We start from the raw sequence: 288358 nt of genomic DNA on the forward strand, positions 1-288358 counted from the left end.
CCTCCAACATTTACAGACAATGACCAGTCCTTCCTACAGACCTTGATCAATGGTCTCCCTGCTTATAGTCTTCTTTTCATGTCATATTAAATAGTACAGCTGCTAACAACAAAAGGAAATGAGGGAGTAAAAGGCCCTCCAGGTTGCAATATAATGCTTTAATCCAGACTGTCTGAAAGCTAAATGAAATATAGTACAAGCTAACCTCGAATGAACTCCAAAGCCTCACTATAAACAGCCTCTTGCAGCAGCTTGATCATATTTTTCTGCTGTAATCAAATGTAAAAAATAATCTGTGACTCTTATTCAGCACATTATATTCTAATTGGGAATCTGGCAGGATGGCACATTGGCGCAACGGGTAGCTTTGGCACCTCACAGCTCCAGAGTTTGTACTTAAGCTCGGGTTACTGTCTGTGTGAAGGTTCACATGTTCTCCCCATGTCTACAAGGGCTTCTTCCAGGTTGGGGCACAGCCCTTGGAGCAAGTTTGCCCCCCCTGTGGTCCACCTAATTACAACAAACTAAATGGAAAAAACAGTTTCTTGCTTGATTACTTTTTGCGATCATATGGTGGCAAAGTGGTGCACACACACGCACACACAATTCTAGCTGGATCACTTAAGGTGGTGGACCAAGTCTCCCAGTGTTTATTTTTCCCAAATACAAGTCAAATACAGTCATGTAACCTTAGTTAATATATTAAATTATTTTGAGTTACAGAACGACTGGCCCCAGCCTGGCCTCCACTGTTGAAATGGCCTAGAACCACCACTGAGAATACCTCAGGTACATCTTCAACCTCAGAGAACTTGCTATCTAATACTGTAATCTAATACAGTATAGCGAGCTGCAGAGCATCAGAAATCCTTCAGCCCAATTCATCCAATTGCTTTAATCTTGTTCCGCATCTCTTTAAAATCAAATGTCATTTATAAGCATGCTCAATTTACTTTCCATCAGTAATTACTAGATTCTATTAAACCTTTGATCAAGGAACCAAAAGTTGACCTATAAGATCTGCCTAATTAAATGCCACTTTCCAACCTTTGTGGCAGCTGAAAGGAAGCTATTGTTCAGCAGCTAAGCTCATACAGCTCATACGCATGAACACAAATCATAGACTAAAAACATCAAGATTTCAGCCTCTTAATAATCTGTCTTCTGAGGGTGACTACACTTTATTGTTCATGCTTCATTGACTACTACCATGTTGTACACATAAAAAAGAAACTCATGAATGTGTGGTGTCCCACAAGGCTCTGTACTCGGCCCATTTCTGTTTTCTGTGGCGCAATCATTCACTCGTGTCATTTACTTTCATTGCTCTGTTGATGGAACCACTGCTTGGGTTAGTATAGGTTTGGATCCCTTGTTTCATTCATATACTACGTCAACCTTCATTCACCCTCTAAATATTGTTTAAGTATTCTAGCTTATTATTCAGTTAATCGTTCTAAAGAATATCATTCTGACATAGCATTGCCTCGTCACAGCTCCAGGGTCACTGACTCGATCCTGAACTTGAGTTACTGTCTGTGCAGTGTTTTGCATGTTGTCCCGGTGTCTGGATTGGGTATCCTCCAGGTTCTCTAGTTTCCTCCCACCGGTTGGTGGATTGGTGAATGTAAATTGCCCCATAGGTGTGAATGTGTGTTTGGTGTCCTGTGATGGACTGGCTTCCCATCGAGGGTGTATTCCCATTGTGCCCACTGATAGGCTCCAGATCCATTGCAACCTTGACCAGGATAAAGCAGTTACTTGAAGATGAATGAATGAAACAGGATCAATCAAAATGAATCATGTAGCTATGAAAGTGGTGAGTTATGACAGTCATAAGAGTTTAAGGGGTTAAGGATTTATGCTGTCCTTCCATGACCTCAAAATATACTATTGTAATATAGTGCTGGCTGGATTTCCCAGCAGGCCTTTCAATAGGTCCTAATTAGTCCTAAATGAAGCTAGTGAACCATAAAGTTTGACCTTATTATCTTTGTTTTATCTCACTGTTTTGGCTGCCAGTTAAATTTCATCTACTGACCTGTGATGCTACAAAGTAATTGGCAAGGGCCCACAGTGCCTGTTTGAGCTCATGAATCTCATGCCGGTCCAAACTGGTTTATGCTGGTAACTGTTGTTAAAACTGGTCCTGCTCGTGCAACTAGCATGATCTTGCAGTTTTGCTTGCATGAAACCAGGACTGTTTTGGTCATGCTGGTTTAAAGTGGTTAAACCACTTATTGTAATTTTCCATCTGCTTCAATCACAGAGTGTAAGATTGTTTCAAGCTCATACTCAAACCTTAGCCTAGAGCTGAAATCCAGTTTATTTAGACAGACTCTTGGTTGAGTCCATGTAAATGTGCAGTTCCTGTGGGTTCATGAGTATACAGAGCGGAGGTGTGGAGTTGAAGAGGTGGGGTGTTAATGTTGCACAGATTCCCTCAAGCCCCTAATGCCTTCTGGTTTTCCATGTTTACTTGTCATAGATATATCTTTCAGAGCCAAACCACTGTATTGGCTCTCTTCAGACCCATTTTTGGACCTACCACATAGAGCTGTGAGAATTTATTCTGTACAACTAGCTTATTTTTTATGCCATATTCAGAAATATATTGGGATGGAACAAGCAATGTAGAATGTCAGTGGGTTGGAAGCTCATGGCCTAGCAGCACATTTTGTAAATAAATGTACAGTGGCTTGCATAAATATTCACCCCCTTTGAACTTTTCCACATTTTGTAGTATTACAACCTGGAACAGAACTGTACCTAATTGAGAATGTATGTCATGGCTTTTCTGTTTCTCTGACTAATCCTCTCTTTACCCGGTCACTGACTTTTGTTGGACAGCCTCCTTTAGGCAGAGTCGAGGTTGTGTCATATTCTGTCCATTTTTTATAAATGGATTTAATGGTGCTCTGTGGGATGTTCAAAGTTTGGGATATTCTTTATAGCCAAACCCTGATTGATACTTTTCCAGAACTTTGTCTCAGACTTATTTTGATAGCTCCTTGGTTTTCCATCCATAAAATCATGAAGATACAGGTCAAGAGCTTGACCTTGGAATGGTTGTTGGTGCCAGATGGGCTGGTTTAAGTATTTCAGAAACTTCTAATCTCCTGGGATCAGCAAGACAAAACAGTCTCTAAAGTTTACACAAAATGGTATGAAAAACAAAAAACATCAAGTGAGTGACAGCTCTGCAGGAGAATGGAGAATGGCCTGACTGGCTTTTACAACCATGGTGAGCAGAAAAGCATCGCAGAAGACACAACTCACTGAACCTTGAGGTTGATGGGTTACAAAAGCAGAAGATCACTGTGGGTTTCACTCCTGTTAGCCAAAAAGAGGAATCTGAGGCTACAGTGGGCACAGGCTCGCTGAAACTGGACAGTACTGGACAGTGAAGATTGGAAAAAGACCAGGTGACATTTTTGCAATTTTCAACTGAGAGTGGTGAAAACACTTAACACTTAACACTTAAGTGCTGTGTAGGGCAAGCAAAGGGCTAGCACAATAATAAAACAGAAGCTCTTGGGTGTTGGAAGTGATGACTTCCAACTTCCGACATCTTAGTGAAGTCAGCCGTTCGTCTCACTCTCATCCTCTTTTCAGTTCCTGCTTATTGTATAGAGGGTCAGACAGGAGATATTAATAGCCACAGACTGCGCCAAGGGGGTTTTAGAGAATTTTTTGAGCATTGTCGGTTTCTCAAATGTATCCGTTTTGCCTAAAATCTCTGAAACTCTGTTTTAAACCATGTTGTATTTTTTCCCCAAATCTGTTTCTTCAGATTTCTGGCACCTTAAGATATATGGCTTATATTTTTAAGGTGTTAATGAGTGAATCATCTGAAGCTGATACAAATACAAGCTGGTTTCTTCACAAACTGGTATAAGAGGATGATTGCATCCTACCACACATCACAAACATACACTCACCCACACAAGAAGCGTGAAGCATTCTTCCTTACACCCACTAACAAGGCCAGACACCAAAACCTCAAACTCTTATTACTGTAGTGAACCCTCCCAGACTGGTGGAACAAACATAGCCATCGTTTCTCTGTGCATTTAGTGAGTTTTATGTTTGTCTTGGTCTGATTCCTGCCCAGCATCTGAAATGTTGTTCTGTAGCCTTAGTGTGTGTCACTCAGTGTGTGAGTTCCGCTGCTGAGGAATACCGCCCCCCACCTGATAAATATAGCCTTGCCCCGCCTCATTATCATGGCTGGCATGGTATGAGCAAGCCGTCAGCCACTAAATATACCGTTAGAATAAATACTCTGAGGCGCAATGTGAGGCCAGTAGCCATCTGTGAAAGCCTGAGCTTCGACCCACTGGAAATAAAAATGGTGTGGTGAGTTGTTTTGCGTAAGAGCAGAGTGACAGAGAGATAAATCCAACACGTGTCTGAGAAGCTCTAGCTGAGTTCTGGCAAGTTTGCGGTGTCCAGTCATGGCATTGGTGGGACTACTGTTTGCCGTCAGGAGGAGGAAAAGGAGGAAAGACGAAATGATGATTACAATGACCACAGGAAGTAGCAGCAGGGCTGATGTTGTAAGGTCAACCCGACGGAAGGCGTTCTGAGGAAAGACAGGAGTCACACGCAGACACTACACAAATAGCACAAATCCTTTTTTTTTTTCTTTTTTTTCTGTTACTGTTACTCCAGCATTTCTTTCTGTGAAAATCCTGTTTACTCCAAACCTATAATCTATGCCTAAGGATAGTTGTTGGGGCATCAATAAATGTTTAAAATATGCAATACAATATATTACACAAAGTCAAAACCATTACACTCTAACAATAATGATCTAAGAATCTAAGAATGACACAGACATTAAAACCAAAGCTGGTCAATTACACATTCCCAGGGATTTTGTGGTAATCATGGGGCATTTCCGTGTTTATGTCTGTATGTTGACGTATAAACACAAATTCTACTTTCTGAAAAAGCTGCCCCAACAACAAAAGGTGTTGTTGATATTTCTGAAAGGATCAAAAATATTTCATGCTAATTTTTACAACTATCTTTATTATGAAAGATGTAGAAATTTATGAAAGCATTCCACAAAGATACATGCTTCACCTAAATGTTTATTGCTACCCCAACAACTGTCCCAACAACTGCCCTGAGAGTTACATAGAGTTCTTAAGCAAATTTGGAGTGAACTAGTTTTCTGTGTTTTTTCATTACAGGAAAACTTGAAATTTTTTATTCATAGTAACAGTGTATGTATAGTTTGGGTTGAACAATTTTGACCAGATGTTTGATTATATAAATCCATAATGAAAGGCATAATAAAATGAGAAAGGCTTGTTCTCATTGTGATTAACAGATTTTGTGCTAAATTACTTTTTACTCTTTAATGCTATTTTTATAGATTTAATGCTAACTTTGACCGAAGAATTCACAGTTTCATATAAATAATTAACTGCCCTTAGACTTCCGTTATTAGTGAGTTTGGAGTAAACTAGTTTTGGGTTGTTCTTACAACATCAGTCCTGCTGCCACTTCCTGTGGTCATTGTAATCATCATTTCATCTTTCCTGCTTTCTTAATTCAGGGAAACGTTGAAATTTCTATCCATAGTAACACTGTGAGTTGAAATTGAGTTGAAAAACTGTTTTTTTCAACTGTTGGGTTGAAAAAAAGTGTTCAGTATCAGATGTTAGATCAAATAAGTCCATCATTAAATTAAAAGTCAAAGCGAACATTACTGTCATTATGCGTAATGAGGCAGTATGAGGTAGTGAACCCTTCTGTGCTAGATTACATACTTAAGAAGTATGTTAAAATGAATATTTAAAAAGCACGTAGGTAAGTGTAAACAATGGCAAAATGTACAAATACAAAGTAGAAACCTAAACACAGTAAGGAAATACCACAATACCATAAACATCAGCATTAAAGGGCCATAATACAGTACTGAGTTTCCAATGCAGTAAAGCGATAACATGCTGAGAAAGCTTTCTGAGGATATCATAGGGAGTGAATAAGCAAGGAAATAGGCAAAGTATATGGAGAGGAAGTGTAGCTGTCTGTGCATTGCTATTGTATGTGAGTGAGTGCGTGCATTAGAGAGAGAGAGACAGAGAGAGAGAGAGAGAGAGTGAGCACTGATATTTCAACACCACTCACTTCAAAGAGCTGATGTCATCCTTTTACATCTCCGTGTAACAGCATGTGCTCTTACTGGCCACCAGCGATCATATCATATGATTACTCACTGTTGCATCACCACTCTAGGTGACCTGCTTGATCTCTAAACCATGGCATGCTCTTTCAGTCAAGCCTGAAAAGAGCTTTTCTAGTATCACACAATACTGATGAGCTCCCCAGATAACTTTGCGTAGGCTGACGTCTGTTTTTGCAGCACTTCATTTCATGCCCTCCCCAGCATTCTTTGCCGGTGTTGGTGGTCATGCTTCAGATGCCACGCACTCCACATTTGCACTCCACGTTCAGCACTGATAGGTGATACATCAAAGTGAAGGAGTGGACTGTTACAAAAAGCCACTTATTTTCTCAGGAGCCTGGGGGCGATAGCAAACAGAAAGGTCTCTGTCATAGTTTCCAGAGGTATCGCCTCTCCTGATAAGAATTTTGCAGCAAACATTTTGTGCTTCTAAGAATAGCTGATGTTGAAACAGAAACAAGTCAACTTCACTGCAACTAATTAGTTTTTATTTCCAAGGGTGATGGTAGTTGGGCTGAAGGGGAGTGGTGGACAAATCTCGACAGGCATCCGATTAGGTCATGTTTGGCTGATTTGAAACAAAACTGAACCACACCAGAAGAGATGATTATATAGAAATGAACTACATTCTCAAACTGTAAAAAAAAAAATCTTTGGAACCACTTATAATCTCAGCAAAGATTTATGGCATAAGCAATAAAACATGACGGGGCGTGCTGTTATAAGAAAATTATGCACACTGGGATGGTGTAATGCGGCCTGACGTGAAGTGATTTGCCAACGATTACAATTTTTTATTTATTAATGACCAGCATGTCATGCTTTTTATCTGTTTATAGTTACGTTTACTGTAGAGAAACATCCACAAGACGAGTTAGCTCTTGTTATCACTTACGTTATTGCAGCTATAAATAGTCAAAAACAAATGCAGCTTGTCATGTTACTGAGAAACCAGAAAGCACAAAGTCCTGAAGATTCTCCTGGGGAGTAAAAAAACTTACTGTTACAAAGTGCTGACACTGGAGACTCCTTCCATAAATGTTAAATAACAGAAAGTTTAACAATTTTAATGATTATATATTTTCTTATTTGTTTAAATAAAAGCACTTTTTTGTCAATTTATTATTTCCAAAGATTATGCAGAGCATCTGCCATACAAGTCCCTGTGAATGAGCTGTTACTATGGAAACGATAACGTAACCAGTGTATTAATATAAACCTGTCATTTAAGTGTCAGAGCTGCTGTTATAGAAAATTAATTCACATGACATAGTAGGCCCTTTAGACAAACATGCACAATATTGAAAATTTATTTGTTGCTGTAATTGCTGAATTTTATTTTTTAAATTTCCATCCACAGAAATGAAACCAGTTACACACTGTATACTTTGTATCATACTAACATCACTTAGTTTTATGTAAATTTCAGTTAGATTCAAGTTGACTTTTTTTGTACATGTTTTTATGGCAGGGATGTTTGTATTAACCCACTCCATTTAAGTGACAAGTAAGGTTTATTCAATTAAGGTTTATAATTCAAGTAAAGTTTATAGCAATAATAACTTAATGTTGACGATAACAAGAAGTCGTATAGTCACTGAACATGATTTCCATCACCAGCATTTGAAAAACAAAAAACAGATCCCTGGCTTTGTTTCAAAGACCTTTGGGAGCCATGTCACTATAAAATATTTGGTTACTGTTTTAATAAGTGCAAGAAAGCAACATTTCAGGAGTTGTACTTGCGCCTGCACACTTCTGCACACATGCAATTGAATTTGAACTAGAAAATCTCCCAGCAGTTTACAGCAGTCAAAAGTAATAAATGTTCACTGAACATTGAACATCGTCAAGGCCTCCAGTGCAGTGACACATGACTTTCTACATGATTTTCTACACATGACTTTTCTTACTCATGCACTTAAATGAGTTCTGTCGTCTGTACTATTACTCCCTGGACGCCGATTAAGCCTAGTCTGTGAATTAGCCTGGAAATGTTATGTTATGTGTCTGGAAAACCAGTCCCTTGGGTCTAAAATATGAAAATCTGGAAAGATGAAAAAGAGACAGCGTTTCCAGAGACAGTGAGATCTTTGTCCAGACGTGGTGCGTCTGTTTGCCTTGGTGTCTGTTTAACACTCCGGTACTACACAAGCTTCGTGTGGGAGATGAGGCGCATCTGAGTGGACTTGACCTTTCAGCTATGTGGAGCCGAGAGGGGAATCCCCGGCTGGCCTCAGCTGTTTCCAAGGAGACGGACTCTCATTTTTCACATGTGAATGCTAAAAACATTGAACATTTTATGGCTTACTTGTTACACTCTTCGGTTTACTGTCTGCAATTCAGACCCGTGTTGACCGTTGTACTGATTCTAACATAAAGTAGCACCTTTGATATGTTATTTCTAAAGACTTCTTGGAATCTGCCCCTTTGTACCTTTGTCCCAAGGTGGGTGATAATGCCGGGGTGATTCTCGGTTTCTTACTCTCTGTACACAGGCTGTTCTCTTGGCTGCGTTTCAGTCTTGGTCGACATTCTTTCCATTCCTCATTAGTCTATGACCCAGCTCAGGAGTTCGTCCCAAAGAAGTCCTGGTAACTCAGACTGAAGTGTTCAGGCCATTACGTCACCCACTGCCACGTCCAGCCATGCACTGTATGTGTTTCAGGAAAGGAAACTAAGACACACGCTGACACGCACTTGGCTCACTGCTAACAATTCCCAATCTAGGTTAATCAATCATTTTGATTTGTCATCAGTGAGAGTAGTGTCTGGCAAGCATGGGCCTTGTAGTAATCCATATTGTTCCCAGTTTAGTCTGACCTGCTACCAGCTGCCAAAACACAGCTCGAGCTGCTCTAACTGGTAGACTGCCAGTAAGTGATTTTCCAGCTCCCATATTACTGGTCTAAACTGATCAAAAAAATGTTTGAAATTTTCTAGTTACCATAGCATTTTGTAATTTTCTTTAAAACAGCTATGATATAGCATTAGTAGCGGTATTTCAGAAACTGTTTAGTATCTCTCAGCATGTACCAGCTAGCAAAGATGATCTACCAGTTTGACAAGCTCAGCCTGTGTTTTGGCAGCTTGTCAGACCAAGGTGGATTTTTAGTTTTTTTTTAAAGGGTAGTCAATTCTTATTCCAGACAGAGATTATGAAAGAAAAAAGCTTTGATGAATAAGGAAGTTTGTGTCATCAACCTCAGTCATTTAGATAACGCAAAACCATTGGCTACATACTCTGATGTAACCAAACCTCAGAAGGATGAATGCTTGTGATTGCGCCACCCGGTGGTTCACTGCCTGTATAAACCACAAAAGTGAACCTCCCCACACTGTGGAATGTGCAGGGCCCGGCCTACCAGTTTATTTGGCATGTTGGTTGCCTAGAGACTCAACACATCCGGAATCCTACAGGTTTCCTAATCCTCTCTGCATGCCAGGTGTACCTGAGATACAGGTAAGCTGAGCAAGTTCATTCATGTTTCTACCTGACAGCATGTTAGCGTCACCTACGGAATAAGACCTTTTATGGCCTGCGTGCTGGAGCACATCTCCTTCCAGGGGTATTGTCATTCTCCTGTTAAGCAACTGAGGTAAAGTTTGTGTCTCTAGGCCATGCAAATTTGGATATACTGTACTCCATGACTTCACATGTGTAAATTAACCATGCCATGGACTCAGTTCTGCCATTAGGGCTGTGCCTCTTTATTTAATTTGAAAACATTGGCATACAAGTTTGCTAGAAGCACTGACATGCCTTCCAAAAGAAAACACTATGTTTATTTCCACTACAGTGTGTGCCAAATGAAGTCATAGGTGAATTGTGTTCATTTCTTTGTTTTCATGCAGGGAAGCCCACGCATGGGGTGAACCCTTATACCAACGCACTCGATGCTATCTGATCAATAACACAGAAGGGACACAGTGGGAGTTCCCATCTGCCTCTGCCCTGCATTGCAATCAGACAAGCCAGGAAACTGAATGCAGTCATCTGAGGGTGCGGCTGCAGCATGCGGGTGGGCACAGGACTGACTCGGAGATCTGTTTGGTGGAATAAAATGAAAACATTTCCACAACACTACTGGACCACCCTGTGATCATGCCTGCCTTGTTACATGATGTCATTCTGTCTGATTTGATGGTTCTGTTTCCCCAAAAACAGTTTTAGCAATGTATTATTGGCAGTTTGATGGTAGAATACACATCTGTTATACAACAGCACTGCTGAATTCTCAAATCTGATGGTGTTAATTCATTTTCAGCAGCTCTGACAATCACAGGTTTATATTAATGTGCTTGGTCTATTATGTTATCATTTCTATAATTATAATTATTATTTCTATAATTAATAATTTCTATAGTAACAGCTCATTTGCAGGGACTTGTATGGCAGACGCTCCACGTAATCTAGACCTAATGATAAATGAATTAAAATCATCTTGTTATTTAACAAAGAAAAATGTATAATCGTTCATATGGTGAACTTTTCTGTAAGGAGATGTTTATTTAACATTTATGGAACGAGTTAGAGAGAAAAAAAGAGCTGGTGATAAATGGATAAGTGATAACGGGAGCTAACTTGTTTCATGGACATTTCACAATATTAAACTATAAATGGTTACAAAGTATGATGTGTCGTACATTAACAAATAAATTGTAATTGTTGGCCAATTGCTGTCATATAAATGGAATAATTTCGCTTCAATGTCCTTGAAAAATAATCAGCTGTGGGTTGGTAATGGGTCTTTCAGTCGCACTGGGCATCACACCACTCCATCAGTAATTATTTTCCTATAACAGCATGCCCCGCTGCAATTTATTCCTTACTTAATCAACATTAGGAAGACAGTACTAATACGGCTAATTAATGAAGCTGTTTGTTTCAACCACATTTCATTTCACCAGCAGTGTAATCAGAGACATACTTGCTTACACCTACATGCTTAAGAGTATGTACTTAGTTGTACTAAGTGAATGTTAAACTTGGGACACTCCCTGCCAATGTGCCACTTGAGTTATCAGTTTATTCAACACAAACTATTCTAGCTCCATATCATTAAATTTCCAGTGCCATTTTTATTTTGGAGTACTTTGAACATTTTAGAGGGTGAAATATACTGTTATTTACATTTACTGCACTTATTACATAAAATAATACTAAAATACTGCTTCAATCTTTTCTGCATATTTTTAGAACAGTCACCACTAGGTGGTAGTCTGAGTCTATTCATGACTTCCTGAATCGTACGAGATCACTGTCACTATCAATCAGCTCACAATTTTACACTTTAATTTATGTTCAGTTATTTGTGAATACAGTTACCTTATTGAAATTGTTTGAATTCTTGCAAATAGGCTTGTTCACACATTTTCAAGGTCACTGGATTGAAAAATTCATGTGCCACTTCATGATAAGAGCAAAGACACAATATCAATCAGAAAGAAAACACAGGATGCATAAATTGTAGTGGTGAACAAATACCTTTAATTTGGTAAACCTGTGTGAAAAAATAACATTTGGTAAGCTTTTATCATTAGAAAAGTATCTGTACTTTGTATAACATTTAATCATTTATCAATTGGCCTACATATTTCCATATGCTTTAATGGTTCACTTAAAGTGGATTATGTTTTAGTATAAATATTTAAATTTCGAATTGATATATACAAATTCAGAAACATGCCTGGACTGCACCTGGGATAGTTGGTGTGAAATAGGTGCTAATAATAATGCTAATGAAGTTATTATAATTCCCCAAGGTCAGTAAAATGTTTTCTATGGGCTCATAGTGCACTAAAATGCAAATATACCAGATATTGACATGCAACAAAACTCTTTTTAACAGGGTCATTACTATGATGAAACATACTGACATGTCATGTTTGGAAAGAAACACAACATAGCTATGTCACCAGCTCAGTCAAATGGAGTGATGACAAGCATTGGAAATAGGCTTACCAAATATTTCTTTTTAGCATTAGCTTTTCAAAAACCCAAAGCACCTCTGTAAGGATCATATAACAAATTTTTTTTTAAAAAATTCTTCCACAGCTGGACTAATTTTGATGTATAGATTGAGAAGGATTTTGGGCTAGAAAGAAGGACATGCTAATATTCTTGAACAGTGTACATTGTTTTATACAGTACTGTTGGTATTTTTACATTGGCCTTGATTTTGGAATAGTTTTACTGGGCGTAATCTATCGCAAGCTCATTACTCTAAAAGCTTGCATAGCACCACACACTACAAATGCAAAATCTAGGACTATGTCATGCCCTCCTGCCACCAGCAGCAGGCATATTTGTTGCTGGTTTGTGGTAGCAGTCTGAAGGGGTAGAATTTGGGCTTGCATTCATCCCGGTAGGAATGTAATACATGCTCTCTAAATAGCTCTGATCCAGCGATGGATGTCCTTTTACATCTGATTTTGGCGCCTGGCTTGCTGAGCTTCCATATCCCATGGTGGTTTGATGGAGTGATGTCGGGACAGAGGGCTCTGGATGTCGTGGTTGCTGGGCAGACTGAGGATGGGGTGGCATTGCATAGGGAAGGTACTGGGATGCATATAACCCTTGACCATGGTATGGACCCTGGTATGGAGCAGTAGTTGGAGGATACATACTAGAATTGGACATGGCCTGCTGTGGTATGAGAACCTCCACATATTGGCCAATTTCTGGATCAAACAGCATTTTTCTAAGTGGCTGCATTGGCACTTCAATGTAGAAATACTTCCCAGTTTCAGGATCTAGAAGTACACGACGGGGACCTTGACCAAACCCAAGCCCACTTGCATTTTCTGGGTATAACACACCTCCACCCCCAGGACCATCACTTCCATATTCATGACCAAAAGCTGGTGGTAGCTCTTGTGGATTAAAAAACTGGGATCTAGGGTCCAGAGCAGCTATATTAGGTGAACGACTGTGTTCCTGATAAGCTGCCCCACCTGGAGCTTGTGGTGAACGTTGATTACCTGAACGTCTGTCCATGTGCTGAGTAGAAGGTTGCTGTTGCTCATTACCATAGGGCTGTATGGCTGGTGCAGGGCAAGTATGGGAGTGGTGCATGGGCTGAATCATGGCTGGAGCCTGTTGTACTGTAGTTTTCGGTGAGACAGATGGGTAATTTGAGGGTTGGACATCTGGTCTGCACTGATGAGGACGGACCTGGGCCTGTGGTGGTGCTCCTGGGTATGAAATCACCTGACCTGGTGAACGAGGGGCTGGTGGTGTCTGGTTTTGCGAGCCATGGTAGGGCTGGCCAAATTGAGGGTGGGTACATGATGTACAGGAGCAAAGAGAATGTTTGGTGGTAGGATGGTATCTGTTCGGCCTCCTTGGGGGCAAATCAGAAAGCTGCAATGGGCTAAAACTTTCTCGCTCATCATAGCTGGGTGGATCATCTGATGTAGGGAAATGAAAGTCGTCTGTATGTAACTGGTTGTTAGACGATGTTGTCATTGTAGGCTGCATGTAGGTATTGGCTTGTGAAATTACTGGTAAGGTTTGATGATCAGATGCATAAGAAGTTGCTGGTATCATCTGTTCTTGAATGTTCTGCTGTTGCCGGTTGCTGGAGTTTGGCATCGAAGTGAAAGATACCTCTGGCCTGCCTGTAGTGGCTGTTGATTTCTGTGCAGAACTTGACATTGTTGTAACTGGGATAGTTTGAGGTTTGTGGCTGGACACAGCTGACACAGCTAATGTTTTGGTATTGCTTGATGCAGTGTTGGTGGATTGCTCATTGTGTATCACTGTTGCTGATGTCTCAATTATTTTAACATCACTCTTTATATGTGTTTGCTCTTTTAAAATAGATGTTGTTGGTGTGATGTCTGTTTTAGGAAAGTCGGTTGATGTTGACCTAATTTCTGCAAATGGCTGTTTAAAGCTTGGTTTAGGCAGCACAGATGGTTTGGGTCTGTCACTGGATATCGACCTCACTTGAATGGGTAACTCGATCTCTTTAGATGTTGTTACTGGCATTGCATGAATTTTTGTGTTGCTAGAAAATGCTCTTACCTCTGCCTTGCTTGATGCTGCAACTGTGATCTCTTGTTCTTTTGGAGGTTGTAACAAATCTCCTTGACTCTGGTTGTCTCCTCCTTTTCCACTGGGAAGTACTCTCACTTCCATAGGCTTTGGAGAACTCCTAACCTGCAAGGAACCTTCACTTGTCTGTAGACCACTGTTTAGGGATGTCTTCTGTTCAGGAGGAAAATCAGCATCTTCTTTTTTCACTTTCTGGAATTCACTTGAGGTTCCCTCTGATGCATAGGTCTGCAAGGGTACCTCTAGCCTGTTGATATGCTTAGGTTTAGCATCCACTCCTTCACTCAGGACATCACAAACCCCAATGTCAGCTTGCATCCCCTTTTCTTTCCGTAGCATCGATACAGAATGGCTACTGTTAGCAGTTTTTACATCGGGGGAAGCAGGGCTTGTAGGCTTCTGCATAGACTTCGGTGTGCCATCCTGCAGAAATACTAATGTTGATATTTCCTTACTTGGTGGCCTAGAAGGCATTTCTAGTTTTGTACTCTGTTCACAGTTACTAGATTTTGATATGTTGTTGCATTTATCCAAACCAACAGACAAATCCACATCAGAATGTTGAATGTTTGGCAAGGATGCCTTGGTTGTTATTTTTGTAATACCTACATCATTTTTTACTGGTGAATCCGTCTGTGGCATCTTTGATTTGTCACCAGTATGTGCTACATCTTGTTGGGTGGTAGATTTATTGCAAGATGCTGTCTTGTCTTTCCAGCTGATAGCTCTGCATTCAATATGCAAAGGATGAGGATATTCTGGTTTCATTTCTTTCTTTTTTTCAGGCACTATATCCTCTACATTTTGAGTGGTATTTGAGGCTTTGAAGGACAGGTTGTAGGTGTTCTTTACCAGCTTCCTGACATCCCTTACTTTATGTATAACAGATTTTGCTTTGTTTTGTTCATTATCCTCTTCAGTGTCTGCCTCAACCTCTGTTTTGAATCTCATTTGCTCTTCAAGTTTTTCCTCTAACTGAGGTTCACATATGGTGTCTTTGGATATTTCCAGTTCAGGACAAAGAGATGTCTTCAAGGAAGACTTATTTTTATCCTTGATGGTACACGGCTTGAGAGTGATTTCAGGGGTTTTTGACAAGAACATACTGCTGCTGCCCTCCTGTTGTTTATGGGTTTCCGGTGTCATGGGGTGTTTGTTGTCACTGTTTGTCATTCTGCTCCGTGTGCTTGCAACACAAATTGCAGTACAGTTTGGGGTCCAGTTAATGGCACTTCCTGAGTCACTGCTGTATTCGTCTCCCACCTTACTTGCCTCCTTCTCACTGTTCCTAAAGGTTTGTTTCTTAGATATTTTGCTTTCAAAGGCATCAACCATTATGGGTCTTATCTGATCCTTCACTAAGGTTTTACCCTGAAATGCAACACCTGCAGGATTGTTGTTCGGAGGAAAACAGTTAGCTTTGAAGACTGGCTTGGGGGGAACCTTGGGCCTGCAGCTTCTCTTCTGAGGATGAGGGGTTCTTTCCTCTTTGTCTGCAAAGTCCTCAGAGGACAAACCGCATTCAGAGGGTAGGCTGGAACTCTGCCTCTCTGCATTACTTGATTCTCCTGCAGAGAGAATATCAATGTGTTTCTTTTTATTCTCACATGGTTCACTTTTTGAAGATTCTTTGGTAGCAGTGTCCATTTTCTTTGAAAGAACACTCTTGATAACGCTGCAAGCCATTTTACTCTTGTGTGAACTTTCATCTAACGATGCAGACTTCTGGAGCACCTTCTTACCACTTTGAATTTCATGTTCACCTTGAACCAGATCTTCCTGCATTGATGCTGGGGTGCTATGTTGACGAACAAATGTGTCCCTTGAACAGGTCTGTATGGACAGTGAATCCATAGCTTTTCCTTCATTCTCAGTAGACTTTAGTTCATCAAAGTTGCGTCTCTTAAATTGGATTTGTCTTTTTGGGACAGTCCTTTTTCCTCTCCTGGTTTCCTCCTTGCTTTCCACTTCTACATCCACACATTCAAAACTACCCATCTCAAAACGCTTTGCTGGGTCTAGTGTACCGTGAGGTATAAAAGAAGAAGTATGACATAAGACATCATCATTTTCATGTAACGAGTCATGCAAATCTGCATAGGAAATCCATGTAGCAGAACCTGGACTGTTGACTGTAGAAGGCTGTGAAACATTTGCAGATGACCCACGGCTTGAGTTATAGACATCCAAGTAGTCCACCTGAGGGCTAGATAGGCTCCTGAAGGCCTGGTCTGTGAACCACTTTACCTCACTGTCTGCGTCATCAAATTCACTTCCCATACTGGAAGTGTCGCTAGTACATTCTGAAGAAAGACGACCAGCACCACTGTAATTGCTTTGAGAAGTCGATCGGATCCTCCTGGCACCAGTCTTGTTCTCTTTTTGCAAGTTCTGTGCTCTGAAAAGTCTCTGTTGCCGCCGAGTTGCCAGGGGAGACTCAAAATAGCGAGGTGGAATTCCAGACTTTGGGTCTCGGCTTGAGGGAGCAGGGCTGTGGATTGCAGGCCCTTTTCTATTCCTGGTACTGAATGACAGCTCAACCTGTTCCCCTCTGTAACTATCCTCTGCTATATTCCCCACCCCTTTTCCTAATGTATGCTCCTCCTGTATCACCCTTTCCCCACTCCACCCCTTGTTCCTGCATGACTGTCCTTCATACATGCTATGATTGTTACTATGTAAAACACTGGGGCTTTCCCCAGGTCTCATAGCCATCTGCCCAAATGTTTTCTCACTACCTGCTGATTCTCTTTCCAACATTTCTCTTCCACTGTCATTGCCTTCCTTTGCTTCCTTTGCAGCAGGCACTGTTAAAATCTTCTTGGATGTTTGCCATGGATTCAGAGAATTTAAAATGCTCTCATTCATCCTTTCCCAACTTTCTTTTATTTGTTTTACAGATAATTTGGGAGTGGGTGGCTCAGGTGATGAATCACTTATTTTATCAGTTTGGCTGCAAGGTACTGAAGCAATGTCTGTGCAATCATTCTGAGGTAGACTGCAGCTTTTAATTGGCATTTTGTAGCCAGTATCATCTATTTGACCTACATCAAAGGGTACCATTAATGGAAGATCCACCTTCTCACTGACTGTGGTTGAAAGGTGATTATCTGTGTATTTCAGAGGTATGGACATTTCTGGTGCTGGTATATTATCATTAAGTCTGTCAGCTGATCTTTGATGTCTCACTTTAGGGGAAGACACTATATCTGTTAGTATATTTGAGGGTGTTGTAAGGTTGGAGATGGATAAAGCCATATTTTTATTCTCATTTGTGGGAATCTCATTTGATCTTTCAGCGTATCTTGTTCCTTCTACATCAGGGGACATAGTATCTCTTGGTATACTTAAAGTTGATGATGGTCTAGATATGCCTCCCTCTGTTGATGAAAGGTTGGAGCTGAATGAGTTGGCCATATTTGTAATGTCATTTGTGGGAATCCTCACTACATCAGGGGACATGGTAACTCCTGGTATACTTAAAGTTGATAGTGGGTTAGATAGGCCTCCCTCAGTTGGTGAAATATTGAAGACAGGTGAGATGCCCATATTTGGAGCTTCATTTGTTGGAAGTATGGTTGATGTAGGACTTTCTATACATCTTAATCCATGCACATCAGTAGAAGCTGTATGTCTTGATATACCTGAAGTTGATGGTGGCCTAGATATGCCTCCCTCTGTTGTTGAATGATTGGAGATGGGTGAAATTGCCATTTTTGTAGTCTCATTTGTGGGAATCTCATTTGATTGTTCTATGTATTTTGTTTCCTCTACATCAAGGCATATGGTATCTCCTGGTATACTTAAATTTGATGGTGGTCTAGATATGCCTCCTGTTAATGAAAGGTTGATGGATGAGTTGGCCATATTTGTCATCTCATTTGTGAGAACTGTAGTTGACGTAGGAATTTCCATGCATCTTATTCCATCTATATCAGGAGATACTGTATTTCTTGGTATACTTAAAGTTGATGATGGTCTAGATATGCCTCCCTCTGTTGAAGAACAGTTGGAGATGGGTGAAATGGCCATATTTGTAGTCTCATTTGTGGGAGGTATGGTTGACACAGACCTTTCCACACAACTTGTTTCCACTACATCAGGAGACATAGTATCTCTTGGTATACTTAAAGTTGATGCTGATCTAGATATACCTCCCTCTGTTGATGAAAGGTGTGTAATTGGTGTGACGACCACATTTTCAATCTCCTGTATGGGAAGCATAGTTGATATAGAGCTTTGAGCATATCTTATTCCCTCTACATCAGGGGACACTGTATTTCTTGGTATACTTAAATGTGATGCTGTTGGCGAATGGTTGGGGAGGGGCGAGATAGCCATAATTGTAATCTCATTTGTGAGAATTGTAGTTGATGCAGGACTTTTCACACATCTTATTCCATCTACGTCAGGAGATGCTGTGTCGCTAGGTGCACTTAAATTTGATGGTGGTCTAGATATGACTCTCTCTTTTGATGAAGGCTGTAAAATGGGTGAGCTGACCACATTTTCAATATCCTTTCTGGGAAGTGTAGTTGACGTAGAGCTTTCAGTGGATCTTGTTCCCACTACATCAGGAGATGCTGTGTCTCTTGGTATACATAAAGTTGATGGTGATCTAGATATGCCTCCTTCTGTTGATGAAAGGTTGGAGACAGGTGAGATGGCCATGACCATTGTCTCATTTATGGGAGGTACGGGTGAAATAGAACTTTCCACAGATCTTATTTCATGTACATCAGGAGACTCTGTACCTCTCGGTATACTTATAGTTGAATGTGGACTAATTATGCACCTGTCCGTTGATGAAAGGTTAGAGAAGATAGCCATATTTGTGGGAAGTATATCTGATGTAGGGCTTTCAGTAGATCTTGTTCCCTTTTTATCAGGGGACATGGTATCTCTTGGCAAAGTTGTTGATGGACTAGATATGCCTCCCTGTGCTGATGAAAGGTTGTAGGTAGTTGGAATAGTCACGTCTGCAACTTCCTTTGTAGGAAGTGTAGTTGACATAAAACTTTCTGCATGTATTATTCCCTCTGCATCATGGGTTTGTGCTAGGATCTCATTTTGGGATGAAAAGTCATTTTGGGGTACTTTTTTCTCAATTTGAGGTGACTTTGAGTGTTGCTTCAGGGAGCTACATGTCATTATTTTACATTCAGGAGAACAACTTGCAGACCTCAGTTCAAGTGAAGAAGCTGCAGGACTCAATTCACATATAAAGACATTTTGTCTGTTTTCTGGTGTAGAAGTAATGCTTCTTGGCTCAGGTGTAGGGAATAGATTGGAATCAAATGAAGAAACAGAAAAGTTGTCTGTAGGTGTAAGTCTGAAATCACTTTCTGGGCTCTCATGTGTGAACGCTAAATCTTCTGGTCCAGCTGACCAAATGTTGTTCTCAGGTTCTGGTGAAGGGCAGATAGTAAAACCCACAGGTGAGTTTATTATTATTGGTGGCTCTGAGGAGTTAACATCCACTGAAGAACCAGAGGGTGAGCATAACTCACTAATCACACATGGTATCAGTCCTTCTGTTGTGTCTGAAAAGGATGACAAAGTTCTATGCTCATGTAAGATTACTGTTTCTCTTGTTTCAGAAGAAATATTGAAGTGTTGAGGCATAGATGCTACATCTATTTCTGTGTTATCCTCAACATAAGTAGGTGGAGGTACAGTGTTAGGGTCTTCCAAATCTGACGGTCCTGCTTGAAATGTACCTATGCATGACGATTTATTTGGTACAACTTCATGTTCCAGTGGAGCTGACATTTCTCTCAGATCATGTGTTCCATCTTTTGCATAAGGATCAGAAGCTGTCTTCTGGACAGGAGTAAAGTCACTGCCATCATTTGAAAAGTTAGTTAGAGCAACAGAAGGGTCACTTTTTACTGTTTCACGAACAAATGAGATGTTTTCTTTAGGTAAAATATCAGGTAAAGAGATTTTTTCTTCTTCCTCACCAGAGCAGCCTAGAGCATTATTCTCCTTAGGAGAATCTTCTGATGCCAAGTTACTAAAAGACTCAGCTGAATCTTGGTTTTCTGAAAATGTGCTTTCTCTCTGTTTATAATGTGTTGAATCAGTTTCTCTTACCTCAGATGTGGTAGTCTGCTCTGTTAAACCCCCGTTTTCAGGTGAGAATTCAGGTGTGATTATCTTCTGTGTTGAATGATTTTCCTTTTGCTCAGATGAAAAAGCATCCCTCTGCTTCGTTATACTCCTGAGATCAGGAGTAATTATCTCCTCTGTTGAAGACGAGGTAGCATGACTCTGGTCTCTAATACCCTTGTTTTCAGATAAGAGGTCAGGAGAGATTATCTCCTGTGAGGAACCAGTTACTCTAATATTAGTGTCTCTAAATTCAGACGTTGACGTTACTTGCTGCTGGTCAGATAAATTTTCATCTTGCACTAGGCTGGTGTCCTGAGACAAAGATTCTTGCCAGTTTCCTGTTGGCTTGGGTGAGCCATTTACAGAGGTAACTTCACTTTTGTCATTTGGCAAGGTTAAATCACTTGCTGGTGTTTTTGATTCCCCAGTGTCAGATAAAATTAAATCTTTTGTGTCTTTTGAGTCCTCAAATGTGTCACTCCCATCACTCAAATGCTCCGAACCATTAGCTGTATGGTAAGAACCTGATGAATCGTTGACATCTTCTACTGGTAATTGCTCATCCACATCCTTTTTCAGAAAAGAGGCAGAGGCCGGGCTGCTGGAGAGAGACGGAGACTCACAGTCATCCCCAAAAATGTCACAAAGGCAAGTTGTTTCAGATATGGCGCTACGATGGCTGGGAATACTAGTGATGTCAAATATCTCCACACGATTGGGCCCATCCAGGTGCTGCAGGTTGAAGTTACGTGGTGCACTGCGGAGGAATGAGTAGCTGTCTCCCTCGAGAACCCAGCTTTCCATTGTTTTGCTCCAAGCACAGGGTACTTTTTCTTAACTGGGGTTGAACTGCCTTTGTGTTTTAGAAACGCAGCATCGCTCCATCTTTGCCATCCAAAAACCACAGGCAGTTTTGGAGCTGAAAAGATGAAAGCATGAAATGAAGTGGTGTTTCTACTATCACTTTGCTAAAATCTATTGTGGGCGTTTCTGTATGAAGTGTACTACTACTATGCTACAAATATACAGGTATGCTAACTCTATGTTATTATAAGTGATCATATTATATTTCCAACAGTTTACAATTTTTAATATTAACATACAGAAAATTAGGAGCTCTTCTGAATAATCCACTTGAACTTTATTCCATTTTTTATTTAATAAGGTGTACGTATATAAAAAGGGTAAGCTTCTTAGCAACAGTGGCTAAAGGATCAAATTAATCAAATCCTACTTGATCATGCAATGATTTCCAGTGCAGAAAGTAGACTACCTTTAAACTGGCTGATTCAGACCTGAATCATTTCCAACAGTATGAATTCATATTTACTACCTAATTTAAAATCATTGATCATGATTTGTTCGATATGTACTTGCCGTTTAGTGTTAAACTGTATCAGGCCATTTTGAATGGAATAGCACACCCACTGCTCAAAGCAACAGAACAGAGAGAAGACATGTACTGTACCACAGAGCTGAAGATGAGGCTCCAACAGGGCGTCTGCGTTTCTGTGTGCTACACTGATCCTTCGTCCAGTCAGGTCACTCAGTACTGTGATAAGTCCAGCCCTCTCAACTAACACCATAAACCTGTAAAGGAATATCCACCTAAACTTCAGTCTGCTTCCACGTAGCTCCAATGTGAACTGATGCCACTAAAAAAAAGGGTTTTTTTTAATTATTATAAAACATGTACAAAAACAACTTAATGGACTGGACTTTGCTTTTTTTTTTAATACAGTTTAGCTGTACTGTATCTCTGTACCCTGTGCTAAGCTTAACAGAGTGTTACAGCTAGCGGCAGGTGCTACACCAGCCCAGATACAGCAAGCTGCAATCTGACACGCAGGGCTAACAGTCACAGGGCCTCACTAATTATAGCTCCATCCTAGTAAGAAAGCACATAGTAGAAGGTGACACAGAGGCTGTATTTACATTGTGACCCTTGATTTTTGTCCCATCTGTATACCTGACCTGACCCATATCTGATTCCTGTTTATGTAGTTAACTTACTTTCTTATTTAAATGCCAGAGAGAACCTTATAATAGTTAAAGGGTAGCCTGCTCATACACTGTAGGCTACAGTGAATATCAGCAAAACGCTAGTTAGCCCAATGCAAATGGTTGCTAGCTTTACAGCAAATGAAAATAGGCCTGAGTTACATGTAAATAAGGAACTGATTGGCAGTTTCAGCACAGAAGGTGTACTAATGTCATATTTAGTACACTCTCGAGATTATACATGCTGCATAAATGCTGCTAGCATTTATGCCATCGTTCTCCAATCACAGTCATCGTTCTCCAATCCATTCCATGGATACACAGAGCTACTGAAAACTTTAGGTGGATGATAACTGTGTTTATCCCCCAGGATCACCTTCATTTGTCTGTATAAAGAACACATGATTCTGTTGTGGTCTTTAGCCTCTTTGTATTTTACCTTAAAACCTTTAATTTTCCGTTGGTATTGGAGCCATGGCCGGCTGTATCCTCACTCTGCTGTGGCCCGAGAAATGTCCTCATAAACAGCTTTTTTTTTATGATTGTCTCCCTGAAACAGATTTATAGGACAGTTTATTTCTTAAGGACACTAATGACTACCCATTTATTTATTATTATGATTATTTGACCTAGCTTATGGTCACAAAACAGTCATGATAATTTCAGAATTAACAGGAAAATCAGATGTAAGGATCTGAATATGAGTCAAATGATTACGTATCAGATTTTCAGATTTACAACCTCGTTTGAATGTGGCCCATGAAAAACTAAAATAAAAAATCTGATTCTAGCTGTTCCAATCTGTGTCAGAAGTCAGTGAAAAATGGCAATGTAGATGCAGCCAAAGTCAGAAACCAGCAACTGAGCATCTTAAGTCTGTGCTAGCATTAAAAACACCACCTGTTTTGAGCTCTGGCACAAATTATATATTAGAAATCATACTGGCTGCGCAGTTTTAGGCTTATATAGTGTACAGTTTAGATAGCATCTGTGATCTATTAAGATCGATAGTTTTTCCCTCACCTCATAATCACAGCATTGTAATGAATGCTCTCGTCTTATCGGGAAGGAATGCTTAGCACTTGTAAAATGCAGCCTACGGTTATGACTCAAATCCAAAACCATAGCTGAACAATAGTTCTATAAATAAATCTGATGAGCAACTGAACAATCTCTTAGGCCCTGCATCCAAATATGTGATTTTAAATGGTTAACTCCACTTGGATGGCTGATTCTGATTATATGTCTTTGAACCAAAATTGTTAACATAGCTAAAGTCAAACTTTCCCACTTAAATCAGAGACTCTCTCTCTCTCTCTCTCTCTCTCTCTCTCGCTCTCTCAGAGTACTTCTGCAAAAAATACTTAGCAGATGAGTGTTATGTGTATGTTCAGTTTATGATATCTTGAAATAAACCCCATAGATTGGTACTCTGCATCTTTTAGCCACAGATCCTCCAGGTTAAGGTAGCTAGCTAGCTAGTTTAGCTAATGTTACTTGTAAAAAAAATATTGCTATGGCACATTTAGGTGAATTTGGTTATGGAGACAAAATGAGTTAACCAAAGCTGTGTCTAGCTGTGTCTAGTTAATTTGAGCTATTTTACTAGCAATTAGCTAACAAGCTAACTATTTAGTAGGGAGGATGGCAGCATTTTACATCATGTATGTTCATGATGTACTTTTTTTTAAATGAAAACAGATATGTTTGCAAGCTGTTGTTTGAATTTCTTATTTTATAATTATGGTGGTTTTAAAATTTCACAGTGTTTAGGAAATGTTCAGTACTTCTACTGTTTTCTTGCTTGGGGAACATTAAGGCAGTAGATGAACTTTCTATAGAAGAGTCTTAAACCCGACTCTAAAATGTCTTGGCAGTAAAAACCTTTAACGATGTTGATGTAATGTGATTCTACTGTGCTCTATTCATGTACAGTGCAAGGATGAATTATGTGATCACCAAAAGCTGATTGTGCTTGTTCACAAAGTTCTGGATGGTCTCTCACACAGTGCAAAGGTAAAATATTAAAACAAATATGATCTATTAATTATTAAACCTACTACATTATTAGATCTTAATGGCTATATGGAGTGAAGTGGACAAAGATGGAAACAGGAAATCCCCGAGACAGAAACATGAGGCCGGGGTCATGTCTATTCTAAAACTTAGATTCTATTTTGGACAGGTCTCCAGAGGTATAAAAAATAAAAAAAATAAAAAATAAAAGCCTTGAAAATAAATCACGCTTTGATTACCACTGACACAAGTAAGAAGTGGTTATATTAATATTTAACAACTAGTGTATGACTGAAATATAATGCAGATACTAAAAATTTTTAAATGTAGTATTCATCTTCAGCTGGAATGCTGGTCTGTATTAATAAGATATTGTCTTGTGTATTTTCAAATTAAAATTATGAACAGGTTCTAACGCTAAATTGCAGTTACTGCTATAGCATCAGCTAGAGAACTCTCTCTGCAGACTGTTAAAGACTGTATATCCATCCATTCTTTGTACCACTGGTCCTACACACGGTCACGGGCAGCCTGGAGCCTATCCCAGGGGACTCAGGGCACACACACACACACACACACACACACACACACACGTTTACACACACACATTTTCACACACTCCACCTACAGTCAGCCTACAGTGCTGAAGGAAACCCCCACACAATCTTATACATATTATATATATATTTGTTTTAACTTTTTTGAAATTAACTTTGTGTTTTAGCTAGTTGTCAGACAAACACCATTTTACAACTAAATAATTTATATAATTATAAATGATATAAATTATAGAATTAAACTCACAGATAAAAGATGCAGTTGTTATTACATTTTAAAACGCCATCTAGTGTCCAATTCTTTTGTCCTTGCACAGTCCAAGCAGCTCCATACTTGTCCTATACATGTCAAATGAATAAACATTATGCATATTGATAAAGATACGGCTATAACAAATCTCAGTAACCAGAATACTGTGTTTATATTATATAGTGTAGAATATTTTAGTGTATCTTTAAGCATGGGGGCATTTTACGTCATGTATATTCAGATGCTGAAATGATTTTAATAGTTGTCTGAGAGTATAAAACATATTAAAATGTATTAATCTACATATTTTTAAAATTTCACTCTATTTAGAACAATTCTGTAGTACTCATACACATCAAGTAAGGCAATACATGGGCTTACTATAAGGATTTTTTTGTTTTTATTATTATTATTATTATTATTATTATTATTATTATTATTATTATACCTGTCGCCACTTTTATTTTGTAATGTGTACTTCCGGTTCCGGTTTCTGCGTGTGACACGCTTGTAAACAACTAGCTAGCTGGAGTTTAGCTGCAGTATAAGGTAGAGTACTTGTAAACACAGATTTTAAATTCTGCCAGTCATCGCGTTTACAGGTAAATGTGTGGCTTGAGAACAATTTCGAAATCTGAACTTTATTCTTTTTTATGAAAAAGACTCGTTTTTGTAACGTTCCTAATGTTAGCTAACTTGCTAACTAGCCAGCCAACAGTAGCTTCATATAATGTGATTTAAAGTAACTTTACTAGATACGTACTTCAGTTTAGGTGAATATTAAGTTGTGTGTTTGTTGTCTTTTAATAATTTTATGTTTTATACTTTGTATAACCTTGGTCTTATCCGTACAAAGCCAGTTGTTATACGTTTTAGCTTAGTTATACTTTATATATGGAATAAAACACTCAGTCTCGTGCTGTTGTAGGAAAATAATCAACGATAGAGTGGTTATTTTTCTATAACAGCACGTCATGAAGTATTTTTATTCCTCTTAGACTGCAGCAATTTGCCAGTGATTACAATTTTTAATTTATTAGTGAACAACACATTTTCTTTTTATCCATTTTTTGTTACATTTAATGTTCTTCAGCGTCCATGAGGCAGGTTAGTTCCTGATATCACTCACATCATGGCAGCTAAAAAAAGACAGACATAATGAAGATTTTTCTGTGGTGGAAAATGTAGACTGTTACAAAGCGCCGACACTGGAGACTCCTTCCATAAATGCTGTATAAACCTCTCCTTAGAGAAAACTTCACATTGTCAGCGATTGTGTTTTTCGTTGTTAAATAACACATTTTTAAATCCGTTTATTATTAGTGTTAGATGATGTAGAGCGTCTGAGTTATAGATTTATGTGTAAAACCTGTTATTTATCGTGCAGGCAGAATTCCTGATCACGGTTGACAGCTTATTATTATTACTGTTGTTGTTATTATTATTAAATATTTCTACTGGCATAGAAGTGAGTCAAAATAACTTCCACTTATGTCTTTCAGCTTTTACTCTGATTGTTCATTTCGTGTTCTCAGCTGTCGGTGCACTCGACCTTTTATGGAGTTTTGTGGGCGTCACTATATGCAAATGAGCTGTGTCAGGAATGCGCTTTGCACTTTTGGTGATCAATATTTACACGCTAGTACGAAGAAAATCAGCATTTCTGCAACTTTTGTAAATCAGGCATAAAATTTTAGTTCAGTTTGGATTATGCAAAACATTTAACACACACTTTAAATAAGGTCCAGTGTGACGATGATTACGATGACCAAATGTGTGCCAGAGTTATTCCCCTCACCCACTGCCCTGGTTCAGTGAAACACATCTGTTGTGTAGTCCTCACAAAGAAGTTTTAGAATCTTTTTCCTCTCTGATGTTTCTTGTTTTCCTTCTCACAGCGGCCCAGAAAGGTCGGAGTGAAGTTCACGGTTTTGTGGCTGCACCGGTGCCTGGAACGCCATGCCGCAAGAAGCGGAGACCAGCACGGGTCAGGAAGGGGTCATAGACCTGGAAGAACCCAAGAAAATGACCCGAGAAGACTGGAGGAAGAAGAAGGAGCTGGAGGAACAGAGGAAGCTGGGAAATGCTCCTGCTGAGGTTGATGAGGAGGGAAAGTACGTCAATGAGCAGCAGAACAAGCTCCTACGATCACACACACACACACACACACACACACACACACTGACAGTTATTTATTATCATTGAGATTTCAAAGCTTTCGATTCCTCTTCATGCCATTGTGTGTTTTTTTTTTTTTTTTTTTTTTTTTAGGGACATCAACCCTCACATTCCGCAGTATATTTCCTCCGTGCCGTGGTACATCGACCCTTCAAAGAGACCCACGCTGAAGCACCAGAGACCTCAGGAGGAGAAACAGCAGGAGTTCACGGCTATAGGAGAGTGGTACAAGAGAGGAGTACAGGAGGTAAGCAGTTTAAATCTAGTTTAAATCGGTTACGTGTCTGGATGATGATGATTAATACTGAAAATAAAATTTGTTGCCTGCAGAAATCCATCAGCACAAAGTACAGGAAAGGGGCGTGTGAGAATTGTGGTGCCTTGACACACAAGAAGAAGGACTGTCTTGAGGTAACATGGATGTCACCTTATTATCGTTCAAGTGGGATACAAACTTTATTTTATTTATGGAGTCTCTCAGATGAGACGTAATTGATATTCTAATTTAGCTTCTTTTATTTTGCCCTGGTGCTAAAATCAAGCTGGATGCGAACGGATTTATTCGTAAAAAATTCGTACGAGCGTTTACACAAGAAATTCGGTATTCAGGAAATTCCTGTAAATTCAGAAAAACGTTCATATTTTAGCTACTTGTGCTCCTGAGTGTGTGTAAATTTTCTTTTAAAGAAGATTAAATAATATAAACCTCGACCTGATCGACTTCAAATCATATCATTCGCATGGATTACTGCACTTTTATATCTGGAACATACTGAGGAGTTTAAACTGCTTATGTTTATTACGTTTACAGCGTTTAGCAGACGCCCTTATCCAGAGCGACTTACAGAACAGCTTTGGAGTCTCGATCAAAAACACATCCTCATTCTAGTTCACTCAATTCAGGGACTAAGAGAACCATCGAGAACATTTTGGAAAACCAGCTGTTTATATTATTGGCATTAATTAAAGAAGATTGAAAAATAAGGCAAGCCAACACAAGCCTATAAAATTAATCATACTATTATAACAAAAGAAATGGCGCTGTATAAACGGGGGATCGGACGGTCTGTCTGCTCTTAGCCATAATCCGTAAACAAAAGCCCCAACTTTATCACTCGCTTACTATTATTATTATTATTATTCATATTAATATTACGTATTATTAAATATTTCTACTGGCATAGAAGTGAGTCAAAATAACTTCCATTTCTGTCTTTCAGCTTTTACCCTGATCGTTCATTTCGTTTTCTCAGCTGTCTGTGCACTCGACCTTTTATGGAGTTTGTGGGCGTCACTATATGCAAATGAGCTGTGTCAGGAATGCGCTTTGCACTTTGGTGATCAATATTTACACGCTAGTACGAAGAAAATCAGTCTTTCTGAAACTTTTGTAAATCAGGTGTAAGATTTTAGTTCAGTTTAACACACTTTAAATAAGGTCCAGTGTGACGTTGATTACGATGACCAAATGTGTGCCAGAGTTATTCCCCTCACCCACTGCCATGGTTCAGTGAAACACATCTGTTGTGTAGTCCTCACAAAGAAGTTTTAGAATCTTTTTTGACTGATGTTTCTTGTTTTCCTTCTCACAGCGGCCCAGAAAGGTCGGAGCGAAGTTCTCGGGTACAGGCTTTGCCCCGGATGAGCACCATCAGATTCAGCTCAATCTGGATTACGATGGGAAGCGAGACCGCTGGAACGGCTACGACCCCGAGGAACACATGCGCATTGTGGAGGAGTACTCAAAAGTTGACTTGGTAAAGTTCAATAGATCCTGCAGTGAAAAAACAATTATTTATTTATTTAATTAATTAAGTAGCGACGTTGTTGTACTTTTCTGTGTCACAGGCAAAGCGTGCTTTAAAAGCCCAGAGGTTACAGGAGGAGCTGGCCACCGGGAAACTGGATCACGGAGTACGTACTTACACCTGAGAGACATTTCTATTGACGTTATAGATTTATTTTCTGATTATAGACTTTCTTTTGGAGCTAGGGATGGTCCTCCTGCCTAATGTTGATTCAGATATCTCTAAGAATGTGATTATTCTCTAAGGAAAAGGGTGAGGTATAATCACATATAATATTTCTGCATCTTTCACAGACATGACACAGAAATATTAAACACACAGCAAAAGCTTTACTGAACGTCAGCTCAGTCTTACTTTAGCAGTTACAATTCAGTCACAGGGTTTAGGAGTGAAAATCTCACTGGATTAAAGGACTTTATGTAATAATAGTGGTAATGCGTGTTTATATGAATCTGTCAGCACAGATATTCATGAATGAAACATAAAATAAATGCTCTGTGCTCCAGCAGCACTTCTGTCTACAAAAACCCATTCCTCTAAAGACGCACAAATAAAATGATGTAAACATGCTTTTGGAGCAAATTAAATCTATCTTCTATTAATTCCATTAAATAGATCGATATCAATAACTCCACTGTAATAAGATTCTTACTCTCTTCCACTGTAATTGTTTTTTTTTTTATTATTCTTTTCCATTTATCACTCACTTATTCCCAACTCTTTGTGAGGGCTTTTCAATTACGAGCAAAATAACAGAAAGAGGCAGATGGTCTCTCCCTCCACAGACGCACAGAAGTTTCCTAATTTCCTGTTTTTTCTTTCGTCAGAGTATTCTTTTAACCTGCTGAGATCTGCAATATCTTACATCTTACACAATCATGAACGTAGAGACCACGTAACGTAAAACACACTTTTAGCCGACTGCAAATCCACATTTTTGTTATGTTTTATTATAAATTTAATACAAATTTTAAACAAAGATTCATATTTATTGAATTTATTTTCAAGATAAAAGTTAAATTGTTTTATAAATAGTGTGATTTCTACTATTGCATCTTTTTTTTTTTATTGATTTAGCTTATTTACACTTGAATACACTTAAGACTACAATTCCTGTCGGTGCTGATAAATGTTCTAAAACACCACATACGTATTTGAAATAGGGGCATTTTTATAAAATGGAGAACTTGGCTATCAAAAATTAGGGTTAATAGAAGCTATGTAAAGACAGTTTAACTGAAGTGTTTAAAAAAAATAGCTGCTTTCACTAATTCACTGAGTCACAATTTGTGTTTTTATTTGTTTATAGTGACTGATAATGATCAGGTAATAAAAAAATGGGAGAAATGTGATTCGTTATATAAATTGGATATAAAATTTCAAATTCAAAGAGATAATAAAACACCATCATTATATGTAAAAGGGTTTCTATAGAACATGTGACTAAGCTGTGTATCCTTAACTGCTGATAAAGTAGCTTGTTAGAATTTCCTGCCAAGATTTTAAAATAGTTTTCTATTTTTTTTTCCATTAACAACCACTGAGGATGCTGCAGAAAATCAATCACATCTTCAATGTTTTAATATTTATGTGTGTCTTATTTATATGTATATATATTAAATAGTATTATCTGTATTTTCTCTAGAATAAAACTTGTTCCTCTCTTTCTCCCACAGGAACGAGAACACAACAGTGAGGACGAGGACGAGGACAAATACGCAGACGATATCGACATGCCGGGCCAGAACTTTGACTCCAAGAGACGAATCACAGTGAGGAACCTGAGGATCAGAGAGGACACCGCTAAGGTAACATCTTCATATAATGCACTACTGGTTTGTTTGTTTGTCTGTCTGTTTGTTTGTTTGTTTGTTTGTTTATAGAAATCTCATACTTCAGTTAGTTTAGTATTCTGAGCAATCCAAGCATTACGACTGACATGAGTTCACACACTGACAGGATTATCTTCGACGAGACTCTATGCATATCTGTTCATGTGACCTTGTAGGAAGAATATTTACGTACACATATAGCTGTTTTCTGTGTCATGGATAAAACATCTCATAGAGAGAGGTGTTTTTTTTTTTTTTTTTTTTTTTTGGGAGACTCCACAGTTATAAAAAAGCATTAAATATATTAGCTTAAAATATTAGACTTGAATGAACTTGACCAGCGAGTGAAACAGAGCTTCATCAACCATAGAAATCACATACGATATGAAACTATATTTCCATGATCAGGTTTACACTTGCATCTTGTCTCATTCAAGTTATTAATATGCATTATTCCTTAAATCATATTCTTAATATGTATTGGGATAATTATTATATTTTTTTTTAATTAAGAAGTGAAATATTTTAAAACGTATATTGTATCAACAGGTCTAACCTCTAAGTGATTATTAAGTACTTTTTTTGCCATTTGTCCATTCTAACACATTAATTATATAACAGTACCTGAGAAACCTGGATCCAAACTCGGCTTACTACGACCCGAAGACCCGAGCCATGAGAGAAAACCCGTACGCCAACACCGGCAAGAATCCAGAAGAGTACGTTTCTGTCTAATAATTTCAGTAATGCATTTCAATAAGTGCCTTAGTTAAGCTATATGATCCTACACTTGATCCTAATAAATTAAACCTAATAAAGTGAACAATCCGTATATGTACAGATGCATACACTGATTTCTCAATGTATGTCGTGAATTTGATCTGAAGCAGATAAAGATTCTTATGCTAACGTGCCAGTCCTACTCCGGTAGATACAGACACACGTGAGAGAAGAAGAACACTAATATTCCTGCCTGAACCCAACTGTTTTTTGTTTTGTTTTTTGTTTGCAGGGTGGGATACGCTGGAGACAACTTTGCACGTTACAGTGGAGATACAATCAGCATGGCACAGACGCAGCGTAAGTAATTAACGTACACTATTATACACTATAGATGATGGATGTGATTGGTGAAATCCTAAGCTAGTGCAGTGTATCCGGATAAAACAGTGTGTATACTCTAGCGACTAAAACAGTGTGTATACTCTTAATCTAAATATCGCTTGTTTCAAAATATAGCACGCAAAATCCGTCTATGTGGTTAGAGAGATATTTGTAATAAATAAATAAAACTAAAGAGGACATTGTATAATTTCTGTGTAAGAAATTGTATCACCTGATAGTGCGTAAAAAGCTGAATAGTCTTTTGTTAGCCGTGTTGTTTATTAAAAACCTCATATCTTCTCCTGTAAGATATGTTCATTTATAAAAACAGACGTATTTGTAATAATAACTTAATGGGTCACCGTGACATCATTACAATCATTTCTCCTTCCTGTTAACATGCTTACTTCATGTGTTAACCGCTCTCTCGATCAGTCTTTGCGTGGGAGGCGTACGAGAAGGGAACAGAGGTCCACCTGCAGGCTGACCCGACCAAGCTGGAGCTGCTCCATCAGTCCTTCAAGGTTAAGAAGGAAGACTTCAAAGACAAACAGAAAGAGAGCATTCTGGAAAAGGTACGGCCAAACACTGTGCTTGCAGTTCTTTCTTTTTTTCTTTCTAGCTACAGTGTCAGAGTGTGAGTGCTGTTTGTCTGCATCTCGTCTGCAGTACGGGGGTCAGGAGCATCTCGACGCTCCTCCACGGGAGCTGCTGCTCGCTCAGACCGAGGATTACATGGAGTACTCTCGACACGGAGCCGTCATCAAAGGCCAGGAGAAAGCCATAGCACGCTCCAAATATGAAGAGGACGTCCTTATTAATAACCACACCGTGAGTGCAGCTGACAGGCGTCGGGATATAATGTGTGCGATATATTATTGAAAATTTGACTAGATTATTTTATTTTGCAGTGTATCTGGGGCTCGTATTGGAAAGATGGCAACTGGGGTTACAAGTGCTGCCACTCGCTGGTCAAGCAGAGCTACTGCACCGGAGACGCTGGCAAGAAAACCGCAGTGAGTTATCCCTTTTATACTTAAAGTGATGCAGTGAATCGTCTCCTTACTGCTGATGTGGAGTAATGACGACACCAGTCAGTGCATGCAGAACCTTTAACCGTGCATTTCTTTGCAGAACACATCGTGTGTCCCGTTTGAAGAAGGGGTTGATGATGAAAATGAGGAGGCACCAAAGACACTTTTAGAGGTACTGACAGTTCAGCTAACTGCATTTCCTCTCATTGTGCTTTTTCCCTTTTTATGCTCTTTTCACACTTGCTGTCTTCATCTCAACTGCTAACACATATTTTTACATGTAATGCCACAGGAAGTGGGCGCAAGACAGCGAAATTCGTTTGCTTTTTAAAAAACGCTTCAGAGTGTCGAGTGTTGAGAGAGGTTTTTTTTTTTGACCTCCCGACCAATCAATGCGCAAGTTGATGAAGTGAGAGAAGCAAACATGACAAGTGCTGGTGAAAAATGTGTCTTTGTTAGTGAGATGATTTATGACACATTGAATAGAAAATATTTCACTGGCAATATTACGACATTGAAAAAATAACAACTTGTCTTGTTTGGGACGCGTACGTGATGTGATGTGATGTTCCACTTTAACTGTGAGTGAACACAGTCACATCGCACAAGCACATCAAATTCTTGGGGTTTTTCTGCCTCCAATGTTACAGCAAAGAGAAACAACCTCCTCGTCACCAGAGTTACCCCAATCTTTATTTCATCTTTATTACTGATTATAATAAATCTAATCTAGACAGCAAGCTAGCTGATACCAGCTAGGACCAGTAAGAGTGTTAATACAGTGTATACAGTGCATGAGCTGCTTTTTATTTCATATCAGCACAAAAAAATTTTGTATAGTGGAAAAAAGGCCAATAGAAAACAGCCTTACATAATTCAAGCTCTATTTATATGAGTCTGATGTGCTGTATTTGGTCTTTGTAATGTTTTTCTAGATGCACCAAGAAAAGATGAAGGAAAAGAAGAAGAAGCACAAGAAGAAGCACAAGAAGAAAAATGAAGACAGCAGTGATGAGGAAGACGAAGCCAAAAAGAAAGAAAAGCTGAAAAAGGTGAACAGTTTTAGCTGCACTTAGTTTAAGTGTATATGCACTGTGTAAATTCACAGCTTTATGCGTGCAACATTTTATGACAAAGGTAAATCCTTAAGAAACGATTAACATCCGAACAGGGTTTATACTATCTGTGTGTGTTACATTTGTCCTGACAAAGTCTCGAGTAAGGGCTGAAAGTTGTTTGTTGTGTGGCAGGCACTGAGCGCAGAGGAGCAGCGACTGAAGCAGGTAGCTGAGATGATGCAGATGGATGAGAGGAAGAGACCATACAACAGTCTGAAGGAGGTACGCGAACCCACCGAGGAGGAGATGGAGGCCTTCCGAATGAAACGCGCCCGACCCGACGACCCCATGGCCTCCTTCCTTAATCAGTGATCCGGAATCATCCTGGAAGTCTTCGTCGCTTTTTTTCCCCACTCTTTGCTACACATGTTATGTAGGTTAACCGGTCAATCCTGTCATTTCACATATCAGACTGGGATAGCTTAGTTTTTCAAAGCATTTTGTTTTTGTTTTAGATGAACAGAATGTGAACAGAAAGCTGTAAATATAGCGTGTATGGCAAAACGCACCATGTTAACTTGATATATTGATCGTCTGTCCTCCATCATTGATTATTTTTGCAACAATATAAAGACTTAAATCAAACGATTATGGGTAATTTCTTATTCTGAGAGGTAACAACTGGTTTTCATTGTGTGTGTTTTGATTTCGATGCTTATTCAGAATATCAGACAAAATGGTAATAACAGTCACTACAGCTGCCAATTATGTGAGGAATAAAACACTCCAGGTGTGCTGTAATAGGAAAATAATCAAAGATGGAGTAGTGTGATGCAGCCTGATGTGAAGCACAGCTACTCTTAGCGCCCTGAAGTTGAATATTTTCCGGTTATACTGCAGCAATTTTTCACCATTACATTTTTTTAAATTTATTAAACAACTACACATCATCCTTTTAACCATTTATAGTTAGATTTAATGTTGTGGAACGTCCACGAAATGTTACCTGCTGTTATCACTTACATTCTAGCAGCTATAAACAGTCTTTCCCTGAAGAGCCTCATATTTTCTTTCTTGTGAAGTTAATAAGAAAAAATGCAGCTCGTTACCCAGAAACACACCCACATCCGAGACCATAAATGATGAATACTTGTCTCCTAATAATGTATTAGAACAAGCACAGTAATGTAAACCTGTGATTTGAATTACAACCAGAGCTGCTGCTGTTAAAAATTAATCAACACCTTCTGACCAATCAGAATCAAGAATACAACAGAACTGTATAAATAGGTTTTGGCATTTTGTTTTGCATAAAATCTCACACTGAGCGTTGCTACATGACTCTATATGAGAGTCTGAACTCCAGCTGAATTTCATGATTCCTCCAAAAGTCCCCTCCCCTCGAATCCAATCTGTTACATCATGTCCAAAGCATCTGGAGCGAGTGTGTCAAAACAGGGTGGATGCTGCTGCTGCTGTGTGGAGGAGACAGAGGATATCGGCTAGAGAGCTTGTTTTGAGCACTTTTCACGTTTGCGCACATTTGCTGAGGGCAGATGGGGTCTGGCATCGCACGTGAACGAGACCTGCGGTGAGTTCTTCTGCAAATGCATGTCATGCACTATTTAATCAGAGAGTAACTTGGCAAAACAAAATGGAACGAACTACTAACATGTTTGCAAATGTGTGATGTTCTCACCAAAAAGAATGATGAACCATTAACTATAAATAAAGAGTAATTCAAAATTATTTAAAACCCAGTGTACACCTGAAATGCTCAAGTGACTTACCCAGGAGAATAACACACAATGCAGTGTAATGCAACAGAAAACTTTAAGCTTGTGTGATGTTTTGCAGTCACAGCTGCGTCGTGCATTCACTCTTCCTGGCCACTTGCCTGCTGTCTCTCTCTTTTGTTGTAACTGTGAAATCTGGTGTGAGGAAAGAACACAACTTCACCATTCACTCGTCTCAGCTCGCATGCAGTTTGCCCGGGCCTCCAGGATCACCGGGCAGCCCGGGGCCTGCGGGGCCCAGCGGGGGGGCAGGACGGATGGGTTCACCAGGCTCTGATGGACAGGATGGCAAGGATGGGGACAAGGGTGATAAAGGAGAGAAAGGTGACTCAGGCCCATTTCATTTAAATGAACTGCATAATAATGTCTGTTTACTTAATGCAACAATTATTACCTAATGAGATCTGAAATTCATTTTTACTTCATGAGAATTTTTGGTGGGTTTCTTAGTAGCTAAAACTCCCAGAATACCAGACTGCCAGAGCAACACTTGAGCTCTGAATGAGTGTAAAAAAAGAATAGTTATTTTATACCACTGATTTTGTTACCTGTTAAATTAGGATAAAACACTTCAAGGCATGCTGTTATTTTCCAATCTCATCATGTTCTGAAGTGTTTTATTCCTCTTATCCCACAGCAATTTGCAAACAATTACATTTTTTAATTCATTAAAGAATATCACATCACACTTTTAACCAATTATAGTTACATTTATGCACAACCGCAGGAGCTGCTGCTATAGAAATGAATCAACACCTTCCGACCAATCAGATTCAAGAATTCACCATTAAGATTAAGATTATATAATGAGATGATAAACTCCCACTCAAAAGTGGCTGAGAAGAACTGTATTTAATAATTTTGTTCGTATCAAAGTAAACACGTAATGCTGTGCTTGACCTCTCTGAAGAGGGGTGGTGGTGGTGGTGGTGGTGGGGTGATAATAAAAACAAATAAAATTCCATGCCTAGTTTTCTTTTCACTTCTAATTTCAGGGGAACCAGGTCGCACAGGGAACCCTGGAAAACCAGGACTGAAGGGTCGCCAAGGAGTTATAGGGAGGGCGGGGCCGAGAGGTCTGAAGGGGGCGCAGGGGGCACCTGGTGTGCGTGGACCGGGAGGGCTGAAGGGTGAAATGGGAGATTTGGGTGAAGCTGGCGTCCCTGGTGGGTGTGATTGTGGGAAGCAGGCACGCTCAGCCTTCTCAGTCGCAATTAGCAAGAGTTATCCCAAGGAGCGCACGCCCATCCGCTTCGACCGCATCCTGATGAACGAAGGCGGCCATTACAACGCCAGCAGCGGCAAGTTCACCTGCGCTGTCCCAGGTGTGTACTACTTCAGCTATGACATCACACTGGCTAACAAGCACCTGGCGATCGGGCTCGTCCACAACGGGCAGTACAAGATCAAGACTTTTGACGCCAACACGGGGAACCACGATGTAGCGTCAGGCTCGACTGTGCTCCGGCTCAAGAAAGGAGACCAGGTGTGGCTTCAGATCTTCTACTCCGAGCAGAACGGCCTGTTCTTCGATCCATTCTGGACTGACAGTCTGTTCACGGGATTTCTTATCTATGCAGACCAGATTCCTAAGAGGAATATCTCTGCTGCTAGCTCTGGGTCCTCCTGATGGAACTTTTACTGACAAACTCAAATACGTCTGTACCTGGTCAAGTTTACACTCTTGAAATTCACCACAATTTTTATGCACGCTACTTTCTTTATAACGTTATAGTTCAAATGTCTTCAGAGAGCAACTATTCACCATTTTCAGGAATGTGTGACATAAAATTATTGTTCTTTTACTACAAAATTATCTTTATCCTGTTATAATATTATCCCATTTTTGTTATTGATAACAAACACCCTTTCACACTAAATTCTATGCAGTTATTGTCATGCACTACACAAATGAAATGCTTCCCTGTTGATGTCCAAAGGTCTTTAGACTTGCAGATTTCATGATGCTAAAACTGGAGGCTGTATGTTTCCTTTACATGTTAGAAACATTAGCCTCCCATAGGGGCAAGTGGGGCAGAGCCCAACCATATCAGCCATCCGCAACAAATGTTAATCTTCATAAAGTCCTCATTCACAGCTATGTTTTAAATTCCATTGAAATACTAATCTAAAAATGTTGGTATTAGACAGATATACATAAGACTTTCTAGATGTTGCACAATCGTGCTGCAGCATCCTCACATAGCTCCATAGAGTTATTATTGCACCTAGTGGTCAAAAATGGGAACAGCAAGCTCTAATAGATGCCTCACTGGGGCAGGAGCCATGCTGCCCCATGCTCACTCTATGAATATTCAGTGGAGGAGGAGCGGCGGACAGGAGAGTTTTGCTAGTGTGGGCTAGTTTAAAAATACTCTGTGGCCGCCAAGATCTTGCTTTATAGCAAATAAGCTTCATTAAATCTATCTCTCTCTTTTTCACTGCCTGATTTTTCTGGGCTAGTTTCAGGTCTTTTGTGTGGTTTTTGAGATGTAGTTGGGCTGGAAATTTTGATGAAACCTGGCAACCCTGGTTAATAATATTAGCTCTTCTGGGTATGATGGGAAACACAATATCGAAAAATGCTGAACAAGAATACGTTTCAAAAAGGGCTCAAAAAACAAGCTGTTAGACTGTATGCTGTATTACAGCATGTTGTTGACTCTCAACTGCCTGACCATCTCGTGATTGCTCTAAAAATTCATTAGATAGTAACCTGTAGTCAAATGTGATAGCCTTTCAACTTCATTTTGTTTGGTGGCATCTGTGGTGGTGGCCTTTAACTATGAATTATAAAAAGTCTGAACTCCCTTTTGTGACTCCATTTCTGAAGCAATCTGAAGTGTTTAAGAAAGAACACGGAGCACATTTCTATTTCACTCTGGCAGATGCTTTCCCTTCTGTTGGAACTGTAAATGACTCAACAGGAAATTGAACTTGGAACTCTCAAGATATGTAAATGTGTTTTGTTGCAGCTGTTTTACACCATTTCATTCTCTCTCTCTCTCTCTCTTTCTCTCTCTTTTTTCATCAAGTCAAGCCAAGCTGTGCTTCTTATGTATATGTGTCTTTAACAATGTCTAAAATGAATAAAAAAGGAAAACACAAATATAAATGAAACACAAAACTCTGCAAAACATTACAGCTTGACAAGTGAAAATATCTTCAATATAAGCAAATCTGTTTAATATTTTTCATTATTATATTATTGGGAAGATTTCTACAAATTCATTTTGCTAATTTATTTTCAGTCTCTATTTAAATGCAGTTTTCATGGTAATATTGAGTCGTTATATCAAGAAACTTGATAAACTTGATCATCTAAATGCACCATCTCATTAGTATTTTTATTGGTAATGACGGATATAAAAGCTCAGTATACACAGACTATGGTTTTTCCCCTCCTTACCACTTTCCAGTATAAACGTGGTCACATGTGGATGCTTTCATAATGACAGTCACAAACATGATCATGTGCATGCAGCCACACACACACACACACACAGGCTTTAGTCTTAGTTTAAACAAACTGCGTATGATAGGGGGTTTCAGTTAAAGGTCATGGATCACAGCTCTGAGCTAATTGCAGTAACGCTGTTGTTTATTTTAAATCCTGTCCACCTACGACCGCACGGCTGAAACACATATACAGTACACATATACTGTACTATAATATGTAACATAGCTATACTATTATACTATGATACTATACTATATTCTACATATAGATACTATATTCACCATGACATAGACTATAAAGTATATTAGCATCATCAGAAAATTTAGTACAAATACATCACTTTAGAGACAGACGGATATAATTGAGGAGTCAGTGGCAAGCCATGGCTGTGTTCCAATACTGTTTTAATGCCCTGGTACATTTCCTGTTACTATTTTAAAGGCTGTTCAATACTTTACGAGTGTAAGTGAATGTTAATAGATGAGCCCTTGGAGTCAGCATGAGCAAAAGAGAAAACTTGTGGTGTGTTATTTCTTATGTTGGGGATCTTATTAGTGCTGATGATGGGGAATGATAGAGGATGATAGATTATGGTAGCGGATGATGGAGAATGATGGAGGATGATAGAGGATGATGGGAAATGATGGGGAATGATAGAGTATGGTTGAGGATGATGGGGAATGATAGAGAATGATAGAGTATGGTTGAGGATGATGGGTAATGATAGAGGATGATGGGGAATGATAGAGAATGATAGAGTATGGTTGAGGATGATGGGTAATGATAGAGGATGATGGGGAATGATAGAGTATGATAGAGTATGGTAGAGGATGATGGGTAATGATAGAGGATGATGGGGAATGATAGAGAATGATAGAGTATGGTTGAGGATGATGGGTAATGATAGAGGATGATGGGGAATGATAGAGAATGATAGAGTATGATAGAGTATGGTAGAGGATGATGGGTAATGATAGAGGATGATGGGGAATGATAGAGAATGATAGAGTATGGTTGAGGATGATGGGGAATGATAGAGGATGATGGGGAATGATAGAGTATGATAGAGTATGATAGAGTATGGTTGAGGATGATGGGGAATGATAGAGAATGATAGAGTATGGTTGAGGATGATGGGGAATGATAGAGAATGATAGAGGATGATGGGGAATGATAGAGTATGATAGAGTATGATAGAGTATGGTTGAGGATGATGGGGAATGATAGAGAATGATAGAGGATGATGGGGAATGATAGAGTATGATAGAGTATGATAGAGTATGGTTGAGGATGATGGGGAATGATAGAGAATGATAGAGGATGATGGGGAATGATAGAGTATGATAGAGTATGATAGAGTATGGTTGAGGATGATGGGGAATGATAGAGAATGATAGAGGATGATGGGGAATGATAGAGTATGATAGAGTATGATAGAGTATGGTTGAGGATGATGGGGAATGATAGAGAATGATAGAGGATGATGGGGAATGATAGAGAATGATAGAGTATGATAGAGTATGGTAGAGGATGATGGTGATGCAGGGGGAATGATGGAGAATGATAGAGGATGATAGAGAATGATAGAGGATGATAGAGAATGATAGAGTATGATAGAGTATGATAGAGTATGGTAGAGGATGATGGTGATGCAGGGGGAATGATGGAGAATGCAGGGGATGGGATTTGTGGACTACAGAGAGCAACATGGTGAAGAAAAAGGTGTCTGTTGAAGATTCTTTTGTCATTAATTCAAGTTATCGTTGAGCCACAATAAAGTTGTAACTCATGTCAAACAAAAACTGTAACATAGCTATTTAAACGGAGTATGATTACCTAGTTTTATCATTTAATACAGCGTTACTGTGTACACATAGCTTTGGATTTAAAAATAATAATAATAATAATAAAACCAACTGGTCATTGCAGCACATCTATACAAGGCATGTGTCCAAAATGCTCATCATTAGCATCAACAAAAATGGCAATTATTTCAACTGTGAGTGCAAGTTAAACAATCAAGTAAGTACCCTGTACACACTCACCTTGTGATGTGTGGGGTGAAATGGCTGACAGCTTGCTCTGACATGCCCTACTTCCATTTCCTGAAATAAAAACCATATCAGTGCCCTTTGAAAGTTCTTTGAAGTTGTTTCACAGAGAAGTGCTACTTCTCTAGAAAGCAATATTTTTCCACAACATTTCCCCACACATCCAGTGGAACAATGATATTTTTACTATCAGTACCAAGACACATTCTGTTTCTAGTGGCTTTATTATAAACATAGAGTACGCAGGGGTGAGGTCGTATGTGAAATATATGTTCTGTGAATCATTCATGTTGACGGGTGTTGTGACTCAGAGTTGCTGAGGTTTTAAAAATGTCAGTGTCACAGCTAAGTTGAGAAACCATCCACCACCCGGTGCTGTGGTCAGAAAATGACACTGACAAAGGGTAGAGGTTGATTAATACACTGTGTACACGGAAACAGATGGACTTTAGTCTATAACTGCACACATACGAGATGATTAACAAAATAAGTGTGTGTAATAAAGTGCAGTCAGTGTTTATGACATGACAGTGTTTAAAACTCTGTGATGTGGGGGCCCCAAGATAAATATTTTCATTGATATAATATATCATAGACAGATGGTCCTGGGATTAAACACACACACAATTGTTCTATAACAGTTATATATTATTTATATATTTGTTTTTTAATAATAATAATAATAATAATAATAATAATAACTATTATTATTATTATTATTATTAATAATAATATTATTAATATTATTTTATTTTATTTTTTTATTATTCAAGGTTCAAGGTTCTTTATTTGTCACATACATTACATACATGTGATGTATTAACGTAAAATGTTTTTAAAACATGATAAAAAAAACAAGGTAAAATACACAAAATTATTATTATTATTAGTAGTAGTAGTAGTAGTAGTAGTAGTAGTAGTAGTATTAATTAATTAATTAATTAATTAATTTATTTATTTTATTTAATAAATATTTATTGGTTTCCTGTGGTGAACTCACCCGGAAAAAAAGGGGGGGGGGGGGGGACAAAAGAGGACTTCCTCACACGTCATCAGTGACGTACACACTTGCCTCCACTCCCTTCACACAGAAATCACACGGTTTCGCCTCGGATCCGGACGGAACCATTTTGCCACTGTGCGTAGGGGGAATTCTTAAAAACGTCGCATTCTATTTTTAAAACTTTATACGCGATTGTATGTTGGCTAAAATGAGTCTACTCAGATAATTTTTTCCTAGAATTTATAACAATATTTATAAAACGTAACCCGTGTTTTAATCGGATTTCTTTAGAAAAGTCGACGAGCCTCCCCTATCGGGTGAAGGGAGCGTGTGCGGGGACCTGATGAAACAGGACAGTGGAGTGCCGGTGTATTGCATCAGTGCTTGGTGAAGTTTGAGGTTAGGTAATTCCGTTTAAACGGTGTTTTAGTGATTATAGGTGGATATTTAGCTGTATGGTTAGCTGGTATTGTGTGTTGTATGATAGCTGAGTTAGAATGTATCCAGTAAGGCACTGCTCTTCGCTCATACAGAGGGATCTGGCCGCGCTTTGCCGCTCATCACTGGGATCTGCTCGGAAACCAGCCGCCGGCGTGAAGCCCTCGCTCTCCCCGCCTTCCCTGCGCGGTGTGTCCCGCTGTGCAGTGGCCTCCACCGGCCCGAGGCAGCTGACAACCAGCCGGTCTCCATCAGCACAGGGTGGGTGATGTGTTACTCTGCACCCATTACAGGTGGCGATCAGTCAGATCAGCTTTATCCCGGGAGTTAGCACACTGGGGGGACATGATGATGATGATGATGATGATGATAGTGATAGTGATGATGATAGTAGACATTACACGTTGTGCCAAAGTGACTCATGGTAATGGAAAGCCGGTGCGCGTGACCGACAGGTGCGCGTTCTCGCGTCACCATCTTTTTTTCCAAGTACCCTTCTGGTCACGTGATCTGTTGAACTTTCCTTCATTTAAACTCGTTAACGCGTTTTCTTTATGAAGCCAGTGCTCAGTGCTGCTTCTTTCTATCTATCTATCTATCTATCTATCTATCTATCTATCTGTCTCTGTCTGTCTGTCTCTTACCACCTGTCTGTCCGTTTATCTATCTATCTATCGATCTGTCTTACCACCTGTCTGTCTGTCTATCTATCTATCTGTCTGTCTTACCACCTGTCTGTCTATCTATCTATCTATCTGTCTGTCTTACCACCTGTCTGTCTATCTATCTATCTATCTGTCTGTCTGTCTGTCTGTCTTACCACCTGTCTATCTATCTATCTATCTATCTATCTATCTATCTATCTATCTGTCTGTCTTACCACCTGTCTGTCTATCTATCTATCTATCTGTCTGTCTGTCTGTCTGTCTTACCACCTATCTATCTATCTATCTATCTATCTGTCTGTCTTACCACCTGTCTGTCTATCTATCTATCTATCTATCTGTCTGTCTTACCACCTGTCTGTCTATCTATCTATCTATCTGTCTGTCTGTCTGTCTGTCTTACCACCTGTCTGTCTGTCTATCTGTCTGTCTATGTGTGTTATGAAGAATCCAGGTAGTAACTGCAGTGTGTGTATTGCAGTAGTTGGCTCACAGGTTCCAGAGAAGCAGGACGTTTTCAGGACATTTTCAGGATGTTTTCAGGATGTTTTCAGGACACGAGCACTTTTCTTGCGCAGCTGATGAAGGACTTTTCTCCTTCATTTTTCATGAATGTCCTGTTTCTCTCGTCCCTTTCTGTACCAAGCTGCATTTTTTTTTACTACGTCCACTGTATGGAAATGTGTCTGTGTGTATTTTTAAACCCATGTCACGTGTGCAGACCGAGTTCTCCGTGTTCTTCACTGGCTTGGAATATGAGCAGTGTATTTATACAACCAAGACAAGTTTAGCATGAAGGAAGTCTCTGGAGAACATGCAGTCTGAAAGTGAAACCTTTGACCTTTGACCTTTTGTCCATAAGTTGTACTGAGGAGTTCAGAAGACCCCCAGTCACTTTTAGATCCTTTCAGATTTATTCTCAAACACATTCGCTTGAGTAAGTGTGTAGATCACCAGCTTCTTATAACAGGCAGATTAGCTGTAAATGTTTATGACCAAACAGACCTCGGATGAATGTGTCATGCTTGCAAGACATTTATCTGTGTAGCCATAACTGCACGTCATCTCCTTCTGCATTTCGTGTTGTCAGGCCACTTTGTCTGCTTTGAGATTATAGGAACCACAGTACCCAAAAGTTTGTGTGTTGATGTTAAAGGAGCCAAAATGACCGAGCATACACTGTCAGATAGGACAGAGCAGTGACTGTACATTTACACCTTTATCAGAAAACAAACATCAGTGAAGGTCTACAAGCCAGCAGAGATGTAAATATACCGTAGGTATCAGTTTAGAGCTGTATTTACGGCAGTCCGTGCGTTTGTGTTTGCTCATAGGTGCTTATTGGTTTAACTTTTGGATGCTATGAGAGATACTAGGTACTGTTTGTGTGCATGTTGTTATAGGAAACTAATCAACAACAGGGCGATGTGAAGAAGACTGACACGAGGTGGAGTTACTGTTATCTGTATACTGATTATTTTCCAATATCTTGAAATGTTTTATTCCTCTTAAGGCGCAGCAATTTCCTAACGATTACAGTGATTTATTTATGAAAGAATGACACATCGTGCGTTTTATCCGTTTATAGTTGCCGGTAGGTTGCAGATTTCTGTCTTTAGAGATTCCCCGGGAACTTTACAGTAAAGATGAGCTACACGTCACTTTATGAAAGTTATAGTTTATTTATTTGAGATACTATGCTGCCCATTGGAGAGACAAAAAAACAATAGGTTGAGGCTCACCGTTGCGCCGTCTCTGCTGACTGGTCACATGACGAGGTTCTACTGCGTACAGAAGTCTTTTGGTGTGAAGTAGACAGGCTAGGTGATTTAAGGTTGGATGTTGATTCGACACAGACAGTGGAGAAATGCCTCCACTTAAATGTGAATTGTAACAATCACCAGGTGTGAAGTGTTTTTCCCGCCTTGTGTTTTTCCCACCTTGTATGTTGAATGTGTTGAGGTCAAAAATGACGTCATTTTAACGATATAATGACGTTACAAAGCGCTGACACTGGAGACTCCTTCCAAAAATGCTAAATAAACCTCACCTTACAGAAAACGTCACCATATCCAAAATACATTTTTCTTTGTTTAAAAAAAAGACATTTTTTAAAATCTGTTTATTATTAGCCTTAGATTATGTACATTGCCCGCTATAGAAGTCTCCCTGTGTAAGTTGTTACCATAGAAACGTTAACGTATTAGAAAGAGCGCATTAATATAAACCTGTGATTTGCAGCTGCACTACTGTCAGAGCTTCTGTTGTAGAAAGTGGACCGACACCATCTGACCAATCACAATGCAGTATAAATAAATATTTACAGCAAATGCTTAGCCTTTGACCCTTAGGCAATCGAGTGAATGTTAGTATCTGGTCCTGATACAGATACCCGTGACACCTCGCTACACTGATCACGCAGTACAGGCGTGACACGACTTACTGAATTTAGAAACTGGCCTTAACAGGAAGTTATGTAAGTTCAGCAGAAGGAGCATTTCTGTTCATTTTGTCCACTAAGGCACAGTTCAGTGGTCGTCTCATTCCTTTCCTTCACTGGACTGAGTAATGTGATGACCCATTTCTTTAGCTGATTTATTACATCCTAAAGCCACAGAGATTTGTAATGAAGAACATACACAAGTATTTTTCTACACTGCTCACCAAATAAACATGAAGTAGGAAACCACCACCTTAAACACACACTGAATCTGATTATATTCATTATACTGAAATATTTGTTGAAGTACGGCAGATGATAATCCGTCTAACTCGACATTCACAGAAATGCAGTGACAGAAAATTGTTTATTAGCGGCACCTGAAATGGAGTGTTATGGTAATCGGTTCTTCAGGTTCTTTTATGTGTTTTGTTAGAAATATTTTCAAACATTTTCTTTAATTCTCACTGCTTTCAGACTCTTTAATTTTACAGTTTTAAATGCGAGTAATTTGATCTTATTGAAATCTAGTGAATTACATTCCAAACCAATGAGGCACACTTTCCTCCCCAGGGATGCCATTAGGACATTACGACAGTTCTTTTCTCCTGTGTGTGTGTGTGTGTGTGTGTGTGTGTGTGTGTGTGTGTGTGTGTGTATAGACACCAATATATAACCAATAGTTGAACCAATTGTGTCTTGCTATATCCATCTGGTGATTTCCAAAGTGAACCATTGTGTGCTTATAGACACTTACGCACAGTGGGCTATTCAGGAAACCTCTGAGGACACACACACACACACACACACACACACACACACACACACACACACACCTCTCTATTGTTTGTGTGTTTTAAAATGGGTCGATAGAAAGTGAGTGAAAGAGCACCTACGTATCCAGTAAGTACAAAGGTTAACTTGGTGGTGATTAGAATGTTGCACAACAGTACTCAGATTAGCCTTTTCTGTGTGAAAACACACACCTTATGTAACAATACCAGTTTTTTGGAAGGAGTCTCCAGTGTCAGAGCTTTGTAACAGTTAGAAGTAAAGCTGTAATTTAAAGTTTTCTGGGTATAGATGAGGCTATGCGATTTAGGGGATGAATGTGTAGGGTATAGACGAGCCTACGTGATGTAGGGGATGAGTGTGTAGGGTATAGACGAGCCTACGTGATGTAGGGGATGAGTGTGTAGGGTATAGGCGAGCCTACGTGATGTAGGGGATGAGTGTGTAGGGTATAGGCGAGCCTACGTGATGTAGGGGATGAGTGTGTAGGGTATAGGCGAGCCTACGTGATGTAGGGGATGAGTGTGTAGGGTATAGACGAGCCTACGTGATGTAGGGGATGAGTGTGTAGGGTATAGACGAGCCTACGTGATGTAGGGGATGAGTGTGTAGGGTATAGGTGAGCCTACGTGATGTAGGGGATGAGTGTGTAGGGTATAGACGAGCCTACGTGATGTAGGTGATGAGTGTGTAGGGTATAGACGAGCCTACGTGATGTAGGGGATGAGTGTGTAGGGTATAGACGAGCCTACGTGATGTAGGGGATGAGTGTGTAGGGTATAGGTGAGCCTACGTGATGTAGGGGATGAGTGTGTAGGGTATAGACGAGCCTACGTGATGTAGGGGATGAGTGTGTAAGGGTATAGACGAACCTACGTGATGTAGGGGATGAGTGTGTTGTTCATGGTAAAAGAATGTAGAAAATCTGACCATTATAATTCACACACACACTTCCTTAATCTCATGTGGATGATTCATACTGCGTTAATCATATTTCTCAATAACACATTTAGACGCATGTAGACGAGTCACGAGGTCATTACTAAGAGACTTTTCCTTCTCTTATCTCCCTCATTCTCCCTCTCACACACACACACTCTCTTGCTGAGACAGACACGCTCAGGGAAATAACTGAGAACCTCTGAGATGCAGGGTGAGGGCTGATGAGTGTCTCTGACTAAACTGACTTTTTTTTTTTTTTTTTGCTTCTATCTACTACTGATGAACCAAAGTGAAGAAGTAACTCGGCCATTTCCAGTTGATTTTTGTGTTTAATTTGTGTTTAATTTGTGTGTTGCAGTGTGTCAGATGGGCAGCAGCAGCAGCAGCAGATTCTTCAGTTCTCTGGCTCAGTCTCTGAGCAGAGCGCCGCTGGAGCACACACACACTGACGCTGAGGAGTGTGAGCTCGATCAGGCCGACCCCGAGATGCTCCTGCGTGAGTGTGAGGAGGTTCTGAGGAAGCGACCGCCGCGGCCACATCGAGACTTCATCAGGACCAGAGCCAGCGCCGCACACAACCCGCAGATCCGCGTCATGCAGTGGAACATTCTAGCACAAGGTACAGTACCATTACCTCTGATTAAAATCTTTTGATAACATTTTGAATCTGTAAGTGCCATCTAAGCTTACTTTTAAAAACAAACCACCATCCAGTAAAATTCTACTACTACATGATCTCACCTTAATGAGTGAAATTAAAGTTTATTTTATTTATATGTGATCAGTGATAAATAAAGTAACAGATACACAGATAAAGTAGCACAGTTTAGGTCACATGGAGGAAAAGTTTTGATTTAGACAGATTTAAAGGAATTTCCTCATTTAAAGGAATTTCCTCAAAGACAACATGATTTTGCAAATTTCTCAGATGCAGTCATACATTAGAAGTGTTTCAGATGATATTATATATTTGTATTTTTAATGCTATCATATGTATTGTAGGAACTTTATCGTATGAAATGTACATGAACAGCCAAACCCTATATTTTCACTAGGTGGATTAATTAGCATGTATTCTCCTGCTAGCACAGCACACAGGCACCTCATGGTTAAACACGTTTAGAGATCCTGAATGGGAAGAACATCGGAGCTGTGGTCCTCCATGCTGGCACGAACGACACCAGGCTGAGGCAGACGGAGATCCTGAAGAAGGACTTCAGAAGCCTGATTGAGAAGGTACGCAGCACATCGCCCACGACGAGGATCATCGTGTCAGGACCGCTTCCCACGTTCCAGCGAGGAATTGAGAGGTTCAGTAGGCTATTTGCTTTTAATGAATGGTTACAGTCATGGTGTCAAGACCAGAAATTACCCTTTATTGATAACTGGAATATTTTCTGGGAGCGTCCTAGGCTCTACCACACTGACGGCCTGCACCCAAGCAGAGCTGGAGCAGCGGTCCTCTCGGACAACATCTCTAGGACACTACGCACCATCTGACTGGTAAGCCATACCTTAGATTGCAATTATAATGGCCACTGTCCAACTCACCAGACTGATACAATTGGCTTAACCCAACCGTCTGCTAGCTGCCTAGAGTCGTCACCTAGGGTACATAGCATTGAGACTGTGTCTGTTCCCCGTGCTGTATTAAAATTAAGAAAGAATAAAGTCTGTTTTAGCAATTTAATAAACATACCTACATTAGATAATAATACTGAGAGTGCAGCCTACACCTCTACTCTAAAGCTAGGTTTGCTAAATATCAGATCTCTTGAGTCTAAAACGCTCTTAGTTAATGAACTGATCACGGACCAGGAGTATGACGCGTTATGTTTAACAGAAACATGGATTAGGCAGAACAATTATGTTGCATTAAATGAAGCTAGTCCGCCCGCTTATAGCTACATACATCAGCCTCGTTTAACCGGTAGAGGAGGAGGCGTCGCAGTTATTCATAAGGATAATCTGACCATCATACAGAAACTAGGACAAAACTTTAATTCATTTGAAGCACTTTATAGTAACATAAGTGCAGTCGCTAATGATAAGTCATCACAGTCCCTTCCGTTAGTTATTATCTACAGACCCCCAGGACCGTACTCTGAATTTCTTAGTGAATTTACAGATTTCCTATCAAACCTAGTTGTTTCTGTGGACCGAGCGATAATTACTGGAGACTTTAACATTCATTTTGAGAATATAGGCAACCCGCTGAAGATAGCGTTTACATCCATACTTGACTCATTGGGAGTCAATCAGTGTGTTGTAGGATCCACACATAAAGCAGGTCATACGTTAGACTTAATATTATCTCTTGGAGTTAATATAACAGATATAGTGATAATCCCGCAGTCTGAGGCAATATCAGATCACAGTCTGATTTCGTTTTGTGTGCGTCACAGTAGCATTGTACACACAGAACCGCGCTACCGATTTAGCCGTACAATAACACCTGCGACCGCGCAGAGCTTTATTAATCACCTACCAGAATTATCCGCTAGTATAGGGTCACCGTCAGACCCTTTAGAACTCGAACAGGCGACAGAATTTTTAGAGTCGACATTCCGCTGTACCTTAGATAATGTAGCCCCACTTAGAAGAAAAACAATTAAAGATAAGAAACTCGCTCCGTGGTATAGTGACCACACCCGCTCTCTAAAACAGAACGCCCGAAAGCTAGAGCGTAAATGGCACCAGACCAAACTCCTAGCATTTAAAATAGCATGGAAAGACAGTATTTTAGCCTATAAAAAAGCTCTAAGGCAAGCTAGGTCCACTTACTTATCAACGCTTATAGAAAATAATAAAAGTAATCCTAAATTCTTATTTAACACCATAGCAGAATTAACTAGGAATAAGACATCGACAGAAATTTCCACAATAACAGCATACAAAAGTAATGATTTCATGAAATTCTTTGATAGCAAAATTAAAAACATTAGGCAGGAGATACAGGCCCAAAGTCCAAATTATACAATAGACTGGGAGGATAGACTAACCATAGATCAGAGCTTAGAAAGTTTTACTCCTCTTGAAGAGAATGATTTAATCTCGCTCATCTCTTCTGCTAAATCATCAACCTGTCTATTAGATCCGGTACCAACACGTCTTCTTAAGCAAATAGTTGGAACCGTAACTGAACCCCTGCTTAAAATAGTTAACTCCTCACTGAGCAATGGGTACGTTCCAAAATCACTTAAATTAGCTGTTATTAAACCACTAGTGAAGAAACCAGACCTTGACCCTAACAACTTAACTAACTATAGGCCGATTTCAAACCTTCCCTTTCTATCTAAAATATTAGAGAAAGTAGTAGCGCAGCAGCTAATTTCATATCTACAAAGTAATAATATCTATGAACTTTATCAGTCAGGTTTCAGGCCCCACCACAGCACAGAGACAGCATTAGTCAAAGTAGTCAATGACTTGCTATTAGCCTCTGATCGGGGTTGCATTAGTTTATTAATTTTACTCGACCTTAGCGCAGCGTTCGACACTATCGACCATAATATCCTTCTTCACAGACTGGAAAAGGTCGTAGGAATTAAGGGCTCAGCCCTCGACTGGTTTAGATCTTATTTAACCGATCGCTATCAGTTTGTAGATTTAAACGGTGACCACTCAGCACGTTATCGAGTAGAATATGGCGTTCCGCAGGGTTCAGTCTTAGGCCCACTGCTTTTCACGTTATACATGCTCCCTTTAGGTAACATAATCCGCAAACATAATATTAGCTTCCATTGTTATGCTGATGACACACAGTTATACGTCTCAGCTAGGCCAGATGAGAATAGCCAGTTAAAGAAAGTTGAGGCATGTGCGATAGACATAAGAGACTGGATGCTAAGCAACTTTCTCCTGCTAAACCCAGAAAAAACAGAGGTTCTGGTACTGGGACCACAAGCCGCTAGAAGTAAGTTTAGAGATCACACTGTTACTTTAGATGGTCTCTCTGTTTCAAGTAGTCTAACAGTAAAAGATCTCGGTGTGATTATAGACTCTAATCTCTCATTTGAGGCGCATGTAGATAATGTAAGCAGGTTAGCATTTTTCCACCTCAGAAATATTGCTAAGATTAGAAATATACTTTCGCTAAGTGATGCTGAAACACTAGTCCATGCATTTATCACGTCCAGATTAGATTACTGTAATGCTTTACTATCTGGATGCTCATCTAGATGCATAAATAAGCTTCAGATAGTTCAGAACGCAGCAGCGAGGGTCCTGACTAGGACTAGGAAGTATGAGCATATCACGCCAGTCTTATCTACATTACACTGGCTCCCAGTAAGATTCCGCATCGATTTTAAAATATTACTCCTAACCTATAAAGCATTAAACGGTCTCGCTCCGCAGTATTTAAGCGATATGTTAGTACCTTACGTTCCGCCGCGCCTACTTCGCTCTAAGGATGCAGGCTGTCTATCAGTACCACGCGTTGCCAAAACCACGGCAGGGGGCAGAGCTTTCTCTTACCAAGCCCCAAAATTATGGAATAGCCTCCCAGTTAATGTACGTGAAGCAGACACGGTCTCAGTGTTTAAGTCGAGGTTGAAGACTTATTTATTTAACCTAGCATTTAGCGACTAGTGTTTTTATCAAAGGAGTAGATCTGGGGGACTCGTGGATGTTGAGTTTTATCTCCACACAGTGACTGTGAGTGTACCTAACCACTTTCCTTCTCCTTCTGCCGAGCTACACTCCTGAGCTGCCGGTGATCCAGACCTCCCCCCCTTCACTCTGGACCTGTCCACTGGCAATGCTTCATACTGCCACGAAAACGCTTCAGCTGTTTTCCATGGACTACACCAACACACATTGTGCTCACACACACGCACACTACAGTGTAAACCCATATGAGGATGGGTTCTCTGTTGAGCCTGGTTCCTCTCAAGGTTTCTTCCTATCACCATCTCAGGGAGTTTTTCCTTGCCACCGTCGCCCTGCTTGCTCATCAGAGACGGCACACACACACACTTCACTTTACTTTTGTTTGTGTAAAGCTGCTTTGAGACAATGACCTTTGTAAAAAGCGCTATACAAATAAAAATGAATTGAATTGAATTGAATAGAGAAAATAAAGACGCTAGCCAGACTTGAATATCTTTTATGTGAGATGTGAGGAGAGACACCATGTGGATTTAGGAGGAAATTTGGGTGTATATTTAATTTTTGGCAGGATTATTCCCTCAAGCCAAGCTTATTTTTACACAACCACAGATAGATAGATGGATAGATAAAATCATTTTAGTATGTAGAGTTTTAAGATGCTTTAGCCATCTCCTTTGTGTTTGACCTGCAGCATTGGGTGAGGGCAAGGACGGCTTCGTGCGCTGCCCAATGGAGGCGTTAAACTGGGCTGAGAGGAAGTACCTGATCCTGGAGGAGATCCTGACCTACAGACCAGACATCGTGTGTCTGCAGGAAGTGGACCACTACTACGACACCTTTCAGCCTGTGATGTCCAGCCTGGGCTACCAGAGCAGCTTCTGCCCCAAGCCGTGCTCTCCGTGCCTGGATGTGTGCGGCAACAACGGCCCCGACGGCTGCGCCCTGTTCTTCAGTCGAGAACGCTTCCATTTGCTCCACATCCATCACCTGCGTCTCTCAGCCATGTCGCTCAAGACCAACCAGGTGGCCGTCGTGGCTACGCTCCAGTGCCAGGTAACGGGGCGAGTCTTCTGCGTCGCTGTGACGCACCTGAAAGCGAGGAGCGGCTGGGAAACCTTCCGTGGAGCCCAGGGTGCCAATCTCCTCCAGCAGCTGAAGGCCATCTTGAGCGCACAGCAGGAAGAAGCCGTTCCTCTGTTCGTGTGTGGAGATTTTAATGCAGAGCCGGGCGAGGAGGTGTACCGCCGCTTTATGAACTCTCCGCTCAGCCTCGACAGCGCGTACAGGACACTGAGCACCGACGGCACCACCGAGCCGTCCTACACCACCTGGAAGATCCGTCCGAGCGGAGAGAGCTGCACAACACTCGACTACGTGTGGTACTCGCGCAACGGATTCAGCGTCGACGCCGTTCTGAGCATGCCCAGTGAGGAGCAGATCGGCCCGGACCGCCTACCCTCGTACCACTACCCTTCCGATCATCTCTCGCTCGTCTGTGACTTCAGCTTCATCCAGGAGCCCCACAGGCTCATGTGACTGTCAATCAAACTGCAGACAGCACAACTTTGAACATTCCCAAACCTTTTCCTGATCCACTGAAACAGGAAGAAGGTCTTCAAGTACCTCAACGCACAAGAGTTTCACAAATAAAGACTCCTAGCTGATTAAAACGGCTCATCCGCTTTAGTTCATTTCTGTTTTGTGCAATATCACTTAATTTATTATTTTGTTGAGATGATTTCAGGACAGATGTTCCAGATGGTGATGACAGTTCTGTTTATTTAATAGTATGCCATAATTTGTCATTGACTGCTCAGAAAAAAGAATGTATTTTTTTAATGCATATATAATGCAATTGTAACAATGACCTTAATAAAATTATTTAATTTATTAAACACTGTACAAGTTGCTGGAGGGAAAATTTTACTGTGACTTTCTCTCTCTCTCTTTTTCCTCAAAGAGCGAGTAAAATATTTATTGCACCATTCAAATCGTATCAATTTAATTCTGTTCCAATCCAAAACGGTGACAAAATCAACACTCAAGCCTACCATTAAAGTAATTTATACCACAGTGCTGTTGAATTCTTGAATCTGATTGGCCAGAAGGTGTAGAATCATGTTCTCCAAAAGCTCTACTACTTCCATAGTTAACCATACTATCTTGTTGTTGTTGTTGTTATTATTATTATCATCATGGAAAAAAAAGATTACCTTTTTAAAACGATCGATGCAGTTGCTCTTCAAACACTGCCTGGTAAACAACGTCGATCAGAGATAACCCTGGACTCCTCCAGGAGCACTGGGCTTCCTTCCAAGTTAGGATATGCGTAGAAAACACAGATGTATTAGCGGACGTAACATTAACAGAGCAACTGTGTGATCAGTTAGAGAGCAAGAAGGTCTTTCTCTTCAGTATCAATCAACTAACTAGCATTTGAATTTATCAAAAGGAACAAGAAATAAAACCGAATTAAATTGCCAATTATAATGACATCCTCCCAATTCAAATTCGCATACACGTCATAATACCATGTGTGAAGAGTGACGCAGATATCTGTGCCTTGATTTGTCCCATCATCACATGTTCATTTAAATGAATTCATGTCAGAACCTTACAATGTTAGAAAAGTGTCAGTGTCAGTGTCAGTTTTGGTTCTTTGGGTTTACCTACTGAACCTTGTGAGTTAAATACAGTCAAAATAAAGAAAGAAATCTGAGCTGGGTGTCCTTGAGTGACAAAATGGTGGAAACATGAGACCTTTTGACTTCTAGCCAGAGTCCCCAGATGCACCAAGTGCTAAATAGCGTGACCGGTATGTAATTCTGTTCCTGTCTATCAACTCCATGCAGGTCCATGCAGATGATTTCCTAGCATACACGCATGAACAATAAAACTTGAAAATGAAAGTGGTGTAAGAACTAGTAGATTAAAGCACAAGATGAGAACAAACTCCATTGCTAAGGCTTTACCACACAAAATCTTGAAGTGCAGAGAAAGCCAGTGACTTCGTGTATAAAGCTTTAAGAAGAATACAAATGCATACATGGTCATTTATCTTTAACATAGAGACAACACTTAGGGTTCTTTCAATTAAAATGACTCATTCGTTAAATGGACCTTTGAATTGCTATTAATGAGATAAGAAGTAAAAAGTGACATTTTCGTGACACGTCAGACCCCGAGAATAAGCAAAACGCCAAGAGAAGCACGTTTGCATAATTATTTCCTGTATATTTAAATCTACTTGGATACAAGCTTGGATAGGAGTACAACAAAATATATGCTTCAAATATTGAACATTCAATAAAGTTCAGTCCAAAGAGACACACACACGCACCTTTTCTCTCCCTTTTTTTGTACACAATCGTAAATGAGACAATGAAATGTGGATAACAGGTATGATGAATATAAATGCAAAAAAAAAGAAAAAAAAAATATATATATATATATATGTATGTATATATAGAAGGTGAAATGATTAAGGTCTACAAAGTTTTAAGATGCTTTTTAGATTGTAAAAAAAACACTGCCTGATACAAAATATCAAAAAATTTATATTTCATATTTACACTGTGGGGGGGGAAAAAGTTTAGCTTTAAGGAAAACAAACAAAAAAGGTCAGAAGCTGCTTTACATTTTGTTCACTACGAGTATTGAGTTCGGTTATTTACAGCGTCCTTTCCACGCCCGTTGATGCTGGTGGAAGCTTTTCTTTCCCCTCACTTGTCTGTCCAAAGCGTCTCAGTCTCTCAGGTCTTTAGCACCGGTTACGACTCAGTTCCATAACCTCACGACTCCGGCGGTCTGTCTCGACGATCAACAGATCAGAAAACAAACGTCTAGCATCGTCTCGACTGCTTCGTTTCTAAGCAGGCTGGAGACTGGTTTCAGAAGTCAGTCATAGTGTTGGGACGTGAACATGAACGTGAACGTGAACGTGGGGGATTTAGCTGTAGTGCTGCTTTCATTGCTGAAGTCCTCATGAGCACAGTCGCTATTATTAAAGCAATCGACGTGGTTCGCATCTTGATTTGACACAAGCGCTGCGGTTGGTGTGTTTGTGTGAACAGCGTCTCAGCTTTGCGTGGTGGCCTGGTCTGCGTGTGCGCTTTGCTCCAGAGGGTCCACCTTGATGATCCTGACGTCCTGTGTGTTCAGCGTAGTCTCCGCTGGCACTGTGACAGTGGTGGGGGTGTTGGTGGAGGAAGGCACGGTGAGCTGCAGCACCTGGGCCCCTGTGAGCGGCGCGAGCGTGCGCAGCGTGATGGGCGTGCCCGCTTTGGTCGGGGTGGTGGTGGGGAGCGTGATGAGCTGCAGCGTGATCCGCTCGCCGTTCTGCCCCTGCGTGGGCACCAGCGTGGGCACGGCCTGCAGCACCACTTTACCCGTGCTGTTCCCCCCACCGAGTACGCTGCCCGCCGTCAGGACCGGAGAAGAGCTCGTAGGAGAGTTTAGGGTCACTGTGGAGACCTTTTGACCCTGGGGCGTTGTCATGACAACAGGCACCTGCATGGCCAGCCTCACTGTCCTGAGAGAGAGAGAGAGAGAGAGAGAGAGAGAGTGTGAGAGATGAAAACAAATGAGAGAAAGTGAAGGAAAGTGAGGAAATAATAGAGTGAGACAGACAATAAGAGAAAGAGAAAGAAAGGAAATCAGAGAAAAAGTTATTGAGTGAAAGAGAGCAAGTCAATCAAAGAGAGACAGAGAAAGAGAGCAGGAAAGAGGCAGGTGGAAAGAAACCGAGAGGGTGAGAGAGGGGAAATAAATAGAGAGAAAACAGAGAGAAAGCATTCAGAGAAAAAGAGGGAGAAAAAGAAGCAGAGAGAAAGAGAGGCAGACACACAGAGAAAGAACGAGAGGGAAAAGAAAGAACGAGAGAGAGAAAGGCAATTGGAGAGAGACAGAGAGGAATGAGAGAGACAGAAAAGAAAAAAACAGAGAAAAGAAGCAGTCACCAAGAGAGAGGCAGAAAAAAAAGGCCATGAGAGATGCAGAGAGAGAGAGAGAGAGAGAGAGAGAGAGAGAGAGAGAGAGAGAATTGGAGAGAAAGAGAGAGACAGAGAGAAAAGAAGCAGTGTGTATGAGAGAGTGACTCATTAGGAACATGTGTCATTCAGAGAGGAAGAGGCGGGGGGTGGAGAGAGAGAGAGAGAGAGAGAGAGAGAGAGAGAGAGAGATTCAGAGAGAAAGAGGCAGTGGGTGGAGAAAGAGAGAGAGAGAGAGATTCAGAGAGAAAGAGGCAGTGGGTGGAGAGAGAGAGAGAGAGAGCGAGAGAGAGAGATTCAGAGAGAAAAGGAGCCAGTGAGCAAGAGAGAGGCAGGGAGGGAGGGAGAGGTAGATGGAAAGAGACAGAGAGAAAGAAAAAGAAAGCAGCAGAAAGAGGGAGAGATGTAAGCTAAGAAAGCTAAGAAACTCGGAAGGATTAAAAGTTTATCTGAAAATGGTGTTAAGGTGCTTCCGCCTCAGCCACGTCACCCGCCTCCTGTGTTACCTGGGGCCCGTTGTCGTGGTAACCGGAGTCTGTTGCACAGACACGAGTCCTTCAGGTCCTGAGGCGATGCTGATGACGGGCGCTGAGGATGAGACAGGAGAGAGCCTCTCCTTCCTCCGCCTGGGCGTGATGCAGTCGGCTGCTGTGGGACTCTGCGCTTTGCTCTTATCCATTCCGTCCTCCATATCGTCGTCGATGAACACGATGTCCTTGGGCATCTCTTTGAACTGGTACACCAGTCTCTGGCCTTCCACCTTGGAGAGAATTCCTCGCTGATAGTAATACCTGCGCGCACACACACACACACACACACTTCATTAGCAACACACAGACTCGCTGAGAAGCATATTCTGAAGCATTTCTGGGCTCTTGCCTGAGCGCTCTTCCCATAGTCTCGTAGTTCATGTCCGGTTTGTTCTTATGTTTGCCCCACAGCTTGGACACGGCTTTGGAGTCTACCAGCTTAAAGATGCCCTTCTCCTTCTCCGTCCATTTAATGTATTTAGGGCAGGTTTCTTTATCCTGAAGGAGATCCAGCAGAAACTCCCACAGGTACGTGGTGGTACCTGTAGAACACAGATCACACACAAACATTAAACACACACACACACACCATCACAGTTAGGTTATATCACTCCTAAACACGTGCACAGATCTGCACGCGACGCTAAAATCAGTGTTAACAGTGCCACCTTGAGGAAAATGTAAGCAGTGAGTGAGTTATTAGGATTATCAGCACTACAGACACTAACCAGCTCCACTGCTTGGATGGTAAAATCTTTTGTCTAAAGTTATTTTTGTAAGCAGCAAAGCATCAGGCGGCCATTTTCTATGTACGTGCACGACGCGGAGGTGCAGCGAGCAACGTGTGGACTGAGGTTTTTTTTTTTTTTTTAATTCTATGCAAATTAGGTATGACGTGATACAGCGACAAATCCAATCCTATGGTGCATATGATCTGACATTTCTTCAGTTCCCAACTCACAACTATAGTTCCTAAACGCAGTTAGTTCCCACGCACGTAGTTTTATCTTAACCCGTCATATCCGACCTCTTATTAAACGTGTATAGAAATTTACACGTCTAAAATATTCCATACTGACCGAGTTAAAAATCTAAATGGTTTCTAATTAATTTGGGATAAAAAGATTTTTTTTTATTCTTTCTGATATTTTATCAAATATCTCCTTTAAAGACCTTACTGAATAACAGCGTTGTCTGATTACATTAAAAGCAGTTCAATAAAATGTGCTTCAACAACAGAGGAGTCCTACATGACTGACAAAATGGTGTCTTTTCACACATGTGTGAGTCCTGAATGACTTTTGTGACACTGTGTACACAGTCTGATCCCAATGACTTTTAAAAGAAAATATCAGACTTGTGGCAATAAAACGCTTTATTTCTTTTTTTTTTTAATGCTTTATTATGCTTGTTTTGCTTAATCTGCCAATGAAGCTGGTAATTAAGCACCTTATCGCTTACTAGTGTGAAAGTACGGTGACAGTTGTTTCACATCTTCTGTTTCTCCTGTAAATAATTTATTTTATAATATAAAAAGCCAGACAAATTCTTACCCTTGCTCTCTCTGGATTTCCGCTTATAAATAAGATCCAGGGAGCCATCGCAGCAAGCCCGCGGCAGTTTGGATTTCCGTCCTACACAAAAACAAAACCCTCTGATATTAGCAACATACAGCGCTGGAGTTACAGCGAGAGCAACAAGTGATGAACATTCATAAATAATCCAGATTTTTTTTTTTCTCCAGATTTTCTCAGATCTATCTGCGTGTGTGTGTGTGTGTGTGTGTGTGTGTGATCGGTCTCATTGTGCTACCTCTTTTCTTTTTCTGCAGATCCGTTTGCTGCAGCGTGCTGTGAGAATCTTCCACAACTTGCCCCATGTCCTCGGTGCTCACTTCCACCTCCATCTCAGACAGGAACTCCTCTACACACACACACACACACACACACACACACACACACACACACACACAAGGACAAACAAGACATCAACAAAATGGACAGCTCCAGTATGGGTTCAATATAATTTATATGGTTTTATTCGTTTATATATTATTATAATATGACAACCATCCCATGAAGTAGATAGACACTTTAACATGTATATATTATGTGTATTTTCTACTGAAGAATGTATTATTCATAGAGAAATAGAGAGCGAGGGAGAGCAAGAGAGAGTAAGAGAGATGGACAAAAAGAACAAGAAAATGTGACAGCATGATGGAATGGACTGGACTGAGGCATAATGGAAAAAAATGGGGGAAAAAATTCTCTTTACGATGGCCACTTTTCTCTCTTTCCACATAAACAAAAAAAAAAAAAAAAAAAAAAACAAACAAAAAAAACAAAAACAAAAAAAACAAAAGGGGACAGCTCCAGTAAGGGTTAAAACAATTTCACTGGTTTTAGATGTTTATTTAAATATCACAGCTGTCCAATGAGCTTGACAGACAAATAGACAGATAGATAAAGATTTAAATACTTTAATAGGAATATATTGTGTATATATGAAACACTACAGAATGTTATTAATAGTAATACATTATGTATATAAAACAAATCTGATCTAATATCCATTTTTTGAGACAGAAGTGCACTGCGATGTCTAACACACAACACGCTTTTACCTTTATTTCCCTCTTTGTTGCAAAATCACACCTATATCAGGTAAAAACATCACATAAGCTTTAAGGTAAATACTCTGAGAACAGACCCAGTGTGATTTCATCGCTGTACTTCCTGTCGCTGCTCTGCGGGAATCTATACGTCCTCCTGAAGCAACAAGAACATCAGGAACGTTCGCTGTGTCCTTACTGAAGCTCCACGCAAGCAAGCTGCACATCTGAACTCGGTTTAACCCTGAGAACACTGAGCTCCTGAGTTACGCACTGTTGCGCATGTGTGGGAGAGAGAGAGTGTGTGTGTGTGTGTGTGTGTGTGTGTGTGTGTGTGTGTGCGCGTGTGAGTGTGTGTACCTGGGCTGTGGTCACCATGAAGACTGGCTGGAGAGTCCATGTGCAGCAGAGCCTCAGCCGCCTCGATGGTTTTGTCATGAACTGATACTTCCACTGGAAAAGAAAGGAAGCAGCCGTAAACCTCAGATCATATCTTATTATTATTCTTACTTCATCCTCTTCACTCTAAATAGGAAGCGACTCGTAAACAAAAGTGTAAAAAATTTAATAATGTAACATAAACTTATCTAATTGTTTTCTAAACCTTTCATTTAAAGTTGAGATTTGTCAACATTGGGCAAGCGTTTATTCTGGACTAACTACGTTCCAAAGTTTTTTCGAGTGATTTTTTTTGGCTCGCAGGAGAATAACTCGGGCCGCGCTTCACGATTTCACACTGAGATGACGAGTCGATAAAGCGACCGACATGCAGCCCGTCCAAAAACACACACAATCGAGCACTACGGAGCAGGAGGGCAAGTTTCCAAACGGGTTTCTCTCAGCTGCACTTGCACTGAGGCCATATTATTTTTGTTCAGGTTAGCTAAAGTAGTAGTAGGAAATAAAGACTATGGTCTATTGCACCTTTAAATAATTAACAAATACTGCTGGTAAATAAAATAAATAAGTAAACCGTCTCAGCTTGTAGAGAGTGTACAGGAGAGCGAACCACATTTCCAGGAATGAATCTACTTCCTGGCATAAACAACAACAACAACAACAACAAAATAACCCACACAAAACATAACAGTAATACCGCATGTTTAGTTTTGTTTGTTTTAACTTTTTCTTGCATAGAGTCCACACTTTCAGACTGTCGATTTCCGGCTCTTCTTTTAAATTAACGTAAACCTCTGTACAAACTCTCTACACTGTGTGTCATGCTCAAAAATAAATACCTAATTAAATTAATTCAGTTAGATTTTTTGATTCTATTTGTTTTTAAACTAGTGTTGTTTTTGGGAAGATGATTTTTTTTTTAAACAGTCCTAAAATAATTTTCTAAATATGGTCTAAATTTTTTGTCTTCAAACTTACATATTTCAGACCTGAACATTAAACATTTTGGACGTTCAAATATTTAATTTATTATTATCATCATCATCATTATTATTATTATTATTATATAATAATAATAATAATAATAATAACAACAACTGTTTTAGGCACACTGTTTTAGCCCTTTTGTTAAACTCTGACAATCTATTTACTTTTTAATGTAAGTAATATTCATACAGAATCAAAATTCAAGCATAGCCGTATACAATTATAAGTAAAAATAAATTAATAAACAAACAAACAAAAAATACAAAACAATCTGGATATGTGTATAAATAATGAATGCATTAAACAGTTAAAATATCTCACAAACACACAAACTTATACGTGCACACACACACACACACACTATATATATACATATTTATATTTATATAAGTATATGTATACTGCATATGCATGCTGTCAAATGATCTTAAATTATTATTATTTTTTTAATGAAAAGGAGTCAAACAAACACAAACTTAAACCATGCTTTTCCAGCATGAAGACAACACTGTAATATTTTTGTTCCTTTTCCTGCTGACTCAGAAGTGATTTGGTGTTAAATTAAAACCTTTACGAGGCTCGAACTTCCGTCGGAGATAAACAAAAGACAAACTTCCGTGTTTACAATCTCTCTCTCTTTCTCTCTCTCTCTCTCTCTCTGGACACGAGCTAACGTCACGGCCCATCAGGACCCGCCCCTCGCTCTGATTGGCTGGCTGATGCCACAATATCTGCATTCCGGCTTTCTGATTGGCTGGGCGAGAATTTTTGAAAAAACTGTGCGTCAGTCTTCAGATAAACACACCCACTAACTCCAAAACACTTCCGCCATCAACATCAAAAAAAAGGAGGAATAGTCTAACTACTTCTTCATGATACAATAAACGGCGTTAAATATGATTGAATAAATATCACAATACAACTAAAGACAACGACTAGCGCTGTTTTAATGATCAGCGATTAAGAATAAAACACTCGTAATGTTCACAAAACACACACACACACACACACAAGCTCAATAAAGCGACATGAATTTGTACAAAACCAGAAGAGGATAAGATTTAGATTAAAGTTAGGAGTCAGAGAGCGCAGTTAACTCGAGAGAGGAGGGAAAAAAATAAACAAAAACACAACATCCATCTGAACTTCCTGCTTTCCTACTACAACTCACATCTGTCCCGTTACAGGAGAATACCCCACACACACACACACACACACACACACACACACACACACAGAGAGAGAGAGAGAGAGAGAGAGAGAGAGAGCAAGAAAACATTACAACACACACACACTCAGCACTGTTGTATATAATCTACACACACACATATACACACGCGCGCGCGTATCTACAGATCAGCCTGAGATATGAACAGCTCTTCTTTTCTTTTCTTTGCTTTTCTTTTCTTTGCACTGATGCACTTCCTGATTAAAAAAGCAAGCACCGCTGCATCCTGCACTTCCGAAAGGGACGCATCCGCGCGCAGACCCGCACAGAAACGCGCTCACACACTCGTGCAGCAGCGACGCTCTCTAACACCGACAGCTTGATCGCTCAACTCGGTATCCTTTACCCGCTTTGAGAAGTAAGTCCAACTGGTTTTCGGGTTCCTCGTGAATTTGAGCCGCCATATTCCCCCCCTGTCTGCGAGTAGAGCCGCGGAACGCGAGCAGGAACTACTTTCCGCACTACGGCACCCTTTCACGCCGCGGATCGCTGTGTATCCCTCCGCCGGCCAGAGGAAACACCACAGGCGCGACGCCATACTTCCGGTGCAGGACTATATATTATACACACACACACGAGCGTCGCTTTTCTCTAATCTCTGATCTTTAATAATAAAAAAAAGAACACTTCAACCACACACAACAATCTCTAATAATTATAATAACAACCATAAGCGAACTTTTCTCTTTTTAATTTCCTTTGACTTTTCCATCTCACTTCACAAAGGAAGTAACAAGTTTTAGTTTTCTGAATGTCTGTGAAAGCACCAGCAGAGGTCTCTCTTTAGCCATCAATGAATTACAACCAGTAAAAAAAAATAAATAAATAAATAACCAAACACGCCAGATAACTCTTAGATCAACAAGTGAGTAAAAAAACGGTTTAGTGGATAATAACAGATCCACATCTCTTAAATGTGTCATTTATCTGTATAAAACATATATTATAGAATTATTGTCAGAATTAAGGGGTGTAAAGATCGGTCGATTTGGATCGATGCATTGATTTGAAAGCCATCGATTGAAATGAATTGAGGCAGCAATCATAAATCGGACATTAAAAAAAATTATAAATCCCCCCCCCCCCCCCCCCCCCCCACGTTTTTCCTTAATTTATTCCTGGCCAAATCCCGCCCACCTGCCAGGTCGACCAATCCGGGAGGCCGAAGGCGTGTCGTGTCTCGGAGGAAGACAACCAGCTACATCTTTTCAAACACTCAGTGGAAAGTGCTGTCTGCCCTCTTCCGCATACTTTCATGAGCTCACAGACAGTTGGCTAGTGTCGCTGTGATTGACAGGGGAGAGACAGGAAGCCCCTCCCACCCAGAGAGCACGGACATTCAAACTCACGCTCTCCAGACGCTTTTATGTTCCTGTTTTTAAAGTGATGTGTAAATAATGTGATAACTCTGATATGTAAAATAGTCCTTCTCTATGTCATTATCGATCATCACATATCACATATCGATCGTATAGTAGAGTACTTAGGTATTATCAAATATCAATTTGCCTTATGAATCCAAATCATATCGTGTGGAAACGTGAATGTTAATGTTTAGAAATTTGAATTTAAATACTAAATGAATTTTAAATGTTATTATTTTTAATTGGTGTCATGCTGAAACACCTGAAACTGTTTGAACTGAAACTGCATTTCACGTTTTGCAGAACAGCGAAATCTAAACTCTGGAGCTGAACGTTTGAAATTCAAAATGAAGTACGCGTATAATCTATTCAAACGTTCAGTCACGCACTCTTCAGCATGAAATCCAGTTTCAAAATTTTAGATTTGAGTTCAAAATTCAACTTCAGATGGTATAATACAGTATAATACAATTTCAAAATAAAAACATTCATATGTTTGTATTTAAATTGAAATTTCTAACGGCGTGATTCTAACTCCATACTCATGAGTGGCGCTACAGAGCAGCGTCCGACCCATCATGATTTCGAATCCCGACGATGCAACACACACTCAACCCTGACCGGGAATCCAAACTGACCGGTGGGAGGGGCTTACTCTGTCTCCCCTGTCAATCACAGCAACGCTAGCCAATCATGAGTGTCTGTGAGCTGATGTATGCAGAAGAGGGTGGATAGCGATTTCCTCCATCTGTGTTACGTTGCTCTGTGATGCAGCATGAGCAGAGGTTCGGAAAGATGCGGTTGGCATCATGTGTCTCAGAGGAGGCACATGTTCTACTTGATAATGAAATTAAGTTTATTGCTTTATTTTCCACATAGTGGAATAACACAGACTGGCTCTTTTTTTTTTTTTTTACAATCTTTCAGTGACTATGTGCTCCTTGTGTAATAAAATCGTCCTGTAAGAAAACAGTTAATGTTCCAGATTTTTAAAAATATTTTTTATTTTTAAGAATGGCTCATGGGATGGACATGAAACTAATATTCTGAGGCGGATGTGGGACATGAGTTGACCTCACTCAGGGTTTGATAGGGAGTTTGCCAGACATTCAGTTGGTGAAAATAAATAAATAAATAAAAGTTCTTTGTTCAGTTATTCCCAGATAGTGGCTTCGTAACATCAGAAGATGACTAAAGGAATGATACTGATTAGATAATATGTGCATTTTGTGTTATTTTTAACAACGAAAGCAAGTTCGCTCCTAAATTTTAGGCAAATGTGAAATATTCAGAAACTCTGCTACAGTCACAAACCCGTCTTCTTGCCGTCTGTTCGTTAATCACACGTGGATGAGGTTTCTGAACACACTCACTGGACTTAGACGCTCCTTGTTGTTATAGCAACAGATCTACTCTGTCCTCCAGCCAAAAATCTATCTACAATCCATGCTACAGATTCACCCGTGCTGATCTCAGGACTATCCTGATCAGGTCTACACCACACGCGGACGATCGTGACGCGTGTTAGCGAGTCTCATGATGCGTATCCGAAACCGCTTACCTACGCCTGCGTCTTGCACCTCCGTCTCCACCACCTGCTCCTCCACCACGTCCTGCATCAGGTAGGTGTTCTCGTCGTCGCAGACGAGCACCTGAGCGGCGTAGCACTGCTCCACTTCTGCGCTGTTCACCTGCTCCACGATCACCGCCGGACACTCGGCTTCGTCCTCGTGGATCACCGTGTCATCACAACACACCTCCTAACGACACAGAAAAACGCAGACACGCAAGAACTGACATCAGATTCTCACTCACAATTCTGTGACCAGCAACAATGTGTGTACATATTCAATTCTGACTTTACTGTAGCAGAGCGTATCTCAGTTATATCAATGAGCTCGTTTCTATAGTAACGGATAATTCAGGAGGACTTGTATGACGAATGTTGCACATAATCTAAGCCTAAACAAATACAAAAGAAACATATACCCATTGAAATGGTGATGTTTTCTGTAAGGAGACGTTTATTTAACATTTTGTGGAAGGAGTCTCCAGTGTCAGAGCTTTGTAACAGTCAGAAGTGAAGCTGTAACTTATTTTGTAAAGTTTTTCGCCACAGGACTAATGACTCTGCACTTTCTCGGTAACAGGAAAAGCTGAATTTTTGTATTACTCAAGCGAGAGAGAAAAAAAAAAGTGTTTGGTGAGGGAATGAACGTTTCTATAATTGCTAAAACTAACGTGATAAAAGGAAGGAACTTGTTTTGCAGACATTCGCAACATTAAGCGTAATTATAAATGGATAAAAAAATGTGTCATTTATTAATAAATACAAAACTGTTAGCGTTGGGAAATTGATGTGGAATAAGAAGGAAAAAAAAAAAAAAAAAAACACTTTGAGATGTGCTGGCATTGGAAAATAATTAACCAAGGCCACATCACGCTACCTTGTCATTGATTGTTTTCCGATAACAGCATGTCCCAGAGTTTTATTCCGTATTTAATCATATTCAGGTGCCAGGCTTACCACATGTCCTCCTAAAGATAAAAGATACCCAGCAATATTAACCGCTGGTTAAATAATTAGTCGTGGCAACGTTTCTGTTCGTGTCCTGATAGCAACTGCCGAGTTGGCAAACACAACCACGACTCACTCACTCACTCACTCCGTGTGTGTGGTCATGTGGCACGTTTCTACTCACTTATCACAGAATAAGGAGGAATCGCGTTGTTCTGGTTTATGCAATCGTTGCCCAAGTGCAAATACTGCAGATTCAAGTGAATCAAATAGAAAAATATGATGTTAATACGATTTTTTTGCATCCTTAGTTATAGCGACGCTACTAAAATGGCGTAGTACGCTCCTGGAGGCTTAAAAGATCTACTCCAGCTCAGGAGCTAATGATCAAAAACGGAAAATTTGATTGTCTAAAGGGCAGAGAGCTAAGAAAGCTGAGAAGTGCTACTGTGTTTACTGCTCATGCTGTGAGCGGCCATTTTGACTTGGCGTAACTCGCTGAACTCGGGGACGAGGAGGAGACCATCCTCCTTCTCCTAAGCACTATCTGGACAGGATTAAATTTACACTGGATCCTGGAGTCATTTCCTATTTTGCAGGTGCTCCTCTGTGATTTTATTTCCATCCTGATTGGTGGTTTTCTCCGTCCCCCTTTGAGAAAATTACAGGCCTACTCATTTTTCACCAAACTCTGCACTCGTCTGATGATTTTAGTCCCGTCCGGATACACAAGTCTGTGATTATCTATGCAGATATCGCCTCACGGTCGGAAAAAAGATGTCTGACTGCTGCTACTTGCCATATTCAGTCTGGCAGCGCACGCATCATTGTCCTTCCCTCAGATATTAAACACTTCCTGAATTTTAAAACGAAACACGGATGCTTTAACGATATGTTGTGATTATTATTTTATTGTGTTTTAAAATCATTGATAAAACCTTCGTTCATTCCAAACTGAAATAAGAGCCAGAATCTTTTCTCTTCTCCAGTTTGACCGCTTGGACGCCACGTTGTGAACGAAGCGTAACGCAAACATCCAGATTCGTAGAAAAACCAACTCGCTCCTCATGTGGTCATTTTATGGCTGTCCAGATGCGAGAGTTTTCTCACTGAGCAGACGTGTAAATAAATTAATTACAGATGTCCTACCGTAGGGTTAAAGTCGTAGGTTGAGATTTAGTCGATTGCAGCATTTTATACGTCTTGAGGACGATGTACGAGATTCTACTGAGAGCCTTTGTGCAGTGTGAACATGTTCCGTACCTGCTGCGCCTCCTCGTCCCCGGTGACGTACTCCAGAACGTTCCCTCCACCGTCTATTACCACCACAGAGGTCATGACTCATTCCTCTGTGCCACACAGTCCTGTAGGTCCACTCTGCTTATCCAGCAAACCTAACAGGACGACGAAGATTTGTTAAAATGCAGGTTAATCAGTTTCAGCGAGTTCATTCCTGTTTCGAAAATCCACTCGTACCCGATTTTAAACTAAATTCATTACTTAAACTGTTCTCATTCATTTGACTGTTTCGTCCTTTTTTTTTTTTTTTGCACAAACATGAACTCCACACCGTGACTCACTGAGTGTTGGCGTAAAATGGGAACTCTTGAGAGACAGAATGTTGTGGTGTTTAGTGTGTGTGTGTGTGTGTGTAAAATGGGGGAGAAAGAGAAAGACAGAGTTAGGTGGGGCAGAAAGCAGAGCTGTGACTCATGTTTTAAACAGAAAACTCATCGGGCCCTTCATGTTGGCCACAAAACTTTTAAACTGAGTTGGGTTCACGCTCAACCCAACTAACACTGGTTCTCAAAATTAATCTTCCTACACAAAAACAAATAAGTGTAATTTGTTGTATAATTTGTGTTTGTTACATAATCTGTTAAAAATATTTATCTGTGAAACACTTCTATAACTATAAATATATTTCATAAAAAAAAAAAAAAAAGGGATAGCACCAGATCCGTTGTTTATTAGGACTCGTGTTTTACTGCATATCAACAACAGTTGCTATAGCAACAACACTGTAACCTAGTTAGCTAGATACAAACATGGACATTTCCGCAGCAGATTGTGTTTTCTCCCGCAAGGGCAATGTCCGGGCGCGGTCCTGAAAGTCTTCGGCACAGTTAAGGACAGGAGCCAGGTCACGTCTATCTTTCTCCAGGACCAGAGGGAAGTTAAAAAAAAAAAAAGTCGTGTGATGAAATCTGACAGGATCACGTTTCAGGAAATTAAAATTTAATCAGATCTGAAAGTACAGATAAGCATGCCTTAAATCAGAATGATGACAAAAAAGAGATTTCAGGAATTTTTTTCCCCTGTTAAAATCATTCATTCGTCTTCAGTAAGCCACACACACACACACGCACGCGCACGCACGCACACACACGCACGCACACACACACGCATACGCACGCATGCACACGCACGCGCGCACACACACGCGCGCACACACACACGCATGCACGCACACACACTCACACGCACGAGCGTATGCACGCGCGCGCACACGCGCACACACGCGCACATGCACACGCACGCACACACTCACACGCAGGAGCACGCACGCATACACACGAACGCACACACACAAGCACACGCGCGCACACACACGCGCACACACACACATGCACGCACACACATGCACGCACACACACACGCACACACACACACGCACGCACACAACTACGGGCAATATGCAATCGAACCCTGGTGTGTTTTCCTCTTTGATGCTGTTTCTTGGTGCAGGTGAGATTGTTGTTTTTTCCCAAGAAAGTGATTAGATCCTGAATCGACCCAAATACAGGAAGTGAACCAAACATGCCGTGAGATTTGGTTTGTCGTTGACGTTTTTCTGTAGCTGTGAGCTGCTAAACCGAGCCAAAGGACAGAGCTGTAGTGCTGCAGGAATGCGACTGATGCGTTCTGGAGATTTGGACGGATGAACAAAAAGATCCGATACAAAAATGTTTAAAACTAATAATTTCTATAATAATCTAGTAATATACTGAGCACGTCTCTGTGTTCTCTGTGCTCAGGGGATTTTTAGGATTTTTACTGACTGAACTTTGGTTCATTTAACTGTTATATGCAGTGAGAAAACAAACCAAACAAAACCAGCAAACAAACCAAAAGTATAAATTTCACTCTGATTCAGAATTCGGATTAAAAGGTGTGAAAGTGCAGCAAGTCACTAATCCACCTGCATGTTTCTGGAACGTTGAAGGAAACTGGAGAACCAGGAGAACCAGGAGAACACGGAATAAACCCGCACGGACTCGGGAAGAACTCGGGAAAGACGGTACACAAGCTCCGGATCGAACCAGAAACCCTGGAGATGTGATGTGGCAAAGTTCTACAACTTCGATGCATTTCTTGAATTTATCTCAAACATCTACAACGTTTCAGACTAATGATGATCCATTCATGAAAACATCATTTCCCTCCAGAATAAAAATGTGTGTGTCTGTGTGTGTGTGTGTTCACAGATTCGCACGAACACAATACACAGAAAAAAGAGGAAGAGATCCGTTTCCTCTCAGTCAGGTCACATGGGCTGCACTCGTGCTGTTTTCACCCTAAACTCTGAATCATTTACGATGTTAAACGTAGCAAAAAAAAAAAAAAAACTCCCTCTCTCTTCACACAACACTTAATTGCCGGTTCTGTGGCGTAATTACACCCGAATATAAATAAGCACAATTACACCACGCAGAGACAAACGAACGGTGAAGATCAGGTGACCGAACTCTTTGTGTGTGTGTGTGTGTGTGTGTGTGTTTATGTATACATATCAGTCTCTGAGATTTTGCGTCTGATAAAATGATGAGGAAGTGAAAAGGATAAAAAGTAAGGGTGGAGAAATATGAGAAGAGAGGTGGGGAGGTGGGTTGGGGGGGAAACATATTTCGACTTCATTTCCTGCCCAGCTTGTTTACGCAGCCTTTGTTTGTCCTGGATCGAATGCTGGCTCGATTCCACAATTTCCTGAAACCGGTCGGAGAAACACATTCACGTTCGCGTACAGGGTTTTTGGGGAACAAAGTACACGCGAATCTGTGAACAAGTATAACGACGTGCAGCTCTAAAATCAACTGTGATAGTAATAACTATTTTAGCACGACTGAGATTTATGTAAGAAGTATAGTGTTTATGGTTTAAAAATAAAAAACAAAAGACCCCCGCGGGTCAGTGAGGTATGCGCCAGAGGATCTGTGGATTTTTTAAAATTATATTTAAGGGTCAAAGTACCAAAGTCAGCTCAGACCGAACGCCATCCATCAGTGGAAAAGAGTTCACTGACAGACTGCTCCAAAAATATTACACAAAAGAGCCTCAATTATTAATCTTTCAGTAAAGCTGTGTGTAAATGTTTTGTATAATCGAAACTGAACTAAAATTTTATGCCAGATTTTCAAAAGTTTCAGAAACGCTGATTTTCCCGTTCCTGACACAGCTCATTTGCATATAGTGACGCCCACAAAACTCCATAAAAGGTCGAGTGCACAGACAGCTGAGAGAACGAAATGAGCAATCAGAGTAAAAGCTGAAAGACAGAAGTGGAAGTTATTTCGACTCACTTCTATGACAATAATATACAATATTAATATTAATAATAATAATAATAATCATAAGTGAGTGATAAAACTTTCTTCAGTTGAGGTGTTTGTTTACGGATTACGACTCTGTCCTCTGTTTATCCGGCGCTATTTCTTTTGTCATAACTGAATGATTCGTTTTATTTGTCTAATTTTATGGCTTTGTGTCGGTTGGCTTTCTTATTTTTTTATATTCCTTAATTAACATCAATAATATAAACGATCCTGAATTGAGTGAACTAGAATGAGGATGTGTTTTTGATCGAGACTCCAAAGCTCTTCTGTAAGTCGCTCTGGATAAGGGCGTCTGCTAAACGCTGTAAACGTAATAAACATAAGCAGTTTAAACTCCTCAGTATATTCCAGATATAAAAGTGCAGTAATCCATGCGAATATTATGATTTGAAGTCGATCAGGTCGAGGTTTATATTATTTAATCTTCTTTAAAAGAAAATTTACACACACTCAGGAGAACAAGTAGCTAAAATACGAACGTTTTACTGAATTTACAGGATTTTCATGTATATAAAATTTCTTGTGTAAACGTTCGTACAAATTATTTACGAATAAATCCGTTCGTATCCAGCTTGATAAATGAGACACAGTGTTTCATTTAATTCCTTTGTTTTTTGGTATTATTTAATATTTATTTAATATTTATTTTATCCTTGTTCATTCCACAACATTACTTTTTTTTTTTTTTTTAAATCGTATAAATCTCTTAAATCTTTCTACGCTTATATTTTCACAACAGTTTTATTCTACAGTTTTACTTTCATTGGGGATATCTGCTAAAGATGCCATGTGTATGAAAAGTGCTCTATAAATGTTTTAAGAAATTATTATTCATTAATATTATTATTATTAATATTATTATAATTTCTTGCACAATCTCTGCTCAGGATTCTGGACGACTTTTCATTATATTTTTTGTTTTTGTTTAACATTAACATTATTCTTATTGTTATATCACCTGCTTTCATGTGAATTTATTGTTTATGTGAATTAAAAAATCATGACAAAGTGCTCATTTACGAGCTTAAGTGCATGCTTGTGCTGAAAGTTGGCTGAATCGTGACAGCTTTATGAAGTATGAAGTTGCTAGCAATCAAACATCGAGCTAGCTTTCCTATTAAACGCTGTGAAATGGTACAAACGTGCTAGCTAGCTTGCAAAATATATATATTAATATTTATAATAAATGCATACATACGTATATATACACACGTGTATTCTTTTAATTGTAAGGAATTCAGGAGAAAGAGAGGTTGCAGAAACGGAATGAAACCCGAACTAAGCAGCTAGCATAAAAACAGCATTAGCAGGCCAGCGGCTAATGCTAATCAGCTAAGCGGCTAAGCTACAACTTAATGCCCTGCTGTCAGTTCAGCAGAAAACATGGAGCTCTTTAGCAATAAATGACTTATTCACACTCACACACACACTTCCGGTTCTCACCTCTTATTGGGTTTAATCCACCAGCTCCTTTTTTATTTTTCTTGCTCCAGTTTAAAATGCTTTGACGTGTAAAGCTATTAGCAAAACCGCGCTAACAGCGACGCGGCTACGTAAATAAACAGTTAGCCCTGCTAGCAGCGTTGCTAACGGCTCACTACGATCAGACTGTCGTAGTTAAAAGTTTACACTCGTCCCAAATTTAGGACGTGCGACGACACAAATGCAGCAGAATTCCGCTTAAATAAATCCAGTCCTGTTTCTGCACACTGTGGTACCGTGTTTTTGTTTGTTTGTTTGTTTGTTTTTGCTTTAATCCCCGGTTTCTCTCTCTCTCTCTCTCTCTCTCTGCTGAAGAGAAGTGAAATGAAGTGAAGCTCCTCTGAGACAAACACCGCGCGTGACGTCACCGCGATCCCTGACGTCACCCGAGACGCGCATGACGACTTCAGGATAAATTCACACGACTGGTCGGAATGTAGTAACACATATTTAGAGCATTGATGAACAGACATCAGAGGCTTTTCTCCTGAAGTGATTATTTCTCAAACTGAAATGAAATTCGGAGAAGTACAGAGATCACGTAGAGAGAGCCGTAAACCTCAGACTTCCTCACGATGAGACACCATTTCGACGCGTAAGGCAACGATTCTGTATTTGACGTACCACTGAATCTGTTTCGATTCATAATAACATGATTTGGTATTCAACGACACCACTGACTTTCATCGAAGCGATGTGATTTCAAATCATAAGGCGAGTCGATATTTGACGATGCAACTGAATCTGCTACGATTCGATTCGATTTATAAGGCAACGACTCGATATTTGACAATACCACTGCAATACATTCATTTTTGATTCATAAGGAAACAAATCGATATTTGAGATACAACAGCATCTGCTATGATATGATATTTGACAATACCACTGAATCCGCTACAATACATTCATTTTTGATTCATAAGGAAACAAATCAATATTTAATGATACAACTGAGTCTGCCAGGATATGATTCATTTTTGATTCATAAATCAACAATTTGAGATTTGACGATGCAACTGAGTCTGACACGTTTTTGATTCGTTTTTGATTCATAAGGCTAGTCAAAATTTTATGATACAACTGAATCTGCTACGATACGATATTTGACAATACCACTGAATCTGCTACAATACATTCGTTTTTGATTCATAAGGAAACAAATCGATATTTGATGATACAATACGATTCAATTTGAATGACAATTCAGCATTTGATGATACAAATGAATCTGCTACATGATTCATTTTTGATTCACACGGCGAGTCGATATTTGATGATACAACTGAATCTGCTACGATATGATTCATTTTTGATTCATAAGGAAACAAATGGATATTTGATCTGCTACAATCAGGGCATGTGCTATGAAACAAGTTGATATTTGACGATACCTCTGAATGCACTACAACACATTAGTTTTAAATCTGCTACAATACGATTCGATTCATATGGAAAAGATACGATATTTGACAGTACCACTGAATCCACTACAGTACATTTGATTTTGGTTTATAAGGAAACAAATCGATATTTGATGATACAATTGAATCTGCTACGGTATGATTCATTTTTTTATTCATAAGGAAATGAATGGATATTTGATCTGCTACGATCACGGCGTCTGCTACGAAACGAGTTGATATTTGATGATACCTTTGAATCTAGTACATTAGTTTTGAATCTGCTACGATACGATAGTTGACAATACCACTGAATCCACTACAATACATTCGTTTTTGATTCATAAGAAAAAAAAAAAAACAATATTTGAAGATTACAACAGAATCGATTCAAGAAATAAATCACACCAAGGTATATTAACACCACAATTTTGGGTTTCCTTTTTTATTTCTGACAACAGGTAAATGTCACATTTACAAATAATCACCACTGATGCACACATGCTACACAACATATCCCTCAAAGATGAAAAAAAAAACTATCTTATGTGAAAAACACTGAAAAAAACCTCCCTCTGCATAAGTAAAGGTTACTTTCAGTTTACTAGCCCCTTTTTAAACAGATACGGAAATAAAAAAAACCTAATTAAACAAATGAAAACGCTTTACTACAAGTCTTTAAACAGCTGTAATTTGGCTATGACAGACTTTATTATGAATGAACTACCTATAAAATCTCATATCCATAACTCTGTAAAGCTGAAGCCTTGGTAAATGAGGAATAAACCCACATGTAGCCACTTAGCCACATACTTAGTCAGCTAGACTTCTGTGTAAAATAGTAAAAAATAATGATTTTGTATTCCTGGGAGGATTTTCACAGATTGGAGATTCACATTTGTAGATAATACAAGCTCAGTCCATACTATAAAAATACAAAAACAGAGGAAACGTCACAGATTATGTTCATGTAGTACAGAGGAGAGTTCTGCTGGTTGCAAAAAAGGAATATTAAAAGTAGTTTTGTACTTAGGAGAAACTTGTAGAAGTGAAGGACTGAAGGAAAACTCCACCCTGAACGAGCTGCATATTAATCTTTAATAATTATGTGATCTTCAACATCATCCAAGGTTTATTTTGTAATAAAATTCTGAATTGACTTTTTTTTTTTAGTTCAAACTTCGTTCACTGACACGTTGGTCTATTTCCACTTCACAGTTTCCTACATTACCCACAATGCCATATGTCTACCCACTGATAGTGGTGGCAATGGGATTCAGCCCTCGCTTCATCTCTATTTAAAGAGAGCGATGCAGCGGCACTTGAGTCCTTCAGTCTGTCCGGCTCTCTCACCTCCTCGTCTGTACACTCTGCTCAAACAGATCAGCTTCCAAAGTTTCAGTTTTTATGCTAGTACTCGTCATCTCGTTGACTGCTCACTAGCCGAGCCGTAACTCAGTGTCACTGCGTCGTATTATAGCTACACTGCACTCTGGGATTAACGACTCTGTGTTGGATTTGTCATTAATATGACGTTGCACATGGCTGGAAAATGATGAGTGAGAAAAGAAGCTCTTTCTCTGTTGTTTTTCGGAGCTAACAGTGAAACATGACAGTTATCACTTTGCTGAAATTTTTTCTCGTACTGTTATTGTTATTTCGTATTGTGACGTCAGAGCGACACACAGTCAAGGATAACGAAAAAAAAACAGCACCAACCAATAAATCAGAACCAGAAATGCTTAACATATCCCAAAATCTTTTAATGAAAACATATTTAATGTGTTTCAGGGTGGAGGTTTCCTTTGAGGTGAGGTAGAAATGAGTCGTAATGCACAAATGCCGGTAAGGATCAGTCTCCAATTCCAGCCACGCTCACACATTTCCTTAATACTCTAAAGGATGAGTTTCATATAAAAATCAGGACCTGAGGATTAAGGAAAATCTTTGATTGATATAGAAGATAGCTGCCAAAGATTATGTTTGAAAGTTATAAGCGTGCTCGTGGCTTGGCTTGAAAACGTTACCATGGCAACAGCTAGCTTTAGTGAGGCTTGAGGTAGAAAACTCCATCCACAATGCAGTGGTTAGGAAAAGACCTGAAGAACTTGAGAATAAGCTACAAGTACTTGATCCTTTACAGCGTCTCACATCGTACGTATCAAGAAAGCCATGTTTATCCAGGAGTTATAAAGTTACACCGTGTGAAAACTGATGAAATAAAAGGTAAGAGGATAAATATCAAACATCTATCTTCTATTGCAGGTTCTTAACCCTGGTCCTTCACACCGTAATGTTTTCCCTGCTCTAACACACACACACACACACACACACACACACACACACACGTACACACAACTCAGGAAGGGCTGTTAATTAGCTGATTAGTTGAATCAGATGTGAGCAGGACAGGACGTCCTCCAGGACCAGGGCTGGAAACCTGTGCTCTACTGTGTATTGTAAGTAGTGTATGTATAGAAGTAAACGTGTTTCAGTAACGGCTCATGAAATGGTCTGTGTAAGCAAACAGAATAAAGTTGTATCATATGAAGAGGTTCTGATGTGTCTGTCAGGGCCAAATCCATGCAGGTGAATCCATCCGAACTGAAAGTAAGGTCTGAATGACAGATGGGGGTTAAAATGGAGGAAGGCACATCTCTTAATCTTCATCAAGGAACAGATGAACTATAACAGGACTTCTGGTGTGTGTGAGAGAGAAATAGAGAGAGAGAGATTCACATATTTCACTTTCCTGAAACGTAGCTCATCAACAAAGACATATTTGGTGCTTATTTAGTTTTGCACTGGATCTACAAAGACGATGAAATTGACAAGAACTGAAATACTATCTTACCCTAAATATATAATCAACGCGACACATGCTCATGGTTCAGTACTAACGTAAACAATACATGGTGTGAAGTAATGCACTGGGCGCAAAATGACTAACCAAATTAAATCTGCATTCTAAATGTACTAATTTTCTGAATCTTCTAGATTAGCATATACTTTAAAATGTAAGGTCATAGTACATGTGATTTGATATGGAGCTCATGACAACAATCACAACGACAGAGTAATGAACAGAGCGTGTCAGTGTGTTTAACACCTCTATGTCACTGCACAAATGTGTCTCAGAATAGTTGTCATGAAATCGCTAAACATTTTACAGGTCAACGCGGAAACCTGCCGGATTGCAACGTTTCGTCTCTGAACTGCCTTCTAGCAGATATAGCTTTTAACTATTCAGTGGTACAAAAGGTACGCAGACGAGCATGTGAGGAATGGGAGCTTGTGTAGCTGGTGTGTAAAGTATAAGCCTGGTCTTAGTCATGCTTGTCTTAAACATATCAGTAAGCGTTTGAGGTCACTGAAGTACTGGACGTGGCTTGATATTTAAATAAAAATCTGAGTGATAACAAACTTCCATTAGTTGTTAGTTACATTAGCCTCGAAGCTCTAGCACAAAAATTTCAAAAAGCAAATCTTCTCCTGAACAACTATCATCAAGGGTGAGACAATTGTGTAAATTATCATTTAAACCACTCCTCTAAAATTACATCTTAAATGACATGCATTTAATATTGACTTTAAAATCAGATTTGTCATAAATAAAACAAGGGGCACAAACAACCTCAAAGACTGAAATAAACAGATAACATACTGATTTCAGACTGAATTTTAGGTTACCACATTTGCATAATACACCATTCTCTTTGGTACACCAATTTTGGTTAAATAGGAAAAGGCACCAGAGTAGGGTGTATATATTTAACTCCATCTGGATAAAAATTTGAAAAAAAAAGAATAAAAATAATAAAATTTTACCTTAGTAACCCTCATATCAGAGCATCTGCATCTTAAGCAGGCGGCGCTTGCCCTGTTGGGGGAGAAGTTAATGTATCATCAGACTTACGACTTTCCAAACAGTACAGTTTTACACTAAAACTTGATTTTATGTATGTCTCAATTTTGGATATTTTACATCTATAATTTTCATACTTCAACACATGAAAACAAATTGAGAATTATTTATATAAATATTTTATTTTTTAGGTAGGCATTAAACAGGTACATTTAAACCAAATTATACTGAATCTTTGTTAAAAATATTTCCTGAGATTCTGCTGGTTACTGATGTTATTTGTACAGAATGTGACTTATTTTTCTTATTTGCGTAAACTGACGACTTCTCAGCACTTGAAGGAGGTACGTCCATTATTTCACACACTGGTCCATAGGCCTTAAAGCGAGATAGTGACATTAATTTTTCTTAATATTTAGATTTTTTTCTGGCTAAATATACACCATCATACATGTGAGTAGTTTTTTCAAAATAATCCAATGAAATATTAATAATTTAATACATTGCATTTTGTACCTTTCTTGCTAATGTTACATGTACATTTAAAACAAAACTTTATCATTACCTGGGCTATAAAGTGAATGAGAACATTGTGATGTTAAAGCTGATTACCTGATACCTGTTCTGCTGGCTCCTCATCCTCTGGAGCTGGGATGATCCTACCACTCATAGGGGAAACGCCAAGAACCTTAAGCTTCTTGTCTGTTTTGGGGGCTCCCTCCAACACGACTACCACATATTCATGCTTAGACTCTGGCTCCTCCAGAGCAGCAGGGGGTGCTGTGGTTTCAGCTGAAGTAGTCACCTCTTCCACCACCTGACCTTCTACTGAGAGCTCACCCTCACTTGCTGCCACAATCGGACTTGCTGCATCTTCAACAAAACTTTCTGCAACCACTTCTGAACTTTCTGTGACCACTGGGACCTCAGTAGCTTCTGGGACAGCTGGAAGTTCTGAGGCCATTACCACAACCTCTGTTACTGAGGGGACTGGTACCTCTTCAGTTGCAACTGTGACAACTGATGTTGCTTCCTCTGCAACTGGTACCTCTTCAACAACTGGGGCAACAGGGGCTTCCTCTACTGCTTGGGTAACTGGTGCCTCCTCAACTACTGGAGCATCAGCAGCTTCCGGTACTGCTGAGACAACTGGCACCTCCTCAACCTCTGGGGCAACGGCAGGTTCCTCTACCGCAGGGGTAAGTGGTACCTCCTCAATTACTGAGGCAACAGCAGCTTCCTCAACTGCTGGTGCAGCTGGTACCTCCTCAGCTATTGGGGAAACAGTGGATTCCTCTACTTCTGGTGCAACTGGTACCTCCTCAAGTACTGGGGCAACAGCAGCTTCCTCAACTGCTGGTGCAACTGGTACCTCCTCAACTACAGGGGCAACAGCAGCTTCCTCAACTGCTGGTGCAGCTGGTACCTCCTCAACTACTGGAGCAACAGCAGCTTCCTCAACTGCTGGTGCAGCTGGTACCTCCTCAACTACTGGTGTCTCTTCTACTACAAGGGCAAATGGTGCTTCTTCAGCAACAGGTGCAACAACGGCTTCCACTGGCTTTTCTAGCTCAACTTCAGCTGTAGTCTCTGTGACAGGAACCACCACTGTCTTATCCACAATTGAAGCAGCAGCTAATTCTGTATGATCCTGGGTCACTGCAAACAAAATGACAAGCTGAGCTTATACTGTTTGCCAAACATCCAACAGATTAAGTTGCACCCTTGTTCCATTATTAATTTTGAAACTCTGAAAGAAAAATGTATTACCACTACCAGAGTGTCAGAAACTATAATAGCGACCATCTGTGTTTGTAAGGCAGTGAGAGTTTCGGAAGGTGAATATCTGATTAAAATGACTAAAACTGCTGTAGTTTCTTGTTAATTAAACCTATAAGTGGATGACCAATTAAATGAAAAACCAACATAATGTGTCTCAGTAAGGTCTTGGCAACGATTCTACAAGTCTCTGGAACTAGAGTGATTAACACTTCCAAAGAATATTCCCTTTAGCTGGTGTTTTGATAGTGTTGGCAGAGAGCACTGTATAACACTTCACCCCAAAATCTCCCAGTTTGGGTTGAGATCTCGTGTGTGTGAAGGCCATAACATACAATGTACCTAATTTTCATCTTCATTAAACCATTCAATGCGTCCTCATGCCCTTTGAATGGTGGTGGGGTCATGCTGATCATAAGATAAAGGTGATCAGTGAGAAGAACTTTGAACTTTCAACAACTAAGGGGACAACTGGAGCCAAACCTGGAGAGAAAAATAAATAAATGCTCCCCCCTGCATAGCCGAGACACTAGTTTGTCACCTGTCTGCAGATTAAACATAATCAAATTACTAAAATACTACTAAAACTACTATGTATTTTTGACTAAAGATGAAAATCAAAATAAAATCCACATTAAGCATCAATATTAACACTGAAATTAGTTACATTTCTGTTAGAAAGGTAGCAAAAAAATGATTCAATGGGAATATTCTATATAGATTCTACATAGTATTCTATATAGAAGTAAGATGTAATGAAATCATTTACTGACTCCAAAGCAGCTGTGCCTACATAACCCCTTCAGACCTGATGTTCTTATCTTCAAATCATTTTGTTACTTAAAGTGACATTTACTTTATAAAAGCCAAAGAACAGGCAGCTAATGTAGAAGTTATCATACTCGTAAACTTTGCTGTAAAGACTGTAAAGACTATGTGAAGGGCCTTTGTCGGACGTCAATAGCACAAAGCTTACAACAGATCTGAGGAGCAGTTTAGAGGACGGACAAAGCAGAGGGAAAAATTTAAAAGGAAAAAAACCCGAACTAATGATTATTTGTGGTAAGTAAATACACAAACAGCTTAAAGATTCTCCCAAGCATGCAAAACAGACTAATACTTCAATATACAGTACATATCACAACATACCAGACTTTACTGCCAAATATCACTAAGAAATGCACACACCATTGAGAAAAAAGGCCCAACAGTATAATATATGAAACTGTAATCTTGCTGTATAAAACACTTGGATTCACTCACAGGAAGCTGGGTTCTTTGTTTTCAGAAACCGAAACAGAAATGAACACAAAACATAGCGTTGAGTTAGGAACACTTTATTAAGCGTTTGAATTCCCTTGACCACTCTGAGTACATGACTATAGCAGTTTGAAAAACAGAAATACTTTGGATTGTTGTTGAGCTTATGACTTGCATTCAGTTTATTATGGAACAGTGTAATAACTACATGTTGAATATATTCAAAGAAAAGCAAAAGAAAAAAAAGCACATGATCACAGACACACAGCTGACAGCTTTTGGTTTATATTTATGGCTCATAAGAGCAAAAAGTCAGATTTTAGGGCATTTAATTTTCACAGTATAGTGGCGTGTACAACTGAGTGATATCTGGCAGAAAAGGCTTAATACATTTTAGACAAAGTATGACAAAATTTTACAATACAACACCGATAATATAATTTATGTAGCAAGTGTGTGATTTCTGCATGCATTTAAAGAGAAGTGAAGAAGGTAAGGCAGGCTAAAGGTTAGCACTTTTAAGGTCCTGGATCAGGTTTGTAAACAGTGAACTAGTCAAATGTTGCGTTTAAGCGTGCATGTGGAAGGGCAAAGGACAGAACAGGCTCGGATAAGGCAAGGAAGAGGAGGGGAAAACTGCTGGTAAGATTTTTTGGTCACATTTCACAGGTACCACGAAGGCCACAGTGGTTTCTAAGGTTCCTGATACTCACTAATATCAGTTCATTAATTAGAGGTATTGTCCCTGAAGTGGATTAACACAGTCAGTAATGAAGTACCTTCTCATTTGAACAGTAGGAGAATAGAAAATATTGATTTTTGTTGTTTAAAGAATATTTCCAGCATATCTCAAGACTGTCAACTGAAATGTTCACAACATGCTAACTTTATTAATGTGCGTAAAGGGAAACTCAACCCATTCTCAAACATAACAGATAACAATCAGATTTCGCTATTATTTTCCGAGAAAGCAACATTTTCTACTGACATTCAGCATCACACTAGTAAGAATATCCAGCACAGAAGTAGAGGAGACGTTGGTGCAAATACTGGACTCAAAGTCCCATAATGCAATGCAGTTATTCGACACTGAGTTATTAAGGGAGAGCTCAGTTAGTTAGCTATGATCTATGAGACGAGGAGCGTGATGGTGTTAACTGCAGTATTAGCATGAAAGCTGAAGCTTTAGAGGCTGATCTGTTTGAGCAGAGTGTATAGATAGAAGAAGAGGTGAGACAGTTGGACAGACTAAAGGACTAAAGCGCCGCTGCATCGCTCTCTTTAAGTAGAGACGAAGCGAGGGATAAATCCCGCTGGCACCACTAACAGCGGGTAGTCATATGGCATTGTGGGTAACGTACGCAACCGTGAAGTGAAAATAGACCACTATGTCGATGAAAGAAATTTAAACTCAGAATTTCATTAGAAAATAAATTATGTTAATTATAAAGTGTAGTACGGTAGTCGTTCATGGTAGAGTTTCCCTTTAAGTCAGAATATAACTATAATACACTACTTTGTTTAAAGACACTCTCCAGCTCTAATAAATAACTGCAAAACACACTGAAATCTGTGCTAACTGCATCTCATAGATGCATCTAGTGTTTGTACTGCAATGTGTCTTGTTACGTATTTATTGTCTTTTTGTGTATTTAGGAGGCAAGTTGTGACTCTGCTTCTTCTCCAGGTCCTCGTTATATATCTTTTTTACTGTGTGTGTGTGTGTGTTTGTGTGTGTGTACCCTAACACCCCTCATGCCTCTGTATTAGCCGACTCTGTAACCGCCTCTTCCTGTGAGGCTGCTTCCGTACCGTTGCTCTCAGAGGCTGCTTCCTCCACGACAGGAAGTGCGGGAGTTTCCAGCTCCTTGGCTGCAGCCTCCACCTCCTCCGCTATCTTCTCCACCTCGTGAGCCACTGCCGCCACCTCTTCGGCTGTCACCTCGACGACGGCGGCCACCTCGGCAACCACCTCTGCCGCCTCGGCAACCACCTCGGCAGCCGTCTCCACCACAGAGGCCGGTTCCTCCTTTTTAGCTTCAGCGACGAGCTCTACAGGCGCCGGTGCTGCCTCTTCTGCGTCTGCCTCAGCTGGAGCCTCGGCTGCTACCTCGACGACTTCCTCAGCTTCCTCTGCGACCTCCTCTGCTTCCTCAGCATCTTCACATGCAGGAAGACAGACAAGGGAGAAAAAGTTCCACGGTTACATGGGAACATTTCTTCCAGTCCATACCTAAAATGTTAAAGGACTACAGAAATATAATATTTATGGTTGAGTGCAACAGTTTGCATACACTTTGGGCAAATTCATTTTAATCATCAGGACATGCTGGTTTTACAGATTCCTTCAGCAACAAAATGGTCTAATAGTGTATTAAAAAAAGAGATAATTTCAAAAGTTTGCACCCCCTTTCTGAATGTGGTATAAATATTAGCTAACAACTCAAGCACCTACTCTTCAACCACCTGAACCACCATCATCTGAGCAGCTTTTAAGTCCTCCAAATTGTAATATTAATATTTTAAATCCTTTGAATTTAATATAATATTTATCCCATATGGCAACATTTCATTTTTAGCTTATGGGATATTTTTGTAGATAAGCACGTAAAATAAATTTTGGAACTCAAGCTTCTATGGACTCGCTGGGTGTGGCATAAAATGTGTAGTATTTTAATGTTATCTATCTTTTCCTGCACTTAACATTCGTCTAAGTTTCAGCCTATTACTATTACTACTATTGCTATTACTACCTTATTACTATTACTACTATTACTACTTCCAGATTTCCAGTCTGTTAGACGTTCGAGCCGCTGTTCCCACTCTGACCGAGTCACTTTACACATCACTTTAGCACGGTGCAATATGTTTTCTTTATTTACTCATTGTTTTCCCACTTACTTACACAGTATATTGTATTCTTACTGGGTATATTGAATTTACCCAGTATATGTGTAGTATGTACATTAATGGTACATTTGAGTGCAAAAGTTTGCATCCCCCATAGATTGTGGGTGAATTGGTGATTGTGGGTAAATTTTATTCTAATTATGCTGGTCGGTATGATTGTGCTGTGTGTTTTTGTATATTCTCTTATTAACACATGTAAGAAACCTACCTTATCCCTACCATAAGCATTTCAATATACATGTGTCTTGTTATACTGTGCAGATGATAAATAAACTGGCTTGACAAATGTGAGGGAATTTTCTGCATTAACACACATTTGATCTGTAATTATTCGATAAAATTCAGGCAAACTTTGCTGTCCCAAGTGGCCCAACAGAAAAGTTTGCACCCTATTGTCGGAAGGTCATGAGCTCGAATCCAGCTACTGCCACAGCTGGGAGACATGGGAAGAAAACTGGGAATCCCCTGTCAATCACAGAAACACTAGCCAATCATGAGCTTGTTTATGTGAAAGAGGGCAGATGGCACTTTCTGTGTCACTCTGCCCTGTTGTGTGATAGAGGAGAGTCGGCTGGTGGGTGGGGATTTGCAGTTAACCAAAATTCAACCCAATTTAAAACTGGGGGAGAAAATGAGAAAAAGTTTGCTCAAGAACCCAACAGTTGCAGCTCGGCCGTGGTTGGATTAGAACTCACGAGTAGCCCAAAGCTTTAACCACTGAGCCACCAATTCACCCACAATCTATGGGGGATGCAAACTTTTGCACTCAACTGTACCATTAATGTACATACTACACATATACTGGGTATATTCAATAATCTGGCACATCAATGTGTGTGTGTGTGTCTATACGTATATACAGTATGTATATGTATATACAAGTTAATGTTTATTGCATGTCTGAACATTCTCTGAACATGAATTATTTTCATTTAATTGTAAATTCCCCAAACCTCTCACCTCTCATGCTCTCATACACACTTCATCTTCTCACAAGGCAAATCCATTAATTAAACTGAAAACCAGTTACTATAGATAGCATACAGGAAAAGATGGCATGCAAATAAAAGGGAATAAAATAGGAGAAAAGAAATGAAAGAGAAAATAAAACAAGATGCAACAAGAAGTGGGAAGAGACATGAGGAAGTCAAGGCTAACCCATACCATCTGTTCAAAGCTATCAGCGTGTCTGTAAAGTCCAACACCACACAGACAGAACCAGAGGTGCTTTTTTGTTGTGCAAGTTTTAATGAATTGAAAAGGGGAAACGTGACTTTCCACGGCTTCCCGACAAGAAATTCAAAAGCACAGCCAGTGAAACAAGTTACGAGCTGTAATTTCTGCAGTCAGTCGAGACAGAGTGAGAAGAGAGACAGGGGGTTTGGGCGAGGGAGATTACAGAGCAGGACAGAGAGCAGGACTCGGAGTTAGTAGCAGCAGTGCAGCAGAGGGAAGAGAGACACATCCAAAGAGCGACGGCTACAAGCACAGCGTCTCGACAGCCCCAGTTAGTTAATCCTCTGGAAAGAGTCAGAAAAGAGACAGTTAGAAAAGAAAGGAAGGAAACTACTTGTGCATGTGACTTAGTTTTTGATATTGAGTTGGAATTCTGTACTTGTTATTAATTCAGAAACACAGACCAACACTTCAGCATTGGATATAAAGCTGTACCCTAAGGTGGCACATAATAGTGTGTATTTTGTAAGGAATTAAACACTTGGGGGCGTACTGTTACAGGAAAATCATTAACAATGGTGTAGTCTGACAAAGCAGAGTTCCTACTGCCACCCCAAAGCTGATTATTTTCCTCTAACAGCATCTGTTTTAATCCCCTTACACCACAGCAATTTGTCAACGATTGCAATTTATTAAAGAAACGCACTTCGTACATTTTATCTGTTTATAGTTACATTTAACATTGTGAAACCGCCGCAAAACAAGACATCACTTATGCTGTAGCAGTCGTTTCCTCATTAAACTTTCTTTTTTGTCTCACAAAGTTAATAAGACAAAAAGAAGAAACCTCAGAGCTCAAATTCCTGAAGGAATCCTAAAGAACTTCCCAGAGTGGAAAACCTCTGACACTGGAGACTCCTTCCAAAAATGTTAAATAAATGTGTCCTCACTGAAAACTTCATCGTATCAACAATTACAGATGTTGATTTTTTTTTTTATCTGTTTATATGATAATGTGCTAGAACGAGCGCATTAATATAAACCTGTGATTTGCCTTGTAGCCATTAGAGCTGCTGTTATAGAAAATTAATCAACCCCTTCTGGCCAATCAGAATTGAGAATTCAACAGCGCTGTGTTATATGCAGAAACAACAGAGTTCAAGTCCAAATGCAAGACACAAAATAACAAAATTCACAGAAAAAAGTCCTGGTCTACGTTGATTATTTCTCTCTCAGAGTCGTCAGCAAAGTGAACTGCCGTGATGGATATCGAAAGTGACGTTTTAATTCATCCAGTCTACACAAGCATGACACTTCTATTCAGACATCTAATAAATGTGATCTGTCGTGTTATTGAACCACAGCCCTGCACTGAAAGGGTAAGGAATGTTGCCAGCTTGGAAGGACACCAAATGTGGTCGACTCTGGGTGTGTTTTAATCCAACTTCTCATTCAGAATGTGGAAAAACAAACAGAATTCAGACAATGCAGAAATTACAGGAGCTCTCAAACCTTTTGCATTCGGGGACATATTTAACATAAAAAAAACCAAAAAACAGAGATTTATTTGATGCAAATAATCCCCCGATTCAAAAACAAGCCATGCTGTGTTAACTGTATTTATTTCCTCCCATAGAACACATTTTTATTGAAATTGCCAATAGAATCCAGTTGACGTTATTTATAAGTTTAATAACTTTAATATTGCTGGGTTGTGATTTTCACCACTGTAAAAAAAAAAAAAAAAAAAGTGCATCCCACTGTGAGAAGGAATGATCGCGTGTGTGATGATGCAGAACAAATCAAACCAGCAACAATTATTTCCTCAAAAATCTACTTTGTCACTGGTGCTTAATTAAAAATAAGTTTTAACGCTTAAATATTTAATCCACTGTCTTCCTTTAATATTTTAAGCATATTTGGTTACTAATTCAGGTGTGTTACTTTGAAAGCCAGGTGATGCACAATTTCTGAAACAACATTGTGTAACATAAATTATAAAGCAAACCACTAATAAACAGTGATTTAGTACATTTTAACTAATTTTGTTAACTAGCAGTTTATGCAGTTATGTAGTTTAAGGCCCTGCGCAAGGAATAAGCTGGTGTCTGAGGTGCGAGTCTTAAATAACACAACCTACAGAACAAATCCCTGATCCTCGTAAAGAGTTTACGGTCCTGAATCAAAACCACTGTCTCTGCTAAATGGCTTCCTTATCTACACCATTAGATCTATATTCACTATAATGGAGATAAGAGGGTGTAGTTTGGCGGAGATCCAGCGTATTTAGAGATGTTTGTCAGTGGTATGGAATAGTGTAATGAAGTGAAATGAGCTATGACTGAGACCTAACTGCTGTCTTTAAATTGAGAAAACCATAACAGAGGAATGATGGGATTGGATAAGGCCATGTCAGGGAGATTGCTGTATCTAAGAGGTGTTTGAAATAACAGCATGTGTGTCATCAAACCGTGCCTTATGTACAGAATAAAACATAACAGGGTCGTGCTGTTACAGGAAAATAATCAGCGACAGGGTGGTGTAATGCAGCCCTTATGCAAATCAGAGTTACAGTTACCACGCCAAACTGGATTATTTTCCTATAACAGCACATAGTGTTTTATTCCTCTTTTATTATCATTTTAAATTTATTAATAAACGTTATGCTTTTTTTAACTGTTTATAGTTGCATTTAATTTTGTGGAACATCCAGGAGACAGGTCAGTTCCTGTTCTCGCTTACGTTATAGCAGCTATAAACAGTCATTCCTTCGTCAGCCTCTCTTTAAATTAATTTAAAAATAATAATAATAAAAAAATAGTTTGTCATGTTACAGAGAAACCTGAAAATCCTCAAGATTTTCCAATGTTACAAAGTGCTGACGCTGGAGACTCCTTCCATGAATGTTCAATAAACACTATAATTACAGTATCGAGGTGTTCTCACTAATGTGAAGCATTATATTAAAACACCAAATAAAAAAAATGTGGTTTGCAAAAGTCAATAAGAGTGTTTTTTTTTTCTTTTTCTTTTTCTGGTTTTTGAATCTCCTTGGCTGGGCAACTGTAAATTTAAATCTAATATCCAGGACACGAAATCTGATATGTCCACTCCTGTCATACAGCACTTGTATTTCTTAATATCACTTCAAAAAGACTGGTTCTCAAAATAGTGCATGATATAGTGAACAGGGTGTGGTGGATTCAGATCTAGGGCTATTTTAGTAGGAATCTTCCTTCAGGGCTAAAAATACCCGTATTGCTGGAGAGAAACATGACCTCTCAACTACTCTCCCTCACGTTAAAGCGTGACCGGTTTGTTGATGAATGCTACGCTCTGAGGACTTACTCTTCGGCGGCCATGGTTTGGGCTTCCACTCGTTCTTGGGCCGTGCCCCGATCTCTGTAATGCGGTCGGTAAAACGAGTGCTGTCTGTAGATATCGTCCTGTATGCCTGTGAATCAAAACATATTACATAATCAAGTAAAGCTGCTTTTCGTACTCATAGGCCAGAAATGATGAAGAACTTACGTAAGTCCCGGCAGCAGCTAAAGCTCCACCACACAGTACTACGTAAACCAGGTTCTCTCCTGAGCCACCAGGAACCGATGACATGAGCCTCCGAGGAACGACTGCAGAGAGAGAAGAGCTTTTTAAAGAGAATATAAACATGTGCTGCTTGTGCTTTGTTGTACAGACCTATGGTTATCGACGATTTAATGTTCTCATAAGTTAAATGAGTCATGTCAGCTCATGCGAAAGATCAACTGAGGCTTTTCTATGTATTTTTAAAGGATGAAAAAATCATTTGTACCAAAAACAAAGGCACGCTGCTCATCCAATTATCCTTAAATGAATACACAAGTACTCATAATAATTGGCCAATAATCACAAAGATGTCGCCGGTATCATCATCACAACAGTGTCACTACCATCAGGCTGCATTAAAGGTACAGTGCAGCAATCTCTATATGTGTGGCGGTCCAGAAAACCCATCTGATGTCACTATGGCTACATTATACAACAAAACAACACAAAATTGAGCTGTTCTGCCAATAATATCCACTCACGACTGTATATAATATATCAAACAATGGACTCAACTGCCCAAGACGTGTAGTGTCTGACGTTTACTTCTTTATTTTTGTGCTGGACTAATGGAATATTTTTGTCCATAAACTCTTTCCTAAATCTTTATATACTTCCTACAAATTACATCATCCGTAATCTCCGTAACCGCATTTTAAAAATATTTTTCCAGCACAGAAATATTTTTCCACTTCCTTTCAGGAGATTTCAGGACGTGGGATCGGGAGGGTAGAATGATACCAGACTGCGCTGAAGAAAAACATTTATTCCTTATCCCAAATTATTATTTAAGTTACAACCTTCAGGTACATGGACAGGTTTTGTTCATGTTCACAGAAGTGGATGTGTTTTGAGGCAGGCAGTAACAGCAAGAAAAAATTAAGTGAAACAAATCCAAGTTACATTAGCTTCATAGCAAAGAAACACACATCAGACACCAAATATGTCTTAGCAGATTGATTATATTTGGTTTCAAGGGTAAAACTGTGCTAAAAATGTCCGTTTTTTGCTGAATCATACCTTCAGGCATTATAACAATGGGCCAGTCAGTGGAGCTGATTGATTGGTTAATGTTAAGACTGTGTGTAAGAAATAAAAATGTGAAGAATATTACTGGAAACATTACGGGTGGATAATACAAACTTCTGAGTTACAAACAAAACCCAACCCTCGACTACAGCTTTGTGTTTCCAGCTCTGACGATGATAGGGTTGACCTCAGAGGTTAAAACTAGCCCACGTTGTCCCATCCCCCAGGTACAAAGCTCTTTCAGAAGTAAGTCCTGAGCTGCTTCTTGTTGTTTTTGCTTGTCCATGAAAAACGGAGTACTTTTTTCGCACAAAATTCCTCACAATAGTCACAGCTTGCGCTTTGTAACAGAAAGGGCGGAGCCACAACACAACGCTGTGGTTTAAATTTTGCAATAAAGCAAAAGTTTTAAACTGGACAGTCGCTCTGTTTAGACAAAATGTTCAAAGTGCTCATTTTGAGACGTTACTACACTACAAACATCAGGTACAACAAGGACACAGTATGACATTTGAAACACAGCCATTCTGTGATCAGACATAAACACACCCCTCAGAGAGAAAAGGTCTATATATATATATATATATATATATATATATATATATATATATATATATATATATAGCTAAAAAATTTAATATTGATTTTTTAATAGTTTAGAATTTAAAGCAGATGCTTCTGGAATTTGTACTTTTTTTTTTTAAAGTTATAAAGTTTTTTTTATAAAGTTTTAAAGCAATCTTTCAGGAGTCAAAGGGTACTACACACACACACACACACACACACACACACACACACACACACACACACACACACACACACACACAGTGTGTTTGTCTATGAGATGGCATGTGGTAACAGATTAAACCAACACAGTTTTCTGAGGAAAGACCGAATCCTGCTATCAGTGCTTTCCAAAGTTCTGTTGCTTTATACCAGTTCTCCCATTTTGGGTTTTAAACTGGGGCAGATGTTTTTGTGAGGATGTTCTGCTGCTAGGCAATGATGAGAACTGACGAGTTAATTGATCAGAAGGTTAGTGTAATTTAAAACAACCCTCCAAAATTTACTACGAACTTAATTACACCGTCTAAGCTACATGTAAGGAATAAAACATAACGCGGTGTGCTGTTTTAAGAAAATAATCAATGCCTGATGAAAAACTTCTCATGTTCTGAAGTGTTTGTCTCCTCTTATACCTCAGCAATTTACCAATAAATTTTTTAAATTTCTTAAAGAAAGTTATGTTGCACTTTTTAATCTGTTTAGTTACATTTAATGTTGTTGAACATCCGTGAAATAAGTTATCACTTACGTTATAGCAGCTATAAACACTCGCTCCTTCACCAGACTCTTTCTGTCTCTCTTGAAGTTAATAAGACAAAAACATAGACTGTCACTTTACCGAGAAACTGAAAAAGCATAAAATCATCTGTTCTGAAGACTTTCCTGTGGTGGACAACTTATTTCACAAATCACTGACACTGGAGACTCCTTCCATAAATGTTAAATAAAAGTCTCCGTACAGAAAGCTTCCTTTGTAAATTTCTCGTAAATGAGCTGTTATTGCAGAAATATAAACCTCTGATCCGAATTAACTAACGTCAGAGCTGCTGTAGTAGAAAATTAATCAACACATTCTGACCAATCAGAAACGAGAATTGGGCAGCTTGGTTACACGGCTCATTTGCATATCTATGGCAACTTTCTTATATAATAATGATGAATAATAAAGTAAATAATAACAACAACATCTTGTACACTGAGTTGTAGGGAGACATTTTGAAAGCTGACTGAGTTTTATGAAGATTTTTTTTTTTTTTTTGACTGTTGAGTTTGAAGACACTTAGACCTTTCACACACGTGAGTGAACACACACACACACACACACACACAGGGAGCCATTTTTCCAGCCAACCCCCACTCCCAGGTCTAATGAAGGTCATAAATGTAATATTCCACCACTACATGTCTTATAAGCACAAAAACCTCCAAAATAACCCTGAAACTAGAAAACTTTGGTGTATTGTGGCATGTTTTCACACCTGATCTTGCATGCATACTGTGTAAGAAACAAGACTCAGCTCACAGTCTTACAAAACAGTACAAAATGTAAAAATAGAAAAAGGCTGGAGTAAGAAATTCACTCCTAAAGTGAATAACAGTGTCCATGTGCACTTGGCAGGAGGTCTGTTGCTAGATAAATCCCCTTGTGCTCAGTTAGTACATTGTGTACTTTAGGAGCCTCATTGCGTTTCTGCTTGAACTCAAACTACAGATGAACACTACGTTAAAGATTGCTGTTAAATTTAAACCCCCTTAAACAAATCACTGATGAAAATCTTTGATTAATACATTAATAAGCATGCAAATGTTGCTAATTTTGTGATCTGACCTTCACCTCCCCTTTACATGCACACACTTGTTCTTATTCTAACACACACACACACACACATTCCACTTTCCTCTCTTAGTGCATCCAGTGTTAAGGTTTTTGTACATGTTATCATAGTATGGTGATGACCTTCTAATGTTAGACAGTCGAAATTTCGAGATCAGATGTGTTATATAAAGCATAAAGGCATGTTATCCCTCACCATCTCTGTGCAGGATTGCACGGTGTGTGATGGAGTGTCTGGCCAGAGGAGAAAATCTCTGCAAAGCCGCCCTGCACAGATACATGGCTTTTTCTTTTCAGTGCCACAGGAGGAGGAATGCAACGAGGAAACACAACCAGCCAAAGCAGATCAACTAAGACTGACCCGGACAGAGCAGAGCTGCAGAGAAAAAGGGGGTGTGAGAGCAGTAGTGACGAGTCGGCTCATTGAACCGGATCTTTTAGGTGAACGTTGAGAGTCGACTCGCATTTAGGAGTCGTTCATTGCGCTGTAATTTTTCCAAACCATTCCACTGAAACGTCGGAGTGCATGAAACAATTTAAAAACAAGAACAAGCACTGGTCAGAATATAATATTTTATGAGTTACATAAAAAATGGCAATGAACCGTTTGGGAGACGAAAGAGTCGACTCTTACACGTGAACCAAGCCAAATGATCTGACGCAAGGCGTCATTACGTCACGCTCATTCCGGAAGTGAATTCCTCATTCATTTCGGTCTTATTTTTTATTTATTTTACAATTCTTTTTTTTTTTTTGTAAAATACATATTTTAGTTTCCTTGTTGTATTCATAATTCTTGCTATATTTTCTATTTTTTCCTTAACCATATCGTGATTTTTTTTAACATCCCATAAACATTTGCTCTGCTAATCTTTGCTAACTAGCACGTTAGCTCGTTTGTCGCAGGCAGCCACGATGACACATTGACGATATTCTGGTTTTACATGTACGAAAACAGAAAGGTTTTATACGGTTTAATGGTTTTAATCACCTTTAGCTATATAGCTATCTAGCTTTAAACTTTTGTACAACCGAAAATACCCGGATGAAACGGCGGCATCTAATTTGTCCAGACGATCCCACGTGACTTATGATTTTTATTTAATGTAGTAGTTCAGTAAAACAGACAAAATACAAAATTCTCTCTTTTCTGTCCAAATCTGCTCTTACACATCACATAGATATACAATTTTAGATAGAATTTTATATAATTATTTTTTTAAATGACTTTCATTGTTCTTGTTCAACTCCTGGATGATACTTATTAAGACTTATTAATGAATTAAACATCTTAAAGTTGCATGAGAAGCCATTCTGTAATTCAGCAGCATACTGAGGCACCCAAATCTTACATTTAGATTCAGAAATCTTTGACAAAACAATGTACCAGGATGAAGTTTGTGTGGTTACCGGTGTTTATGCTGCTTTTCAAATGAATAGTCTTTTAAACACTCAGTGTAAAATATTGTCCTGGTCTCTAAAATATTAGTTTCACAGATAAATAAAAAAATAAATCAATCAATCAATCAATCATGCTTATGGTAATGGTGCAAAGTCCACAGTACAGAATGTCCAATATGACATGACACAGGCGTTCATTTATCTTTCCGCTCACTACATATAGACATTTGAGACACTTGTCCTTTGACCAGTTGCTCTTAAATAACTCCAGTATGGGACGTTCTCTCCTCAGTGTGACCTGTAGCTGTGTGAGCTGTGTGTTCTGCACCACACCGGACTGCTCAATCATACAACACACATCAGCCAAAACCACTAGTGTTATTTCAAGTTCTGTACACCTTCCTGCACTACAGAATATTTCATTTCTGCTTTTATACACACCTCTTTTATCTCCTCATTTAATTACCAAAAGGGTCAGAGATTCTCGCTGCACCTGAGGCCGCTTGAACATGTGCAGCTTTTTATATTGTATTATAGTTTTATCATTATTAATACCACAGACCGACCAAAATGTTACACAATAGCAGTTAAATAAGCGAAATCCTGCTCAGATCCTAATGCAGCTCTAAGGGCTTTATTAAAGGTGTTTAGCGGCATTAAGTCTACTGATAAAAGATTCACAGTGCTAGTGTTAAGTGGAAAACTTACATATGTGGTGCATAAAGTGTATAATTCAAGTGATACAATATTTGGCCTCCTTCCATTAACATTAGAATTAGCTCCTATAAAAACTAAAATTTTATTGGAAAATCGCTCCAATAAAAATTGATTTCTAACTCTTTTCAGTTTAATACACAGTTTTCTATTTGCTTATACTTATTCATTCATTACAATTTAAAATTTGAGTTTTTAAAATGACATCATTTAAACAAAATGCTCAAATGTAGTGTGAAAACTAAAACTTGCAGAAGCACCATCTTTGGAGGTTTTTTTTTTTGCTTATAATTTACTGAATATAATATTAATGATATGTACTTGAACTTCACCAGTGTTTATAGGAAAACCTCCACGGTGCCATGAGTTTTTCCATTCTGAGTAATAACAGCGCGAAGACCCTACAAATATGGGGTATGTATACTTCAGGAACTCAGAATACACTGTTTACATGCCTACAAAACCTGTCTGAAAGGTGACTTTAAGCAGCTTAATTACCAAAATCGCACTGGACTCTCATCTGGGACCAGATCTGCTTTATCGCTGAGCCGCACTACAACATTTATACCTTACTAAGATGTTAAAAATGAGAGAGACGACAGATGTGATGATATTTTACAGATCTTTCATCTTTCAGTTATCCCATGAGGAGAGAAATGTTTCATCACAGGATAAAGATGATCAGTCAGGAGAACTGCAGTAGTGATTTGCAGTGACATTTCAGTCTAAAGGGAAAAGTGGATCCAAACCATGAGAGCATTTTCCCCTTTAATTTGTCAGCCTCCTGTATATTGCCAACACTAATCCTTTATACTAAATATCTGTAATATCAGCAGACAAAGAAATAATGAACACATATACAGCTTTATTACACATGACTATAGATGACACCAAAGCAGTGAAGCACACTGGCACAGGAAAAATAAATCTGCAAGAAGAAAGAAAAAATGATCAGCTGCATTATTATTACTATTATTATTATTTCTCCATCATCAGTAACTTACGATTTCTAATTCCATATTTTAATATTAAAATATTTATTGATTCCTGTGTCTCTAAATGAAAATGTACTCAACATAGAGCAAATACTGTACATGACATGAGTCAAAGATGAGACGCGAAGTCTTTACAGCCCAATACTCTTCATTTTCTTAAAAACTATTCATATCTTTTAGGCGATGGAAATATCACATGATCATACTTAAAGACGTAAATATCATTGTGGGTTTAAAACGCTAGTCAGATTATTTGTTCTGAGTGAACAAGGCCATATTGGGCATCAGAATCAGGACAGACTCAAACCTGTGCCGGAAAGATCCGAATTGTGTGTTTATGCTGCTCTTACTGCTCAGATTGTGCCACTTGTGATGTGAATGTAGCCTGAAAGGTAGGATCTTAAGCCTAAGTGGTGCTTACACGTTACGACTCATTACTCCAGTCCGTTTCTTGCTTTGTATTCCTGCACATCGCTCCAGTGTGTTTTGAAGAGCTGATGAAGGAAAAAAAAAAAAAGAGAGAGAGAGCAGATATTGTTTTATTGTGGTCCTTCAGCAACTCGTATAACTTACAGGACTATCAGTGAAATTTGTAATATTTCTGAACAATTTTTCAGAAACATTAAGTTACATTCAGAATATTACATTTATATGTCTGAGTGGTATTATCAAACATATATCATATCATATCATAATATGTCTGAAAACATATCAGACATTTATCAAGTCTGTTGCTTGTGGAGAGTGAAAGGTATAATCAAACACACCTCCCGTCCCCACCATGGACTATTTGTGCATCTCCCATCAGGAAAACGCTACAGACGTCTGCGTTGTTGCACAAAAAGCCTCATGAACAGCTTTTTCCCTTCAGCTGTACTGATGCTGAGCTCAGCTTCTAAGCGTTAGCTGCCAGCCTCCACCTCACAACTAAACATTAGCATTAGACACTATTGTTATCTGTGATTACTTGCAAGCACTTTGCTGCATTATCTGTCATTATTACTACTATTTATATCAGACTGTTATTTGCACATTATTGGGGTTCCTCGAGGACTAGTGGTTAGTCCACGGCGCTCTCACTGCTGCGGTCTGGGTTCGATTCCCGGCCAGGGAACCAACCCTGCATGCAGCAGTGCGCTCTCTCAGTGCTGATCCCAAGCAGGGATAAAAACTGTGGAGGGTTTTTTTTTTAGGAAGTGCATCCAGAGTAAAAACAGTGCCAAATCAAATATGCGGACCAATGATCCTGCAACCCCTAACAGGAGCAGCCGAAAGAGGAACAACAATAACATTTGCACATTATTGCTATTTGAACATCTGCATTTTATCCACTGCATCATATTGCATGCATCGTGCTGCTTACCTCTACCTGTATACTGTTTATCTCAAGTAACTGCACCATACTTCTTATTTATTCCATTTAACTTCATTATGCTGACTGCATTTCATTTTCTCTGGACTCGTACTCTGACAACGACAATAAACTTGAACTTAACCCTAAACTAACCTACACTCTGAGAGACTGTGACTGTGTCAGGATTACCATTGCCCACAGGAGAGCTGTGGTCCCGAAGGCTAGACCCACTCGCAGCATGTTCGGTTTGGAAGGATCCGGCTTGGTGGCAGTGAAAGCATTTCTGCTCACGGCTGGGGGAAAAAAAACAAAAAAAACCCAGCAAATTTTAAATTTACTGTCACGTCACAGTTTGATGAAAAGTATAAAAGGCAAGATGGAGAAAATCCTACAGCGAAGCAGTCGGGTACAATGTAAAAAAAAATAAAATACAAGAATACAATGTAAAAAGGAATGAATAAAACTCAAACATATATGATGTTGGATAATATAAAGTAAATAAATAGCAGGACTGCACAACTGTAGTGGATGATATGTGAGGAATACAACACTTTGGGGCATACTGTTATAGGAAAATAATCAACGTTTGGGTCCTGATGAGAAGCAGATTTCCTGTCACCACCCCGAGGATGATTATTTTCTTCTAACAGCAGCTTTAAACAGTGGTTCCTTCACCAGACTAGCTTTTCTCTCTCTTTTGAAGTTAATAAAAAAAATGCAGCTTGTCCAAAGCATAAACTCCTGTGCTGAAATCTACAAAGCCCTGACACTGGAGACTCCTTCCAGAGATGTTAAATAAACGTCTCCTTACAGAAAACTTCACCATATTAATTATTAAGTATTTTTCTTTGTAATAATAAACCTGTGATTTGCCTTAGAGCCGGAACTACTGTCAGAACTGCTGTTAAAGACAATAAATCAACACTTTCTGACTAATCAGAATGGATAATTCGACAATGCAAACGTTTTATTGTCGTTTATACACAAACACCTACATTAGGCTAAGCTAAGCTAACAGATGAGGTGCAGGAGACACTAAGGTCAGCCATGCAGGCCTAGCTAGCTAAATATGACCAAATAGAATCATTTACAAACATTTTACTTTGGTAACAATCTTGTACAAATGTACCAAGCCCAAACACTCCTCACATATCAGTACTTACTCTTATTTAAAGCTGTAGTTCGCAGTAATAACCGACCGAGAATCATTTTGACACAGTAGCGAAAGGACGCGCTGCTCGAGTAGATCGGTGTTCGATTAAATTCGCCTGAACGGACACTCAAGCACACACAGAGCAATCGATTAAAATTTCAAATAATGTAGAGAACGAGTAAAAAGTAGCCATTATTTCAAAATAAATAAAGTGGTTTAGAAGTATTAGGTCATAAAGCCTTAAGTAATGCATTCAAAGCTAAATGGATTAGTTAACTAACCTGAAAAACACAGAATAATGTACAGCAGTAGTTCTGTAACTTTTTGCAACTCATTCATCTGCATTTCATTAACCCCATTTACACAGATTCATCAACACAATCCAACTATTCATCTCCCAGCCTCATTAATTAAAGGTGTTCTGGCAATAAAAATCTGGTGATTTCCTTTAGACAAACACTACAGCTCCTCTGTAATAGGGTTTTATCTGAATACTGTTCTTAGACCCTGAATTACACAACATGGCTAAAAGTCTGTGGACACCTGACCATCACACTAATATGTCCTTGTTGAACATCCTGTTATAGATTTATTCCTCCCTTTGCTGTTATAATAAGCTCCACTCTTCTGGGAAGGCTTTCCACTAGATTTTGGAGCGTGGCTGTGGGGATTTGTGTTCATTCAGCCACAAGAGCATTAGTGAGGTCAGGCACTGATGTTGGTGAGGAGGTCTGGGGTTCAGTCGGAGTTCCAGTTCATCTCAAAGGTGTTCAGTGGGGTTGAGGTCAGGGCTCTGCACGGGACACTTGAGTTCTTCCACTCCAACCTTCACACACCATGTCTTCATGGAGCTCGCTTTGTGCACAGGGGCATTGTCATGCTGGAACAGGTTTCAGTCTCTTAGTTCCAGTGAAGGGAAATTATAATGCTACAGCATACAAAGACATTCTATACACTTCTGTCCTTCCAACTTTGTGGCAACAGTTTGGGGAAGAAACACATATGGATGTGATCGTCAGGTGTCCACATATTTTTGGCCGTATAGTGTACTTGTACTAGCATTAAAATATGTTTTTTAATGGAGACTACAAAGCACTTCTGTAATTTGCTCTGGGTAAGAGTGTCTGCCAATAAACAGAAAAAGAAATAAATAGTGTTTTACATAATATTTATGGAGATTACCTGAGTAAAATGTTCTAGAGACATTCATTATATAAAAATATGTAATCTCTGCAGTTTCGATAAGGAAACCAAATTGACCAAATTGCACTTGACAATGAGAATTTTGAATAATTTATGGTTTTATGTACATTTATCATAACAAATTAGCTGTATGATGGAATTTATTTACAATTTGTAATATTTATAATGATGGTACCACAGTAAAAAGTAAAAAAAAAAAGTAAAACTGACACATAAAAATTATAAATATAAATTTTATACATAACTCATATTTATATTTATGTATGTTTATAGACCCAATATAAAGTTCATTATAAAATAAATAGTAAAAAATGATTAGTTTCAGTTTCAAGTTTATTGTCTTGTGCATAAAGAGTGCTTGAGCATCTGTATACAGTAAAATACTTGTGCTACAGATGCACTCCTACCCTGACACAGTGCAGGAATGATAAATGAACTTTTATTTAGTACAAAAAGTAGCAAAGTGTAAACACTGAACACACACACACACAAGACTGCGCAGGATTATTAATGTCCCCTGAGCAAGTAAAATAATAATAAACTGTAAACACTGCATGCAGTCAAAAAGTGACATTGTGGGAGATTTTGCACATACAGTACTCTAAATATTAATGTGCTCTGAGCAAGTAAAAATAAAAATAACAAATGGTAACATTGTAAACATTGCATGCAGTCAAAAAGGGACATAGTGTGAGATATTGCATAGACAATACTAGGACAGAGTCTGAAATCAGTCTATCCATCAGTCAGAGTCCAGAGTAAATGATACTAATATCATTATTATTATTATTAGTAGTAGTCGTAATAATAACAACAACAATAATAATAATAATAACAACAGCAGCAACAGCAAAAACAACAATAACAACAATAATAACAATAATATTAATAACAGCAACAATAACAATAATAATAACAACAACAACAACAATAATAATAACAATAACAATAATATGCATTTCGGTGTAGCTGTGTGATTTTACCCGGAAGAGAAGCTCAGTCCGCTGCGCATGCGCAGACGGCGGGTTGTCCCGGAGAAAAGCCGAGGCCGCCATGTTGGTTCCGTCACCACGTGAAGACTCCTGATCCAAACGGCAGTGAAGTTTGAGGGGGAATTGAGCCGAACCCAGTCCGGGAGAGGGACAGTGATCTCAGCCCAGCTGCAGCTCTGATTAATGCGGGTAGCAGAGAGAGAGCAGTGACAGCAGCCATGCCCTCAGTCACACTGCCGCCCAAAGAGAACGCGCTCTTTAAGAGAATATTGGTAAGTTATGGCATGTTGGAGCAAACTAACAGCTTCAGGAGCGACTTAGCATCTCAGGACTCGTTAACTAACCCGGTTAACCTTAACTAAAGTCAGCAGGAATGCGTGCTTTGTCTTATTTAGACACCGATATGAAGTAAGTGCAGGAGTCAAGGGGTGGAGTGCAAATGACTTGTACTTCCCTGTATCAGTGCACTACATAGGGAATGAAATAGTGCCCTTTACGCCCTAATTATTTCCACTGTGTAGTCATTAGAGAGCAATTTGGAATTGAGCCATGAGGTTAGCAAAAATTTCAGTAGTGACAGGTCTTCTTCATGGTCAATTAGACTTTATGAGTTGCTCTAATGTTTACAAATTATATCGAATTAAAACCACAAGTGTGTGTGTGTGTGTGTGTGTGTTTGGTTGTTTGTTTGTTTTTAAAAATATGTATACATTCTTGTAACTAACCCTGACATGTTGCTAAGTTACCTGATGCTTTCCTAGTAACTTTGTTATAATATGTAAGCAATTTTTCTGATCTAAATCTAAAAAAAAAAGGCATAAATAGCAACAATGAAGGGAAAATATATGATATTAGGATGTAATAAAAACTTTATTATGCTGTTTATTTTGTAAAGTAGGCAAAAAGTAGCTAATGTATGCTCACAAAGTCGTTTTGACGTCACATATTTGCATATTCATGGGCCCTCTTGATCATTTGCATATCAAGTTAAGTTCAAGATTCTAAATTTTTTATTTGTCATATACGCAGTTATATACAGAAGTTAACTGGCAGTGAAATGAAAATCTGGCCTACTCCTCAGTAGACTGTGCATTTAGGTAACTAAATAAAAAATAAGAAGTAAGAAAAATAGTTGTATGAAGAGTAGAGTTTTATCAGAATAGGAAATAAGTAAGGAATAAACCACATGGAGGTGTGGTGTTATGGGAAAATAATCAACGACGGGGTGGTGTGATGAAGCGGAGATACTGTTACCACCCTGTAGCTGATTATTTGCCAATAACAGCATGTCCTGATGTGTTTTATTCCCCTTATAGCAGGGAGACTGGGCATAAAAATTTTCAGTTTATTACAGAATGAGACGCTTTTTATCTGTTTATAGTTACATTTGGAATATTTGTTTGTGGAACGTCTGAGAAACCGGTTAGTTCCTGTTATCACACCTAAACAGTCGCTCCCTCATCAGGCTCTCTCTTTATTTTTTTCCTCTGACTTGAAGTTAATAAGATTAAAAAGAAAATGGAGCTCGTCATGTTACCGAGAAACAGGAAAAGCGGAAACTCCTCTGTCCTGAAATCTTTCCTGTCTCGGAAAACATACTATTACAAAGCTCTGACACTGGAGACTCCTTCCATAAGTCTCTTTATAGAAAGCGTCACCATATCAATGATAATAAATAAATCCTTTAAAACCTGTTTTTTATTATTAGGCTTATATTATGTAGATTGTCTGCCATGCTAGTCCCTGTAAATGAGCTGTTACTATGGAAACAATGATGTATTAGAGCGAGTGCATTAATATAAACCTGTGAGTTGAATTACAGGCAGAACTTCTGTTATAGAAAATTAATCAACACCTTCTGACCAATCAGAATCAAGAGTTCAACAACGTATATGATATATGTAACAGATATCTAGTGTCACTAAAAATTGTTTTTTCAATTTGTGTATGTTGAGTCATGATTTAAGTCTCTCTCTCTCTGTCTCTCTCTCTCTGTCTCTCTCTCTCGTACATCAGAGATGTTACGAACACAAGCAATACAGAAACGGCCTGAAGTTCTGCAAGCAGATCCTGTCCAACCCCAAATTTGCCGAGCATGGGGGTAAGGTTTAATTCTGTGTGATTCTGTTCAAGCCTGATTTTGAGTTGTGTGCCGAGTTATATCACCGTCTCTGTGCCTGTCTCACTCTCAGAGACGCTGGCGATGAAGGGACTGACTCTGAACTGTCTGGGAAGAAAAGAAGAGGCGTATGATCTGGTCAGACGAGGCCTCCGCAACGACCTGAAGAGTCACGTCTGTATCCTCCACAAAGCCGGGGCGGGATCATTTTTAATAGTAGCGGAACTGCATTATTACGTTATTTGCAGAAAGTCATAATATTTTTTCAGCTTGTAATTTCTAAAAAAGTACATATTTGATGAACACGGTTTTAAAGAACTGCAATAAACACCATCTAGTAAAAAAAAAACAAAAACAAACAAACACTGAACATTTACTTCGTTGAGGTGGGGTGTGTGTGTCGTTTCCTGTCCTTGACTCCGCCCCCACAGGCTGGCACGTGTACGGTCTGCTGCAGCGCTCTGATAAGAAATACGACGAAGCTATTAAATGCTACAGAAATGCTCTGAAATGGGACAAAGACAACCTGCAAATCCTCCGAGACCTCTCACTGCTGCAGATCCAGATGAGGGACCTCGAGGGATACAGGGTGAGGCAGAGAGAGAAAGAAGGAGCAAGAGTGTGTGTGCGTGTGTGTGTGTTTTTGTGTTTTTTTAAAGAGAAATGTGTGGTGCCACGATGGTGTGCAAAAACTAATGTCTCTTTCTCTCTCTGTGTGTGTGTGTTTTTCTTGTAGGAGACCAGGTACCATTTGCTGCAGTTGCGGCCGGCTCAGAGAGCATCATGGATCGGTTACGCCATCGCTTATCACCTGCTGCAGGACTACGAGATGGCAGCCAAAATCGTGGAGGAGTTTCGCAAAACCCAGCAGGCACGTTGCAAATATACACACATCCATTAACACACGACTGAAACTGATCATCTACATGAGAGATTTTTTTTTTTTTCAAAATTTTCATCAATAAATCTTGACCATGAACAAACACATGAACAAAGTATGGTCCCTAACTCCTGTTGGTCATTGCCCCATTGCTTTGCTTCTTGTTTGCATAAAGTTAAACTGTGTTTAGCTTTATCGCATCACCTTGCATCGCAACACTTCCTGCTGCTGTAAATCAACAGCTGTCATTAAAAATGCAGGCCTTCAGACTGCATCCTCGCATCTCGTCTCAGTGAACGCAGGGTTTGAAGATTATACCGCTGATGCCACCTTCATTTTCATCTTCCTAGTGTTGGAGCTCGTCAGAATCTTCTGTTCAACAAATACTGTGTGTGTGTGTGTTTAGAGGTTCTATATTAATGTATAGTGCGTGTTGGTTTTCTGTTACAGACATCTCAAGATAAAGTGGACTACGAGTACAGCGAGCTGTTGCTGTATCAGAATCAAGTGCTGCGAGAGGCAGGACTTTTCAAAGAGGCTCTCGATCACCTGATCAGCTACGAGAAACAGATCTGCGACAAACTGGCTGTGGAGGAGACCAAAGGTGTGTGCGTGCGTGCGTGTGCGTGCGTGTGTGTGTGTGTGTGTGCGTGTTTGTCTTGACTGTCAAGTACTGAACATTTTCATTTTTAATATTTTGCCTCCAAATTATCAAGAATAGAACACTTCAGGACTTGAAGTTATAGGAAGATAATGGTATTGATTATTTTCCAATAACTGCACATCCTGAAGTGTTTAATTACTCTCTTACCACAGTGACATTCCAACAATTTTTATATGTTCAAGAACGACATGTCATAGTTTTGAATCTCTTTATAGTTGCATTTAATGTTGTGGAATGTCCGTGAAACAGGTTATCACTTACGTTACAGTAGTTACTTCAGCAGTCTCTCTTGTTTCTCGCTCTTGAAGTTAATAAGACAAAAAAAAAAAAACACAGCTTTCCATGTTACTGAGAAACCAGGAAACTTAAAATTACTGCTTTACTTCTGACTGTTACAAAGTGCTGACACTGGAGACTCCTTCCGATTTCAGCATATCAACGATTACACACCTTTTATAATGTGGAGTGTCTGATATGCAAGTCCTCATGAATTAGTTACTGTAGAAACAATAATGTTTTAATGTAAACCTGTGATTTGAATGACAGCTGCACTACTTTCATAACTGCTGTTTAATCTCTCTCTTTTTTTTTTTTGCTTTATGATGAATCAGAATTGAAAATTCAACAATACTGTGATATAAATTCAAATGTATTTATATTTTTCTCATTAAATGTAATGTAGGAGAGTTGTTGCTGGAGTTGGATCGGGCCAGTGAAGCCACGGAGGTTTATCACCATCTGCAGGAGAGAAACCCTGAGAACTGGAGCTACTACCAGGGACTGGAGAGAGCGCTGAAACCAGGTCCAAATACACACATACACACTCACACTGATTACATTAGTCTCCTCACTGTGAGGCCTGACTGTGTCTGTGTGTGTGTCTGTGTGTGTAGGGAGTGTGGAGGAGAGGCAGCAGATCTACGAGGACGTCTGGGTGAAGTTCCCTAAGGGTTTAGTGCCCAGGAGGCTGCCACTCAACTTCCTCACAGGTGAGTGTTTCATGTTCAGGATGTTGATGTTCCTTCCTCCTCCTTGCTGTATCTGTGCTTAAAAGGCTTTCAACAAGAATATTTTCTGACTGGTTAACATTTCTGTTAGTTTAAATAATTTTTAGTCATTCTTAGGGGTGTGTGTCTTCTGAGATGATACAATATGCACCTTGATGTTTTGATCAACAATCCCATGGATGAGAGATCTTTTTAAAGTAGCCACTGATTCAATACAACTCCATCTAGCGTTGTTTAAATGTACTACAGTGCGATTTGGTATTGTGTAGTGAAGAGGTTGTTTACAGTAAAAAACGGCCCACACCACCTTCACTGAGACTGACACTGAGGCCACACCCCTTCACTGGCACTGACAGGCCCTGAGGCCACACCTCCTTTACTCTGACTGAGTCACTGAGGCCATGTCTTCTTCCCTGAGACTGACAGGCACAGAGGCCACGCCTCCTTCACCGGGACTGTCACTAAGGCCAGGCTGACAGGCCCAGCATGGAGGGTGTGATTGAGAGAATCACACAGTGTCAAAAGAAATATATTTGATGACATTCTTAAACAATAGTACACTATTGATCCCTTCAAACTTTTGTCTGCCATATTGTAAATACTTAGACCAGTGCACTGATAGGAATCAGCATGTTTACATTCATAATAATCCTACAGTTTCTTAAAATAAAGGAATGTAATAGATCATAAATTGCAAACTGTAGTTTGTTGAAAATGGACCGCCACAGTAGTTCATACGCCTCTCTTTTTTTTCTGTCTTTCTGTCTGTTTTGCTCTGGATCTGTTCAGGAGAGAAGTTCAGGGAGTGTCTGGATCATTACCTGAGGGTGAACTTCAGTAAAGGATGTCCTCCGCTTTTCACTACACTGAAATCTCTCTATCACGACAAGGAGAAGGTGAGACGAACACAAAAGCAGACGGAGACGGACGTTTATACGATGTGTGTGTGTGTGTGTGTGTGTGTGTGTGTGTGTGTGTGTGAGACTGAAGGTCGAGGATGATCATGTTTGTAACTTGTCTCATGGCAGGTGTCAGTCATTGAGCAGATGGTGGTGAGCTATGAGGCAAGTTTGAGAAGCTGCAGAATGTTCAGCCAAAATGGTAAGTCATCAACATGCCAGTGAGAACACACAATAAAACTATTAAATTATAAGACTGGGTATCTGTGGATTAAAGATTTTTATGGAATCTGTAACGTATGCAACACACATTAATGATTAACGGTCACATGTTACCCGAGTTGTGACTGAACCAATATGAACACATCAAAACGTGTTCTTACCTGTTACTAGGAGATATCAAAACAAACACAGATGTGCCAGGCTTGCAGCTGTGTGTGTGCTGACATATGAAAAAGAAAAGAGCAATTCACCAGAATAATTACAGGCAGCAAACCAAGTTCTTACTTTACATTAATGACATAACAGTCAAGATAAAGCATTAAGATGTGCTGTCTCTTCAAACTCTGACAAATCTCATCTCCTTGCTGTGGTTGGTTCCTTCTCAACAAGTGAAGATGTTCAAAGCAACCAGAGCAAAACAGTGGACTTTGAAAAGCATTACACACACACCACTTTAATAGGAACACCAATATACCTGCTAATTCATGAAATTTTCCATTCAGCCATTTCCATTCGGCGCAGTGTGTAAACTCATACAGCTCAAGAGCTTCAGTTAATGTAGGCCAGTGTAGGTGAGTCTGTCCCCACTGTAGATTCCTGTTCTTCCCTGACAGGAGTCAAACCCACTGTGCTCTTCTCTTGTTGTATCCCGTCTACCTCAAGGTTCAGTGTGTTGTGCGTTCTGTGATGCTTTTCTTCTCACCACGGTTGTAAAGAGTGGTTATTTGATTTACTGTAGGCTTCCTGTCAGCTCGAACCTCTCTAACCATTCTCCTTTCACCTCTGTCATCAACAAGGCATTTCCACCTGAATAACTGTCGCTAACTGGATATTTTATGTTTTTTGCACCATTCTATGTAAAGTCTTGAGAGTGTTGTGCATGAAAATCCCAGGAGATCCACAGTTTGTGAAATACTTAAGCTAGCCTGTCTGGCACCGTCAACCATGCCATGATAAAAATCACTGAGATCACATTTTTTCCCCATTCTGATGTTTGATGTGAAAATGAACTGAAGCTCTTGACCTGTGTCTGCATGATTTTATGTGTTGTGCCACTGTCACCTGATTGACTGACTGGATAATTGCATGAATGAACAGGTGTAAAGGTGTTTCTATTAAAGTGGCCGGTGAGTGTATAATTTAAAAAATACAATTCTTTGGATTTTGTTTAAACTTTGTCTCAAAATGTCAAATTAGGGCTTGCAGATGAAGCGTAACATAACAAGTAGAACTTGATGCCAACAGTGTCGATGGGGACACCAACACGTTAAATTACATGATGTGTAAATAAGGTTAAAAAAAAAAAAGGTTGTAACTTGTATAATGTGTGTGATGTGTAGATGACGGAAAAACGGAGCCTCCCACCACCCTGCTGTGGGTTCAGTACTTCCTCGCCCAGCATTTTGATCATATTGGACAACACGCTGTCGCCCTGGAGTACATCAACACGGCCATCGAAAGCACTCCAACACTTATAGAGCTTTTCCTTATCAAGGCCAAGATCTACAAGGTAGAACACACACACCTGTAATAATGAGTTTGTTAAGCATGATACGGATGTTAACATTAATGAGCTGCGCATTTAACCCCTCCAGTGTAGATTTGCTTAGGCTTAGTTCAAACTCCGCTCCCATCTCAAGTCTCTCACAGACTGGATCAGGTTGTCTTCTGGGATTGTATGTATTCCTGTATTTGGCTCTGTTCCATTTGCCCTCAACCGTGACCAATTTTCCAGGCTTTGCTGAAGAAGAGGATCCCCACAGCATGATGCTACCACAACCATGCTTCACTCTGGGGATTCTGATCTCAAGATGTTTTGTTTGCAAACGTAGCACATTGTGCCAAAGCCAGAAAGTTCAGTCTTGGTCTCATCAGACCAGAGAACATTTCTGCTGAATCTCCAACATGCCGCTTGGCAAACTCCAGAGGGGAATTTATATGGCTTGTCAGTCTTCCATAAAGCCCAGCTTTGTTGCGTTTGGGCTGTGGTTGTCCTCTGAACAGTTTCTCTTATCTGACTGGATCACTGCAGCACTTTCAGAATTGGTTCCTTCTCTGATTAATATTTATTAAAGCCACTGTATGTTAGAGCTGCAGAATTCATTTCACTGTTAGAATTTCCATAATATTTATTAAGAGTGAAAATCAGTCATGTCTTTACTTATTTGATATGTGAAGAAACTAGAAAGCATGTGTATTCTTTTTAACTTTTTGGTTAAACGACTTGTACAAAAATGAGTATAAATAAACATACGTCAGTCACAGGATATTTTTATATCGGTTATTTTCTAGTTAATCAAAAATATTTGTTACACATATTAGGTTTATTACACTATGTAGGGTCTAAATGTAATTTTTATACCCTATGTAGTAAACACATAAAGTGAAAAGGGACCAATATTTGGGTTTTGAATTTTTTTTTTTTTTTTTTTTTTTTTGACAGCTCAGGTAAACACATTTTAGGGTTTGGTGCCTTTTTTTCCTCTAACGCTTATTTCTCTTTATCGCTCTGTGTCTCGTCTCTAGCATGCAGGAAATATTCAAGAAGCTGCACGCTGGATGGATGAGGCTCAGGCACTCGACACTGCAGATCGCTTCATCAACTCCAAATGCGCCAAATACCTGCTGAAGGCGGGACTGATCAAAGAGGCCGAGGAGATGTGCTCCAAATTTACCCGGGTTAGTGCATGTAGTGTGTGTTAGGGGTGAGAATCGGTGCAATTAATAATATTGTAATTAATAAGACAGGAGCACTGAGCTAAAACAGTGTGTGTGAGGGGAAAAGTGGGGAATCAGTTTTAAGTGGTGGTTTATTAATCATAAACTGTGTGGCCAGTAACAATGAAGGAGGCGTGGCCTCAGTGCTTGTCAGTCCCTGTTCACTCTGATTACGCTGACCAGTCATGTCTTCTGATTTGTCTTCTTTGAGGATTCTGTGATGAAAATGTGTGTGTTTGTGTGTGTGTGTTTCAGGAAGGCACGTCGGCAGTGGAGAACCTGAACGAGATGCAGTGTATGTGGTTTCAGACTGAATGTGCTCTGGCGTACAAGGCCATGAACAAATATGGAGAAGCGCTCAAGAAGTGCCATGAAATCGAGCGAGTGAGTCGACGTGGCATTCAAGAAACTCGGCCATAAAAATATTACAGCGTGTTGAGAAATCAGGCTTATTTTCTCCCTCTTTCTGTCTGCAGCACTTTGTAGAAATAACAGACGACCAGTTTGACTTCCACACGTACTGCATGAGGAAGATGACCCTGCGCTCTTACGTGGCTCTGCTCAAGCTGGAGGACGTGCTGCGCATGCACCCGTTCTACTTTAAAGCCGCACAAAGCGCAATCCAGATCTACCTCAATCTCCACGACAACCCGCTGTGCGACGACAACAAGGAGTCGCAGACAGACAACAGTAAATAACACACACATTAAAGGTTTAAGGAGCGGTGTGTAAATGTTTAGAGGTCTCTGCTGTTTTAGAGGTGAAGTTTAACCCAGTCAGCACAACTGTGTTGATATGAAATATTCCTCTCACGATGTAATTTTTAAGGAAAAAGCAGCGGAGCAGAGCAGCTTTATTCATACCAGCACAGCTCATTTTGAGGCCAGAAATATGTAAAATAAATAAATAAAATAATAATAATAAGCCAGAGACAAAGAAACTAGCCAGATCTGTTAATCTTGCAGATCACTTATTCAAAATGTGTCATATTTAAAAGATTAACTATTAAATATTTAAAAATCTTATTGACTATATGTCTGCGAAACTGCACCTAAAACAAGCATATTGCTATTACACGTGGATTGAGTGAACACTTTGCTGTGGTTGTAAGTCTATAGAGATAATTATATTTGTGAAGCAGTTAAGTTCCTGAGAGAGGCGCTAAACAGGCATGGATTCAAAGGCTTGGCACAAGATTCAAACGTTCAAAAGGTCCAAGCTCAGGCTCATTTAAAGTGTAAATATATTTAACTTTTGTGCACCGCCCTGTAAGCAAATCTCCCCAAGGTACATGAGTCCATTTATTGTTTTTTTTCCTGGGTTGTTTTTTTTTTTTTTTTTTTTTTTTTGCTTCAACAAAGCATCAGGAGCATTTAAGAAACAGAGACACTGTGTCTTTTCACAGTTTCTGTTAAATAAGAGAACACTGTATTACTGAACAGCTGTTCTCATACCTTCTAGTGTGATCTTGGAACAAGTAGAGAACTAAGGTGCTGTCGAAGCTTCTTTTTTTAAAGACAAAAATCCCACTCTGCCTTTGACCTGAAAGAAAACTTTTTACACAGAGGATCAAATGGCGTTTTATAACAAGTCTCATCATTTTGTCCCCTGAAGTCAACTTGACGGATAAGGAGATGAAGAAACTGCGGAACAAACAGAGACGAGCGCAGAAGAAAGCTCAGCTGGAGGAGGAGAAGAAGAACGCGGAGAAGGAGAAACAGCTGAAAAACCAGAAGAAGAAAAAAGAGGAGGATGAGGAGGAGATCGGAGGACCTAAAGAGGAGCTCATACCTGAGAAACTGGCAAAGGTGTGTTTTTAGGAAATCGTGACAGCAACAGGGATATAATTATTGTATAAGCTTAATGTTGTACTCTGCTTTTAATAATGCATGAAGTTAAAGGATGGACAAATAGAAATCTCCAAATAGAGCTGAAGAGTGATGGAAATGTATCTCCCCTCTCCAGAAAGTTTAAAGCATTGAACCAAATACCTAAAAATACTTATCCAAATATCTTGATTAAAAAGGGCTTGTAGAAGAGTTCAAGTTCTTGTTTTGTTGCTCTTCACGTAACATGTTTTGGCCTAATTGTAGATAGTGGCCTAGTGATCCACGTTATAGTTTTACAAATATATAATATATTGTACAATACAATATAGGCCATAGTTACACCCAAGAAAATACATGACCATCTGTTTTCTTTTATTTTTGAGCGTTTGAATGGGAAATAAATGGAAGCAGAGGTTTCAGAGGACAACGGACAACGTTCCGAGGAATTCACCGGAGCTAATTGTTCTTATTTGTCACTTTATGGCATCATACCTCATACCTTTTGCATTTAATTTTAGAAAGTCTCATTTTAAATGCCGCTCTGTGTCACTTGTGGCAGATCCATGCCACACACTTGCGTAGGAAACGAGAGCTTGTCTGTCACTCTGTCAGTTGTTAGTAGGGTTATTTGGAAGGGAGTGCTTCCTGTGGAGCTTGGTTACAGTCATGTCCCTGCGGATAGCTCCTTGTGCTGATTTATTCCTGCTGACCGTGTTTGGTTTGGCAGATCGAGAATCCCCTGGAAGAAGCGGTGAAATTCCTGATTCCACTGAAGAACCTGGTAAAGAACAGAATCGAGACGCATCTCCTGGCCTTCGAGATCTACTTCCGCAAAGGTGAGCAGACGAGCTGCTGAGTTGATACTCAGCCAAGAGCTTGAAGTTAAACCCAGAAAAATGCAACAAAAACGCAGCTTTTTGACTGTTAGATATCCTGCTATTATAGGTTTGGTTTTATCACCGACTCAAATTTGTATAGCTTAAAACATTGTATGCACATGTTTTATGTTGCTCTCCTTCATTGTGCTGTTTATTTGCTTCAGTGAGCCGCTGAATCAGTGAAGTTCATCTCATCTCTCTATCTGACTGTGTGTGCGTTCACAGAAAAATATCTGCTGATGCTGCAGTCAGTGAAGAGAGCGTACGCTTTAGACCCTGACCACCCCTGGCTGCACCAGTGCCTCATCCGATTCTTCAGAGGAGGTGTGTAGAGAGAGACACACACAAACACCAGCGTCCTATATTTTGGTCTCCACACACTCATGATTGTGCACTCTGTCTCACAGCCTTATTAATTTGCAGTGTTTTTTGTGTGTGTGTGTGTGTGTGTGTGTGTGTGTGTGTGTGTTGACAGTGGCTGAGAGCAAGAGTCTGCCTCAGCCTGTACACACCGTTCTCAAGCAGGAGATCACGCGTCTGTTTGGAGAGAGTGACCCCAAAACCTACAACAAAAACTTCCTGAGCAAGCACTCCAGCTCCATACCTCACAGATTAGCAGGTACACACACACACACACACACACACACCGGATGGAACAAATGACATGGGTTTTAAAATGCTCCATTTTCAGCTAAAGCAGAGGCACAGAACAAACATATATAAAATTTACACAATTGAAAAGGAAAGTTACTGAAGGTGAATGCACGTGGGACCTGATGGACCTTTACATAGGTGAACCTTGACGTATAAAATCCTGAATCTCGTTCTTGTGAGCCAACAGAAAACAAAAGGGCGAGTATTTGGCATTTGTGTGTTCCATAAAGTTGGAAGCACACAATTGTGTAGAACGTCTTTGTACACTGTAGCTTTACGATTTCACTTCACTGGAACTAAGAGGCCCAAACCTGTTCCAGCATGGCAATGCCCCTGTGCACAAATCGAGCTCCATGAAGACATGGTGTGTGAAGGTTGGAGTGGAAGAACTCAAGTGTCCTGCACAGAGCCCTGACCTCAACCCCACTGAACACCTTTGAGATGAACTGGAACACCGACTGCACCCCAGACCTCCTCGACATCCCAACATCAGTGCCTTCTTTTCATGTTAGCATGTATGTTGCAGTAGTAATCCTCACGGTCTTTGACCCCTGACTGTATCTCAGTGCTGTGCAGAAGAGGGATCTGCTCTTCCTGTTATGAAACCTCACCACTAGTGTGTGCAATATGCATATGTGTGTGTGTGTCCTGCAGGTGCTAAGATGATGGTGTATCTGGATCCCTCCTCTGAGAGCACAGCCGCTGAGTTGGCTACATCACTGGACAAGTCTCTTGCCGGCAGAACCATAAAGGTACCAATAATACAACAAGATTAGCTCGTGTTACCTTAGGGATAGTTGAGACCAATTATGAACTGGAGTGACGTAGCTGAGGATGAGGAACTGTCCGAGTCAGAATTCTTACACCGCGCTGACGTTTCTACATCTGGAGTTTAAATCCGAATACAGATACGACTATTTGGAGCACTAAACAGATAGACATAGATGTGTTTGCTTTAAGCTGTTTCATTCTCTGCTCACCTCAGTCTTTGTGTGTGTGTGTGTGTGTGTGTGTGTGTGTGTGTGTGTGTGTGTCAGACATGCACTGAGGTGTTACAGGCCTTAAAGGATGGCAGCTTGGGTTCAGAACAGCAGAAAGTTGTGGAGTCATACCGCGCTTCCTGCCATGGCCTCTACCCGTACTGCCTGGCCTTCATGCCGCCCGGTTACCAGGACAACGCTGCCGTCACCACCAACGGAGACCTGTCATCCGGAGACCACGAGGACGTGACCAACGAGATATGAGACGTTTGGGGGAAAAAGTGTGTGTTTGGGTTTGTTTGGTTGGATTTCAATATGCCTGAGATGTGACTCTACTGTAGAAAACGGACCGGGACTCTGTCCTGCACCGTGGAACGTCTGTTTTTACGTTAGATTTTTGCTTTCTTTCTTTCTTACTTTTATTATTAATATGGCTAATGACTACTCTAAAGAAAATATAACCAATACCAGAGAGAACAGAACATAGACGAAGACGGCTTTGATGGACTCAACGCCATGTTCTTCTGATATGTGCACCTGCTTGTGTTTTTAAGAGTAATTTATATAAAAGAATGTTAAAAAGAACAGAAAAGAAGAGCACTTCTCGAGTCAGGTGATTGTGTGCCAAGTGTGAGGGGCGGGGCTTATGACAGGGTGCAGGTAAAGGTGTGGGGGGTGTGAAAGACTTGCAGTGAGGACTTCCTGCACAGCTGCTACAGAGAGACTGTGACATCTGTCTCTTTCTTCTCTTTTCATCTGCTTTTGTTATTCTTACATCGTCTTCCAAATTTTTTTAGATGTCATGGCTCTTTGAGCTTTTACTGTGCCCGCAATTGTGTGCCCTCCCCCCCTTATTTTTTTGTAATAATTGGTTTTTGAAATCTGCTGCCATATTTTCAAGGAAAAGAGCCTGCCAATCTTACCACTGTCTGAAGTCGGGATCTTGATTTGACACCTTTACAAATAAAACACAAGTGAATTGAATTTCAAAGGACATAAATAATATTCAGTAAAGTGCAAAAGTTTGCACACCCTTTGGACAAAATAAAGAACACAGATTTATGTAACAAAGGGCTTTTTTTATATTTTATATATAATTTTATCTCCTTTTCTAAATGATATATAGTTTTCTAATCATCTTTATTTGCATATTTTGCTTTTATTGCTGCTTTATCACCATGTCTTTTGTATCCTCTGATTTTGGAGCTTTTGGATCCTCTCAGTTGTAATAGCTGTAGCCAAGACAATATTTTCATTCCATAATCAGAAAAAGAGATTATTTTATATCATTAATCTTTTCAGTAGACGTATGTAAGTCCGTGAACTGTGTGGGAGTCTAAATCAGTGACGGCTGGTCACGATATTAGATACGAGGGCTAAAGTCTAAAATCTATCAATAGCTCCACAATGAAACAATTAGTGTTGAGAAATGCATCATATCACAAGGTCTCATCAATGGTGTGATAAGAATGACGTGGGGAAAACTGTTACACACACTATTACACCTAAAGCCAGATAGACAGCTGAATTCATGATTTACAAATTTTTTTTAAGTTCGTAATGCTCTACTGGCTTTGTCATTTTTCCTCCGAATACCAAACACTGTAAACATAAACATTGTAAACCTTTCATTCAAACCAAACTAACCATACAGTTCTGTTGTCTGTCCTTTGGTGTAATCTGTACTTTCATTGGATAGAGAATTCTTAGTATATCTACTTTTAGTTTTTCCTCCAAAGGTATTTTATGGATGATAGCGTAAATAATCCAGCTCGTTCATGTTCATTCCACATGCATCTTCTCCATCTTTGCTGATGTTACAGTGTTACAGATGTGCTAGTGAAGTGGGCTGAAATACACTATATGGCCAAACGTTTGTGGACGCCTGACCATCACATGCTCATGTGAGCTCGAACATCCCATTCCAGATTTAGTTCCACTTTGCTGTTATAATAACCTCCACTCTTCTGGGAAGGCTTTCCACTAGATTTTGGAGCGTGGCTGTGGGGATTTGTGTTCATTCAGCCACAAGAGCATTAGTGAGGTCAGGAACTGATGTTGGTGAGGAGGTCTGGGGTGCAGTCGGTGTTCCAGTTCATCCCAAAGGTGTTCATTGGGGTTGAGGTCAGGGCTCTGTGCAGGACACTTGAGTTCTTCCACTCCAAACTTAACACACCATGTGTTCATGGAGCTCGCTTTGTGCACAGGGGCATTGTCATGCTGGAACAGGTTTGAGTCTCTTAGTTCCAGTGAAGGGAAACTGTAATGCTGCAGCATACAAAGACATTCTATATACTTCTGTGCTTCCAACTTTATGGCAACAGTTTGGGAAAGAAACACATATGGGTGTGATGGTCAGGTGTCCACATACTTTTGGCCATACAGTGTATATCGGCCCAAAATGGCTGTCACTAATAGGCTACATGGATCTACAGTCTGGGCTAGAAAGAAATCAGCCCCAGCCTCGCTTCTCACTTTTTCACAATATTCTGTGTATTCTTCTAATGACAGATGGTGGTTATGCTTAGATCTACAAAAATCCAAAACAATCCACTTTAAGACGTTTGTTCACAGTATGTAATCTGATGTGGATGCCAAAAATGAAACCTTAAATTGAAACCGTATTTATATTATTTATACTGTCCCTGGTGTAAGTATGCCTTAATTTATATTGGTGTGTCATTGACTGCTTTAAATGTAGGGGATGTGGAGAGATAAACATCCCTAATGCTGGGCACTGCCATGTTCCTTTCTTTATTTTATTCATCAGTACATAAGGTATATATCATGTTGTATCATGGAGGTAGGATTGTGATTAAAGCCTGGCTCGGTGAGATCTTTCCATCCCTCTCTCTTCCTGCTGACACTGAGCGCTCAGGAACGTGTGGTCCAGGTACAGGTAGGTCGTGAGGAATTCTGGGAAATCACTCTTTTGTACCAGCTCCAGAAACATGGACACGGCTGTGATTAATCTCTCTTCATCTCTGCTCACGAAGAGAGACAAAGTATAAATAGCAGATATTCTGAATATCAGTGAAGACAAAATAAAATAGAAAATGAGCTTTTTAACCATGTCAAATTATTATGATTCATCTGTATTGATTAATTAAAAGACAGAATCTTGGTCAGTAATCTTCCACTGAGGTGCAGTGACATTTTTCCCTGCCTTTAAACTGTCTGACTGTGAAAACGTCACTGCAAAATCACGTGTGATTAAAAATAATAATAATAATAATAATAATAATAATAATAATAATAATAATCAGTCAGAAAAGGCATGTCAAGCGGCTCGTGGCGTTGGTGATGAGAATTCCCGAGTCTATTCAGTGAGTCGAATCATTTAACTCAGCTCATCAATAAGAGTTGACTCTTTCAGATCAAATTGAATAAATGATGTAGGTTACACTAATCATACGTTCCACACTATATGTTTTAGGACAGATGAAGAAATAAACATTTTATTTGATTTAATTAAGGAAAAAGCTGACATCAGATATCACTGTGATGGTGACCAGGATAAAGTGCTTTGCTTAAGATGAATCAGTTCATGCTAATCAATAGATCGGATTTTCAAATGATGTTTCCATGAAAATATTTTGATTACACTACATGAATTGCAAGAAAAACTCCACTGTCTACAAAAATATGTGCGGCATAGTACAAGTCAGGAATTAATATTTAATATACCTTTGTGTCTGACAGCACATCGCTGCCCTCAGATCACCCATCATGCCTTGTGTTAAGCTCCTGACAAACCCATGAGTCACCACAGTCTTCCCATCATCCTCCAGTTTCACCCTGTGTCTGATCCACTGCCACACCTGAACCAAGGAGAGATTAGCACAGAGAAGCAGTTTTTTACAAAAGTCAAATCCAGGAGTGATAAAATCTCTTGCTCAATTAACAACAGAAATGTTACACCCACCTGAGATCGAGAGATTTCTGCAGTAGCTGAATCTTCCACCTGGCCCTTAAAGAAGAAATGTCCTCTACCTGACACACAAAGTAATAAACACAGTACAAACACAGTCGAAGCTGAAGAGTGTGAATCTGCGAAAGGGTTTCTGATTAAACTTTTTTACACGTCAAAGAAGAATTTCTTTTAAAATATACTTTTAATTTAGTAATAAATCAACAGTCAAAGATCATCACTGTACATTAAGTGGTAAGTTAAAAGAAATTGAAAGGAGAACTTGTAGTTTTGATATAAAGGGTACCATTTTAGAGAAACAATGAGTAAAAAAATGAATAGTTAAATGAATACTTTAATATTTTAAAATTAATCAAAATATTAATGGTTGATAATAAAATTTATTTACAATAAAGTATTTCTATTATGTGCTTAATTGAAACAAGAAAATTCCTGTTGAACATGCAGATTTTAATCTTCAAATTAATCTCAAATTATAAGTTTATAAGTAGGAAAAAGAGCAAAATGAAATGTTTATTTAAATGAAAATAAGGATTAGAGCAGAAGAGGAGAATCGAATTGACAAAGGACGGCTGTAGATTTTCATTCCAATCAAGTTAAAAAAACAAATTAAATTAAGCTGTACAAATCAACAAGACAAGATCTAAAACATGAAGCAAAAGTAACAGAAATTTATTTTAAAAAAAACACTAGTCTGGTTCTTTCTCAGTTAGAAAATTATCAACTCTATCAAGTATTTACGCTTCCATTTATCATTAGCAACATTTATGGAGTGTGAAATTGTTAAAGCTTGTTTTTTTTTCACCTGAGAGCCACGCTTCAATGAACAACACACCAACTGCGATGTTGTGCTTCAATCCATGCAATGTTACTCCACCCTGCAGAGAGATACTACATCATAATAACACATATTACATCATTACAGAAGTTTAATACACTACATAGCGTCAGACTGAATGTAACCTATAGCAAAGATGACCGAGGAGTAAAATTTGGTAAACATAAAATTGTAGGTACCAGATTTAAGTGCAAGGGCACTCTGAAATCCAGACTAAACTGTCTTTAAACATAAACCTCAAGAAATTTATTTTAATCAATCCTTTTGTGAGAAATGACATACACAAACTGAGAAAGTGTTAAAGTTGTTAACTCCTTTAAAAATCTGAGTTAGTTATTACAGCATAAATTATAAGAGCCAATCAGGTTCCAGTATGTAAATTAAAACAAAGCAAATGACCTTATTTTACACAGGTTTATCAGGGGTGGAGTTTGTGTAAGTTTGGAGTGTTCATCATTTCTGGAATCTGAAGTGTATGCGTTTCTGTGCCTTTTTATGATGCCTAGTAACATTTCTGTGGACAATTTAATATTCAATAAAGGATTTTCAGTAATGTTAACTTTAACCTAGTGTCTTATATCTCATAGTATGACTGACTGAAAGTGTCAGGGGGGATGAGACCGACCGCTGGCATAGTCAGCAGATCTTCGGGGGTCACGCTGACATCATTGCGTAGCTGCTGGAGCTGGTTCTGTCCTGTACAATGAAGCTGGAACAGCTGTGAGGGAAAAACGAAGACCTTCGTATAAATGATGAGTGTCTGAACGTTACTGATTCAAGGTTTCACTCTCAAGTCCAAGAGCATCATTGTGTCTGATATGAGATATGGAGTTTACTTTTTGCATGGGCTCAATCAGGTTCATGTCATACACCATGAAGCCGTCAACTCCTGCTTTGATTTCCAAGAGCTTTAGTCTGAAATAACCAGAAAAAGCCTTACACGTAAAAATGAGATATTAAGGTTTTGTGCCACTGACTGGAAGGTTATGAGCTCACATCCCAGAAATGCCAAAGAGCCAAGACTTGGACTCTTCACCCTCAAGTGCTTGTCTCTATGCTTGGTATAAATTCTGAATCTCTTTTAAATGTGAATTTAATTTCATTCAGCAGCAGATCTGTTGTCTCTTGCCTGGTGACGGTGTTCAGTACAGTCCTGTACACTGCGCTGTCTGTGTGTGTGGGTAGCAGTAGCGCTGCCATGCCCCCGGTGGCCAGTGCGCCCCTGCGATGGCACGTCTGCACCAGCAGCTCCATGTAGCTGCGCAGGAAACGTTTCTCCATGTTCACATACTTACTGCGGTCAGGGAGCAGGAACTCAGCACGATGACCTGCAGAGATCAGAGGCGTTCATTTCTCTCAGGTGCACTTCAGCTCAAACTCATCATTACAGTGTTCAAATGTACACACCAAATTTGTTCACGAAGGATGCAGAGTAATCCCAGATGCCACAGTTCAGACCGGCAGAGTGTTCTCTGAGCTCGTACAGGATCTCCTCCATCTCAAACGTAGCCAGTACACACTCTATCAGCACCGTTGCCTTGATACTGCCCACTGGCAAGCCCAGCTACGACACACACACACACACACACACACACACACACACACACACACACACACACACATTTGTCTTACTATCCTTCCATTGACAATTATTAATGCAGCTAAAAATCTCAAATCTAACCCCAAACTTAACCTCACAAACCAAAAGGACACACTTTGGCTCTTTAAAGGTTTTATTTGTTTCATTGTTTTTTAAAGTTACATTTTTTTATATTGAAAAAAAAATGTCAGTTTTCGAAGGCCCTATCCTTTGAGGGACACACACACACACACACACACACAAACACACATTATAGGTACACAATACTATACAATGCTAAAAGCTTTTATGTACATTGCTCTATTCTAATTTCCCTGGGAATTATGTCTTTTATTGTATATTCTTCATCTAAATTAGGGATGCGCCAAATTTTGGTGAAAGTGGCCAAAACTGAGTAAAAATGTTGATAATTTTTGATCGAAGTAGTTGCATTGTTTCACCAAAGTCCTTTTCCTCTACAGGTTTAACAGACCGGGTAAAAACAGAGCATCATTTTCCACTGTCAAAAGCTTTTTAAAAAACAAATCAAAATAAACCCTTGCAATTTATGCACCAAAGCAAGAACCAATAAATAATATTAATAAAACCTTTGCTTATCTTTTCAGTTTTTGTTTCTTTGTTTAGTCCAGAGTCAACCGATTTGAGGTTTTAGCCAAGAATTTCCATTTTGTTGCATCACTAGGTACATTACTTTTTTAAATTATTTTTCAGCGGTATGCTTTACATTTCTTAAAGCGCAAACGTCCTTACCCTGTCCTCAGTCCAGAGGAAAATCTGATTCCACAGCCTGGCCTCCAGGTAACTCTCAACCTAAAGAATATTAGAATATTATAGATTTTTATGTACAAACGTGTATCTCTGGTCACTGCTCCAGCTTCAGGTGAATATAAACAATATACAGTATGTACAGAATAATTTCCTCAAGTTACACTGTTGCTTTCAAAAATCCAGAGAATCATCACAATAAAACAAAGTTAATATATTTCCTCTGATTAAAAGAAGTGATCATATTCATATACTCATTGGCTGAATAAATATGCTGTATGGGTATTAATGAAATTAATTAAAAATATTAAATTAATGAAAAATAAAGCTTTTAATTCTACTACACTGAGATTTTTTGCTAAGGTTCTGACCTTGGACAGGTAGAAAAATGGTCCGCTCTGATTCTCAAGCAGCAGCTTTGCATTATGGAACATCAGCAAGCCAAAATCAAAGAGAGGACCAGGAACCTCCCGACCATTTACCTGCAGAGACACGAACACAACTCCAAGACACGATTCTACTGACTGATACGATACTCGAACACAAAGCCTTTAGGTACTGTGTTATTAAATAAGCAATGCTAGAGTAAATCTGTCATTATTACCAACATGTTGTGCTCCACCATGTTCCAAGCACGAGGGCGGAGCATAAGAACCGGGGCCTTGGATAGGGGTGGGGCATCTAGTTGAAGAGGGAGGAGCAAAATAATACTTTATATCAAAATTTTTAAAATAGATGTTGCAATCTTGAATTGTAATTCATTCATTCACTCATTCATCGTTAGTAAGGGCTTTATCCTGGTCAGGATCACGGTGGATCCGGAGTCTATCCCAGGAATACTGGGCGTCAAATGGGAATAAAACCTGGATGAGACGTCACTTCATCACACACACATTCACACACTCACTCACAACTAGGGGCTAATCCACCTACTGGGAAATTTTTTTGGAGGTGGCAGGAAACCCAAGAGGAAACACACCCAGACAAGGAGATCATGAGACAGTACACACAGACAGTAACCCGAGCTTCAGATCGAATTGCGGATCCTAGAGCCGCTTCTTATTTTGTGCAAGTTTTGTGTATTTTTTTTCTTTTCAGTTTGCTTCTGGATTTGTTTCCTTTGCTTCTGACTTCTGGGACATTTTTCACGGTGGCAGGTCTAAACCAGAATCAGCGTCCATCCACAGTACCCATAACACCACACGGCCTACTGTGGCCGCCAAGGACTCCAATTCCCATCACACACATTTAAACTCACCTGATTACTGATTACAAGCACCGGGACTCAATCACACAGCCACAGTATACAAGGACTCACAGTCATTCAGGTCATAGCGAAGTATACACTCTGTGTTTTTGTACCAGTTGTTAGTCATAGCCCCTTCTGGTTTTGATCTTGTTTTTGGTTTCCTCATCCTTGCTCTTCGTCTAACCCAGTTTATGCTGTTCATACATCTCCTGACCTTTGCCTGTTCACTGACCTGGTTTTTGTCTCACGTTTTGGATCTGTCCGCAAGCTTCCTTAAAAAAGCTTTAGTGTACCTGCATCTGCATCCGTATCTGCCACCTGACACATGACTGGGAGAGCCTTAGAAGAAAAAGTCCATTATTTAACTAGAAACTTAGAAAGCTCATGCTGTAATAGTATACTCATGTCATTATAGGACATATAATTCTCTGAATGAAATGGAATTTGTCCATATTAACAGACCCTTAAATATAAATAACATTAGCTACCTCACGAATTTGTTATCTATCTAGCTAACCAGTGTATTCCAGCATGTTTCACGCTTAAGTGTGCATAGTACTGCTCGACCCAGATCTGTCCACCATGTTGAGTGAAGCAGAAGTGGGCGGGGCTTGTTTGAGGTGACCATTAGGCATTTTAGATGTGGGCCTTTTTCTACACAAGGAAAAAATCCAGAAGCTACAAAAGAATTCTATATTAATTAAAAAATATTCTGAATTTATAAATAGATAAAAAAAAAGGTGTAGTAAGCAAAGTTTTGAAAAATGACATTGGATTTAATTCTTAATCTCTGAATCAGAAAATTTTTTTATATTTTAATACTTATTTTAGTTTAATTTTTAGACACTTTTGGCATAAAATTCAGTCCCTAGCAACCCAATCGGAATATCAGATTTATTGGCAAATGTAAAAAATGTGTACAGTGCATCAGCTAGCAAAAACTCACCATGAAACTGATTATGCACAACCTTATAGACGTTATAGATGCCTTTTATCTGATTGTAGTATGTCGGGCAGTTGCCATCGTCAAAATCTACCTGCAAAACAGCACAGCAAATTGATATTTCTGTTATGAAGAAGTCATAAATATTATAAACAGCTTCACATGTTTGGTGTTTAAAAAAGGAAATGATTTCTGGGTACGTTCTGCTCATGAAGCCCACATCTGAGCTAAAAAATATTGAAATAAAGCTCAGAAGAGGAATTTTTAATCGTGTATTACTTGTATTCCTTGCGCTGTTGATTTGAGGGCCTGCGTGAGTCGCTGCGTGTCACAGGGTGAAAGGTCACCGATGTCCACGTGTCTGCATTGCAGTCGGACCGGGACGGGACTCACTCTCCAGGACGGATCATTCCGGATGTGAGCTGTGTCCTCCATGAAAGCCGGCAGCTCTTCAGTGAGATCCAGCTGAACCTTCCGCAGGATTCTCATCTTCAGGACCTGATGCACAAAAAAATAAAGAATTCTACACACTCCGATGCTTTCCCTACTCCTAACACACCTGAACTCATTCTCAGCTGATTAGTTGGAATGTGGAGCACAATAACACTCTTCCTTTCAACATTGTGCATTTATTTTTTTTTCCTTCTTTACCTTGTCCACCTCTGGTTGGAACCTGGAGCACATATCTGACAGGAACTGCAGAGCTTCAGTGCTGAACAGGGTCTCAAACTCCATCTGCAGCCCTGGAGGTGGAGGAACCACTTCTACATTGTATGGTACCTGTGTGCCAAAGAGAAGAGGACTCAGGTTTGCCCAGTGATTTAGTAATAATACTGTAATATGAGCATACTCTTCATTTTAGGCCGCGAACATCAAGTCAATTCAAGTGGCTTTATTGTCATTTCAACCATATACAGCTAGTTAGTACACAGTGAAATGACACAGCGTTCCTCCAGGACCATGGTGCTACATAAAACAACACAGAACTACAGGAGACTACTACATAAAGTGCACGTGCAGACATGTGCAAACAGCACAAGACAGTACAATAACTACCAAAACAGGACAATGGGCACAGTGAGATACAGTGCAGCGCCGACTAGTACACAGTTCTAGTGTGAAAGTCTCAGATATAACTGTAGTGCAATAGAGTAACAATATAATATAATAGATTGCTGTGAATGCTGAAACATGCAGTGTATTTTATGCTTTTTCTTTAATGAAATGAAAATTGCTAATCCTAAAGAGTATACACAACTCTCAGCAATGTTTAAAATTTGTTTAATATTTAAAATAAAAGAAAGTGAATTTAAATATAAAATGGTTAAAAATCAACAGGACTTACCAGCATTCTCCTCGGACACTCAGTTTCTCCTGAGTTGGACTTTGGTAAGGGTCATCGCACTTCTGGCTGGTAAAAAACTGACAAACCAAACACGAGCAAAAACAGCTCACTCCATTTTTTACCCATTTAATTGTTTAGTTGTTTAAAACTCATTTAAATCTTTATAGACAGTAAATCAATACCAGGTTGAGGTTGGGGATTGGGGGTCAGGTTCATGTTTTATACATTTAAATGCTGTAGAGAATTCTGCTACTTGAAAATTACTTGCAAAATTGATGAAGTTCATCAAATAAATTGTATCCTGTAAGGCAAGTGCATGAAAATAACAGCGTAAAATGAACTGTTCTGCTTGAAATCATTGTGATGTATAGCCGCATCATCCTAATTATTTAAATATTGTCATTGTTCGTACTTTTAAATTATTATATTATTTTATTTACTTCAAAAATGCACTCTGTAGACTTGTTTTAAAGGTTTATTAACTGATTTTTTAAATGATATGTCTAACAAAGGAAATAATAGCCACATAACAGAAAACAGAAAAAAAAAAACAAAGAAAAAATTTATATTGTGTATTGTAGTGTATATTATGAGGGGGATAAAAAGGTTTTCATTTAAAAATTTTATTCAAGATTTTCAAAAATGATTATTTAAACTAGTATTTTAATTAGTATAATATTAATAATGAATTTAATTATTTTAAGTATATAATAAATATAACAACAACAACAACAATAATAATAATAACAATAATACTTGAAAAGATAAATATAAAGATTCCAGGATGTAGTAAAAGTTAAACCCCAAAATTTATATAAAATTTATAGATTTTATAAAAATAAAAATAGAAACAGGATCTGTATGGGTAATACATTTATCTTCTTATTGGAGAAACTGTGCTATTTAAAGTCTCGCGAGATTTCCGCGTGATGTCAATCTCCGGCGTAAACACACTAAAGTCTCGCGAGATCTTGCGCTGTCAGTACGTGGCTGAAAATCAAAACAGAGCAGCAGCAGCAGCAGAAGTGGTGCAGGAGAGAAAGAGAAAGAGGGAGAGAAAGAAAGTCAGCAATGTGGAGTGGGTCTAATCCGGGCAGGAGAGCTTCAGATATTCCTGTGTGCAAGAACGAGGAGAAAGCATAAATGATTGTAATTTCTTAGGTTTCTTTTAGCTTGTTGCTGTGGGTTACAGTGACTCAGCTAGCTACTGTAGGCTTGGAGCATCTGTATACATGCTGCTGATCATCAGCTCTGATTAAACACACACACACACAGTGACGATGGCAGATATGGAGTCTTCTCTGGAGTTCAGCAGCTCTCTGACCTGCTCCACGCTGCCTCCTCCCCGCACCCGGATCTTTAAGATCATAGTGATCGGAGACTCCGGGGTGGGAAAGACCTGCCTCACATACCGCTTCTGCGCGGGCAAGTTCCCGGACAAAACCGAGGCCACCATCGGGGTGGACTTCCGGGAGAAGATCATCGAGATCGACGGAGAAAAGATCAAGGTGAGAGCAGAGATCGGATCTTATCTATCATTGCCATTTCAGAAGCCACATTGCCGTGGCAATGACGTCACCCTCAGTCGCCGTGCCTGTGACGTCACCCTCAGTCGCTGTGCCTGTGACGTCACCCTCGGTAGTAGGTCTGATGCAGTGATTTGTTTTGCAGGTGCCCTATTTATCATCATCTATTAACCATCAAGCACGTTTATTTTTATTTATTTTTTTATTGCATATTACACACACTAATCTGACACATCATCTAATCTGTGCATCACAGAGCCATGACATCACACTGTCACGGTATTCATCTGATAGCTAAAGCATTTATTCTAGGGATCCGACAATCTGATAAAAAAGTCTGGTATCTGATCTGATTTGAAAATCAGCGCCAAGTCAGATTTAAGTATGTTCACTGGTCCAATCTCAAATCCAATCTAGAAATAGTAGTATCAGTATCAGGGCTGGAACGGGGGCTTAAACGCCGGACTGGAGTCAGATCGGATTTATGTTGTACACAAATCAGGTGAAGATCAGAGACAGGTTGTCTTAAAGCCTGCCTCCATCCTGCCTCCATCCTGCCTCGTGTGTTTTTAGAACTTGGTAGCGCAGATAGCAGCGATCCGATAACAGCCAAAAAAAAAAAAATAAAAATCTGGATCAGATATTGGAGGGAAAAAAAGAACAAATTTGTTAAAAAAGAAGGAAATCCTGTAACAAATGCAAAAAAAATTTTTTTTTTTTGGAACTGGAAATGTTTACATATAAAGAGAAATGATTGTATTTATTGTTAGGATTGATTTTTATTATATTTATACTTTACACTTTATTATATTTGCCATATAATATACATGATATTTGTGGGAAAGAGTTTAACTGAATAAACACAGCTGTGGCTTTAAAAGCTTAGTCATTTTTAAAGAATAAAAAATAATCGCATGAGCATCGATATCGGCTGATACTCAGGGTTTCAGTATCAGTATCGGGTCGGTACTGATAGAGACCCAGCTCGGTTACTGTGGGGATGTCGGTATCGGGTCGGTACTGATAGAGACCCAGCTTGGCTACTGTGGGGATGTCGGTATCGGGTCGGTACTGATAGAGACCCAGCTCGGTTACTGTGAGGATGTCGGTATCGGGTCGGTACTGATAGAGGCCCAGCTTGGTTACTGTGAGGATCGGTATCAGGTATCTGATATTGAAAATGACAAAAAATGTGGTATTTGTTTATTCCTAATCAAATCTGACTTTTTCCCCACTATGTTACTTTGTGTCTCTGGTTCTACTGTATGTGATTCATCAGCTCGTTATTCTCCGACAGAATTCCTGTTTTTCGATAACGTTTCCTGTTACATCGCGTTTCACCTGCAGCTTTCTCAACTCCTGCTGAGCTACACTGCTTAAACTACAGGAGAAAAGCGACACTGAATCTCTCAGTCTTATTAACACACACACACACACACACACACACACTCATGCTCTCATCATCTCTCTCTCTCCATTCTGCATCACTATATTATCACTATATTCACTTTTTTTTTTTTCTCTCTTCCACTTTGGTTCTCTCCATCTGTCTCTCTGCCTGAAGCCTCTTCCTCTTTCACCCTGTGTCTCTATCGTTATATCCTCCACCTCCCTCTATCACTACAGACTCTTTACCCTTACTCCCCCCTTTGTTCTCTCTCACTCTCTTTCTCTCTCTTTCTCAATCTCTCTATCTATCTCTTTCTCTTTGCCTCACACAGAATCACTCTCTTTGTCTACTCTCTGCTGTCTTTCCCACTCTCCCACTCTCTCACTCTCTCTCTGCCATTTCTGTCTCTAATTTCCACCCACTCACTCACTCACTCTCTCTTTACCACCCTTTTATTCGCTCTCTCTCTCTCTTCCATACAATTCTGTTCTGTTCTATTCTACTGTATTTTGCTCTATTCACTATTTTGCTTGATTTTATATTATATTACATTCTATTCAATCAATTCTATTTTGTTCTATTCTACATGATACTCTTGTTATTTTATTCTCTTTCATTCTTTTGTATTCTTTTCTGTTCTACTTTGTTCTAGTCTGTATTTTATATATATTATATTCTGTTCTATGTTATTTTACTATATTATATATATTTTTATTCTGTTTTATTCTATAATGTTCTATATTTTATTCCATTTTGTTCTCTTCTGTCCTGAGCTACTGGGTTCTGTTCGATTCTGTTCTATTTCATTCTACTCTGTTTTTTTTTTCTATTACATTATATGAGTCAAATGAAAAGGGGCATACAAGTTATTTGGAAATGGAATAATGATTTTTGTGACACCTGTGTGCGGTAAAGAGTGCAAAACAAATTTTAAGGTTTTCATTCGACTCATATTTTCGTCCTATTCCGTAATCTTTACTGGCATGAAACCTGTAGTTACATTTATTGGAATGATGAGGATTAACAAACAGTCAGGAATATTAAAGTGTCTGTTTTTGTATGTGTGTGTGTGTGACACTTACAGTCCCCTCATACTGTGGCACACAGATATGTAGTGTTCTTCTGGAGCACTTGGTGATGTGTGAAATGTATTTGCTGAAATGTTTTTTCATTTTGTTTTGCTCTCCCTCTCTTTCAGGTCCAGCTGTGGGACACGGCGGGTCAGGAGCGTTTCCGGAAGAGCATGGTGCAGCACTACTACAGAAACGTGCACGCCGTGGTGTTTGTGTACGACGTGACGAGCGCGGCGAGTTTCCGCAACCTCCCGGCGTGGATCGAGGAGTGCCGGCAGCACGCGCTCGGCCACGAGGTGCCCCGCATCCTGGTGGGCAACAAATGCGACCTGCGCCACGCCGCTCAGGTGAGCACAGAGGTGGCCCAGCAGTTCGCAGACGCCCACTCCATGCCTCTGTTCGAGACGTCAGCTAAGAGCCCGCAGGGAGAGAGCAACGACAGCGACCACGTGGAAGCCATCTTCATGACGGTGGCGCACAAGCTGAAGTCGCAGAAGCCGCTGGTTCTGAGTCAGCCGGCCAACACGGTCATTCTGAGGGGGCGGGATCAGGAGGAGGAGCAGCGTGGGAGCTGGGGCTGCACCTGCTGGAGGAGCTAGTGAGGGGCGGGGCTAAATCACTCTGAATTTACTAGACGACTAAAAGGGAGGTAGTCACAGGTTTAAAGGATTCGAAAATCTCCAAAGTGTTTGTGATGGTCAGAGGTTGCAAAATGGACGGATCAGCTAGGACTAGGGATTAGAGGCTGATAAACTGCATCCTAGGCGTGATAGCGATGCTGCCCGCTGCAGTATCTCTACCCGAACTGAACCCTACACGTGCTCTGTGCTCCATGGAAATCCTTAACTCCAGGGTGAACCTCAATTTAGCGAACACTGATTCAGATCAACATTCAGACATGGGTTATATATTTTAATGAGAGATGGCATTAAAAAAAATTACTCTGCTTATTAGAGGCTGCATTTCATCAAGGCTGAATAATTTCATACATTTTTGCAGCCAACATAATAGATTTACTGGCTACTCCAATTATTAGACACGCAAGACTCAAAGAGAAGAGACGAACTGATACACGCATGCAAACACAATAGGAGGAAATTTAGATTAACGTAAATGGATAAACACTTCATCAGAAAGACAGAAGTAGGTGTTTGCCAGTATTTTTTTTGTCTTCGTACTGTAATCCTTGAGACCACTACACTAGGAATATAACTGTGCTTACGCAATACGCAAACTTGATCTCATCATAAACCTTCATCACAGATTTGCATTCTAGTTTTTGTGGCTGGTATTCGTCATTAAGCTAAGAGCACCTCATTTCATAATTTCATAATACTGTACAGTGACAGTGGTTGTATGTAATAACCAGAAATGAGTTTGGCTTTCGGTGTAGTTTTGCTCAAAAAAAAAAAAAAAAAAAAAGCCTAATCCTAATGCCTAATCCTGTGCAGATGATATTGCCATGTGTAGGTGCTGTGCAGTGCAGTAGATCTCGTTAAATAATCGGTCTCATTAATTAATGGATTTTAATAATTTGGGATTTTTATCAAGAATATGAAACAAGATTTACAGTGAGTCCATGTGAGGAGGTACATCACCATTCACAATATAATCACAATATTTATTAAAATTCTCTTCTCACTGGCCGGGATTTTATCTGAAAATGACCCTCTGCGGCTTATTCTTAGGGCTGAAAAGGTAAACGTAAAAAGCAGACGTCCCTGTGCTGCTTTCCAAATGGGACAGGCTTTCTGCTGAAAAAGCAACGCATTTCTAAGCTGCTTCTTCTGTATGCAAAATTTCAATCTTGTTGCATCCAGAAATACTTATTTCCCATTGGCTGGCAACGGCAACCTTTTCTTTTCTTTCATACCAGGACGCCTCTAACGTAGATCCAGTCAAAAATGTAATCATTAACACAGGTTTTCACAGGTATAAACAACTCACCCGTCACCATTATGGAAGATTTTCTAGCTGAAACACACTGTTGACGTTCCTCACTATGGATGTTTGGCTAGGAGCTGATGCTAAGTGTAGTTACAGTGTCGTTTTTAATGCCACGAGGTGCTGGAGGCATTATGTTCATCTAGCCGATCTTCCAGGATGCTCGTTAGTGCGATGTATACTCAGTAACGAACAATTGAATGTTTGAAGGATTTATATGGAATCAGCATCATAACCAGTGGGTGAACTGATTAGATTCAGGGTCAAGGTCAGAGCAAGGTCAAATGTCTGAAATGACTAGACTGCTAGTCTAGACTCCGGAGACTTCCCTGCCAATTTCTACGTTTCTTAGTAATTTACCAACACATCTACAGGAATGCGTTCTTGACAACGTTTCCACTGCCTCCATGCCTTTACATTGTCCGTATATAAAAACGTAATATTTGAGTTGTAACTAACTTTAATTAACTGAGCCTCAGTCACTAGCTAGGTTATGCTTGGCATCCACATTTCCATTTCCTTAACACTTAAACTGTCTGCTATCCTGAAACACATATGATTGAATTAGATTTGAACTTAACACAAACTCTTGAGAAATATGGATGCCGAGCATAACCTAACCATAAGAACCAAACAAAGACAAAACTGACGAATGTCAACATTTTCCTTGAAAGTGTTGGAAAATTTACCAAGAAGAGACGTATTTTATGTTGTGATTATAATTAGCATCAACTGCTATGTATGGGTTCTGCCATATTAAAAAAAAACACTATAAACCATGAGCTGTTGGATAGACATGGACATGGACAAGTCATGGATACCACAAAAGTGGGCTGATGATAGTGAATTAAAAAAAAAAAAAAAAAGTACTGTAAAAAGTGTGCACTGTGCACGAGTTGGAATGCACCCATGACATTAATCATAACTAAGGATTTAGGCTAGTTCTATATTTACACTTCGTTTTTACTCTGCTAATGGCAAAGAAAAAGGATTCACACAGGAGTGAGTGATTTATAGGCGACAGTGCATGGAAATGAAACATTTTTAAAACATCTAAACTACACGAACAGTGCGAAATAATAATGCCCTTCGAGACGTAACCATAGCAACCATTGTGAGTTCAAAGGGCAGGGACTAGAATGCTAGCTACAGTAAATATAAGGACAGTTAGCTATTTTCATATCATTCAGTTATGAGTAAGTAAAACGTATACAGAGACATGTGTTGTGTATCCCTGACTTTGAGCACGTGCCTAGCGTGTAGCGTGTGGCGCAGGACTCGTCTATAACGCACTGCGTTTACTGGGTGCATGGCGTTATCATATTACTAGAGCAGCAGGAAAAAGTATCAGTGTCTCTCTCAGCCTGCAACCTTTCAGGATGACTAAGACATCAAGTATGAGTGTGTGATGTGTGTGTGTGTGTTGCCAAATCGGGCCAACATGCACGCCTGCTTTACAGATCTGAATCGTGGCTTGTTTTTCTTTCCGTAGTCGTCTTTTTTTCTCAGCTCATTCTGAAGGCTGTCGCTGCCACAGCAGGTCCTGTGGTGCGCGCTTTAGAAACCCCTCAGGCGTGGACATTTTTACCGTGGATAATTCTTTCGTCTCGAGCGCTGTAATGCTCTACTGCGAGTGCACAGTGATGTCTCTCTGACTGCCATGAGCATCCTCATTTGTTTTGCACAAATAAAGGGCGTGCTTGTGCTGCAAAGGAAATAAAGCATGTGTTCAACGGGGCAATTTACTGCATGCAAAGAGAATACCGTCCAGGGCGAAAGTTTGCACACCCCCTCGTGGGTTTTTGAGTGCTAAAAAGCACCTCTGTTTTATTATTTATCTACAATAGAGAATTCCAGACTTGCCAATCTTTATGCCTTCGCATTTTAACATCAGAGTACACTTGTAGGAGATATCACTCAAAAATACATCAAAACGCTAATAACAAGCCAATCAGCATGTGAATGGAAAGATTGACACTAATGGAGGTGTTTTAAAACCTCTGATGTTAACACCCACACTCTTCCAGCCTCTATTATTAGTAATGCTTCTCTCTGTGTTCTCGCCACGACTTGAATTTTCTTGCTTGAAAGATCTGCCTTCAAGGAAAACGAGGATTCCTTAATGGAGTTCCTTTAGGTGAAATAAAATCTATCAACTTTAGACATTATATTATTAAATAAACATATTGTTAACTATATTTATTAGCAGCATCAATGAAAATTGGTCTACAGTGGTAAAGCACATTTGGTTTTCAGCCAAAATAGGAAAAAAAGCAGAGGATTTTGACCAAAAAAAGGTTAAATAGGCCTACAATAAAATGTCAGATCTAACACTTTTACTAATCATTTTAATGGTAATGATAAAGAGAAGATGTTTTTCCGTTTCCTCTCCTGTGCTGCTCAAACAGTTTGAACATCAGATCAACAGTGAAAACATCAGCCATGTGGCACCATTTTCCAGTTTCTACACGTGTGAGATTAGACAATTGATTTGTAAAAGGATTATATCCAAAATGTACTTTTTTTTTGCCATAAGCCTCTTAGTCCTAATTTGTCAAAGGCAGTGTATAATTGTAACGCGTGTCTAAGAGAAAGGGCAGAGGTGAGGTGTAAGGAAGAACGTACTGTGGATGGGCTTCAAGGGGCCAAAATTTACACCAGAGAGGCTCTAAAAGCTGAAATCTGGAGGCAGTTATGAAAACCAAAGTTGGATATACAAGTTATTAAAAATCTTTAAGAGACTTTTAAACTGATATTTAGATTTATTTCATTATTAATATATTAACCTGCACTATTTGGTTATTTTCATTACTTGTGTAAGATGTCTGTTGTCTATTTCATTCTGAGGGTGTGCAAACTTTTGGACTCAACTGTAGCATTATCATTAAAAAAAAAAAACATGATCTCTAGCAGTGAAGACAATCTTTATGCTGCAGTGCTTTGGGCAGACTGGGTTGGATGTTGTGGTTAACGTGTGTGCTGTATGTTTTGCCAAAAGTGGTTCATTTTGTGCATGGTTTTCATTTAAATTCATTTCTGTGCCTAAAAAATCAGAAAGGAAGCCAGGCCTCTCACGTCCTCTGGGATGATTTTGTTTCTCAGGATGTTTTTAATAGATTTATGTTTCATCCTTGATAATGTTTTCTGATCAGCCAAACCCAAGAGCCAACTCGTGTCGTTCAATTCAGCGCCTCTACGTCGTCTGTCATACACATCCAGCAATCAGCCGGTTTCGCTGTCGTGTCCTCGTTGTGTCTGATTACTGCCATGGAACAAACCGAAAGAGGAAAGTCTGCCACTGGATTATTGTAACTTTGTGTTTCAAGGAACGTTGCTTGTATTTTTTTTTTAAACAGATGGAATAAAGCGCTCTCCATTTCACATACATTTGTTGTGATTTCTTCATGGAGTAGTTTTCACACAGCACTGTTTAAGATTTTATCTAAATAAATAAGGAAGGAAGGAAGGAACTAGCAAATGAATTAATAATACTGTAGCCATCCTGCATCCAATCCAAACTTTTTTTTGATCAATCCTGAAATTTTCACTCACTCACTCCATTCACTCGCACAAAACCACAACCTCTGAGATACCACTGCCTTTAAATTTAAGTTTTACACCACATGTTACACCAGTTAATAACTCTAAGTGTTTATCTGCAAAATCTTGTTAATAAATTTAGCAACTCTATTCGTGTAGATCTGAGTGATCTCATGTATTATGATATTACGATATTACGCAATGTTTTTACATCACTCATTCTGTTCAATAACAGCTCGATGTATTAACCGTGTGGATAGCATCATTTTTCTCTGTATTGACAGGAGTTTCTTCTGAATCTAACTAAATGTGTAGAAATTCTAACAAACCTGAGTGACTCGACTGGATTTCTAAAAATCGATGGCCCCACATCCTAACCCCATCCATTCAGGACATCATAAATAAGCAAAGAAATGGCTATCAAGAAGACAATATATTTCATTTCTTACTTCTTGGTATTATTTTAATTTGTAGACAAACTGTAAAAGTGAGTTAAATTTGACAGTTTTCCATTAACAAAGTGCAAATGCAAAGTTTTTCCCCCCTGTTTCGTTGTATCTAAAAGTAAAATTTAGATTTTAATCTGATTTTTTTTGTAATTAATAATACAAAATTAATAATAAGTGACATGATTCACCTTCCTGTCATATTTAAACAGATTAAGGAGACATGATCATGTTCTCATATAATCAATCATATGGTATTCATATATGAACATCTGAATGCCTTCTTAATGATTTATACAGTGCGCACACACAAATTTTTTATAATATATATATATATATATATATATATACTTTAAGTTTCATTTCAGGACACTATAGTTATTTTAAGGTCATATTTTTGGATTGTTGTCATGTTCTAGGATGGAGCAAAAGTTTGTATCCTCCATGTTTTTGTCTACAAATTAATTTCCTGAATTTAAACACGAAACATGCATTTTCCATTTCTCAAAATTAATTTGTAAACAAAAAAAGTTTTGCTCTCAGCTGAAAATGACACAGAGTTGCCCCTTTATTAATCACTACATCTGCAGACACAAACTCTGTAACAGCTGAAAATCAAACTGGGAAAAGCACAGAGAAATCATCCTATAAGAAAAAGGCTTCATAGCTCAAAGCTGTGCATCTGGGTAAAAACTATTTATTACAAATTAGTTGTTTGTTTCACAATATATACAGGCATTTCATGATATAAATTAGATAAATTAAAATTATAAAAACATATAAACATTGCATACAGTAATATGGCACCTAAGAACTTCAGTCAGTAAAAAGAAGTGCAAGGAAACGTATGGACCTGTATTCAGAGCTTCATATTCCTCTCTTCAGGGTTCATACTGAGAGACTGAACGGCCCCAAGCGTTCACAGCGAGCGCACACTCAGGAGTGCGCACTTCAGCGCCTACGCGAGTGTGCTGTATGGAGGAAGTGCAGAGAGTTCCTGTCCCTGCTCAGGACAGCACTCCATAAACGACACGGGCGAGTTAAACACCCGCTCGTCTCCACCTGCAGCACACACAGCAGCGTCTCACACACAAAGCTTCCAATCCACCCTGAACAACTTCAACATTTATCTTTATCATTAACATCATCTTTAACCACCTCCAAGATTTATTTAGTAATAACATGCTGAGTTGACCTTTTTAGTTTAAACTTCTTTTGACAAATAATTCAATCAAATAATTCAAATAGTGAAACAAAAAAATGTATATCTGTATAATTGTAAATCTTTTTTTTTTTTTTTTTTTTTACAATTAATTGTATTATTTTATTGTTAATAATATAATATAATATAATATAATAACTTTTTTTAATAATTATTTAATACAATTTAAGTATTTTATTTTGTCTGAATTTTCTTTTTTTCTACATTCCTCTGTTAATTACATCTTATAGCGTTTTAATAAAAATACGTCTATATTAAATTGTAAGACTATTCATTTTGCTTTACTGTTTTTTAAGCTCTTTAAACTGCATTTTTAACACACACACACACGCGCACACGTGCACACACGCGCTCCTCACCATGCCATGAACAGACTAGTTCACCTGAAGCACTCGGGTCATTCTGAGGAACAAGCGTCTCCTATAAAACACACACACACACACACACACACACACACACACACACACACACACACACACACACACACACGGAACAGTGACAGACTGAAATACAAGCTTTAGTGGTTGCATCTTTCTAGAAAAAAAACCCTGTTTTTTTCTATGTCCATGTTGCATATTCATCCTAGACGATGGTTGGCGAGGAGATGGAACTTTACAATACCAAGTTTATCTCTTAATTTTGGAAAAAGCTTTAATTAAAAAATATATATATTATGCCCATCGGTGATGAAGCATTTTGGTCAAAAAATGACCAGATAGAACCTTATAATACCGAGGTCATGAAATCGATGGGTGTAAAATGGGTTAAGCTCCAGTGCTGTATTCGTCTTTCCTTGTGACTGGTAAATCACAGGTCAGAATGACATCATTTTCAACTTCAGCGAATTCAACAGACGAAGTGGGAAAACAAAAACACCTGGATGCCTCCATGTTCGTGTTTTATCGACAAGCTAGCCAGCTAACTGTGATAAGTGATGCGTATTGAAGTGATCCTCCTGAAAACAGCTAATATGTCTGTATGTATGTTGATTGACGTAAAGCAATTATATACAGTATCTCTCATTTAAAGGTAAGAAGTGCTACTTCGTTTACTTCTGATGCCGTGAGCGGCCATGTTGTTTTGACGTCACTCTGTAAACTGGGAAGGAACTCGTAGTTGAGAAGATTACGCCAAGTTGATGAGTAGGAATTTCAGGTGGAGGGGGCGTTTACTTTGGCTTTTACTGGCTGGAGGTTGGGAATTGCGAGTTGCTGTGAGCTTGAGTCAAGCGCAGCATAGTGACACAGATACAGATTTCACACACATCTGAGAAAACTCATCAAATCCTGCAACACTGTGGAATCAACACTCATGCGTTAAAGCCCACTGAGCATGTGAAGAAACATCTTCAAGGTTCGCCAGTGTGTCCCAACACACAGTCTTTCCTGGACGTCTGAAAATCTTCAGACACTGTGTGTGTGTGTGTGTGTGTGTGTGTGTGTGTGTGTGTGTGTGCGCACACTCACCATGCCTGTGACTGAATCATAGCAGCCACAGAGCGGCAGACTGCGGCACCCCACGTACGCGATGAGGGAGGAGAAGAGGAACGAGCCGACTCCGGCTAACACCATGGTGCTGTTCGCTCCCTTCACCATGCGGCTCAGCACAAACTTCTGCACAGGACACACACACACACACACACACACACCACAGAACACACTCAATAAAGCTCTTACTCTGACAGAAGTAACAGGTAAGAGTGGCTGTAACATTAGGGAAATCTGGGCGGATGCGTTGTATACAGAATACACATGGTAGAGTTGGTGTGATGCAGGGAAGGCTGTACCACTTCAGTGATGTGATGGGGGTGGAAAAGTTCATCGTCTTCCTCTCCGTAGCTGAGCGTCACGCCGGCGTAAATGAATACGATCACAGTGGCAACGTGAGAGACGACAGATGAAATAATCATGATATTAACCTGAAGGAACGGATATAACAATATGTGGGGAAAAGATTCATTTGACTGATCACATTTTATTAATTCTCCAGTCAAATATTAATTTAATAGCATTAAAGGAATACTCTGGCATTTTTCAAGCTCATTTCTAACTACATCATCTGTATTGTGTGTGTAATTACTACAGCCAAAATAAAACACACTTCCCTTTACTATGAAAAAACACAAATCAGTTAGTTTACTCTAAAGACACTTATAATAGAAGTCTAAGGGCAGTTGATGTTTAGCATTTTAAACACGTCACTATGTTAATATGATTTCTGTTAGAGAAATTCTTAACAAAGATATTTAATGTAGTTTTATCCACCTTTCTAACACTTTAAAAAGTAATTCCAGTAAGTGACACTTTCTCAGACGTTTTGTGGTATCCATGCACCACTGGATGGAAACTGCAGCACCTGTGTGTGTGTACAGTTTGTAGCTAATGCATAGCTACAAATTCTTCCCTCTGAAAAGTCTAACAGATTTGGAGATCAGTTTACAAATATATTTTACTAAAGAAAATTTTAACAAATAATATCGTATAAGAGTTTACTGACTGCTCCAACAACTGCCCTTAGACTTCCACTGTAATCGAGTTTGGAATAAACTTTCAAATACTTTTCTTAGATATAGGAAACATATCAACCTTTCTGTCTCTGGTAATCGCACATATGCTACAGATGTGACAGATAGAGATATGTTTAAAAAATAAAAAAATAAAAAAAACACTGGAGTATTCCTTTAATACTTCCTATATTTTTTACACAGTTTTCTAAAAACATCATTAAATTCATCTGGTAAAGAATATTCATTGTGATGAACATTTATGGCAAGACACTGCAGGTACTTTTTAGATATTTTCGGATACATTGTGTGTATAACATGTCTACTCTTAAACACAACAGAACAATGTTTTTACTGTTTTGTCCACTTGTGAACACTGTATTATCTGAAATTTAGTCGAAGAAACTCAGCCCACTTATCACAGTCGTGTCAGATATATCCATGAAAAGATTGTTTCTTGATACGTTGTGTCATTATGATATTTATATCACAATTTCCTTTATAAACCACACTTACTAGTGTAGAAATATACTAAAGCACATTACATTTCTAAACTTAATTTCCTCCAAATCTTTTTTTCTTTGCTCAGAACCAAAAATCTAAGTTTCTAGATGATCTGCATTCATAAAATTTTACATGTTCAGTTTCATCCCTATTTAGAATTAGAATATAAGAGTTTCTATGTTGATAATTCTTGAATTTGTTAGATTTTATATAAAAATGGCAATAAAACCCTTTCAAAAAAACAGCAGCATAGTATTTTCTTTATTAAATAAATAAATGAGATTTCAACAAACTGTTGTGCAAATGCTTTCCTCATATACTCCAAGAGTATCATCATTCAAAGACTAGACTTTTGGTTTTTATAAAGTATGCAAGTAGGCAATTTCTTTGGGGGGAAAAAAAGTAAGAATATTTACAAAGAAAAGCAGACTGTGATATGTATTGTTTTAAACAAAATTACCCTATTCACCTGGAGTGTCTTGTCTTAAAGGGGAATTTTACAGCAGCTATGTGTTTGGAAAGCCCAGTCTGTTACACCAAAGTGCCCATAATGATACAAATCTGAAACTGACCAGCGTGGGGTTTTTCCTTTGCGAGGTAAAAAGTGCGAGCACCCCGGGGATGGCCATGATCTAAGAGAACGAAAAGAAGCACAGGAACAAAGTCCCACAGAAATGAAAGTAAACACATCCTGTTAATGATTCATGATGCAGGATGTGATGTAGAGTCTAAGACTAATAAACAAGACAGTTTTGCTCACCAGTCCAGCCCACAGAGGAGCTCTGGTTTCACTGAGGGTCGTATTCATCCGGAAAACCGCGTCTATAAATCCACACACGACACACAGGCCGGCGCAGGCCACCTGCAGAACTCCCCACACCACCGCCTGCTTCTGGTTCACGATGAAGTACCTGTAGCGCTCCATGCTCAGGGGGCTTCAGAAACACACAGCGAGGTCTAACCACAACAGATCTAACATTATCAGAATATTCCTGTTTATTACAGAAATTCAATAATTTGCTTCTGGTAAGTTAATAAAGTTAATCATATTTAATCATATTTATCAAATATGTAAATGTTATTATGTAAATACTATATATTTATCAATATTTACCCAAGTTTAAGGAAACATTCATTAGCTACAATCTGTGTAGCACCAATCTACAGGTAAATGTGTCGAGAGTCTATAGATTAGTCACATAAAAAACAAACAAACAAACAAACAAATAAACAAAGACAAATCAGTGAATGAGCTATAGATTCTGTATACATGTACTACATTTTATGTGCTGCATTAGAAAAATAATAAATAATAAATATAAAATAAGTGGATGAGAGGCATCCTAAGAAATTACAGTTGCTTTTCCTCAAATTATTGCTATCCTAGTTCTCTGATCATTTCTATTGGCATTAGGTTTTGGATTTTAAACGATGAATTCACTCAGAACTCAGAAGGATTAAGAGTTAAATAGTTTTTTTCTTTTAATGCAACCACAGTTAAATCTCTCAAGCTTTTTAACTTTTAGTTAAACATCTGAAAGCATAAGCAGTTTCATTGTTGACTCAGTGTACAGCAGTGAAGTGCACTGCATCCGCTCTTACTGTCTTAATGTCGAGTTAATGAATTAAACTGGAACTTTTCTATCCACCAGGAAGATTCCCGCCTCTTTTTAACGCATCACAGCGAAGTTACACACCAGAGATGAAGATATGGTGATGAACACACACTCAGAATACCAAAATAACACTAACAACAAAACGCACAAAGTTTACCTTCACTTCCTCTCTCCTGGACGTCTCGCCACTTCCGGATTTGGAGTCCAGGCGCGTGCCACTTACCTGCAAGCCGCGCAGGTGCAGCATACAGGCCACGCCCCCTTCCCTTTATCGGCTGTCAGAGTGGGCGGGGCTAGAGTATACTATGAGTCTATTAGCATGGAGTCAGATTGTGGCTTCCTTTTGTTCTTTATAACAAAAAGACAATAAATTGTGGACTTGTTACACACACACACACACACACACACATATATATATATGTATATATATATATATATATATATATATATATATATATATATATATATATATATATACATATCTTCATTATCCCAGAGTTTGTCCCGAGGCTGTGAGGCAGGAATACACAACCAACACATGCCAGTCCATTCTCAGAGCACCATGCATACACACATCACACACTCATTCACACCTAGGGGTACCTCCCCAAAATTAGGCCCTTTTCCAGTCTTCCAGAGTCCAGTTTGGGTGAACCCGTGCCCAATGTAGCCTCAGATTCCTGTTCCCGGCTGATAAGAGTGGAACCCAGTGTGGTCTTCTGCTTTTGTAGCCCAGCCGCCTCAAGGTTCAAGGTGTTGTGCATTCTGAGATGCTTTTCTGCTCATCACAGCTGTAAAGAGTGGTTATTTAAGTTACAGTAGACTTCCTGGTAACGCAAACCAGTCTGACCATTCTCCTCTGATCTCTCTCATCATCATGGTGTTTCAGCCCACAGGACTGCTACTCACTGGCTGTTTTTTTGTTTTTGCACCATTCTGTGTAAACTCCAGAGACTGTTGTGTGTGAAAATCCCAAGAGATCATCAGATTCTGAAATATGTTTTAAGTGAGCATTATATGAAACTCTTGACCTGTATCTGCATGATTATGTAAGGTGCACCATTCGCACATGATTGGCTGATTGGATGAACCGCATGAATGTGCAGGTATACAGCTGTAATATTTCCATTACTATAAAAAGAAAACAATGATGGTCATGTTTTAAGGTTTTATTGATAAATCCTGGATTAGAGATACTGCATATCAAAGACCTGAATTCATTTCTTATTGTGATCTGCTACTCATTCCGCTGTCTCTCGCTCTCACACAAACATAATGCGCTTTCACACTTTTCCTCTTACTGATTTAAAACAAAGGCAAAAATGAAACATGTACAGTGAGTGAGCAGTTCTAATACTGTTCTTCAAAACATAAGTACGATCTAGTGTTGCGGTTAACTCTCAGTGCAGGTAGACCGAAGCCGAAGAGACAATGCTAACTGTAATAACTGCACTGCAAGAGTCTGAAATGCACAAACTGCGAGAGCGATAAGCTATGGGAGTTTAATCACATACTAATAGACTGCATTGCCGGTGCTTGTCGAGGTTAGCGTAGCAGCAAAGAACACCTGCTGGGTTCGGTAGTGCATAGTTCTCACTTCAGATGAGTCATGGAGCTAATTCACATCATGCTGTGCTTCAGTCACTCTTTATATCACGGCATTCATGATACAGGTGTTGGGATCTGTACACATCATAGCACCTTCATATTATATAACAAGATTCTGCAAAAGCCAAGCATTTGAGAACAATAAAGAGAGCAGGTTAAGAGGATATTGACAAAGTATTAAAGACACAGTTGTTTAGCTAACAGCAAGACAGTAAAAGAGGCAGATTTAGGTGTTGCTTGGCATGATGCAAAAAGGTTTTTTTTTTTTTTTGGAAGGGGGCGGGGTTAACAAGAGTCCTTAGCTCTTCTTTCAGCTTCTCTTTCCTGAAACTCGCGCAGCTCCTGTTTGTACCAGTCTGGAGCCTCTGGACCTGATTTCCCAGAAGGTTCATGGTCGTAACCATAAGCGACTGTGAGTTCCTCATCTTTTGGAATCGCTCGGATTGTTCGGATGCATTTTATTGGCCCGAAGCGAGGATGAACAAACCTAACAAACAACAAGAGAGACATGTAAGGTGAAGATATAATCAGTTATAATCAGTATGATACAATAGTGTAAGTCTGACCAGAGGTTTCTAATCCCAGGGTTGAGTCAAGATTATTGTATAAGTTCTTGGAACATGATTAAGTAGTACAATATTAAGTAGGCTACAGGTATCACCAGTCTATTTGAAATACTACACCCAAAAGCAGTATGCAGTACATCATATGTGAGCAATGTGAATATTCCTGGAATCCCAAAGACCACAAAACTGGGTACAAATTTCTAAATATGAAACTATAGCTATGGTTTACTACATACCACAATGCAAGAGTAACATTATATTATCAAAATAAAAGCCAGATTAACTGCAGTGCAGTGGGAAACAGAGGATGGAGGCAACTAAACAAGTTATAGTGCAGTATTTTCTCATCTTTATGTTACAAATAAGTCAAAATTGTGCCTCAGATAAATTTATTGCTAACCAACAACTTTTCGCTACAAATAAATCACTAAATTATTAACAACCAAAACCTTTAATATTAATATTTTTTTCCTGAAACGCTCTTTAATTTTGACATGATGCAAAACAGAAGATTTGGTAAATTCAAAACTAAGGTGAGTTTTTACAGAGACTTGCAGTCATGTGATTTTTTTTAAATAAATGCTTTAAAAGGTTAGTATACTGTTAGTACTGTATAGTAATAGAGTAATGGCACAGCTAGCACACACAGCACACAAGTCAAAATTAAAGAGCTTTTTGAAACTCACAGTAACAAAAAACACTTTTGACTCATGCAATCACACGACTGTATAATAAAACCAAATGATAATTCTTGCATATTACTACTGTATACCAGTACACAGGTATACAGTGTATACTATAGGAGCATATGTTTTGGATCCTGCCACTGATTGGGAACCAGTATGTTTGGTTAAAATGACAATCAGGACCAATGTGAATGGAATTGTGTAAATGGATATGGGATAAATAGAGAACCTCTCTGTGCAGATGAATCCATTTAAATGGGTTGCTAACAAATTGGATAAAGTGCTGCAGCTCCAGCTTGATAACCAGAATGCTTATTCAGTCTCAGGGACGCATTGTTTTGCTATACAAAAGGCCATATGGCTGCTGACAAATCTAACTGTGGAACAGGGTAGTCTCGCATGGATAGTAACGTATACATAATCAGGCAATATAATTTTGCCTGATTATTAAAGCTACAATCAAGTGCAAAAGTTTGCATCCCCTATGTTAGTTTATTGTCAAGAGTAACCCAGTATGTTAATGGTGGAAAAATATCAAACGGTATCAGTTCAAAAGCTTCCATTTCCCTTTCTGAATGCAGATCTTGTACACTGACTTCTTCAAATCCAGTCTGAAATCCGAGAGGCTTACGGCAAAACTTCTTTTAACACTTCTGCACTCAGTTGTAAGTCATCTAGTTACAGCAACCACAGTCTTCTGCCTGAGAACTCTGTGCTCGAGCCTAGGTCACTGCACCACTTTACGTTATTATGATCAAAGCACCATACTGTCTATACTACTCATACTAAACCCTGCCCAGAAATAGTATGTGAGCAGTGTGTATATATGTGCAAATGTTGATCTTACACACTGCAAATCTGGTCTGAAGACGAAGTAGCTTTTGGGAAACGTCTTTTAGAATGCTATTTCCTTGGGTTTTGCGGCTGGGGAATGCAAATGTTTGCACACAACTGCGTGTCTGCTTTCGAATCCCCCACCTAAATCCAGGTCACAGCACCATTTTATCAAGTTATTCTGATCACAGTACGGTTGTGTTGGAGTTCTAAACAAATTGTATGAAGGAATTCTCTGAATGCCACAACACTTTCTGAGTCTTAAGGACACAGTGCTTATCACGTTACATTATTTTCACACATGACTCTTTTACACTCACGGGTCATATTTGCAGTTGGGGGTAAATGAGTGATTGGCTTTGTGTCCAAGCGATGCACAGTAATTCTCTGTATGGTTAAAGGGCTCAGGAACATCAATCACCGTGTCCTCATCTAATGAAATGGTGTTCCCGTTCAGGGACCAATCACGGGCGTCCACCTGTCAACCCAAACCAAATGAAAAATTATTACAGTACTCCTTATCAGTACATTTGTAGAAAAAAATTATATTTAAAGGAGCAGTTTGCCATTTTTAGACACCCCCTGCTGCCTGTGAGGTGAACCATAATGAAAATACAAACCATCACCTACCCCCAACGACCACACCCACTCTGCTGAAAATTTGTCTGCCTTGTGTATGTACTGCATTTTAAGGGACAGAGCTAAATGGATCTGCTTTGACTGAGAGATCATTTCTGGGTCAGAAAAGTGTAAACAGAAGCTTGAATTGAGATCCAATCGAACGCAATATTCTAAAGATTGTTTAAGATATCTTTTTTTTTGGATTTTAATTTTTCGAGATGTATGGATATCGTAAATTTAGGTTAATACAGGTCGAGAGACACTTTTAAAAATGACAAACTGCATCTTTAAATGTTTGAAAAACCAGCATTCATCCATTTCATCAGCTACTTGAAAAAAACAAAACAAGGTAACAGTACACACTGGATACTTATATTTAGATATTATAATTACATCTTCCTTGGAAAGTCAAATTTACAGGTTTTGACGTACAATGCTGAAATAAAATCACACACAAACACACCTCCGAGTGTGTGATGCGCACTCCGTTGTAAAAAGCCATGATTGTGTCGGCATCTGCCTCAATTTTGGCGAACAGGCCTTCTCCTGCTCCAGAGATCAGTGACTGCCCCACATACACACTGTTGGAAACACACACATAGCCAGGAGTATGTTTAATTCATGGTGTACTTGTGTGAAGTACAATAATCAGCAAACATTTCCCAAAGGGAGGGTGAGTGTTAAAGGTCTCCGTTCAAACTAAATACATACAGAAATAATTAATATACTGAAAATATATTACAATATACTTGCAATCTAATTATAATTTAGAAGAAATTGCCAGTAAATTGTGATATACTCATATGGGTATGACACCTTCCTCTGCATTTCAATCTAGTGGCTAAGAAGCAAGCCAGTTGGCTCGTTAGAACAATGTGGACGTTGCTGACTGGCCATTAATCACATTAAAACCATGGCCAATTGTTTTCCTGGAGCCTTGTAGTTAAAGCCTGTACAGGGCACAACTGATAGCAAAGACAACCATAGCAGCTGTACTCCAGGAAATAAAGAGACAAATCCTTTGCAATATAGCAATTTGTTCAAACCATAAATTACATAGTAAAGTCCTAGTTAGCTTATGACACCATTCTGTATAAGTCAGGACACTTGGCCTCCATGTTTGTCCTCCCTCTCTGAGAAGAACATAAACATTTCCAAAAAATGCTTTTTTTTTGTTTCAAGTGCAGTATATTTTGCAAGACAATCTATGTGCAAGTATCCATATAAATGGTTTATTATTCAATCTATCTCAATTCATTAAAAGATAGAGTACATGTTAGCTTTTGCAAACACTGAAGGACCAATTAGCTCATTAGTGAGTCATTTGTGAGTCAATTTTCCCAGGAATCATTAGCTAGTTGGTTTAGACTGTTTATATAGTTAATTATGTAATGTGACTCATTTGTATTGGAAAAAGAAGTCGTTGCTTTAGCCTAATTTACGAGTGTAAGGACCTACAGGTCACAGTATTTTATGGACTTATATCAAACAAACCATGTCTTATATTTACAAAAATCAGATGATATAGTGTGCCAAAAAAAAAAAAAAAAAAACCCACAGCAAAAATCTTTCAAATGTGTCATTTATATGTGAAAAAGTCACCTATCTAGGGCTAGAACATGTATATCTGTGGTTTAATCTGAATTAGACAGTTCTGGTTATACCAACCGCTGGCTCTCATACGGGTCGGGCAGAGTTTTGTGAGCAGCGATACAGGAGGAAGTGGATTTGTCATAAGAGTAAACAGGACCTGAGAGGGACAAAGAGAAAGCGTCTTATCAGTGCTGTAAACTTCTGCCTTTGTTCAACATAGCAGTAAATCAATACTGTGTTTTCCAGTCTATACAAATCTGAAGAGATGCTGTGACTTATAGTCATTTTTGCATTAGGCTAATTATAATATGCCCATTTTTGCTGTTTGTACAGTCGGTATGTTATGCTAGCAGTTATAAAAAGTTTATGTGAAGGTACAGTACACCACCTTTAGTTAAGATTAGGATTGAAGCAAATGCTTAAGCTCAGGAAACAATACAACAGTAACGCTATGAGGACAAAAACTAAACTAGACTACACCTGTACGAGTCTCTGAAGTGCTGTTTTAGAGGCAGTACATTACTAAACATTATAAAAATACAAATGTTGCTAAATAAATTACTGGTTGCTGTTCCTGGTGGTTTGTAATGGTTAGTTAAGGTTTCCATATAATCTGATATCACAACCTAATGGAGCTTTATGATTTAAGAGGCGATATATGATTTCGATTGCTTGTGATGGTTTTCTAATGGGATTCAAAGGAGTCCTATAGGAGTCTGGTGGTGTCTGATGGTGACCTCATGTGAGTTAATGTTCATTTAATGGACCTAATAGACGTCTGTGCTATTTGAAATGGCAGAACTAGTAAATATTCCATTAGGATAAAATTCAATTTGTGGATTCAGTGTTTTCAAGCTGAAATACGAGATCTGAAGGGAATGCGGTGTTACTGACTGTCGGGCTGAACAGTGAAGTGAGGTCTGCCGTTCTCCTGATCGGTCAGCGTGGCCAGTCGAGCCTCGATGAGCTCCCCATCCACAAAGCTCCCATACAGAGCCGTGTGTCCATCGGGGTAAACGTAAGCCACTGCTTTGCCCGTCATCTCCCCGTCCTCGTTGACCTCGCCCACCACACAGCCTCGGTCCTACACACAACAACCTTCTGCTTATAGACCGTCAGACCTGCAACTAACACAACCTTCCTGATAAAACAGAAGCTCTACAAGGGTTGCATGAAAAACACAGTAAAACATACCGGGTAGTAAATCCAGCAGATGCCACAGCGGATGTTATCCTTGTACTGGCCCTTGAAGATGAGCTGTCCTTCCGGGTCAAACTCCTGAGCAGGACCGTTGAGCTCTCCGTCCATGTAGGTGCCGTGCAGCACTCCACCGTCCTCGTAAGTGTACACACCCTGCCCCTGAAGTGCATCGTCCACATAGAAGCCCTCTAGAGTACTGCACAGGAAAGCAAAAAGAGAACGAAATAAGAATGAGGAGTTTTAACTAAACGAACATGACATGCATGAGTCTTCATCTGCAAGAGGTACGGAAGCCCAGAGTAGTAGTGGGAGGTACGATGGTTTATCTGATTCTTCTTTAGGTGTGGATGTTTGGTTCTTTTACATGACATAAAAAATAACATATTAAAGACAATCCACACAATCTGAGGCAACAGAGCGAAAGAAAAACCTGTGATTTTTCTATTGTGGTGGATATGTGTTACAGTAAACACACATTTTCTCCGACTTCATTTGTCTACTCTTATTTTGATCTGTTATTAGAGCATATTGATAGCTACAGTAATTTTTAAACTATACAGTGATACAAGTTTGTGCGATATTACACTGCCACGACATCCAGGGATGGTTACTTCAATTATATTGTATTACCAGACCTGCCAACCTTTATAGGTTTTGAGCAGGAACACCAGAATGTAGCACTGGAGTATGCTAGTATCAGTTATCACTCACACATATGCCAAAAGAAGGACCCTTGAGCAGTAATTTATCTTACTATTTCCATTTACTGGACAATTATTTAAGGGAATAATTCATTTACAAATGAAATTTGCTCTTTTATTTTTGTATGTTGTATGTAAGTTTATAGTCGTAACTGCATGCTTATATCCTCACACACTCACACTATAACATTGTGATAATAGCAGAATAAATAAAAATACACATCAACTTGGATCTATATAATGATTTGAATTGCGTTTAATGTACAATTCGTTCTATCAGAGTATGATCCTTATGCATGTGACACCAAACTGTGTGCTTAAGAACAAGGAAATAGAAATCTCCAGTCTCCTTTCTTCTTATTAAGTGGTTATTATAGTTATTTTTAATAATTTTGCATTCAATTTCAATGCCTCAATGGCAGTAAAACACTTGCTCAAGACTGGCAGTTTGTTTATGATCATTTCTGTCCAAATGTACTGAATATTGACATTATCCTGTATCTCCTGCTTTGGCCAAGCTTCCAGGAGTCAATCAATTTATCAGCACTGAATGTATATTGCAATATATATGAGGTGCAATATGGAGAAATGTAAAACGTCAGCAATATAGCCAATTTTGTGAAAATCAGTTAAACATAAAGCAGGTGATTTTATCAAGCCACAGCTGCATCTCTCCACAGACTTGCGCTGGCTTTTTGAGCGATTCTTGTCCTGAAGTACGAAAGCAGTTAGCTACGTAAGAACAGCAAATGCGGCATATTTTATATTATGTTTCCTATAACGAAGAGTGTATCATGCTGTGTCAGAAACCACATACACACGAATGTCTGAGATACTGAACAGCTCTATATGGTTTGAGGCTATAAGATTCCTTTACTTGGGCAAACCTAAAGCTTGATGAATTAGTAGTAAGTAAGTAAGCAAGTAACCTTTATTTAACCAGGATAAAAACTCAGTGAGATAAAATCTCTTTTACAAGAGTGACCTGGCCAAGAAGGCAGTGAAAGACACAGCAACAATTAAGCAAGCAAACAAACAACAACTACTAAATAATAATATATAAATAATTAAGAAATTTCAAAGAAGCTCTCAAAGACTAAAACCAAAGCCAGTGAGTGTGAGACAGGGCAAAGGTACTCGACCTGCTGGCATTCAGTGATTAAGAGTTATTGCCAGACTAGCAGTATATATTACATATGACTCACACTGAGCCAATTACAGCTACACTGTCTGTGTGCGTGTGTGTGCGTGTGTGTGCATGTCTGTGTAAGACTCTGACTCATCTGAAATATGAGTCATGATCATGTCTGAGAAGCTCTGGCTTGTGTAAGTGTCAAAAATAACACAATGCTATAAATCATCAGTAAGTGATGTTTAACACTGAGTTGCCTGTGCAGTCTCGCACCTGCCGTCGAAAAAGAAGAATTTGCCCTTTCCGTTCTTTTCTCCATGGACAAAATGGCCTTCGAAGCGGTCACTGGAGGAGTAGGTGACGGTACAGAAGCCATGGGGGAGCTCATCATCATCTAGTGGGCCTGTGGACTCACGACACGGTCAGTCAGCACACTAAACTCACACACACCCCCACACACACAAGCTCTAGATCTAAACTGGAACCACGAACTGGAATATTTGGCCTAAAAGAGTAGAAATACTCAGTGTATAATAATTGGGAATAATTCACGATTCGTTTTCTCGATGTCTGCTTCATATTCATTAGTGATGAAAGTGTTGCTACAGGTTAAAGGTCTGTCCGAGTGACCTAAAAGTTGTGAGTTCAAATCCTACACCTGCCAAAGAGCCACGGTCGAGAAAAAACGTTAACACTTTACTTAGACATATTGCGTGCTTCTTGGATAAAAGGATAAAAGTATCTATCAAAAGGAATACATGTATGCACTAAATGCTCTCTAGGTTACAGCCAGTTAATTAGGCATTGTTCCAAATTTCAAACTTCATCCTAATAAGACTGTATGCTACAGGCACTATGTCAGCTGTCATTCCAAGGAGCTTTAAAGAAGCTATTTGCAATTTTCAGAGCATGTCTGTTGCCTGTGAGGCGAAGTGACACATTGTGAACGTTTCCCTTGTCCACACCTAACCGACCTCATCTCCAATACTGAAACCATGCTGCCTTGCTTTTACAGAAAAAACCAACCGCACATCTTTAAGTGTTTCATTCCTCTTACACTACAGCAATTTGTCAATGCTTACAGCTTCCAATTTATTAACCTTCATCCTTTTTTTTTTTTTTTAAATCATTTATAGTTTCATTTAATGTTGTGTAATGTCCAGGAGGCAAGTTAGCTCCTGTTCTCACTTACGTTATAGCAGCTATAAACAGCCGTTCCCTCACCAGCCTCTCTTTTTTTTCTCTCTTCAAGTTAACAAGACAAAAAAACACAAATTGTCATATTACCATGAAACCTCAAAGCACAAACTGCTCTGTTTTGAAGTCCAGAAAACGTTCTGACTGTTACAAAGCGTTGACACTGGAGACTCCTTCCATTAAATGTTAAATAATACAGAAAGCTTCACTATATCAACTATATCGCTCCTACATTTTCTCTGCTTTTTAATCCGTTTATTATTAGGTCTAGTTTAAGCAGATACCACCATCCATGTCCACGTGAACGAGCTGTTACTATAGAAACGATTAGAACAAGTGCATTAATATAAACCTGGGATTTGAATTATTATCAGAACTACTGTCAGATTAAACTAAAAAAAAACAGAAAACACCTTCTGGACTATCAGATTTGAGAATTCAACAGCACTGTGGTATTAAGTTGAAATAAAGTCATAGCACTACAGCATTTTTTTTCCACAAGACTTCCATAATGAAGGCATTATGACGTCACAAAATTGCATATGCAAATGAGGTAATTAAATGAATGCATAGAGGAGAAATCTGAAAGTAAAGCCTAATTTTAAACCAGGGCAATTAAATCACAATAAAAAAAAGCATAAGAGTCTCTCTGCTGAACCTCTGACTGAAATTTAAAAAACATATATATATAAATATATATATAAATGATGATAATAATAATAATAAACAGCCATAGGTATAAAAAGTTGCTCTGACGCCCTGACTGTAAACATGAGCAAAACAAATAGCGTTAACTTACGCCCGCGTAGCGTTTTGTGAATAAGGACGACAACATTACCTTCTACAACCTCCTCCACATTATCGTCGTCGCTGTCCATCTTTTATTTTTATTTTTTATATATATATATATATAAAAAATAAGCTTTTGTTCTGGTCACACACCGCACACCAGAGCAAAGCCGTTAGTCACAGCGTGCACGCGCACTCTACTTCCCCGCCGCCATGTCAAGTGTCATTCCAGTACGCAAGTACACTACAAAAGTCCCCGGATGTTACTTAACCTACGAGCACGCGAGCATTCAAGCAGCCTCTCGCGCTAGGAGGAAACGGCTACAGTGCAGTGAAATCACTAGGCTCGCGCTGACAGGAAGACAGCGCGCGGCGATCAACACGTCATATCCAAACCCTAATTTGGCTGAGTAATGATATTGATATCGGCGATTTTGATGAGGTCATACCACCACCCCCCTCCCCCACTTCCCCCACTTCCCCCACGCGTTCAACATGGAGGATACCATTACTGGGGTCCACTGACATTTCACTTACAAATCAAAGATAAAATATATTTTAAATATATAAATATAAATATAATATATATAAAGTGTCACTTCACAACAACCTGAGTAACCTAAAACATTAATAAAACCGACTGCACTTTGAAAACAGCATTTTTTTTTACCTACCCCAGCAGGTAGTATCATTCAAATACTTAAAAAATACTTAAAAAACATTAATATACTTATTACTTTTAACAAATCCATGTTATATCAGCTGGCTGAATTATTATTAGGTTATGAAAAATGCACATTTGTGTGTCCCAAAGCGTTCACTCAAGCTTGTTACCTGAACACATCCACCCCTATGAAATATTTGGAATATTCCACAAGATCCAAATTTCCTGAAGATCATGGGAAGAAGAAAATCAAGTTTTCTCAATGTTTTTTTCTTTATTTTCAATGATTTTATTTTAACTGACTAATGATATCACTTTGAAAGTACAACCACATTTGCCAAAGGATTGACTGAAAGTATTAATAATAAAACAGCAATTAAATAATAAGTAAATCATTATAATGTCTATAATATCGATATGCTTTTAGCACTGATGCTAGCTAAGCACATTTTATGTGTTTGTGTGTTAGTTCTTTGCTTTTCAATTCTGTTATTTAAGAGCAAAATGCAGTCAGTTAAATAAAAAGAAACCTTGCAAAAAAAAAAAAAAAAAAAAAAAAAGATTGTTGTGAAAAAGTGATTGTTGCTTGAGATGGCATATCAGAGGTTTATATTAACATTCATGTTCAAATACGTTATCGTTTCTATAGTAGTGGAGCTATAATAATATAACAAAGAGGTATAATTGTTGATTCTAAGCAGATGTTTGTTTAACATTTATGGAAGGAGTCTCCAGTGTCAGTGTTTTCTAACAGTCCGTAAGACAGAGGAGTTTTCGCATTGAGGTTTGTCAATAACATGACAAGCTGTATATTTTTCCTCTTATTAACTTGAAGAGAGAAAACAGAGAGTCTGGTGAAGAAAAAACTGTTTAGAGCTGCTATAACAAAAGTGATAACAGGAACTAACTTGACTTGAGGCTGTTTAATAACATGAAAAGTAACTATAAATTTTTAAAAGTATGGTGAGTCATTCTTATTATATGGTGGATGCTTCATCTGAGAAAATCTTCAGGTGAGGAAACAACTGTTTATAGCTGCTATAATGTAAGTGATAACAGGAACTAACTTGTCTTGAGGACATTCCACAACATTAACTGTGATTGTAAATGGATAAAGATATGATACGTTGTTCATTAATGAATTGAAAATTGTAATCGATGGCAAATTGCTGTGGTATAAGAGGAATAAAACACTTTGGGGCATGCTGATTAATTTCCTACAGCATGTACCAAAGTGCTTACCTGTTTTAGAACGGAGGGGATTATGGTGGCACAGTGGTTAGCATTCTTGCCTCACACTTTGAGGGTTGGGGGTTCAAATTCTGCCTCTGCCCTGTGCTTACGGAGCTTGCATGTTCTCCCTTTGCTTTGGGGGTTTCCTCCAGGTACTCCGGTTTCCTCCCCAAGTCCAAAGACATGCACTGTAGGCTGCCAAATTGTCCACTGTGTGTGTGAATGTGCCCTGCAATGGGTTGGCACCCTGTCAGGGGTGTCCCCTGCCTTGTGCCCCAAGTCCCCATGGGACAGGCTCCAGGCTCCCCATGACCCTGTGTAGGATAAGCGGTATAGAAAATGGATGGATGGATGTTTTAGAACTGTGAAAGAACTATCTAGGATAAGTGTATGATTTTAACAATGCTTTCTTAATTATGTGTTGTGTAATGTTACTTTGAAATGTTGTGATACTTTTGATAATGTATAATGTATGAGTGTAGGGTTTGGGAGGGATTTAGGATGCATGTTTATTTAAGATATATGTTTTTGAAGCAACTGGCAACCCGGCTACAGGCTTGTACAGCATCCTGAATCTCTGATCAGACATCCTCTGATCCATTTGAATCTCTTGATTTGGTGAGTATGCACGTTTTAAAGGTTATTTGTATCCCAGTGGTTAATATTGCACATCTATTTTATTTATTTATTGCACATCTTGGTGATAAAAACCTCCTCACGCGCTGTTTATCAGGTCAGCTGGTTACGTCATTCTGCTCTGAGCTAGCTAGTTAGCTTGTACTAGCGATTTTCTGGATGCAGAGTGTTCACAGAATAGCATGTGAACTGCTTTTTTTAAAACCCCTTTATTATCATTATATCATTTATATCCTAAAAGCAGCTACAATTAGTTAATGTCTTTGTTTTGGCCGCCAGTGAATAAAAATACGTTATTATTTTTTCCTCCTGTACATGTTTTCTGAAAACTCCCGCCTCCTGCGGTACGATTGGTAGCTCATATCACGAGCTGTCTTCTTATTGGATACTGAGCTGTCAATTCGGTTGAGTAACCAATCGCAGCGCAGGAAATCTCTACGCTAGAAACGGTTAGCATGTTTGTGTAGCGCTTCAGCTAACAATTAGCAAAGTGAAATGTGATTATAATTATGCTCATTAGCTGTTTCCACTGTGACCTGGAGTCATGGTTTACTATACTGCATGCTTCATTTATGAGATTATGAGATTAAACATCCCTGTCTGACCAAATGGATTAATGTGTTTATGAATGAATGAATGAATGAATGAATAATGTTATAATATTATCTGTTGTTTAATTTTCAGTGCACTTGAGCCGCAGCCCTGCATCCCAAAAAGGAAGACGATTATTTCACCATGAACTCTGATGTGGATGGTGAGAAAGTCACTAAGCATATTATATTATCATTAGTAGTATTACTATGTTGTGGAAGATTAATTAAACACAAGATAACAGCACTGGCATGTCCATTTGCACTACACACACACACACACACACACACACACGTGTCTATAGACTCTTACTTCATATTTATTTATCCTCAACTGCAAAAAATTGTACATAAGACAAAATAGCAATTCAGCAAACGAATGTGCAATACTGTAATGTGCAACACCTTAGTTTTATTTGAATTTTAATTTCTATTGTTATATTTAAAATGTATAAATCTTACCGGATCACACTGTTCAAATGTGCAATATGTTAAGTGCAGTATCTTAGCTGCTTTACTATCTTAACCGAACAGATCTGATCATTTATGTTAATATTTATATCCTTTTATATTTGTTATCCCTTACTCTTTTTATTTTATTCTTATGCACCATTAGGAGGGACACTCAGTTTCGTTGTACCCTGTGCAATGACAGTAAAGAATCTATCTATCATAATTATGTCTCTGGCTTTTATAGATGAGCTGGAAGACATGCTCTCAGAGATGCTCTGTGTTTCAGGTGACCTGGAAAATCAGGTGGAGTTGGAGGAGAAAACGAGGCTCATAAACCAGGTGCTGGAGCTGCAGAACACTCTCGAGGGTAAAACATTGTCACTGGTTTCATACGGCGCTTCACGCTCTCAAATGGTCAAGTTAAAGACCAATTCAAGCATAAAACTAGTGTTTAATATGTTACGTATCCTGTTATGTAAGAGCACTGTGCAGCCTTGCATCTCTCAGCTTCAGTGTTTTGGCAGAATCTTGTATCTTTGTTGCATTTATATCCGTCAGTGTTTGGTCGGACATCATACACTGTATGGCCAAAAGTATGTGGACACCTGACCATCACACCCATATGTGGTTCTTCCCCAAACTGTTGCCACAAAGTTGGAAGCACAGAAGTGTATAGAATGTCTTTGTATGCTGTGGCGTTACAATTTCCCTTCACTGGAACTAAGAGACTGAAACCTGTTCCAGCATGACAATGCCCCTGTGCACAAAGCGAGCTCCATGAACACACGGATTAGCAAGATTGGATTGGAAGAACTCGAGTGTCCTGCACAGAACCCTGAACTCAGCTCCACTGAACACCTTTGGGATGAATTAGGACGCCCCAGACCTCCTCACCCTACATCAGTTCCTGACCTCACTAATGCTCTCATGGCTGAAGGAACAGAAATCCCCACAGCCACGCTCCAAAATCTAGTGGAAAGCCTTCCCAGAAGAGTGGAGCTTATTATAACAGCAAAGGGGGAATAAATCTGGACTGAGATATTCAGCAAGCACATGTGGGTGTGACGGTCAGGTGTCCACAAACGTTTGGCCATATATTGTACATCAAAATGCAGATAGTAGTGTAACAATTGTTTGTCTTTGAGCATGTGTCATTTTCTGTTTATCAGATCTCTCGGCACGAGTGGACGCCGTGAAAGAGGAAAACCTCAAGCTCAAGTCCGAGAACCAAGTTCTGGGTCAGTACATCGAGAACCTCATGTCTGCCTCCAGCGTCTTTCAGACCACTGACTCCAAAAGCAAACGGAAGTAAGGGAGGATTCCTGACCTCCTCCTGGCATCTGGAATCCATTAACTCTCCGCCATGGTGGCCCATGTTTACTTTATTCACTCTTTAATTTTATCCACTTAGACGTTATATAACATACCACTGTTACTTATGTTTACAGCACTGCTTTTTATCTGCTCCTAATATCACATGACTAAAAACATCCTATTAATTCATGAAGCTGTTGTATTCTATGACAATAGGAGTTTATTAAGGATCATGGATATATATTTTTTCATTTTATATTATAATTTTTGCCTTATGTTAGGGCAGGGTATTAAAATATTCAGTGCTAAATAGTTCCATTAATTTACTGATGGCATTCATTTGTGGTTCATTTTGTTACTATTTCATGTTGTATTTATTTAATTTTTATTTTTTAGCTATTTTAGTTATTATTTTAGACAACACAGGAGTGATGAATGTGCCTGTGAAACTGCTGTGTGCCACCACGTGTTTTAGGTAACCTGATAAATTAGGTGAGTTATTCAGGTGCTTCTGTTCAGGGAAATAACATTTCTGATCTCCTGGTGCTTTTCACTAAGGAGTTTTAACAGGCCTCCATTACAGCTGTGTACATGCACAACATTCCTGAGCTGTATTTAAAGTTTGTGTAATAGCATTTAACCTTTGTTTGGTCTTATTAGTGCCTGTTTTAATAAATATGTTTTCATTTGATATCTGGTGCTCCTTAATATATTAAGTATACAGTATATGCATGGATTATATTTCTCAATCTTAGCCAAAGTTATGATAGTTATCTTACCCTTATGAAAAAAAAAAAAATCACATATGTATCAGATGAGCGTAAGTTTAAATGAACATGCTTTTTTCCCCCCACATGTAATTTATGTAAATGATATGTGATCAGTCTTCATGGATTTGCATTTCACTGTGTAATGCCCTAAAATTGCATAGTACAAAAAAATCAACATGACGTTATACAAACAAATATGTGATCACCTCTGAAAAGGATCTATTTGTTTTGTAAGAAAATCGCAGCTGGAAAATGAAATCACATGCCCTACATGTGAAAATAAATGAATCGTGTAAAAACACTTGTGATAAATGTGTGAAACAAAACAAGAGAAGTGTCTAAAAAGACATTTTCTGTTGTAGGATTTAAGGGTTCTCCCAGCAGGACAAACCAAGAACACGTTATCTTTTTTAGTGTAGGAGAAAAAGGACTGCTTGTTATATGCAACCTTTTGCTATAAACTATTATTATACCTGAGTAGTGCTTTGCACTCTTTAGAAAAAATGATCCCTAAAACCTTTCTGAAATGTAAAAAATCTGCTGTAGGTTTCTACATCAGTGCATTTTAAAGCTTCCCCACAGGAACAATCTGGAAACCTTTTGGTACTGTTGATGAAACCTTGCTTACAGAAGCGTAGGCCACATGGTACAAGGGATCTTTACAATTCCTGTAATACAAACAACTGCAAATGAGCTTGTAAATTTACATGCAAATGTAGAATTCTAATTCTCTCCAACCGTGATTTGAAATCCAAAGCAAACTGAACCAAATGTGAAGAGAGAAAGAACCACTCATACTGATCCATCCTATCCCAGGGCCCTCAGGGCTCAACTGGGGTGGGGGACACCCAGGAGGGGGTGCTAGCCCACTGCAGGGCACCATCACACACACACGTTCACACACTACTGGAAATGCCAGTCAGCCTATAATGCATGTCTTTGGACTGGGGGAGAAAACCAGAGTACCTGGAGGAAGTCCTGAAGCACAGGGTGAACATGCAAACTCCACACACATGTGCACACTCACAGCAGAGGTGGGATTTGAACCCCCAACCCCAGAGGTGCTATTTCGCTATACACATAAAATTGATTTTCACCTTTCAAATATAGCAGAATATGTCTCAGGAGTAATAGTGAGACAGAAATGTCTCAATTAGATTAGCAAATTAAATCCAGTATGAAATAATAGTCACAAAACAAAACAGGAGCTCTTTGCTCTTCTGATTTTGTAATAAATGTCATACTAAAGACGTATCGTTTCTGTAATGTTGATATTCGCAGTTCTCCATTGTTCCAAGTGTCCACTAAAACCAAAAGAATATAGTTTAGGATAAACATCATGGTTTTTGGATGCAAAATGGAAAATATACTGTACCCTTACTTTTGCAATTTGTCTTTCAAAAAAAAAGTAAAAAGCAGAATGTGAGTTTATCTTGCAGTATGGGACCAAACCAAAATAAGGCAAGAGAAGGTTTGCTAGGAATGTCTTTGTCTTCGAATGTAATCTGAAGAAAGAACGGTGAGGAAGAATGTGCAAAATCTTACAGGGGACCAAACATTAGGACTGAGAGGATCCAAAAGCTGTTCATAAGAATGAACAATCAAAATCAATCTCAGTCTGATCTCTATAGAGGAAGTGGAGTATAACCATAAAAATAGTAAATAACACTGATAATCACAATTGCACACAATGTGTAATTTTGTAAATGTCAATCGGATGTGATTTCTAATAAGCTCATTAGTTCTTCAGGTGAGTAAAAAATTCATATCAATACAAAACATTATATTTAAAAAAAATTAAAATCTAAATTTTATTCTAATTGGTAGTCTGCTTGTCAGTGTTTAATTTCTTTCAGCGTTTTGTTTAAATGAAATGAAGATGTGTTTATTTATTCAGGATGGAAACTTGACTCACCTATATTAATAAATAACACTTTAATTAAATCTGACCTATTCATGTTCCAAAATGAATAAAAACCTAGCTATAAATAGAGTTCACATAACAACCTGCGGATGAAAAACACTTCGGTTCTCTACCTGATGATAACCTCAAACAGCTTCATATAAAAAAAACAGCACTCACATCCATAACTGTCTTTTGTATATGCAGCAACTTTGGACAAAAATATGGAACCTGGATTCAGACAAAAGTATTTCGATATGGATTTCGGATATTTGAATTATTTACATGTTACATTAAATAAAATTCTTTTTTTCTTTGGTGTGCGGGATTTAAACCATTTTTCATTTTAACCTGCATTTATTTCTTTGTGTTGAATTAGCTAGTGGTAAGATTTGCCTTTAGGATGTGAAGTTATGACTACGCTTTCGAGATTTGAGGAAAAAAAAACTTAAATTCAAATTTAAGTTCCCAGGAAAAAGTAAACGTGGCTGAACTTAGCATTTAGCCAATCTCATCTTCACGCTCATCTTCCTGAAGTGAAGTGAAGAGACGTGTAGCGGTAACTGGGGTCAAAATAAAAGATATGAACCATAAAGAGATAAATATGTCTAAAGTGTTTGTTCTACTGAATTAGCTACATTCCTGTTAACTTTTGTTTGTTAGCTGCTAACAGTTGCCAGCAAGCTAATGTTAGCATAACTTAACTAGCTGGACAGTTACCCGGGCATCGGGTGTTTAACATCACTGTAGAAAACTAGCTATTTGAATAGAACAAAAACTATTTTATTTGTTTGACCTCTAAGCATCTACTTTTCCTTGGGAATCCCAGAAGCTTCACATTTGGACTAATTTGAATCATTGAGAATTGTATTTAGAGCTCAAATTCTCAAAACTGTAACCTGTAATTTACAATTATGCATATAGGCAAATCCTACACCTAGAAAATTCAAAACAAAGAAAAAACTTTGGCAAAAATGTACATCTTTTAAATACACCACAGGAAAAAACTTATTTAATGTGATGTGTATAGAATTAAACTGAATAAAATTCATATATTCATATAAAGAACCTCTAACTCAGTTGCACTGAAATGTTTTGACTTCGTTCCTTCTTCTCTTTTCTGTTCACTTCTTTCCTGGGATCTTGGATAAGCCTGCTGAATGCTTTCCTCATCATTAGCTCATTGTCATGACACCTACATATGTTAGGGTGTGTTTCATGGAAATGAGATGTATATGAGGCTAAACTGGAGCATGCTGCGTGCATATGACATGTAAACATGGCATCATCATTGAATCAGATGCAAATTTGGACATACGTCATTCCGTGCGCTCAAGTTCGCACTCATTTCTACAAAACTTTGAAGAATAAGAAAAAGATTCGAGATTTTGACTGGTTGATGTATTCAGTGTCAGTGAATACAGTAAGAACTGTAATGTAATGACTTGGGCTTGGAGTATTATTCTGATCAATATCCATGTAAAACATCTCCACAATAAGCAAGATCTTTTTATGTACCAAAAAATAGAATATATATGTAAATATTATCTTCTGCTTGTGCAAATGTAGGTTGAATGTCAGTGTGACAAATGAAAAGACTCGTGTTCACATCACGAGTCACAAAAGTTGAGACATTGATGGAGTCTTCCTCAGTCTTCCTCAGGTGATGTTGATCTGTTGTGTAGGTTCTAACACAAAGCACACAGTAACAATCCAAACATCAGAAAAGTGAAGGATGAAAAGTTCTTTTTGACCATCGGGGCGCTGTTGCTCAGAGATAGACGAGCTACTGTGATCTCGGCTTTTCCCTCTCTTCACAGTTCATTAAACTTGAATAAAGATCTGTCGAAGAAAGAAAGCGACAGAGAGAGAGAGAGAGAGAGAAAGAGAGAGAGAGAGAGAGTGAGAAATTTGCAATTTAAAAACTTTGTTTCAGTAGTGGAAACCACACCCCACCATTATTAAAATGATTATTTTCCTTATTTATTTATTATTTTTTGAGTTATTACTTTAATTGAACTGGTTTGGTTCAAACCACAATAACTCAAAAACAAGTAAGCCTATAAACGTGAACTTAAAATTAATGACAATCGTTATACACACAATATACACCACAATATACACACCATCTGTGACCGCATCACAATAATTTAATTTGGAATTAATGTGTTGGATTTAATAAACTTCTCGTTTAACAAAGTAAAACCTATGATCATTGATGTGGTTACGTTTCTGTTAAGAGATGATTATTTAAAATTTATGGAAAGAGTCTTGAAGATCAGTGCTTTGTAACAGTCACAGTGTTTTCCAGCACAGAGAGGTCTTCAGGACAGAGAGGTTTATCCTTTCTGTTTTGTTAATAAAATGACAAGCTGAGAGAGAGAGAGAGAGAGAGAGAGAGAGAATGTATAATATTATGTATGCTATAATATAAGTGATAACTGGAACTAACTTGTCTCCCGGATGTTCCACAATATTAAATCTAAACTTTAAATCATTAAAATACACACAGTGTCATTCATTCATAAATTAAACCATGTAATCTTTGGCAAGTAGCTGTGGTATAAGTGGAGTAACACACCCCAAACCGTGTGATTATATGAAAACAATACACTTCAGGGTGGTAATGGCACTCCGCTTCACGCCTTGATGCATCACACCATAACCGCATGTTCTGTCATGTTATTCCTTAAAGGAAAAAATCTATCACACTTAAGCCATTACATTCTACACAGAGAACACCCTAATCTTTGCCCATGTTGTTGCTTAACAACCTCAGCTTACTGCTACCATACTATGTCGCTTGATATAAGAATTGTTTTTTAAAAATATTAGTAATAATAAATTTAATTATTTATTGAACACGGGATTTTATCACATTTTTGTCACTGTTTTGAGAATGTGCATTATAGTGATTTCAGCGCAGCTAAGGGGTTTTTACTCCACTTCACGTCGTGCCTAAAACGTGATCCAATCACTGTAACTCACGCCCTCGAGTGGCTTGTTGCTCTGATTATGGCTTGAATAATTGGCAACCATGTTACTGCACACGTTTAAATAAGTCTAATGTTCTTAAAATTTGAATAGTTGGATTATGTGGTGATGTTCATAAAATCAATCTGTACTGACAGTTTTTTTTTTTTTAAAACATAGTGAATTGGAAGTGGCCTTGGAATTAGAGATTAAGCTAGCTAATTCACAAAAAAAAGTATTGCATATGTACTGAACTTTTAAAAGATTTTCATTATGGCACTAATTTGTGCTTTACTCTATTTTTAACTGCGTGTGTTTCCTTTAATATCTGTTCTTACCAGTTGACAAGTTTCTCTATGGGAATCAGTGAGAACGATTGTTTACTTTTACACAGTAAAACCATTTTGAAAAAAACATTTTGAAGTGAACGCTAATCAGTGTGAATAGCACAGATGCTGTATTCTACTTATCAGATTATTACCACTTGCTCTTGTTTTGCCTTGCTATATAAAGTCAGTATAAATATTTAAAAGGATGACCTAAAAGGATGTAGCTAACCTGCTGAAATGTTATAGTGTTAGAAAAGACCACGACATTAGTTCAGTAGCACTTGTAGGACATCCAGGTAACTCCAGCTCACCTGTGATTTGGTTCTTTTGCTTCAAATGAGCAGGAATGAGAGCCAATCAGATTAGGACCTCATACAATTAAGGACTTGATGAAGGGGAGGAGTGTAGGGACAGTTTTGTGGATTGTTGACTTTTTTGTCACTGTTTCACAAAATTAAAGGAATTTATTTCACCTACAGAAAGATTGAACATTTTCATGAATAATATGAATCTAGAATTGCCTACAGGATCAGGATTTTTTATTGCAGAACTGCGATTAAATTTTTACACTTCCCTAAGATGCCACAACCGTCCGTGGCTGGGATCCAAGAAAGCAAACTTGGCCATGCTCTCCGTTCTGTTCTACAGAATATTTTCTGCAGGTTGGTGGATCTACTGTATAGGAGAGGACAGTGAGAGCGTGTAGGAGGCGTGTAGGAGACTCACTTCACTCAGGATGACCCAGGCGTCTGAACTGGAATGAACAAAGAGACGCATGGCGTCTATGTCACGTAGCGCTTCGTCGATTGGTCCCTCTGCTATTCCATTTACAAAAGAGCCTGCAAACACACACACACACACACACACACACACAAAGATTAATTATTTATTGAAACATATTTTAGGCAGAAAGAGGCAAAACCAACAAGCCACAAATATGCATATTACACAAAAATATGTATACACAAAAATATGTATTTTATACTAACGAGCCTTAATTCATATGCTATAGTTGTTCAATTGAAGTGAATCATTTTCAATTTAATTTATTTAATTTAGTTAATAATCAATTAACTGAATTGAATTAAATTAAATAATCATTATTTACCACCAAGGGGGCATCTGTTTGCTGGACATATAATTTTTCAGCACAGGTTAAAAGATATTAATACACAAAATTAACATCAGACATTTTTATAGACACTATTTACCATACACTCTTGTACACTGCGTCTGTACTCCATTCTTTGCTGTGTCTATATTTTATTACAGTTTAATGACTAATAATGCTACAGACAAAAGGTTACAAAATTGCAATTAAATAAGAAAAAAATTAAACAACTATCACATTTTAATGGTAATAATTGACAAAACGGATTGGTCACTAAATTAGATAATTATGTAAATGATTAGATTAAAATAATTTCTGTCTATTATTAAAATAATTTTTTCTTTAGTCCAAATATCTAGAATGCATGGCATTTTCACTGCACTACAGCTCTGTCCTTTGGTACAGATTATCTACAAAAATACTTGCCCACAAGGCAAAACACACTGCATGTTCGATTCAGTTCCTGCAGTTGAGTCGATTCAGAGTCGATTTGCTTTCTCACTGCAACCAAATCGCCGTAAAGTTTACCGAGACCACGACGTGGACCGAGACCACTCACTCACTCAGACGCTCTCAGACCGGTTGTTTTGGTCCACACCTGAGTGTGCTTGCTGTGTTCTCGCCTACACAAGCACACCAGGGTTTGATTCAAACAGTCTAAACCCTGCACAGAGGATTTAAAATGAACTCTCTGCTTGAAATTTAACCAAAAATATTAATAAAAGATGTCTGAAAACCTTTGCTGCTAGCAGTATGTGTGTGTATGCATGTCCATGTAGAGTCTATCGATGCAGAGGATCATTAACATTAGCATGGGATGTTTTGCTTCCTGTTTTGTTCGCATTGCTTTCTGATCTAACAAGCCCATATGGTCAAACAGTGACAAAATTAGGGTTAGGATATTCTAGTTTCTAGATTTACACTTTCGTTACTGGATTTTTCAGGCTTGGTGGAAACAGGATGCAGGATGCAGCAGTAACATGTGTGGCAGCCACAGATATGCTACAGACTGTTCCACGCCACATAGGCAAACACACACACACACACACACACACACACTCACACACTGCTACTGTTATTACTAGAGCAATTTTCTCTGTCTCTTGTTAATGGATGTACTATTTAATAATAAAAAAAAATACTTAATTAGAATTATTAAAAGTAGCTGCCAGGCAATTACGGGGCCAAGCACTTTCTGGCCCTGCCCCTTAGCGACAGAAGAAGGCCAGAAGCCATTAGGACCATCGCCGCTTGTGCCCAAGGACGTACACTAAGTTTGATGGCAATATGTCAAGCCGTTGCTGAAATATGCCCTCACTTCCCGCATAGCTAGCACAGCTAGCAGGTTTGCTAAATAACACAGGTTGCTTAGCTCGCAAATGGACAGCTAAGACCAATCTTAGTTGCGCCTTCTTTGTTAGAAGCCCTTTGCTTCGAACATTTATCTGAAACAGCCTGTTTGGAAACCTGAAACCTGTACTACACTAAACGTATTTGCATAACGTTGTTCTTATCATCTGCTTATTTGTATAATGTTGAAATATTAAATGTCAACACTGAAACCAGGTGCATGGATCGAAATCCCACACTTCAATAATGATCATAGCTGTCGGCAAAAACAGCTGCGATTGTCACTTACCTTGTTTGTCTTAGTAGTAGTAGTAATAAATTTCTCGAATTATTATTACTAATAATAATTTTATGCTTCTGTAATTAATAATAAAAATTATTATTATTAGATAGATAGATAGATAGACACACCCCCAGTGGCTGGGGCTGGCTTGCCTGGCCCGGGAGCCGAACCCGGGCCACAGAGGTGAGAGCGCTGAGGCCTAACCACTAGTTCTCCAGTGACCCCAGTATAGTTACTGTACATCCATAAAGCAGCGCATGCTACGCTGTCAGTGATGGAAAGTTTCTGTTTTTGGTAGCCTATACACGTAACTGTACAGGACCTGATACCTCTCAAATTTGAAGTACCTGTGTGCTGGAACCTATTTAGATCAATCAGGTAGCTCTGCAGCTTTTTTTTCCCCTTTTAATAAAAATGCAACTAAATAAAGTAATAATAATAAATATTTTGAATGAATCATTCTTTGTGTCACCCCCGTTTCCATGATGACAAATTAGTGACTAGTCATAGCGTACTTGGTTATTACTCATATTCATCATGCATCTTGGATATGGTGAAAAAAGGCAGCTGACTTTGTCATTTCTTGAAGAAGTAAATGAAAGTTTAAGATGTCGAGTTGTTTTCCTTTGATAAAATAATCTGGCTGTAATGTTTAATGAACATTAATTAAATTTTACATTTTGTACATTAATCCAATTCACATGATAACATGAGTTATATTTTTCTTAATTATTTTCTTCAATAATTTGGGCTTATAGTCCAGGAAATACGGTAAATCTCTGCCCACTTCTAGTTTCTTGATCTGGTCGTAAAGGAGCCATTCAAATCCTTGTGTCATGCAAATGTCATCTGGAAGTAAAAGGGAACACGAATGACCCGAAGCAAATTTAAAACAAATGATGATACCTATTACAACGAAGCCATCAGAGGAAGGTTGGCAACATGGGAGCAGTCCTTGTTCCACACGCTCCCTCACAGAGACCTGAAATACACACATGCACACACACACACACACAAAGGTCGCTCTATGAGTTCTACAGCATCTTTTCAGTAAACCCAGAACTAACAGGAAGCGTCCTGAAACCACAGACTTGCCATAGGTTTGTGTCTCTCTCTGTGTGGGAGGAAATTGCACTCTAGTGTAATAAGCCAACACACACACACACACACACACACCCACACACACACATGCACACACTTACTGTCCTTGTGAGAACCTTCTATTGACATAATTATTAATGCAGCTAATTAATGCTCTGCTACACTTAAAAGCTAACCTCAATGTCAAAGAGGTATTTGGTCCCCCCCCCCACACACACACACACATGCACACAGAGCATGATAAGATAGTGAGATAATGGATTGAGTGTGTTTATCGAGTGCTACATACGTCACTAGGCAGCACCTGGACGGTGGTGTTGTAAAACTTATCTCCATTCGCCTCAATATTTCCACTTCTGAAGCGGTACCTAGACGCACCACACACACACACACACACACAAAAAAAACAAAACAAGATGAAATATTAAATGTGACAGGAAGAGTTCAGTGCTCAGGGTTCTGCAGTAATAACGTATTTATAAAGTTTTTGAGTCCACCAACAGGTCTTAACTGATAAACAGATCATAGATAAGACCAATTATTAAAAAAGTTGCACCAAACAAATTACTCCGACGCAAGTAAGCCTGGTCTTAGCTGTGTGACCGTGTGAAAGCATGTGAAAAAGGAACGCCTGCTAAACAACCTGTTTCATCGAAACAAACTAATCAGCTAATACACTCTGCCAGCAACAGAATACCAAATACACATCCAACCAAATGAATTTTTCTGATACATACTTTAAAAAATAAACTAAATGATATGCATAAATCCACACCAACAGCTAACCATATCATGAATATAGGCAAGTTCAATTATTATTTTTCTCTATTAACCAAATATAATATAATATAATATAATATAATATAATATAATATATATTTCTAGATTTTTTTTTACTCATTGCAAGCTTTAATTCTTATCTTACTGGCAGATAATTTAGCTTATTTCATCATTTTCTGCAGTCTAACAGCATAATATCAAATAAAGAGTCAACACAGGAAATAATACCAGCTGCCACAAATTCACAAGAAAAAGGGAAAGTTATTTTGAGTAAGGGTAAAGACCAAACTGAACAAATGCCACTACAACTTCCTCATTTATAAAGATGTTGTTTACAGGATCCTACAAATATAGTATTCAATAGTTTAGATACAGCTAATATAGAAACATACACAAGGTGATACATACACAAAGGGATACACGTTTGGGGAATTCTTATCAATGAAACATTTAACAGACAAATTTTAATATTTAACATATTACTATAATATTTAATAACAATAACATTTTTAAACATCCCTACATTTTAAATAACATCTTGTTAAACCAGAATTTTGAGACACTTTTCCTTTGTTTACAGCTTCTTAAACTTTAAAAACTTTAACAAACTATTGTTTTTATTTTGTCCTCAGATAGCTGATCCATGTTTATGCTAATTTAATACCTGCCATTCGGTCATATTATTTAAATGCAAGGTGACATTTTGGCTGTAAATCACACAGCAGGTACAAAATTAATCTATTTGCATCAACGCCTCCTTGCATTTTGCATTTTTAGGTTCATACGCCCCAAATTGCATATTCATTAACATGCAGAACGGACAATCCTTTTCTAAAATCAGCTTGAATGTTTTTTTTTTTTAATTTGTTTTCAAATTCTCACTAAAACCTTTAGTAAATTATGGCCTCTGTGTATACTGGAGTTATATACTGGGGTTTAAATTACTACAGACATATGCATAAGTGGTTATATAAATGCTTAATGTCAGAAACATTCTCTGAGAAACCCACACTGATTTCTGCTGTTGCTAGCAGGGTACATCCTGTACATCACGAATATCACTGTTTTACACTTTCACTACTGGGTGATAGTGATCTGCCAAGAGAAACACTACCCATGGGACGCCCCTTTTGTGTTTCCTCTTGTTTTCAGTTGAAATGTCATAAGAAAGGTCTGATCTCTGGTTTACCGTAAGACACACACTTGTTTCAGTAAACAACTCTGAGGAGTCTGCTGAGGAAATTTACACGGTTGCTAGGCTTTACTGTATGTTCACTCTGTCGCTCTTTGGGACACAGACCCAAGCCATAGAGACACACTTAGAAGAATGAAAAGAAATTTAAAAATCTGCTTCCAAAATGCTGAAGCATTTCCTCTATGATCGTCTCATTGTTTTCCCTCAGTTTCGTATGTGATTTATAAAAGAAAGGTCACGGAGGCGAACTCAAATGTGCTTAATGTGCAATCTGTAAAGGAACACATTTTGCACAGACAGTGCTTTAAAAGATCCTGGACTCTGTACAATTTTGAAAGTGGATAAGCAAATTTATCAGTGTGACAAGCTGCTCCCTTACACCTCTGGACTATGTATTTATATATATCTTTATATATATATATTTATAAAATACTGTATATAATTTTTTATACTCTCTACCGCTAATGTTTACATTTATAGCAACTTATATTGTTACACTTTTGCACTACTGTCATATCTGATTCACTGTATCTTACTGTGCCTATTGTCCTGTTTTGGTAGTTATTGTACTGTCTCGTGCTGTCTACACATGTCTGCATGTGCACTTTATGTAAAAATATGTAGTCTCTTGTAGTTCTGTGTTGTTTTTATGTAGCACCACGGTCCTGGAGGAACGTTGTTTTGTTTCACTGTGCACTAGCTGTACATGGTTGAAACGACAATAAAGCCACTTGACTTGATATACATTAACCTATAATAAAAAATGCAGAACCTAGGGTTAGCAAAATGAATCACCCATAAAGTACCTTAGAGATGATGTGTTTTAAAAAAAGCATATTTTAGATCTTGGAAGACATTTACATCATGCAGGTTTGCAAAAATGCAAATGAGTGTAAAATGATGATGATTACTGTTGGACAGGGTCATGTTAAAAATGCAAACACAGTTAATCAGTGACTTTGAGAAGTAGTGTTTTTATTCCTCAATGGCACAAGAGCCTCACAATCTCTAAGAGGTCTTTTTAAGTCTATTTAAGAATATTAAGTACTTCTTACTATTCTATATTATACTGAAATTTATTATGTATTCTAATCTATGCATTATGAAAACTTCTTCCTGGACCATTTACATCAGAGCTACCGAAAGAGAACCATATTGCTATTATTTTGGAATTACTCAAGAATTCTTGTGACCATGTAGCAATACACAGTGAGCTCATTAACTGATTAACTGCAACTCACTTTAGCTGTTATCCAAGAAAAAAGCTTTGAACCTTCAAATAAAGTGATAGAGTGTGTTAGAAGATGTTCTGTGTGCCAGAATCATACAACTACAACTGCACAGTCTATTTCCATTATCTATACAGATAAGCACAATCTGCTGCATGAAAGCAGCCAATGATTCAATACGATATGATTTAGTGCTGCTGGTGAAATGGTGTTTCAAAAAAGCCACACGTCCCTCGCTGTACTAACATAGACAATGGCCACACCTCCTTCACTGTACTGATTAGCACAAAGGCCACACCTCCTTCACTGTACTGATTAGCACAAAGGCCACACCTCCTTCACTGTACTGATTAGCACAAAGGCCACACCTCCTTCACTGTACTGATTAGCACAAAGGCCACACCTTCTTCACTGGGATTGACAGGCACAAAGGCAACTTCTATGTCAGTACACTGTCAGGATAAATCCACAGCTCCTTGACTGTACTAACAGGCACAAAGGCCACACCTCCTTTACTTGGACTAATGGGAAACAGAGGGCCACCCCTAAACCGATCTGACTCGCGTGCTGCTCTCACCTTTTAACGTTTTGAGGAGTGTTGAAGCTGATAAGGATGTAATCTCCTTTGCTGGGTGTGAAAGCCCACAGGAAGTCTTCACCTCGATAAGCCCTCTCCAGAGAATGGCTCTGATAGTGCTTCAAGCTGCTGTTCAGCAAAGCAGGGGGGTTCTGGTGGGCTTTATACAGGACCTGCTTCCCAAAATCTTTATCCTGTAAAATACCACACACACACACACACACACACACGCACACACGCATACACAGACAGAATCTGCTTTACTGATTCATAATTAGTAAATTTTATTTCCAGAATAAGATGTGACCATGACTCCTTAAGAAATGACTAAGCTTCAAAGTGATGGGAAAGGAGGAGAAAGGAGGAGAAGACTCACTTTCAGATTCTGAATTTTGCCAGGCAGGGATGAGTGCAAACCCACATGCTGAAACAGGGAGGGCTTGAAGGTGCGCTTCAGCTTTGCCTTCTCATTGTTGCAGTGTTTCTGTAACAACCCAGGAACAAAAAGGCAAATCTCATTTGTCTTGCAAACGTGTAAATCTCAGATTGACACACTTATCATTGTGCACGTTCATTCTCATAGCAGCTTCATGTGCAGCGACCTGCCTCTTCACGACTTTCCTACGTTCTAAAAGTCTGAAATATATTTCTTAAATTCTGCACTTTTGTTTGTGGAAATGTATATATAACCACCAATTTCAGCATTGATAGTTGTGTCTAAGAAACTTGCCAGTAAGTGAAAACATTAGAGACAAGATGAGATTAGTAGTGAGAGGTTGACCGCTTGAAATATGAACAGGACAGTGTGTAACTCTCAGCATGGCATCTGTATTAGGTAACGGAGATGTAACCGAATATGAATGCATTATTTAAAATGAACAGATAATGTGACCTAAACAGATAGGAATAAGAGAACCACTCATTTTTTGTTTAGAAAGCTTGCCAGAAAGGTTCACAGGGCATCTGGTTAAGACTGGAGTATGCATCGAGACTGGAGGTTCATGGGACGCAACCACAAAAAAAAAAGAACAAAACCAAAAACAAAACTAAACAAAAAACTAAACTAAAAGTTTACTTTCATGTGGACATGAGTGAGAGGTCAGATATGAAGCTCACAGAACACACAAAGACCAAAAATGTGATGCATTTACATTGTTACAGCATTCATTCATCGTTAGTAACTGAAAAAAAAGTCCTGAGCACATCTCCAGTTTAGACCAATTAAGTACTGGAGTGATGTAGCTGAGGTGGAGGAACTGTCAGAGCCAGAATTCACACACCATGCTGCTGGTTTCCAGGGGTAAAGTGGTACAGTTAAATGTTTTTACAGAAGGCCATGCCCACTTTGTTTTTAAATCCAAATAGAGATACAGATAGTGGCATTGTGTTACATATCAGTCACCTTGTTGGTAAAGACGTTAGCAACGCTGATACTAGAAATATCATCTTGTTGATCTACTTCTGGTATATGGTGGGTCTTCCCATTCTGGAGCCTGACAGCATCTCCAAAATGGCTGCCAAGTGTACATACTTTGCTATAGGGACTTATGGGGACTTGAAATCTCAGCAATGCTGTGCCCAGTGGTCAGTTATACCCAAGATTAGTCCAACAACTGAATAAAATCAGGTTAGCCATGGCCTTAAGGTCTTCTCTCGCTATTGATTGGATTTGTAAAGAGTACTGGGAAGGCATCCCATGAGGATTTTAGGGTGAGCACTTTTAAGTTACATAATATCTGCAATTGTTCTATGTTAGTCTGTCAAAACTGTCAGTCCTTCAACCTCTAGTCCTTGAATTGTATTCAGCCTTGTGTAGATACAAGCAAATGTCAAAATGTCTTACACTGTCCTTCTCTGGGTTACACACTTTGACCCAGAGGATGTGATCCAGCAGCCAGTCGATGGGTTTATCCTTGTGAAACATCAGAAAAAACTCCACAATACTGGGCAGGTCTGAAGCTCGGAAAAGCTTCCCTGTAAAGAAAGGGAAAGTGTATTGTGTGTCAGGGTGTGTCTATTCAATTCATATCAGAAGTATTCATTTCAAAACTGCAGTGGTGATAAACACAGTGTAACTGAGCACTGATTTGTGAATATGTGTGAAACATTGACACCATGCTTGTGTTTCTGCCTCTCTCACTCTCTGTGTGTACGTGTGTGTACGTGTGTGTATGTGCGTGTGTGCGTGTGTGTGTGTGTTCATGTTCTCAGGTTCTATGTGTAAAAGAAAAATGCTTCTCCCATAGTATCAGATAAATATTCTGCTTTGTTAAAAGTAGGCTGGAGTCTACCAGGCTGATGTTGTAACGATGGATGGCATTTTGCTTGTAATCTAAACCAGAAAACAACAGACACTGTGAGAAGAGAAGAGAAGAGAAGAGAAGAGAAGGGAAGAGAAGGGAAGAGAAGAGAAGAGAAATTGATAAAAGTGGTGATAAACGAGAGAAAAAGGGAAGAAAAAAGTAGAAGAAGAGAAGAATCAAACAGGAGAAAAATTCAGGGACAATTCAGAAGAGAAAAGAAGATGATAGAAGATATTATAAGAGAAGAAAAAAGAAAAACAAGAGAAGACAACGAAAGAGTAGCGAGGGGAAGTAGAAAAGAAGTGAGTTGTCACGAGAAGAGAAGAGAAATATTAGAAGATCAGAATAGATAAGTGAAAAACAGAAGGGAAAAGAAGAGAGAGAGAAAAAAGAAAAACTCAGGAAAAGAAAAGCTGAGAGAATAGAAAAAAAATGAAGGGATGATAAGAGATGAGAAGAGAATAGAGGAGACAGGATGAGATGGGAAAGAAAGAAAAAAGAAGTGAGAAGAGGAGAAGTGAAGAGAAGAGAAGAGAAGAGAAGAGAAGAGAAGAGAAGAGGAGAGAAAATGAGAGAAGAGAAGAGAGGAGAGATGTACCTATGAAGCCCAGTTGTGAGAACTCCAGGAAAAGCCATTGCTCATTGTCCACATTACTGATATACTCCTTTATAGACTCGCTGTATCCTGACTTTGCCACAATGTCATCTTCCAGCTGCAATGACCACACACACACACACACACACACACACACACACACACACAAACGTTTACCTACAAACATCAGTCACATCACTCTCATAGCCTGCTTCAGTGCATCAGTAACACACACCTGACCACACACAGCTACACAATACATCCTCACACCTCTCTAAGCACCGATCACACGTTAGCACAGAGCAAGGCTCAGCGGCCCTGAGTGTGAGGAAGAGGAAAAAGAAGTGAGAAAAAAAGAAGAGGAGAGAAAATAGAAGAGAAGAAAAAGCTAAAAAGACAGAAGAGAAGAGAGACATATGAGAAGATAGAAAAAGAGAGGAAAAACACAAAAAGGTGAAGAATAGAAGAATATCAGAAGCAATGAGAAGAGACAAGAGAAAAAGAAAGACTGCGAAAAACATGAGAAGACAGAGAAGAGACGAGAACAGCAGAGAGAAAATGATACAATAGGCAGTAACAGAAGAAAAGAAAATAGAAGAAGAGAAGAGAAGAGAAGAGAAGAGAAGAGAAGAGAAGAGAAGAGAAGAGAAGAGAAGAGAAGAGAAGAGAAGAGAAAATTGAAAAAGACCCAAGAAGAGAAAAGCTGAGAGGAAAGGAAAATATGAGAAGAAAAGAGAAGAGAAGAGGAGAGAAGAAAAAGACTCTGGAAGAGAAGAGCTGAGAGGAGAGAAGAGAAGAGAAGAGAAGAGAAGAGAAGAAAAAGACTCTGGAAGAGAAGAGCTGAGAGAAGAGAAGAGAAGAGAAGAGAAGAAAAAGACTCTGGAAGAGAAGAGCTGAGAGAAGAGAATAGAAGAGAAGAGAAGAGAAAGACTCTGGCAGAGAAGAGCTGAGAGGAGAGAAAAATATGAGAAAAAAGGAAAAAGAGAGGAAAAGGTGTGAAGAGAAGAGAAGAGATAAAAGAGAGAAAGGTGAAGAGAAGAGAAGAGTTGTGTGGTTATTAAAAGAGAGCACCGATTTGCACGAACACTGTTGTGATTGTGAGCATAGAGGTGTGAAGCACATGTGCAGTGAAGCCTCCACAAGTGAGAAGCTCTGAGCTCTGAGACGTGTCTGATTTCCTTCCTCTCACTCGCTACAACTACAGCTAAAATAAACACATAGCTAACGTACAGTATGCAGAATATTGGTGTGTGGTGTATGGTAAGGTGAGCAGGTAGCGCCACCATTTTAATCAGACTTACATTCCTTTATCTTCATTCAGGTGCCTCTGAAAGGCGGATTTTATTTAAAAGCCTGTAGAGCACTTTGAGCTCTCTTTTAATGACTACATTCACTGATATTCTGCACACTCACATCTATTTCATTCTTACTATTTTTTTTAATGCAATTTTAATTTTCTATACATTTTTCACCCTTTGGACGTTACCTAGATGAGGTGTAAGTGACACACAACATGCTAGGTGTGGTTGCTACGTGTTGAAAGCTATGTACAGATCATCACCTGAATATAGTATGCACCCTTGTCTTGAGCATACAGCATGAGGTAGCTGTAGTCCAGGTTTTGTTTAGTCCTCCACCTAAAAATATATGAACATATTTTCCATATATGTTCATAAAAAATATGTTTTAACTTTGCACTCAGTCACAAAAAAAAGAAAAGAATGGAAAAAAAGGTGAGCTCATACTTTACTCTCTCTTTTGAGTCGCCAAACGTTTCCTTCAGGTTAGACAGGTTTGGATAGTAGTAGGGTGAAGGGGAGATTACTTCGACCAGTCCGGACTTTACATCGTCTGGAAAACTTCACACACACACACACACACACACACAACGTAAATCAACTTGAATATAGCATTTACTGACATATTACATTTCATCAATCCTGCATATCAGTGGAACACTGTCCAGATATTATATTGCTGATGATTTATTCTCAGCACTGACCTTGTTATGTGTGTGTGTGTGTGTGTGTGTGTGTGTGGTGCAGGTATGAGTGTGTCAGGTACAGCAGTGTTGCTGTGGTGAGAAACCATCCACCAGCCACAGGACTGCTGTGGTCAGAAAGTGACACCGATGAAGGTGAGAGGACGAATAACATACACTGGGCATGAAACATGATGAACCCGAGTATCTAACTGTACACCTACAAGTGGACCAACAAGACATGCAACACGTGGAGTACATATTTAAAAATCTCAGCAATGCTGCTGTTCTTGATAAACTCGTAGCAGGAAATCAGATTGGTTGTCCTGTCCAGGTAAAGTGACATAGCATTAGTTGTATCTATTTTTGTATGCTGGTATGTTTGGTTCTTTCTTTGTTTCTTTGTCTTCCTTTCTTTCTTTGTCCCCCACCCACCATTCAGCTCTCCCTTACAATACGACAGCTACAAATCAGGGAGCGTGAAGGCGAACATGGTCTTCCCCTGAGACATGCGAAACCAACCAAGCATCCCGGTCTTTTCAAACTGCTGCTCATGCTGCTTCACAGGGTGGAGTAACACAGCTCACAGACACCGATGATGTCCTAAATCATAACTGAAATGCTTTTCTTCATTGTCTATTTAAATAATACAATCAAGTAGATATGATAATAAAATACAGTACACATTCTTTTATGTCCATCCCCAGTATAGTCAAGCTGAGGCACTGGAGGAGACACATGACACTTAGACTTTGTCTCTGTTATTTGGAATATCTGCTCAATATGCATACATATTTCATATCTGTACAAAACACTGCACTAACAAGTCGGTGTGTCTGCTGTGATGGGAAATGGCATTCTTTTACAAATAACCACTGATCAAGTGGCATGTTTTTGTAGGTTTCAACATCCTGTGCTTCTCAGAATCCTGCGTGCTGCAAACATTACAAGTCTAAGTGAGTGCGGCTACAAACCAAAAAAACAAAGCCTACAGTGCAGTTGATTGCAAAATTATTGTGTATTTAAAAAAATATACAACTATAGTTTAAAAACAGTAAATGAAATGAAAAGACTTACTTCTCTTGAATGCTTTTTGCTACACTCTTCACAAATGCACTATCTGTCTGTGAAGGGGACAAAACACCAGAAAGTAGAAGTGAGAAATAAAATGAATTAATACATTTATACTAGAGCCAACTCGCAACTGAATTGACAAATACAGTAAATATATACGACTTAACGATTGAGCAATCACAAAGGGCTATGTTCCAACACCGTACACCTATACACACTTTATACAAGCCTGAGACATAAAACACTTATGACACAAAACCTGGAACTGGATGTGCTGAAACAGAATGAATTCCTGTTTTTTTTTTTAAATGACATATGTGTGTTACTCAAGATCGCATGCAGTTTATTAGGGCTATGCATGAGTTATCAAACTACTATACTATGAGTTATACAAACTACTTCCTCCATATAATGACATTTGGTGACCTTTTTTTTTTTTTTTTTTTTTTAATACGTCCTAACACTCGTCATATACTCCTCAAGAGAGCTGCTATAACATAAGTGATAACAGGAACTAACTTGTTTTGAGGACCTTCCATGACATTAGACATAACTATAAATGGATAAAATGTAATTCTTTAATAAATAAAAAATTGTTAGTGTTGGAAAATTGCTGTGGTATAAGGGGAAAAAAACATTTCAGGATGCGCAGTTATTCTAAATTAATCAACTTTAGGGTGGTAAGAATAACATCGTCACTGATTATTTTCCCACAGCACATGTCTTATTCCTTACATAATATACTGTATACAGGATGTCCGAAAAGTCAGGAACCAATGCGAATATGTTGAGCAAATATGTCGATCTGAAAATGTTGAGCAAAATCCGCAAAAACATGACACAGTGGCTGAGAAAATGCGTAGAGCGTAAGGGTGAACATGGAGAGCGTATGCTGTAAATAATAAATACAAGATTAAATATATGTAGCTTTACTCTCATTGTATATCAGGTTAAGTTCAAAAAGGCATTAAAAACCTTTTTGTTCGTCTTTCACACCTAAAAAATCTGCATTTTATGCCACAAAGGGACAAGTAAACCCCAGACAAACACAAACCGTCAATTACCTCTGCGACAAAGACGACGATGACGATGTCCTTCTTCTGTTCAGGTGTGAGGTCGTAAAGGAGAGAGCTCACCGTGTTCACAAGATAACTCTGTTTCTGTCTGCGCACTGTGGGGATCCCTAACACTAGGGACACTACAGAAGCAGTAAAACACACACACGCACACACACACAGTGGACAAGGACACATTAGATCCTGTTCTCCACAGCTTGACAGCTCATATTAAAGCACTGGAGCTATGATCCAATAGAAAAATGCCAACATGGGCTCAAACTGCACTTCTGGTAGTCTCTTTTACCTAACATTTGAGTAGGCTTTGATGGTCTAATGAGATTATGAACCATGTGAGGAGTAGCACACTATGGGAAAAAGTCAGTTTAATGTGGGCTGCAGTCAAATATGTGTGGTTGGATCCCAGAGCACTTTGTTTTATGTTATACCGAATGCTGATTTTTGTAAGAGTGACATGTAATAACATATTTTGTCCTCGCTAATATTAAATGAACACGTATACTTCAAACCTGGTGTTCAATTCGTACGTTTACATAACTTTTTCTCAGTAAAGGTTAGTTATGAAAGAGTGCACAGGCACCTTCTTGGTGCACCATAAGCCAATATTTGCATGCCACTGATTACTCAAAACCACCCTAGACAAAGTTTATATTTCTGCCAATTTATTTTGATACAGCTTATGTCGATACTGCAGTCAGTACCTTGGTGTTATATCCACAAATAAAGTTTCCTTGAGAAACCATCCTTAAATATTTACACAGCAGCACCTCTTACTCACTTAACTATCCTGTACACTGAGCAGCCAGTAATTTTGTGAGAACTCAGTCTGGGTGAAAAAAAAAGTTAGTACTTTTCAGGTAGCACTGAGATCAAACACATGTGTAGCTCATACAGAGGTGGTGTAAAGTGTGCAGACAATTCTAATGATGTCTTTAAAATTGTCTGTGTTGTTTGGATGGGAGGGGTGCCATTACTTGTGAACCTCCACACAGGGTGTAACCTGAGCTCAGGATCAAACATCACTGTGATATCAATTTGGCTACTTTTCCCCTTCATTAATTTTCAACACCCAGGTCTTATTTTAATGGCAATTATGTAAATAACCTGACATGTGAGATGTTGTCATGGTAACAAATCGAAGCTTTTTTCCAAGCCTGTGACAAAGCCGACTCTTGTTTCAGGACCATCTTGGTGCTGGAGTCGGCTCAGTTAAGTTCAGGAACTGACTCCAGCTGCCTCGATGACATGTAACTAAAGCCGTTTTGGGCTGTACAAGTTCTGCGGACTTTATTACGAAGATTATTAGATAAGACTATTACGATGATCCCAGTAAGACTAAATTCTATAACAGGCTGTGTGGTTGTGTGTGTGTGTGTGTGTGTGGTCCATGTCAGGTTATACTGTCTGATGAAGATCCTCTAACGATAGACCTGTGATTAAAGAAAAATGGCTATGATCTGCTTTCTTCATCAACTGGTCTCGCATAAACACAAACATTCTTCAAGTTAGCTTGAGGTAATAAGGATATTTTTTGTTTATTAGCTTGTTTTGTTTATGTTTCGACATCACCACTACCTCATTTGTAGTTCTCCCATGAGTTTCGTGTCATCCTATGCCATGCTTTTATTGGTATCATGTAGACGAGCATCATAGCAGTCCGAGATTTTCATCTAAATCTAATTTTATCTACTTGATCTCAGCTCATGGCCTGTGACAGCAAAACCTGGCAAAAATCCTACAGTGTAAAGGCTGCCTGCCTTTCCCTTGCTGATGCGTAGGTCAGAAAAGTTTCTCATTCCATGCATTAGTTTTTTTTTTACATTGCAGACAGTAACTGAAGAAGCTCAACCTGAGACAGAAACTGACCTCCGCTGCGCTGCTGTCCCAGGTGAACTCTCGGCTGCAGGCTATCGTAGTTCTCTCTGAGGTGGGGCAGATACAGGAGAGCATAGGGCAGTGGAGACAAAAACTCTCTAGCTGGAAGAGAAAGAGACAGGGAGTGAGAGAGTGGGTGTGAGTGAGTGGGTGAGTGAAACAGTGTGTGAGTGAGAGAGTGAGTGAGAGAATGAGAGAGTGAGTGAGAGAGTGAGTGAGTGGGTGAGTGAAACAGTGTGTGAGTGAGAGAGTGAGTGAGTGGTTGAGTGAGTGAGTGAGAGAATGAGTGAGTGAGTGAGTGAGAGAGTGAGTGAGTGGTTGAGTGAGTGAGTGAGAGAATGAGTGAGTGAGTGAAACAATGTGTGAGTGAGTGATAGAATGAGTGAGAGAATGAGTGAGAGAGAGAGTGAGTGAAAGAGTGAGTGAGTGAGTGAGTGAGAGAATGAGTGTGTGAGTGAGAGAGTGAGAGAGTGAGTGCGTGAGAGAATGAGAGAGTGAGTGACTGAGAGAGTGAGTGCGTATGTGAGTGAGTGAGTGAGAGAACGAGAGAGAGAGAGAGAAAAAGAGAGTGAGTGAGAGAGTGAGTGAGTGAGAGAATGAGAGAGATAAAGAGAGTGAGTGAGTGAGTGAGTGAGAGAATGAGAGAGAGAGAGAGAGAGTGTGAGAGAGTGAGTGAGAGAGTGAGTGAGTGAGAGAATGAGAGAGATAAAGAGAGTGAGTGAGTGAGAGAATGAGAGAGAGAGAGTGAGTGAGTGAGTGAGTGAAAGAAACAGTGAGTGAGTGAGTGAGAGAATGAGTGAGTGAGTGAGTGAGTGATACAGTGTGTGAGTGAGTGAGTGAGTGAGTGAGAGAGTGAGTGAGTGTGTGAGTGAGAGAGTGAGTGAAAGAAACAGTGTGTGAGTGAGTGAGTGAGTGAGAGAATGAGTGTGTGAGTGAGAGAGTGAGAGAGTGAGTGAGTGAGAGAGTGAGTGAGTGTGTGAGTGAGAGAGTGAGTGAAAGAAACAGTGTGTGAGTGAGAGAGTGAGTGAGTGAGTGAGAGAGTGAGTGAGTGAGAGAATGAGTGAGTGAGTGAGTGAGTGAGTGATACAGTGTGTGAGTGAGTGAGTGAGTGAGTGATACAGTGTGTGAGTGAGTGAGTGAGTGAGTGAGAGAGTGAGTGAGTGAGAGAATGAGTGAGTGAGTGAGTGAGTGATACAGTGTGTGAGTGAGTGAGTGAGTGAGAGAGTGAGTGAGTGAGTGTGTGAGTGAGAGAGTGAGTGAAAGAAACAGTGTGTGAGTGAGTAAGTGAGTGAGTGAGAGAAGGTGAGCACGTCATGCTGTCCTTCTGAGAGCTCATACATGCTCTTACTTACCCGAGGAGTTACTCAGGGAGTTAACCAAGGAGTTCCTTGAGGAGTTGGAGATAGTCTGATTAGCACGAGTGTTGTTTAGGTTCTTTAGTTTCTCCAACATTTGAACCAGTTTGGATGATAATTCCTCTCCACGTTGCTCGGCTTTTATTAGCCTCCAATAAACCTTGTGGAATTGGTCAGGTGTGTTATCTAGATCATAAAACCAGAATATATTTAGTTCTGTCATGTCCTAAAAGCCTGTACTGTTTTATAAGTATGGCTTACATCCTGAAATAACACAAAAAATACAGAAATATGACATTTTCAACATTTTCAACAGAAGTCATTCTATTAATGACATTTTTTTCAACCAGAGAGAGTGTTGCTGTCTTCCAGTCACTTTTAGTTGAATTTACAATCTCCATAACATCTGCGTGTGCCAGCTCAACAGAAAGCTAACATTAGCCTCAAATTAAAAAAAAACCAAAAAACACTACTCTATATTAATAGCTTAAAATGTCTACACTTAAAGCCTTTTATTCATAAAATATAATTTCAGACCAGGTTTAAAAACACACAAACACCCCATAATGACTAGAGGAAGCCTTGTTTTCTTGAAATCGTCCCCAGGGGGACAGAAGGACAACCGGGAAAACTGGACAAGTTGGAAGGCCACTGATATGTGCAATAATCCCTTGTTCTACCCATTTTGTCCTCAATTTGGTCACCTGCCAATTTCCACCCACACTCTTCCCTATCACACAACAGCCCCAGTCAGGGAGGGTGAAGGCTAACATACACTTCCTTCCAGAGACGTGAAACCAACCACAACATCTTTTCGATCTGCTCATGCTGCGTCACAGGGCAGTGTAATACACTCGGAGGATAGCGCAATGTGCCCTCTTCTGCATACATGAGCTTGCACAATTGGCACGATTGGCTACTATGCCAGAGAGGATAACATCCCTCCTATTTTGCCAATTTTTGTTCACTGTGTCCCAGCCATCAATGGCTGTGGCATCATCGGGATTCAAATTCACGATCTCCTGACAATACCAATAATCCGTTTTGATTAAATTTACTGGAGAAAACTGTAGGTCGAAAACAAGATGTAATGACAAAAATGTACATGTGTATCCCTAATATCCCAGTTTTCTGTACATCCTGGTAGTGAAAGTGGCAGTGCAAGTGTGGAATTTGTTTAGGCAAATTCAACACAAATTTATCTGAAAACCGATTTTCATCTGGGAGGTTTGCTTTTAAAAAGTTGCCCTGTATTAAAAATCATATCAGTATACAATGCTCATTAAAAATATGGACACGTTTACAATTATAAGCAAAAACTGTATGTATCATATAAATATTACACACAGTAATTCACATTTTACAATTTTACTTTTCCTTTATTTTTTAATTGCTTGTTTCTGTGAGGCCTATGAGCTGCACACATGAAAAACCCTGTCCTCATTCACCACCGAGTGACCCAGACGTTCACAAAATGATAAATATAAGAGTGCCATTACATTTGAAACCAGTATTAATGCACTAATTAAGAAAACTTTTTTGCATTTGAAGAAATATTGTAAAAAATGTCAATAATCTTGGATGGAACGGTAACTATATCCTTCTAAAAAAGCGTACGTCACACTGTCAGTAGTAAAACCATCAATTCACGCAGGCTTGACGTGCCATCATGAATTGCTTAATATATTATGTGAAAATGCCATGTGACCACAGAGATATAGATCATATAAAAACCAGTAATGTTTGTTATATTTCACAATGACAAGTCATGAATGAAGGAGGCACTGATATCTTTTTATTAGGAGCTAGTACTGCATAAGGATGGAAAGGCATGCAGGCCAATTCTGACCCAATTCATATGACTACTTTTTTTTTTTTTTAATACAAATTTTACTTTAAAGTCTGGTTAACCCCAAAACACCAAGACATGTGAAGCCAGCCAACTGCATCTTTTCGAACTGCTGCTCATGCTGCGTCACAAGGCAGAGAAACACACTTGGCTATCCACCCTCTTCTGCATACACAGAAGCTCACAGATACACATGATTGGCTAATGTTGCTGTGATTGACAGGTGAGAGAGTCAGGCCATCCCTCCTACCCAGAGAGCATGACCAATTGGCCACAGATGACTGCGGCACGATCGGGATTCGATCACACAGTCTCCTGGCAATAGGGAGAATGCTTTTCTGTTGCAGTAACTTGATTAACGCATGACACTCACTGTGTGAAGAAATCGCAAGGTTTTAGACCTCTTTAAGCAGACTTTCTGTTTATACCTCTGTGTTTGTTAAATGGGCTGCTTACACAGCATGACTTTTGAAAGATGTTAGCTGAAGCAAGATTTAAAACAAAAAAAAAACATTTCCTTGCCATTTGGCGAGACACATTTACAGTTTAATAAAGCTGAAATGTCTAAAAGTATCTTTTTTTGGCTGTTTGCCAGAATTCAGTTACAGCGACATCGACATCTGTTAACAGACAACACTTTATTTTCATATCATTTCAATATTGGAGGATCTTTCCCGGTCTTTAAACTTCCTTAATGTAACCTTCGAGTTACAGGATAATTTATCATTTATCACTTCCCCCTTATGATCACTAACACACAAACACAGAGTGGATTACATAATCAGTTATAACCTGATGCAAGACATGGACAACATAAACATACTTTCAAAGGTACAACAGTAGATGTTATGGTAAAAAAAACCTTCAGTGATGTTCCTGTAAAATTATGTTCCTCTAACTAAAGGTACAAAAGGCATACACACACAAGGAACAACCACAATAACAAGCATTTACGTTACTTTAGGTTCAGTTTAGTGTGATTTATTGGACAGTGTAGAGAATATGTACTACATGACTGCATGAAAGTTCAGAGCCAGATCAGTCATGGAAACAGAAAATACTGCAATATGCTACCAATATATTCCTAAACGCAAACAGAATGGGCTATGTCGTAATATATAGGCAACTATCACTCAAATGTTTTGACACTTTAGATTGAATACATATTTTTCATCGTCTTCTGATTGAAATTACTAAGATAAATGTAAATAATGAAGTTAATGTCCATGTCTAAATTTATTTATACACTGTTGGATTTTGGATTCTGATTGTTGATTAATTTTCTATAACAGCAGCTCTGACTGTGGTTCAGCTGCAAAGCAAAGGACAGGTTTATATTAAAGTGCTCTGTCTAAAACATTAATGTATACTTTAGTAACAACTTACACAGAGTGTTGTATGACGGATGATTAAAAAAACTGTGTCATTTTGTAGTTTTCCTTTGAGGAGATATTTATTTAGCATTTTTTGAAGGAGTCTCCAGTGTCAGCGCTTTGTAACAGTTCAACATAAAGCTGCAACTATAAGCTTTCTGGCAACATCTTTAAGACTAAGGACTTTTGTGCTTTGAAGTTTCGTGGTAATATGAAAAGCAGTGATTGTTTTCTCATTAATTTCAAGATTTCAACACTTAATTTCAACACTTTTCTTAGTCACTGCACAATTCCGTGTGTGTGTGTGTGTGTGTGTGTGTGTGTGTGTTTTAAATAGTGTTTATGCCTTCATGATTATTCGAAAATAATAGAAAGTGTGGGTAAAGTAAACCTTCTATAAGCAGGTGAGTCCAAACATTTGACTGGCAACATATAAGCTTACATATACTTTTGCACGTGGTAGAGCTGAAGAGCTGAATAGAGCAGAGAAAAACAGGAAGAGCAGCTACTAACCTCTATAGCACTGAGGCCTGGGAACTTTCTACAGGGTTCAAATCCATTTGCTTTCAGAACATCAAATAAGCAGACTGTGAAACACTCGATATATATACTAGATCATTTCATCCATGTTGAAAATTGTGGGCAAATATTTAATTACCACCGAAACTTTTTCACAGGCTGCCTTGGATCATCCTTTCAAATTTTCTTTATCACCACACAAAGATCTGAAGTTTGCTGATAGTCTCAGTGTTTCGCCTACAAATTGAGTAAGTGATATATGTGTCAGTGTTGCAAAACTTCTGCATTCCAGAAATTGCTATATAATGAAGGAATTATAGTTCTTCTAATGAGTAGAGTCTGTGCTGTAAGCCTTGCGGCTCAAGGGCGTACCTGTGTAAAAGCTTCTAAAACTTCTAAAGTGAACACCTACAACGTTGTTGTGCACATCACTAAAACACGCATCGCTAATGTAAAGTCGAAGAGAAAGATTCAGTAACACACAGTTCTGTCCCTTCTAACTGTCAAATATAAAAAGTCCAAGTACTCAAGTAGTGAGTTTAATTTTCTGCATACGTTTCATATTAGAGGATGTTTCTATACACACTGTGAGTCAATATTTGTATGCTGCTATTTGCAAAGAAACGAGTTGCCTTTGCAAACAATGACATTAGAGGCTTGCAAATGCATTTTTTAAGGGCGCACCAGGGTGTAGCAGCGGCTGCACTATTGGGCGTATTGTGCACTACATAGGGTACTGGACTACTGTATACCATGTCTAGTGCACTACACAGGTTATTGAACTATATTATATACTGTATAGTGCACTATCTAAAGTGTCGAACATGCCGTACTATTGGACATACCCTCACCGTTCTCTTTATTAGGAACATTCACATTACACAATTGCACATTCATGTAATTATCCAATCAGCCAATCAGGTGGCAGAGGAAATGCTGGGAATTGCCTGCTGGGAATTTTCAGGCACAACAGTTGTCTAGTCTAGAGTTTGCACAGAATGTTGCAAAAAACATTCAGTTCTGGAGGTGGAAACACCTTGTTGATGAGAGAGGTAAGAGAAGAATGGGTAGACTGGCCTTCGAGCTGACAGGAAAGCTACGGTAACTCAAATAACCACTCTCGACAACCAGGTTGAGCAGAAAAGTATCTCAGAACGCACAACATGCCAGACCTTGAACAGAAGACCACATCGGGTTCCACTCGTGTCAGCCAAGAACAGGAATCTTAGGCTACAGTGGGCACAGACTCAGAGGCTACTGGACAGGTGAAGCTTGGAACAACATCGTCTGGTCAATGTTTCCAATCCTCAATATTAAACGCTATCTAGTGTGTTGAAGGTGTTTGGCCGCTGATCTGTCGGACAATTAGTTAAGACTGCACTAAATAGGGTACTGGACTATTAGACATACTAGAGAACACTACTGGACTACTGGACATAGTGGAATTGGACTATTTTATATATGGTATATTGCACTAAGGTGTTGAATAGGCTGGACTACATTGGGTATCGGACTATTGGACATACAGTATAGTGCCCTATATAAGGAATTGGACTATACTATATGAGGCACTACCTGGGCTGAAAGTGTTGGATTACTGGATATACAGTGCACTACATAGGTTAATGGATTATTGTATATACTGTATTTCACACTACCTAAAGTGATGGACATGTAGTGAACTCTATATCCTTGTTGAAAAATCCAGCTTAGTCTGACAAGCGTCAAGCAGCCAAACTCGTACGAGCAGGTCAAACCGGTAACTATCTTCGTCAGCTGCAAATCCGTCTTCCAGTATCTTTGTGACGTGGCTAAACTGATGAATAAATATTTGAGAATTTCTTGTTGTGTTAACGTGATATATCAGTAAACAGTTTCCTTTCAGTCAACACCAGTGGGCAAAGATCTACCAGTTTGACCAGTTTGGATTTTTCAGCAGGGATGATTTTAACATGGGTTTTAATATGGCATGAGCAAGAGTGCTCGTTTGCTGAGTATCGGCACGGCTGTGATTTGGCCATAGGTGTGCGGACTTGTACCTACGAACTTCTTCCTACAGCCGAATCACAGCCGTGCCCATATGTAGTACGACAGCACAACTGCGAGTGTGATATTGCTTTTATACAACAGTTCTATTAATAAGAAATTACTGACATTTCAGACATAATATAGTCAAATATTTTTTTATTTTTGCTTCCTCAACGTAAATAGTTCCCAAAGAAGCCACAGCTGGATAGAGAGTTGTGTGTTGCCATGCCAACACACACTCTGACTGACACCGTGTAGTAAGTGTAGTAATGGTTTCAATGTAATGAACTATTGCTTGATCTGAAATTTCTGAACACAGTCAAGCAGAGTGATACAAACAGTGAATGTCCTGGTGTGTTATATTGAATATCAGCACTTTTAGAATGCCACTTGATGAATCAGATTAGTTGACTGGAACTAACTGCTGTTTAATAGACTTTTGGCCATACTACTGTATAGTGCACTAACTAGGCTGTTAGACAATTGGATATATAGTGCACTAGGTAATATTGAGTACATTGATATATGGAATGCTGGAGTACTGGACATGTAAAGCACTACATAGTGTATTGGACAACAAGATATATAGTACACTAGGCCACCTAGGATATATCAGATCAAATAAAGTTATTACCATGAGGTTCAGAGGTCGTAGTTTTGCTAGATGCTCCCACGATAAGTTGGCTGATAAGTGCTTCGAAACTTGTCTCACTATGTGACTGGAGCTTCAGAGCTTCAGTGCTTCATCCAGACAGCCTGAAGTGAAACTATAACCTATAGCCTACAGCCTAACTTGAGAAAAACTTCCTCTTACAGTTTATCATATCCCACACTTCCACGTGTTCCTAGACTAACGAAAGGTTACGCCTAAAACCACACACAGTATGCCCCCCATATATATATATATATATATATATATATACATATATACATATATGTATGTATGTATATGATATACATATGTATACAACATTATATTTATATATATATATATATATATATATATATATACACACACACACACACACACACACACACACACACATATATATATATATATATATATATATATATATATATATATATATATATATACTAACCCTAACCCTATGTTCAATAAATTTGTTGGTTTTTTCTTCCTCAGTTTTTTAGAATAATTTGTAATAATTTTAGAGTAATAATTTTTTTACATGGAGAGAAAAGTTTGGATTCATTCAGCTGAGTTAGGCAACTCTTTCATTTTAAGTATGGTTCTTGGACTAACTTAAATTTTCTGTACAGTGCAAAGAAATGTCTACAGTAAAAGAGAAAGAAAAAGAAAAAACAGATACAACTTTTACCCAGTAGTTCATCAAGCGAATGAAGCGACATGGGCGTGAATAAAGGCTCGGTCACGCGCGCGCGAGTGTTATTGCGTGTTAATAAGCATCCGCGAGCGCGCCTACCGTCTTTTGCGGCATTCCAGGAGCTGAAGACTAGCAGCCCACCACACAGCAGCCCTGTGAGAATGACAAATCTCTCATGGCATCTCATCCCAGCCCGGACAGGTGCTCTGATCTGTACCCTCGCGTTAAAATCCGCTCCCAAAAGCGAAAGTTCCCTTCAGCAGGGTTCACTTCTGGTCATTTCAGTAGTTCAGTAGTGCTGCTGAGGGACAACGCGCTGCTACTCCGAGGTGCTGTCATCTCCCAACATGTGAACAAGTTCAGTCTGAGAAGTCTGACAGAGATGGTGATGATGATGTGGGTGTGAGAAGTTCTGCGGAACAGCATCATCCTTTCCTCTTCACTTCACTCAGTGTTCAGTAGAGAAGCTCCTCCCTTTCCACCTGTACTCTGACGTCAGCTCAGTGGGGAAAAAAAAAAAAAAACCCAAAAAAAACCAAACAAACCAGGGGTTATGTACAGAGTAAAACACTTGGGGCTGTGCTGCTGTAGGAAAACCATCAGTCAGTGGTGTGATGCCCTGATACACAGCACATTATATTATACATATTCCTCTTAAAGCACAGTGATTTCCTAATTATTACATTATATTATTATATTATATTATTATATTATATTATATTATATTATATTATATTATATTATATATTCAATTATTACATTTTTTATTTATTAATAGGCAAGGCAAAGTTTATTAATATAGCACATTTCATACACCATGTAATTCACAGTGCAGATAAAATGTAGAATAGAAAGACAATAAAATCAAATAGGATTTGTGGACATTTAAAAATAATAGAATACCATACATAGTAATATTCATTATTTAAAAAAAAAGTCAATTAAGATTCATAAAATTAAAACAGAAAAGAAACAATAAAGTGCTGAGAATATAGTGTAATATACAGATAAAGTCCTAACAGCTTAAGTATAGAAAAATCGAAATGTTTTTTAATCTAGATTTTATTTTAAAATAGCTATATTTGTGGCACATCTAACATCTTCTGGGAGCTGATTCCAGGTTTGAAAAGCTAAAAGCAGCTTCACTGTGTTTAGTTTGAGTTCTAGGTACTCCCATGGGTCTTAGAGACCTACTAGGTTTATTTTCCTTCAGCATATCAGAGATGTATTCAGGACCCAGGCCATTTTGCGATTTATAAACCAGAAGCAACACTTTGACATCGATTCTGTAACTGAAACCATTGTGAAGATTTTAGACCTGGAGTAATGTGCTCTGTTCTCCTGGTTTTGGTTCGAACTCAAGCAGCAGTGTTTTGCATGAGCTGCAGCTGTTTAATGGTCTTTTTATCAAGTAAAATAAACTTTTTATCCCTTTATAGTTACCTTTAATGGTATGGAGTGTCTGCAAGACAAGTTAGCTCCTGTTACCGCTCAGCTTATAGCAGCTATAAATAGTCGCTCCTTCACCAGCTTCTCCTTTTTCTTTTAATAAGACAAAAAATAATGCAGATTGTCATGTTACAGAGAAACCAGAAAGATCTCTGCCCTGAAGACTCTCCTGAGCTGCTATTATAGAAAACTAATCAACAGTTTCTGACCAGTCAGATTTAAAAATGTAACAGTACTGTGGTAAAAATTGATATAGTGGTGATTTCATGATTATGTTGTCATTAAGCGCTGGTGTTTTAACTCTTACAATTTTTAAAATCATTTTCCAGTATTGAATCTGAAATAATACATTCAAAAATGTTTAGAAGGTTTCTTTGTTGACACTGGCTGCATTTCCCTGTTAAATAAGCAACAGGGTTGAACATAACAGGGTTGTGTTTATAATTAACATAGAATGTAGCACAGAATTAGGAAAAAAACTCATTTAGTTAGAATTAGTAGCCAACTCCAGGGTCCAGTAGGAAGAACTGGCTAGTCTAAAATAGCCAAAGAGTGACAGAGCTCTGTAACTTATTTCAACAATACCAGTTAATTGTGTACTGACAGAACAAACATGAAACACATTGCACAGAGTTGAGCACTTTATTTCTAATACAGCTTTATCAGGTTTAACAGATCAAAAAATTTTTAACCAAATTTTTTAACAGGTACTGACATTGACAGAAAGAATCATTGTTGTAATGAGAATTGTTTTCAGTTCTGCTCAGCTGTAGTCTCATTTGTATCCTTCTGGCACAATTCTGCAAAAACACAAATACACACAATGTCTGTTATAACCCCTGTATTTGTGTAATACAATTAGTGTCTGGATTTTTCAATATAACCAGTATAACTTCTGCTGTAGTAAACCAAGGTGTTACCAAAGACTTGCGTATTAGACATTTTAACACACATCGTAAGGTGCTGAAGGTATTGGACATTTTAATTACTGCATATCTAATAAACTATTGTATGAACTATATGGAGTAATGGACTATAAGCCATTTATACTGCAGTGTTTCTGCAATTATTAAAGAATTTGTTAGATGATTCTTTTATACATAGAGTATACAACACTCATACTGACCTGTTACATCATTGTAGAAGATCAACATTTTAGGAAATCCCAGACACTCAGCTTGCTTTTGATACAAATCCTTCGCCTCTTTTGAAGCTTTGCGTTCCCTAGCTACAACATAACAAACACAAACGCAAACACACTTTACCGTGTTTCTCAAATGTAATAAGTCAGTAATTAGGTATTGATTCACTCTGACAGTACGACTGTTTATAGCTGCTATAATGTAAGTGATAAATAACGTGTTGCATAGATGTTCCACAGCATTAGATGTAACTATAAATGGATAAAATATATGACGTATCATTAATTAATGAATGAAAATTCTATTCTGTGCTGTGGTATAGGAAAATAATCAACTTCCTTTCTTACTGTATCACATCACCCTGTCATTGATTATTTTCTTATAAAAGGATGCCCCGTCATGTTGTATTCCTTACGTGGATAAGCTCATGACATGATGGTGTAATTGAGATTTAAGTGATGTACATACAGTGTTCTGTGCACAAACAAATCTCTAACACTAATTAAACATTGCTTCAGAGTCAGTTGTTCAGTGTGGTCTCTTCCATGAGTGTCAGCGTAGTAGTAAGATGTGTGTATGCAGTGCCACTTTGTGGCACATTCACAAATTACATCTACAAGCCAATTCCACTGATTTATCAGCACCGATGTTTTGTTATTATTCAATAAAAATTCAAAATTAGAGCAGAAAAAAAAGACTTTCCAGTGTTACAAAGTGCAGACCATAGACTTTAGATTGCATACGCTTCTGGGACAGATATAGTTACGTTCTGGCACAGTTATGGGAAAAGACAGTTATGGGAATGTACATCAAGGCCCAAAGAAAAAAGTGACTTACAAAACAGCAAAAGTACTCTGCTGGAGTAGTATCTATCCTGATGAGAGTAGAATCCAGTGAGACAGTTGGAACAGGATGGTAATAAATAGAACTGGACAGTTCCACTGTCTGTCAAGAGACATATGAAAATGGGATGAAAATAAAAGGGCAACAATAAAATAGTGTGTCATTCACTGGTCATAGCATGGACCAGGAGATTATTTAGGACTTACCAGACTCAGACACAGTATTTTTTGTAAGAGGTAATTCCATGGTTTCAAACCGACATATTTTGTCTATACTGCGGAGGAAAAAGAAAAAATATGAAAGCATAAGGACTAAAACATTCCAGTGAAACTATTTAGGCTACTACAGAACAATAGCCTTGTGACAAAATACCTGTATAAGAGTAAATCATGATAAGGAAATCTTATAGAGTTTTATACCCCATTCTCGAGTCCTCGAATTCTCGAGTCTCATGGTCAGAAGGTGCTGATTAATTTTCTATAACAGCAGCTTGGACAGTAGTAGTGCTGGCTGTAATTCAAATCAAGGTGCTTGTTGTAATATAGTAACAGCTCATTCACAGGGACTTGTATGGCAGAAGCTTCACATAATGGAAGCCTAATAATAAATGTATAAAATTTGTTGTTATTTAATGAAGAAAAGTGTCTAATCGTCAATATGATGAAGCTTTGTGTAAGGAGATTTTGTTTTATTATTTAACATTTATGAAAGAATTTCAAGAGAGAGAGAGAAAAGAGAGGCTCGTGAGGGAATATAGCCTAAATGATAACCGGAATGAACTTAAATGTAACTATAAATGGATAAATGCACAATGTGTTCATCAATAAAAGCTGTAATCATTGACAAATTGCTGTGGTATGAATGGAATAAAACACTTCAGGATGTGCTGTTCTTGGAACATAATCAACTTCTGGTTGATAAGAGTAACTCCGCTGAACTTTGGGCAGCATTGCACCACCTTGTTGTTGATTATTTTCCTATAACAGCATACCCAAGTGTGTTTCCAGGATATGCTACAAGACTCTTTGACCACAGTCACCTACATTTTATGGTACTTACTTGTTTTAATTAACTACTCAGATCCATGCACTGGTATTTAGCATTTAATATCTATATCTGGTTTATAACTTGAAAATATCTGATTATCTAGTTTAAACAGGAGAGTATGAATATGGATATGAATATTCCACCTCTAAATAGCAAGAAAAAGACATTTAAACAATAGAGACCTGAACGCTTGTCTCACAAGGATGGTTTCGTTGTTTGTACCAGGTGAGAGCTCCATCCAGTGTGTGTCCATCGTTTGTATGATCATTCCCACAATACCTTCAGATACTCCTCCAGCGAGGATCCACTTCCCCATGATCTAAAATATTAAACAAATTAATATAAGAACATGAACGTTTAGGTGAGAAGGAACTCTTTACAAACTCTGTGTTCCGGTCAGCTTTATCCCAGGGAGTTAAAGACATTTAAATACACCAATGATTTAAAAAAATTCCCAGATGCTAATGAGATGAGTAGATTTTGTCTAGATTTCTGTCTTTGACTGTTATGGTTATATAAAAGAATAAAAAAACACCATATGCACAAAGTTGCAAGTGATACACTGTATGGCCAAAAGTATGTTGACACCTGACCATCATATGGTTCTTCTCCAAACTGAAGCCACAAAGTTGGAAGCACACACTTGTCTAGAATGTCTTCACTGGAACTAAGAGGCATAACAAACCTGTTTCTGCATGACAATGCCCCTGTGCACAAAGCGAGCTCCATGAACACAAGATTGTGCCAAGGTTGGAGTGGAAGAAATTGAGTGGCCTGCACAGAGCCCTGACCTCAACCCCACTGGACACCTTTGGGATGAACTGGAATGTCGGCTGCACCATAGTGTATATGTAATAAACTGGCAGCTTAGTATATAAAATTCTAACTGAGTGCACTTTTACTCATGCTCATGTATGAAGAGACTGAGTAAGCAGTAAAGAACATCAACGATAAGTCATCAACCAAACATTAGACACTGACCTATCCACATGATTACACAAACAGTGGATGCTAGATACATATCGATCTTACTTTTTGATCATTCAATCATTTACATTTACATTTTACAGAATTATATTTTAAATGAATGTTACTAGTCAAAAATAGATCTCCAAGGAACATTCAAAGCTTAATTTCTGTGAAGGTTTAGATTCCTTTAAAAAAAGACACAAGTTTAAAGGTTTTAAATGTTACTGGTATAGCATGGTAAAGCTGAATAGCACACTTACTGAGCTGTAGTTGCCATCCAGCACCAGTGGCTTTATGAGTTCCTCACAGTTCGGCTCAGTGTTGGAGCTCAAAGCCAGGACACTCGGGAGAACCAGAGCGAAGCTGTATATCAGGAAAGCCATGGCAGCCCCTTTGTGCTGAACTACTGTACAAACAGGACACCAGCAGGAACTTTATACTCCTGTCTGTGTGTTCTAGATCACTTTCAGAGTGATGCAACAGGTCTAGAAACTGTGTAACTCTCTCCAGTATGTAAAAAAAAAACTCAGCAAGACCCTGAACTGCATTAAAAAACTAGTGTGAGCACAGTTTCCATGTTTATACATACACACACACACACACACACATATATATATATATATATATATATATATATATATATATATATATATATATATATATATATATATATATATATGTATGTATGGAACCTTTAAAGATTGTAACTACAGCACTAAACTTTCAGAAGCTATTTTGCAAAATATGATTTCAAAACATTTCCTCATCTCAAATCTCTCCATTTAAAAATGATATATTACAATATAGACAAACACTAATCTCAGTCTTGTTTTATTGGAAATATTATTATTATTACAGGTTGGATGAATCCCTATGTAACCATGTAGTGGTATTTTTATGTACTGGATAGTTAGCATCATTTCAGAAATACAGGCTTTATGAAGTCAGATAGATAGACCATGATATTAAAAATAAAACTGTAGTGTTGATACTGACGGGTGAAGAGCCATGCTGTAACAGCTTGGGTTAAAGAAATGTTCTAGTGATGATTTCTGTGTCACAGTGTCATTAATTCATTAATCATTAATAGTTATGCCAGTGATGGAAGTTTAGTACAGATAACATGTCAAATGTCAAGTGTCACAGAATTCACAATAAATATTAATGCCATAAAGCAATCATTCTTTTTTTTCCTCTTGTTTGTGCACCGGGGAACATAATGATATACAGTAATATCAGTATAGTGACACATATCAAGAGCTTCAGTTAGTGTTTACAGTAAACAGCAGAATGAGGGGAAAATTGTGATCTCAGGGACTTTGACCGTGGCATGTTTGATATTGCCAGATGGAGATCAGAGGAGATCAGAGGAGAATGTCCAGATTGGTTTGCGCTGACAGAAAGGCTACGGTAACTCAAATAACCACTCTTTACAACCGTGGTGAGCAGAAAAGCATCACAGAATACAAAACATTTGGAATAGTGGGCTATAGTGGGCTCTGTAGAAAAAAATAACAGGTAAAAATATCTAAAGATGAACAGGATGTGAGTGTGTCATAAAAAGTGACACAGATGGCTGATAAGTCAGAGTGTGTAAGAGCAGGCTAATCATCAGGAAATGCAGACTTGTGTTAGCTCGTGATGGACTGTTGGAGCAGGGACAGTCCTGAGGATTCTCAGTGTGTCTAGTTGTGGTTTTGTCCCAGTGCCTGATCTGCTCCAATGCTCCTTCCTCTTTTCTGTCTTGAAGCTCCTGTTGACTAACAATGGATGTCAGAGAGATATCACCAGGGTGCTGAGAGGAGGGGTCGGGGCAGTTCAACCAATCTGAGGCCACAGGTCGGGGAAATCCCTCCCCAGGGGCGGAGCCTGGGTGGGCAAATTTCCAATAGTGAGAGCCTTTGAAGAGGAAGAGAGAACCTGATGGACAAAGAACACAGAGAAAGGAAAAGGTCTCATAAACACAAGAGAGAGTTGTTGATGTGTGAGAGAGGTTTGATGGTACGTGTGAAAGGTTTGATGGTGTGTGAGAGAGGTTTGATGGTGTGTGAGAGAGGTTTGATTGTGTGTCAGAGAGGTTTGATTGTTTGTCAGAGAGGTTTGATGGTATGTGTGAAAGGTTTGATGGTGTGTGAGAGAGTTTTGATGGTGTGTGAGAGAGGTTTGATTGTGTGTCAGAGAGGTTTGATGGTGTGTGTGTGAGAGGTTTGATTGTGTGTCAGAGAGGTTTGATGGTGTGTGAGAGGTTTGATTATGTGTCAGAGTGGTTTGATGGTAGGTATGAGGTTTGATAATGCTTGAAGTTTGGATTATGGTCTAAGGCCTCTTACAGTTACACATGTACATACTGTATATACAGTATATTATCCATAACATCATTCTCTCCTCCTCACCATTGTTCTCTGTAATAATTCCGTTCACTCCTCCTTCAATGAGCTCCGTCCACACCTGACCGCTCTCTCCTCGCTCTCCTCCCGACCTCCACACCACACCTTTATCAGGGTCCCAGTGCACACCGTGTTTCTCTCCATCCAAGCCTGCGGGATTCAGAGCAGACAGCGGCTGGGGGAAACCATCCTGCAGAGACAGGTCCTTAAACAGCCAGAACTGAGAACCTGAAAACACACCATGGCACTGGATTATGGATGATCAAGTCTTTAACACACACTGTACACACAACTATATAAAATATAACTAGTATGATTTCAAAAATTTGAAACAAAATATTAGACAAGCCAGTGCAAGCAACAAATCAATAAATAAAACTGTTAAAGACTTTCCATTCGGTTTACCGATAAGCAATGTCTCATATAATCTCTTTATAATTATATTTAACTCCTTTATTTCTGGTTAAAATTGTCTGAATATGTTGTTATTTCTTTGCCAGCACTAACAATTTAACGTGTATATTTACATTTAATGAAACAAGTTAGTTCCTGAGCAACCGGAACATGCAACATCCACCACCCTGAAGATTTCCCTCCAGCGTTACAGCTTTACTTCTGACTGTTACAGCTTTACATCTGACTTCTGCCAAAGTGTTGATACTGGGGATTCCTTCCATAAATGTTAAATAAAAATCTCCTCACAGAAAAATTCAGCATATCAACAACTACACAGGTATATTTTCAGTTTATGTGATGTGACTGCCATGGTAAGCTGTTACTATAGAAATGATAGAATATTAAAGTGCAGAAAATGAATCAACACTTTGTGGGTTTTTTGGAGCATACAGTGCATTTGTCACCGGGAGACACACCGGGATTTCAGTATTAAAGCCTTGATTTGCATTTTCATATGATCAGCAAATTTATGTAAGAGTTTGTAATTTAAATGTAAACATGGAAGTGTAGCACTGACCAAATTATCAATCTGAATAACCGGAATCAGGCATTTATAATATTTATGAATGCTGTTTTTGACTACAGAGATATTTTAGGCTGATATCGTCAGTAACGTCTAGCACATTCTGATAGCTTCAAAAAAAAAAAAAAATCTATTTCTTTCATTCTTGTACGCAGTCAGATGTGATGTAATATGTTACATGGAGCATGAAGGAGAGAACGCCTGGAGAAACCGACCGCTGATGAAGATGATGGCGTGATCCTCATGCCTCTCCAGTACGGCCCTCAGAGGGGGCAGAGATGTGGGCAGAGCAGCCCAGAGTTTGCGCACGGACACGGCTCTCCGAGAGACCAGATTTCCTCTGTTTACCCTCCACATATTCAGACCTGAGAAAAGATTCCAGTTATACTGCATTTATAAAGCTTTATAGTTCATTTATAAAGCTTAACGCTGCTGCAATGATCAGCAGCTTAACGCTGCTGCAATGATCAAAAAAGTGATACACAACACAAGGTAACACAATCAAACTTTAAAAGGAAATGACATCTGCTTCCTCAAAAAATGCAGAAAGAAGCGAGATTTAAGAGATATACAGTGTTTTGTGTACAGAACGTTGAATGATCAGGTGTGCATCTCTCCAGACAAAAGAGGAAAGAAAATTGCAAAAATGCATAAAGTGCAAATGCAAAAGTAAAATTCAGAATGAAAATTCCCCAGCAATTTGTCAACAGTTACACATTTTTATTTATTAATTAATGAATTTATACTTTTTAACCATTTAGTGTTACATTTATGTTGTGGATCATCTGTGGAACAAGTTTTTCATGTTATTTTGTCATGTTACGAAAAAAAAAAAAAAAACAATAAAACACATTTGCTGTCTTACTAAATGTTACAAAGTGCTGACACTGGAGACACTTCACAGGCACAGAAATGGAATATCACTTGTGTCACATTTCCCAGCTTCCAGTTGGTACACACTGTTTTGTGTATTAAATCAGGTCAGCTGTGTCATAAACACTGAGAGTGATGCACGGATTTTCTTCTTCAGGTTGGAAAAAAATCTGACCTACATGATTAGCATATAGTGCATGAAACATAAAAAAAAAAACATTAAACCTGCTTTTGAAGAGATGAAGAGATTTCTTTTATCTTTCTTACAGCCTCAGTTCTGTTATCAGATACTGGAACTTTACCTTTGAAGAAAAACGTCTCCCCTCGGATTTTAGCAACCGCATCGAAACTGGTGTTGCAGCGATCCAGAGAAGGACTGAATTTAGAGAGAAGAGGAGCAAAACACACCACTGAGTTTAGAATGTTTCTTGTCTCAATGTAGCCATTACTCCTGCGTGGATGGTCATCATACCTGTCCAGTTGACTGTGTGTGTGTCGGTGCATGTGTGTGAGTCTGTGTGTGCCTCTGCGTGGATGTTTCAGTTCAGCTTCTGCCTCTAGAGGACTGTCTGTCTGTAGATGGTCACCCCTCTTTCCTAAACAATGTACATTATATTAAAACTTACACATGATTTCTGCCTCAGCAAATGAGAAATGTGTAAATTATAATGATCATATCAGCATAGTTATGGCATCATCTATGTCAGGAGAAGAGTGGACAGATGGATGGATGGATTAATTGTTGGATGTAGGGATGGATGAATGGATTAACTGATTGATGGATAAACTGATTAATTGATGGATGGATGGATGGATGGATGGATGGATGACTAGGTGGATTGATTGATAGATGTATAGATGGATGTATGGATGGGTGGATGGACAGACAAACAGGCAGAAAGAAAGGTGACCGACAGATAGATAGACAGATAGGCAGACAGACAGAGGAATGGATGACTCGATGGATGGATTGATGGATGAATAGATTGATTAATGAATGGATTGATTGATGAATTGATGGATGAATGAATGCTTGTATAGATGGACTTATAAATGGATGGATGGATGGGTGGATGGATGGATTTATTGGTTGATTGGTTGCTTGATGCATGTATAGATGGGTGGATTAATTGATTGATTGATTGATTGATTGATTAGATAGGATTTGATGGATGGATGGATGGATGGCTGGATGGATTGATGTACTGACAAACAGACACAAAAGGTTTGTAATTGTGCGTTTCTCACTGCACAGCCCTTTGTTGCTCATCACTCATCACTCCAGAACATTTTTTGGTGTAGTCTGGTTGGAGTTACCGTAGAGAGCAGTGATGTGCTCTCGGTCTGGAGATCCCAGGCTGAAGTGGAGCGGGTCTCCCAGGGGCCCTTGGTAGTACGGCCTCATAACGGACCCCCGTGCTGAAGAGTGGGAGAGTCCGAGAGCATGGCCGAGCTCGTGCACCAGCACCGTAAAAGCATCTGTGCCTTCAGAAGCTGCCGGCACACAAAGCACACTTTTCAGTGAAGAAACTCAACAAAGCACGTAAGTTTCAGAGTCTGAAGTGTGTGAGTTTGTGTGTGTATGTGTCACCTGGCTGTCTGAATGCCCACTCCTCCTCTGCATCCAGATGAACTTCACCTGCTCTTTCTGGGTCAGAAGGAAAGAAGGCGTGGCCAACAGCCCCACCCGCCCCATCAAAAGGGTATCCATCACCATGTGAACCATGCAAGAAATCAATCAGGAGATCCGCCCCTTCTGGTCCTCCAACCTATCAGATTTCAGGCACAGTGTAATGAACAGGGAGTTGATAATGAGTTCATAATTATTTAATATCAGTCTGAAAGGTGTGTATAGTCGGGCAGATTATATGAAAATTTGTTAAACATCTGACCTCGTGAAATTCAAGAGCTGTTGGTTCTGCCCACACTTTCAGAGCGTAGAAGACCAGAGAACGAAACGTGTCATGGGACAGAGCCGAGGAGGTGGGGTATGTGTGCAATCTGAGAGCAAGAGAGTGAGAGAGAGAGAGAGAGAGATGATTTCTCCATTTTGTTTAGTATTATTTTAGTGCTTTCAGTGTTTAATTATTATTATTATTAATAATAATAATTATTATTAAACACTGAAATAATGAGGTAGTCAAAATTCTCAACACACTGCTGCACCCTAACACATACCTGGACTAAATAAAATCATTTCTAGCCCCACTCCACCATTACTGCACACACACACACACACACACACTGTATCATTACAACATTTATTCATAGACAATGCTAACACTTTTTACTTCTGAATTTGCTGCTACACTTTGCTCCATCTATTTTTCTACACAAGTTGCACAACAGTGTAGAGTCTATTTGCACTGGTGTAGACACAATTCGCACTGGTGTCTTCCATCCTGTACTGTTCTGCTGTCATGTCTAGCTACAAAATTTATTGTTGATTGATTGATGGATAAATTGATTGATTAATTGATGGATATATGGATGGATAGATAGATGGACAGAGAGACAGAAAGAAAGATGACCGACAGATAGATAGACAGATAGGCAGACAGACAGAGGAATGGATGACTCGATGGATGGATTGATGGATGAATAGATTGATTAATGAATGGAATGACTGATAGATTGATGGATGAATGAATGCTTGTATAGATGGACTTATAAATGGATGGATGGATAGATGGATGAATGTCATATCGCCCACTCCTAATACTGAGAGATTGGTACTCGAGTGTGAAAGCTGCTTTAAATCCAAGGTGCGCTACAGGAAACTGATCTTTAGTCCACATAGTGAAGATAGTTGTCACATTTATATTCCTGTATAGAAGCAAAGCCTTCTGAACTGATCCAGTGTATGAACAGGAGTGTAAAAATGCCTGGAAAGATGAGCTTAAGTTGACACAAACCTCCAGTTGATGTTTCTCTGATCCCAGCTCGATATGGCTCTCTTCACCCTCTGGCCTTGAAGCTCAGTATCTGAGTCTGACTCAGGGATCTGACTGCCTTCATCATCAGGAAGTGAACAGCGTGGCGTCTGCATCAGTCTCAGCGTCTCCTCGTCTGAATGGGAGAGAGAGAGGAGGAAGCCAGAGAGGAGAAGTGATTGGTCACTGCTGAGTGGTTGGAGAGTGACGTGGAACAGAAAGGCATGTGTTCCTACCCAATGTTCCAGTGTCGTGTAATCCAGCAAATCTCTGCATAGCCTTCAGAGCGTGTGTGACTGCGGTCCAGGCCTGAAGCTGACCCGTGGAGGGGTCAGGAGGAGGCAGGTAGCCATACTTCATAAGCCAATCCTGTTCAAGCACCAAGAGGGGCATGTGAGCGTTATTTAAGCTTTTAGAATTATTTGGACATTCACTTGGATTTTATTGGATTTTCATTAGGGTTTGTTGATGGATAGATGGATGGATGGATGGATGGATGTACTTTATTCATCCCTAAAAAGAACATTAAGTGTACTACACAAAGATTTCTTTATTTATTTTTATTTATTTTAATTAATTTATTTATTAATTTATTTACCATGCACTTAAGTCATTAATCATAATTAGGCTAATTTCCTCAAATGCTGCATATAATGTGAAATATTGGTTCAATTTGCAGATCATTTGAGTTAATGTTTTAAAACATATTTAATCAATTTTAGAAAACCCACAATCCTTTCAGATCTTCTACAAACTATAGAAACTATTTTTTTCCTCACTAATTGAAACTGATTTTCCATGTTCCCCAAAATGTATTTTAAAAATATATTAATTTTTTTCCCCAAAGTTTGAAGGTGGAATTACACTGGAAAGCAAGTTTTGCAGATAATAATGTTCCATTTGGATCTAAATGTTCAAAGATGCACTGTCTTATTTTACAAAATTAGAGAAAAAAAGAGAAAAATCCTCTGAGCAGGTTTTGGATCCTTTCAGTTGTAATAATGGGGTAAGTGGAAAATTGTGTGATTTTTGTTGCCCTGAAATATTCCTTTGTGTTCACTTGTATTGAACTGTTGTATTTATTAGATATGGTTTCTTCTCATACATTATTTTTCATTACACTCTTAGAACAGAAGGCTCTATCTACCACCCTAAAGCGTTCTTCAGCTTGTCAGTAATGGGGAACCCTTAAAAGTTTTGTCCTGAACCCTACAACAGAGGGTATCCCTTAAAGAAAATGTTCCAAGTAGGAAAGTAAGTGTAAAATACTTGAGTAACTATATTTCATTACTATACTTAAGTATTATTTTGAGGTATTTATAGTTGACTTGAGTATTGTTGAGACTGAATATGTGTTCTCTATTCAGTGACAGAGATTAGGGGTCTGAGAGGTAGGTGTGAAAAAAATAAAAAGGCCACCTCCTGCATGCAGTAGGGAAAAAAAAACACATTAGAGGGCACATTTGAGGGCACTGTACTGTTGACACACCCTTGAGGGCACATTTTCACTCACATAGGAGCACGACATTTCCTTGCGTGTAGGGGAACCTAAAGGACACTGCATCACATATTCTCCACTGGAAAGGCAGCCATTAGGGCACTTTATCAAGCTATCTCACATGTAGTAGCACCTTAGCGGGCACTTCATCATATTTTCTCCAATCTAAGGGCACCCTAGAAGGCACGTTATCACATTTTACCAACCGTAGGAGCACTCTAGAGGCACTTTTGCAGCATCTTTTCAACCATTGGGTAACTGGGACGGAAGAAGCTGCTCGAGTTCGCCAGCTCTTAGTTAATTACATTTCCAAGAACCAAACTCCTTTTTACTTCTTATTTTTTTACTTAGACCTTCAAAATACTCGTTACACATCACAAAGCTCTCTGTGTCTCTTATTCAGCCAATGAATGTTTACCATACAGCAATAGAATAATCTCCTGTGGGTTTTATTTAATTTTTGTTTATATTGAATTTCAGTTGATCAATGTAGAAAAAAAACTATGAAGAATCATCAACATAAAGTCATCGATTATGCGACATTACATTTCTTTTAAAATTTCAACCGTTAAAAACATTTATTTTTGCTTTTTAATACTTGATTACAGTAGCAACCTTTTGACTTTCATTTGAGTAGATTTTTGTTTAGGTTTAATACGTTCCTGTTTAGTAAAGTTGTGAAATGTCAATGAACAGCCAGGAAAACCCTTTTTTATATGTAAATATCATATAAATCATTTCTGTCCCAGACAATATGATCTGACTAAATCTGAATAAATGACTCATGATCATTTGAATTCACTGAATCTAATGGCTGCTTTGTACGGCTGAAAAAATAAAATACACCAAAAAGTCCTTTAACACAGCGACGAGTCTCACCACTAGCCTTGCGCTCTCATCCACTGTGGGCGTGACAGTGGGAGGAGTTTCAGGTGTTACTGAGGCAAGGGGCGGAGCCAGTGGGACAGAGAGCGCCCACTTGCATCCACACAGGCTGAGTGTAAGCACTGTCCACTGTAGCACCTTCATACTGAGAAGTTGTAAAACATTTAAGGTCCTCAGCCAGGAGGAAATGTTATGGTTTCCATCTTCAGTGGATCAGGGGCCCTGGGGATGAGAAACGACATGGACGTCAGGACCACAACTGCAGACCACAGAGTAGATGATAAGGGAAATATATCACATCACGATACTTGATAACATCATTCTCATACACACTTTATACATTTTAGCTGATGTTTTGCTAATACATTGCCAACAAGGGCCAATTTACAGTTAGTTATACATTTTTTGTCTGCTTTTTTCTCAATTATGATTGGTCAAATAATATTAATGCAGCTGATTCACAGGGATTTGTAAGGGAAACACTTCATATAATCCAAAGCTAATAACAAACCGAATAAAAACTTGTTGTTATTTAACAAAGAATATGATTTAACCGTGAAGAGATGTTTATTTCTTTGAAGATTTATGTAATATAACATTTATTTAACTGAATTATCTTTACGAATGAATGAAAGCCTTTATTGAATAAATAAATGTTAGAAGATAATGTTATGTTAGTAGATATTGATTTAACATTTATGGAAGGAGTCTCCAGTGTCAGAGCTTTGTAACACAAAACGTGTTTTCTGACATGGGAAAATCTTCACAACAGAGAAATTTACACTTTAACATGACATGTTATTTGTCTTATTAACTTCAAGACACAGGAAACAAAATGTCATTCATTAATGAAATATAAATTGTAATCACCAAAATTCTTTGGTATAAAAGGATTAAAGAGGAATACACTTCAGGACTTAATTATTTACAGGAAAATAATCCACTATGTGGTGGTAACAGTGAGCCGTATTGTAGATTAATTTCCTATAATAGCACACCCCCAAATGTTTTTTTCCTGATATATCATTCACCCATACCTTTCACACACATAAGACGTATTTTATGTTCTTTGTACTGCACAAGTACAGAGCTGATAAAAGAACTGATAGATACGTGCGCTGCAGGTTCCTACCAATGAACCAGAAAAAAACCCACACACACCCACACACACAGATATAGAGAGAACCAAAGCTAAATTGAGAGTTGGTTGGAGAATTGCTCATACTCACAGTGTCACACACACTACAGCTTCAGAAGAAAAAGATGTTTAAAATACAACAATAGTATCTTTGTGTCTCCACCACACCTTGTTCTGTTCACCATGTCCTCTTTCACTCCCCTCTGAGAGGTGCTTTTCTACTTCATTTCCCTCATTCCATAACTGTTTCTTTTCATCCACCCGCTCTCAGACTCTTTTCATCCACTCGCTCTCTCTCTTAATGAAATGACACCTGGTAATTTAATTAAAGCCTCACATCCTACAAGCCGCTCAATTCCCCTTCCACAATGTTGTCCACTCTAAATTAAATCCACTGTCTACGCCTCTCGTCTCCGCTCCTCCGGTTTTCAATCATGCAAATCAATCCTTCTTCAATCCACTTACTCATCTTTACAAGCAAAACCTCCCGGCAGCATTAAAGAGATTTCTATAAGGCCCTTTTTACCAGATTAGTCATGTGTACATATGAGTTGTTTTTGCTTCTACATATAACATGCACTTATTATGATTAATATTAATTATATAGTTAGGTCCAACACTCTGACCCAGCAGAGAAGGTATTAAATCTGCCAAGCAATTCTGGGTTACTTCCTGTCAAATTAATGAACATATTGTGAAGTCTTGCCATTCCCTGTGTGTAAGTCCGGAGCCTTTTTTTTTTTTTTTTTTTAATGCTGACTGCCTTATTGGACCCTTGTCTGGCTTATTGGATTGCTCTTTGGATCACTGATTGGCCTTGTTGTTTATACTCGGCAGTGTTTTTGACCATTTTCTGATTCTTGACCTTGATTTTGGCTCACATTTGATTCCTGCTTGCTGCTTTCTGCAATAAAACAACTTTGCATCTGGATCATTGTTCTGCATCTGAGGTCCCTAACATTACAACTTGTCCAAGGTTTCTGTACAGTGCTTCTAAAGTGCAATTCAAGGATTTTTTTTCCCCAACACTTTAAAAAAAACTGCAGATCAACATTTCAGCTTGTCACATCACATTTTAACTCGATTCACAAAGCTTGGCTATAAACAGGAGAGCTTCAAGAAAAGACAGTAGCTTCATTTGTAATTAATTAACTTCTAGGAGCAGAGCATAATTTTGCAACTCGTTAAGGTTTCCTTGTGTGGATTGTTCCTCAATGCAGTGAAATGCTGATGAATAGTTAGGTAGCATTATGCCAGCTCTGGATTTGGATTTATATTCATATTTATTTAAATGCTCTAGTGTGATAAAGTTTTTGAGGGCTATTTGGCACAAAATGTAAATGGCAAGAAGTCATCAGTTTTTGTTCTTGTATAACTTTAAAAAAATGTTTTCCCACCACGGCCTGTAACCTTCATTTTCAAGTCAGTCGAAGTTAAACAGGCATCAGGCATCATAATCTAAAGTTAGCAAGCAGGTAATAATTTAGAACTTGCTAACAGAACCTCCTACCTTCCAGTGCTTAAAGTCTTGACATTATAGTTATTTATACCACAGTGCTGTTTAATTTCTTGAATCTGATTGGTCAGAAGGTGTTGATTAATTATCTATAACAGCAGCTCTGATCCAGCTGCAAGGCAAATCACAGATTTTTATTAATGCACACGTTCTAACGTAACCTGATACGTTATTGTTTCTATAGTAAAAACTTACACGTGGACTTGTATGGATTGTATAGAGGACAATCCACATAATCTAAGGCTGAATGATATAAATCCTGATTGTCAGCGCTTTGTAACAGTCAGAGATAAAGCTGTAAGTTTTGCAACACGGGAAAGTCATCAGCATGGAGGATGATGTACTTTCCAGTTTCTCTGTGACATGAAAAGTGGTGTTTTTTCGTCTTATTAACTTCAAGAGAGAGAAAAAAAGAGAGGCTGGTGAGAGAACGAGTGTTTGTAGCTGCTGTAACGTTTGTGATAACAGGAACTAAGTGGTTTTGCAGATGTTTCACAACATAAAAGGTAACGATACATGAACAAAAAGTACAATATTTTCTTCAATAAAGAAAAACTTTAATCACTGTTGAAATGCTGGGGTATAAGTGGAATGAACCACTTGATATGCTGTTTTAGGAAAATAATGAGCATCAAGTTGGTGTGATGAGGCCTGATATTAATAACATCATACGTCTTTTAAGTGTTTATTTCCTTACTTTGCTACGTATTCGGTACTGTAGACTTAATGGAGACATAATGCACACAAGGAAAACTTCACTAGTTGCAAAATTATGAAGCTAAGTTGTATCAAATGCTATTTAGTCCATTTACAATGAAAATATCAAGCCAGTTGTTTATGCAATCCATAAAAAAATCAAGCCTTTCCAGCAGCCGTTGTCCTTAAAATATGATACATACCAACTTACCAAATACATAAACAACAATAATAACATTATCACACACTTCCATACTTAATAAATCCAATACACACATTTGTATATCACATTTCTTTTCCTGGTTTGAAGTTTAATGAGTTTGAAAGAAGGAAAATAACAATGTATGGATTATAAAACATAGAAAACATGTGAGCCCTTACCTTCCCTCTGTCCTTAAAACTCTGTGTCTTTTCGCTTTAATTCGCCCACTCTGTCCTTCGCTCCTTCCTTCTCTGTCTCTCTGAACAGATGTGTCCCTCTCATCTCCTCAGCTCTCCCCCTCCTCTCTCACGACCGCCCTGCTAACACAATAGTCCCTTAAACACCCCCCGAAAAACAGGCTGCCCCTCCCCAGCAGAACACACTGGGCAGCTGTGTGTGTGTGTGTGTCGGAAGTATCAGTGTAAAACTCTCATGTATATAAATCACAAAAGAACACAAAGTCACACCAATGACATATCAACTGAGACAAAACAAAATATATACTGTGATGTAAAAAGTTGGATTACTGTGTTTCTCTGCTTTTTAAAGAGTGTTTGTGTGTGTGTTTGTGTGTGTGTGTGTGTGATCTGACAGAAATTACAATTTTTTTAACCAGAATCCTCTTAACAAAAGGATTTAAAACATCGCAGACAAAGATTTACCCGGATCTGCTGCATTACACTTTGAATTCCCATCTCACTGAAACACACACTAGCTGTCTAACCATCTATGATTTCTGCTTCATTATTTTAACTGTAAATTAAATGGCACTTGACAGAGAGGACAAAAATGATTGAACGTTGGGGTCAGACGCAGAGGGATTTAGAGATAAGTACTTTTATGCATGTCAGAGTCTTACATGTTCTCTTGGACGAGTTTAGGATTATAACAGAAAAATAGGGATTCCAGATGTGCTGTCAATCTCTCTGGCAGAGCAGGAGTGTGTGAGTCTGAAGGGAATGACTTGATCAGAAAAGCACACTAAAGACAGCCAAGCAGGATGGTTACTGTTTACAAGGCTGCTTATTTGCTAAATGTCTTTATGTTTTAGAAAATTAATCAGCACCTCCTGACCAATCAGATTCGAGAATCCAGCAGTGTACTCTTAAACAAATCCTGCACTTTGATCTCAGGAATGTTGAAAAGTTGCTGTAACAGCAATGACTATCAGTGATCCACTGATATGTTTTTTTTTTTTATTCTTTTTTATTTTTTTGGTTTTTAAGTAGCACCGATGACATTAACATCACTCACAATAATGTACTGGCCTTTTCGGAAAAAAGCAACAGCTGTCATAGTTTCAAAGTGACAAGCCATTTAAACACGAATAAATGTAAGATTTTAAATTAGTAACATTATAGGAGAAAGAAATGCATCAGTCTGAAATGAGTGACATCACTGACACAGTTCAAGTGTGATATCTTAAACTAACAAAGGTTTGTGTTCGTAATATTTGAGCACTGAAAGTAATTCAAAAAAGTTTTTGTTAAATTGTTTAAAGAGATTATTTGGATCCTATTTGGATAACACCACCGACACTTATTTTATTAAAAAAATTATTTATTTTACTCAATTTATGGAAACAAGGTTAAAATTTCCTGGGCACAAGACATATTTCATGTTTTTTATATTTTGCGCATTTATTAAGCACTGTGAAACTGGTGGAATTTAGAATAACTGTAATTATTTTAAATGAATATATTTGATGTCATTTGTTTAGAGTCAAGGTTGCCAAGTGTGACAGTATTTAGCCACCACAATTATAAAACCACCCGTCTGGAAAAGAGGCAAGAGGCCGAATTATTGTCCTTGTTGTCCTGGTGACAAGGCTGACCCAGGTCAAAGGTCAGCGCCAGCTCAAGGGCCAAAAGGGTACTGTGCACTGTATTTTAAGCCCGTTTGAAAAAGCAGGATGTGTGTGTGTGTGTGTGTGCGTGTGTGTGTGAATAGGGTTGTGTGTTAGAGACAGAATGATCGAAAAGCCACAAAGAACCATGTGAACTCGGGTCTCCCTAACAACTCAGTTCGCTGTTGGAGGAACTCTGCAGTCATATAGATAGCCATTGTGAACATCACATGAAGGCTCACGGGAGCATGTGTAGGATCCGTGGAGAGCGAGTGAATATGTAACCATTCCTGATGTGTAATGACGACTGCAAAACCAAGCATTATGCACTGATTAGATTAGGAATGATTAGGAATATGGAGCTGCAGATGGATGATGTGTTCATGAGTCAGGGAAAGTTCTGGAGATAAAGGTCATGCTTGCGTTCACCCGAGTATATAAGAAGACTCTGTATGAATAGCCCTCTTTTGTGGACTTGGGAAGCTGAAATTTCCTTATAGCTCTGAGTTCATGGCTTGTGACACAACATTGACAATTATTTGAAGTTCTGCATTCAACACTAATTGTAACTACAGTGTTGTTGTTACTCTATCCATCATTTTTCTTACAAAATGACCAACATACTCGAGGGAAATGTTGATATTGTCAATGGTTTGGTCTTGTTTCCATATAAGAATTAATCCCTTAAGTATATTAAACTCCCAGTTTATGACTCAGGTATACTTGTAACGACTACTTCACAGAGACTCGTATGGTAGACGCTCCACATAATCTAAGACTAATTTCAAAAATCTATTGTTATTTAACACAAACATATATAATAATTGATATGGTGAGGTTTTCTGTAAGGAGACATTATGGAAGGAGTCTCCAGTGTCCAGTGTGTTACTGCTTTGTAACAGTTGATAGGGTTTGTGCCACGGGAAAGTCTTCAGGAGAGAGAACTTTGCACTTTCCAGTTTCTAGGTAACATTAGAAGCTGATTATTTTTGGCTTATTAACTTGAATAAAGAGAGAAAAATTAGAGGCTGGTGAAGGAACTACTGTTTGTAGCTGCTATAATGTAAGAGATAACAGGAACTAACTTGTTTTGTGTACGTTCCACAACATTAAAAGTAACGAAGCAGTTAAAGATCTGACTTGTTAGTGGAGAATTTTTCCACCTGAAGGAGAGTGAACAGAAACATGCTGAGTCCAGAAGCTCAATCAAAAAGGTGTTTATTTTTCCATAGGAAGGAAAGTGAGATTATACTCTCAGTGAATCTGATATAAGAGCAGTTCAAGTAGCAGAGTGACCTAAAATCACGGATGCATAGCTTCATGTACTTCGTAATTCTAATACATGAGAGCATATAGAGAGAAGGAGGATCTGTATCTTATTGGTAAATGCAAATGCAATCTAACAACGGAGGAGTAAAGACAGGGTTACATGAGGTTACTGTACGGCAGGTGCAACCTTAAACTGGCTTAAAGTGGATTCTTCTACAGAGCTGAGATATCGGAAACTAAAACGTTGGAGATGTGATAAAAGGAAACCATCGCATCACATACTAGGTTACTGCAACCTCAAAAAAAAAAAAGAGAGAGAGAGAGAGAGAAAAGCATTGCATACTAAATCATGAGATAAACATGCATGCAGAGGATCAAACAGGAGTCAAAACAAAAATCAAATGGAAATACATAATGCAGATACAAAATAGTAAGTAAGTAGCAAAGTGCTGTACATACATAAAAGTAAAATATCAGAATAGAGACTAAAATAGAGACGGGACACAATAATAACACTGTTAATAGGAAAGTGGATAAACAATAAGTAAAAATTGCCACTGCACCACTTGTCTTTCTTTAACATAGTAAACATTGTATTCGCTGTCACTGAAGAGGAATAAAACACTTCGGGAATGAAACACTGCTGTTAATGGAAAATAATCAACTTCAGGGTGGTAACAGTGACTTCTGCTTCTCGTCTGATCGCATCACACCACCCCATTGATTGCTTTCCTATAAGAGCATATCCTGAAGTGTTTTATTCCTTGCAAATATAATACCACAGAAGGGTCTAGATCTTGGAATTAGGATTTATTTCAGGCTAATGTTTTAACACCAACAACAACAACAACAAGAGTGCTGTTATACTGAATATCGGCATGGCTGTGATTCGGCTGTAGGTAATCGCTGATATTCAGTGGCACAACATGATTGCGAGTGTTATATTGCTTTTATACAACAGTCCTATTAGTAAGAAATTAATATTTCGTTTAAATTTTGCTCCGTCAATGGAAATAGTTCCCAAAGAAGTATGATTGACAGCCCGTAGTAAGTGTAGAAACGGTTTCGGTGTAACGAACTGTTGCTAGAATCGGCGCTAAATATCAGCAGTCCTGGAACGCTGCTCGTCAATCAGATTTCAGGGTTGGAACTATTTTATACATAACACAAGTCTTTTGAAATATTTTCAAGTTCCCAACTGGGAATTACAATATAACCCGTGCAATCTGACATTACTCTAATTCCAACATGATGTGAACACAATATTTAAGGAAGTAGTATTTTTTTGGATAGAATATATAGAATATAAATAAAGTATAGTCAATTTTATTCATTTAAAATATTTACCATAAAACCACAAAAAGGAAAAATTGCGGTTGGAGATGCCGGGGATTGAACCCGGGGCCTCATACATGCAAAGCATGCGCTCTACCACTGAGCTACATCCCCATCCATGTAAAGGTACTGACACTACATCCATATATACATACAGATATACAACTACCCATCTAACAACCCAGCTAATATATTAGTTACACAATTATAAACTAAATTTCAGTAACACAAGAACCTAATCACAATATCACGTAACCACCTAGCTTGAAATTAATGTACCTAACAGTATAATAGTTATAAAACTCCATAGGTTTTCCCAGTTATTAGCTAGTACTACATTGTGTTATCCAGCTAGCTACCGCTTTCAATTTCACTTCTCAAAGCTCCTCCGTGTTAAGCGTCTCACCTCGCGCCTCCCACTAGCTAGCTAGCTCACCGGCTTCTTTTCGCCATTGTATAATGAAACGTCTTTGCTTTTTTTTTCTTCTTATATACATATTTCAAAACGTGTAACGACTTGGCTTTGTATTAAAAAAACAACCCAAGCGAATTCATAAACACTGGACCACCACTTGGACATTTTCGCTTTTATTAAGCTAAACTCTTAAGCTAAGTTAGCAGCTAGCTGTTTTTTTTAACTTCCGTTTGTTTTTAGCTCTCCAGCTAACCACAATTCTTAGACTGGCTTAGCTTTTATATTATTTTATTTTGTTTTTTGGCTCAATGGTTAAACTGGGTATTGAAACCCTAAATCTGCGTCATGGAGGATGTTATTTCACTCAGTTCTGGAAGTGAAGACGACTCGGATATTGAGTTTGTGAGCAGTTACAGAGATGACAGCTCCAATGGCATCCCGTTTCTCAGAGCTGAACTGCTCCCTGTTACACCTGTAAGTCTCAGCCTTCCTGCTCTCTCTACACACACTGGACTTTTTTATTTCACTGTGGCACAGCTTTAAACCAGAACATTCAATATTAGTTTAACTGTTTGCTTGTATTGAAAACTAAAACTAAAAAAAAACAAAAAAACAACAACAAAACAGCAGTTAGTATATTAGCCACCTGCTTCCTTCCTTGCTTCCTTCCTTCCTTACACATGTGCAATCTCTTTTCCTTTTTTTTTTTAAATCCTTCTATTGTTTTTATTTTAAACACCTTCGGTTTATTTATTATCATCCGAAAAATAACCACGACACACCATGCCATGTATGTATCACGATGTCAAGACTTTGGAGTTATCAAGTTCTGAGTTTTTATTTTCCTAGCAAAACAAATGAAGCATGTTATTGTACAGCAGGACTGGGCGATATTGCCAAAATATCACATCACGATACTTTTCTATGGTAAATGATATACATCACGATATGTAGGTTTGCTAACATCCTGCCAGCACAGCTGTAGAGTTGCATAACACTTTAATTCATAAATAAAATAAAGGATTTAACATTAAAAAAGATTAATTGGATTATATGACATCAATCTATACAAAATAGACCACAGTATTGTAAAGTGAAAGAATAACAGATATAGTTGTGATTGCGTTAGTGCTGTGAAACCTTTACATTTGTTATTTTTGGAAAATGACATGGTTACGGTGTCAAATTTTTATCTTGATAATAAACAGTTATGTATCTTTGACACATTTTGTGGGTAGCTGAGTTTCTAGACCTGGGATTATTGCACTATTTCTCCACAATCGGAATAAAAGAGCCAAAAAGGAGGACAAATAAAAAATTAAGTACAATTTTAAAGATACAAAGCAGTACAAAACATTAACGTCTAATCAGCTACTTTCAATCAGGGTTACAGTGTATAGCTTATAAAAAAAAAACTATAAAGTACCTATGATATCTCAGAAAAGTGGATTGTGACAAAATTTCATGATAACAATATTATATCACTCAGCCCTAGTAGGTACCTGATAAAGTGGTCAATGGGTGTAGGTATACACTATATGGCTAAAAGTTTGTGGACACCTGACCATCATACTAATATGTGCTTGTTGAACATCCCATTCCAGATTTAGTCCCTCTTAACCCTAACCCTCTTCTGGGAAGGCTTTCCACTAGATTTTGGAGCGTGGCTGTGGGAATTTGTGTTCATTCAGCCACAAGAGGTCAGGTGAGGTCAGGTGCTGATGTTGGTGAGGAGGTCTGGGGTGCAGTCTGTGTTCCAGTTCATCCCAAAGGTGTTCAGTGGGGTTGATGTCAGGGCTCTGTGTAGGACACTCGAGTTCTTCCACTCCAACCTTAACACACCATGTCTTCATGGAGCTCGCTTTGTGCACAGGAGCATTGTCATGCTGGAACAGATTTGAGTCTCTTTGTTCCAGTGAAGGGAAACTGTAATGCTACAGCATACAAAGACATTCTATACAATTGTGTGCTTCCAACTTTGTGGCAACAGTTTGGAAAAGAAACACATATGGGTGTGATGGTCAGGTGTCCACATACTTTTGGCCATATAGTGTACCTGATAAAGTGGTCAGTAGGTGTAGGTATATGTAGTAATTAAAAACTGGCATCTCAGTCCATGAACATTAGGCCTGTTACATACTCTACGCAAGCCACCGTGCACAGCGGCACAAGAGGTGTTCCCAGCCTAGGTGTTTCGAATTTGCATGCGTCCAGAATTCGTTAATGTGACGCACTGTTCCACGCATCGTCAAAAAAGGCTCTGTATATGAACATTACCTCAGGCACATAAACATTTTTACTTACGCCTTTACTTACTCCCCCCTTTACTTACTGCCCCCTTGTGGATTAGCCCTTTATGACTAAAGCAGAGCGCCACAATGTGTATGTAAGTAAAAGACTTGCGTCAACTCAAACACTTGCGGTCGTATTTGTATACTTGTTTAGAGTATGATGCAGGCCTTAATCTAACTGATCTAACTGGGTGATAAGTACCTAAGAATTACCCTACATTCACAAGTGATATGTGACCCTTTATTTTCTATGTGCATAGAAACATAGCTATGATTTCAGAGTGACATCTGAACTGAGATCTTAGTAATTCTATGCAAATTATGTATGATGTAAAAAAGTAAAAAATCCAAACAATTGGTTTGAATAATACCTCAGAACAACTCCATAGCAAGTGTGCTCCGACGTTTCTTCAGTTCCCCACTCACAACTTTAGTTTCTACCTGCAATTAATTAACTAATAAAAAAATTCCTAATACATGTAAATGTATATGGCAAATAAAATGATTCTGATTTTTGTACTGATGATATTTTAAGATGATATTTTTTGTGTTCCTGTTTATCTCAGGTTCTTATCGATATCACAGAGCACCGCCTTTCATCAGACGGATCAAGACCTTCACAAAAACTAAAGAAACTGCCATGTTCCACTATAGAAATCATAGATCTGAATAATGTATCTGAATCATGTGTCAGTTTTACAAAATTGCGTGGAAAAGTTCACCAGTCGTCGTATACAGTGAATCTTGAGAAAGATGTGATTTGTTTGGACTCTGTTGATGGGAATGGCGATCAGTCTCCTGTTCCTGTGTCATGTGATCAAGAAAACTCTTACACAAACCAACACAATGGTGTTCAGTCATGTTTACAAGATAGCAGCACACACTGGTTAGAAAACATTTCTCACCATTCAAGTCCGAAAGATATTTCACTTGCCTTTGAGCCTTCAAATGGACTCTCGGAGTTTTTCGAAGCACAGAACACTAATCACACACAGCAAACGTCCACGTCACCGCATGCTGAGCAGAACCCCGACCACGATGAAAGGTTGGACTCCCCACACAGCTGGCTGAACAAAGCGCTCTCGCCTTTTAGCCTCGACAGTCCATACTACTGCCCGAGTGAAATCGATGCAGCCGCGTTCTCTGACGAGTCCCTTATTCTTTATGACGATGACAAGGACCAGAAATACACAATGTGCAGCCTTGATAAAACCAAATCCCCATTTGAGGTTGGCGAAAGTATGGAACTGCAAGAAAACACACACACACACACCTTATCACCTTATCCACAGACTCAATCACAGCTCACTCCTCAGCTACCTACCTCAGACCAAGCACCCCTTCCTGCCAGTCCTACGTCTACAGAACTCCTCGCCGGCGACTCTCCAGAAACAGGATCTGATCTGGACATGGAGAGTCCACCCATCAGTCCTGTGAAGTCCTCTTACACTCTCAGTCCACCATCACACGTGGTGTTGGGTATTAAAGACTCTACTTCAGTGTTACAGGCGAGCGACATGGACGGTGATGGTGCAGAGCTCTCTGAATGCCATACGGAAGACGGACAGCAGATTTCTCTGGTGCAGTTCAAAAAGCTGAAACATTTATTAGGTGGACGAGTTCAAGATATGGTAAACATCTTATTAATTATTAATAAAGAGAATTATTAGTAAAGGATATTTTAACAATTTAACAACAAACATTAGTAACTCTAATGTGTAGATTGTTATCAAATTATATTATATGTATGAATATGGTTTGATACAGTGACTGAATGGTAGCCAACTAGATAGCAAATAAATGTTAGTTTAGGTGCTCGCTGCATTTGCACTCTGACAAAGAAAAGCTGTCAGAAGGCTGTTAACTTACCTGCTGATACTATTTGTGGTGTCTTTCACCCGGATTCTTCAAGTACTCCCTGCTGCAGAACAAAAAGTCCATTAGGTGGAGTTGCACCTGTTCCCACTCCTCCTTCCTGGGCAAATGTTCAGGGGATGGAGACAATTGAGCGTGTTTCAGGATGGATAGTCAGGTCCATAAGTATTTGGACAGTGACACAATTTCTGTAATTTCACCTCTGTACATCACCACAGTGGATTTGAAATGAATAAATTGAGATGTGATTGAAGTGTAGACTTTCAGCTTTAATTCAAGGGGTTTAACAAAAAATATTGCATTAACCATTTAGGAATTACAGCTATTTTTGACATTTGGCAGATACCTTTATGGAGAGGGACTTACATTTATCTCATTTTATACAACTGAGCAGTTGAAGGCCTTAATCAGAGTGCTAGGATAGTGGGGCTGGGATTTGAACTCACAACCTTCTAAACCAAGGGCTAACATCTTAACCACTGAGCTACCACTGCCCTCCAGTTTCACACTTAAAAGTAATTGGACAATTGTGGTCCAAAGAGGTGTTGATGCAAGTGAAGGAGGCCATCATTAGGCTGAAAAAACAAAACAGATCTATCAGAGAGACAGCAGAAACTTTAGGCGTGGCCGAATCAACAATTTGGTACATTATTAAAAAGAAAGAATGCACTGGTGAGCTCAGCAGCACCAAAAGGCCTGGAAGACCACGGAAGACAACTAAAGTGGATGATCACAGAATCCTTTCCTTGTTGAAGAAAAACCCCTTCACAACATCTAGCCAAGTCAAGCACACTCTGGAGGAAGTATGTGTATCTTTGTCAAAGTCTATAGTCATTTAGTCATTTACATGAATGTAAATATTCTTAGTTTGTCCAGTTACTTTTGAGCCTATGAAAATGGAGGGACTATGTACAAAAATGTAATTATGGTGATTGCAATATTTTTGTTAAACCCCTTGAATTAAAGCTGAAAGTCTACATTTCAATCACATTTTGGTTTCTTCATTTCAAATCCATTGTAGTGGTGTACAGAAGCAAAATTATGAAAATTGTGTAACTGTCCAAATACTTATGGACCTGACTGTATGTCTAGTGGTTTGTGGGTTAGGGTTAGAGTTATAGGAGGATCAGATCCAGCTCCACCCCCTTGATCTTTGGTTCTGCAGAGAGGACTATCTTGGATTCTTTGCTCTCAGCGACAGAACGGTGCTGTTCTTCATGCAGTCATTTTTTTTAAAATAGAGATTAATCCCGTGTTTAATGAAAGGTTATATCAGGTTTGATGTATTACCTGACTTTGCAATTGCTAGGTTAAGGCACTTATTGCACAGGGAACTATTAGTGTGTACTTTTATGCAGTACAGCCAGACTCTACACACTCTAGTGCATCAGGGAGCCAGTCAGACATCAGAGCCACTTGACATTTTTTTCCTTTACTTTCTCTTTTTTTTAGATGTTTAAAAGTTTCAATAATCCATTATAATGTCACTTCTGCCTGAAGTTTTGAAAATAGCCATAAGTTTTTTTTTGAGTTTTGTTACTCAGTAATATTGACATACACTATATATCCAAAGAGCCCTGACCTCAACAGCACCAAACACCTTTGGGATGAACTGGAACGCCGACTGCACCCCAGGCCTCCTCGCCCAACATCAGTGCCTGACCTCACTAATGCTCTTGTAGCTGAATGAACACAAATCCCCACAGCCACGCTCCAACGTCTAGTGGAAAGCCTTCCCAGAAAAGTCGAGCTTATTGTAACAGCTAAATCTATAATGGGATGTTTAACAAGCAAATATGAGTATGATGGTCAGGTGTCCACAAACTTTTGGCCATATAGTGTACTATGCTTATTCACTTTGAGTAACAATTTACCTATTTACCCAGCCCTACACACGATCGACTTGAACTCATGATTACCACAAACCTGATTCAATATACATGGCTATGCAAGTTCTTTCCAGTGATATTTTGCAGATTTTTAGTTAGTTGGGTAACAAGTGAAATGTATTAAATGAGTTGTTTAAACGTGACCAGCTATGAGGAATGAAAATTAAATTGCTAACAATACAGAATTCAAGAAAGCTGTGAATAACATTTAATATTTTTTTCTGATTATGTTTATGAGCATTATTTAACGCTATCACAAGAATGGAACAGAATCAGTTTACCTGTCCATGCAGACTGTCCATACATCTTACAGTGGGACATCCACCAAGCAGATCAAAAGGTTTCATTCCTCTCCCAAATTTATCCCCCTGTCTCACTCTAAATCCATGCCAAAGATTATTCCTGCTTTACCTTGAGAATAGACAGTCGTATAACCAGTCTAATCTAATCCCTCTAATAGCACACGGCTGATGAGGACAGTAAAGACTTCGGCATGGCCGAGCCTCTGTGTAGGCAGAGCCTGAGTCTGGTCTACAGCACCATCGAAGAGAACTACACTGAGGGCACTCTGCAGCTTCTCTCTGACCTAATCCAACCTTGTTATTACCCGCCTGCTGATATCACCGCTCACCTCCTGAAAGGAATCCTGCTGGAGCCGCAGTGCACTCAAGTGCTGGCACTGGAAGCCTACAACCTGCTGATGAGGACGCAGAAGTGAGTCACAACTTCATGGTGATCACCATCATTACAATATTATAGCTCAGATGTAATCTTTTCACTGTCGACACTAATACGTTGGATTAAATTTAAGTTATCGGTCAATATCACCTTTTCTCTTGCACTTATAGATGATAAGACGTGTTTGCCATAAAGCATAGATAATTTTTTACCTTAGCCTGATAGTAGTATGGCCATGTTAGAGTTTTTACAGTAGTTATGGTGCTCCAAGAGGTGCAGAAAGTACTGGGAAAAAATCTTAAAATGCCTAAGATGTATCTAATACTCAAATACAACTAATTACCTGCTAAATACAACTGCTACAGTGTTCAGAAAAGGTTTCGGCCCCCTCTCCCTTTCTAAACCACATGTAATACTAGACCAAGGGAATATAGAAAGAAGCAGCACATTGTTTAATCTTTTTTTTTTATATATATATTTGTAAGGAACGATATTGTCAAACACTTAACCATGTTCGATAGCTTGTTGTACCATCTTTAGCAACAGCTGTACGTAAATTTTATCCCACTTTTTTTAAGAAATAGGCAATAATAGAGTTGCTACCATTATTCCTTACAAAGCCGATAGGGGCAAATACGATTTAATAGCACTATACATCTGGATTTGTATTGTATTGTATTATCTTTTTTGTCCACTTTGAAGGCTATATTAAATCTGGATGTTAACCTACTGATGAAATTTGCCATTCTGCAACATAACATTAGATAATTAATGCAACGACTTATTCAAAGAAAACAAAAGAGCAGGATAGTTAATCTATCAGAATGATGTAAGAGAAAGTCATGGGCCACTAAATCAAGAAAACTTCTCATCCAGATACCATCCTGCAGACAGATCGACTATCCCATGGGACTGGGAGTTGTTATCGTCTGTGATGGCTCAACAGGTAGGAAACACATAAATGCTACCATGTAATGGCTTCATCCTCATTTTCTTTCTGCATTTCTTACACTCTGGATGTTGTTTTGTGTTTGTAAGGACGAAGCAAGGAGGCTGCGCAGTGAAGTGCGCTGTCTGCTGCTTCAGTATGTGCTGCAGGTTTTGGAAGATGATTTCCAGTTCAAGCTCCCGATGCTGCGGCTTCACCTCTCCATTGCTAATGAAATGCTGTCGTGTGATTATAGGTTCAGACAGGTCAGGTGAGTCAGTCTCATAAGATCGGTCTGAAAGTGCTTTAGATAATTACAGTGCATGGATACATTAGTTAGACTGCGGAAATCATAAGTTTTCTATTTTCTTGACATTCCTCTAACTTTCTTCCTCTTAGGGAACTCATGACCTGGCTATTAGATGCAGCTAAACAGTCATTCTCTACTTCTGAGGATGAAGAAATGCAAAAAAGGGAGCGGAACTGCTGTCTTAAGTAAGTTTACGTGAAGGATTAAACTGTTAGCTAGAACTATGTGCCATAAATTTATCATGTATATGATAAATTGAGAAAAAACAGGCAGTACATTTTCATGATCTGATTTATTTCTAGATACCTGCCAAATGTTCATATGACCTCACTTGGGAACCCAAATGCTCCCAAACTAAATTTTTTGCCCCCTTAAGAAAGTAGAAAAAATATATTCATATCTTATGTTCTCCCTGTGTCAGTGTGGGTTTTCTTTGGGGTTCCCTGGTTTCCTCACACCTCCCAAAAACATGCCAGGATGAACTGGCTAAGATAAACTGCACCTTGCAATGGACTAGCGTCCCTTCCAGGGTGTATTCTCCTCATGTACAGTGTTCCCCGATAGGCTCCGTATTCTCCACCACCCTGACCTTTTATCAGGGTTTATGATATTATTTCTATATTTTATAAAAACAGTATGTTACTAATAAGGATTATTTGTTAAAGCAACAATTCTGTATACCATGTTTTTCAAACTTCTGAATAGAATTATCAGATTGCCATCTTCAAGAAAATTACATGCAATGTGCCTTCAAATTGCTACTGAGGGACAAAGGCACAAACGCTGACCTAGAAGCACCACGGGGGTAGAGCGGATATTTTGAAATGTGCATGATAATAACATTGTGAGTGTTAAATGGTAAACGTTAAATGATCAGCACAGATAGCTCTCTAACATATGAAATGTACTGTTTATGTATGCAGGATGCTGCTAATTCTGCAAAGGATGCTCTTATTGGTCATGGAGGTGGACCTCAGACCCACCTGCAGCTCCAGTAAGCTCTCTCAGGAGCTGTGTAACAGTCTCAACAGCATGGCACCATGCAGGCGACTCAGGTAAAAAATAAGAATGGCAAACTAGAAGATGTGGAAATTAGCTAACAATGGGCCTCATTTATCAATCTATTGGTGAAGTAAGCCAAACCAAACTGCACAAAACCAAAAGTTTTGGAAATGCTGATATTCTTCATACTCACATGCGTGTGTTAATGAATACCAAATCACCCCTAAATTATCAGGCAATTGCACGGCACAGCTGATTTGCATTTGTTGACAGCCAAAAACTCCATAAAGTCAAAGCTCAAAGAGCTGAAATGATACTCAAACAGCAAAAAAAAAAAAAAAAAACTTTCTCAGAGGTAGAAGTGAAAGTTATTTTGACTCACTTCAAATTTTTAACACTGTATCAACCCCATGAAAAGGCCAAAATCCAGAGCCAAATTACAGAAAAGGTAAAATAGATGTAAATTATGTGAGGTGAAAAGAAAACACTTTGAGACAAAAAAAAAAAAATATATATATATATATATATATATATATATATATATATATATATATATATATATAATATATATACACACACAGTCAGGTCCATAAATATTGGGACATCGACACAATTCTAACATTTTTGGCTCTATTCACCACCACAATGGATTTCAAATGAAACGAACAAGATGTGCTTTAACTGCAGACTGTCAGCTTTAATTTGAGGGTATTTACATCCAAATCAGGTGAACGGTGTAGGAATTACAACAGTTTGCATATGTGCCTCCCACTTGTTAAGGGACCAAAAGTAATGGGACAGAATAATAATCATAAATTAAACTTTCACTTTTTAATACTTTGTTGCAAATCCTTTGCAGTCAATTACAGCCTGAAGTCAGGAACGCATAGACATCACCAGACGCTGGGTTTCATCCCTGGTGATGCTCTGCCAGGCCTCTACTGCAACTGTCTTCAGTTCCTGCTTGTTCTTGGGGCATTTCCCGTCAGTTTTGTCTTCAGCAAGTGAAATGCATGCTCAATCGGATTCAGGTCAAGTGATTGACTTGGCCATTGCATAACAGTCCACTTCTTTCCCTTCAAAAACTCTTTGGTTGCTTTTGCAGTATGCTTTGGGTCATTGTCCATCTGCGCTGTGAAGCGCCGTCCAATGAGTTCTGAAGCATTTGGCTGAATATGAGCAGATAATATTGCCCGAAACACTTCAGAATTCATCCTGCTGCTTTTGTCAGCAGTCACATCATCAATAAATACAAGAGAACCAGTTCCATTGGCAGCCATACATGCCCACGCCATGACACTACTACCACCATGCTTCACTGATGAGGTGGTATGCTTAGGATCATGAGCAGTTCCGTTCCTTCTCCATACTCTTCTCTTCCCATCACTCAGGTACAAGTTGATCTTGGTCTCATCTGTCCATAGGATGTTGTTCCAGAACTGTGAAGGCTTTTTTAGATGTCGTTTGGCAAACTCTAATCTGGCCTTCCTGTTTTTGAGGCTCACCAATGGTTTACATCTTGTGGTGAACCCTCTGTATTCACTCTGGTGAAGTCTTCTCTTGATTGTTGACTTTGACACACATACACCTACCTCCTGGAGAGTGTTCTTGATCTGGCCAACTGTTGTGAAGGGTGTTTTCTTCACCAGGGAAAGAATTCTTCGGTCATCCACCACAGTTGTTTTCCGTGGTCTTCCGGGTCTTTTGGTGATGCTGAGCTCAAAGGTGCATTCCTTCTTTTTAAGAATGTTCCAAACAGTTGCTTTGGCCACGCCTAATGTTTTTGCTATCTCTCTGATGGGTTTGTTTTGTTTTTTCAGCCTAATGATGGCTTGCTTCACTGATAGTGACAGCAGTTTGGATCTCATCTTGAGAGTTGACAGCAACAGATTCCAAATGCAAATAGCACACTTGAAATGAACTCTGGACCTTTTATCTGCTCATTGTAATTGGGATAATGAGGGAATAACACACACCTGGACATGGAACAGCTGAGAAGCCAATTGTCCCATTACTTTTGGTCCCTTAACAAGTGGGAGGCACATATGCAAACTGTTGTAATTCCTACACCGTTCACCTGATTTGGATGTAAATACCCTCAAATTAAAGCTGACAGTCTGCAGTTAAAGCACATCTTGTGCGTTTCATTTGAAATCCATTGTGGTGGTGAATAGAGCCAAAAATGTTAGAATTGTGTCGATGTCCCAATATTTATGGATCTGACTGTATATATATATATATATATATATATATATATATATATATATATATATACATACACATACACATACAGGGAAACTTTTTCCCTTTGTGATTGTTGGCCAGAAATTTCTTGGAAAAGCAGGACAGTTTGTGTCCCAGGAAGCCGATGATGGTCCGCTGCACACTAAGGAGTAAACAGCACATTGCAGCTTGAGACATTCATTATCGGTCACTTAGTTCTGGCTCTAATAAAGTGTTACACAGCATTAAAAGACACTGTGGCAAACAGTACCAACCTGTACACCACCTGAGCCTGCCCCCTTTTATACAGTGGCATTTCTTCTTAATTGAATGGCTGGACTTATATTGATTTATGGAAATGCCTGTCTTTCACAAAATGTATTATATTTGTGTGTATCTGAAATAAATAAGCTATTTAAACTTGACAGCATCTGTATATAAAATTGCAGTAACTCAAATTATTGTAAATTATATCATTGGAACCCAGTCAATCAAGGTTTATAGTAGTCTTATGCATACATTTACACACACTCAGGAGCACGAGTAGGATATGAACGTTTTTCCGAAGTTATAGGATTTTCATGAATACCAGACTCCATGTGTAAATGCTCCTACGAATGATATGTGAATAAATCCGTTCACATCCAGCTTGATAAATGAGAAAGTATCATCAATGCTACACCATGGACATTCACTGGACCAGGAACAGGTTTTAAAGGACTAAGATGCAGACGAGATGCAAAGATTTAGTGCACTAGTTTCTGTATTTACAATATCGATTAATTGCACTAATTCAAAACGGTGTGTGTAATAAATCTGTGTTTCATACCTAATGCTTTCCACATACAAACCTTTTTCCTTTTCCTGTGTGTTTGTTAGGTTTTTGTTGTTAAGCACGCTGCAGAGCAACCTGCTGAGGTGTAAGATGGTGGAGCTTCTGCTGGATCAGTCCTGCTCTCAGAAGAGAGTTCTGCCCATGTCCTTCAAACTGCTGCTGCATTTCCTGCACACGTCCACACTGGCACCAGACCCATCGGTGAGACCGCAGCATTTCACACTCACTCATATTAATCATCTTCATCATCATCGTAATCATACTCATGCTCACAGCTTTTTTTTTTTTTTTTTTTTTTTGGTTAAAAAAAATTGAACATAACAAGGACTAAACTAAAATATAGGTATAACAAACAAAAAAATATTTTTGGGTAGATTTTTTCAATGTCAATAGTATAAAAACAGATTTTGAGCTAGTAATAGAACATATCTGATGAATATCGATGGCCATGTGTTCTGGATTTTAAGGAAAAAAATAGTATTTTACCTGTGAGACATTTCTGTAAGGCTCTTTTCACACTTGTGGTGAAAAATCAGTCTTGTTCGTGGGAAAATATGAGAAGATTTACAGTGTGTTGAATCAAAAATATACTCCAACATTGCAGTGTAGCTAAAAATAACAACGTGTCTGTTTTTGGGACGTTTAACATTACGTGATGTGATGTCACAATAACTGTGGATGCATACAGTCAAATTCTCTTGATTTTCCACCTCCAAAGCTATAGGCAAAAAGCAAAAAACCTCCTCATCACCAGAGTTACACCAATCTTTATTTCATCTTTCTAATATTTAAGCTAAGCTAGTTATTTAGCTGATACTAGTTAGGACAGGTAAGAATGTTGTTAGGGTTACTGTGTGTGCGTCATGTGAGGTGCTTTTTCACGCTTGGACAGCACTCTGTTTAGCATACAGCTGTTATATATATCTGACCTTATGGGCTATACACTGATTTACCAGGTTATTAGTTACTTCAGCAGCATAGTTAATAAACTAGATATGTTGAATAACTTGATATGGTTAAACTGGTAAATCTGTGTACTATGTATTGCCACATAAGAAGGGTTGTAATGCTGCCTTCAGATCCTGTTGAGAATATCGTCATTGCGAGGCGAGATTCCATTGGGACGTGTCAGGAACAAAAAGTCATGGCAGCCACATATACGAATGTAACGTGACGCCTACAACAGTGTTCATTCTGCCTGTTAAACTTCTCACTGATGCTACTAAAAAACTCCAATAAAAACAAAGAAATTTTCACCAAAACCACTTGAACAGATATCACAACCCCCAAACTCAAACCCACAAACCTCCAAGGAGGAATTGCAGGCAGCAGAAAGCGTTTTCTGATTACACCACTGCATGTTGTTCTTTTTTCTATCAGGATGGCGCAGAGAGATGGAGAAGGTGGGATGAGCTCCTGCAGCTTGTGTGGATGCTCATGCTCAGCTATCAAGAAGTGATAACAGGTACAAAACTAAATCCTTCCCTCTTCTTGTCCATTCAGCAAACTCTTTCTGGCGGAAGAGGTTACTAATTACACATGGTGTGTGTAAATAATGAGAAGGCATAAGCCTACAGTGGTTAAAACTGAAAGTAGATTCCTTACTTAATGTTAATTTTACATTTCCTCCATCAGGTCATCTTCGCTACTCCATTACAGAGCGGTTCAAGCTGACCCGCACTCCCATGTGGACCCAGAATGACCAGGTGACCCGCGCTGCAGTCCAAGAAGCAGCTGAGGCGTTCCTGTCCCGCGCCATGGAGGATCTCGGCCACGATCTTCCCTCCCAAATCCAAGAGTCATTATCCCAGCTGCAAGAACACTTACTGAGCATTTCTCTGCAATAACGAACCAAAAATCAATGTGTCTATATGATAAAGAATATTTTCGTAGATATTTTATTATAATAATTTTTAAAGACTTTTATGTTAAGTATTTCTTTGTGGGTGTTTGTTGTCTATTTAAATTGTTGAATTGACTGAAATGAGATGGTTTTGTGCAGAGATCATACAGTGAGTAAAATTTTGTTGAAAAAACAACTAAGTGCAGAAATTCTTTTTGTGAGACCTTCATGTAAAAGTCAAATCAGTGAAATATATCCAACACCAGCTTCTCCAATTGCAGTTAAATTACTTTAGTTATAATATTAAAGTATGCACAGTAATCACATTTTTGGCTACAAAATTATTATAAATTTTAGAGTATTGTGTATTCCTGCCTCATGCCCAGAATTCCTGGGATAGATGGAACCATCGCGGCCCAAACCAGGATAAAGCGCTTACTGAAGCTCAAAGGGCAACTGATTTTGGTTCTCGGGTGAAAATAAAAAGCGTTGACGCCTTACGGCTCATGGTCCCTGGTTTGATTCTGAGCTTGGGTTACTGTCTATTGACGTTTCTGAGCATGTCCGCGTGGGTTTCCTCAGGGTTCTCTGGTTTCCTCCCACCTCCCAAAATTATGCCAGTGGGTGGATTTATTATGATAAACTGCCCCTGGGTGTGAATGAGTGTGTGCATAGTGTCCTGGCATCCCATCCAGGGTGTATTCTCACCTCACACCCAGTGTTTCTGATAGACTCCAGATCCTCCGCATCCCTGACCAAGATAAAGAGCTTACTGAAGATGAAAATGAACTTGTTCATATGCAAAAGCTAAAGTCTGTAACTGCTGTTGGTTCCTTGGGTGAAAATAAAAATGGCTCTGATTGATAAATATAACAATGTGCTTAATATCTGAATAGTTTGATTATAATCATGTCACGTTCATACACCTTAGCTCCAGGGTCTTTGGTTCGATCCTGAGCCCGAGGGTTACTGTCTGTGTGGACTTTCACTTGTTCGCCGTGTGGGTTTCCTCTCACATCACAAAAACATGCCGGGAGGTGGACTGGTGACTCTAAATTGCCCCTTGGTGTGAATGAACGTGTGTGTTGTGTCCTGTGATAGACTGGTGTCCCATCCATGGTGTATTTCTGCACCACACCTAGTGTTTGTGGGATAGGCTCCAGATCCTCCAGCTAGTGTTCCCGTGATAGACTCCGGATCAGACACGACTCTAACCGCTTACTGATTATGAAGATTAATCATATGCAAAAAGTTTAAGATCTATACTTTGTAACTAAAAAAAGCTCTAATGGCTTTGATTAATAAATATAACCCTGGGCTGATGTATGTTATTATTTAAATAGTTGGATTATGTTCCTAGTTCGATCCTGAGCTGTCTATCTGGAGTTTCACTTGGTTTGCCACTTGAGTTTCCATAGAGATCTCTGGGTTCCTCCAACTTCCCAAAAACATGCCGGTGGGTGGATTATTGTCTCAAAATTGCCCCTTTATGTGAACAAATGTGTGTGTGTGTGTGTGGATATAATGCCCTGTGCAAGTCTGAATAAGTGTGTGCGCCCCATTCCCTGGATGTGGATTCACTGTGACCCTGTCTCAACTAAATGAACCTGAAGAAGAAGATGAACTTGCTCATATGCTAAACATTTTGGAATAACACTTTGTATTGCTTTTGGTTCTGTGGGTGAAAAATAAAACGCTCTAATGGCTGTCACTGATAAATATCCTGAGCTCTGGTTACTTCCCTGTGTCCCCATGGGTTTCCTCAGAGTTCTCCGGTTTCCTCCAACTCCCCAAAAACAAGCCAGTAGGTGGACTGGTGACTAAACTGCCCTTTGGTGTGAACAAATTTGTGTGCATTGTGTCCTGGGATAGACTAGCGTCCCGTCCAGGATGTATCCCCTGCATCACATCTAGCGTTCCCGGGATAGGCTCTGCATCCACCGTCTTTCTGACCTGTATAAAAGCACCTGAAGATGAACTTGTTAAGAGGCAAGATCTACAAGCTCTGATCAGTAAATATAACAGTGTTCTGTCTGTGCTGAGATCATAAAGAGGTCCAGAAAGTTTACCTGTTACAGCCAGGTATGACCTTGAAGTCTCTGTGCATGAACAGAAGAGGATTTAAAAATAATCAGTGCACACAGTTATGAATGTGAATGTGCAGCAGCTCCACAGGGATGATGATGATGATGATGATGATGCTGCACCTGGGTGAAATGGGCTCAATTAAAGCGAGCTTCCTTTCCTTCAGTGCCATGTAGGCAGAAAAATAACAGCACCCACACGCCATCATGCTGCTCTGCTTACTGTATCCTTAATCCAGCAGCGGAACAACCGAGTTCACACCGAGCCCAAACCCGGACACAGAGCTCACTCACTGCAGGGGCTTGGTATGCTTTTACAGGTAAATACCAAACACAGTGCATCTTTATCATTTAATAAACACGGCTTAGATGTCATCTGCTTACTCTTTAGCTACCTATCTACCTACCTAGCTTTTTGTGTCCCAAACCAAAGAAAGCCATTAAAAACAATTCTAAATATGCACATAAATATGCATAGCTTTTTTAAAAAATAATAATAATAATTATTATAATCTAGCGAATTAATCCAGTGCAATTTGTTTATGGTTTTGTATCTGGTTCCAGATATCGCTAGCTGTAGTAGCTAGCTAGCTAATCTACGCGTCGATGTCATTAAATCGCAGCTAACTAGCAAACTAGTAAACTAGCAAGACCTAGCTCATAATATATGCTTCAGAAATTTCAGTTACGGCAAATTTCCTAAAATTTCCTGAAATGTCTTTCCGCGTTTCTTCGAATTTCTCCGAATTGTTTTTGTAGCATTAGCATTAGCATCAACTCCAAGATGCTAGCAGCTTCCTCATGCGCTAGCATGTTAAAGATTAGCTAAATTACGTAACATTTAATTTACGTGAGATAAAATCGCCTAAATGTTTTTTAGTTTACGATTCACTTTCTTATTTGTATAAGCTATTTTTTGTGTAAGTTATAAACAGTAAATTAAAGAAAGTTAGCTGTATAAATAACTAGCTTCATGAAGTAAACAGCTGTTTGTGTTATCAGTCCGTGTTGGTCACCAGAGATTCTGACAATTTCTTATAATTATTGGTTTAAAAACTGTTAAACATGCCTATTTTTATATTTTCATCTCTTTCAATAAAATATCTATCTATATAATATGATATTAAAGATGTAATGGACTAGTTAACCTAATAAATGTATAGTTAATTATCCAGGAATAAAGTAGCCATAATTCCCTGCAAACTCTTGTGATTTTTCTGGTATTTGTAAGTTTTTTTTAAAAAGAGATTTAAGCTTTATTTTTGCTAGAATTATTTAATCTTTGTCCAGTTTTAGTGATAGAACAAGCTCAGTTATTTATTGTCCACCCAGTGATGTTCAAGTTCAGCCGTGTACCAAAAATATGAGTTTGAAACCTTCAGTTCTCAATGATTTAAAGAGCAATGCAAGTAAAATAATAAAAATGTGTAAAAACATCATCTAAAATCTTCAATATAATTCTGGGACAATAAAATGTAATATATATTTTTTTTAAAAATAAAATTTAGCGTTGAACAAACAAGTAAAGAATGACGCAACATAAGTGAGGAATGAAACACTCAGGCTGTGCTGTTATAGGAAAGTAATCAAGGACAGGGTGGTGTGATGTCCAACACCAAGCGGCGTTACTGTTCCCTCCCCAAAGTTGATTATTTTCCAATAGAAGCATGACATAAAGTGTTTTGTTCCCTTTATACCACAGCAATTTGCAAACTACTGTAAGAGAAAAACCATCATCATCTTCTGACCAAACAGATTTGAGAATTTAACAGCGCTGTGGTGGAAGTTAGTTTAGAAATCCTACACAGAACTTTCAGAGATCGGAGATGTACCTTAGTTTGGACGTGCGCTCTTTATTTCCTGATGAGTGTACATGACGGCTCTGTGTTCTGTAGTGTAAATCGATGTTTTTGTGCTGCAGTGGTCCAGGGATGCCCAAGGAGAAATATGAGCCGCCGGATCCCCGGCGGATGTACACGATAATGACCAGCGAAGAGGCAGCAAGTGGGAAAAAATCTCACTGGGCTGAGCTTGAGATAAGTGGTGAGTATTAATCTGGACATTATATTAATGGGCAATACGACAATATCTTCTCAATATCATGATTTATGCTGCACGTTTCTGAGTATAATCACATGTCAGTGCTTTTTTTTTTTTTTTTTTTTTTTAATACTTTAGTTACGCACTTTAACAAGTAACTGATTGGAAGTTTTTCTTATACCAATTGTTTCTTTTTTTTCTCCATTTCCTTGTAAATGCTCACTTTTTTTTTAAATATTGGAGAAAAATCACTGACCCTATTGCAGCCCTTGTTGACACTTAATTGAAATGATGTCTTGTGTATCATCATGACGTTTTATGTAATGTGATATTGAATTTTATTGCTCACCCCGGTGTTATTATAGAATTCATATGTGATGATCATTTTCCAAATAGTCAAAAATTACACTAATCATCCATGGCTATATGTTTACTTGGCAGCGTTTTATCTGTTTGCCATGTTTTTTAAGCAGCTGTGTGTATTAAATGTCGTATTATTACACCACACGCTGCACCGGTACGTGTTATATGCTAACATACTTTTCCTTATATTAAAATTGTTAGTACCCGATGTAGCCGCTATCCATGACAAATTGGGAACTAGCTTTATAGGCAATAAATTGCGTACGTTTTAGATGAAACCAGGCTGCATTAAGACAGTGGTCCTAACTTATTTAGTTGGTCTTGAAGGGAAGTTTTGATCATTTTCTGCTTTTGCCTCGTGTCTCAGGTAAAGTGCGGAGTCTAAGCTCGGCCCTGTGGTCGCTCACTCACCTCACCGCTTTGCACCTCAGTGACAACTCTCTGTCACGTATCCCCCCCGACATTGCCAAGCTACACAACCTCGTGTACCTGGACCTGTCGTCCAATAAGATCAGGAGCCTGCCAGCTGAGCTCGGCAACATGGTGTCTCTCAGGTGAGCGGAGAGGTGTAGACGGTCTTCTCATGCGAGTTCAGAGAACATGCCTGACTGTCTGAGTGCTGACGTTCTTAATCCTGTGCACATATTATGCAAGTTAAGGCAGCAAAAATGCCTTTTTTTTTTATCTCTAGAAGGAATCGAAGATTTATTTGTTATGAATCAACAGATTTCCTCTTGAAGAGAAGAAAAGTTTCACAGTAAAGAATTAAATACTTGGTGGTATGCTGTTATAGGAAAATAATCAACAACAGGGTGGTGTGATGCAGCCCTGACGCAAACTCTCACCACGTCACTCTCACCACCCTGATGTTGATTGTTTTCCAATAACAGCGTGTCCTGGAGTGTTTTATTTCTCTCATAACACCGCAGCTTGGCAAAGTTTTATATTTTTTGTTTAGTAAAGAACAAGAAGTCATGCTTTTTATTTATCAGTTCACAGTTGCATGTAATGTAATGTAATGAAATGTGTACAAGTTAGTTCTTGTTATAACTTCGTTCTAAATGTAAGTCATTCTCTTACCATCCTTTCTTCTTTCACTTGAACCTAACGGCAAAAAAAAAAAAAAAGCACAGCTTACCATGATACCACGAAACTGAAAAGTGCAAAAATGTTCTCAACAGCAGAAAACCTTGTTACAGCTTTTCCTCTGACTGTTACGAAGCGCCGACGCTGGAGACTCCTTCCATGAGTTAAATGAATGTCTCCTTACAGAACACCTGATGTGCACCATACAGGTCCTTGTGCAAGTCGTTACTATAGAAACGATGTTGTATTAGAACAAGAGCATTAATATAGACCTGTGATTTGCAGCTGGAACTACTGTCTGAGCTGCTGTTATTAAAATTAAAATTAACACTTTCTGACCAGTCAGAATCGAGAATTCAACAGTGCTGTGCTATTAGTTAGTTTAAGACATTTAGTATTGTGGTATTTATTTCTTTATTATTAAACCACAGTGAATAAAAAAATTAGGTTCAGCTGCGAGTTCTCATAAGTGGACCGTTTGTGTTAAAGTGTCCATTTCCCTGTGTCCTCCACAGGGAACTGCTTTTAAATAACAACCAGTTGCGGGTTCTACCTTTCGAATTGGGGAAACTGTTTCAGTTACAAACACTGGGGTTAAAAGGTGAGTGTGGTTATTCTCCATCCTGAAGCCTCCACTGTGATGCAGACGATGGTGATGATGATGATGATGATGATGGTGATGATGATGTTAAGCAACATATTGTGCTTCCTGTCCCCCTTGCCACAGGAAATCCACTTGCACAGGACCTCATGAGCCTCTACCAGGAACCAGATGGCACCCGCCGACTGCTGAACTACCTTTTGGACAATCTTGCTGGTGCTATTAAACGCAGTAGGTTTTCTCAGAACAGCTGTTGCTGCATTGTTTGTCTTGAGATTTTTTTTTCTTGTGTATGCAAATCGATATTAAGTTGGAGTAGCTGAAACAGCATCCGTGATGAGTAACATCACTGGTTTATTTAGTTGGTTTATTTGGTTCTCTGAGAAAGATCCAGTGAAGTGTGAGGGTGAATATTTAGGAGAATTCCACCTTTTGTTGGTTGGTGCTGCTTTTACATCATTTCCTGTGAGAAGTTAGTGGTGCCACACTGACATCACAGGGGGAAGCTGCTAGTTGAATGGAAGAAAAACATTTCAGCAATCTCTAACAAAAGAGCAAGGGCTTCTTTTCTGACTCACCAGTTTCCAGTGACGATCAGCGTCATATTAATGAGAAATCCAGTGTAGAATTAGTGGAGACATTGGTGCAAACGATGGACCAGAACGCAATGCCTATACATAAAAAAACGCAGTTTGCTGAGTTTTGCTCAGTTATTTAGTGATCTATGAGATGATCGGGGTGTTGGCATGAAAGTTGAAGCTTTGGAAGCTGACTTGTTTGAGCGGAGTGTACACATGAGGAAGTGAGACAGGTGGACTGACTGAACAACAAGCACCGCTGCATTTTTTTTTTTTTAACATTAGAAATGATGCGAGGGCTAAATCCCACTGCATAGCAGGTAGTCGACCGGCATTGTGGGAAATGTCAGAAACTTAAGTGAAAATAGACCGATTAAGGAAGTTTAAACTAAAAACATTAACTCGGAATTTCAATACAAAATAAATCTTGGACACAGCTGAAGAGCAAACGTTAATTATGTTTATGTTTTTATGCAAGCTCAGGGTGGATCTTAGAAAACACATCTAAATGACACAAAGGTCACATAAATGGCGTCAATATGCCTGTTTATTCATATATATGTTTTTCTTTCTGCCTCTTTTTTAAAATTTTTTTTTTTTTTAGTCCCAACTGAGCAACCGCCGTCCAGGTCATGGATTGTACTGCAGGAGCCGGAGAGAGCCAGGCCTGCAGGTACTCATTTCTCATACGACTGAGCACCACAACAGCATGTTTATTTACACTGCTTGCTGATTTGTATGTTCAGTGCCAGTGGTTAAGCATTAACTGAACAGGTGGTTGGCAGACAGTAAAAGAAAGGGCCTATTGTTTACGCCGCTCTGTCTCTTTGCACACAGCCGTGTTCTCAGTAATGTGCTACAACGTACTGTGCGATAAGTACGCAACACGCCAGCTGTACGGCTACTGCCCTCCCTGGGCTCTCAACTGGGAGTACAGGAAGAAGGCCATCATGCAGGAAATCCTCAGCTGCAATGCTGACATCATCAGCCTACAGGTACCATCTGATTAAAATAAATGAATGAATGAATGAATGAATAAATAAATAAATAGAGATGGTAAGATGTGATATGAAGCAGAGTTACTGTAGTTGATTAATGTTTTAAAAACAGCACACTACAGCAGTTTTATTCCTCTTATACATCATCTTTTATTCCTTATGAAATTAATATCAAATTAATAAGACAAATAAGACAAGCTCTGACACTGGAGACTCCTTCCAAAACTACAAAATAAACATCTCCTCACAGAAAACTTCACGATATCAACAGTTGCACACATTTCTTAAGTTTGTTTATGTGGAGCGTCTGACGTACAAGTCCCTTTGCACGTTGTTACTGTAGAAATAATAACATTAGAACAAGTGCATTAATATAAACCCTGCAGCCAGAGCTACTATCCAAGCTGCTAATCTGTTACGTCAGATTGTGCTGTTACACAAAAAAATAACGCACGGCACAGGGGAGTGAGGTGTGACGCGCGTGTTATATGACGAGTGTGTTATTCTGCTTATACCACAGCAAGTTGCCAAAGATTACAGTGTGTGTTTTATCAGTAAATGACACATCATGCATTTTAACAGTTTAGAGTTGGATTTAATGTTGTGGAATGTCCGAGAGACAAGTTAGTTCCTGTTCTCACCCACGTTAAAAGCTGCGGTAACACACACACACACGCAAAGCGCAGCTTGTCATTTTACTGAGAAAACAGAAAGCATAACTTCACCACATCGATTAGAAGAATTTCTTTGTTAAACAACATGTTTTTATTAGTCTTAGATTATGTGGAATGTCCACCGTACAAATCCCTGTGTATGGCCTATTGCTATAGTAACACTAATGTATTAGCGAGAGCATTAATGTTAATGTATTGGTCACGTTTCAGCTAGAGCTACTTGTGCTGTTGTACGAAAATAATGCACACTTTCGAACCAATCAGACTCAAGCATTCAACTCTGCTGTAGTATAAAGAAAATAAAAAAAAAAATCAACACCGTCCGACCAATCAGAATGGAGCATTTAGTAACGCTGTATTATAAATACTCTAAAATATCCTGGTAATAGATGGGCATCTAGTGCATAGTGTAAGGGTAAAGTGCATGATATTAATATTAAGGTGATTATATTGCTTTATGCCGTTCTCTCAAATCCATCGTTTTATGCTGTTCAGGAAGTGGAGACGGAACAGTATTATAACTACTTCCTGGTGGAGCTGAAAGCGCAGGGATACGATGGATTCTTCAGTCCAAAGTCCCGAGCCAGAACCATGTCCGAGTCAGACAGGAAACACGTGGACGGATGTGCAATATTCTACAAGACCGAAAAGTGGGTACAACTGATTTCCCATTTCCAGCATGATCATGTTCAGATGAGTTCAGTGTTGTGCCTGATTCAACTCGCCAGCAGATTACTAACACATGGATGAGCTGAATTTCGGCTTGTGAAGACCTGTTTACACAGAGCAAAAATGCTTGATGAGATTTTATTTAATACAGTGTGGTCCATGAAGCATAGCATTCCCGTGGTGGAAATCACAAACCACATTTTTCTAAGTTATTATATTTATTATTGAGTTCTTACAGTTCTTAGCCGGTTTGACTGGTCACTTGATCCGAAAGGGGTTAATCCTAACCTTAGTAACTCAAAAACAAGTAATTTAGGAATACAAAAAGGCCAGTAAATATGCAAAACATTATTGTACATAATTGTGCCTCATTTTTTTTGAGTAGTCTCTACTGAGGGAGTCTGTGGAATCTAAAAAGTTTGAGAACCCCTATTTTAATGTATAAAAATTAGAGGCATAAGAAAAATCAAATGGGTGCTGAATCGAATCGTATGGGTGCTGAATCGAATCGTGTGGGTGCTGAATCGAATCATATGGGTGCTGAATCGAATTGTATGGGTGCTGAATCGAATCGTATGGGTGCTGAATCGAATCGTATGGGTACTGAATCGAATCGTATGGGTGCTGAATCGAATCGTGTGGGTGCTGAATCGAATCGTGTGGGTGCTGAATCGAATCGTGTGGGTGCTGAATCGAATCGTATGGGTGCTGAATCGAATCGTGTGGGTGCTGAATCGAATCGTATGGGTGCTGAATCGAATCGTGTGGGTGCTGAATCGAATCGTGTGGGTGCTGAATCGAATCGTGTATTTACTGTATAATATTAAACTGTATCATATACTACATCTCAATGTTTATCATATTGTCTGAAAGAGAGAGATTCACAGGCCTAATGAAAAAGGATGAAGACTCTTCCAGTGTGACTCCTTCTAAACTTTTTAATAATTTCCGCTATGTCAGACTGTGTTTTGCATTATAACCTTGTATGGAAGGTCTTAAATGTTTTGAAGGTTTAATTACATGCCGCTCATTTGTTTTGTTCAGGTTCAGCGTGGTGCAGAAGCACACGGTGGAGTTTAACCAGCTGGCCATGGCTAACTCGGAGGGCTCGGAGGCCATGTTGAATCGTGTAATGACCAAGGACAACATCGGAGTGGCTGTGCTGCTGGAGCTACGCAGGGAAATGATGGAGATGACTCGTGAGTCTCTGTAAAATAAATCATTTGAGTTAATTCTGTTTTAATTCTGTTCGATAACTTTCTTTGCTATCTTTTTTCACGAGTAGTGGGCAAATCTCTCCTTGCCCTGGAGAAACAGCTCCTCCTGGTGGCCAACGCCCACATGCACTGGGACCCTGAGTACTCTGACGTGAAGCTGGTCCAGACCATGATGTTCCTCTCTGAGGTGAAGAACATCGTGGACAAAGCCACACGCAGCCTCAAGCTCTCGTCCGTGTCTGGAGAAACCAACGCCATCCCTCTGGTGCTGTGTGCTGATCTCAACTCGCTGCCTGACTCTGGTTTGTCCTCACTTACTGAATTTAATGCCTCAGAAATGCTTGTGCATACTAGATTCTTGTGTAGTGCTGCTACCTTTTCTTCTCCATTAACCATTTTAGAATTAATTTCTTCTGTGCTAGTTTGCTATTTATGAGCTTAACGTTAAATAAATAGTTCTGTATGGAAATGTATTTAGTTTTCCACTTAGCCCGACACTGGAGACTCCTTCCTTACTGTAGAAATGATAGTGTTTTAAAAGGAGCGCATTAAAATAAACCTGTGATTTGAATTACAGATGGCATTACTGTCAAAGCTGCTGTTATAGAAAATTAATCAGCACCCTGTGACCAATCAGAATGGAGAATTCAGCAGCGCTGTTTAATGATCACTTTAATTCCAAGTGTAATTAGCAGTACAGATTGAAACTGTGATCAAGAGCAGAATGACAACCACATGCAGTCACTTCAGCGAGCTGCATTTGTCAAATCAGTTTATTTAAAAATGGGGTGAAAATTCGATGTGTTAGAAGAAGAGTGATGGATTTCTTCTTCTTTTTTTTTTTTTTGGCGATTTCAGTTTTGTGTGTGTGATTTCAAAGACGTGTGTGTGATGTGGTGTATTTTCCAGGTGTGGTGGAATTCCTGAGCACAGGCGGGGTGGACTGCACGCACAAAGACTTTAAAGAGCTGCGCTACAGCGACAGTCTGACCAACTTCAACTGCAACGGCAAGAACAGCTCGTCCAACGGCAGGATCACGCATGGCTTCAAGCTCAAGAGTGCCTACGAGAACGGGCTCATGCCTTACACCAACTACACCTTCGACTTCAAGGTCAGTGACATCAGGTCATGCACGTTAGAGTTTGGCTTTTTATTATTATTATGGGATAGATAAGGAGGGAGGGTCAGATTTTATTATGACACAGAAGCATGTTATGTGGTTCAGCAGGATTGGCTTCATATTTAACTAGTCAGTTAATATCTTAACTTGTGCAGATGTTTATATTTTGTGCATTCCTTCAGTGCCTTCAGCCATTTCATGTGTTAACGTTGCATAAACCAGAGACTGAATTCATGTTTTAAAAAAAAAAAAACACCGTAGAGGCCGTTTACACGACAACGTTTTCAGCCAAAAACGGGAAACTTTTTATGCGTTTTGCCTGTTCGTTTACACGACAACGGCGTTTTGGGGACTGAAAACGCATATTTTTGAAAACGGGTTTCAAAGTGCAAGTTTTTGAAAACGCCGCCGTTATCGTCTCCGTGTAAACACCCAAAACGGGAATCTTTGAAAACGGTGACGTCATGCGCGTGCGTAGTACGTGGTAGGTATGTAGACATGCGCAGTACGTGTCTATTGTAAAGGCAAGCGTGAACAAACATACACAGCAATGGCGGAGTACATGGTAGTGTTGTTGCTGCTCAAGAGTTTGCTAACGCTTCTTCAGCAAAGTGTGGATTTACTTCACCAATATTACAACCAACTAACAAGGTGACAGCGCCAACTACTGGCCTGGCATACGTAATACAGCGTTTTTGCCCGTTATTGCGGATATTTGTAAACGCAAACCGTTTTGAAAACGTTGTCGTGTATATGTGAAACTTTTTGAAAACGCAAGAGAAAAACTTTTCAGTTTTTGACTACATCGTTGTCGTGTAAACGTAGCCTTAGAGTGCAGTATATAAGGAATAGAACAATTTATAGAAGAATAATCAATGACATGTTGCTGTAATGCTCCCTGGTGTGAAAACTTAAAAATATAACTGAATTGAATCTTATTGGATTGGTGCTGAATTGCATAGGAGACGAATTGAATTGTATGGGTACTAAATTGAATTATATGGGTGCTGAATTGACTTTTATGGGAGATGAATCGAATCATATGGGTGCTAAACTGAAATGTATGGGTCCTAAAACAAATCGGATGGGTGCTGAATTGAATTATATGGAAGATGAATTGAATTGTTTGGGAATTGTATGGCTGCTGAAACTCAAAAACTTGAACTCTTCTGTACTGAAGACTTTCCAGTGTCAGAAAAACTTAACCACAGCTTTACCTCTCTGACTGTTGCAGAGAAGTGACACTGGTGACTCCTTCCAAAAATGCTAAATAAATAATCTCCATACAGAAAACATCAACATATTAACAATTACTTGCATTTTTTTAAAACTCTGTTTATGCGGAGAACCACCATACACCACCGCCTGTAAGTTACTATAGAAAAGATAATGTATTAGAGTAATATAGAAAATTAATCAACACCTTCTGAGAATGGAGAATTCAACATCGCTGTGATGTGGAACTGGAAGGAGCGACATTTAGTGTCACCTTTAACATAGTAATGACAAAGTCCCCCAGGTGTGCTTACTGGACAGAAGGTGAGAGGAATTTGAAGCAAAAAGATGCATGACACATGTTAACTGTGAGGTTAGATGGGATTTTTAGATCCTGTATTCTATTTTATTGTTTAATTTCTCAGTCGTGATAGTCAGCATGTTCTGTAATGCACATGAGCTTGTATATGGGGAATATTTTCTCACTTAACAAATTATTAAACAGATTTTCCACCTCTTTCAATCGGCGAGAAATTTTATTCGGCCTTAATTTATGTGTATACAAAAAAAAAAAAAAAAAACATTCTAACTGAGCTTGCAGTTAGATTATTAACTGACAGGATTTCATGTCGTTATTGAACGTGTTGGTGGTTTTTTTACCCCTCCCCCTCTCCCCCTTTCTGTAGGGTGTGATCGATTACATCTTCTGCTCTGAGCCTCAGCTGAATGTTTTGGGTGTCCTGGGACCTCTGGACCACGACTGGCTCCTGGAGAACAACATCAGCGGCTGCCCGCACCCCCACATCCCGTCGGATCACTTCTCCCTGTTTGCACAGCTGGAGCTGCTCCTGCCCCAGCATCCCCCCATCAACGGTGTGCACCTGCCCGCACGCAGGTAGTCAGACCCCGCCCTGAGACGCCACCATGGGGGGGCGGTGCTGCACACTCCCACCTCTGACACGTTCTTCTGGCAACTTACTGAAAACGACTGAACCTCTAAACTACGCCATTCTCTCTGTGCTTCTTTTTTATTTTATTTTTTTTAAGTGGTTTTTTTTTTTGTTTTTTTTTTTTTTTAAATTTCATGAATGTCTTTCTTTTTCTTTTTTTTTTTTTTTTTTCCTTGTTTACTCGATGGAGCCAAATTTGCTTCTGAACGCTAAAAGAGGCTCGGTTTCCTCTTTCTCAGTCTCTTGTTAAGCTTTCTTTTCTAGTTGTTTTATAGGCGTATGCATGGATTTCTGTTCGATCACTACTTTTCCACAGTGCTTCGGTATTGTTGTTCTCATAAAAAAAAAAAAGGCGTAAGTAGTTTGTAGGCATGTGGTCTTGTATCAGGATGCAGTATCTGTAGTTTAGCTCACACACGTCAGGTTTGTGATCAGCGCGCGTGTCACACGCACTCAAAGGAAGTCTGGGCTGAAGGAAACGGAGGTCATAATGCCAATGGCAGTCAGATGTTTAATAATCTAAAGCCAGCAATGATTCCTGAATCCTCACCCAAGTGCATTAAACCTCCTCGTTCCTTTCTAAGCCCTGAACGGATTCAAAAAAACTCGAATATCTGACAAGCAATAGCTCACATCCGGTTATGCTTTTTGTATATACACATGTGCTCAGATTTTAGCTTTGGTTCTTATATGTGTCTTTTTAGAGAAGCTTTGGAAAGTGTACGTGTTGCTTATATGGGTGCCAGTCTTTTTTAACGTCCTGTGGGACGCTGGGAGTGGCTCGAGCTCTCATGTGTTCACTCCTAAACGGTGCAATATTCTCAACAGCGTAATCCTTTTAAAGCTAAAGCCGTGGCAAATGTTTTTATACGAGCTTAAATATGAAAAATCCTCCAGTGCACTTATTCCGAAAGGGTTTCTAACATAGCGATTGATTGGCTTAATTAAATTCTGTTCGACACAAACAATTTGAATGCATTGGCTTGATCACTGGTTGCCCATTAACTTTATTTTTACTGAATTTTTTATTTTATTTCTTTTGTTTTTGTGACTGAGCTATGCACCTGGAAATGTTTAGCTTCTAGAAAACATTGGATGTGAGGTCACTGTGGATGCTCCCACATGGTGGAGGAGAGAGGCATGTGGGTGCGGGGAGAAGATTTCAGCGGGTCTGTATTCAACCAGCATCCGTTCACTGTGTTTTGTGGAAAAGTGGAGAACATTCCGTATTTTTCCCACAAACCGCTCGTAACTTCTCAAGGTGTGTAGCACTGTCTTTTGCGGCCAGTAGTTTTCCGCCCAGTCATTAATCATCCTCGTGGGCTTTTTTTTTCCCCCAAGTATTTTACAAATATATATATATATATATATATATATATATATATATATATATATATATATATATATATACACATTTAATCTTTAATCTTTACTTGATTGTATATGAGCCACACACAGAGAACATTTTTTTTTTTTTTTTTTTTTTTTTTTTTTATAGATGTTTTTTCTTTTTCTTTTTTGTACTATGGATAAATTATGATTCGGATTTTTTTTTTTTTTTTTTTTTTTTTTTTTTAAAGATTGTATTGTGTAAGTGTGACTGCATTTTTAAACAAAGGAATCAAATTTACCAGCTTGTTTAAAAAAAAAAAAAAAAAAGAAAAAAAAGAGAAAAGGTTGAAGAGGTTGTTCCCAGGTGTCACTGCCACACTCTTGCACTCAGTGACATTTTGTTAGTTTTTCGGTTTCTCCTTGTTAAGTTCAACTCCGTACGTCAAAGCCCGAGTCATTTCTGCATCGTAGAGGTCTGCGTTGTGCCTCGGTGTGTCCTTATCTTGCACTACCAGTGAACTCCTGTACAACCTCTCATCCTTTAAAACACCTTGGACATTTTATGTGATTTCTTTTTCCTTTCCCTTATAAAACTTTTTTTTTCTCCTGAACTACTGTACTACGCAAAGGAATCAGGTCTGTAATATTACAAAAAAAATGTTATTTTTGTAGCTAAAGCATCTGTGGTAGGGCTCTGAATATCTTTCCTAGTTTTGAAACGCCACTCGTCGGTTGACGTTTTGTTCCGTGCATGTTCCGTAGGTCTCTCCCTCTTTTTCCGTATAATCCGAGCTGACTTTATAATCCCTTTCCGATTCTGTTGGTGTCTAGCCGTAATAGCTCTAGTATGGCCATACTCTTTTCCTGTGTAGTGCCACGTGGTGCGTTCTTCTATGAAGCCATTTAGCTTAGATTCCCCTCTTTGACTTCCTTTTGTTGAAGTGGACAGGGACAGGGGGCTCGTTATCGTTTCGTTTTTTCAGCATCTCCGTCGATAAGTTCGAAGCTCTAGGACCAAACTCCAAACTCCAGACTGTAAATCTTTAGTGGTTTATCGGTATCATGTTTTCTTACGCTTTTAGAAAGTAGATGAAATGCATCAGTTAGCACTTGACATGAGATAAACTGATGAATTCAGTCACCTTTTAGCTCGAATTGGTCTGTTTCCACCATGGAATTGTAAATCATTTTTAGCAGTAAAGATAAACCAGTACATTCAACTTAATTTCTGAACAACTTTTCTGCGCCACATGTTTTTATGTAATGTAAATGACACCTTTTTCCCTGTTAATGACCTTGACTTGCTGAAGGTATTGTAGATTTCAGTAGCTTTTTGTAAAGTGTGAATAAAATGTGTATTGCCTATTTTCTTTCTACAAAAGACGTGTGTGTAGTCATTTTTCTTCTAAGTAGATTGGAGCTGGATTTAGGGGGCCAAGCACCTTATTCTCAGCTTCGGTAAGCGGGATCATTTGATTCAGCTCACCAATAAGAGTCGACTCTTTCAGCTCTCAAACAGCTCATGGCCTTTTTGGTTTTCTAAACAGGACAAATATTCTGACCAGTGATTGTTGCTCTTTGCGTGACTAATGGCGCGAATTGTTTAATGAAATCTTAATCTACTTTTAGATTCGCAAAATAACATCCCATAAAATCAATTTACACGGTTGTTAAATCAGCAAAGAAAAACACTAGAAGGTACTGCCTCATGCACACAGCTGGGAGTCAAACACGTCTCAGCATTCATGCTAATGAAAAACTAATGAAAATGTGGAAATACTAACTTGCTAAAATAAACAGTGAGAACAGACTCATCCAGTCACCACAGAAAAAGGTAAGCTATATGGATTGTTTATTATTTAGTCTGTTTTTTTTTTTTTTTTTTTTTTTTTTTTACTTGATAAATGGGAGTTATTGTTTGCAGTTGTGTAAAAAAAAAATTTGCCGTTCTGATCAGATCACTGAAGCTCTGCATCATTATTAGTGTAGGATTTGGTGTTTGACGATCTTAATGCTCACCATAAATTCAAAATTTCTACATTGATGTAAGTTTCAACTTACTGAATTTTACTTAATATCTTGTTCAAGCACTTAGGAAAACTTGGGCTTTGTCCCAAACCACATAGCAATGTACTGAATAGGATGCTATTATATTTAACTACTGTTTAAGACAGTTTTGGTGCAAGTTTTGGGGGATAAAAGTATAAAAATATGTCTATTCTTTCAACTGTTAATAAAATAGAATGTGAAGTTGTTAAGAATAAAAAAGCATCCTGTAACATTGTAACAAGGTAAAAGCATTACTTCAGTTTACTTGTGGAATGTATCTGTATATATTTATGCCTTTTTTAAAAAATGCAAATATTAGTGAAAGGTTGCTTATTTGACTTTTTATTTCCAGTCATTTTAAACAAATCCATGTAAGGTTGTCAGATATCAGGTGATGGACTACCACTGGCTAAGTGTGAGCTGAGTGCATACACTCTCCACAGCTCCACAAGGTGGTGCTATGTGTCCAGAAAAACATGTCTGAACTCAAAGCCCAAACAGAATATGAACAATAAGTCATAAATGAAATCATATTTACATGTAGCTTTGAGGAATGGCCTTGAGAAGACAAGCAACACCACATGCAATTAAACATTCATTAGTGATTCAAAGACCATTCACAAATGTGTTACATTTCCAACTCGAATAATAATTGTGCTCTTTGTTAATAAGGTAAAGGGATGTTCAGAGCATATTACTGCACGTACTGTATGTATAATAAAACCACCTGCAAAGCAAAAGTCGCTCTATAACAGGTCTTAAAAATGCTACAAGCAGTCATTACATTAAAGGAATAACACATTATGTATAGTACACGACTTTGAATTTTATCTGAGATCCAAATTACACATTTCAATCAGGTAGACACAGAGTTTTAAAATGTCATAGTAAGTAAAGAATAACACACTTGGGGTCAGGCTGTTACGGGAAAATAATCAACGGTGTAATGAGGCTCAGTGTGAAGCGCAGTGACCATGAAGTGTTTTATTTCTCTGATACCACAGCAATTTGCCAGTGATTACAATTTTATATTAATTTATAGAATGACGCATCATACTTTTTATCCATTTATAGTTACGAGTTATCACTTAAGTCACAACTGCTATAAACACTCATTCCTTCCTTCAACAGCCTCTCTTTTTCTTTGTTTGGAAATTAACGGGAAAAATAAAACACTTTTCAAAACTGAATTCGCATCCACCTCTATCCCATGGTGGATTCTGTTGCAAAGCGCTGACACTGGAGACTCCTTCCATAAATAAACTAAACTAAATCTCCTGATAGATAACATAATAGAGCGAGCGCATTAATATAAAGCTGTGATCTGAGTTACAGCTGGAACTACTGTCCGAGCTGCTGTTATAGAAAATTATATAACGGTTATATATTTCAGTTCACTTATCTGATTGGACGAGCAGCGTTGCTAGAGTGCTTATATTTAATATAACCACACTGGGACGTTTCACTGTGTGTATCATTCTTCATTATAACTGCACTCTTGCTTGTCTGATATTCCTTAATTTATCAACATATTCTGACCAATCATTTTAAATCAGTATAAAAGTGTAATAAGTAATAATATTTTGCATAATGGGTTCCAGGTGCATTCACAGTGTAATATATCCTGAGAAAAATAATCTTATTGTTAATATTTTTAAACATTCTTTAGTAAAATTAGTAGTAAAATTAGTAAAATGAGTATATTTTATTTAAGCAATGAAACAGGTGCCATGTGCTTTGAAAAAAAGGGAAATGGAACCTATGAACACTTCATCCTCTATAAAATAAAAGGGTTAAAGGTATTTCGATCTTTAACTGAATTCTGGAAAACTTTTCCAGCGCAGGTGTAAAGCAGGTGAGAACCATAAAAACAGCCTGGGTGTGTGGAGAAATCTTTTCAAGTCAATGTGGATTTATTGGGAAATTCTTTGAACTGAATGCAGTTCTGTGAAGTCTGGATCTTTCTACGAAGGAGTGAATTGGTCAAAGATTTTCACTTGGATTTATGATGTTTTATCAACTTGTGCATTGTGTTATATTTGAGGGACCTACAGTAGTTCACGCCACATTTTCTCACCGTTTTTTTCTACATTATTTGGATCGCTTTTGATCGTTTGGAGCTTTCTTGAGCTCCGGCACTGACGTGGCAGCGAGACGTCTCAGTAAGCGTTAGCAGATGTATTCCCCCTCGCCTCTTTCGCATGCTCCCTCCCTCCCCAATTACGACTGCTTTTATTGTTGCATCTGACCGCAGTTCATGCCGGCACCGATGGAAAACATGACCTAGTCTCCTCACACTTGATTTACAGTGGATTTGGCCCTCAGATGGGAACCAGGCCAAGCGGTGGGAAGCCACAGCTCCTGCTTCTTTAGTACAAACAAACACAAGAGCTGGCAGTGAGAGATTTCCTTCATCCATCTTTGTGATTGTTTCTTTGCTCATAACAAAAAAGCTTATATGACCTCAATTTACATCCTCAAACGCAATAAAGTCTATAGCTGTGGATTGCTAGTGACAGCTTTCTCACAGCAGCACTCATACAAAACTTTTTATTATAATATATATATATATATATATATATATATATATATATATATATATATATATATATATATATATATATATATATATATACATACATACAGTATATATATTTAAAATCATGTTTACATCAGATCAAATTATACCAGATATTTTTTCTTTGATGAGGTTTATCTATCCATCTATCTTGCTACATGATTAACAAACCAAATTTAAGGCAACCAGTGATTCAGTGCAATTAAATATAGAGCTTTATGCATATAAGGCATCAAAATTAAGCCCCCCAAAAAACCCTAATCAACACAGTCCATTACTAAGATACAAAACCTACGAGATTCAAGATTTTGAAAAACACTGCTTCTTTTCTTTCTAAAAAGGTTCTCGTGTGACTCTTGGCCACAAGTTGATGTGAGGCTGGGACTACTACTGAATAAATGATAGATTACATTAAAATAATAAAACACATCCACTCAGTAATATTCACATATCCAGGAATTTCTGCCAGCATTCTCTTGCTGATGTAATGACAAAAAATGAGTAACTTCTGGACTGAGAATGACTCAAGACAATCTGATATAACAATTGACCATAAATTGGCATTTTACATATGAAAAATCAAAAATAAAAGATTCCACTTTGGACATACACACATTTATCAAAATCTTGACATCTATGACTGAGATTTTTTTTTTTTTGCACAGTTTGATTTACAGATTCTGCCTTCTGGCCCTTAAACCTTTGGGGCTTATTTAAAGATTTTAAAAGGAACATCTGCAGATACAGCTTCAGAGCTTCAGTTAATGTTCACATCAGCAATCAGAATAGGGGAAAATGTGATCTCAGTAACTTTTGGTACCAGAAGGGCTGGTTTGAGTATTTCACAAACTGATGAACTCCTGGGATTTTTCACACACAACAATCTCTAGGGTTTACACAGAATGGTGCGAAAAAAAAAGAAAAACAACAAAAAAACATCCAGTGCTGTGGGTGGCAACACCTTGTTGATGAGAGAGCTCAGAGGAAAATGGCCAATCTGGTTCGAACTGACAGGAAGGCTACGGTAACTCAAATAACCACTATACAACCATGGTGAGCAGAAATGCACAGCACATCAAGTCTTGAGGTGGATGGGCTACAACAGCAGAAGACCACATCAGGTTCCACTCCCGTCAGCCAGGAACAGGAATCTGAGGCTACAGTGAGAGACACAGATTCACCAAAACTGGGCAGTTGAAGATCAGTAAAACATGGCTTGATCTTTTTCCTCATGGGTGTACTTATTAAATTAAAGTGGCCAAAGAGTGTATACAGTAGGTAGAAAGATGCATGGAGGGGGACAGACTAGTTTAATTTAATGATTCTGAATAATAGGATAGTAATAATAAAAAGATCTGGCCATATGGTAGAGACACCCGGCTTCATTCAGTCACGATTTTCTCTCTGGCCAGTTACATGCTGTTTTAAATCTGTCCAACCTTATTGTCAATATGGAGACTAGTTACTGCATCAAATTGGTGAAACTTTCTATTTCTTTTTTATTGTTCAAATCAAACCATCTCAACCTCATTATCAAAGTAACTCCACTAGCTGTCATCTGTAAACAGAAAGACTGGCTAATATCTCATTACCAGAGATAAGCTATGACTGTAACATTGTATGAAGTCTCTCTGGGGCCAAATATGGACTTCATCAGTGCAGCTATAAATGTGAAAATGAAAAGGTCTCGTGTTTAATTATCAGCATCCAGGATGCTGCCTCTGCCATGCCGGTGTTAGCATGCCATCGCCTTGGTACCCAGTGCCACCTGTACTTTCAGGGATTAACTGTCGCCAAAGGGTGATCCAGGAGCACTCGTTCTCCACGGCAACCATGAAATTCAGGCGTGAAATATGAACGTTGAGACCACCTTAGCGACCATAAACAACAGTTGGGGCTTAAGGGGCTTCCAGTGGTGCGACACAGGCGCTTACGTGTCTCGTCTCCATGGTGAGCATCCTCCGATAGCTCCTAATGACAGATGAGCACACAGGTCACCTTGTCTCTCCAGCTTCCTCACCGTCCTTTGACATTTGTTTCTTTTTTTTTTTGCCAATCAACTTGTTAGATGTATCTGTTTATCTGCCTCTTTAAATAGATTTGCGCTATTTGTTTGCTAGCTTTTTCACTTGTTTCTTTCCTCCACCAATCTGACTGGATTTAAAGCAATATTTTCACAAATATTGCTTTAACTCCAGTGCAAGGTCTTGCTTAGGTGCACAAAATGAATCAACAATAACAGCTTGCATTTTCTTTATAATACCTTTTTGGATTTGGATCAAATTGCACATGAAGCAACAGATTAGCAAAACTTTAAGCAAAATGCACCTGTTTGGTTTGACATCGATTAATAATCTAGTCCACATCTTGATTTAGGCCTTAGTGTGTTTGACTTCATCGGGCAAGTTCACATTCTCCAAGATCAACTAAATTAGGTCAAACTAAATTTGACCAGTGTTTGGAAAACTGAAGTAAATAATGGTGTAAAATCATTCGTATAGTCAGGCGTTGTTGCAGATTATGAATGAATTTATATAATACAGTACACATTTAATATTATAAATAATTTATTACCCAAGCCTAGAGTTAAGTCTGCTGCATTTACCTTTCATTCTAAAATTATATCCTTGCCAGTTTCATGATCTGGTTTCCACGGTAACAGACAGAAACATCTATGAAGCTAACCCAAGGTGGTCCAACAGTCAACAGAGACTTTTTACACTTTCACTGATATGCAAAGTCAATAAGGCTTTTATAATGACAAAATATCATTATATATCATTACATTACATTTGTACTAGGACATATTAGGTCTTCAGTAATGTCTGCATTATGTTGTGGATAGGAGGATGGATGTGAGACTGTGAGATGTGCCATTTGTTTTTAACCATTGGCACATCTCATATCCATCCTCCATATAATAAAAGTTACATATTATAAAAGTTTCAATGTTTTTCTAAGTCTTGCACCTACAACTGCAAGAATTCTGGCATGTCTTCATCAGCTTTGCTCACCTGGATGTTTGCCCATTTTTCTTGGCAAAATTGATCAAACTCTGTCAGACTGGATGGAGAACATCAGTGAACAGCAAGTGTTGCCACAGATGCTCAGTCAGTTTGAGATATAGGCTTTGATCAGGCTACTCTAACACACACTTGTTTTGAATCATTCCAGTGTAGCTTTGGGAGTATGCTTATGCTTAGGGTCACTGTCCTGTAGGAAGGTGAACCTCTGCCCCAGTCCCAAGTGTCTTATAGACTGGGATTGGCCTGTATATGGTTCATCCATCTTGCCCTCAACCCTGACCCAGTTTCCCAGTCCTTGCTATTGAAAAGCATTCACAAAACGATGCGTCCACCACCATGCTTCACTGTGGACACTGTGGACATAAAGCATTCTTGGGTTTTTCACCAAAAGTGGAACTTTTCCTGCTCAGTTTTGGTCTCATCAGACCAGAGAACCTTTTCCACATCTTTGCTGAGTCTCTAACATACCTCTCTCTTGCCACTCTATCATAAGGCTAGCGATATGGCTGTATGATGAACAGCTTCTCTCATCTCAGCTGTGGATCTCTCCAACTCCTTTAGAGTCTTCCTTGGCCTCTTGGTAGTATCTCTGACTAATCGCCACTTTACCTGCATCAAACCCTGATTGATGCTTTTTCCAAAACTTTATCCTGGACTTGTGTTGATAGCTCCTTGTTCTTCATGATGCCGTTTGTTTACATATGTTCTCTAATAAACTCTGGGTTCTTCCAGGAGCAGGTGTATTTATATTGAGATCATGTGACATTTTAATTCTACACCGACATACTCCATTGGAACTTCTGTTCATAACTGGTTGCAATATTAGGCTATTTTGTGTAGATTCATGACATATAATCACAATTAACTCAATTTTAGTTCCTCTATAAAATTTGGACAACTTCAAATTGAATAAATACTTCTGCAAGATATGGTATATGTACAATTACACCATGTAGAAGTAGTTCTTTGAGGTTTTGATTTGTTTGCTTATGGTACTAACAAATATAAATTGTATGTAAATGAATGAAGACTAAAAGAACAGCCGGGGTTATATTAGGAGCTAAAGTGGATGCTTTAGCATTGTGGTTTAACGCTGCATTCTGATCATGCCTCCACCTCGGCTGCTAGGAGACACTGCATTATGTGCAGGGAACATCGGAGCGAACATATTGTGTTTGTGTGCACAGTTAATGAGTGTTTTTGAGCTTTCGTGAATTGAAATGAATCTCACTCACATCTTGAGATACCAATATGATCATTTCTAAGCATCTCCATTTTCTGCTGCATAACACATTTGCTCTGTTTGGGTCAGTGAATTTCTTATTACGAGTGGAACAATGATGAAGTTTATGTGACAGTAAGATGAATTAAAGGTGTTGAGGGGTAATGAGGGGTGAATTTGAAACTAACAGATATACCGTTCCATCCATCTCTTATTTACACTTTCCATCGTGAGGCTGATCAGGCTCTATTTCTTAAAATGGTTTATAATAATATTATACCACACCGCTGTTGAATTCTCAATTCTGATTGGTTAGAAGCTTTCAGATAATTTTCTATAACTGAAACTATGACGTTAGTTCCGGCTCCGAGGCAAATCACAGGTTTATATTTATGCGCTTGTTCTAATACATTATCATTTCTATAGTAACAACTTAGGAGTTGAGGAGATGTTTATGTAACATATTTTGGAAGGAGTCTCCAGGGTGAGTGCTTGGTAACAGGTAAAGGCAAAGTTTTCCACCACTGGAAAGTCTTCAGGATGCAGGGCTTTATGTTTTCCTAGCTTTATGTTTCTTTATAACATGATAAGAGAACAATTATTTATAGCTGCTATACTGTAAGTGATAACAGGTGGTAACTTTTCTCATGGATATTCCACAACATTAAATGTAACTATAAATGGATAGAAAGTATGGCATTACATGCATTAATATGTAAACATTGTGTTGTTGTGTGGGCAAATTACAGTGGTATAAAGAGGAATTAAACACTTCAGGATGTGCTGCTACAGGACATGAGCCAACTTCAGGGTGGTAATAACTCGGCCCTACATCAGGCCACTCCGTCACTGATCACTTTCCTATAAGTGCGTGCCCTCAAGTGTTTTATTACTTATATAATTTTGATAAAGACATGATCAAATCTATAGAAACAGACTGGTTTAAAGTTGCTAAGTAAATCAGCACAACTTTAAAATAATTGAAAAATTAATTGAAGCATGACAACTTTGTCCACAGACAGACCAATCTGCTTTTTTCCAGCTTGTTTCAATTAAATTCATCTTCAGTGTTGTTAGGCTTTCAGCTTTGCACAGGACCTGTTGCTGTTTTGCAAGGCCTTATGGGCGACAGATGTCATTGTTTTGGTCGCGTTGCACTCATGTGACTGCAATCCAGCATGTCTAGAATCCGCCTTTACATACTAACTAAGACCATCTTGTGGGAATCAGCTCCCAAAAAATCATTACAGTCTTATAGCAACACTAAACATTATAAAAACAACATGGAGACCTTGTGCTAAAAACTCAACGTGGTAAATATATGAACTTCCTTATGTTATTAGCACAGCTATTGCTTTTAAATAACCAGTTAACATGCTAGGTAGTGAGCATAACAATAGCTTTTTTAGCATGAAGGCTGCACAGTCATCCTATCACCTTCTTAATTTATATCTAGAACATAAACAGGCTCTCGTGAAGAAGAGAGAATGGTTTAAGGGAAAAACTGATGTAATGATTGACAGAAAAAAAACATGCAAATGTTCCTCAGAACTTCAAATGAAAAGAGTCAACTTTAAATAAAAGGAGAGTCAAAATTAAATCAAGAGAGTCAATTAAAAAAGAGTCATTTTTAAATAAAGGGAGTGAACATTAAAAAGAGTCAACTTTAAATCAAGATAGTCAATTTAAAAAAGAGTCAGCTTTAAATAAAAAGGGTTGAATTTAAATAAAAAGAGTCAGCTATAAATAAGCCTATCGTGCATAAGGCAGAATCAGCATCAAACCACAAGAATAGATTACAACGCAGCCTACAAACATGGCTGCCAAGGACTACAACACAACGCCATCACAAACACTCACATTCACATTCACATGATTACTGATTGTACACACCTGGACTCAATAACCACCACAGCCACATTCACAGTATAAAAGCACTCACGGCTCACACACACCTTTGCGAAGTATATGCTCTGTGTTGTTTATTCCCAGTTGTTTCCAAGCCATTTGATTATGGATTGCCATACTGGTTTTGGACATTGTTTCTGGGCTCCTCGACTTGCTCTTGCCTTGGCCAGTTTACGTTGTTTGCTGATCGCCTTTGCCTGCATCTTGACGCTGACCTTGAATATCGTTCTTGATTGGGTTGCTTGGATAAATAAAAGCCTGTCATCCTGCAGTTGCATCCTCGCCTGTGTTCCTGACACTGTCATTTCAGAATTCAGCTAAACAATATGCAAGCTTTACTGGCTACCTATCAGACTTTAAGATAAAGTTCTACCAAGATTATATATCATACCGTATCAAGAAATAAGGAATATGACCTTATATCCCAAGAATTTGCACTGGCTGACTCATATTAAAGGCATGTTTACAGTGAGGGCTGGAGTTTCTTAGCTGATAGATGATACAGCTTCATCTATATAAAATCTGTCAGTCAATTTTGTCAGGTTTTGACACTTTGAGTGTTTGTCTTGGGAGAAATTTAATTCCCAACCCTGTACAGTCAAAAAAAAAAAAAAAAGACAAACAAACAAACTCTAAAAACCATGAATTGACAATGTGCTCTACTGATTGCATATGAATTTTGAATTTGGGAGATCCAGTTTTTGGTTTTTGAAGCTCAACAGAAAGTCGGCACTTTTTGCACAATGAAAAAAGAAACTTGGAAAGGTCTATTGCATAACGGCTGAAATCTTTGAACTACATCCTTGTATTTGTCCTAGCCGTTCTCTCAGAAGAAGAACAGCCAAGCTCCAGGCTAAGGTCACAAAAATGTGAAGAACTTTGCATGCAGGCAAAAAAGTGTTTTTTAGCGTTTTCTACATGGCTTGAACTTATATGTGGTCCTCGATCAGAGCTAGAAGAGAAAATGTCAGCATTGTTTCCCAGGTCAGGATACCGTCTTCTCACCTGTCATCCTGACCTGAGAAAATATAGCAACATGCAACACCAAGAGAATTCTTCCCTCAATCTGATATTTAATTTGCTGTAATGTTCTTCAGACAGATTGCCCTTTAGAAAGTTCCTTCACTTTTACAGTGCAAGTTTAGTGCTAGACAGTGTATAGAGTTTAGGCCTGAAGGGGCTCTCTAACATGGGATTTGAACACACAACCTTCGGGTCTCTAGCAGAAAACTCCAACCCTTGAGCTACCACTGTCCCGGTGACATTTTAGCCACGATAGCATTGATTAGACTTTTAAAAATGTTGCTATATCAATGGTTACATATTAAATAATGATGATAAATGTGAGTACAATATTTTCTCAAAAAAAAAAAAAATAATAATAATAATTAAAAGCCAAATTAACCAAATGCAGGTACACTCTCAGTAAAAAAAGTGTACTAAACTCTAATTTTCCTCGTCACTAGGATAGTACTCTTAAGCGTACACCTTTTGTACCTTATTATCTTTTACTTAGAAAAGTGCACGAAGTGTATCTTTAAAGCATTCACACAAAAAAATAATTACGGTCCAATTATGCACCCTAAATCATTTTAAAGGTACACTATATCCATGTTTTCGGGTGAAAGATATTAAAAGACAAGGGGAGCAGCCCACTGACAAGGAAACGTACAGTTCAGTACCCTTTTTCTTGAGTGTAGAATTAAAATGACTAGCAATTGTACCAAAGAACTTAAAGGTGGAATTTGTAATTTTTAACCATATTTCACAACCTGTAATAATCAAGTAATTTGTAAGGTACTTGTGAAAAACTGTGATTCATAATTTCATCCTGCTATTTTGTGCATTGAAGGGCACTGGTTGCATTTTTCTGGCCTATAAACGAGCTCCTCCCACCACCATAGCAGGAACAATCAGCTCCGCCCCTTTTCTTTAAAAGGAAACTCACTCAAAAGGCTTATGTTGTTTAAACAATTGACACACCTCCTCGTTTGTTGGGTGGAAAAGAGGAGTTGTTTTAATTGAAATCCACTACATGGAGGGCTTTAAATATTACCAACCACTGCTTTAATATTTATATTTATTTATTTGGCAGAAGCTTTGGTTCGAATTCAGTGATGTGACCACAACCAAATGCAAGACAATGTAGGAAAAATAGAGAGCATAAATACCACAAACTAAACACTACGGTTGAAATGGTCAGTACTTGTGTGAGGAATTTCATAGATACGTGTGAAAACTGTGGGTCGCAGTATCACCATGCAACAGATAACAGTTCTGGCTATTTTCTTCAATGCATTTTTCTGGCCCATAAATTAGCCCGTCATCAAAGCAGAAATGCTCAGCTCCGCCCCTTCTCCTTAAAAGGTAGCTGACTCACTGGGTTTGTTGGGTGGAAAAGAGAAGGTGTGTCAATTGAAATTAGTCATATGGAGGGATTTAAAAGCTACCAACTGCTACTTTAATATTTATATTTTTAATTAATATTAGAGAAACCTAACCATTGTCTAATCATAAATGTTAGTACTTGTGTCCCAAGAACTAAAGACAGATTGTAATTTTATGCAGATCTTATTTTTTGCAACTACAGTCAGGTCCATAAATATTGGGACAGTGACACAGTTTTGGTAATTTTGCCTCTGTACACCACCACAGTGGATTTGAAATGAAGCAGTCAAGATGTGACTGAAGCGTAGACTTTCAGCTTTAATTCAAGGGGTTTAACAAAAATATTGCATTAACCGTTTAGGAATTACAGCCATTTTTTACAGAGTTCCTCCATTTTCACAGGCTCAAAAGTAATGGGAGAAACTAATATAATCATAAATATTAGGATTATTTTTATTACTTGGAGGTAAATCCTTTGCAGTCAATGACTACCTGAAGTCTGGACCCCATGGACATCACCAAATGCTGAGTTTCCTCCCTTGAGATGATTTGCCAGGTCTTTACTGCAGCCATCTTCAGTTGCTGCTTGTTTGTGGGTCATTCTGCCTTCAGATTTGTCTTCAGTAAGTGAAAAGCAGCTCAGTTAGGTTGAGGTCAGGTGACTGACTCAGCCATTTAAGAACATTTAATTTCCAAGCTCTTGGGCTGCTTTCACAGTATGTTTTGGGTTGTTCTCCGTCTGTACTGTGAAGCACTGTCCTATCAGTTTTGCAGCATTTGACTGAATCTGAGCAGAAAGTATAGCTCTGTACACTTCAGAATTCATCCTGCTACTTCTATCAACAGTCACATTATCAATAAACCCCAGTGACCCAGTTCCATTGGCAGCCAAACATGCCCATGCCATAACACTGCCTCCACATGTTTGACGGATGATGTGGTATGCTTTGGATCATGAGCCCTTCCTTTCCTTCTCCATACTTTTCTCTTCCCATCATTCTGGTACAAGTTAATCTTGCATCAGAACTGGTCAGGCTTTTTTTAGAGGTTTTTTAGCAAAGTCTAATCTGGCCTTTGTGTTCTTGAGTGTTACCAGCGGTTTGCATCTTGAGGTAAACCGTCTGTATTTACATTCATGAAGGTGGCTCTTGATTGTAGACTTTGACAATGATAGGCCTACCTCCTCCAGAGTGTTCCTGACTTGGCTAGATGTTGTGAAGGGGTTGTTCTTCAATAAGAAAAGAATTCTGCAATCATCCACTTTAGTTGTTTTCTGTGGTCTCCCAGGCCTTTTGGTGTTGCTGACCTCGTCAGTGCATTCCTTCTTTTTAAGAATGTACCAAATTGTTGATTTAGCCCTCCTAAAGTTTCTGCTATCTTTCTGATAGGTCTGTTTTGGTTTTTCAGCCTAATGATGGCCTTCTTCACTTGCATCAACACCTCTTTGGACGGCATATTGAGAGTTCCCGTGAACAGCTACCAAATGCAAATTCAACACTTGGAATCAGCTCCAGACCTTTTGTCTCCTTAATTTATCATGATATAAGGAGGAAACAGGCCACAGCTGGCCATGAAACTGCTTATCAGTCAATTGTCCCATTACTTTTGAGCCTCTGAAAATGGAGGAACTCTGTAAAAAATGGCTGTAATTCCTAAACGGTTAATGCAGTATTTTTGTTAAACCCCTTGAATTAAAGCTGAAAGTCTACGCTTCAGTCACATCTTGACTGCTTCATTTCAAATCCACTGTGGTGGTGTACAGAGGCAAAATTACCAAAACTGTGTCACTGTCCCAATATTTATGGACCTGACTGTATATGATGCAATATACAGTATCACTTACTTGAGTATTTTATTTGTTATGCAGCATATCCATAGCTGTAATGCTAATGAGAATAAAAATGCGTGGTTCACAGTTGACACTCCAACCAGAATGTTTTTGCTCGTCTCACAGGGTGGAAAAAAAATACTTCTTTGCAGAAGTGCGTCTGCATTTGTTTATATTGCTGAGTGTCACAGAAACCTTTACATCTCTACAGCAGGTTTAAACTTTAAGCCCGATGACTGACTAAAATTAAGATCCTCGGCTAGGTGACAAGGATTTCTTACCTGCAGAATGCATGCACGCACACACAGACACACAGACACACACACACACACACAAACACAAGCTTCCTCTACTGGTTTCTATGGAAACCCCTGAGGGAAAGGAGGAAGATTCAAGGACGGGTGTGTTTGTAAACTGGAACATTGGGTCACTTATGTGTACGTGCACGGACACACAGAACAGAAAACTATCCATCTTAATCAAGGTCAAATTAAAAGTTGTGCAAGTATTTTTCTTTCACATTTTTAATGCTAGCAGTACTGCAAATGTAGAGTATGAATACTGCTGTATATTATACTGTATATGTTTTCTTTATTTTGTACAGGTGCTCTCATTGAGATTAAGATCTCTTTTTCAACATCCACTACTCTTGTTACAGTGCTTGAGCATATAGTTTACGTAATGGTACTTTTTTTTTTAAAAATGAGATCTTAGAACTTTAACTTTTACCTTATACTCTTGCCAGCCACTTTATTAGGAACACCTGTACACCTGCACATTCCACCAATCATGGCAGCAACTCAATACATAAACTCATGCAGATACAAGTCAAGAGCTTTACAAGAGTTTGTTCACATTAAGCACCAGAATGAGGAAAAAAATGTGACTTCTCCGTGACCGAGGCATGGTTGTTTTTGCCAGACGGGCTGGTTTGAATATTTCAGAAAGTGCTGATTTCCTGGGATTTTCACGCGAACCTTTTTTCACAGAATGAAGCGAAAAAGAAAATACATCCAGTGAGAGGCAGTTCTACAGGATGAGAGAGTGCAGAGGAGTATGGACAAACTGGTTCAAGCTGACAGAAAGGCTATGGTAACTCAAATAACCACTCTTTACAACAGTGGTGAGCAGAAAAGCATCTCAGAACACACAGCACATCCGAACCATGAGGTGGTTGGGCTACAACACCAGAAAACAACATCAGGTTTCATTCCCGTCAGCCACGAACAGGAATCTGAGGCTACAGTGAGGGCAGGCTGACCCAAACTGTACAGATGAAGACTGAAAAAGTACAAGACGACATTTTTTTCCATCTTTAACGCTCCAGTTTCGATGAGAGTGCGCCTACTACACTATTTGTTTTTGTAATTATGTGCAAATTTGAATCACTAATCCATATTTTCTAAGCAGATTTATTCTTCCTATCTGTATTATTTTGATCATGTTTAAAACTGAAGGACAGATGACTCGCTCAAAGTCTGTTGACATCTGTACACCACGTGCAGTGTGTTTGTGCCGTGACCACGTGTTTGGCTGAATCATACACACGTCAATTCAATAACAGCCTTAATCCAACAGAGCGGCCCCAAAACACTTATTACGTCCAACTTTTCCAAACAGGCTGCAGACCTTTGCGTGCTTAAAGAGCACTGCTTCTTTAGACGAGTCAAATATGTCTAACTGAAAAACATCTGAAGGGAAAAATTGTGCTGTGTGGTGATGTGGTGAAAAGTCTCACCGGTTGCTATGTGCATTATCTTCCTGTTTTCCTCAACGTTTAAAAAGCTTTAATTGGTCTGAATTTCAGGGTGATAAACTCGTTTCTAGTCTGCTGTGGTCTCGTTTCTCTCATACATGAGGCCCTTTCTTTGCTAATAATGTTGAGGAGACAATGCTTAATAAATGTGTGTGTGTGTGTGTGTGTGTGTGTGTGATGTTCCTCATCTCTCTCAGCTGAGACGAGTTCATTATCAAAATGTCAGCTAGGTTCTGGCTGAATCCTGCAGTCCAGACTGTTCTCCTGTCCTCGTCTGTCTCGCTCCTGCTCTCCGTCTCTTCTGTTCTCCTTCTCATAAACCACACGCTGAGAGTTTATTGAGCTTTGGCTGACAGGCAGGGGAGCTGGTAGGTATGCCAGAATCCAGGACAAAAACCCAATATCCCGATATTGCACATGTCCATGCTCTGGAACAAAATGTTCTTAATGATTCTAAATTAAAGCCCATTTTCAGTTTTACCTCATCTTGGATAGGAGCCAATCAGCAACATAGTAATACTACTACTAAATAATAATAATAATAATAATAATAATAAACAACTTATTTATAAAGTACTTTTCATACACACTGCTCATTCAGAAAAAGATGAAGTGACAATATAAGTACAAAACTAAGCATGAGGTGATAACAACCATGCAAATATAGATTAAAATGTAATAGATGATAATAATAATAATAATAATAATATTTTTTAAAAATACAAAATGAAATTAAACTATAAATACCAAAGTACTTTCAAATAAATGCAAAATGACAAAGACCCATTTTCCAAACTTTTTAAAAAGCTTTTTTTTGACATATCAAACAGAGCTGATATATTATTAACAGCATAACCCAGAGCATATAAACAGCATACAGTTTCCAGTTTATTAGCTGTTCTACTCATATAATTAACTTTACCATTGTGTAACAATTGAGTACAAACGTTTGTGTCACTCGCGGTTTCCAGACTTATTTACAAAGAATAATAATAATAATAATTTCAGTACTTTAAAAAAATTTGGTTTTGTCTTATTATTGCAAGTGAAAGAATTCAAAATGTGTTCAGCAATATGAAAAAGAGGCTTGGGGTACAGAAGGAAACCCTAAATTTACAGCTTTACACAATGCCGTAAAAGCGGTGTCACTGGAGACTCCTTCCAAAAATGTTAAATAAAAGTCTCCTTACTGATAACATTAATATAAATCTGTCATTTGATTTGCAGCTGGAGCTATTGCCAGAGCTGCTGTTATTGAAAACTAATCAACACTTTCTGACCAATCAGATTTAAGAATTCATGCTATGATGCTGTGGTGTAATCATATTTAAACATATACTATTTGACTTATGGTAAAGGAACACTGGTGAAACTAAATACCCTAAATACCCTAAATACCCTGCTTTAGAAAATGAATAGGAATAGAAAAAAACCAGGAAGCCTTATTATTATGATTTAATTTGAATGAACCTTCCGTAACCTATGACACGATCTCATCAATTTACGTCATCCTGTGTCAGTCAGCGGTTAAGCTTCTGTGTGATTGTCCGGAAAGCTGACTGAACTGAAAGCAAGCCTAGGTTGGGGTTTTGAGAAATGTTCTCGGCTCAGATCCTACTTCACTTGTACGTCATTGCTGAATGAACAAATAAATGTAAATGTATCAAGACAGGAATGTCTGTGATACATTTACATTTATGTGAAAACTGTGAAAGACTGAATGGACTGTGTGTGAAATCCAAGGCCAAGATCTCAACGTTCAGAATGAGGAATGGACACGAAGCTGTTCCAATTTTAGCACATATTCAGTTTATGTTCTTGGAATCCCGAGAAACTATTTGCGTCTTTCGGGAAAAACATTTTAGATCTTCGGCATTCCACAGCGGTTTTGCAGCTGCTGTGTCTCACTTCAGCAACAGAAGCAGCCAGACAGACAGAGGTCTCGTGCTCTTTCCTTCCTTCCTTCTCCTCCTCCTCCTGCTTGTTGTGTTCGTGTGGAGTGCTCGCTGTGCCAGTCTCCTCTGCATATGGAACTACTCAGGAGATTTATACACACACCATACGTAACCTACGCCGTCCTTAACAACCTCACAGAAGAACAGAGGGACAGGAGGATGCTGGGAGGGTCGAGATCCTTATACGAAGAGAAAGATTAATAGGGATGAATGAGAGGGTGAGACAGACAGGGTAAGAGTTGTGTCTTTTAGTCCCTTGCAGCCATCTGGAAGCGTTGAGTTTTATGATCTGGAACTGAAAGAAAAAAACTTTTTTGGGGGGAGCACAGGCTGGACACGAGCGCTGACACCAAAAAAACAGGCAAATAAAATCTTTTAACAGTTAACTTTGTTAAGTTAAAGTACCATATTTGAAGTTTAATGAGAGTATTGATGGAAAATTATTCCTTTGGAAGCAGTTCATGAACTTACTTATGAGGACACGTCCTGTTAAATGTCTTTTCAGTCCAGCAAACCACATTTCATTCCTTGTTTTGTTTGTCCTCGACTCTATTTCTGTCCAGCTGTGGTGTCTGCCTTGGTGTCTGTTCTGCAAAGTGCTCCAAGTATAATACTCAGAGATGTCTTGATTATGGTCTGGTTTGTCTGTGAAATCATTTTGAACCTCAAGTCTTCATGTTTGTAATGGACAAAAGTGACCATAGAAGAGAAGAGTTGAAGACAATCCCAATGGTGGACTAAGAGCACACAGGCATGCTTTTGTTGCCATGTTCACACCAGGACTACAAATACAAGCACATTTTAGCTTCAAATGTTTAAATCAATTTATTGCAAAAGTGTATGTGAGATTGAGAGAAATATTTGTCTATAGGCTTACGTTCTTGTTATCAAGGTTACATGTTACCTGAGCAGGAATTAGGACAGGTTGTAAGTTGGTCATAAATTTTCCGAATCTTTTTTTTTTAACCAAATTTTTAAAAAATAGCTAATTCTAGACTTTTTCTGTTGTGGTATGTCTGGTATCATATATATGTATATTATGTATGAGTAGATATATATATATTAATGTTCCTCCTTTATCCTGGTCCGGTTTGTGCACACCCAATGGAGTTCTTCTGCAAGATTTTTACTATAATATTTGGCTGCATCATTGGAGCATAATTAGATTACATTTTCTACATTACTGGATGAAATGCTCAAATCTTACATTCAACAGCTTTATCAGAACATATAAAATCAAATTTAAAATGCAATCATGGGTAACTCAATCTCGCAAAGGTCATCAGTTTCCCTGGATGATCCAGATTTATATGATTAATTCCAACATAAAAATGGATATAAAAATGAAGCGTTTCTAGCATTCAGAGAGCATGAAGCTTACCGGTAGCTCAGACAACTTGGTGCAAGTGTATTAGATATACTGATCTAATAATTAATAAACTGGCAACTGACTGTATTTATGACAACTATTATAAAGTATAATAAGATAATTGGAAAATATGTGCACAGTGAATTACTAATTACTCACCACTGTTGTCACTGTCAAGGCCAAGACAAGGCTGGCAGAAAATGACTGACTCTCTGGCCATCGGTTTAGTTTTATTATCACTTCCCCTATTACAGCAAACACAATTAGCAATCATGGTGGGGGTCCAGCGAAGTGAGTGCTTGGACCCTGCTACTGGCACCTCCATTCAAACCTGATGAGGTCAGTTTCTCATTTGCAGTTGATGTCAATTGTGTGGTTGTGTCTGAACCACAGATGTAGTGGAAAGGAAAAATAAGGCGTGCACACTAAATAAGGAATAAAACATGACAGGGTGTGCTGTTCTAGGAAAATAATCAAGGACAGTGTGGGGTGATGAAGTGAGTCACTCTGAATTTGATTGTTTTCCAGTAACAGCAAATCCAGATGTATTTTATTTCTCTTATACCACAGGAAACCACCAACACTAACAATGTTTTATTTATTAAATATTGACACATTGTACTGTTTATCCGTTTATAGTTACGTTTAGTGTTCCGGAATGTCCGTGAGACAAGTTAGTTCCTGTAATCACTTATATTATAGAAGCTATCAACAATCATTCCCTCACTGGTCTATCTTTCTTTTCATTATGAAAAAAATGTAGCTTGCCATTTTAACGAGAAACCACAAAGCCATGTTGGGAGACTGAAAGTTTCAATTTTACCTCTGACACTGGAGACTCCTTCCATAAATGTTTCTCCAGAAAGAAAACTTTGTCATATCAATAATTACACATTACACACAAGTCCCTTGTAAGTTGTTATTATAGAAATATACATATTAGAACGAGCACATTAATTAATAAACCCGTGATTTGCTTTGCAGTCGGAACTGCTTTCAGTGCCACAGTTATGGAAAATTAATCAACATCTTCTGACTAGATTTGAGAACTCAACAGTGCTGTGGTATAATTACTTTGTTGTCATGGAGAAGACTTTGCAGAATTGTAGAGGTAAATGCATCGTTTTGCTTTTGAAAGAGGGGGGGAAATGAGTGTGAATATGTTGACAGAAGAAGTGATAGCCTGCTTCATTTGTAGGTCTATTCTAGGAACAAATCAACTCATCAACACCCTCCTGAACCACTACTGCCAGTACAAGACAAGCAAAAATGCTAAAGTGTCCCAAAAGCACACAAAAACAATTTGTTGTTTCATGGTTGCTAAATCTGCATAGCACAACAAATCATTTCATACCACAAAACATTGAAAATGTCAAGCAGGCAAATACATACTGAGACAGGAGCTCAACAACAGACAGCGTAGACAACACGGGGGGAAAAAAGCAAGATCAAAACCAAAAACTAATGCTCCAAGGTACACAAAGTGGAATTGGCAAAACTTCACAAAGACAGAGTGTGAGTGGTGTGGAATTTATACACAGAGACTTAATGAATGTAATGAGGAACAGGCATGAGTCAGGAGGAAGGAAAGACTGAGCTGGATTAGAAACGATGACTCCTGGAGTGGAGGTGGATTCGGGTGTGACAGGTGGAAACATACAGGGGCTTTTACAAATAGTGTCTGGAGTAGAGAAGCTGGAACATGAAAATAGCAAGTGTAGAAAGTAATAAACTCTATGTACTTTTGTTACAGTACTGATCACTGTAACGGTAATTATTGTGTAGTAACTTCGCTACATTTATTTTTGATCACCGTTACTGAGAAAATAAAATGCAATTAACCTCAGAAGACTGTATGTGAAATTTTTAAATAATAAATTCAAGACCAAATCAAGACCCAATCAGCAGTTTCCTGCTGCCAGATGTCAGATACTTAGTCAGCAGCAGCAATGTCTGAGACTGTGGAGACAGATCTCTGGTCCAGTTCATCAGCTGTCTCCACTTTTAAATGCTTCAAAGGAAACAGCGTGATAATGTGGAGTGGAGATATGGTGTTTCAAAGCTCATTATCCAACCTGTGGAAACACATACAGGTAAACAATTAGCTAGCTGAGTGAGCTAGACTAGCTAGCCAGATCTTTTGAAGTTTTACAGTATAAAAGCTCTGTATTAAACTTAAGATATCACATTGATATCGAGATATCACATGTATGAATTAACATGAGCTAGCTAGCTACTGATACAGTATTTGGCTAGCCAGCTAATGTTATGTTTCTTTGTATACTGCTGATAATTGAGGTGGTGTTCACTTCAGCATAGTTCTCTGACTAGTTAACATAAGTGTGTTTCTTACTCTAAGACATCTGTAATTCGAGAAGGAACCAAGAGGCCACAACAAAGTGTGGACTAGTTCAGTGGGGGTGAATACTAATGCAAGCCACTGTAGATAGCTGTTTGCACCTGCTTGGTTGGATGAAACATCTGTCCACAGCACATTTTTAAGTTACACCCAGACAAACACCACACACACACACACACACACCCAGACACACACAGCAAAGCATTGAAATATTGGTTTTTATCTTGCAAACTAGGTCATGTGTGTTACGAGATCGATAAGATGGTGGATCCTCTTCAGCTGATGGATGAATTGTCACTGAGGTGACTGGGTAGAAAAAATGCATCTAGACATTGTCCGTATGAAGGGTTTGAGGTAAATCATTAAAGCAAAGTTCAACAAATTTGCTAGCGGTGTGTAGTGAGTGCACGGTAAAGGTGGGACACAAAGTGCCAGTGTGGTAGAGAAATGGAGGAAGCAACAACGCCAGAGCTTGTTTGTTCAGACATTGATCCAGAGCCCCCTGGGTATATGGGTCTCCGCTTCTTCTCAGCAGCGCTTGAAGGGAACAAACAGGCGCGAGCTCCAACACCAGACCACACGTTGCTCAGCAACAGCACTTTAGACTGAGTAAAGGTGCATCGGGGAGACATGTGATTGGTCCATGAAGAGAGAATCAAGGCCATTATTAGTCCTTGGCAAAAAAACACAAAAACAAAAGAGCTGTGTTTGCATCTTCATACAGCTCCAGATAGCATTATAATAAATGATTAATGTATTTGCTATTATGGCTAGCTTCAAAAAGATGCAAAAGTGTTATCTGATCAATAAAGCAAGAGCATTCCTCCATTCTCATAATGAGTCTTATCATTAGATTGATATACTTTTTCACTTTTTCTACTCCAATCAAAGCCTTTTAATTTTCGCACTGTATTTGCATTAGCAAAAAGGGTCCCTGGAGGACTAGGGGTTAGGCCTTGGTGCTTTCACTGCTGCGGCCCGGGTTCGACTCCAGGCCAGAGAATCGACCACAGCCACTGGTTGCACACAACAGTGCACTCCCAGTGCCAGTCCCAAGCCTGGATAAAACTGGGGAGGGTGGTGTCAGGAAGGGCATCCAGCGTAAATGTTGTTCGATATCGGGAGCAGCCATAAGAACAACAACATTTGCATTAGCAAAAAGAAGTTGCTTTACAACATAACCTGTACCCTTTGTGATGCTTGTCTATGTAAGGTGTTGGAGCTACAGTCCAATTCCAGTCTTATAGAGTCAGTTGATTGTGGATGAACTCTCACATATGATGGGTTGCAGCAACAAGGATTAGATTAAACAACTTTAGAGCTAATCGTGGATTTGTTAAGTTTTATCTTTATGCATCATGAAACATTTTACTTAGCTCTGTTCATGTTTCCCCATGAAATCTGTGTTCATGCACTTAGGCTACTAGACTCATTCTACATTAGCAAGTTGATTTTAAATGAAGTGCAGTAGCCAGCTACATTAGTCACCTTGGATTTACATTAGTTACCTTGGACCTAGGGCTGCAGTGGAGAAGGGCGGGTTTTGTTTCGCTTCAGAAAAATGCTTCTGTACGGCTTTAAGTAAAGTATGTTGTATTGTTGGAATTGTTTGCTCTCAATAACCTATAGCGGCTGATCGTCAAGAACAACATACTGGGTAAGAGTATATGTTATTTTCACTCACCTAGCATTGTCTGTCAGCATTTTTTGTCACCTAGCTTGTTTGCTGCTGTTCACTGCTTACAATGAACTCCTTGTGCTGAATTTTATTCATAAGATATATTTTATTAATGTATTTGTAGGAAGATGCTGTAGTTCCTCCTGATTTTCACAGAGCACAGTATGCAGTCTGCTTTGCTTGTTTGCCTAATTGTTAATCATAAAATATGTCCAGATTGCTGTCATATCATGTCGTCTGCTCATTAGCATGACAACGTACAATAGGCTAACATAGTATCACATAGTATCATCTGATATCAGATGTTAGTATTGAGGATTTTTATAGTATGACTAAATTAGCGTGGTATTGATACCCAATAACAGTATCAGTATCGATGCATTCCTATGTATAACAATACATCTGTAAGAGTCTACTGTCTTAGTACATCTTCATACAAACAGCATGTATCATATATCTCCTGTCAAACATTTCCCAATGTCACAAATATATTTTGTCGCCTGAGTCACTTACATATCACTCCATGGAAATTACTGCATTAAAATAGTAGATATCAGCCAAATAAAAGATTTCCCTGCCAATTAAAGTCATATAATCCCTATGAATGAATTCAAAGAAATCTGTCACTATCTGTAGTGTCAAACGTTGGGAATCTGTGCGCTCATTTCCTCCTCGGCTTATGGGCTATCAGCAGCATATGCTAAAGGTTCCTGTGTGGGCTTGCCTGAGCCGCAGGGCAAATAAAAAGGAAGGATTATTGGATTACGAGAGGGAGCGAGAGATGAGATTGCCTTCCCTTTTACCTTGGCTGTACAGTCTCCCATTTTATTTCAAATCTCAGTCAGGTGTTTTTTTAATAGCAAAATACTGTAGGTGCATCACATTCTATTAATTTTGAGTATTTAATCAAATTATGACAATTTCACCCATGTTAATTTAATCAGATGTGAGGCAGATGATGAAAATTTGTGATTAATTCTGTTCATAGAGCAGATAATACATTTATTAGACATAACACATAGTGAACTAGCTTCTTAAACAATATCTCATTGTACTTGTGACAATAAAGGTATCTTATCTTCTTACTCCAAATCATTAACTTAGCAAATTGTCTATGAAATCTATAAAATCTCACAACATTAAATTAAATGTCAATGAGTCAATGTATACAATATGGACAAGGTCTATTTTTTCACATTTTGCTACACATTTACATTACACATTTCTGTACATTTCCACACATGGTGAAATGTAACAAACATTTCCAAACTCAGGAATGAGTATTCATAGAAAGAAACAATCAGCAAAACTGTCTACTCTCAAGTTATTCAATTCAATTTGTTCCTTAGATACATAGCTAACATGTTACTTATGAGTAGTGTTCTACATATATCCTTTGTGACTACTGACATAAACCTAAATAAACATGAAAGCTTATTCAAGTATGTGAAGCTGACGTAAGAGCTGAAAGTGGAAAGTTTTTGTTGACAGAAGGAGGTGTCATGACACTTTTCGAGCTGACATATATGAGAATGTCATAACAACTGACTGTGTAACTTTGTAGGTAACCTCTGGTATGTCAGAGTCAAATAATGATAATTATGTGACTTGCCAAGTCAAGATGGAAACATGAATACCTCCAAAGGAAGCTCCTGAACATAGTGATAACTTTGGGGGGGAAAGTATACCCAGAACAGTGCTACTGTATAATACAGCGTCATTTTAAAGGTTTCATCAGTGACATCAGTACACTGACAATAATGTCAATTCAATAATGAAAATAATTATACTCACAACAATGACAATTTAGCAATGACAATAATTACACAGACAATGACAATTCAATAATGAAAATCATTACACTGACACCAATGACAACAATGACAATAATTAGACTGACAACAATGACAATTCCACAATGACAATAATTACACGGACAATGACAATTCAATAATGAAAATCATTACACTGAGACCAATGACAACAATGACAAACTGTGATAATCATTACACTGACAACAATGACAATTCAACAATGACAGTAATTACACTGACAACAATGTAACAAGGACATTCATCATACTATAACATCAGAGTTCTGTATATTTTCTCTGGGCCTTAAGTAAGTTCAAGTAAGGTCAATATTACTGCTTAGAAGATCATTATGAACAGTTATGATTATGTCATTGTGCCATGGTGACAGTAGATAGAGGTATACTTAGAGCAGGTATAGGGATATTAGAAGAGGTATATTTTGCTTGAGCTTACATTATTTTGGTTTTAATGTCAGTTAAAATTTGAATAAAAAAAATTGAAGAAAATGTTTTTGTCAGCTGATGCCTATAATACAAAGCCTTTATAGATGTTTATGATGGTTTAGAACAGTTGTCATGAAGGGTTTACGTAGGGGACATGTCATGAAATCTGTATCGCAAGTGTCACGTAGCCCTGCGAACATTTCCCCTAAGTAACGCATTATTGAAATATCCTCTTTTGAAGGACTGATTTATTTTATAATTATAGTCAAGCAAGTTGCAAGAGGTGGCATGGTGGGACAGCAGATACCATTGATGGCTCATATCTCTGGTGTCTCTGGATTAATCCTGATCCACATGTTTTCCCAGTGTCCATATGGGTTTCTTCTGGGTCCTCCATTTCGTTCCACCTCCCAAAACATTCCAGTAGGTTTAGATTGGCTAATCTAAATTTTCCCTAGGTGTGAACAATTGTATAGTATGTGTGCATGGACTATTGTCCCATACATGGTGTATATGCACCTTGGTCACCAGTGTTCCTGGGATAGGCTTCAGATCCACTGTGACCCTGACCAAGATAAAGCACTTACTGAAGTTGAAGTTGCAGGCTATAAATCTGCTTCTTTCAGGATTACACTCTTGAGGTGCAAGTGGAAATAAACTGTAATCGAGTAACTGCGGCATCGATTCATCTCTCCATGTCTACTCCACTAACATCATCCCATTGTCCAGCATTTCTCATGGGGAAACATCTCAATCCACTAACATGCTTTGGCCCATTTTGCTTTTCTGTTGAGCTGCCTTCCATTTGCTTGCACACCTAAATCTGGGATACAAGGCAGTACCACAGTTTGGCAACGTTTAATAATGTACACATGCTCCGAACTTGGCTAAAATAAGCCTTCCTAAAGACCTTGAAGCTTGTGGCTCAAAAGCCTGCCCTCCAGCCACGAGATCATAGGCCCAAGTGCAGCAGGAAACATAAACCTGTGCTTCTTAGAGTGCCTACAATAACCACAGGCTCTATTTAAGCGATGCCAGCAAAAGTAAAATCAGATGTAGGTCAGGTGTTGGAGCCTGAGCCGCCTGTCACACAGCTGTGCTACAGCCCTGGAAGCTGAACTCCATGACACTGTTGTCCATCTATATGTCTTCAACCCGAATTCAGACCACACAGAAAATATACTGTATAGAAGATATTTTTGGATTTCATACGCATTATGTCAGAGAAAAAGCTACAGCCACTAACCATGGCATTTACTCTAACGTTAACTGTTTAGAACCACGTATACATATTGAACTCCATATGTAGGAATTTACAATTACGAGACCATCTTAGGTGTTATATTATGTAAGTTGCTTGATCTTGTTACATTATGTGAGTGTAGCCGAAGGATGATGACGTGGCTATAGTTTTTCCAACTTTAAAGACAGATACTGCCAGACACTGATAATGATGACCATGTGCTTGGTTATAGAGCAAGTAGGAGGTCGATGGACGCCTGGGGGTCGATTTGCCTCTTTTAGTCTCTTTGCAGTCAGGGTGGAATTTGGTTATTGGTACAGCATAAGCAGGCAATAAATATGCACCATTTTTTGTTTTAAATGTTTGTCTGCAATTAACATACTTATGTCACCTCAAAATGCTAGTGTGGCATCGCTGTGGACTCATGGAAAATGCAGTCTGGAAATAACACTCAAGCTTGCCAAGACCATAAAGAGTGAGAAAAGAAAACCTATAATTAAGCAGCTTTTCAAGACCTAAAACAGTCATGTGTAGTATATTTTATGCTATTTGTAGTATATATTATGCTATTGTACTGTATGTATATATGCTGTATCCTATACATACTGTGCCATAAGCTTCATAATGCTAACGTATTGTACGGATTAAATGTGCATAATGTGCATTAGTCCTGATGCAATAAAATTATAAACACAATTATTACTCAATTAATCACACTGAAGTCATATTCACTGAGTGTATTGTTTAAATGTTAAATGCACAACTCAGACTAAAAGGAAATAGGCCTCTGTGTGTCACCTACATATTTATCCACTCATAATTTTTTTTCTAATGAACTAATCACAGTGATTTTGTAGGTCATGTGAGAACCCAGACCCAGTGTACACTGCTATTGGAGAAGCTATGACTAAAACCGCCTCCTAGATTTGACGTTTTGCATTCTGAGATGCTTTTCTGCTCACCACAGTTGTAAAGAGTGGATATTTGTGTGATCACAGCCTTTCCATGAGCTCGAACCAGTCTGGCCATTCTCCTCTGACTTCTCTCGTCAACAATCATGGAAATATTACTAAAACCTGCTCAAAGTTTGACATATTTTGCCATCTTGAGATGCTTTTCTGCTCACCACGGTTGTAAAGAGTGGTTATTTAAATGACTGTAACCTTCCTGGGCACTCAAACAAGTCTGGCCATTTTCCTCTGAACTCACTCATCAACAAGGCATTACCCATTGCACAACTGCTGCTCACTGGATGTTTTTTGTATTTCGCACAATTCTGTAGAGACTGTTCTGTGTGAAATGTCAGGAGATCAGCAGTTTCTGAAATATTCTGATAGCTCACCAATATCACAGTCGTTTATTTCAATTCTGTGTTAATGTGCTGAAGTGAACTGTGCTAGAATAATATGAAAGTGTTATTAATAAATGATTATTGTTAATCAAAATAACATTTGTTTTGTTTTCATGTATGTTTATTGGTTTGTTAACAGGATCAGCTGTAAAATCCTGAAATGTAAACATGCAAAGCATGAATTAATGAGTGTTTTAACATCGATGGTAGAAAAAGATCTGTTGCTATCTGTATTCTAATCTCTTTTTGTGCTGCAGGATACAACACACACACCAAAGAGGCAGTGTTCAACACAGCTGCTAATGGAGATGATGTCAAGGCTGCAACCGTGTTAGTCGTGGTTTTATTAAATCCTCTTCAGACACTTCAGCTGCCTCCTCCTCAGTGTGGACACCTCGTCCCCACACAACAGTGGAAATACACAGCAGGGGATTTAATAAGGATCCAAACAGAGATTATGTAATTGACCGAATTATTATGCTTACACATGAAGTTTTTATCTCGGGGCTCATTGTGTTTGTCTGTGAGGTTTTAGATAATGATGCAGAGTCGAGTGAGAGTGTGAGATGGAGCCAGGCTTCTCACGGTGGAGCTTATAGCGGAGTGGGGGAGCAAAAGAGACAGAGAGAGAGAGAGAGAGAGATGTGCCTCAAAATACATGGATATTTTGTGTGGTGTATGTGTTTGTGTTTGCCTGTATATATGTGTTGTGTATATATAGAAACACTCATTATTGTCTTTTTTTAACATATGAGAAAGAGACACTAAGAAGTAGATAACGAGAGAGAGAGAGAGAGAGAGAGAGAGAGAATATGTGAATCTGGGAAACTGGGTCAGATTCTTTCATTTTCCCTTTGACCAGACAGACAAATAGATGGACAGAAAGATATATAGATAGACAGACAGACAGAGAAAGAGACATAGAATAGATAGATAGATAGATAGATAGATAGAACAACCTGAGCCTGATTTATTAACATATGCTTTTCCCCATTATATACAGTAGAGCAGTTAGCGCTGGATTCTTCCACAGATGGTCGATGATGTGTTCAGCCAGAATAAGCCAAGGATTCAGGATCCATAGCACAGAGGGGAAGGAACGCTAACTGGCCACCAGCCAATGGCAGAAAAGCTGAGATTGTCCGCTGGCCAATCAGGGGTGAAAGCAGCACAGAAAGCTGGAGTAGCAGGACCACCTAGAAAATGTGGACACCCGAGTGTGCTTTTAAGAATGCCTCTGTGGACAGAAAGATGAATAGCTCACATGTACAGCTGCATGCATACTTGAGAGAGTTTGACACACATACACACACACACACACACACACACCAAATGTAAGTCAGTAAATCTTAACCATCTGTCACTGATTGCACAGAAAATGACTTTATAGCTGTAATATTGGCAGGTGCACGAGTATATATAATGCACGGAATACTGGCTTGGATTTTCAGTTGATTACAGAAGGTGTAAATTCTCCTCGAGTTCGTAAGAGAACATGTTGTTCCAGAGCCTGGCAGAGATGTTTGTGCCACGTCTGTGCCATGTTCACTTAGCACCTCTTTGCCCCAACTCGCTGATCAGAGGAACAAATGCAAAAAGTGAAGAAAAACCCATTACAAAACAATTTCTCTTGTACTTGAAGTTTTGCAAGTATAAACTAGACCTAGAGTGTTATGTCATTTCAGCTCGTGCCCTCGAGGAATGGTCAGATTCCAAAGCATTTCAGAAACATGTTTCTTAGTGATATTTGTACTTAGTTAACATCATAACATCAGCCCAAGTTCCTATACCTTACTCACATTCATGATTCTGTTCAAACAATGAGAATGCATCTTAGTGACTTAAAACAGAGAATTATATATATATATATATATATATATATATATATATATATATTCATAAAAAATATATATATTCATATATTTGTCATAATTCATTGCACAAAAAGAACTGCTGCAGACTCAAAAGTTTTTCAGTTCTTTTAACTAAATGGTGCAACAAAAATGATTCTGAATAAGTGAGGTGAGAATTGTGGTAGATAGATAGATAGATAGATAGTTTGCTGGAAAGATGATAACTGGATGGCTGCATAGATTGACAGACAGAGAGATGGATAGATGGGATGGATGGATCTACAGTCTGGGCTAGAAAGAAATCAGCCCCAGCCTCGCTTCTTCATAACATTCTGTGTATTTTTCTTACAGCAATTGGTGGTGCTGTTGCGCTTTGTTCCACAAAAAATCCAAAATAATCCTCCTTAAGACATTTGTTAACAGCAATTGTCAGCAATCAGCAATCACCTGATGTGGAAGCCAAAAAATAGAGACGTTTCCAGACTTCAAACTCATTACTGACCTTGAGCAATACATGATCTCTCCACACTGGGCTGAAACATTCAGTCGCATGCCACTCTGTTTATGTCATATGTCCTCACTTGTTGAAGCCACAAAGACAGAAGTGAGGAGCATCATGATTATGTGGTGATAGAGTACGTCTGGAGTCTCCTAATTAAGTTGCCTAAGTCTGGAAGGTAATGTTTTTCTCTGTGACTCGGCTAGGCATGCACAAACCAACAGAGTCCTTGGCAACTGCTGTTCTCGTGTGTGTGTGTGTGTGTGTGTGTTTTTCTTTGCCTCCATCTCTACTTCTTTTAATTAGAGCAAGAGATCAGTGAAATGCCAAGTGTCAGTACCAGAGAGGGCTGGAAGACAGCATAAACGACCTTTTAAACTCTGACGATCTTTAATAAGGCCGTAGCTGCAGCGCCTTGCTTTGGTGAAAGCACCAAACATTGTGGCCAGGGGCCTGGAGGACTGTGGGCTATGATGAAAATACACGGTCATAAGCCATAAACTTGTTATATCAAAGGCGTATGAATTAATACATGCTGATGTGTAATACTGTCCTTCAGTTTCTTAACAGCTCTGTTGTTTTTTCTTCACCATATTGCCATAGTAAGAGAAAACTCACTTTCCCTCCATCCTCCTGTTGGCCTGTGATGCGTTTTTCTGTCATAAGCCACGTCTCTGTAGCATAGTTGTTCTTTCTTCCTGTCTCTTCTTTTAGTACTCCCTTTTCTGTACTCCATGACACGCCATAATTTATACTGTTTCGTTAAAAAAAAAATCCCATTTGCTGTGCTTGACACTACTGGCTTCACTACGCTCTATAAAACTCTTTATTTTGAAGAATCGCATTCCTTTGGGATGAGCAGTGAATCTCACCAGATTCCTCTCTGACAGATGAAGGGGCTTATGGCATGACTTTTCATCTACTCCTGCTTTCATTATTCAGACAATGCACACAAATTTTGATTTGATAACTTTGTGGGGTGCTAAGAGGTATCGATTTAATATTTGCTATCTGCCTAACTAGCTGGATCTTGCAATTCTTTTTGTGCTACCCATGCTTCTCAATAATATCATTTTTAGTTATTCTAGACTGAGTCGTTCTACAAAGCACAAGAACAATACGAGTATCTGTGGATTCTGTTTTTTCTGCAAAACAAAGACATTGTTTTTTTGGGTTTTTTTTTTTTTTGACATTTTCAGTTGCCAGGAGAAGCTGAGTGAATAGTGGAAGGATGTAAATGAGACCCATATTCTGATCGTAACATCACAACCTCTACCTTCTACCTAAAACCCCTCACTCATTAGAAAAGCACCAGGACAAAAATAGAGTCCATAGAAAGAAAGGTCAAAGGTGAGCACACTATTGAACAGTGCACTTTTTTTCTTAATACAAACAGAAACCCCATACAGACAATTTCAGGCTGCTATTCATTTTTGCTTGTTATGGTTACAAGCTGAGGCTAAAGACTAAAAGAATAAGGCTGTGAGTACATTCAGTGGAAATGAGGTTTCTCCACAGGATTGCTGGGCCTACTCTCTGCGATAGGATGAGGAGCTGAACTGCTCCTTTGAGCAAAGAGGGGCCAGATGAGGTGTTTTTGGCAACTTATAAGGATACCCTCTGGTCAGCTTGTGCTAGAGCTATATCAGGTATGTCCCACTGAATGGAGACTATGGAGCATCTCCAGGACCTGCTGGAGAGATTAGATCTGTTGGCTTAAGAACATTTCAGGATCCACCAGGCGGAGCTGCATCTGTGGTTGGGGATAGAGAAGTCTGGACTGACCTTCTTGCCACCACAATGCCCACCAGGAAAACCATAAGCAGAAAATCAATGAATGAATAAATATGAATGAATAAATGGAGCAGGACAAGTGGAAGACTGCCTTCAGTACTGCCTCTGGCCACTATGAATATTTAATCATGCTGTGTGGCTAGGTCAAAGCCCCCACAGTCTTCCAGGCATTCCTGAATGACACTCCTAGGGATATGCTTGGAAAATCAATGATATTTTTGTCCACTCTTGTTCCCTAGAAGAACACATTAAGCATATCAGATGTGCCCTCCAAAAGCTCTTGGATAACCAATTTGTAAAGCCTGAAAAATGCAAAATCTATATAGACAGAATAGCATTCCTGTGCAAAGAAGGTCTGATCATGGTCAAAAATGTATGCTGTCAGTGAGTGGTCAACCCCCAAAACTGTGAAAGACTTCACAGGTTCTTAGGTTTCACCACTTTCTGTAGGTTCACCAGGGGCTTTAGTAGCATTGTGGCCCCATTTATGTCACTCCTTCGTGGTGGCGAACGCAAATCAATCTGGAAATCTCAAGAGAATGCTTTTAAGCTCCTAAAGGAAGCTTTCACCATATCTCCTTTGCTGAAACATCACTGCCTTTTATGGTGGAAACTATATCTAATAGCCTTAATAATCTTTTCTTGTAAACTTTCACTCTACGAGAGAAATCATGATATGATCAAGAGCTATTAGTATTCAAACTGGTGTTTGGAAAATTGGCTCATGGAAACATCCCTTAGAGTACCTGGGATGTTGATAGAGAGATACCTCAAGCCAAGGAAAACCATCCCAAACCTCAGCATTGTCCAACAGAACATGAATATTACAAATGTCAGAAACAAACTTCATCATTCATCACCAAAATCACTTGAGCACCAAATACTGGTGGGAGTGCATGGTAACAGATGTTCTTCAAGTAATGTTATGCATGACTTGAAAGACTTAATGAGAGATATGCCCATATCACATTCTTGCATGTGTAAACATTTCTAGATAGAATTTTTTTTCGTAGAAACCTACCATAGATCCAGCATGAAAGAAAATGGCAGTCACGCTATTTAAAGTCATCGAAGATTGATTGAACACTATGAACTAATCAGAAAGCAAGGATCTGGCCTCAGGGTTTGAAAGATTACTACGTTATTTATAATCATGTGAGGATCTGATGGTCTCTTTTCTCGAAAGATTGATAGTATGTGAGAAATTATGCTTAGAAAAATTGGCTTCTGAATATCAGTGAAAGGAGAGTAAAAACTGATTCGTGGCTTTGATGGTAGAATTAACATGCAGAGCTCACTGTATCATGAAGAATTTTTCTAATATAATTTGCCTTCTATCCTAACTACTGAATACAAAGTCAGGTCCTGGGATAGATTTTATAAGTTCATAAGAACACTCTGTAAAGTATAAAGAAAGGGTTCTTATAAGCCATTTCCAGGTCAAGGGCAACACATTTCAACCAATGTGTTACATTACAAGGCTGATATATTATCATTTGCATACACATATGTTTGCCAATGCACCATGGTTTAAATGTTCAAAATGGTTAACAAAACAAAACGAAACAAAAATACCTGTTTGTTTTATATGGCTCTGAAAGGAACATTTGTGGGAAACGATGAGATCATATTGGCCTGAGCTTGACCAGTACGTTTCTCTGTTAATGAATCATGTCCTCATTTTTCTCCAATGTTAGAAATATGGAATTTTAGTCAGTTTAAGTATTGTAGGAAAGACTCGACTCGATCTGTATACCAGTTAAGTAAATGGGAAGGGAGAAAGAAATAGAAGAGACAGCTGAAGAGAATGAGAGAGAGAGAGAAACAGTGTAAATGAAAACAGCTTTCACAGCAGTACGATGGACAGAGAAACAAGAAAACAGAGGGATGAAGGCTGGGTCTGGCCCTTGGCCTCATCCTCTAACACACAGACATTGTACTGAGGTTTCCTGCCAAGTGTGTGTGTATGAGAGAGACAAAGTAACCAGAGCTGACTGAGGCTCCAGTAAGTCCATCCATCCACTTCACAGCTAAACACACACTTGTCATCACTCAATAACAAACAAGCACACACACACACACATGCACACACACACCCATTAAATGTACACATTAGCAGTGCTCGGCTCTACCTGTTCAAACACATATTCCATCAGCACACACCCTGCAGCTGGCACAGGACGTGTGTGTGTCAAGCATTTATACCCATAGAGTCATCTTCTTTTCATTTCGACTCTCTGGATTTCTCTACACTCCCTGGATTAAATATTTCACCTAACGAGTTAAGCATATTCTTATTTTATTCCTCAGCAAGGTCTTGGTTATATAATGAGCGGTTGAACAGAAATGGTTTCCGCGTTGCATGAAGCTGAAAGCAGCTCGGATCTGTCAGCCGTGAGATCTTCACCTCGCTGGCAGATTTTCCCCCTGCTTCAACACAGCATGGCTTCATTTACTGCGAGTGCTCAAAAAGCCTCAGAAATCTCTCGCAAGGCTTTGCAGACCAAAAAAAAGTATATGAAACCAGGCATTCAGAGACATTTTGGACAGCAGATTTTTCCTTCTCTCTGTTACATGTCTGTGTGGAGAAAAGTGTAGAGAAGTTTAGAGTTGTAGTCTTGCATAAAGTTGAGAGTTTTAGGCCTGTTGATAAACTTCACTGGTCTTTGACCTCAGTCTGCAGAAGGGTGCATGATGCAATATAAGTGTATACACTAGTAATAATAATAATAATAATAATAATATTGCTGAATCTCGCCTCTGACCTGTGTGCATGGAGCTCCCCAGTCCAAAGACATGTGTTGTAGGCTGATTGGCGTTTCCAAATTGTCCATAGAGTGTGAATGGGTGTGTGAATGGGTGTGCGCGATTGTGCTCTGTGATGGGTTAGCACCACGTCCAGGGTGTCACCTGCCTTGTGCCCCGGGTTCCCTGGTATAGGTTCCCTGCAGGCTCCCCCGCAACCCTGTGTAGGATAAGTGGTACGGCAAATGGATGGATGGTAATAATAATAATAATAACAACAACTGGGGTGGGTGAAGGCTAACATGTTTGAACTGTTGCTCTTGCTGCATCACAGGGCAGCGTAACACACTCAGAGGAATGTGCCATCTTCCACATATGAATGAGGCTAAATCTAGCTAAGGGCTAACATCTGCTCCTCTGGGCCATATAAGATATAAGACTATCCATCTTTTTATGACAGACGCCAGTGATTGGTGAGAATTGCACTAATTGAGAAGAAGAGTGAAATAAGACTATCCTTTACTCCAAGAGAGCAGCGCCAATTACGCTTCTCTTGGATTTCTTTCTGTGGACGACTTTGTCAGCACTAGGTTTCAGACTTGCAATCTACCAATGATGGGGTGGATCTGCAGAAAGTTGTTCCACTTGAGAGCTCCACATTTTTACATTTCCGATGCTATGTTAGATTTAGCAAGCAAAGTAGATGGTGCATTGCACTAAAGCACCAACACATTTAGCACAACGAATCAGTGTTCTGAACAGACAGGAAGTTAGGTGATTAGGGATTATCATCTGTTTATGTCTTAGAGTTTTGTAGTTAGGAGGGCAGCTTTCAAAGTTATTGTGGCAGCAAGTCTGCGCAAAGAGAGTGTGGGTGGATCCGCACAAGACGCTGTATGTGTGTGTGTGCGTGTATGTGTTTACACATGGATATGAGAGTATGAGGAGAGTTGGCGTTCTGTAAGGGTGACAAGAGGAGAGAGAGGGACACAGATGGCCTGTAGAAGCAAGATGGGGAAAAGAGTAGTTTAAAAATACCCACTTCTAAGAGCTTGTATTGCATCTAGACCACACAGTCCTGGAAAAGGCCAATAACACTGATTGTGACAAAAATGATGAAGTCTGTCTTTTTTCGCATTTTCTTATGGACAACTGGCTGTTAAAACCAAGAACCCTTGAGCTATAATGATGTGATCTGAGCTCGGCTGTCCAAAGCTCCCATCAACCTCGCTGATCCGCATTTAATTGGCCCACCAACATGCCATTCCTGACCGATCATTTCCCTGTTCATGAAGCACTTTTGACAAATCAGACTGAACAAATAGCTTGTGCTCTCAATAAGAATGTTATGCTGGATCATATATGAATGGAGCCAAACTGTGCACAACAAGAAAGATGGAATCAATAATATCCTCAGGTTAAAAAACAGGTCAAGGTAGACTTAAAGCAGTGCTGAAAATGTCATTGAGAAAAGTGTGGAGAAGGCTTTAAACAATCCGTTTGAGCGAGGAGCCGGTTATGCACAGAACCCTGCAGAGTGATTATACTTGCTTACATTTTGGATAATCAAATTCCTGGAACATTCTACGAGAGTAAATGGAAGACCAAATTAGAGAGGCTGAAAAATGTTGATTTGGTTTGCTGCATGTATTGTTATGCCACCAGAACATTTTTTAAAATATTTTAATTTTCCAGTGTAAACATTTACACTTATATTCAATCCAAATTAATAAAAGCAAAACTGAGATATACTTCTGTTTTTGGCGAAGACTGAGCACAGCTTAAGATCTTAGTTACATCAGACGTCTGAATTCTGATCCTGATGTGCAACTCCTCACTTTGCATGTGTAATTTAACTCTGTATACAGCCCCTTGAGTCCTCAAATCACTGTACACTGGTCACTAGTGGGGGTTTCTGTTTTTTTGCTTTTGGTTGCCATGGTTTCTCTGGTAGATCCAGACTAGTGCAATATTCACACAAACAATGATATCCGCACAAGCTAGCTACAGAATGCATTCCTGCTAAAAATAAACATTCAGGAAGGGAAATGTTTGTGTATAACTTGCATTCATTATGGGCATCATGGTCTAACATTACTTTTGTCAGAACGAGCCTAAAAGAATATATTGCTCTTCAAGAGTCCATTTGATGAAATACATGTATACAAATAGAACTACAATAACAACTCGCTTGCATTGGTTGTCTCCACTTTGCTTCTCATTTGCATAAAGTTAAACTTAGTTGAATGTTGTTTTCGCATCGTTCTGCCTACTCACCTCCTCTTCTGTTCAGGTTTTTGAACATTTTTTGTAAATGTAAACATTTATATTTCCAATTCAGAACGTCTGGACTCCGGGTTCACCACTAGCCCAACACACAATGCTTTTTTTTTTTTTTTGAAAACTGCTGCTTTGTTGTGTTTCGTGTTGATGCTGGTGTAATGCAGGGCAAAGCTCCATGCTTTAGCATGTCCCATGTTTGAGAACTTAAAGATAAGGCTTTACAGTTGACTGTTATAAAACACTGCCACTGGAGACTCCTCCATGTTTAACATGGAGATGTTAAATAAACATCTTCTAACAGAAAACTACACTGTATCAATGTTAAGGGAAAGTTTGCACCAGATAAATTATAACTTTTTAGAACAAGTGCATTAATATGATCCTTGCTGCTGGAATTGCTGTCAGGGCCGCTGTTAAAGAAAATTAATCAACACCTTCTGACCAATCAGATTTGAATATTCAACAGTGCTATGGTATAATACATAAAGTTAATAAATGCAATGGAACTTTTACAAAAACTCTTGGCTTAGAGAGCTTAGACTCTACCATCTGTTTAGCACCACCACATATTTGCTCCTCTAAATGAAAGATGTATTTGCAAAAATATTTGCTTGAGTTAGCTATACACTGGAGAATATCTTTAGTCTTTTGGAATTACTGGAGTCTGAAGCCTATAATCTTTTTTCTTGGCAATTGGTGTCAATTGAAATTATAGTCAGATCGTTAAACATCTGAAAAAAATGTGTACAGTAGAAATAATTTCCTGTGACTAATGAATTACTGAGCTGTATACTGTATGATGCGATCAGTCATTACCGTTTGGTGTAACACTGTGGACGCAGTGCGGCATCCTGAAGTGCAACAGTTACAGTTTTTATTATTTGAAGAACAATACTTACTTTTTTTTATCCATTTATACTTACACTTAATGTTGTGAACCATCCGCAACAAAGTTAGTTCCTGTAATCATTTACCTAATAGCAGCTGTCATCAGTTGGTCTCTCACCAGGCTCTCATTTTTCCCTTTCTTGAAATTAAAGAAACAAAAAAAGGCCCCTCAGCTTCTCATGTTACAGAGTTACAGAGATGATAAATCTTGAAGACTTTCTTGATTTGGAAAACTTGAATTTACAACATGTACAAAGATTGTTACAAAGCGCTGACACTGGAGACTCCTTACAAAAATGCTAAATAAATGTAAAAGCTGCACATTACTCATTCATTAAATCACTTAAGCTACAACGGGAACATGACAGGTGTGTGTGTGTGTGTGTGTGTAGTTTAATTCTAGTCAGTCTTTGATGGTGCTTTTGTTTGTGTCATGTCACTGCGCTCCATAAGCTGCCAGGCAATCCCATAAAGTTTAATTATACATCGCTCTCCTTGTGGAACGGAGAAGATTAGAAGGAAATTAAATGCGTTTTCTCACACGCATCGTTGTGCGGCATACTCCCTCATGACTGAGGGCCTTCCATACATCTGAGTATGCTGAATAATCCATGGGTGCTTCTCACGTTCAGTGATAAATATAACTGTTCATTAAGAATTTATGTGCTCCAATATATTGAGTGGCAAAGAGTGGCTAAATATAAGGATGCAAAAATGAGAAATGTGTGAGTTACTGACTAAAAACAAAAGGGGTGTGTGTGTGTGTGTGTGTGTATGAACCATTTAACCATGAAAAACATTCTGCCTCTTGAACAAACTGTATGCTAATATCCACCAGACCTGCACATACACACGAAATACGATGCAAAGTCCCACACCTGCGCTTTCCCATTTCGCCGTTCTTCTGCTCTACCCTGTCACTGCTCGCTTTAACAAAAATGTCCTTAACTCATAATGTAAATAAATGATATAACATACATTATATAACAGAAGGGTTAGAGCTCACCAAATCCTTGGTGGCTTGTTATGATTCATTAAAGGAAAAGTCCACCCTGAAACACATCACATCACATATGATATGTTCATATTGAAATATTTGTGATGTGCTTCATGATTCTGGTGCTGATGTGCTTGTTAGTGCTTTTGTTAGTGTATTTTCATTATTTCTGTGAGACTTTAAGGATGGTCTGCTGCATGATTTGATAACATAACTCCCAGGTGGTGCTGTGAGCTGTAAGCATTTTATATCACATATTTTTAAATCATATTTTAGTAGTAATAATTTCGAAAAGCTGGATTCAACAATCAGTGCAGCTGGAATGGAGAAACCATTAAAGATCTTAAAAAAAAAAAAGACGTAATAGTAATAGTAATGGCTCCTGGAAAATGACACTTTCAAGCTCTTCTGTTCTTCTCTAAGTACAGCAGTGATTGCATTTCAGTGTGCCATGACTGCAATGCGCTGATAAAGGTGAAATGCAATGCAGTGGGGAATTACATTCGTTTCTGACACTAAGTTAGCATTTAGTTCTTTAAAAAGCTATTCCTTGCTGAGGGTTTTTCACTGAAGAGATCAAACTATGTACAAGTAATGAAATGAAGTTGATTGTTCTGTGAATGCAATGCAGTTTGGCACGATGAAGGTTCAGTGCAATCACGTCTGATGCAAAGTCAGCATTTAATTCTTAAAAAAGCAACTCTTTGCAGATTGTGATGTAATTGTAATGTGATGAAGGTGACTGGACAGTGCTTGCATTTCAGTGTGGCATGACTGCAACACACAGATAACAGTGAAATGTAATCCAATGGAGAATTACGTTCACTTCTGTTGTGAAGTCAGTGTTTAATTCTTAAAAAGCAATCTCCTGCTGTTCAAGAATCCAGTGTAATCCAGTGAAGGTGATTGGACCCTGATTGCATTTCAGTGTGGCACGACTGCAACACACTGATGATAGTGAAATGTAATGAGATGGAAAATTGCATTAACTTCTGATGCATAGTCAGTGTTTAATTCTAAAAAAAAAGCAAACCCCTGAAGAGAAAAAGTGATGTAAGATTAATGCAATGAAGGTGAATGGACTATGATTGCATTTCACCGTGGCAGGACTGTAACACTGATGAAAATGAAATGCAATGCACCTTGGAATTACGAGGTACAAATAAACAAATACGAAGTACATCTTCTCTTCCATTGAAGAGATCAAGCCACATAAGAGCATTACAGTAAATGTCTTGCTTTTCAGTGTGGTACATTGTCACATCTGTGTATTGCATTTCACAATTTTTCACACACAGATTTGTCTCCATCATATGCACAGTCCTTGAGATCCTCACAATTGCAGACAGGTATTACTAATTAGACTCGAGTGAGCACTGGGTTTGTAATGTTTATTAGGTACATCTACTTTGTAAGAAACTGTGCATAACAACAGATGGGCTACAGTCAGTAACCATAAACCTATGTACTATATATATGATATGTCACATATTTTTTACTCTGCAAACTTTATGTACCAACTTTTGCAGCATATTCATGGACATATACGTATACAGATTTGCCCATGTGTGATATAATGCTGAAGCTAAATTCATTTCCTGAGTTTCTCAGTCAGTCCTTCATTCCTAAATACTTTGTCTGTATCCTGCAGACAGAAACAGGCAGAGGTTAGAGATCACACTTGAGCTCCCTGACAAGATACAGTCTGACCTTACTGACCTTCAGACACATTTTTGTCATGTTCTAGCCTCATCTTATATTCGAAAACTAATCTTAAATTCTCATCAGGTTCTTTATCCTGAAGCTACACAATGTCACTTTCAGTTCAATTGTTTGATGTTTTGGTGAAGCATTAATGTGCTTAGTTTTGAATAATTATTAGATTAAGATGTATTACATAGAACTAATTCAGTAGGATATAACCTAAGAACCTAAGTGGTAGCTTAAAGTTAGTGTTCTGAACTGGTGATCTGAAGCTTCCAGACCCTTGAGCAAGACCTTGAACTCTCATCAGCTCAGCTTTATGCATATGGAAAATGCATAAATGTCAAAAATGTAAGGAATATCATAATCATTTAAAAAAAATAGGCGGACTGTTGTTTTTAAACAACTGAAAATTGTTACAATTTCTCAATACGTTCTATTGCAAGACACCATGCACACATACCTTCACACACAGGGGCAATATAAAGAACCTGGAGGAAAAACACATGGACAAGGAGACCATGTAAAACTCCACACGGACAATATCCTGTGCTCAGGACCAACACCAGGACCCTGGAGGTGTGAGCTGCACCACCATACCACCCTTGATAGACTTATAAATGTAAGTTTTCACTCTTTTAATTAACATCAGAAGTCTTGAAACATGGATCATGGTTGAGTTTCCCAAAAGTGTTTCAGCCTAAAGATGACTGTTCAATGGACGGGTGAATCTTATTATGAGCTTATGTTGCAAAGCTTTTTGGGAAACTGGGATCAATTTTGTTGCGTTTGAAAAGAAGAACAAATCTGATTCCTGTTCTGAATAGGGCTATAACTCACTAATTAAAGCCTGATGCATCTCCTCAGGCTGTCATGCTCCTTCCCACGTGGCATAGAGCTAACCATTATTGAGAACATTTGCCTACATGAATACCTGCTGCATGAGGCAAATAATCGCTTCGAGATTGTTCCTGGCAAACTTTGTGATGTCTAAAAAAGGAAGTAAATGTGTTGGTGCATGATCTGTTAAACAACTTGTGTAGGATGTGACTAACATTCCAGTATCTTCAATTTAATTTCCAACGTGCTGACGGTGGAATTTTTTCATGTTGCAAAAGACTGCAGTGAACCGTTTCGCACTAAACAGCCACAAAACTCTACATAAACATCTGTATAATCATTTACGAATGGAGACAAATGCAAAGTGAAAAATATTTTTCAAAGAACACCAGTGTCACATTTTTCAAACTCGTTAAGTAACTCACACTTGGCTGTTTAAAAATTTTAAACAAAAGCTGCAGTGAGGAGATTTCTCGAAATTCTTTATTCCTAAATGCCTGCCAAATTCTCAGATGTTTCAGGATGCTAATACTGACAGATGGTAATTAGTGATATCCTATCTTCACCCCAACTGACTACACTCACTAAAGCCCGAAAAGTTGTTTTAGTGACATTGACCCCTTAAATTAGTTTTATTTAAATAGATTTAATCAGGAAAAACATAATGTTTAGGTCAAGGCTTTGAGGCAAAGTTAATTCTTCAATGGGATTAAAAAAAATTACATAAAATATTATTTTTTGAATGCATATTATAGGCCCACAAATGATATTAAAAAAAAAATCGTAATGATTTGGCAGCTACTGGAATGAATCATCAATGAGTCAGCTGAGTAGTAACAGCTCCTGACTAAACAGGTTCAATTAACCTCATCTTTGAGAAAAGTGCCTCAGTGGGGAAATGTAATTTTCAGTAGGCGGAGAGTGCATCCAAGGTCCTGCTTGGTGAATTGATGACACAAATCATATAAAAATGGCAAGATCTGCTTTAGTAAATTCTATGCTTCACCTCGTCTGATTTAGCTCATTAAGTGTGTAATAGAGCAAGAAGGAAATCACTTAGAGAAAGATTATTCCACCACTGTGATCTGGAAAAAAAAAAAAAAAAAAAAAAAAACAACCCTTAAGCAATGCTACAAATCTTTTATATCTTAGGTCACTGTCTCAATCTGGTTTTATCAATAAAACATGCTGTTATAGGAAAATTATCAATGACAGGGTGGGATAATACAGCCTTATACGAAGCGGAGTTACTCTTACCATCCTGAAGTTAATTACTTTCCAATAACAGCACATCCCCACGTGTTTTATTCCTCATATATGACAGCAATGTGCCAACTATTACAATTATTTATTTATTAATTAATGTCACATCATACTTTTTTCTTATCCATTTGTAGTTGTGAAAATTAATATTGTGGAAAGTCAGTTGAACCAGTTAGCTCATGCTATCATCACTTAAGTTGTAGGAGTTTTAAACCCTCACCAGCAGTTTCACTTTTTTCTCTTGAAGTTATTAAGACAAAAAAAAAAAAAAACATGTTACATGTTACAGAGAAATCACAAACTCCTCCATCATGAAGACTTCCCATGTCAGAAATATTTGTGAAAAAATAATAATAAAAAAAAAGGTTTCAATTTTTCACACTGCCAAAAACTATGGTAGTTGTGGTTATTAGGGCTGCTACAGTTTCACCACTATGTGATAATCACAACTATGAGATAACAAAAAAAAGTGACTTGGGGGAAATTGCACATAATAAAACAAGCAAACATATGCATGATGTTTTGTGGAAAGTATCAAGCCTGTAATTGAATAATTTCATCACACTATTGAGACTCTAAGCATCAGGAGTCAGGAAACCATAGTTTATAACTGCTGCTATAACAAAATATTATGAAACACACAGTTAAGTGGGAATACATGTACAGGCTAATAAGATAAAAACATATGGTTTTGTGTATATTTAGTATAACCACTAAATAGATTATATCTTAATGCTTTGGTAGCTGTGTGAAAGATTGGATTATTATTCAGCAAAGTGCTGAGGTTTCCATTTAAACTCCTCTTTGAGAAAAGAAACTTGTCATTATTCCAGTATGAGATTTGAATCGGAGCTATTTGGGAAAAGGGCCATTTAAAGTAATAGACCTCTCTAAAATACTATGATTAAATCTATATTTCAGGTTGTAATTCAAGCTTTTTATCTTTTTTTTTCTAGAAGACATCTGTAACAGTCAATTTGACTTGAGTAGATTTGACTTGATTACTACAGACACAGAAGATGAAACGACTATATAAAGGGATGTCTTCAATCCATTAGAGCTTTTCTCGAAGGCTTTTATTCAATAGCAGTAATTTACTCACCTCCAGGCTATCGCTTTTATGTGCTCGAAAGAGGTTTTTCATTTTTTCAGTGTTCCTGCTATAACCTCAGTGAATTTGTGTAGAGAGTCAGAATGGAGAAGATGCTCTGGTGGCATGTGTTTTTATAAATGTGTTTTAGCGTGCATGCCTGAACCTGAAGTATTGAAGCTTTAGCTTGTTGACCTCATACTGGATTAGTGCTTTTGTCAGAAAATCCTAACATAACCTTTTATAAAAATACAGTTCAAGGCTTGCAGCATTAGAGATGAAAACACAAAACCTCTAAAAGTATTACATAGAGTGAAATTATTTTTGGTATCTCCACTGGGTTTCATGAGCATTCCATAAATCCCTAATAACACAATGAAGTGTAATATGCATATGTATGTAATATGTATACATATGTATGTATTTGTGACTTTATAACACAGCGCTGTTGAATTCTCAAATCTGATTGGCCAGAAGGTGTTGATTAATTTTCCATAACAGCAGCTCTGACAGTAGTGCAGCTGCAAATCACAGGTTTACATAAACGCACTTGTTCTAATACGTTATTCTTTCTATACTAACAACTCATTCACAGGTGCTTGCATGGCTAAGACTAATAAAAACCAAATTTAAATGTGTTGTTATTTAGCAAATAAAAATATATAATTGTTGTTTACACTTGTTTATTTAACATTTTTGGAAGGAGTCTCCAGTTTCAGATTTGTAACAGTCAGAGGTAAAGCTGTAACTTTAAGTTTTTCGCCATAGGGAAGTTTTCAGAATAGAAGACTTTGTGTAATTTGTGTTTTTTGGTAACATGACAAGCTCTGTTTTTTGTTTTTGTTTTTTTTTTTCTTATTAATTTCAAGAGCGAGAGAAGAGAAGCTGGTGAGAGAACAACTATTTATCACAACATTAAACTTATATAAAGAGATATAAAGAGAATGTATGATATGTCATTTATTAATAAATAAAAATTTGAATCATTGGAAAATTGCTGTGGTATAAGAGGAATAAAATACTTCTGGAGAAGAACCATCACAGCTTTTAGGACTATTCTATGATGTAGCTAGTCCATAAATTCGACTTAATGTTTGTATTTATATTGTGTTTGTTTTATAATCTCATAATGAGAAATATATATTTGATTATAGTCAAGATTGATAATATTCTCACTTCATAATATTTCATTTTAATTGCAGTGAAACACTGTCACCTTACAAACTTTCAGCACTAATATTTGAAAGATTTATGCAATGCTTATGAATGTGTTATGCTCATTATACAGTAAATATGCTTCAAATAAAGTGTAACCTTTTTTCCAATATGTCTTTATCTAACATGGAAAAATAGATGCTTGATGCTATGAGAGAAGATTTGAGTGTTCTGCTTGTTGTTTCTATAGTCACTGGTGTTACTGTATATATTTACACTGAATTTGCAGTTGATTCTGCTAATGGAAAGTGTTGTAAATGTACTTGCACTTGTGTACTTTGGTTAAAGATGGTCATTTTAACACCTTTCTTGTTGCTGAAAAGCAGGCATTAATTTTGCAGTAATCACTAATTGAGTCTTTAAACATAAAACCACTTCTTTTTATAATGATTCTTTGCAGTTTTAACACATAAATGTAGTTCGATGCCCTGCGGCAATATCACACACTATTCACACTTCTGCAGAAGCAAAAAAAAAAAAAGTGGAAAGGATGTAAAAATGCCATGCACAAATTTCAAACTGCCCTCAGACAGCTTATATATCCAGCCAAAATCAGGAACTATGCCAAATATTTTCACCCGTCACTCACACACACACACACACACACACACACACACACACACACCCTACAGTTAAGGATATTTAGAGTGCAAATTATTTTGCGTGACAGAAAAAAAACCACAAAAAAACAGTCATGCTTCTCTCCAATGGGCTGTGCAGGAACGTTCCGGGGCGGCCAGAGTGTTTTCCTGCTTCCAGGCTGAAATTTGGATAATTGCACAGTTTACTCGGGATCATGACCCATCGTGGTCACTTGAGGTATGAGAGCTGCGTCCACATCTGTGCTGTGTGTCCTGCGCTGCTCAGTGACAGAAGTTGCCATGGAAATTTTAGCTGACAAAAATCTAAACTCTGACCATTTTGAGACAGAACAAGATTGTCACAAACGTGCTACTTTTTCTAAAATAGAAAGATGAAAATTACAAGCATTGCTTTAACAGTTCTCAAAGTCGCATGGAGAACACAGGGGAACACAGGTATATCTGTGGCCCCTTATATTTATAGGCCCTTTATATTTAGTAGAAATAATAAATCTAATGTTTTTACAGCTTGCCCACTGGTGGTTTATTAAACAGAAGTCTAAACAGACAGTTAAGCTAAAACCTTTGCCGTTTCGGCCTCTCATGCACCAGGAGGAACAAATGACATGGGTTTTAAAATGATCAGAATAATTATGCTAAGGTGAAACTACTCACTATTTATCCTCACACTCTTCCCCCAAACTCACTCCCCATTACAGCCTTTGCTAAAACCACATCCTGCCTGCCACATTCACTATGTACAACATTAAAAATAGGTGCATACAACATTCTAGCTATTGTATGGTTACCACATTATGATTTTTACACATATAAAGTTTCATTAAAACCCTTAAATGGGCAGCTCACCCACATGGTTACACACATTTATCATTGTAATTCCAATATACAGTATAGTGTTCATAAATGCATCTCCAACTTTCCCCTTTGTCTCAAAGGATTACAATGAGTGCTCCTGACACAATATGTTCACAAGCAGACTTTTTACTTTTAAAATGCAGCTTTGAAATCGGTATGAATACCACACATTGATATCACCAGCACATTGATATCACCTCATTCAACAAATTACCGAGGTAAAATGTCAAAAATGAGTAAAAAGACAAAACACATAGCTTGTTTTCGACTTTCCATTCTTGAAATAATGAAGGTATAATATTACAGTCATGCCCCGTATACATGTATGAGCTGTGCTAAACGTGTTACCGCACGGTCACTTGGTCACTAAACTGACGTGACTTAGCAGGAGTTCACTACCTGCTGTCAGTCATCTGTAAGCTAGATTTATCTGCTATTTCACAACTATAATGTTTTATCAAGATAACAAGATCAAAAAGATGACACATTAAAAAATAGATCAGTAAAGGAGAAACCCGCACTCCTGAGCCACAGCCCTTGAGGGTTTATTTCCCATATTTAACAGAAAGAAAGAGTGACAATCTAGGCAAGCTCATAAACTGAGCAACTATGGCTTAAACTTCCGTGAGCCTTTTTATTAAAATATGCAGAATAACGTTTCCAACTATCTATATAGGTAGAAGGTGATAATTATTGTCTCATCCTGTCTGGTGTGTGTGTGGGAGACTAAAAACCTTAAAATATTTTATTGTAATTTCATATTTTAGCACTTGGAAAATTAAAATCAGAATTCATTAAATTTGTATTGGTTCATTGTACTCAATATAGGTGCTTCTACTGTTACCTTAAATGGGCAACTCAACTAGCTGGTAGATGTCATAACTCTTAATTTAAAGGGTAAATTTGAATATGCTTTATTTGAGTGAATCCAAGGACCATGACCCACGTTCGTAGCAGGGGTCAAAACACAAGCCGACAACGTCACTGTCTAATATGGCCTCACAGAGTGAGTGTTCTTGTTCATGTGTTCATCATTCTATACATGCCAGCTACAGCCTGACGCAGATAAATATTTAATAAATGCACCAGATTAATTCTGACCTGATGCCACCGAACCTTGTGCTTCAGAATCTAACCTTTCAAGTGCACAATTAAAGTCCGTCCCTCTGCTCATCAGTTATGCTAATTCATGCAAACAAATGGTTGCCATGTGTTTGACCCCACACATGGCACACAGTGCCTGCTGACCTCCTCAAAAGTTTCGCTGACTATGTGCCTTCTAAAATTCATTTTTAACCCACCATCAGGTTTGAAAAATCACACAAGGCAGAAAAAGAGCTATGTATACACTCACCAAGTAGTATAATATGAAAACTTGTTCATTATGCAATTATCCAGTCAGCTAAACATGTGGCCATGGCACAATGCATAAAATCATGCAGATACAGGACAAGAGCTTCAGTTCACATCAAAGATCAAAATGAGGGGAAAAATGTGTTCTCAGTGACTCTGACTGTGGCACGGATCAGAGGAGAATGGCCAGACTGAGGAAGGCTGCAACCAGTCTTTACAACTGTGGTGAGCAGACAATTATCTCAGAAAGTCAAACCTCAAAATGAATGGGTTGCAACAGGAGAAGACCACATTGCATTCCACACCTGTCAGCCAAGAACATTCCCCACGCCATTACACCACCACCACCAGCCTGAGCTGTTGAGGCAGGTTAGGTCCATGGATTCATATACTGATGCTATATCTGACTCTAGCATCTTCATGTCGCAACAGAAATCAAGATTCATCAAACCAGGTGCCCACTATAGCCTCAGATTCCTGTTCTTGGCTGACAGGAGTGAATCCTAATGTGTTGTAGCCCATCGGCCTCAAGGTTCGACATGTTGTGTGTTCTGAAATGCTTTTCTGCTCACCACGGTTGTAAAGAGTGGTTATTTGTGTTGCTGTAGACTTCCTGTCAGCTCAAACCAGTGTCCTCTGATTTCTCTCTCTCTATGTATATACAGTACATACATTAAGGATTTTATAAACGTATATGGATAAAGTATAAATTATTTGCGATATTGTTTATAACTGAATACTTCACA

The 288358-nt window shown here is 38.7% G+C and overlaps 18 protein-coding genes, 2 long non-coding RNA genes and 1 other non-coding gene across 35 annotated transcripts; 8 read left to right on the plus strand and 13 right to left on the minus strand.

Annotated features, from left to right (window-relative positions):
- Window positions 1-11670: 11670 nt before the first annotated feature.
- Window positions 11671-22172, minus strand: si:ch73-43g23.1 (uncharacterized). Of its 2 annotated transcripts, none has more exons than XM_026940359.3 (2): window positions 21847-22172; window positions 11671-21297 (listed from the first exon to the last, which is right to left on the minus strand). In XM_026940359.3, the coding sequence occupies exon 2, from the start codon at window positions 21180-21182 to the stop codon at window positions 12480-12482; it is 8703 nt and encodes a 2900-aa protein (XP_026796160.3). In that variant the 5' UTR covers window positions 21183-21297; window positions 21847-22172; the 3' UTR covers window positions 11671-12479. The 2 variants fall into 2 exon arrangements, with proteins under 2 accessions (XP_026796160.3, XP_053091349.1); XM_053235374.1 differs by having other exon boundaries at window positions 21756-22172.
- A 3493-nt stretch (window positions 22173-25665) lies between these two features.
- Window positions 25666-34864, plus strand: slu7 (SLU7 homolog, splicing factor). 2 transcript variants are annotated; one of them, XM_026940374.3, is made up of 15 exons: window positions 25666-25804; window positions 27101-27316; window positions 27474-27627; window positions 27711-27791; window positions 28973-29137; window positions 29229-29294; window positions 30865-30996; window positions 31642-31739; window positions 32033-32100; window positions 32560-32699; window positions 32794-32955; window positions 33036-33140; window positions 33259-33330; window positions 34094-34210; window positions 34409-34864. In XM_026940374.3, exons 2-15 carry the CDS (start codon window positions 27162-27164, stop codon window positions 34586-34588), a joined length of 1695 nt encoding a protein of 564 aa, XP_026796175.3. In that variant the 5' UTR covers window positions 25666-25804; window positions 27101-27161; the 3' UTR covers window positions 34589-34864. The 2 variants fall into 2 exon arrangements, with proteins under 2 accessions (XP_026796175.3, XP_026796176.3); XM_026940375.3 differs by having other exon boundaries at window positions 25681-25751.
- A 187-nt stretch (window positions 34865-35051) lies between these two features.
- On the plus strand, window positions 35052-39964 carry c1qtnf2 (C1q and TNF related 2). The gene is made up of 3 exons (XM_026940378.3): window positions 35052-35807; window positions 36074-36336; window positions 37008-39964. The coding sequence occupies exons 1-3, from the start codon at window positions 35773-35775 to the stop codon at window positions 37640-37642; spliced, it is 933 nt and encodes a 310-aa protein (XP_026796179.3). The 5' UTR covers window positions 35052-35772; the 3' UTR covers window positions 37643-39964.
- Window positions 36177-42096, minus strand: LOC128318591 (uncharacterized). Its single transcript, XR_008302000.1, has 3 exons — window positions 41518-42096; window positions 36407-36509; window positions 36177-36285 (listed from the first exon to the last, which is right to left on the minus strand). It is a non-coding gene; the product is annotated as an uncharacterized LOC128318591 (long non-coding RNA).
- Window positions 42097-42630: 534 nt separating this feature from the next.
- nocta (nocturnin a) lies at window positions 42631-54322 on the plus strand. 4 transcript variants are annotated; one of them, XM_053235413.1, is made up of 5 exons: window positions 42645-42661; window positions 42818-42925; window positions 43060-43225; window positions 48162-48422; window positions 53109-54322. In XM_053235413.1, the coding sequence occupies exons 4-5, from the start codon at window positions 48170-48172 to the stop codon at window positions 53951-53953; spliced, it is 1098 nt and encodes a 365-aa protein (XP_053091388.1). In that variant the 5' UTR covers window positions 42645-42661; window positions 42818-42925; window positions 43060-43225; window positions 48162-48169; the 3' UTR covers window positions 53954-54322. The 4 variants fall into 4 exon arrangements, with proteins under 4 accessions (XP_026796254.3, XP_053091387.1, XP_053091388.1 ...); XM_053235412.1 differs by having other exon boundaries at window positions 42636-42930; XM_026940453.3 differs by having other exon boundaries at window positions 42631-43225.
- A 1308-nt stretch (window positions 54323-55630) lies between these two features.
- Window positions 55631-73472, minus strand: elf2a (E74-like factor 2a (ets domain transcription factor)). Of its 3 annotated transcripts, none has more exons than XM_026940451.3 (9): window positions 73102-73472; window positions 68309-68439; window positions 66089-66287; window positions 60910-61002; window positions 59748-59858; window positions 59489-59569; window positions 58285-58477; window positions 57912-58196; window positions 55631-56948 (listed from the first exon to the last, which is right to left on the minus strand). In XM_026940451.3, the coding sequence occupies exons 2-9, from the start codon at window positions 68381-68383 to the stop codon at window positions 56495-56497; spliced, it is 1491 nt and encodes a 496-aa protein (XP_026796252.3). In that variant the 5' UTR covers window positions 68384-68439; window positions 73102-73472; the 3' UTR covers window positions 55631-56494. The 3 variants fall into 3 exon arrangements, with proteins under 3 accessions (XP_026796252.3, XP_053091385.1, XP_026796253.3); XM_053235410.1 differs by lacking the exon at window positions 73102-73472 and adding an exon at window positions 69094-69199; XM_026940452.3 differs by lacking the exons at window positions 66089-66287; window positions 68309-68439; window positions 73102-73472 and adding an exon at window positions 63510-63725.
- A 1484-nt stretch (window positions 73473-74956) lies between these two features.
- Window positions 74957-92949, minus strand: mgarpa (mitochondria localized glutamic acid rich protein a). 3 transcript variants are annotated; one of them, XM_026940445.3, is made up of 7 exons: window positions 92748-92949; window positions 89065-89165; window positions 88882-88987; window positions 83260-83607; window positions 79028-80067; window positions 78372-78423; window positions 74957-77242 (listed from the first exon to the last, which is right to left on the minus strand). In XM_026940445.3, the coding sequence occupies exons 1-6, from the start codon at window positions 92830-92832 to the stop codon at window positions 78388-78390; spliced, it is 1716 nt and encodes a 571-aa protein (XP_026796246.3). In that variant the 5' UTR covers window positions 92833-92949; the 3' UTR covers window positions 74957-77242; window positions 78372-78387. The 3 variants fall into 3 exon arrangements, with proteins under 3 accessions (XP_026796246.3, XP_026796247.3, XP_026796251.1); XM_026940446.3 differs by having other exon boundaries at window positions 79021-80067; XM_026940450.3 differs by lacking the exons at window positions 74957-77242; window positions 78372-78423; window positions 79028-80067; window positions 83260-83607 and adding an exon at window positions 83924-85877 and having other exon boundaries at window positions 92748-92938.
- A 2562-nt stretch (window positions 92950-95511) lies between these two features.
- ndufc1 (NADH:ubiquinone oxidoreductase subunit C1) lies at window positions 95512-98331 on the minus strand. The gene is made up of 4 exons (XM_026940626.3): window positions 98179-98331; window positions 97205-97308; window positions 96083-96155; window positions 95512-95594 (listed from the first exon to the last, which is right to left on the minus strand). Exons 1-3 carry the CDS (start codon window positions 98222-98224, stop codon window positions 96096-96098), a joined length of 210 nt encoding a protein of 69 aa, XP_026796427.2. The 5' UTR covers window positions 98225-98331; the 3' UTR covers window positions 95512-95594; window positions 96083-96095.
- Window positions 98332-100383: 2052 nt separating this feature from the next.
- On the plus strand, window positions 100384-114197 carry naa15a (N-alpha-acetyltransferase 15, NatA auxiliary subunit a). The gene is made up of 20 exons (XM_026940600.3): window positions 100384-100635; window positions 102380-102464; window positions 102556-102660; window positions 102914-103071; window positions 103219-103353; window positions 103813-103966; window positions 104709-104828; window positions 104920-105015; window positions 105823-105929; window positions 106062-106134; window positions 107495-107664; window positions 108681-108833; window positions 109128-109256; window positions 109349-109562; window positions 110487-110680; window positions 111429-111537; window positions 111805-111903; window positions 112055-112198; window positions 112888-112985; window positions 113271-114197. Exons 1-20 carry the CDS (start codon window positions 100582-100584, stop codon window positions 113475-113477), a joined length of 2604 nt encoding a protein of 867 aa, XP_026796401.1. The 5' UTR covers window positions 100384-100581; the 3' UTR covers window positions 113478-114197.
- A 1754-nt stretch (window positions 114198-115951) lies between these two features.
- ugl (ureidoglycolate lyase) lies at window positions 115952-124039 on the minus strand. Its single transcript, XM_026940389.3, has 15 exons — window positions 123885-124039; window positions 123191-123319; window positions 122819-123037; window positions 122543-122633; window positions 120952-121028; window positions 120719-120829; window positions 120333-120392; window positions 119390-119546; window positions 119112-119310; window positions 118819-118897; window positions 118608-118700; window positions 117950-118022; window positions 117139-117206; window positions 116901-117034; window positions 115952-116197 (listed from the first exon to the last, which is right to left on the minus strand). The coding sequence occupies exons 1-15, from the start codon at window positions 123888-123890 to the stop codon at window positions 116029-116031; spliced, it is 1665 nt and encodes a 554-aa protein (XP_026796190.1). The 5' UTR covers window positions 123891-124039; the 3' UTR covers window positions 115952-116028.
- Window positions 124040-124844: 805 nt separating this feature from the next.
- rab33ba (RAB33B, member RAS oncogene family a) lies at window positions 124845-133202 on the plus strand. The gene is made up of 2 exons (XM_026940575.3): window positions 124845-125392; window positions 127999-133202. Exons 1-2 carry the CDS (start codon window positions 125165-125167, stop codon window positions 128470-128472), a joined length of 702 nt encoding a protein of 233 aa, XP_026796376.1. The 5' UTR covers window positions 124845-125164; the 3' UTR covers window positions 128473-133202.
- A 1282-nt stretch (window positions 133203-134484) lies between these two features.
- Window positions 134485-139995, minus strand: zgc:113425 (uncharacterized protein LOC541425 homolog). Of its 2 annotated transcripts, none has more exons than XM_026940402.3 (7): window positions 139806-139995; window positions 138793-138967; window positions 138605-138664; window positions 136812-136943; window positions 136492-136638; window positions 135385-135445; window positions 134485-134865 (listed from the first exon to the last, which is right to left on the minus strand). In XM_026940402.3, exons 2-7 carry the CDS (start codon window positions 138955-138957, stop codon window positions 134762-134764), a joined length of 669 nt encoding a protein of 222 aa, XP_026796203.3. In that variant the 5' UTR covers window positions 138958-138967; window positions 139806-139995; the 3' UTR covers window positions 134485-134761. The 2 variants fall into 2 exon arrangements, with proteins under 2 accessions (XP_026796203.3, XP_026796201.3); XM_026940400.3 differs by having other exon boundaries at window positions 138793-138989; window positions 139806-139991.
- An 807-nt stretch (window positions 139996-140802) lies between these two features.
- Window positions 140803-150937, minus strand: setd7 (SET domain containing 7, histone lysine methyltransferase). The gene is made up of 8 exons (XM_026940643.3): window positions 150625-150937; window positions 148863-148992; window positions 146751-146952; window positions 146451-146640; window positions 145632-145713; window positions 144427-144544; window positions 143663-143820; window positions 140803-141743 (listed from the first exon to the last, which is right to left on the minus strand). The coding sequence occupies exons 1-8, from the start codon at window positions 150662-150664 to the stop codon at window positions 141542-141544; spliced, it is 1122 nt and encodes a 373-aa protein (XP_026796444.1). The 5' UTR covers window positions 150665-150937; the 3' UTR covers window positions 140803-141541.
- Window positions 150938-152932: 1995 nt separating this feature from the next.
- scocb (short coiled-coil protein b) lies at window positions 152933-156156 on the plus strand. 2 transcript variants are annotated; one of them, XM_026940604.3, is made up of 4 exons: window positions 152933-153090; window positions 153793-153862; window positions 154438-154518; window positions 155321-156156. In XM_026940604.3, the coding sequence occupies exons 2-4, from the start codon at window positions 153844-153846 to the stop codon at window positions 155461-155463; spliced, it is 243 nt and encodes an 80-aa protein (XP_026796405.1). In that variant the 5' UTR covers window positions 152933-153090; window positions 153793-153843; the 3' UTR covers window positions 155464-156156. The 2 variants fall into 2 exon arrangements, with proteins under 2 accessions (XP_026796405.1, XP_034161970.1); XM_034306079.2 differs by lacking the exon at window positions 152933-153090 and adding an exon at window positions 153490-153557.
- A 3368-nt stretch (window positions 156157-159524) lies between these two features.
- On the minus strand, window positions 159525-186903 carry zgc:154054 (Alpha-1,3-mannosyl-glycoprotein 4-beta-N-acetylglucosaminyltransferase B-like). Its single transcript, XM_034306078.2, has 15 exons — window positions 186540-186903; window positions 179323-179511; window positions 177962-178072; window positions 176084-176217; window positions 175023-175069; window positions 173710-173823; window positions 173526-173601; window positions 171968-172082; window positions 170910-171040; window positions 169443-169550; window positions 169067-169260; window positions 165575-165653; window positions 165091-165166; window positions 162167-162279; window positions 159525-159980 (listed from the first exon to the last, which is right to left on the minus strand). The coding sequence occupies exons 1-15, from the start codon at window positions 186625-186627 to the stop codon at window positions 159963-159965; spliced, it is 1593 nt and encodes a 530-aa protein (XP_034161969.1). The 5' UTR covers window positions 186628-186903; the 3' UTR covers window positions 159525-159962.
- A 1614-nt stretch (window positions 186904-188517) lies between these two features.
- LOC117597715 (uncharacterized) lies at window positions 188518-192341 on the minus strand. Its single transcript, XM_034306090.2, has 6 exons — window positions 192151-192341; window positions 191104-191240; window positions 190081-190148; window positions 189869-189976; window positions 189016-189117; window positions 188518-188689 (listed from the first exon to the last, which is right to left on the minus strand). The coding sequence occupies exons 1-6, from the start codon at window positions 192271-192273 to the stop codon at window positions 188643-188645; spliced, it is 585 nt and encodes a 194-aa protein (XP_034161981.1). The 5' UTR covers window positions 192274-192341; the 3' UTR covers window positions 188518-188642.
- A 364-nt stretch (window positions 192342-192705) lies between these two features.
- On the minus strand, window positions 192706-205331 carry mmp17b (matrix metallopeptidase 17b). The gene is made up of 12 exons (XM_026940607.3): window positions 205177-205331; window positions 201440-201667; window positions 199299-199431; window positions 199045-199198; window positions 198022-198130; window positions 197721-197898; window positions 197447-197623; window positions 196602-196725; window positions 196432-196505; window positions 195472-195621; window positions 194284-194505; window positions 192706-193810 (listed from the first exon to the last, which is right to left on the minus strand). Exons 2-12 carry the CDS (start codon window positions 201587-201589, stop codon window positions 193419-193421), a joined length of 1863 nt encoding a protein of 620 aa, XP_026796408.3. The 5' UTR covers window positions 201590-201667; window positions 205177-205331; the 3' UTR covers window positions 192706-193418.
- Window positions 205332-209489: 4158 nt separating this feature from the next.
- On the minus strand, window positions 209490-209561 carry trnaa-ugc (transfer RNA alanine (anticodon UGC)). The gene has a single exon. It is a non-coding gene; the product is annotated as a tRNA-Ala (tRNA).
- Window positions 209562-209694: 133 nt separating this feature from the next.
- Window positions 209695-224439, plus strand: simc1 (SUMO interacting motifs containing 1). 2 transcript variants are annotated; one of them, XM_053235513.1, is made up of 11 exons: window positions 209695-210336; window positions 212720-213784; window positions 216156-216257; window positions 216378-216631; window positions 217472-217541; window positions 217634-217794; window positions 217923-218018; window positions 218757-218888; window positions 221938-222094; window positions 223274-223358; window positions 223529-224439. In XM_053235513.1, exons 1-11 carry the CDS (start codon window positions 210208-210210, stop codon window positions 223738-223740), a joined length of 2463 nt encoding a protein of 820 aa, XP_053091488.1. In that variant the 5' UTR covers window positions 209695-210207; the 3' UTR covers window positions 223741-224439. The 2 variants fall into 2 exon arrangements, with proteins under 2 accessions (XP_053091488.1, XP_026796311.3); XM_026940510.3 differs by lacking the exon at window positions 216156-216257 and having other exon boundaries at window positions 209773-210336.
- On the minus strand, window positions 222091-225936 carry LOC117597690 (uncharacterized). Of its 3 annotated transcripts, none has more exons than XR_004578436.2 (4): window positions 225806-225936; window positions 224445-225689; window positions 223499-223731; window positions 222093-223406 (listed from the first exon to the last, which is right to left on the minus strand). It is a non-coding gene; the product is annotated as an uncharacterized LOC117597690 (long non-coding RNA). The 3 variants fall into 3 exon arrangements; XR_004578437.2 differs by having other exon boundaries at window positions 224445-225703; window positions 225806-225919; XR_008302019.1 differs by having other exon boundaries at window positions 222091-223406; window positions 224445-225890.
- Window positions 225937-225999: 63 nt separating this feature from the next.
- Window positions 226000-238713, plus strand: cnot6b (CCR4-NOT transcription complex, subunit 6b). The gene is made up of 12 exons (XM_034305984.2): window positions 226000-226140; window positions 227742-227863; window positions 228591-228777; window positions 229825-229910; window positions 230037-230141; window positions 231093-231161; window positions 231326-231483; window positions 232656-232810; window positions 233874-234028; window positions 234115-234348; window positions 234956-235158; window positions 237069-238713. The coding sequence occupies exons 2-12, from the start codon at window positions 227752-227754 to the stop codon at window positions 237279-237281; spliced, it is 1677 nt and encodes a 558-aa protein (XP_034161875.1). The 5' UTR covers window positions 226000-226140; window positions 227742-227751; the 3' UTR covers window positions 237282-238713.
- The last annotated feature ends 49645 nt before the right edge of the window (window positions 238714-288358 follow it).

This window comes from Pangasianodon hypophthalmus, chromosome 7 (assembly GCF_027358585.1).
Source record: "Pangasianodon hypophthalmus isolate fPanHyp1 chromosome 7, fPanHyp1.pri, whole genome shotgun sequence".
NCBI lineage: Eukaryota > Metazoa > Chordata > Actinopteri > Siluriformes > Pangasiidae > Pangasianodon > Pangasianodon hypophthalmus.

What these genes read in the sequence shown, in the direction of transcription:
- si:ch73-43g23.1 (XM_026940359.3), bottom strand. Translation starts at nt 21,182, where the DNA reads ATGGAAAGCTGGGTTCTCGAGGGAGACAGCTACTCATTCCTCCGCAGT.
- slu7 (XM_026940374.3), top strand. Translation starts at nt 27,162, where the DNA reads ATGCCGCAAGAAGCGGAGACCAGCACGGGTCAGGAAGGGGTCATAGAC. An exon ending in CCGGGAAACTGGATCACGGA is followed by an intron (nt 29,295 to 30,864) that starts GTACGTACTTAC and finishes TTTCTCCCACAG; the next exon opens with GAACGAGAACACAACAGTGA. An exon ending in CACCAAAGACACTTTTAGAG is followed by an intron (nt 33,331 to 34,093) that starts GTACTGACAGTT and finishes ATGTTTTTCTAG; the next exon opens with ATGCACCAAGAAAAGATGAA.
- c1qtnf2 (XM_026940378.3), top strand. Translation starts at nt 35,773, where the DNA reads ATGGGGTCTGGCATCGCACGTGAACGAGACCTGCG. An exon ending in GCACGTGAACGAGACCTGCG is followed by an intron (nt 35,808 to 36,073) that starts GTGAGTTCTTCT and finishes GATGTTTTGCAG; the next exon opens with TCACAGCTGCGTCGTGCATT. An exon ending in GGGTGATAAAGGAGAGAAAG is followed by an intron (nt 36,337 to 37,007) that starts GTGACTCAGGCC and finishes TTCTAATTTCAG; the next exon opens with GGGAACCAGGTCGCACAGGG.
- nocta (XM_026940453.3), top strand. Translation starts at nt 43,024, where the DNA reads ATGTATCCAGTAAGGCACTGCTCTTCGCTCATACAGAGGGATCTGGCC. An exon ending in CCGGTCTCCATCAGCACAGG is followed by an intron (nt 43,226 to 48,161) that starts GTGGGTGATGTG and finishes TGTGTGTTGCAG; the next exon opens with TGTGTCAGATGGGCAGCAGC. An exon ending in GTGGAACATTCTAGCACAAG is followed by an intron (nt 48,423 to 53,108) that starts GTACAGTACCAT and finishes TTTGACCTGCAG; the next exon opens with CATTGGGTGAGGGCAAGGAC.
- elf2a (XM_026940451.3), bottom strand. Translation starts at nt 68,383, where the DNA reads ATGACCTCTGTGGTGGTAATAGACGGTGGAGGGAACGTTCTGGAGTAC. An exon ending in TCTGCAGAAAAAGAAAAGAG is followed by an intron (nt 59,570 to 59,747) that starts GTAGCACAATGA and finishes GTTTTTGTGTAG; the next exon opens with GACGGAAATCCAAACTGCCG. An exon ending in ACCACGACAACGGGCCCCAG is followed by an intron (nt 56,949 to 57,911) that starts GTAACACAGGAG and finishes TCTCTCTCTCAG; the next exon opens with GACAGTGAGGCTGGCCATGC.
- mgarpa (XM_026940445.3), bottom strand. Translation starts at nt 92,832, where the DNA reads ATGTATCTGTGCAGGGCGGCTTTGCAGAGATTTTCTCCTCTGGCCAGA. An exon ending in CAAACCATGGCCGCCGAAGA is followed by an intron (nt 83,608 to 88,881) that starts GTAAGTCCTCAG and finishes CTGCATGTGAAG; the next exon opens with ATGCTGAGGAAGCAGAGGAG. An exon ending in ATGAGGAGCCAGCAGAACAG is followed by an intron (nt 78,424 to 79,027) that starts GTATCAGGTAAT and finishes CTCCCCCAACAG; the next exon opens with GGCAAGCGCCGCCTGCTTAA.
- ndufc1 (XM_026940626.3), bottom strand. Translation starts at nt 98,224, where the DNA reads ATGATTCTCGGTCGGTTATTACTGCGAACTACAGCTTTAAATAAGA. An exon ending in AACTACAGCTTTAAATAAGA is followed by an intron (nt 97,309 to 98,178) that starts GTAAGTACTGAT and finishes TTTTTCCCCCAG; the next exon opens with CCGTGAGCAGAAATGCTTTC. An exon ending in CAGCTCTCCTGTGGGCAATG is followed by an intron (nt 96,156 to 97,204) that starts GTAATCCTGACA and finishes TTCCTTCATCAG; the next exon opens with CTCTTCAAAACACACTGGAG.
- naa15a (XM_026940600.3), top strand. Translation starts at nt 100,582, where the DNA reads ATGCCCTCAGTCACACTGCCGCCCAAAGAGAACGCGCTCTTTAAGAGA. An exon ending in TACCTGAGAAACTGGCAAAG is followed by an intron (nt 110,681 to 111,428) that starts GTGTGTTTTTAG and finishes TTGGTTTGGCAG; the next exon opens with ATCGAGAATCCCCTGGAAGA. An exon ending in CGAGATCTACTTCCGCAAAG is followed by an intron (nt 111,538 to 111,804) that starts GTGAGCAGACGA and finishes GTGCGTTCACAG; the next exon opens with AAAAATATCTGCTGATGCTG.
- ugl (XM_026940389.3), bottom strand. An exon ending in GTACTGAACACCGTCACCAG is followed by an intron (nt 118,898 to 119,111) that starts GCAAGAGACAAC and finishes TGGTTATTTCAG; the next exon opens with ACTAAAGCTCTTGGAAATCA. An exon ending in CAGAAATCTCTCGATCTCAG is followed by an intron (nt 117,035 to 117,138) that starts GTGGGTGTAACA and finishes TCCTTGGTTCAG; the next exon opens with GTGTGGCAGTGGATCAGACA.
- rab33ba (XM_026940575.3), top strand. Translation starts at nt 125,165, where the DNA reads ATGGCAGATATGGAGTCTTCTCTGGAGTTCAGCAGCTCTCTGACCTGC. An exon ending in TCGACGGAGAAAAGATCAAG is followed by an intron (nt 125,393 to 127,998) that starts GTGAGAGCAGAG and finishes CCTCTCTTTCAG; the next exon opens with GTCCAGCTGTGGGACACGGC.
- zgc:113425 (XM_026940402.3), bottom strand. Translation starts at nt 138,957, where the DNA reads ATGGAGCGCTACAGGTACTTCATCGTGAACCAGAAGCAGGCGGTGGTG. An exon ending in AAAGGAAAAACCCCACGCTG is followed by an intron (nt 136,944 to 138,604) that starts GTCAGTTTCAGA and finishes CCGTTCCTTCAG; the next exon opens with GTTAATATCATGATTATTTC. An exon ending in ACTAGTCTGTTCATGGCATG is followed by an intron (nt 134,866 to 135,384) that starts GTGAGGAGCGCG and finishes TGTGTGCTGCAG; the next exon opens with GTGGAGACGAGCGGGTGTTT.
- setd7 (XM_026940643.3), bottom strand. Translation starts at nt 150,664, where the DNA reads ATGGACAGCGACGACGATAATGTGGAGGAGGTTGTAGAAG. An exon ending in CTTCACTGTTCAGCCCGACA is followed by an intron (nt 145,714 to 146,450) that starts GTCAGTAACACC and finishes TGTCCCTCTCAG; the next exon opens with GTCCTGTTTACTCTTATGAC. An exon ending in GACCCGTATGAGAGCCAGCG is followed by an intron (nt 144,545 to 145,631) that starts GTTGGTATAACC and finishes TGTTTCCAACAG; the next exon opens with TGTGTATGTGGGGCAGTCAC.
- scocb (XM_026940604.3), top strand. An exon ending in GCTGCAGAACACTCTCGAGG is followed by an intron (nt 154,519 to 155,320) that starts GTAAAACATTGT and finishes TCTGTTTATCAG; the next exon opens with ATCTCTCGGCACGAGTGGAC.
- zgc:154054 (XM_034306078.2), bottom strand. Translation starts at nt 186,627, where the DNA reads ATGAGATGCCATGAGAGATTTGTCATTCTCACAGGGCTGCTGTGTGGT. An exon ending in GCAAAAAGCATTCAAGAGAA is followed by an intron (nt 173,824 to 175,022) that starts GTAAGTCTTTTC and finishes GTGTGTGTGAAG; the next exon opens with TTTTCCAGACGATGTAAAGT. An exon ending in ACTCCTCAAAACGTTAAAAG is followed by an intron (nt 165,654 to 169,066) that starts GTGAGAGCAGCA and finishes TGGTGCGTCTAG; the next exon opens with GTACCGCTTCAGAAGTGGAA.
- LOC117597715 (XM_034306090.2), bottom strand. Translation starts at nt 192,273, where the DNA reads ATGGCTTTCCTGATATACAGCTTCGCTCTGGTTCTCCCGAGTGTCCTG. An exon ending in TGGATGGCAACTACAGCTCA is followed by an intron (nt 191,241 to 192,150) that starts GTAAGTGTGCTA and finishes TTAATATTTTAG; the next exon opens with ATCATGGGGAAGTGGATCCT. An exon ending in CTTCTACAATGATGTAACAG is followed by an intron (nt 188,690 to 189,015) that starts GTCAGTATGAGT and finishes GTGTTTTTGCAG; the next exon opens with AATTGTGCCAGAAGGATACA.
- mmp17b (XM_026940607.3), bottom strand. Translation starts at nt 201,589, where the DNA reads ATGAAGGTGCTACAGTGGACAGTGCTTACACTCAGCCTGTGTGGATGC. An exon ending in ACACACAGTCAACTGGACAG is followed by an intron (nt 196,506 to 196,601) that starts GTATGATGACCA and finishes CTCTAAATTCAG; the next exon opens with TCCTTCTCTGGATCGCTGCA. An exon ending in AATTATTACAGAGAACAATG is followed by an intron (nt 193,811 to 194,283) that starts GTGAGGAGGAGA and finishes TTTGTCCATCAG; the next exon opens with GTTCTCTCTTCCTCTTCAAA.
- simc1 (XM_053235513.1), top strand. Translation starts at nt 210,208, where the DNA reads ATGGAGGATGTTATTTCACTCAGTTCTGGAAGTGAAGACGACTCGGAT. An exon ending in CTGCTGATGAGGACGCAGAA is followed by an intron (nt 216,632 to 217,471) that starts GTGAGTCACAAC and finishes CTTCTCATCCAG; the next exon opens with ATACCATCCTGCAGACAGAT. An exon ending in CTATCAAGAAGTGATAACAG is followed by an intron (nt 223,359 to 223,528) that starts GTACAAAACTAA and finishes TTCCTCCATCAG; the next exon opens with GTCATCTTCGCTACTCCATT.
- cnot6b (XM_034305984.2), top strand. Translation starts at nt 227,752, where the DNA reads ATGCCCAAGGAGAAATATGAGCCGCCGGATCCCCGGCGGATGTACACG. An exon ending in GGCTGAGCTTGAGATAAGTG is followed by an intron (nt 227,864 to 228,590) that starts GTGAGTATTAAT and finishes CTCGTGTCTCAG; the next exon opens with GTAAAGTGCGGAGTCTAAGC. An exon ending in CTGACATCATCAGCCTACAG is followed by an intron (nt 231,484 to 232,655) that starts GTACCATCTGAT and finishes TATGCTGTTCAG; the next exon opens with GAAGTGGAGACGGAACAGTA.